Source organism: Symphalangus syndactylus, chromosome 5 (genome assembly GCF_028878055.3).
Source record: "Symphalangus syndactylus isolate Jambi chromosome 5, NHGRI_mSymSyn1-v2.1_pri, whole genome shotgun sequence".
Classification (NCBI taxonomy): domain Eukaryota; kingdom Metazoa; phylum Chordata; class Mammalia; order Primates; family Hylobatidae; genus Symphalangus; species Symphalangus syndactylus.
Genome location: NC_072427.2, coordinates 133,032,682 through 133,321,039, shown reverse-complemented (window position 1 = coordinate 133,321,039; position 288,358 = coordinate 133,032,682). Strand labels below are relative to the sequence as shown.

General features: G+C 38.1%; 1 long non-coding RNA gene across 2 annotated transcripts; it reads left to right on the top strand.

The window, feature by feature from the left end:
• The first annotated feature begins 89,329 nt into the window (after nucleotides 1-89,329).
• LOC129483255 (uncharacterized) lies at nucleotides 89,330-226,691 on the top strand. 2 transcript variants are annotated; one of them, XR_010120856.1, is made up of 5 exons: nucleotides 89,330-89,458; nucleotides 220,431-220,551; nucleotides 223,084-224,120; nucleotides 225,220-225,316; nucleotides 226,374-226,691. It is a non-coding gene; the product is annotated as an uncharacterized lncRNA (long non-coding RNA). The 2 variants fall into 2 exon arrangements; XR_010120855.1 differs by lacking the exon at nucleotides 89,330-89,458 and adding an exon at nucleotides 210,332-210,412.
• Nucleotides 226,692-288,358: the final 61,667 nt, after the last annotated feature.

The window sequence follows — 288,358 nt, the reverse complement described above, 5'->3', positions numbered from 1 at the left end:
ACCAGGCACGCCATGTACCGAGCGCTTTCATTTCCTTGAATATACTCACTAGTCTCTCACGCTGTGCTTGTGCTCATGTTGTCACAGTTGCTTCGAATGCTTTCCCTCACATTCTGCCTGTTGAAACTCTACTCCTCAGTCATTTCATTCTGCATGTCTATGCTAGAGCTGATCCTAATCCAACTCGTGTTGTAGTCACTTGCATATGTGTCTTTCTTTCACACCACACTCTGAGTCTCTGGAAGGTAGGATTGTTCTTTTATTTAGCTTTATTTCTCAGGCACTTAATAGAGTTCAATACATATTTAGTAAAGTATATGGGATTGAATTATTTGTGAAGGAGAGTAGCAGTAGCTCCAAAATGATCCTGGAGGTAGGAGTGTGAGAATCTGGGAATCTGTGTGTGCCATAAGAAGAAATCTGAAGAGGAGGTTATAGGTTCAGTATAAATGCCGGGTTTGAAGGGATCACAGTGGTGGTATCCCATACTGTACACATGGGACTCGATAAATTTGAGACTGAGGCTGGGATACAACATAGATGTTAATGATTAGGGAATATGATCTTGGTTTTCCATGGAAACTTCAAGGTTTTAACTTTAAGAAAAATGGTTTTCTTGTATTTGATTTCATGATTCCAGAGGTAAATGGAATACCGTTATGCTATTTCCTTTAAATAGCTTTTCCTAGTCTGTGGTGATGGTATTTTAAATAAAATTACTGAGAGACATGAAAGTTAGTTTTTTTTCTGGTGAGATTTGGGCTGTATTTTTTTTGGAAGAGGTAAACATGGAAGAACAAGAGGAAACAAAAGCAGAGGAACTAGTGAAGTATGAAATTGAAGTATTGACTTATGTCTGGTTCTTTCCCAGAGTTCCTTTCTTGCTTTTTCTGCTTTATCCCTTTTTATATTCAAGACAGCTTCTATCATTAGGCACTAATGGCCCAATGTAACTGAAGGAGCTGCCCAAACTTAGCCTTAAATAACTTTCTTTTAGGAATACTTTCTTGATATCCCTTCAGTGTTATTACAGGATGATTGAACATGAGTAACTGAAAACTTGCCTTCTCTGAAAATAGTGAGTTTCAACAGCGTGATTTCTTAAGTTTCTTTTCCTTCTAATAAGAAAACCTCCAGCCCCTCCCTGCCATCACCTGCACCTTCCTCCCTGAATCAAATCATTGCTCTCAAAAACATTTTCTTATCTCGTTGAAAGACTAGGAAAGTAGGCCATTCCTCTGGTGGAGATGCTGTTCTCCCTGGGTAAGAGGACACATACCTGACCAATCTTTCTATATTGGTTGGTCCATTCCCTGAAGCTCTCTGAGCTTCCAGGGAGCTAAGATGATTTTGGCTGCCTTTATGTACTTTACCTAATGAGCTGGCAAACTATTTTCATCTTAGTGGGTATTCTTTGGACTAACTGAAAAAGGATGGTTTAATTACCTTTATTCTTTTTCAAATGAGAGATCTACATGCTGACTCTTCCACATGAGTGCTTTTAAATTTTCAATACGGGTTATTCATATTGCTTTGGTTTCTTATGCACTTGGTGGAAAATCCACTCAGATTCACCTTTTTTAAAAAATGCAATCTTCAGCAGTACTGAGTTTTTCCACATTTCAAATCAAAGTAAGAAAATGCCTTTGGGATTCCTGGCTTCAGAGAAGAACTAGGGCACATTCATGCAAGAGCCAACATTTCAGTAATGCTAATGAATTTCCCTGACTAGAAATTATTTTTGTGGCAGTAAATATTACTCTCTCATACCTTATTCCAAGGCAGATACCTATTATCAATTTTGAAGACTCATTATCAAAGAAAAAGATTTATTTTGCAACAAAATTGAGTAGGGATGCAATTGAAGTGATCAGATGGCTCCTGGATTATGGTAAGCCATTATCTGACTGTGTCTTATAATTCTCCACAATATACACCATTGGAAACATTGTTTAACAGAACATTAACTGCAGTCTTGCGACTGCCAAGTGTTCTAGATGCATCCAGGTAGTCTATAATTAATGCACCTGCAGAGTTGCACAAAGAACTTCATACACTGTCCATTTCAGTGGAGAGCGGCTGGAATGGCACCTGCACAACAGGTGCAGCACAGGGCAAGACAAAAAGGCCAAGTTCTAACTGGAAAGCTTAATCCCTTTCAGTATGGACTGACTAGCTTGAGGTTTCTTTAGAAACAGCAGTATTTTATTATATGAAAGAGACGGAGTAGGATGTAGTGAAGGTTAAAAAGAAGATGGGGAACCTCATGCCTGAGCTCTGGTTATATTATTGGGAAAATTAATAGTATGTGTAAGGAACACTGAAGACAAGGGGATTAGGAAACAGGAAAGGGGCACCAGGCCTAGGGTGCAAGAGGAGTTTCCCATAAGTGATTGCCAGCTTATTCAAATTTGTATTCTGCTAATCTGTATTCAGATCGACCACATACATAAATTTTCAATAACCATCAAGAAAAATGTAAAAATATAACCCCCAATTCCTTATAGATGATATTAGTTTTAATTTTTACACCTAGTCCTTGGATTAGTGGGTTACAAATACAGCCCTTTATGAATTAGTTCAGGAGCATTCATTTGAGAAACTTAAGATAATTTTGAAACTCTTTGGCATTCTTCATTTGTATGACATCCACACTGTGTAGGAGGCTTCCTTTTGTTTAATCCTCACATTAATTCTAAAAAGTAGGCTTGGAGGCTGTAATTGGTAATACCATAGGAATAAGGAGGTCTAACAGAGGTCTATGTGAATTCAAAGCCAGTGCTCTCCAATCACAATTGTACCTCTCCCCTTGGTTTCCTACGTTCTGGCCACATGAGCTCTCCTTTCCTCAGTGCACTGTCCAGCTCATCCCCCCTTAGGCCTGTGTATTTTCTGCGTGCTGTTTTGAACACTTTCCTCTGCCCTTCAAATGCCTAGATCTTTCGCTCATTCAGATGTCAGCTGAAATGCTTTCTTTCTCTAGATTGCCTTTTCTAAAACCTGCATCACTGACTACCAAATCTTCCTGTTTTATTACCTTTTACAACACGGAGAATCTGAGATCATTATCTTTATATGTATATCGTCTGTCTTCCTTCCCATGAATGTAGGTTCTCCGAAGGCAGGAATCTTGCTTGTCTTGGCCATTCCTTCCCCCACTGCCAGCTATGACAGAGCTTGCTATGTCATAGGTGCTAAAAAAATTACATATGGCATTAATAAAATGTCCCTCTAATTTCTGGAAGGTGGGTTGACATTCAGAGTAGTGAAAATCTATTAATGAAAGGGCCACCTTGCTAGTAGATATGGGATCAATTTTGACTTCTGACTTTGGAAATAAAGATAAACTTGGATGAGAGTGAAAGAAGGATGAGATAAGAGAGAACAACAAGAAATTTACAAAGAGGAAGATACAAAAATAAAAATAAGTTATACAAATAATATTTATATTCAACAAATGTTTATTGAGTGTCTACTAGGATAGGATTCCATACATCTGTTTCATACCTTCTGTTCTATAGCACAATTATTAAAAATGTCCTCTTCACCCTTAAAAGTATTCCTACTTGGATGATAAAGTATATGCTCTCCTTAACTATGGGCTCTTCTCTGTTCTAGGCAATGAGGACGTTGCACAAGAGAGTCCCTGATATCCCAGAGCTTACTGCCCAAGAGAGGATACAGCCTTCAAACCAATAATCTGCTAATAGCAAGATCCAATAGTAAGAAGTTCTTTGCTTTTTACTTTTCAAATCACTTTTGTGTACATAATCTCATTTGATCCTCCCATAAATTCCATGATGGCAAATACTTATAATTGGCTTTTAAAGGAAGAGGTAAGTGTTGCTGGGAAGTTGAGTGACTTGGTCAAGGCTAATTAGCAGCAGAGCCAGGACAAGAACTCAATAGGAAAATGCCTGCATTCTAGGGAGAGTTTAAACTTTGCTCCAAAGAGTGAAGGAGTTAGAAAAAATGCTAATTTTTATCTTACCTAATGAGGCTTAGAGTCTTTCCAGACATTTTTGTAATTCCTCTCACTGTTATCATCTTGAGGCCGACTCAGTGCCACCTCTGCAGATTTTTCTAGTGGAAAAAGATTATTATTTTGGAAAGGATTTCCTACGTACTTATTTTCAGTAGCATTGTTTTGCGTCGTTCAAACTAAAACCAAAACTCCAGTTCTCCAGTTTGCAGAATAAGCAGCAAATAAATGTAGCTAAGAGCTATGGTACTGGTCTCCAAAGATGAGCCCCCAGCGAATCATGCTTCCCAGTATTTACACTGTTGTTGTGAAATCCCTTCTTCTTGAATCTGGGCTGATTCTGTGACTTGTTTTCAACTAATAGAATGCAGTGGAAGTGATGCTGCCTCCCTCCAAAGCTAAGTGGATAGAAACTTTGCTACGGTGTCTTGGGTCTTTTGCATTGCTCACATGGGGAAAACCACAGGCTGTGTAAGATATCTGACTAACCCGAGACCGTGATACTGTGAGGAAGTCCAAGCTACCTACACTGAGAGGCCACATGGGGAGAGAGGGAGAGGGCTAACCAACTCCCAGCAGTTCCAGCCGTCCTTGATAAGGTGCAGGCTTGTGAGTGAAAGGCATTTTAGACATCCAGCCCCGTTTTGTCTTCTTTGGATTCCAGCCCTCGCTGCCATGTGATTATAATTTCTTGAGAGACCCCAGTGAGGCCACTCACTGAGCCAAGTTATTCTGTAGAACTGAGAAAAAAATAATAACAAAGTATTGGATTTAGCCACTAAGTTTTGCGGGGGTAGCAATAGATATCAGAACAATAGAATAGACCCTAGAGTCAGTTGTCTTGGGTTAATTCCTGCCTCTTACTAGCTTTGTGTTCTTGGGTAGATTACCTAATATTTTGTGACTTAGTTTCCTCATTTATAAATGGGTGTCATAACAACATTTACCTTGTAGGTTTGTTATAAGGATTAATTTAATTTATTATATGGAAACGAGAGTTTGGCACTAGAAAGCATTCAATAAATAGCTATTATTACTATTAACTATATCCATCAATAAATCTTATTAATGCATTCAAATCTGTGTTTTTCTTAAAGGCTTCATGGATATTGAAAGAAACTGAGAATCCAATTTGCATACTTCTGAGTCACTTGGAAACAAAAAACAAGTACAGTCTTGGATTCTAAGGGAACAAAAATTAAAAATCACATTAGGAAGAGAATTCCTAATGTAGGAACTCATCCTGGAAGATTCTTCAGCAAAAGTACAGACAATAATAATAATACTCCATGAAGTTACCATCGATATTGAATGAATTAATGAACGTAAAAACCTCAAAACCCTGCCTGGCTCAGAGTAAGTACTCTGTGTCTAGTTTACCTATTAATACTGTACTGTTATTGGTCTTTAGCTCACAATCTTCTACCCAAGAGCCATCTCAGGATTTTCCCACCATTCATTAGAGACCAAATGGTCTCTGCAAACGCCCAGGCTCCTGATTCCTAGTTTTATATGGACTGCAAAGCGGCTCCTCGTGCTGTTTTTAAGTTCCTTGACCTCCATAAGCTCTTTTTAGTGATGCTCAGAAGCTGGAACGGTTGAGTTTCAGATATAGATTGGAGAGCTTCCTTACTAACTCCAATAAAATAGCTCAGAGTTTGGCTCTCACTTTTAAATACTATGCAGATGGCGCTGAACCCCAGCCAAACTGGCGGCAACTTGATTTCCTCTGGTGAGTGCTGGTGGGGTGTCTACAGGATGGCATTCATTCCCATCTCCCGTCCCTTCTTTCTCCTCTCTCTCCTCTCTCTCATACACATACACACACTCATACTAACATTCTGTATTTTTCCTTCTAGCCTGAGTATTTTTTATAATGACATGACCAGCAATAATTAATAAAATCTTTGGTTTCCTGCCTGAACTTGTACTTATGTTAGCTATCTCATCGTGTGGAAATTTTCCCTTCAGAGCCAGATCAATAGCGTCCCCTTTGTGATTCCCCACTGCCAGGAGAGAAAATGTTCGCAAAAGGAGATCTAAGGAGCTTCCTACCGATTTAGAAGAGACAGAAGAAAGGACACTCTGTGCCAGCTGTGAAAGAAGCTCTTATATGCTGATAGGAATGTTATGAAATATCTGTAAATTTGGAGCTTGTTTTCACGAGCCGTAAAACGTAACCGCATGGAGTGGATTTTTGAACGCTCTTAAAATAAACATAAACTAGGCTTTGATAAAGGGACCCCTTTTTTGTTTGATTTACTGTTTTCCTATAACAGTGTAATATTTTTGCATGCAGAAATGTAGGCTCAAGAAAACATTAATCAAATAAAGTATGTGTAAGTATGACGCAGGCACACCAGATGTATGAAGGGCCTGCAAGTGAACATTCTGGCACTCGTGCTAGATAACAAACCTTTTGGCCCTTACACGCAACCCCTGAAAATGAAACTGTCTAGTTACCAACATTATATTGGGTTTCTGTATTGATTTTTAGGTTAACGTGAAAAAAATTGAGTAGAATGTTATCTTATTTTGCTTTGGAATCAGAGAATGTCAGACTTGAAATATACTTTTAGGGACCACTTAATGTGACCTCTATCATTTGGTTTTAAAATATTTTTAGGCTTTGGAATAGGTTTGGATCTACCACTCAACTGCTTTATGACTTCAGAACAGTTATTTAAATTCCCTGAAGCTCAGTTTCCACATCTTTGAGATAAGCAGTATAATTTCTACCTCGTTGTGATCTGCAGTATAGAAAGTACTCAGCATCCTGCCTCATATAAAATATGCTCAGGAAATGGCAGCTATGATCATTTTCTGCAGTAGATGAAGCAGTCCAGAATTACATTGTCTAGACTGTTCTTTTTCATGTCTAAGCAAGATCTTGATGATTTAAAATTATTTATTTATTTTTGAAAGGAATAGTTTTCTCAAAGTAACAAATGTTCATTTAACAAATAGCATATTAGTATTTGTCAGAGGACGTACAATTCAAAACAACAGTCGCAACTTTCCCCATGCTGCTTGCACAAAGGCAAAGTCAACCATTTTCATTTTTAAGTTCCCTATTGATTATCTTCATATCTCTAGATAATATTTTTTTTACTTTTTAAAATTTCTAGATTCATCAACCTTATGCCACATTATTGAACACCTTCTGTGAAAGGTGCATATGTAGCTCACTGCATGTTGACTTCTGTCAATCCTGTTCTCAATATTTGTTAATCACATTTTCATTATATATCATTATATACTTATATTCTTTTGTTATATTTATAACTTTAAACTTCTATTTCTTGTTTCACTAAATTTTGACAATATTTCCTCACTCTGCAAACTTAATGATGGGAGTAATTTTGCCCGACCTGCCACATCCCATATTCTGTCAGCTGCGCGTTTACTTTTGTATTCTCAGGGTTGGTAACGTTTACAGTTTATCCTGTAATCACAGCCAGGAAGTCTTATTCGAAGCTTTTCTATGTTCACCTAAAACTTTAAAAACGAATAGTTAAATATATACACGTATAAAATAATTATATATATAAATATAATGTATAATATATGTACTCATATATATATTATCTGTAAGTTTGTAAATATTATTCCTTCATGGGCTAGGTCAGGTCCAATGTCCCAAGCCAGTAGAAGGAGAATATTGCTAGCATCAAGATCAAGTGAATTTTCTTTTCTTGTAATCAGTTAGACCAGCCATCTCCAACCTTTTTGGCACCAGGGACCAGTTTCATGGAAGTTAATTTTTCCACAGATGAGGGTGGGGTGTGGTGGTGAGGAGGATGATTTTGGGATGAAACTATTCCACCTCAGATCGTCAAGCGTTAGATTCTCACAAGAAGAGTGCAACCTAGATCCCTCACGTGCCCAGTTCACAACAGGGTTTGTGCTCCTATAAGAATGTAATGCCATTGCTGATTTACAGGAGGTGGAGATCAAGCAGTAATGCTTGCCCACCACTGTGCGGGCAGGGGGCCTGGGGACCCCTGCATTAAACCACATTTTTGTTTGCTTGATATTTAGTCTGAGAGTTTCTGATAAAAACATTCTGACATTTCATGAAGTTTTGATTTATCATTTCTGCATAATTTACTTTGTTTTAATCCTGAAGTTTATCTGTGCTCTTATTAATTGTTTTTATCTGAGAGCTACTCTTTTCATTTTACGAAGCTTATCCTTTCTCCTCCTACTCTCCTTTGGCAGGGTTTCTCTCTACGACATGCTGTATTGCCATTCCTCAGGATTTGTCTACTATTTCTTTACCTCTTTACTACACAGAAGTATATGTTCAGCTAACTTTCTGAGAAAGGTGAAAGGGTTTAAATTTTGGAAGCCCATGCATATATGTAAATGTCTATAATTTCCCCTCATACTTGACTGAAATTTTAGTTGGGTATAGAATTCTAGGTTGGAAATAATTTTCCTTTGGAACTTTAAAGTCATTGCTTCATTGCCTTCTAGCCTCCATGTTGCTGCTGAAAGTCTAATGCTTATCATATTTTTCTTCCTTTGTAGTTACTTATTGTCTCTGAAAGCTTTTAGGATTTTCTGTTTTTTTTTTCATTTGGATGTTCAAATTTCTCAAAAATCCATTTAGGTTGTGAGCCTTTTATTATTTAATGTGCTGGACACTTAGTAAGCAAACTCTAACTGCAGACTTATGACTGCATTTCGTCTGGGAAAATCTCCTTTATTAGTTCCCTGATCATTTTTCCTTCTACTTTGTCCATTGTTTCTCTCTAGGATGCCTATATTGCAAGTACTGAACTACATATATATAGAGAGATAGATATGTGTGTGCGTGTGTGTGTATGTGTGTGTAATTTTTTTCACTAATTTGTTTTCTGTTTCTTTGTTCTACATTCTGTAATATTTTCTTAACTGTATTAATTTTCTCATTAAAATTTTAAATTTCTCCAGTTAGTTTTCATTTCTGAGAGTTCTGCCTTGGTCTCTGATGAAACCTTTTCTATTGCAAACCATTCTTGTTTCATGCATGTAACATCTCTTCAATCTCCTTGAATATTTGCTGCGTGTTGTATGTTTTCTTCCATTCCCTGAATTACCTCTGTTCATCTTAGTCTTTTTCTTCTATGCTACTAATGCTTCTCAAATATCTTGTTTTGCCCACTTATATTTTAAGAAGAAATACTATATAGAGAATGGTGTGGGTTTCCTCTACTGTTCTATATGTAAGACAGTTTTCCCATTAAGTCCCTCTAATAACTGGTGATTCTATGTGAAGTACAGTGGAATGGGATGAGTCGTGTTCTTTAGAAGACTTCACTTTAGAATGAGTGGGCAAAATCTCTTATTGACAAGTTAAGGACTCTCCAAATTCTAGAACTACAGCTACTCCAAGAATGAATATCTTCACTTGAATCCTCAGCTTTCTTCTGGCATTTTCTGCCACTTATTTTCAGGACCCCTTACCCACCCTGCCCTCTGCCCTCCCCACTCCCCAGTAACCATTTTTTTTTTTTTTTTGGCCTGGGAGTAAATGCCAATTGCCTGATGCAGTGAAGATGCCTTCAATTAATTCTCAATGTTTCGCCTTATTTATAACTCCTTCCCTCCATAGAATTTTTGCAATTCTGAACCTAGGGTCTGTCTATTATTTCAACAGCTCAGCATCCACCTTCTCTGCAGATTTGAAGATAGGACAGTCTTGGGTATAGTGTTTCTCCATTGTTGGATTTTTTAAAAAAACTTCTAGGTTATATGACAATATATTCTCAGAGTATATAGTTGGCTCCAGTGTGTGCCCAATTTACCTTCTTGAACTAGAACTAGACTTAGGGGTTGAAAATTTTAACACTTACCCAGTTCTTTAAAGGATGGCTCAAACTTAGTCACCTAAATTACAAACTTGTTACCAGGTTAAAGAACTCTAATTTTTTAATCTCATAAGACATATGATCAAAACAATTTTTTTCATTTTCTTCAGCTTTTTGAAGCATTATTTAAAAACTACAATGTATCAATATGGATCTATAAAACAAGTTGAAATCTTTACAGAGAAAAAATATTGATTAGATCGTCAAGTCCTATATATCAATAAGCATAACCTGAACTTATCTAAATCGATATCTAGTTTATTTTCATAAGAATTCTCACATAAGAATTGTAATGCTTGACAAAATTATCATCAACTGGTGAAATCATAGTGGTAGGTTGTATTAAATTTGAAACTGGATAAATACTAAAAGAAAAAAGCTCCATTGGCCAAATCTACATATCTGAGTTAGGTAAAATACCTATTAAGCATATGTATGAATGAATGCATATAAGAAGCAATATGAATTTGTCATTTTCCGCTCCTTGTTCCAGTTAAGAGACAAGCAAATTTTAAAATTGACTTATGACTTTGTTAGAAAATGTAAGCATTATTTGGAAATCTCAGTATTTCACAAGAGAAACTTTTATGTGACATCTGAGTTAAACTTTTCTAGCAATAGCGGTTCTCAAAAATATCTGGCCAAACTTAACTTACTTCATGATAATGGGGCCTGAAAAAGAAAATAACATATGCTCTTTAAACTTCTAAATTAACATACTATTTTCTCTTGTTCTTTAGATGTTAACCACTTTGTTAATTAAAACTCCCAAAACCTGAATTGTTGGGTGGCTCGATTTTCCATAGAAAAGTTTCCAAGATTGAATTTTCTGAAAATGGCATCTAAGATTACCTGGATCTAGTTCATGTTGTTCATTTTACAGATAGCCAAGGGAGAGATTAGGTAAAAGTTATTGCCCCTCAGTTACACAATAATTCAGCGAGACTGGAAATCTGTTATTTAGGAAATAATTTTAGCTTGCCGCTGAGGTTACAGGGCAATAAATGGCTCCTTTCTGGATTCTTAAAGTTTACCCAGCACATTTATGTGGCCATTTTTTTTTTTGCCTGGTGTACTTATGTATGAGTTAAATCAACATGACTATATCACATTTACATTAAACCTCTTTTCTTATTTCTCCATCTTTTAAAAGCATTCTTTTATGATCTCTGTTTTCGTTTTCATTTCTTTTCTCTGCTGTCTTCATTTAGCTGTCACCTCTGCTGAAGACAGTTCAAATGTTTCTGTGTACATTTTTTTCACTAAGAAGAAAAAATAATAATTTGGAATTAAATATTTGTTTTGATTTTAAATTAAAAACAAGCTGTTTTAAAAAAATGAGTACTCTGTAAGTGATAAAGTACTATGAGAATATTACATATTAGTATTAAATAGGGCTTAAGTGACATAACCCAACTCAAGTTTGTATATGAAAATATCTTCATGTTACCATTTAGAGTCTTGAAAAATGTGTAGGTTTTAAGTAGTTTACTCTCAAGGAAAAATTTGACAAGCAAATCCTAATATCTTTAGCTTGATTTTGTGATTTAAATATTACTATGGATTTAAAATCTCTAAAGGATAACAAAGAGTACAAGGAGAATACTTAATAGTTATATTAGATATAACATACTTAATCATTCTAACACGTATAATTGTAAGTTGGATAAGAAATACATACTTTAATTCCATATTATGAATAGGTAAGCAAAAACGTTCTTAAAGGAAAATAATTTTTTTAATTGTAGAAAGGTTGTTTTGATCTTTTAATCCAAATTCTTCGATAATTTAGACTTTTACTATTGCCCAACTATTTTTATTTAATATTGTGATGACCTATAAAAACCACTAGTTTTATGGGAAAAATGTATTTTTAAATATAAAGAGCACTTTATAGGAATTTTTTCTTTTAAATATGTTACTTTCTTTTAAAATAGGACATTTTAAAAAAGTAATTCAAATATGTAATCCCAAACTATGTTTTAAGGTATTTTTCAAGTTTCCATTCTGGGAATTTTGGGTACAGTTATAATGATAAAAAGCACATTCTCTTCACATATTTCTTTTAGACACTGAAATTGCTGATATATTCAATTTCCAGAAAAATCATAAAATACTAAAGTGAAGAGATATTTCACAATGGTTTACATGTCAAGTTTGACATAAGCCACAAAGGTCTTTCTCTTACAAAGGCCTCCATACCCGAGCATTTCAAATACAACTTATTTATAAGATGGAGAAACAGACTGCAGTAAGTACAAATAGTAGAAACAACAGAAATAGAACTTGAGCAAATGAAAAGATAACCTCTAAAGACAATACCTGTGGGCAAACATTGTCTGCTTCTGTTACATGAAGCAGTCCTATCACCAGGCTGGGGAAAAACCTGGTGATTTTTCCAGGGCAGAGGCATGGTGCAAAAGGAAGAGCAGGAATCTAGCCCGGACAGGGACCCATGCCCACCATTTTCCCCATGGGTGTGGCCAAATCAATGAAATGGGCCAAATCTCAGTTTCCTCCTCTGAAAAATGTGTTGAATATGTAACAGGTCCTAACAGGTCCGTGTCTATTAAATAAGAAAATACTTCAGAAATTGTTTGCCTAACTATAATGGGCAAAATGTATGCAAAGTGTTACTAGAAAATCTTAACTGTAACAATGGAGTTAAAGAGAAAGGTGAAGGAAAGAATAGCAAATAAAAAATGAAATTAGGGAAGGTAAACCATTTTTAAATTAAAGTGATTTTTGACATAATTTTGGTTCATAAACACATGTGGGTTTAGTTTTCTTTTAGACACAGCATAGTAGTAGAGTTCATTATAGATTTTGATTTATCATTCGATTCATAAATTTTCTTGAATAAAATTACTTGTTTATTCTTGCGTAAAGGAAGAACTACTTTGGAATATTTTCATACTTTTCTGCCAAAAGCTACTCAGGAGGCTGAGGTGGGAGGGTCGCTTGAGCCTAGGAGGTTGAGGCTGCAGTGAGCCCACCAGTGTGCTCCAGCCTGGGTGACAGAGGGATACCCTGTCTCAAAAAAAAAAAAAAAAAAAAAAAAAATTAAAAAAAGAAAGAAAAAGAAAAAAAGAGAAAATAAATGTGATTAAGATACTGTGTTTTGAATTGTAACTTTTTTTTCATTTCACTTGAGAATTTCTCAGTAAAATGTCCTTCATTTGCTGTGCTGAGACAATCTAACCATGTCCTGCATTGATTTTGGTGATTGTGGCTCTCCTTGCCTGGATATATAGAAGCCCAATAAAATTTGGTGGCATGTTTCCGTTGCCCCATCTCCAAAATGGCAATGCCCTCCTTCATCCTAAATTATTGTGCTGCGGTCCAAGACCCAATGTAAGTTAGGTTCTACCTAGAAGCAGCATCTTTCTGCATAGTTACTGGGTAGACATGCCCAGTCAAGCAAAGAGATAGGCATAAAATATAAGAAACATGTTTAAATTTTCATTCCTAAGGCAGAATAGAGCTGCCACATGGCAAAGTTCCAGATGAGTCCACCTGGAATTGAGTAATGTGGTGGTGCTAAGTAGAAGCATGTCTGTTTGGGGGCAGCCTGCGCATTGGGAGAGGACTGGCTCTTTCTCCTCTCTTTACTGCATGGCCTATTCCTACCACACTACTCTGTGCCATGTGGACCACATTTGTTGACATGGCTGGCCAGATGCCTGCTGTTGAAAGCATGTCCAGCCATGTGTCTCATCCTCACCCACCACTTTATTTTTGTTGCACTTTCAACCAGATTTTGTGGCTAATGAGGATATAAACACTACGATAGGGGAGATGCCAATGGACTACTGTGCTTTTTCTTGTGAGCATTTTTTTTTTAATTAATATATTTTACAAACTTTTCTATTTATGCCAAAGCTGCATGATATTTATAATGCGCTTTGAAGAAAAAGGAGGTATAAAGAAGAGAGGTCAGGAAGGAGGACTTCTGGAGACATAAAGCAAAGGCATGACATTTGTTGCTATTGATTGATTCCCATGGCTCTCTTGCAGATTCTTCATTTTCCTTCCAACCATCCTTCCCTTAGTCCCACCACCCACAGTTATGCATTCATGCACTCACTGCATATCCTATTCTCCAACACTCACTTTCATATTAAGCTCCCTTGATAGGCTATAACTCTCGTAAAAATCAACTGTTTTTCAAATAACCTAACTGTGTAATACTTGTTTTATCCAACACATATTTGCACAAAGAGGCTATCCCAGAATAGAAGCTCATTTAGTGAATGTGAAACTGATATTATTTTTAGTAACTTAATAGAAGGCTGAAGAAAGAATGGGTGCTCAAAAAAGTCTTGTTGAATTGGATTGAATTGAATTGATAGCAGCTCAGAGACTAAGGACAGTCATGACAGAGAATGGATGAGCCAGTCTAGGAAGCTGAAGAAACTGGCAGGATGTGAACAAAGGCATGATCAGACCTTAAGAGAACAAAGGGAGTATGTGACACTTTGCTGCTGTATCAGTTCTCTCTCCTGTGTTACAAACCACACCAAATATAGTCACATAAACAACAACCATTATATTTGTTCACAATTCTATATATTAATCACATTGGCTAAGTACAGCTGGGCAGTTCTTTTGCAACTCTGGCTGGGGTCACTCATGTGACTACAGTCATCTGATGGCTCAACTGGAGCTGGATGGTCTAAATGGCCTCACTGCATGCCTAGCAATTGTTGCTGCCTGTTTTCTCATCCGAGCATCTTTAGCAGGCTAATTCAGGCATTTTCACGTGATGCCTGCATTACCAGGGAACAAGCCCTAGTGCACAGGCACTTTTCAAGTCTTTGGTTATGTCATTTGGCTAATGTTCCATTGGCCAAAGCAAGACCCACGGCCAAGCTCAGAAGCAGTGTCAGAGGGAATGATACAAGGGTCTAGATGAAGGAGGTATCATTCATTAAGGATCATTGCTATGCCAATTTTCTGCAGCTGTTATATTGTATGACAAAAGTTTTGTTGATTGTTGTTTCTACTTCCCAGAGACTTCCTAGGACTTGGAATTAATATAGCTAAACTTTGAGTCCAACAAATTATGTCTTACGTAGTAGCTCCTCTCACTACCTTCTCAGTAATGTTTCAGAAAGTTCATTTTCACCAGCCATAAATTTGCGTATAAACCTGGAATAAGTAGTAGCTCTCCTCTATGATATAAATTTTATTAAATTGCATTAGAATGTATTACATTTTAGTGCATTCTAGACAGGGAAAATACAGTGGTGGCACGATTTGAAAGATTTAAATTGGCTGCCCACATTTGTTGGTGTACATTTTTCCAAGCACGTACTGGAATGATAAGCACAAACAAAAACTTGGGCTCTTGGCCTTTTAAATGTTTAAGTTGGTCTTTTAATTGTTGATTACATAATTATGGTACTTTATCACCTAATCTGTCCAAATATCTAGTATACTTTTTGGCATTCTTTTTTTTTTTTTTTTTGAGACGGAGTCTCGCTCTGTCGCCCAGGCTACTTTTTGGCATTCTTTATATTTTTACTTAGCAACCAATCAAGCATGTGTTGAAATCCAAGAGAGAACTATTGAACAATGGGTCCCTAAACCCTGCAACTGAAGGGAGTAAATAGTTCTACAGAAGCAAGTTCAATTGCTTTTCATTACATGTCTCTGGGTGGCCAAATGTTTGGCCAGAAAATTAAACTTGCTTAAGCTAGGCACATTTACACTTCTCTGATTGAAACACAATCTTCCAATTTGTGTTAAATTACTATTGTAAAATAATTTTATTATTTGCCAAGTGTTTCAGTGACATGAAAGGACAGATCAGCAAAGATCATTTATAGTTTAGTTCCCTGGCCACTCCCAAAAGGTTACCTGGAAGCTTGTTGATTCCACCATGGACTGGATGGACTGGGAATGTATATGTATATAGATTCTCTATCATCTTCCAAAACTTATATATTTAAAAAAAAGAACAAAAAACAAAAAAAACAGGACTATGACTGCTGGCCATGGTTGTGTTGCTTTTTCCTCCTTTATTTTTTCCTTGGCAAATATTATTCACTGACAGATCAAACTTAGGGGCTATGAATAGTTAGTTCCATATGCATGCAGAGTTCTTCCTAAACCAACTTATTTGTTGTGCCAGATGTTATTCTGCTTCTTGGATTATAAGCTTAAAAAGTGATCTTAGTATAAGTTAATAGACAATTCAGTGAGCAGGTGTTTCATTGATATGAGGGAGTGTGTATATTTAACATATGGGAAGAATACGAATAACTGTGGCCAGAGAGCATACTGTGATAGATTGTGAAAAGAACTCCAGTTCTTCCCCCTTCCCTGTTTCCACATATTTTACAATGTGACTTTGCAGCTGCTGCCATCAAGAGGCAGAGCCTCTTCCTCACCCTTTAAATCTGGACTGACTTTGTGACTTGCTTTAGAAATAGAATACAGTGGATGTATCCCTATGCCGGTATCAAGCCCAAGTTTCAAGAGGCCTTGCACACATCTTTCTGTATGGTACCCCTTCTCTGTGGGATAGCCTGCTGAGTGAGGAGAGACCACCTGAGATAGAATTGAGCCATTCCAGCCAATTCACTGAGCTAGCCTAGACCAATCAGTCCTTGGCTGACCTGTCAATTTGACAGTGTCAGGAAGCAGAGAAATTCTAGGCACACAGGGGTGGGTCCCTGGCAAATTCTAGGCACACAGGGGTGGGTCCCTGGGTCACCGCCCTCAAGCCGAAAAGCCTGAGACCACAGCCCAAAGTGAGAACTTACATCCCTGTTTACCGGCTCAAATGTTGCCTTTTTCTAAACCACCCATGGCCCACCTTCCCCCATTTCGTGCCTATAAAGACCTCAGACTAAGCCAGCAGAGAGAAGCAGCTGGACGTTGAAGAGAAGTGACTTGACTTTGGAGGGACAGCTTGATGGCATAACTTTGGAGAAGAATCTGGCTGGAGATGACCAGACTTCAGGGGAAGATTACCTTCCCGCCCCATCCGTTTTTCAACTCCCCTTCTCCCTGAGAGCCACTTTCATCGGCAAGAAAATCTCCCACATTTACCATCCTTCAATTTTTCTTGTGACTTCATTTTCCCTAGACGCCAGAGAAGAGCTCGGGAGCTACAAATGCGGATGCAAAAGGGCCCACTGAGCTGTTAGCACTTAAAATATGTTAACACTAAAAGAGCCCTGTAACACACCCTCTGGGGTTTCAGGGGTTGTGGTCACCCCCATATGCTGCCACTGGGCCCACACAGAGTTTGCTCCTGCTGGCGCCCAAAAGCACTGGCCCCAGCCTCCTGCACCCGCTCACCTGCACGCTCCCTCCCATGAGGGTCGGAGCCTAGCAGGTTGGAGTGAGCAGAGTGTTCACTCCTGCCAGCTCCAAAACAGCCAGCTGGTTCCGGTATTCACGCACTCCAGTTCCTGCCCCATTTGCTCACACTCTCCCTCCCCGGAGGAGTTGAAAGCTGCAGCTGGGTAAATGAGGCACCCCTGTCAGGAGTCACTCAAAGGGGTCGGGGAAGTATCCTGCTTCAAATTCAGAATTATAAGCAAAGGCAAAAATAAATGATCCAGGCACCTGGTCAACACATAGACTTATGAGAAATAATGAATGCTCGTTGTTTTAAGCTACTTGGATTTAATGTATTTTAAAGCGAGAGCTGACTGATACACCCTCTTTTCTCTCTAGCTGGTCTGGAAAACACTGTCTTAGGGCCTTTTATAAAAAGTCAACTGAAGAGTGTAGGCAGCATGGCTTACCCTAAACTGACTGATGATTCTCTTTCCTTGATTATACATTTAAGTGTTGGTTTGCTTGTATAAAATTTGTTTCTGAAGGCAGGGCACTAAATATTTTTCTTTAAATCCTATACAAATCCCAGCAAAATGTCTCTAATGTACTGGGGTTTGAAAATTTTTTTGCAGATTTTTAATTATATCCTTCTAAACATCTGTACATTTAGGAACATTATTGTTTAGCTCAGAGCAATGGGAGTCTGTCTGTCATTTGGGTAAAGTCTGTCAATCTCAGACAGATTTGGCAAACCATTTTGCACATTCTCTGTGCCAATTACCCAGAGACAATATGAAATGGGTTTGGTAAAACACTTGGTTTCTACTTTTCCTCCAGACTTGTCCCAGCTAAGATCTTCTGGATTATCCAGCCAGATCGATGCAAGGCAAAGCTTCATTCTGCTTAGAGGTGCCATCAGTAATTTGCTGGAAAAGTAAAGGGTTAATCCCTGGGTGGGTGCCGGTTCTGACAGCTTTTATGTGTCATAGTCAATCACAGTGAAGTCGTTGCATTCTGCATACTGCCAGCTTCCTCTGGTAACTGATGAGGCACTTTTGGTAATAGCATTCTCATTTCCAGACATTGCCTATTTTATCATTTGCAACTGTAGGATATTTTTGACATCCTTGTTTCTTTATGTAAGATCACAGTGACTTTATGTCAGTAACTTTGCCGGTGCACACTGGTCTGCTGTGACAGGAAAAGCACTAAATGGATGTAATTCAGTTTTAAATATAATTAATAAATTACTGGGAAATATTTCTATTGTGGATATCCTTACATTTTGTCAAATACTCTAATCCATGTACTTAAAAAATAGCTAGTGTCAAGTGAATTTTTTATAAGAAGCAAGAATAGGCACCAGAAGTATGAAGTTGGTTTAGTGACAAGCATTTATTTTAAATAATGTCACTTTCTTTCTAAATGATGAATATCAGATATATAAACACACACATTAGATCTGTTTAATTATTTGTTATACTTCACATAGCAAAGCAGAAAGGTACAGATAATTTGCTGCTTGCCTAGTTTGAGTATCCCTGAAGGTTAGATACTTTCATTTCTATTTTTTTTAGAGGAGAATCTGAAATCAGAGAAATTAAGTTATTTTCTCTAAGTGACTCAGGAGTAAGAGGCAGATACAGGATTTGAATGATGTATGTATAGCGTCAAAGCTCTTTACCTTCTGTCTCTCTGCCTTCTGCCTAATTCCAGAAGTCTCTGAGATGACCCTTTCTGCATTTGCTGTGACACTCATAGCCTGCCTGGCCTTCCCATTGCAATCCCTTGATCATACTTGCCAAGCTTGAGTTTTTTGCATTTTTGCTCCTGGAGGCTTCCAAGCTTAATTTTCCTTCCCCTGCACATTTATTTTCTGTACTTCAAACCCTCCTTGGTTTGGTCAATTCTGCTGTCAAACAAGTTTCAATTCAGACAATGTGGAGCATAAGGGTAGATTTTTCTGGGTTATTACTGGCTTGAAAAGAACTGCTTTAAATACACCCTAGTCCTTTTATGTCACAAGTGCCAAATCAAAAAATTCAGAAGTATGATTTCTTCCTGATGAAAACACACACACACACACACACACATACTATATGTATATAATCAATTTCTCATACATACTGTGTAATAAAAATCACTCCTTTCTGGTACCTGATTGAATTAGGATAAACCGCCAGAGAAGCAAAATTAGAAGCAGTTTTTTCTTTTTAGAATTCCTTCCCCAGGGCAGCTATGTACAGTTGTGCAAGTTGCATATTACCTCTGGGGGACATTATTCACATTTATAGTATGACAGATTTTATGTATTGATTGGCAACAGTTTTGAGGCAGATAACAGTAAAGATTCTTGAGGAAGCTGCAATTTACCTTAAATCTCACAAAGGCATCATTTGGGCCAGCACTGCCTGCCTGTTTTGAAGAATCATGGCAATAAAAAACATCTTTAGACTCATTTTTCATGCCCCCTCTTAATACCTAGATAATTTTGGTAGGTATCAGTACTTTTTAAAATATGTATTATGCGGGCGGCTGAGGTGGGCAGATCATGAGATCAAGACATCAAGACCATCCTGGCCAACATGGTGGAACCCCATCTCTACTAAAAATACAAAAATTAGCTGGGCATGGTGGCATGTGCCTGTAGTCCCAGCTACTCAGGAGGCTGGGGCAGAAGAATTGCTTGAACCTGGGAGGTGGAGGTTGCGATGAGCCGAGATCGGGCCACTGCACTCCAGCCTGGCAACAGGGCAAGACTCCATCTCAAAAAAAAAAAAAAAATGTATCATGCACTAAGGTTTTGAGAAGTAAACTACTTTGAGTCAGGTGGACCAAGATATCTAGGTTAATATAATCGTATATTATGGGGGCCTGGTAAGAAGCGTTGTGGGCAAGTAAATGCGTCAGGGTCTACCTAGAAGACAGCCAGGAAGACCTATGTTTGGGCAACTTTTGGGGCATCTAGATTCTTGTATAGAAAAAGGAAAATATGGTAAATAAAAGAACTGTATTTTGAATGTGAGTGCAAAGTTGTCCACCAAATACCTGTTATTATAGTAACCATTCTGGCTCAGTGTGTGTGTGTGTGTGCACGTGCGTGTGTGTGTATGTGTGATTACTACTGTTGTAAAATATTTAACTTTAGATAAGACCATCAGAAGATAAGAAGATCCCCATTCTAACTTTTTCCACTTTATTCACAGAACTGAAATAAAATTAGTGTTGCAAACCAAAGCTTTATTTTAGGCATAGTTTCTTTACATTCCATGTTAAATAGATTAAACAAAATGATCAGAAAGCTTTAAACATTTTTTTCTTCCTTTGAGGTCAATACTAGGTTTGCCCAGTGGTCAGCTTTGCAAGCTATTTCACTCCTATTTTAATGGGCACATAAAGATCATTGCATTAAAATTAATTCCCATCAGGGTTTCCAAGTATTCTACCCCCAGTTGAGATTTTAGGAAAGCTGTGCCATTCAGAGGTTGAGAAGAAACCCAAAGAAATCATTATATCAGGTTAGAGTTAAGAGATTTCCACACAGGAAAAGTAATTGAAAAGTATATATTTTGCATAATGAAATAGATGACAAACTGGGCAAGCTGGTCTATTAATGAGCCTCCCGTAAAGCCAAGAAGCCACTGAAGCCGGGAGTGAATGCATAAAGAGGAATCTCTGATCTCAACTTTTAACAATCAATTTTAATCAAACCATTTGAGGCACTGAGTTCTTAGGGCCCTATGACGGTGAGGGCAATTTGAAAGAAGAATAAAAGAAGACGTTTTATATGAATTGCAAAGTAACATAATCAACTTGGAGTTATGATCAGGGAAACTTAGTTTTACTTTGGATTCTACAGAATTCCACATTTATTAAGGCCATGGCCACCTTGTCTGTTATATCTTCCCCAAAAAATAGTTTTCAGTGGTGAGGTAATATGACCTTTGGCTTCTGAATGGGGTTTCAGTTGAAAACTTAAAGAGGGCAGTTCTTTCTGGAAAGATCAATCCAGTATTAACTGAAGTAAAAGCAAATAAATTATTAAGGAAATGCAATAGTCAACTGCATATGTAGACATTTAGGAAATATTATACTTGCACTAGGTCATCAATAATATTTATTTGAAGATGTTCTCCTGCCCAACAAATATTTAGGTAAATGGCTTCTTCAAATATTTAAGGATTACAAATCTGTATTTCCTCTTTTTTAAAGGGTTAACAAAATATATATATTGTCAGTAGATGTGTGATGTACTTTTATTCTGATTTATACCAGTTTGGCTGTACAATTATCCGAAATTCCTGGAGGATTTCCAGCTCTCCACTTCAGCTTGTATTGCTCACATTGCCTTCTAGGAATGAACAGCTCACTAATGTAAAATGAAGCGCACCTTCAAAGAAAGAGTGTATCCAAACCTAACAGGCTGAAAATTAGTCATGTAGAGCTGTAGAATTGTAGAACATGGTAGGTAGGGGTGTGGGTCTCTCGTTTCCTTTCTGTGAAACCAAGAATTTATAGTCCAACTGATGGTTCTCAACCATGGCGATGACCATTAGAATCACCTGGGAGAGGTTTAAAATGACAACTCCTCACCCCCAGAGATTTCTGCTTAACTGGTCTGGGGTGGGGTCCGGTGCCTGTTTGTTTCAAACTCCCCCGATGATCCTAATAAGCAGCCAGTTGCAAACCACTCATTCTAATCTAAATGATCTCATTTTCATGAATGAGTACAGAGACTGTGAGGGCGAGGCACAGAGCCATGACTGACAAAAGACAACATTCCTTAAAAGGATTGAAGTTTCCTGCAGCCATAAAATCTCATGTCCCTGAACTTCCATTGTGAATATTAATGAGTGCGTCTAATTTCCTTTCATGTGAAAATGAGAAATGAGGCCTTAATTTGACAACTCTATTTTCCAGGAACTTGCTTTTCAAAGGATTCAAAATCCCATTTGATAGAATGATAGAATCTGTGAAAGCAAAGATTTTTGATTTACTACAACAGTGCCTGGTGTATAGTAGACACTCAATTAATATTTGTTGGATAAATAAATGAATGAATGCGTTTATAGTTGACCCATTACATTATGGTTTTGAATGAGTAATCTGAAATTTAAGTAGTTTAGTGATGGATGAATAAAACTGCAAGAAAGATAGTGATAAATCCTATAATTGACAAATACAATTGATAAATTAAATCACCTGGTTTTCCTCTATTTATGATATCAAACAATTTGGCTTTTTGAAACACTGACTCTGTTTTGGGACATGAGTCTCCTTCTCTGTCTAATTTATCTTTGTTTTGCTATTTTCCTTTTCTTTCTGTCCTCCTCCTTTCTCTTTCCTTTTCTTCCTCTTTCTTTTTCTTCTATCCTTTTGTCCTCAATGTCTAAAGCTAACCTTGGTGATTTCCCTTTTCCCAAACCTGCTCTTCCTTTTCAGCTTCCCTGGGTAATGGCCACATTCAGGCTGGAATCCCTGAATCACTCCACACTTCAGCTTCTCCAGCCCACAGCGAACCAAATTGCTAAGAGTTCTTAATTTCTACCTACCAATGCATACCATAATTCCCAGCTTCACTGGCTTGTCTCTTTTTCTAGGTATTCACACCTAACATTCCCTATTCTTCCAAGCTCTTTCCTCTCCAATTCAGCTCTGTGCTGAAGAGTTTTTTGAAAATTTAGGTTTGTTTCTATGACTCTTCTCCAAAACTTTTGATTACATTTACTCCTTGGATTCTTGGCTCCTTACCATGGGGCCCAGCACCCTTGCTTATTAACCTAATGACCTGCCTCATTGACCCTGGCATCTATCCATTCAGGTTTTGTTGTCACCATACCAAGTTGCTGGCTGTGACTGATGCCCCAGATCTTTGCTCATTGTAGAAATCCCTTTCTTTGACTTTTAAAGTTCTACTCACTATTGAAGTCCACATTTTGCCTCTTCTGGGAAACCTTTCCCAAACTTTCTTTTATCATTCATCCCTCTACTGTCTGTGACTCAATAGCATTTAGCTTATTCTTCTATTATAAACCATATTTATTCTGCCTTGTATAATGCATAGCAATTCACATGTCTGTCTCTATCACTAGATCGTATAGTCCTTGAAGGCAGGAACAAACCATGTCATTTATTATCAAATCTCTATTCCCTAGAACATTTTAGCTGCTTAAGAAATCTTTTGCGTAGTTGATGACTGGTTATAATTCTGGAAACTTTAGTCATCCTAGTAAAATTATGTGGGAGAAGTTTTCTGATTAAGGTTCAAAAATGACCCTAGGTAGGCAGTTATCCCAAACAGCAAATGACTGACTTGAAGTGAGGAGTCATTATTGGGAAGACATGTACCTGCTGTAATACCCTGTATTTGATATTTTATGTCTTTGAAGTAGTGCATAACAAAAATACTCTTCCAAACATTAATAGACAAAATGAAATCATAGGCAAGAATCACCTTGCTGTTTGTTTATATGGAGAATTAACTCAATGGAGCAACAAGAAAGACAGACACGAAGCCTTGTGTTGAGAGAATCTCCAAGGTATTCCTTTTTAAAATAGAATTTAAATCTATACCTATGCCTCTAATTACTACTTACTGAATTATTCTTTAAAAACACTAGGAGGTATTATATTTTCTATTTTAGCTTTGGGAGACTGTAACATGACCAAAATCATGTAGCTACAGTCTTACGTTGAATAAACACCGAAGTCCATGCCAAGTTACACCAAATCCCTCCCTGTAGGATATGTTTGTTCCCTTTGTATTTAATGTAGGATTTATCATTGTTAGAGGATATGTGCTTTAAAGATGTTTTTCTCCTTTTAGTTATGAGCTCATAAAAAGAATTAAAATCATATATTGATTTAAGGTAAAATGTGGGAATAAACGTTGTGCTGATTCACTCATATTCTTCTGTTGACATTCTTATTTGGCCAATAGGCCATACTTTGATCCTCTGGGGTAAGGGCACCTTCTGAGTCATGGGAGCTGAAGAAGCTGATTGACCTGCATAAATTTTAAACTCATGACTTTGTTTTTCTCAGCCCTTTGTCTAAATGGATCCAGACAATGGATCTTTTATATTACCATATACAGCTTCTTCATAGAATAAAGAGATAGCGAGAGAGAGAGAGCACTCTAATATGCTTATTAAATCAGAACATTCCACTCTTGCACTTTTTCTGTTTGATTCATGTCAAGCTCTCTATAGGATTAATTAGTTAAATATGGTTACTTAGAGTCTTTTCTGAATTTTATTTTGTTATTATATAAGTAAATTTATTACCTGCCTTCATGAATCAGTATTTTGAAACAGCTCCGGTTTGATTTGACATTTTCTGAGTCTAAGGCCATCAAATTACTATGAATTCTAGACAAAGGGCACCAATTTTTCATTGTGCAGATCATAAATAATCCTCATGAATAGATTCTTTTTAAATCCTAAAAGGGGGCAAACATTTTCTCTGGCATTACACCACCTGAGTCAAATTTCATGTCAACTAGGTGCCACTTTTGGGGATCATCTTAGCCAGCATATAATTATCAGACATGTAAATATGGCTTCACAGAACATGTAGGAATGTGAGTAAAGATGGAATAGAGGTAGGACCTTTGTTTGTCACAATATTCTAATTTAGTCTTTATTGAATTATCATTGTAATTAATCTTGATTTTATGTCCAGATGGTTCTTACCTAGAATTCAAGAGCCTAGGCTAGGAACAGAGAGAGAATAGAGACCTCAGAATCCAATCTCTTGTGAGTTCTCAAAAATAGTTAAAAACATATATCTATGGATGGTAAGATGTGGAAATTATGGAAATTATGCAATAGGAATTATTTCTTCAAGAGGGAGGAATGTGCCTTTTCTGCTAGTCAGGAAAAGTCCAACACAGGAGAAGATGAGCAACTTTGGTTGGATTTGAAGACAGAAGGGCAGAACTAGATTAAGGACTGGGTTGCCCAACCAGCTGGTCAGAGCACCACTGTTTAAGAGACTGTTAAAAAGAATCAGTGCACTCAGTCAGAAACACAGCACCCTTCAATTTGTGTTTCCATACACAGTTCCTTATTGGAAAAAAAAAAATAGATAGAATCAGTACTGTTTCTGCTATGTACTCAAGTGATACCTTTTTTCTAGCCATGACCTAAATTTGTGGAATATCTTTGGTGAGGTACATATGCAAGTTGCATAGACTTCACCACTAACTCTGAGACCACAAGCTGCACAGGAAAACATGAAATATACTTAATATATAGCACAATGCTTTTCCAGAAGAATGACCTGTTTCTTATTTATATTCCAAATGCTTGAATATGTCTTCCAAGTGTGTAAATACAGGACTATTTAAGTTTGCTAATAAAAGCATGCCTTGCCCAGTCCCATCAAATAAATGGAGAACAAATGTTTAAACAACACCATTTTGAGGAGGTAAAAGAGCATCTTGTGGGGAGTCAAAGGAAGTACCCATATATTAACATCCAGTCCTGTCTGTGGAGAGGTAAACAGTTCCATCAATCAGTAGAAAGTGGTTGAATAAATAGTTTGTGCAGAGTTAATGGATCCCCTCATGCCACCAACTGAGGGAGCCTGTACTCCATAGATGGTCTATCCTGGACCATAGTGCTTTGCAAAGTGTTAACATGCTGCACTAAATCATATGGTCACCTCTGAGCTTGTTCAACAAGCACACTTAAAAAGGGTCACCAGATCTTTTCAGGGACCTGTAATTTGTTGGAGCCAGAAAGAGATGAATTTGAAAAGTACGGCTTCCCTGCTGTAGAGATCAAATCCATTGTCCGAGCTGTGTTTTGTTAACTTTGTACATAGGATCTTCTTTAGCAACTAGGGAGACACAGCTGCTCTTTATATCTAGAAGTGAAAGAAACGAGTCTGAATGGAATATGTTGGCTCTGCTGAAAATGAAACATTTGCTTTACTGAAGGACTTGGGGCTCAACCCGGCATGTGAAACTTCCGCCAGAGCTCAAAGTGGAGGGAAAAAAAGGGAGAAAGCTATATAATTTGTTTGAAGTTGTCAAGCACACACACACAAAAAAACTGGCCAACAGATGCGAGAAACAAGAAAAAAAAGAGATATTTTAATTTATCTTTCTAGATTATTAGTTGGCTCAAAACAAAAGACTATGAAAATGGGAATTGTTCATGCTTTCTGAATCACCCCTATTTTTATAACTGGATAATCTAGTTGCTTCTATGTTAGCCGTCAAGGAAAGATTAGAAAAATGCGGATGTTTGATCTGCCTGTGCTTCTTTTTGTGTGTGCATAGGGAATCTACTGTTCTAATAGATTTAGAATCTATATTTGATATTTCCAAATCCTTTGGGAAACACATAAACAAAAGGGCAGGAATCACAAAGCACCGCCTAAGGAAAAGATTCTCTTTGTGTTCCACGTAGTCCCTCTTAATTCTATCTGCCCACCAGCCTGCGAATTCTCTGAGCGCAGAGGCTTTGCTCCAAGAGCAACTGAAAATAAGAGAGACCAAAAAACAAAGGGGCAATTTCATAAAAAGTAATCAGCCAATCTAATTATTTTGGCTGATTAATTGATTTTATTTTTTTCTTCTTGGCTTCCCCTCTTTGCACTTTATTCTTATTTTGATGAAATGATTCACTCACTGCTGAACAAATATTAAATGCTGGCTACTATTACTATCGAAGTCTAGTTTGGGACATATTTTTATATCTAATTGCTGATATGTTAGGATCAAAGGTAAATCATGAAAAATACTCCATAAAAATAAACATGAGACTGTGGAGCTGAGAAGTTATTTCACAGACATTATTTTAAATCTTGTCCCCATACTTGGGATGATTTTAGTTAGGGCATCATAACAACATGAATAAATGGAAAAAACTTTACAGAAAGCCTAGTTTTATTTCCTTCTTTGCTTATTGGTTAGCTGAACCCGATATTTAGAGATATCTTTTCTGTTTTGCAAAATCCTTGTATATTCTCCTTGAACCATTGCCTCTCTGTTACCATATTCCCTATCATCATCCCCCTCCTTTCTGATGTCTTGTCTCTCTTCACTTCCTCCCCTGCCACTGCCTTTTTTTTTTTTTTTTTTTTTTTTTTTTAAGAATTTCTTTTATTTCAGGAGCAAATGTTTCTTTTTTAGATGGTTAGTTACTTAAAATGAAGTCAGGACTATGTAATAATATGCAGGAAACAAATGGAATTTTTTTGGGGGTGTTTCCAGATTTCCCCCCAATTAAATACAAAGCCATCAACACCAATCATTGCAAATATGAAATCTAATCATTTAGCATATTAGAAGAGCAAAAATAAGCTTTCCCATATTTCACAAATTGACTCACACTCTACGTATTTTATTCTCAATAATGTATGCATTTTCCAGCTGGCTAAGGCTGCAATCTTTCTGCATTTTGGACATTTGTCACTCTATTCAGCCAGGCAGGAGAAGCCCCTGTGTAGCAAGCTCCTTGCACTGCAGGCATAGCATCTGTGAAGGAGTTGCTGACATCTGATGATTCAAATTGCAGAAATGATCCAGGACAAATTATGAATGTCTGGGTAGTGCCCAGAGATTTTGAGCTGAAATGACTTTGCCCTTGGAGCCTTGCAGATTTGGTGAACTCTTGGGGCCACGAGCTTTCCTGTACACAGCCTCCGTGGGACATTGCCCACAGGTCCTCTTCTCTGTGTCAGTTATCATCCTGGGAGTGCCAGCTGAGCTTTCCTCGGCCTGAAATGAAAAGGGAGTGGTTCAAGTTTTAGTTTACAAACCCTCAAGGCAATTGTAGCTTTCTTTGAAATGTAAAACAGTTCTCTATCAAGCACTGCTTAAGGCGTCATCCAACTATCAAAGTCAAAGATGATTTGATAGAACCTTACAAATCCTCATAATCTATGGTAAGTAGTAGTAGCTAAGGCTTTGGCTCTGCCTTTGCATGTAGGGCAGAAGCAGGAGGATAATTTATCCAACTTTAGGGTAATGAAGTGTTAACAAAAACCACATGAAGCTATTATTACAACCACAGGCCACAGACTGCTAAGAGGGTAAACTCTCTGGAGACATACCTATTTTCAAGGAATCTTTTGCATCTCAGCTTACCTGAAGGCATTTGCTAAACACAAGGTGATGTAGCTGAAATACCATGATTCATTAGACCTAATGAACAATGCTGAGCATATTGTCTCTCAAATATAACCCACTGACATTGATATATATGTACTTTAACTCATTCGTCCCAACTTTATTAGGTACATATGTCTACAGCAGACACAAATGAAACATTCTACAACTAGGCTCCAAGCCAAAAACTAATTTATTCTTTAATGTGCTAGTGATTACTTGGTGGTTCCTTGAGCAGAGATGACAGGTCTGAGCTAATGGAGTTGTACTGTAAGTTAATATAAATCATGACAGAGCAATTAATTACAGAAACCACTGCAAATCCCTTTGTTAGTTTTCCCCATCACCAGAAGGATTTAATAATATTCATTTTGCTAAGTTCCAGTGACATTTACAAGTCTTAAACCATTTTTAATCAAATCAATATCACTGGCTGCTAAATTTAGTTGTGCTTTGCTTGCAAGTCCTGGAATACGTCGATACTAATGTTTCCTACCTTCTGTTCAAATGAATCACATTGAATACCCATACTTCCTCTTCATTTGTTTACATTGAGTAATTGGGACCTGAAAAAAAGTTAAGACCTGGAGAACCCTGACTATCAGCAGGAATGAATTAGCAGGTAGAAGAGGAGATCCATAATTCAGTGATTATGCCTGCATCATTGTATCTATGTCCTTCATCAGTTTCCCCTAATTGGCCTAAATAAAAATACTTCACAATCATGGAAATAGATTCACATTTCTATAGACTTTTTCAAGTGTGGTAGGTTAAAAAAGGAAAGATGAAATTTAGGCACTGGAGCAATATGCTTTCATAACAAAACAGCACTACACCGGTTCAAAAGCACCTCAGCTTAATCTCTATATTCTTTATTCTTTAGACATCTATAGTTGAAATCTCTTTTTAAATTGAGTAAGTGAAAATTAGTTGGTTAGTATGGCTATAGAAATGCTAAATTATCTCTATAAGAATAATAAAATCTTCATCAGGAATTGATTGTATTATAGATTTTTAGGACAAAATAACCTGCTGTTCCTGGATGGCCCGTGTTGCTAGATCAATATCAAGCTCTATTTTATTGTATGTTTCCTTTTTTTCCCCAGAAAAGCTCTATCTCTGGAAAGAGTGGCAGCTCCCATAGCAATGTGCCTTGCGCACGTTCGGTAGATTTTCTGTGTCTGTCTTGCCTTTTTTGCATAATTGCAGATTTTTATTGACTTTTTATTGACTTGCTTTCGACTTGATCTGTGGGTGTCCCTGACTCTGAGCCTTAAAATGTTAGAGTAGCATTCTTTCCAGAAGGATTACTGTTCACATGCTTTTATGTTTGTCGTGCTCCTTAGGAACTCAGCACTTAGTGCTTTCTGCTGTAATCATTTCTGTTCATCTTTTCTTCCTTACCAGATTGTAAATACCATTAGGATAGGGATCTTGCTTTATCCATTTTTATTCTCTATATTATCGATACCTAGCAAAGATGTTTCTACATGATATTGTTCAATAAATGTTCAGTAACTGAATGAACATATGCTACCCAGATGGGAATGTGAGGAGGGTGTAAAACTCAGATTAGTTAATCAAATAGCTTATAAAATAACGGGTTGGGAGCAGGGAAACGTTGTTAACCTGGGAGAGATGATTTAGGCCTAGAGTTTAGAGTGAAGAATTGACTTGATGAAGGCTAGCAAAAAGACCAGAGCTTGGGGTAGCTCTGATGGCTTGCAGGCTAATGATATGATATCTTTGTACTTTTGTGTGAGTCCAGCTCCAGCCTCTACTTCCATCCTTGGAAGCTATGATGTATTGCAGAGGCCTGAATAAGAGTCAGGTTTTGAACTCCGTGCCACTTTCCAGCTTTGTGATCTTAGACAAATCCAAGTATGGTTTTGACCTTGGTGTAGGCACTTATGCTTTTCTCAGCCTCAGTTTCCTCCACGTTACAGTGTGAATAAGCAATGCCTATGTGATAGCAGTGTGAGGATTAAGAGATGGTGTGTATAAAATTGGCTAGTGTGGAACAGTGTCTGAGCCCTACTCCCAGAGGGCCTGTGGATGGCAGCCATAGTAAGAAGGGAATAATTTATACCTTTTCGAACTGGGGGACACATATGCTGGAAGAGATGGATGAGTAACAGCTTTCTCTTTGTGTTATTTACCATCATGGGAGTCTGGTCAGTGTAAGACTTGCTCTGGCTATGGGTCCTGGTTTCCAACAAGGGGGCAAATTCCCTCTTTTTTTTTTTTTTTCTGGGAGAAAATTAATATAAACTGTGTTGCTTTTCTCATATATCAAGATCACCAATTCTTATTGTTACCCACAAAATGAGTGAGTTCCATTGCTTCGGAGGTGTCAGTCCAATAACCACAACCAAGAAGGATTTAATAAGGGGATTTGATTACTTGCAACAAGTAAGGAGTAAGGAGGACACGGGATGGTTCCCAAAGCAGTGCCTCCCTGAACAAGGGTGGAGCCAGGGCTTTTATTGGTCATTGTACATAGAGGTGGAGTAAAGACCCTGCAGATGCAGTTGCTGACCACACTTCTACATACGTTGCATGCATAGAAAATAAAGAATAAGCTCCTCCCAGGGCAGGGATTTTAGTATGGTAGGAAAGGAAGTTTGTCAAAGTTCATCTCCAACTCAGATATCTCTGAATCCAACCCATTTTTCTTTTTCAAGGGCTGAGCTTCTCCCTGAAAGATTTGGAAACAAGAACTCAAAGTGCAGTTATAAGTGGATAATTTTTCACAGTGCATACCCCAAATCCTGGGTTACATAATCATCATCCTATTCAGGAAAGCAGAATAGGAAATCATGTTTCACATAACCAAACCACGGAGCCCCTCATATATTCTGTCAAGAGGAGGTTTTTATTTATTTATTTATTTATTTATTTTTACAATGGCGCGATCTTGGCTCACTGCAGCCTCTGCCTCCCAGGTTCAAGTGATTCTCCTGCCTCAGCCTGTCTAGTAGCTGGGATTACAGGCACGCCTGGCTAATTTTGTGTTTTTAGTGGAGACAGGGTTTCACCATGTTGGTCAGGCTGGTCTCAAACTCCTGACCTCAGGTGATCCACCCACCTCGGCCTCCCAAAGTGTTAGGATTACAGGTGTGAGCCACTACAACCGGCATGGAGGAGTTTTAGAAAGACCTTTCTCCTGGTTTCCTTGAGACTGTTCTGATACAATGGCTGAGGAGTTTACGTGTTCCTGCAGTTTCCAAAGGGAGATGAATTATGTTTTAAAAGCATGATGTATCTATAGTGGGCCTAAGTGGCATTTACTATTCCTATGTATAAGGAGCCAGAACCACAATTTTATTTTGAACAAATAGTCTCTACTAATATTACTACTACCATTATTTCTATCACTATTATTACTATTACTATTAATTATTACTTCGATTGCAACTGCGACCTAACATTTATGGAGTGTTTAGCTGTTCTAAAAGTTTTTTGTATATTAACCCACTTAGTCCTCATAAATATCCTCTGAGGCAGGGACTATAATTGGGGAAACTGAGGCACAGTTAGTAAGTGGCACGGCTGTGATTCAAATACAAGCAGTTTGATTCCCAAGTCTCTGCTCTTAGTGAAAAGTGTCTAAGACTTTGAGTTTGGAGATCCAGATTCCAACCTGAATCCTTTATCTAAATAGCTATGTAACCCTATAAATCTTCCCATTTCTCTGAGCCTTTTATATTTCAACTGAAAAGTGAGAGTAAGAACTATTAATTTAAACACCTTTGGTCCCCACATGATGTGGTAAAGAAAAAAAAAGGAGTGAGAAGGTTACTCCAGTTGTTATTGCATCTCTCAGATAATGTTGGGTGGAATTTAAGTTATAACCCACAGCTGTATTTTGAAGTCTGTCCTTTATTTTCTCATCCACATCTCTCCCCTGCTGCTGGTGTTCCAGGGCAATGCATGCTCTCATCCCCACTCAAATCTGCCTCCAGCTGGTCCCTGGGCTGTGGTATGAGGCACTCATCTTTTGTTCCTCTCTGCTTCACCCTTTCCCGGACCACTCTCTGCGCCTAGTCACTCTCTACACATTCTCCCAATTATTTTTCACAAAAAAAGCTAGGATACTTCTTATTTTTTGAGACGGAGTTTCGCTCTTGTCGCCCAGCCTGGAGTACAGTGGTGCAATCTCAGCTCACCGCAATCTCCGCCTCCTGGGTTCAAGCGATTCTCCTGTCTCAGCCTCCCGAAGTAGCTGGGATTATAGGCGCTTGCCACCACGCCCACCTAATTTTTTGTATTTTTAGTAGAGACAGGGTTTCGCCATGTTGGGCAGGCTGGTCTCGGAACTCCTGACCTCAGGTGATCCACCCACCTCAGCCTCTCAAAGTGCTGGGATTACAGGCGTGAGCCACGACGCCCAGCTGCTAGGCTACTTCTTATGGATGGCAGAGGGGAAGAAGTGAAGGGCACAGGAGTAAGCTTCCTGAGCAGTCAGGCATTGGAGAGGGGCAGTCATGTAGAAGGTGAGTGAAGGAATTAAGGAAGGAATAGCATTCAGTCTTAAAAGCAAGGGTCAGGCTTATTTATTTTTGTATAAGAGCTTTATTGAGATATAATTCACATATCACAAAAATTCATCCTTTAAAGTGCACAATTCAGTGCTTTTTAAAAAAGTCTTCATTGAGCTGTGCAGTGATTGCCAATATCTAATTTTAGAACATCTCTTTGATACATACAGGAGGCAGAAGGGCAGGATCCCTGGTGAGGGCTCCACCTTCAAGCCTGGACCCACAGCCCTAAATGAGAACAGGAATTCTTGTTTTTATGCCCAAATGTTGCCTTTTCCAAGACCACTCTAGCCCACCCCACCACATATCCTGTGCCTATAAGAACCCCAAACCCCAGGTTCCATGAGCAGAGGAGCGGCAGAGCAGCAGAGTGGCACGGCAGAAAAGGAGAGAAGAGAAGAAGTATCTGAACATCAAAGAGGAAGCTGGATGGTTAGAGAGCAGCCAGGGACAGCCAAACTGCTAGGGAAGATTATCTTCCCACTCCATCCCCTTTCCAGCTCCCCATCCCACTGAGAGCCACCTCCATCACTCAGTAAAACCTCCACATTCACCATCTTTCAAGTTCATGTGAACTGATTCTTCCTGGATGCCAGACAAGAACCTGGGTACCAAGAAGGCAGGGTGTATGTCTCCCTGACTCTTCACTGAGCTGGCCAACACTAAGCTGTCTGCAGATGGCAAATGCTAACACAATATTGTTTGTAACCCATGCCCTCTGGGGTTTCAGAGGTTGCAGGCAACTGCTAGACTCTGCTGAGGGCTGGTATGGGGTTTATACCTGCCAGTGCCTAAAGGTACTCACCCAGGCTCCTGCACCCTCTCATCTGCATACTCCCCCTCCTGCAAGGGGCTTGAGCTCAGTGGCCAAGCAAAATGAGCCACTCCCCATTGCAAGTCTCATGGAGGGGTCAGGGATCTCTCTCATCTCATCATTACTTCAAAAAGAGATCCCATGCCCATGGGCAACCCCCACTGTGTCTCCCTTGCTCTAATCCCTGGAAAATAGTAAGCTACTTTTCATTTCTGTGGATTTGCCCATTTTCGACACTTCATACAAATAGAATCATATAATATGTGTCCTTTGTGTCAGGCTTCTTTCACTGAGCATAATGATGTTTTATATTTCATCCAGGTTGTAGCAGGTATCAGTACTTCATTCCATTTTAATGGCCAAATAATTTTCTACTGTGTAGATGAACTTCATTTTATCTATCCATTCATCAGTTGATGAGCATTTGGGTTGTTTTCGCTTTTGTGCCATTATGAATAATGCTGCTATGAACATTCATGGACATGTTTTTGTGTAGACCTAGGTTCTTTTTTTATTTTCTGGAGCACATACACCTGGGAATAGAATTCCTGGATCACATGGCAATTATATGTTAAACATTTTGAGGAAATGCTAAACTGCTTTTCAAAGTGGCTGCACCATTTAACAATCCTACCTTATATGTAATTAACAGCAAACAAACAAACAAAAATCTTACTTAACAAAATTACTGTAGACTACCTAATTTTGGCACACTGTAACTATGGAGGCTACAGGTTCTTTAGGGCCAGGCTTTATTGTACACCCTCAATAGGTATGCTTTCTTCCTCACTCTTTGAGGAACTAGGTAATCAGGGTGACAATGGTGTCATGAGCAGTTAGAACCAGACTAGACTGTCATCTTCTTGAGGGTAGGAATGCGTTCTTCCTCGTTGCTGTAACTACAGGGCAAAGTACAGTGTTGGCAGATAACAGGCACTCTATAAACATCTGAGAGAATAAATGAAGGAAGACATAAACTCAGAGACGGGCCTGCTAAATTTGAATTTTCATCCAAACAACTGACCTTTCCATTTCATGAAGTGAGCTATTTAGCAACATTCTCTAGCATATGGATTATCTCTGTCTGTGGCATCCATTCTTCTTCCATCTGTTGAGGAATTTCATCTCCTTTCAAAGTCACATGAGGAGGCCTTGGTATATACTCTGCACATGGCACACATGGTATTTTATTTTAAAACGATGTAACAGTATCACCTAGATTTGGCAAACATCATAAAAAACTTAATTTGGTGATCAGTTCCCAGATTTTTTCCCCCTTTGATAGAATACATTTAATAGATAACATTAATTCAGGTCCCTAACACATGTAAAACCTAGCAGTATTCAGTATCTGGTGTGTTTGCTTTTATTCTTAAAGACTCTGAAGGGATTTGACATTTTGTTTCATTCATTCACAGTCTCTTTTTTCATATCTAATGAACACGCTCTACAACAATGGCCCTCAGATCTCCACCATCTGCAGGGGGCCGCATGCAGGTCATAGGCTAAGAACAACACCACATCAGTATTGAATAAAAAAGTGAAACATCAAAGGCAGAGCTGGCTATGAGGTCTATGCTTTCAAGACCTCGTAGCTAGTTCCTCCTGTTTATTATTTTTTGTTGGATTGGATGATAATGTAGTATGTCATTCCATGGTCCACGACCTGTGATCAATTCCCTACGGAGGGACCAGATTGGGCAATATTTTTGTAAGCACATTTGTCCTAGTAGGGAAATAATAAAAACAAGAAGGGTGGGCACAAAAGATGTCTGAGGAGAGGGAACAAAGTCCTTTATTATCGAGGAAGATGATCTTGGGGTCTCAGCCAAGAGTCTTTTTATCTAGATGGTGATAATGATAATGATTCTCTCTGTAAATAATGTAGGCAAAAGAGGGATTTTTGCTGGTTTGTTTCTCTCTTTATCGTCAATTGCACTCTATTTTCCCTCATCATGTGGCAGGCATGCCTGACTCACCCCCATGCTGCCACAATTAGAACACATTTGTACCTCTGATAACCCAGGCATCAACTTTTTAAAATGTTGAGCTAGTGAATTAGGTCTTAATGGAAAAATTTTCTCCTAATATAGAACCTCTTTGGGCCATGAATAATTAATGTCAATTTATAGCTCAAGGGATGTCTCTGAGGAATCAATATAGTGAATTCACTTCCCCTGCCCCCTTCACAACAAAATCTTTTTTAGGTATAATTAAGCCTTAGGAAGGCCTACACTCTCTTTAAAAGAAAATCTTAAATATCATTAACATTAGTTTTGTTTTTACTGTATTTTACATTTTATTAAATATTTCTAAAAGCTAGAAGCTGCACAGAGGTGGCCCAGGCTGTAATGAACCTACAAATTGAACGATTAGGAAGTTACAGCTCTTACTACCATGGACAGGGCTCTGGCAAAGCGGACAGAACAAAATTAAAAGTTGCCAGGATAAATATTCCAAAACAAATCCTCTTCTTGTGACACCTCTGTCACCCTATCCTTAAGAAAGAGATGAAGAAAGTTGTTCTTGAAAGATATGTCTTCGTGTCAGAACAATGTCCAAACTCTTGGTAATCACAGTGACAATGCTATGGCACCCACTTTTATTTTCAAGAGAACCTTTATATCTCAAATTTGAAATCATCTCTGAACATGGCTCTTGCCTGTTCCATGGCATATGAGACAGGGATGGGGACTACAGTGATGATTCCTGTTCTGACATCCCTAAATTTCCCATTGGTCCTGGTCCCTTTGCATCAACTCCAACCCTGCCAGCTCTGGCTAGCCCCTCCTTTTCCAGCAATCTCATCCATCATGGGAGCTGTCAGTTGGGTGCCTTTGAGGCCCAGGGCTTGCAGAAGATGTTCTGAGGACAATGTCCATCTGTCATATGTTATTACCAGTTTTCCTAAATAAACCCTGTAGTTAGGGAGGAGCAATTCTGGCCTAGGGAAAGGTACAGAAAATCAGAAAAGAGCTGAAGATTTCCAACAAGCCAGATTTTCTTTGCTGAACTTTCTACCTACTCCTATTGTCATCCTTCATTCTGAAAAGAAGAGAAAAGAAATGCATCCTGTGCTGAGCTGGAGATGAAAAATACAGGGTTCTTGCCTGCCTTTAAGAAACTTTCTGCCTAGAGTGAGGAGGCAGGCTTGAGAACAAATTAATCCACTCCATTGTTAGAGGAGCTCTAAGGGAACCACGGGCTGGGGATAGTGGGGCACAAAGGAGAGTGTCAGAGAGGCTTCTCCGAGAAGGTGCTTAATTGTGTCTTCAAAAATAAGCCGATGCCCGCTGGGTAGACAAGGGGGCGGGGGCATTCCCAGCCAAGAGCAGCAGCAGTGAGGGCAAGCACTGGGGAGTGGGAGGGGCTCGGTCCTGGGTCTTGGCAGAGCCTAATTGCCTGCTTCCTCCTTGAGCCTGAAGTCGGGACTTGAAGCTGGAAAAACTCTCAGGCCAGAGGCAGATTTCTTTGCAGGCCTCAGAGTAATCTGTAGCCACCCAAACCTTCAAATCTCTCTGGGAGGTAGTGACTCCTATGGTTAAAGAGATCCTTTTCAGGAAATGAGCTTTTGATAACTCCTATCTCGCCTTGCCTTCAGTTCAGACAGGCTCAGGTAGCTGCCTTCTTCAATCAACTGCGCGTGAACATGCTCACAGTTACTGCACTTCGGCCAGCGCCCCTCCTGTGCTAGCGTACCTGAGATTCATACATTTGCATGTCTGTTTTCTGGGACATTGGTAACTGACTGAGCTGAACCTTTCATCGCAAACATCTTTGAAAATCATGACATGGTTTCATAAGGTATAAATCCCAATGGACACAGTTCTATGGTATCTTAGTTGGTTCAGGCCATTATAACAAAATACCCTAGGCCTGGTGGCTTATAAATAACACAAATCTGTTTCTCACAGTTCTGGAGGCTGGGAAGTGCAAGATCAAAGCTCTGGCAGATTCGGTGTCTGGCGAGGGTTCACATATGGCACATTCTTGGTGTTTCCTCACCTGGTAGAAGGGAAAAGGCAGCTTTCTGAGGCCTCTTCTATAAGACACTAATCCCAATCATGAGTGTTCCACCCTCATGACCTAATCACCTCCTACAAGTGCCACCTCTAACACCATCACATTGGTGATTTGGTTTTAACATATACAATTTGGGGTAACACAGACATTCAGACCATAGCATATATCTAAAACTTTCTGTTAGAATTTGATGCTTGCCAGGTTGGATAGCCCACATCTGCATAATAGTGGGACATTCCCGTCTTTCTTCAGAGTACCCTCTCCTTGTTCCTGAGAGTTTCCAAAGGAGGCCACAAACCTTCTTATGCAACTGCCTGCCAGCTTCAATGCCACATGAATCCAGTCCCCTCCCCAGGCTGTCCACCTTTCCCTGGGACCATGGGTTCTAGAGGCAGACTGACTGCACTCAATCCTGGCTCCAACATGTACCAGCTGTATGGCCTATGCAAGTTACTTAACCATTTTGGGCTTTCATTTCTTCATCTATGAAACCTGGAACAATATGCTGATTTTGAAGATACAATGAAATTATATTTATAAGACAGCTAGCATGATACCAAATACAGAGTAGAGCTTACTAGATGTTAGGTGCTCTTTTTACCACTGTCGACACTGTTGCTGCCACAACCCACACCCACTGCCTGCAAAGTTGCTTGGTGAAGTCCCTTTTTTGCTATGTAGGCCAATGTACATGCCCAGGGAGCAACCTCTGAAAGTTTCCCATGTCCCATCCTCGGGGTAACAGCATGTTTATTTTCATGTCTGACAATGAGTCAAGTCTGTGCACATATGTGTGCCCTGGACCTGAAGTAACCTGGCTTATACTCAGAATTCTACCAAGTGCCCCAAGCTTGAATAGCTTCTGGCCTTTACTCCTCTAAGCAAAGGTGCTAAAACTCATTTGATAGGCTCTTATCTTCCATTTCCCTCTTCAACTTTCCTGACCCTTCTTTATAACCAAATGTCCTCTTATTTTTTTAGTTAAGAAACCAGAGTTCTCATGCATATGAGAAAAAAAGAGAGATACAGAGAGAGAATTGGGATTTAGGTGTGGGAGAAGGATGTAGAGGGAGTGGAATTTGATTTAAATGAGCAGTTGACAACCAAAAATGCAGTAGGATTGATGGTTCTGTTATTAGAACATCTATTTGGCACTGTTTTTTTTTTTTTCTCTTTCTGTTCAAACCAGGTTCTTAAAACAGAGACTTATAACCTTTTGGAATTAAGATGAAAAATTATTTTGAACAATACTGTGTGCTTGCTGGCTGGGTGTGATGGATCATGCCTATAATCTCAGCACTTGGGAGGCTGGGTCAGGAGGATGGCTAGAGGCCAGGAGTTCAAGGTCAGCCAGGGCAACATAGTGAGACTCCCATCTCTACAAAAATTTAAAAACTAACCAGGCATTGTATCACATACTCTAGTCCTAGGTACTCAGGAGGTGGAGGGGGAAGGATTGCTTGAGCCCAGAGTTCAAGGCTGCAGTGAGCCCATGATCACACCACTGCATTCCAGCCTGGGTGACACAAGGAGACTTTGTCTCAAACAAATAAACAAAATACTGTGTGCTAGCAATCTAAACTTTTTTTTTTTTTTTTTTTGAGACTCACATGAAAATTTCTTCCGTTCTTGTTGTGTAACATTTTGGACAGTCACATGTGGCACCCAGACAGGTGAAAGCTGGGAGTTGAGAATAAGAATACAGAATGGGTGTCCTTAGACCCTGTAGATATGATTGATGGACTTGGTACTATATTATGACTCCAGTGTGAGAGGATGACAATGACCCAGGGCAATAGGCTCAAAAGCTATGTATGTAAAAAGAGTTTATAGGTGATTTATTTATCACATGGTGAACTGTTAGATTCAGGCATCTCCTATTGACTCTTAAAAGAGATTGAGGTGAAACCAATAAATGTGACTTATCCAATAGTTGTTATGATACTTACTTTTATCGTTTGATTTGTTTAATTTTATAAATTTACATTATAAGGAGTTTCTTCTCCTAGAGAAACAAAACAAATAAAGTTAAGTTTCCAAAAAAAGGTGGGACTTAGCCAGCAATCTCAGCTGCAGGCAGAGACAAGAACCAAGGCCGTTTTATACCCTTATAAAAATAATTGCAAAGATAGTCTTTGGCTGTTAAATATGTAAATGGCACAGCCATTTTGGAGAACAGTTTGGCAGTGTCTTAAAAAGTTAAACATGCACTTATGACCTAGCCATTTTAGTCCTAGAATATTTACCCGGGAGAAATGAAAGTCCAGGTCCACACAAAGACTTGCACATGAATGTTTACTGCTGCTTTATTTGTAATAGCTCCAAACTGGAAACAACCCAAATCCCCATAAGCAGATGAATGGGTAAACAAATCATGTTATACAATGGAATACTACTCAGCAATTAAAAGGAATGAGCTATTGACAACAAACAACAATGAAGATTAATTTCAAAATAATTGCATTGAGGGAATGATGCCAGACCTCCCCCAACCCCTCAAAAAAAGTAATACTGTGCGATTCCATGTATATAACATCTAAGAAAATGTAAACTAATCTATAGTGACAGAAAGCAGATCAGTGGTTGCCTGAGGATAATGGCAGGGTGGGGGTTGGAAACAGGAGGAGTGGGAGAGAGGGATTGTAAAGGGGAATGATAAAAGTTTTGGGGGTGATGGATATGTTCATTATCTTGATTGTGGTGATGGCTCTATGAGTGTAGGCATATGTCAAAAACCATCAAGTTACACCCTTTAAAAATACAAAATTTATTGCATGCCAACCATGCCTCAATAAAGCTATATAAATTCCTAACAAAAATAATTAATTTTTACACTCAATATTTTTACATTTCAAAGCTACCTATCAGCAAAAGTCATTCTGCTGGCTCTTTTAATTTCTAAGGGGATCCTAAAACCTTAACCTTTATCAGCATGCCCCGTGCTAATCACATTAAAAACTGTCTTCTTCAGTGTAATAATAATGACAGTTAATATTCACTGGGCGCTTTCTGCTGAATGAAAATATGTCAGTGATTTACCTAGTATTATCTCATATAATGCTCCAAAAAAACTTTCCAGTGTAGGTATTGTGATAAGCTCTATTTTGTAGAAGAAGAAACTGAGGCATCGAAGCTTAGTCCAACAAAGGACTAAGGGTAGAGAGTCCTGATTCAAAACCATATACAGTCCTACTTCTGGATTCTTTCCCTTTCACTAACAGGACATAAATACAAACTCACTTGGCAGAGGCAATGAATTAGTACAGAAACAAGGTCTTGTTGCTGTAACCCTGTAGCCCTTTCCCATGCTCTTTGGCTTCCTGGCTCTCTGTAATGCTAATTCTTTGTTTGAGCTTTTAATTCCCCACAGCATACTCTCCCTGCTTGTCTTCTAGATTCCCTGCTACCCTGGTTATTTTTCTAGATGCTGGGCTATTTACCATTATGGTCTTCAATCCGTGCTCAATGCACAGAGCTTTGTCTGATTACTTACTCTCAGCTTTGATTAGTGACTTCTGTCAGATTCTTCAGGTAGAAGAAATCTTTGGAGCAGGAAGGGATAGATCCAGTTCAAGGTCAGGATGTGTGTCAAACTCTCATCAAGGAATAAAGGGACGAGGCAGACAGACAAAATAAGAGAGAGGCTAGGACAGGAGGTTGGCAAACACTCGGGTAGAATCCATAATGAGAGTCAGCAGAGTGAGTGGTAAGTCCAACCTTAGCTGGAAAGCCCACATAGCAAGAAAGCATTGTGAGCCCTGCTGCATGCTGGGCTGTAGAACTAGCAGGAAGAGAAAGCAGGGTTGATAGGGCAGCCTCCAAGTAGCTCCTGAAATGCCCTGCAAGACACAAGCTATTCTACCATGCATTGAGGAACTGAGGGCTTCTGGCCCTGGGGCCAGCTTTGCCTGGTTGACAGGGATCGCCAAAAGGCCCTACAAAATATGGCTTCATAGTCTTTTTGCAGTATGCCAGTCTCCCAGATTATTTTGGACTCCCTCTCTCTTTTTAATAAGTGGGAGAAAAAAAGAAAGATGAAAGATGACAATAAAAACCATATAGAGGCCTCTTCTCTGGCTGAAATCCTTTGATCTTTTCTCCAAACACGAGAAAGTACCCCTCCCACTCTGAAATGTTTTCCAGTCTCTAGAAGAACAAATGTCTCAGGTAAATTTAATACTATGGTTCACTACTTCCTTCATTTGTTCAAATACTAACTGAGCACTTATTACATGTCAGGATCTATGCCAGGAACTGAAGGTACCAGGAAAAATTCCCAGTCATAGCCTGTACTGAATCCACAGTCTAGGGAAGGGAGATGATTACAAGATGGTGATACTATGCACAAGAATTTAGGGAGCTTTAAGAGGGGACACTTAAGGCAAGAGTGAGAGGGAGGGGAAAAAAGTGGTAGATGCTCTACAAGGCTTCCTGGAGGAGGTGATACAGATATTGAGAGGTGAGTCATTCCTCGTTTTCTTACCAACTCAAATGCTTCCTTTCATAGAGCTTGGAGACTCTAATATCTCAACTTTTGCCATGATTGTTTTCTGGAAGCCCTTATGTGTATCTACTTAAAAAAAACAAGACAAACCACAAAACAATATAATTTAAACAGAAAGAAGACTCAACAGGTTTTGAAACATAGATTCAGAGTGGTTTCTTAAGAGTAATCAACATAGAGAACTTGTGATCCAAGGAACTGGAATGTCTTCAAGAGTCAATATGCTCAAGTATGAATGGGTAAATTAACAGCTTTAGGGAAATTGGGTGTGTTCATTCATTTATTCATTCTTTTTTTCATTCAATAAATAAACATGCTCTTTTCCAGGCATAGTACTAGACACTGAGGATTTAGAAATGAAAAATTTGTTTAGCAGGTTGACCATAAACATTTGTTGATCTATAGCTTGCTTTTATGGAAGATATTTACCTTATGCCACAATGGTCCCTTAGCATTATTGTCAAAATCAGTCCTATTTTTCTAGGTTGTTCTAAGCCAGTATGATTCTTCTTGGTTATTACTAAAATATTGCATACTAACAGAAGGATCTTGGCATGTAGACATCTATTTTCTAAATGTTTGTGAAGACGCAGTAGAAATAAATAAGATCTAATGGACAAAGGGCAAATTTGCAAATGTTGCTGCTGCTTAGTAACCTTATATAATGCAGGATTTACTATATTTTTGTGCACATAAAATGATCACTTTTTAAAATGTTTTAACTAAGTTCTGGAAATCTTCAAATAAGTCGGTTTTACAGAAGTAGATACATTTTTCTGAAAATATATTCTACCTTTCAATTTAAAAGAGTATATCCATTTCATTGTTTGACTTAGGAAGCTGTGCTGCCAGTTTTATAAGATTATGAGTCTGGTCTTGATGCTGTATGCTAATCCACTCTACATCAGGCTGGAAGCTTATCTTGACAGGAAAACTTGGAGCAGACCTTGTGGAATGATTTTGGCATCACACACTGGAGTGGAAAATATTCGCAGGCTGCAACAAAGTCTGACTTGGGCTGCTGTAGGAAAGGCAGCAACTGGCTGGGAGACAATTAGTGTAGGAAAGTCCTGGGCTCCTCTCTGAGAGGCCTGGAGGACGGTACTATACACTGAGAGGGGGAAGTACCGCGGAATCATGTGTGTTTTCATGAGAATTGAGAGGAATGGTAGCTACGCATGCCAAGTTAGAAAAAGAACACTACCACTGAGTGCTTCCATCATGGTCTTTCCGATCCAAAACGCTTCATGTGCAAAAATAAGGTGCCAACTGAAGAAAGAATACTTCAGGGGTTTTAGAAGACAAAGGCTAGAAAAACCCTCAGGCACAGGTGTAACTAACGGCTTGTGGTGAGTATGTCAAACCCCAAACAGGACATGAAATGACCCCTCCACTTGTTTTGGAAAGCTTTAGAGACTTATGATTCTGGAAAAAATGTAAGTGCTTTTTTCTATGAATGGGCTTGTTTGGTTAGAAATTTTCCCTTTTTTGCAGGGGCAGGGCACTTAGATTTGCCTTCAATATACTTGCAAGCTCTTTGAGCGCTGTCATGGACAAATTTGGCAATGCAGATTTCTAGGACTAAAGACAATGGTGGTATACCTATTTTGACTCAAAGTTAAAGAAAATAAAAATGCCAGAGATTTTGTGACAGCCTCTCGTGTTGCTATCCCTGGGAAAAATGGAGAACTGGATACTACTCACTGGACCCAGAAGCCTAGGGTAAAAGTGAAATCTGATTAAGGCCAAGTGGAGCATATGATTTCACACTTTCCACCTTCCCCAAATAGAGAAACCGTATAATAAAAGAATGTTTGTGCACTGCATGTTCTGACTCATAGGTGGGAATTGAACAATGAAAACACTTGGACACAGGAGGGGGAACATCACACACCGAGGCCTGTTGCGGGGTAGGGTGAGGGGGGAGGGATAGCATTAGGAGATATACCTAATGTAAATGACGAGTTATTAGGTGTAGCATACCAATATGGCACATGTATACATACGTAACAAACCTGCACGTTGTGCACATGTACCCTAGAACTTAAAGTATAATAAAAATATAAATAAATAAATAAAATAAAAAAGAATGTTTGTGGCCAGGCATGGTGGCTCAAGCCTGTAATCTCAGCACTTTGGGAGGCCGAGGTGGGGGGATTGCCTGAGGTCAGGAGTTCGAGACCAGCCTGGCCAATATGGTGAAATTCTGTCTCTACTAAAAATACAGAAATTAGCTGGGCGTGGTGGTGTGCACCTGTAGTCCCAGCTACTTGGGAAGCTGAGGCAGAAGAATCGCTTGAACCCGGGAGGCGGAGGTTGCAGTGAGTCGAGATCTCACCGCTGCACACCAGCCTGGGCGGCAGAGCAAGACCCTGTCTTAAAAAAAAAAAAAAAAACAAAAAAGAAAAAAATGTTTGCACAGTGAAATCAGGTAGACCCCACAGACATTGGTCCCATGGGTAAGTCATGGAATGTGCAAAATTCAAGGAGGCTGGAGAAGTTCCCTCCACCACATAACTTAAGGGATGATAAACTGCTTCCTGTGCAGGAGTATGGGAAGAGGAGCTGTAGTTACCTTGCCTTCCGATTTATGGGGCAGGGAATGCATGATCCAGAAAGAGTTGAAATATAGTGCAGTTGTCAATTCCTTAAGAGCAAAGAGCATGCTTTTGTCTCCATGTCTAGTATGTGTCTGGCACACAGTAAGTGGTTGTTGTTAAATTGAACTAGGTGACCTTTCTGGGCTCCACTGGGAGTGTCAAATATTGACATGAGCACCACACTTTGAAACCAAGAAGGGCAGAAACTATGTGAGTGTTGACCATTTCCAAGGAGGTAAGCAAAGGGCCCAATGGGATAACTGGAGCTAAAAGCCACTCCTGAGATGTTGGTGGTGCATGCTGGCAAACAGGGACAGTGGCTTCCCAATAGGGCACTTTCAGGGCAGCCTAAGTGGGAGGAGCTGAAATCTGGGGATTGCCTGGACAGGTAGCACAGGAATGTGTATTAGTGCATTCATACTAACAGCTCCAGTACTGGGCTAAGTTACCATTCAGAGGCAGCTCAGGCCAGCTCTAAGCTCTGCCTTTAAGCCTTCATCTGATACCACAGACACTTTATAAAACTACGTCAGCAGAAGAATTACTTCACATTTTCCCTTCAACATCATTCTCAGATCCCAGTTCTGTCATTGTCCTGCATTCTATCCGGAAGAGTCATGTCTGCACTCTTTTTATAGACCTAGTTCCTTTGAGTGGAGAGTTGGATAGATCACAATATGTGAGTTGAATTTCTATAAAAAACTTTGTCTTCTTATCCCTATGGTCAATATAAATAATAGACTCATGTGCATTAATATACCCAGTATATGTTCCCTGGCTAGACCTCAGTTTCTACTCCCTATATTAAGACCTCCTTTCTCCGGGAGAGATTGATCAGACAAATTGGTTGGAGCCACAGCCTAGATAGGTAACTTAGAAAAGCAGATTTTTAGGGGAACTGGGGAGTCTGTATCTCTCTTCAACCATGGTACAGATACATTTATTTCATTTATTTTATTCTTGTAGGTCTGTCGTTGGTCCTTGGAAATTGGTGTTATTATTTTGTTTTGCTTTGTTTATTATTATTTTTAACTACGAAAGTTTCAGGGATGGTCTTCTTTTACTGCTTAAGGCAACTCCATCTCCTTCCCCTTCAACTCCTCCTCCTCTCACATTTCTGAAGGCGATTTATCTCTTACTAAGAAAATTCAAGTAGAAGAAGGGGAATTCATGTCAGCCTAGTGTAGGCTGAGGGCATAGCTTAGAAATAGAAAGCGATATAACCATAAAAAATAACCAAGAAAGTTAGGTTTATAAGTGATTCTTTTGTAATGAAATGGGATGCTTTGAGAGCTGTTTTCATTTTCTATTGATGCTGTGACAAATTATCAAGAATGTAGTACTTTTCTTACATTTATGAAGGTCAGAAGTGCTAAAATGAAGGTGTCGGCAGGTCTGCATTCCTTCTAGATGGAAGCTGAAAAGAAGAATCCATTTCTTTTATTTTAAACTTTTAAGTTTCAGGGGTACATGTACAGTTTTGCTACATAGCTAAACTTGTGTCATGGGGGTTTGTTGTACAGATTATTTCGTCACCCAGGTATTAAGCCTAGTACCCACTAGTTATTTTTCCTGATCTTCTCCCTCCTTCCACCCTCCATCCTCTGATAGGCATCAGTGTGTGTTGTTCCCCTCCATGTGCCAATTTGTTCTCATCATTTAGCTCCCACTTATAAGCAAGAACATGCAGTAGTTGGTTTTCTGTTACTGCATTAGTTTGCCAAGGATAATGGCCTCCAGCTCCATTCATGTCCCTGCAAAGGACTTGATCTCATTCTTTTTTATGGCTGCATAGTATTCCATGGTGTATATGTACCACATTTTCTTTATCCACTCTATAATTGATGGGGCAGTTAGGTTGTTTCCACGTTTTTGCTGTTGTGAATAGTGCAGTGAATGTACGCATGCATATGTCCTTATAATAACATGATTTATATTCCTTTTTGTACATACCTAGTAATGGGATTGCTGGGTCAATGGTGTTTCTATCTTTAGGTCTATGAGGAATTCCCACACTGTCTTCCACAATGGTTGAACTAATTTACACTTGCACCAACAGTGTGTAAGCATTCCTTTTTTTCCACAACCTTGCCAGCATCTGTTATTTTTTGACTTTATAATAATAGCCATTCTGACTGGTGTGGGAAGGTATCTCACTGTGGTTTTGATTTGCATTTCTCTAATGATCAGTGATGTTGAGCTTTTTTTCATATGATTGTTGGCCACATGTATGCCTAGTTTTGGAAGTGTCTCTTATGTCCTTTGCCCACTTTTTAATGGGGTTATTTGTTTTTCTCTCATAAATTTGTTCAAGTTCCTTATAGATGTTAGATATTAGACCTTTGTCAGATGAAAAGTTTGCATATATTTTCTCCTATTCTGTAGGTTGTCTCTGTTTACTCTGTTGGTAGTTTCTTATGCTGTGCAGGAGCTCTTTAGTTTAATTAGATCCCATTTGTCAGTTTTTGCTTTTGTTGCATTGCTTTTGGAGTCTTTTTTGTTTAATTTTATTATTATTATACTTAAAGTTTTAGGGTACATGTGCACAATGTGCAGGTTTGTTACATATGTATACATGTGCCACGTTGGTGTGCTGCACTCATTAACTTGTCATTTAGCATTAGGTATATCTCCTAATGCTATCCCTCCCCCCTCCCCTGACTCCACAACAGTCCCCGGAGTATGATGTTCCCCTTCCTGTGTCCATGTGTTCTCATTGTACCATTCCCACCTATGAGTGAGAACAAGTGGTGTTTGGTTTTTTGTCCTTGCCATAGTTTGCTGAGAATGATGGTTTCCAGTTTCATCCATGTCCCTACAAAGGACATGAACTCATCATTTTTTATGGCTGCATAGTATTCCATGGTGTATATGTGCCACATTCTCTTAATCCAGTCTATCGTTGTTGGACATTTGGGTTGGTTCCAAGTCTTTGCTGGTGTGAATAGTGCCGCAATAAACATACGTGTGCATGTGTCTTTATAGCAGCATGATTTATAGTCCTTTGGGTATATACCCAGTAATGGGATGGCTGGGTCAAATGGTATTTCTAGTTCTAGATCCCTGAGGAATCACCACATTGACTTCCACAATGGTTGAACTAGTTTACAGTCCCACCAACAGTGTAAAAGTGTTTCTATTTCTCCACATCCTCTCCAGCACCTGTTCAGTAACCAAAACAGAGGTATAGATCAATGGAACAGAACAGAGCCCTTAGAAATAATGCCGCATATCTGCAACCATCTGATCTTTGACAAACTTGACAAAAACAAGCAATGGGGAAAGGATTCCCTATTTAATAAATGGTGCTGGGAAAACTGGCTAGCCATATGTAGAAAGCTGAAACCGGATCCCTTCCTTACACCTTATACAAAAATTAATTCAAGATGGATTAAAGACTTACATGTTAGACCTAAAACCATAAAAACCCTAGAAGAAAACCTAGGCAATACCATTGAGGACATAGGCATGGGCAAGGACTTCATGTCTAAAACACCGAAAACAATGGCAACAAAAGCCAAAATTGACAAATGGGATTTAATTAAACTAAAGAGCTTCTGCACAGCAAAAGAAACCACCATCAGAGTGAACAGGCAACCTACAAAATGGGAGAAAATTTTCGCAACCTACTCATCTGACAAAGGGCTAATATCCAGAACCTACAATGAACCCAAACAAATTTACAAGAAAAAAACAAACAACCCCATCAAAAAGTGGGCAAAGGATATGAACAGACACTTCTCAAAAGAAGACATTTATGCAGTCAAAAAACACAAGAAAAAATGTTCATCATCACTGGCCATCAGAGAAATGCAAATCAAAACCACAATGAGATACCATCGCACACCAGTTAGAATGGCCATCATTAAAAAGTCAGGAAACAACAGGTGCTTTTGGAGTCTTTACCATGAAATCTTTGCCCATACCTATGTCCTGAGTGGTATTGCTTAGACCATCTTCCAAGGTTTTCATAATTTTGGGTTTCACATTTAAGTAATCCATCTTGAGCTAATTTTTGTATATGGTGTAAGGAAGGGGTCCAGTTTTAATCTTCTACATATGGCTAGCCAGTTACCCCAGCACCATTTATTGAATAGGGAATCCTTTCCCCATTGTTTTTGTCAGGTTGCCCAAAGCAATTTATAGGTTCACTGCTATCCCTATTAAACTACCATTGAGATTCTTCACAGAACCAGAAAAAACTATTTTAAAATTCATAGGAAGCCAAAAAACAGCCCAAATAGCCAAGGCAATCCTAACAAAGATGAAAAACAACAAAGCTGGAGGTATCATGCTAGCTGACTTCAAACTATACTACAGGGCTACGGTAACCAACACAGCGTGGTACTGGTACAAAAACAGACAGATGGGCCAATGGAACAGAATAGAGAGCCCAGAAATAAGCCTGCACACCTACAACTATCTGATCTTTGAGAAGAATCCATTTCTTTGTAGTTTCTAGCTTCTAGAGGCCATCAGTATTCTTCAGCTTTGGCAAGCAGTGTAGCATCTTCAAACCTAAATCTCTCTCTCTCTCTGTATCTGTCTCTCTCTCTTTGTCTGTGAACTTGCTTCATCATCTTATCTCCTCCTATGACTCCAACTCTCTTGCTTCCCTCTTTTCCTTATAAGGACTCTTATGATTATGTTGGGCCCACCCAGATAATTCAAGATAATCTCCCAATCTCAAGATCCTTAAATTAGTCATATCTGTAAAGTCTTTTCTGCCATGCAAGATAGCATATTCACAGGTTCTTGAGATTGAAATATGGGCCTCTCTCCTGGTCCATTTGGGCTGCTGTAACAAAATACCTGAGACTGGATAATTTATAAACAACAGAAATTTATTGCTTACAGTTCTGAAGGCTGGGAAGGCCAAGATCAAGGTGCCAGCAGATTTGGTGGCTGGTGAGGACTCTTTGCTTTGTGGATGGTGCCTTTTTGCTGCATCCTGACATGGTGAAGGGCAAAAGGGGCAAACACATTTCCTCAAACTTCTTTGATAGGTGCATTAATCCCATTCACGAGGGTTCCACCCTCACGACCTAGCCATCTCCCAAAGAGGTGGGGTACCTCTTAATACCAACACATTGGGGATTCAATATCAACATGTGAATTTTGGAGGGACATATTCAGACCATCTTTGGGTCAAGGGGGATCATTATTCTGTCTACCACAGGGCTCTTTTTGTTACTTAATTTCTTTGGACTTCTATTATACCATTGATTCATATTATAATGTGGATCCTAGAATTCTAAAGAGATTTAGTTAATATTTGATCAAATTTTTACCAATTAGATTCGATTCACATTTTACTGAACCCTGATACAAAACAGTGTTTTAAATGTCAAATAACTGTAATAGTCAACCAACCATATATGTTTGAGTGGTTTCTTGATTTTTCCTTTCACATAATACTGACAATCATTTCCTTTAACTGTCAGAATTAATGCATTAATCCTGTTAGGAGTCTGAAAAATATTAGAAACCATCAGTTAATTGTTAAGACCTTAATGTGGTGAGGTCTCTGAAACTAATAAAAGTAAAATGATTTACATAAATTAAAATGTTGCAATATTTTAAAGAAATGTCAAGAACTGTGAAGGGTATAAGATTTTACTGTACTTGCAAGTTAACATGTTAACTTGCTACAGTTTCATGGATGCTGGTTGAAGACATGGGACTCTTGGGTCAGAGACAAAGGACAGTTTATTACTTATTGCAATGGCTGTAAGTAGCCAGAGTATCAGCATTTTTACACTGATTCCCAGTTTCCACAGGGTGATGTCAAGAGGGTCAGATGACATCTGAACAATTAATGGGTTGTGTTACATGAGAGGAATGTTGGATGTAGGGAAACTAAATCTTTTATAAGATTCTGCTCTTCACTCTAGAGGGAGACATTCTCTCTCTTCTAAGGCTACTTAATATACACACATCCTTAAAAAATAGTCTGGAACTAACAGAAGTCAGCTCTTTGCTTATAAGACATGCCAGAACATGAGGGAACCATGGAGAATTGTTTCCCAACAATACATAGGCCAATTTTTATTCTTAAAAAACCAAACATTTTAGGCAAATATTCCTTATAAGCCTCAAATCAATTATGTCTTGAATTAAAATCTTATTTTACCTCAACCAAACTCCCTCTCCTTTGTTTGCTTTCTTTCTTTTCTTTTTAGTTTATTTTAATTTTTATTTATTTATTTATTTTTTGAGAGAGAAGGTCTTGCTCAGTTGCCCAGGCTGGAATGCAGTGGAGTGATCATGATTCATTGCAGCCTTGACCTCTTGGGCTCAAGCAGTCCTACCCTCTCAGCCTCCCAAGTAGCTAGGACCACAGGCACATGCCACCACATCCAGCTATGTTTTTAATTTTTTCAGAGAGAAGGGAGTCTCACTATGTTGCCCAGGCTGGTCTTGAACTCCTGGGCTCAAGTGATACTCCTGCCTCAGTCTCCTGAGTCTCTGGGATTATAGGTGTAAGCCACTGTGCCTGGCTGATATCAACTATTTACATTATACATAGAAAAGATTTTAAAAATAGCCTTTATTTTATGAGCTCATTGTAGCACTAGAGGATAGTGCTTTTTTAAAAAAAATTATTTTGGTTACATGAATAAGTTTTTAGGGGTGATTTCTGAGATTTTGGTGCACACATCACCTGAGTAGTGTACACTGTATCCAGTCTGTAGTCTTTTATCCCTCGCTCCCTTCCCACACTTTCCCCTGAGTCCCGAAAGTCCATTCTATCATTCTTATGCCTTTGCATCTTCATAGCTTAGCTCTAACTTATGAGGGACAACATACGATATTTCATTTTCCATTCCTGAGTTACTTCACTTAGAATAATGGTCTCCAATTACATCCAGGTTGCTGCAAATGCCATTATTTTGTTCTTTTTTATGGCTGAGTAGTATTCCATTATATATATAAAATATATAATATATTCATATATAAATATATAATATATGAATATATTATATATACAAATATATAATATATGAATATATTATATATATATATATAAGTTTATCCACTTGTTGACTGATGGGCATTTGGGCTGGTTCCATATTTTTGCAATTACAAATTGTATTGCAATAAACATGTGCATCCAAGTATCTTTTTTTGTATAATGACTTTTTTTTCCTCTGGGTGGATACCCAGGAGGAGGATTGCTGAATGAAATGAGAGGTCTCCTTTTAGTTCTTAAATGAATCTCCACACTATTTTTCATAGTGGTTGTACTAGTTTACATTTCCACCAACAGTGTAAAAGTATTCAATTTTCACTACATCCATGCCAATATCTATTATTTTTTGATTATGACCATTCTTGCAGGAGTAAAGTGATATCGCATTGTGGTTTTGAATTGTATTTCCCTGATCATTAGTGATGTTGAACATTTTTTCATATATTTGTTGGCCATTTGTATATCTTCTTTTAAGAATTCTCTATTCATGTCCTTAACCCACTTTCTGATGGGATTTTTTTTCTTGCTGATTTGTTTGAGTTCCTCGTAGATTCTGGATATCAGTCCTTTGTCAGACATACAGATTATGAAGATTTTCTCCCACTCTGTGGGTTGTCTGTTTACTCAGCTTATTATTTCTTTTGCTGTGCAGAAGCTTTTTAGTTTAATTAAGTCCCATCTATTTATTTTTGTTTTTGTTGCATTTGTTTTTGGGTTCTTGATAATGAAGTTTTTGCCTAAGCCAATGTCTAAAAATAGCCAATGTCCTAAAATACTTAGGAATATACTTAACCAAGGAGGTGAAAGACCTCCACAAAAGAAAACTACAAAACACTGCTGAAAAAAATCATAGGTAGAACAAACAAACGGAAACACATCCCATGCTTGTGGATGAGTGGAATCAACATTGTGAAAATGACCATACCGCCAGAAAGAACCTACAAATTCAATACAATTCACATCAAAATAACACCATCATTCTTCACAGAACTAGAAAAAAAAAATCCTAAAGTTCATATGGAACAGAAAAAGAGCCCACATAGTCAAAGCAAGACTAAGCAAAAAGAACAAATCTGGAAGCATCACATTACCTGACTTCAAACTATACTGTAAGGCCATAGTCACCAAAACAGCATGGTACTGGTATAAAAATAGGCATATAGACCAATGGAACAGAATAGAGAACCCAGAAATAAAGCCAAATACTTAACAGTCAACTGATCTTTGACAAAGCAAACAAAAACATAAAGTGGGGAAAGGACACTCTATTCAGCAAATGGTGCTGGGATAATTGGCAAGCCACATGTAGAAGAATGAAACTAGATCCTTATCGCTCAACTTACACAAAAATCAACTCAAGATGGATCAAGGACTTAAATCTAAGACCTGAAACCATAAAAAATCTATAAGATGACTTTGGGTGATAGTGCTTTTGTAAACTGCCCTGTTTAGCATAATAAAGCTTGTCAATCCTTTGTGACACCCTCAGATTTAAAAATATTTCACTGGCCCAAATCAAAATATCTGGGACCCTCAGAAAGTATTCCTATCATCTCTTAATTGGGATGTCCACCTCTAGGTGCTTTTACTTTAAAGATATTTTCTGCAATCTTTTCCAAGAGTATTTCTGTGATACTCCTTATAGGTTGGGGGGAGACCTTTTCACACAGTGACTTTTGCAGGCTTGGGTAACTGTTGTCTTGAAGTACACAGTAAATTCTTCATTTTCTAACCTGAACTTAAACCCTACATCATATCTGAACTTTTAAATGCACATGCCTCTCTTTCCTCCCAAACTAGGTAGAATTGTTCTCCTCACCCATCCCCCAACCTCTCCATGTCCCCCACAAATAAGATTAGTGCACTTGTAGACTATGTTCTTATCATTCCATATAGAATGGCATTAAACTATTTTCCCCACTGAATTATAAGCTTGGGGACAAGGACTATCTCATTTATGAGTGGACCTAGTATACAGCAGATGTTCAGCAAATGTGGGTTAGATGTGTCTCTTTTCTATTTTCTCTACATGGTTGCATCATGGCACCAATCATTCACTGTCCTTTAAAAGAAGGGACTTCATTTTGTTTACTTTTGTGACCACAGAGCTTCCTTGTGCAAAATTAGAGCATAAATTAGAGCATAATGGGCTTAATACAAGTTTGTTGATTGTATAAAAGAAGGAAAGAAAGCAGAGAGTTTTTTTTTCCCAGAATCTGAACCTGAAGTTTTTTACTCTAGCTTGGCATCTAAGAGGAAACTGCAGGAGGCATAGTTATTTATGGGCTGCAGGACATCAAGAATCCTCTTACTTGCTGTAATTTCAGCAATCTCAATTCAAAGTACAAACTCTACTTCTAACTCTTTCATTTCTTCTGTTTTGTAAAAATATAAAAAAACCTCGAAAACCACAGGGAGATCAGCTAAAATGTGATCAAACTTTTAGCCATTTATGCCTTAGTGAAACTACAACCATCCCCTCCCCCCACTCAGTTCTTTGCACACACCATAACATGTAACTGTTCTCATATTTTCCCATTCTCAATGGAGGCATGAAGAAACATGAACTCCCTTTTTGAATCCAAGCATGACCCAGCTGTTATCATATCCAGAAGAATCAGATAGTGAGGGAGCTCTAAGGTAATGAAATATATAGAACAATTTTAAAGTTATTTTTCACATGTTACCTTTAATAGAGCCTCTGTAGAAGTGATGAGCTGATTAATGCCAGAACCGGGATCATGGAATAAGAATGAAGACCATGGCTGAGGTGATTACATAGGCAACTCAAAGTAAGAAAGTAATTCAATCCAGTCCAATCCAGCATTTATTGTGTGATTATATGTCAGACATTTTGATAAGCCCTTTGAAAATATAATCATGATTAGGATATAATCATTAATTTCAAGGGGCTTATAAATTCTAGTTGGAGATACAGACACATGAATGACTAGCTATAGTAATGAACAGAACAAAAATATAATAAGTAGACATATAAATAAAGTATTTTGGAAGCACTGAGGAAGAAGAAAATATATTTTGATTGGTGGTATCAGAATACTGTTCTCAGTACTGACATCAGGATTCTAATATCAAATATAACTCAAATAAAGGAGGTAGTATTTAAATAGGGGTTTGAAAGATGAGTAGAAGTTCTGTAAATGGGGAATATGGGAAAGGTGCAGTGCAGGTGGAGGGAATTAGTTGAGGAAAAGTGTGAAGACATGGCAGGGCACAGCAAATAAAAAGCTCTCACTGGTCTGCTGTGGTTGAATCATTTGATATGGAGAGGACCATGAGGCTGAAAAAATAGAGATGAAGCCAGATTTATTTAACAAGTATTTATTCAATAATCATTGTACTCCATTGTTTTCTTCCATGGAAAGTAGTTTTCTATAAATTAAGTAAAAAATCAGGCTACTAAGCAGTATGAATAGTGATGTCATTTGGCAAACATCCTTGCCTCCATAGAGTTTTTCTTCTAGTTTGGGGATGGGGATGACAGGACTGCCACAAAAGAAATAAATGAGCTATAAAGTTATGTTATGGAGTGTATTAGGCCATTCTTGTGTTGCTATAAAGAAATGCCTGAGGCTGGGTGAAATGGTTTGGCTCTGTGCCCTCACTGAAATCTCATCTTGAACTGTAATCCTCACATGTCGAGGGAGGGACCTGTAATCCTCACATGTGGAGGGAGGGAGGTGATTGGATCATGGGGGCGGTTTCCCCATGCTGTTCTTATGATAGTGAGTTCCCATGAAATCTGCTGGTTTTATAAGAGTTTAACAGTTCCTCCTTCACGTGTTTCTCTCTCCTGCCACCTTGTGGAGAAGGTGCTTGCTTTGCCTTCCGCCATGATTGTAAGTTTCCTGAGGCCTCCCCAGTTGCATGGAACTATGAGTCAATTAAACCTCTTTTCCTTATAAATTACCAAGTCTCAGGTAGTATCTTTATAGAATTATGAAACCAGTCTAATACACTGGGTAATTTATAAAGAAAAGAGGTTGAATTGGCTTATGGTTATGCAGGCTGTACAAGCATGGCTCCAGCATCTGCTTCTGATGAGGACCTTAGAGAGATTATAATCATGACAGAAGGCCAAGAGGGAACAGGTACATCACATGGCAAGAGCAGGAGCAAAAGAGAGAGGTTGGGGGAGTGTCATTCACACACTTTTAAACAACCAGATCTTATGAGAACTCATTATTGTGAGGGCAGCACCAAGCCATTCATGGGGCATCCACCCCCATGACCAAAACACCTCCCACCAGGCCCTGCCTCTAACATTGGGGGTTACATTTCAACAGATTAGAAAAGAATAAACATTCAGAGTATATCATGGAGCAAAGTAAAGCAGGTATTACTTTCAAATAGGGTGGTCCAGGAATGCTTGCTGAGAAAGTAACCTATGATCAATGACTTGATGGAGCTGAGGAAGTATTTCTAAGGAAAGGGTGTTCTCACAGAAAGATCAGTGAGTCTAGTGGTTTTTAATATGGCTCCCTTTAAAGAAATAATGACCTCTTAATAAAATAAAATCTGGAGACTCTAAGGTTTCACACTGGAGAGAATATCTTCTGATTACTGATAGCCCTTTGAAAATTCAGGGACAGCATCTGGGCCATGGATGATCAGAAGATATTCATTCCAGGATGAATCCTTAGAAGCTACCCATAACCATTGCCCACTAGCCCTCTGAGACCAACTTCTAAAAGCTACTGGATTTTCCTAAAATACAACCTGAATTTTATCATTCTTATCCTCAAAAAATTCAATGAATCTCTATTTTTTAAAGGAACAAAATCATAATATAGCAGGAGTTAAGAGTCTCAGGTACTCAAGATAAGGTCCACCTTCCCCATTCTCTAGATGCCCTTTTATAAGCATGACAAGAGGTCCCGGAAGCTCTGAGTGCTCCAGGAATCAACAGAGGGTGCCATGGAGATCTGCGTGTTCTGGCTGAAACTGCCTTGTCATGGGTTCTAAACTGGAAGGGCCCTAAGATTCTATAGATCATGGCAAATCCATGTGCCCTCTTCCTGCCCAACTGGAGTCGCATCACCACCATCAGTCTTGGGACCATAGGACTAATCTAATTTTATTCTTTAATCCTATTTATTTCATTACCTCAAAAAGCCCAACATGGTGAGGTGATAGAACTCCACTCTTACACTGCCCATATAGCTGTGCACATCTTTTTCCATGATCCCATTTCCTATCTCTCTCCCATACTTGCAACCCATCCACTCTGCCTCTTGGATCACCCTTCAGCAGAAATCTCTTATATGCTCCACCTCATCTTTTAACAGTCCTTTTACTTCTGATCAGATCCCTGTCATTCACTTCACTAGCTGGAAAAGCTGGTTCTCTATTGAAGACACTGCTTCCTCTTTCAGTTGATCCCTGTTTTTTCCTGTCTCATTATTGTGTGAATGTAGAATAGATACCTTCTTGCTCCTCATTGGTACTTCTAGGCATTTTCTCTTATTTCTGATTATAAACCTCAGCTTTGAGTCCAAGTCATCAAACCGTAAACCACCTGTTACCTCCTCCTCGCTGTAGGCAAGGAGGCACCTGGAACCGCTCGCTCTAATTCCTTGAACAGTTGAGTTTCTGGCTATCACTGTCTCCATCATTGTCTTTCATAATTTTTGGTGATTTTAGTATTCTTTTTATATTACTGTTTTTTGGGACATGGTCTCACTTTGTCACCCAAGCTGGAGTGCAGTGGTGCAATCATAGCTCATTGCAGTCTCAGCCTCCCAGGCTTGAGTGATCCTCCCACCTCAGCCTCCTGAGTAGCTGGGACTACAGGCATGCGCTCCCATGCCCAGCTAATTTTTAAATTTTTTTGTAGAGACAAGGTCTCACTTTGTTGCCCAGGCTGGTCTCGAACCCCTGGGCTCAAGAGATTCTCCTGCCTTGGCCTCCCAAAGTTCTGGGATTACAGGCATGAACCACTATGCTTGCTGGATTTTATTATCCTTGAGGACAATCCTTCATGTGCCTTATTTCTCTGGGACTCCTCTCCTCAAATGACCTTATCCTCTACTCTTTGGTTCCTTTGCCAAAACTTCATTATTACCAATAACTACAACCTCTCTATTATCTCAATTTCAAGTTCCCACTCTCTGATTACCCTCTCCTAAGTTTCCAACTCTCTCTCTTTCTAAAATTCCTCCCACCCACACCATAGGTTTTGCCATTCACTGATCTTTTTTTTTCTTTTCCCCCAATACGGAGTCTTGCTTTGTCACCCAGGCTGAAGTGCAGTGGTGTGATCTCAGCTCACTGCAACCTCCGCCTCCCAGGTTCAAGCAATTCTCCTGCATCAGCCTCCTGAGTAGCTGGGATTAGAGGCACCCGCCACTGCACCTGGCTAATGTTTGTATTTTTAATAGAGACAGGGTTTCACTACGTTGGCCAGGCTGGTCTCAAACTCCTGACGTCGTGATCTACCCACCTCGGCCTCCCAAAGTGCTGGGATTACAGGCGTGAGCCACCACGCCTGGCCCGCCATTCACTGATCTCCTCAGCTGCTTCCTGGGTCTTATGCTTCCACGTTTTCACATTTCTTTTTTCCTAGTTTATACTCCAGGGTCTGATGTCATCAGAAGTAGTGTAAGAAAATGGAACCAGGTGGGGTTTGCAAGTGTTTATTTGACTTTAATTTAGAGAGCAGATTACTGGGGTTGGGGGGTAGGACAAGAGAGAAATATTCAAGCTTGTTCTCAGTTTCTCATCTACTGTCCAAGAAGCCCATTTAGTTGTAAGCTTGTCTGTCCCACAGGAGAAAACCAAAGCCTGCCAAGGAGCTGGGTCCTTAGGAGGCAGGTTAGTGATTCCTGATACTCATATCTGCTGACTGGGTGCTCAGGGTGGGGTAGTTTACCTCCCCAAGTGGCTCCACTACAACTTTTTAACTGTGCAGTCCTCTTTCTGAGGGAACTCTGATGAAGGCTCTTTTCTTCAGAGGTTTATAAAATTCCAGGGATGTTTTAGTGACCCTTACGGATTTAAGTCGCTGGCTGTGGCTCAGTTGCCTATCTCTGAATTTGGCTTTGGGAGTTAGGGAAGGCTTCACACAAAGGAGGTGACATTTGAACTTGGCTTTGAAGGATTAGTAGGATTTTGCCAGAAGTGGCATAAGAATTCTCACTGGCAAGAAAGATAATTACTAGCAACCTTTTTTTTTTTTCCTGCTTCATAATATTAAGGACAATTTAGACCTCTGTGCCTATATATTCATACATCATATGTTTATGGCTCAAAGTAAATATGATTAACTAGATAAAACCCAACTTTATAAATCCTCTTTTTTATGTGCAAAGTAAATATTTTTAAGAAGGAGGTTTGATTTATTTACATTTTTAATTAAATGAAAATTACAGATAAAAGATGCTATACCACTCATCTTCCTAGGAAAAGAAAATATTGCAATGTAATTAAAAGGATGCCTCAAATTATAATTAGATTTGAAATTTAATTATGACTGGAATACTTCATCCTTATGCACACTGACACCTTGTTGATACATAACCTTTAAAGTATTTTTATTATATTTACACTAAGATCTTAATCTGTGGACTAAATAAAACCCTTAAATTCAAAAGAAGTATTAGAATTCAGCAAAGAATACAATATTCTTTTTTTTCTGGAAAAAAAGTGTGTTTTAGGATTCCCATTTTAACCATTGCTAAATCTTATGTAACAACTTCCAGCTGAAAACATTTTAATACTCTCTAGCAGAGATGGATTGCTGTAGTAAGACCTTTCTTAGCTGGGGAGAACATTCTTTGGTTCATACCTGATGGAGTTCCTATCTTCCAAGTTGAAAGGACTCCAGGAAATCCCAAGACATATTCAGGAATCACATTTTCCAATAAGAAAATTCTCATTATGGAGTGTCAATTCTGTCTATCTACTATCTATCTATCTATCTATCTATCTATCTATCTATCTATCTATCTATCTGTAAATCTATTACCGTTACTTGATGGAATCTCTTCTGCAGTAAGCTCCGGTTAAACACGTTTGCTATACTTAACTTCCTGTAGCACCATTTGACACTTCTTGCAGCTTAGAAAACAATAAATTTCACAATACAATGATTTAGCTACAGTACAATGTGCCCTGCTACAAATATTTTGAGATAAAGATTCCTAAAATGCAATTATTATTAGCTTGATTTGCAAAAAATTGTGTAATAAAATCTGTTTGAAAAATTGCCAGTTTAGCTTATCTGGTGTTGAAGAATGCACTTAATATGAATTGAAGTTCTTTATTCATGAATAAAAGTCTGAATTCATAGCCTTTGTGGAAATCTTTAAAATACTTGCTTGTTAATTAAATAATTGAATAAATATATATAGATAATGTATTATGTACTAGGCATTTCCTAAGTTTCGTATAATATATGTTGGTTCTAATTTACTACAATCATCAAATGGATTGGCCTTCAGTACAGTAAATATAAAAGACTTGCTTTTATAAACTCAAGAGGAAACATACAAAACAACAAAGTTCGATCATCTGAAATTGACTCATTTTCATTCTACTGAGTTTGAACTTACATGTCTCACTTAGCCCCTCCTTACTGAACCAATTTTCACCAGACAACTTCTGCTCCTAGATGAACTGAATTTCTACAAATGGCCTGCCTCTGTGGTCCTCTGTATAGGCAAACCTGTCATTGAAGTCCTTATCTCTTTTGAAGGGACTTCAAAAGTCCATTGAAATCCAAAACTTTCCTTGAAGTTAAGTCAAGTTTTGCCTGTTTTAGGGCTGCAGGATTTCATCCAGAAAAGCCTAGGTGGTTAACAAGGAAAGAACATGTTAACCTGGTTGGATTTCATCACAAGTGGAATTTGGTCTGACAATTTTGGCTCTGTTAGGGGGTTTAAAGCATATTCAGCTGTGGAAATGATAAAAGGATTCTCCTACCTGGTTTTATAGCACAATAGCTGAAAGACCAGCAGGTATTTCCAAGCATCTTTTAGTGCATATCCCAAACTGCTACACCAGCTGGATCTTCAGTGAATGAAATAACCCTGCTGTTAAAGCATTTGAATCCCAGTCAAAGTCGTTGACAGTAAAAATCCAGGTGGCTATGCAAATTGGTCATTTCTTTAAATAGTAATTTGAGTTTCACTAGGTGAGCCCTGCTAATAATGACAAGCAACATCTGTGTGGTATGTTTCAATTCATGGAATAGCTTTTATGCATATTATCTCAATTAGTCTTCACTAAAACTCTATGAGATGAAGAAATGGAAGTTCAGAGAGATTAAGTGACTTGCCCAAGGTTATACAAGTAGTAAGTGGTGAGCCGGGATTTGAACGCAGACACAGGGACACAGTGGGCTCCCATTAGACTATGAGTGACTGCTAGTGCAGATGATTATTGATTCATAGATGTTGATTCAAAGAATCAAGCTGCTTTGTCTTCTTTTGGGGGTCCTATTTCTGTAGGTCTTTTTTTGAAAATAGGATAGTGTGAGCAGCTGAAGTGCTTGCTGAAGGCAGAGAGAATATAGAATTAATAGAAGAAAAAAGTAGTTACAAATATCAGCTATGACTACATGACCAGATACCAAAATGAGACTGCAACTGTCATAAGTATTTCCTTCCTATTTTCTTCTGAAAATATTTGTTTTTATATATATATATACACATATATTAAGCAAATATTTTTGTTTACTTTCTTATCTCCTTATTATGTAACATAAGATGTATTGACTTTATATCAGTATTTAAGTATTGTTAATTTTACATAATAATATGTAAGTTACGGGATACCAGTAAACATTATTCAAGGACCTTACCTCCTCTTCTGGGAAAAGGGTTAGTGTGTTTCAGTTGTATGCAGAACAGTTCTATCATATTAGGTAAAATTACAACCATATTATTTTCTTTATTTGGAAAGTTAACCATTGTTCAAGAAGATATGTATGGATGCTAAGTTGACAAGTGGTGAATTTGGGTTGGTTAATTTTATGCACCAACAAGACCGGGCTAAGGGATGCCCAGATAGCTGGTAAAATATTGTTTCTGGATGTGTCTGTTAGGGTATTTCTGGAAGAGATTGGCATTTGAATCAATAGGCTGAGTAAAGGAGATCATCACCACCAATGTGCTTGGGCCTTATTCAATCCATTGAGGGCCTGAATAGAACAAAAAGGTGGAGGAAGGATGAATTTGCTTCCTCTTTCACGTGTGTGTGTGTGTGTGTGTGTGTGTGTGTCAGAGAGACAGAGATCTATCATCTATCTATCTATCTATCTATATCTATCTATCTATCTATCCATCTATCTATCTATCTATGTCCTGTTGGTTCTGTTTCTCTGGGAAACCCTGACTAATACATATAGATTATATTTTGAGCTCTGGGCTCATATTACTAAATTTTCTAAATTTATAAGAAAAGCTGCAATTTCTGATTTTCATGGAAACTGTCCCAATTTTTAAATGTTAGCAACTGTGTTAGTTTGGGTCATTGTTCTCAATGCTTTATTCCTCCTGTAGTAGATTTCTACATTGACACTGTTTTGCCATGTAACTCTTTAGGCCTTCCCAGTAGAACGAATAGAGTAGACGTTGCTTGCCTCATTGGTTTTGGATTTGGCCATGTGATTTGGATTGCCCAGTGAAATGTGAGGAAAAAAAAATGACCTGTGGCTTTAAGAAGTGCCTTTTATTTTCTGTGTTTCTTATGCTCCTGCATTTACCTTGAGAGAGGATTTTTCTGCAGCCCCAGATGGAGGAGACACGTGGAGCAGACTGGAACCTGACCTGCAGCTTGGATCCAAGTTCAGTCAATCCCAGCAGATGCCAGTGCATTCCTGTTGAGCCCAGCAGAGTCCCAGCCAATAGGCAAACCTGTGAATAAGAAATAGATGTTTCTAAGTAATGGAGATGTGGGGTTATTATGCAGTAATATTTCAGCAAAACCTGACAAATTAAAACATTTTTATAAAAAAATAATAACAGCTTAAATTACATACAGCTGCAGACTGGATGCAGCCTGTGGGCCACCAGCCTGAAATTTGTAAAATGGATCTTTGGCAGTATCATTGCCAATTCTAGCATTTAGATCTCTGGGTTAAAAACAAAAACAAGAACAAAACTTGTGCCAAATGTTGGATGCGTGGAATATTTAGAGGAAAAGAAAAAAGCTGTGAATTTAAGAAGTGACACCTAAACAATGTCTGTGCTCCTTGTCAGAAGAGACATATAAAAGAAGATATATAACTAATTGAAAATGAAGTGAAATGAGAGATTTTCTTTGTCATTTACTGGGATTAACAGGATCAGCCACATTTTCCTCTGTCAGCACTATTTTATACGTATAGGCCAAATTCTTAGGGAAGGAATTTGTTTTCTGTCATCCATTTTTGTCACAGTCAAAGTTTTTCAGAGTTCCCGAAAAAAGTTAGAAGATTAATGTTCATATTTAACTCTTCATTCTCCTTCACTCTAAAAGAGCAATTTTAATTATTGAAAGAAATATCTCATGCTTTACTAAGTCTTGGGAAATACAGTAGTTTATTTTACACAGCTAAGATCACCTGGGGGAATTACAGACTATTTACTTCACTGCAGAATTCAGGAGGAAATCAGCATAGGCAAACTTAAAGCAGGGGGAAAGAATGTCAATAACTTCCAATCACAGAGACAGAAACTTGCATGTTCCTCAAAAGACTGAGTGAGAGAGAGGGTCACATCAGATCTTCTGGGACCAGTTACCTCCCGCCAAGAAACGGCTTCCATACCTAAGACAAGAGCAGCTCTACACACAATGTGATCTGGATGTGATCAGGACCCTTCAATGGACCCATTTCCTTTTTGTAAATGTATGACGTGCTGGCAGAGGACAGCACTGAGAGCACGCTGGAGCATGAGCACATTCCTTATTGATCATTCACAGCTTCCCCAAGCTGACGCAGCCTAAGCCTACATATTTTCCAGTCTTAGAGCAATGGTACTACAACAGTCAGCTACACAGGCTTCCATGAGAGTCATACCAACAGTCCTTAGACCTGTTAGCAGGTCAATCCTGCTATCAAAATAATTATGCCATTTTAATCATGATATCTGCCACACAAGAGAAATATAGGATGCTGTGAGGGTGCATTATTATTGTCCCCTGCTAGAATGGGACATCAAGGAAAGATCACTGAATAAATAACATTTAAAATAACACTTGGAGGACAGGTGGGTGGTATTTAGTCTGAGAAAGGGATAGGATGATGGGGTCATGCAGGATGTGAGAGAGAGTAGAGAGAGACAGACAGAAACATTGAGAATATCTGAAGTTCTGTGCTAGTATTTTTTAAAGGGGATCACAAAGTTTGAATAGATGCCCCATCAGATGATTATTGTTTCCTCCTCATCTTCAGTTTAAAGTGATGTTCTATATCATGAACAGAAAAGATTTGAAGAGTTAAAGATTGTTGGACAAAGTGTGAAGTAAAATCAATAAGCATTATGGCCAAGAATCTGGAAATGAATATCAAACAGACCTGATTTAAATCACAGTTCTCTACTTACTGGCTTTATGACCTCGGGCAAGTTACTTGTTTAACCTCTCCAACCCTCATTTTTCTTAAATCTGCAAAACAGGGAAAATAATGCATATCTTAAGAGTGCTACTGTAAGGACGAGGTGGAACAATATGTGTAAACTGTTGAGGATTGTGACTGTCAGACTGCAAGCATTCAGGTGTCGGAGCAGAAAGATAAGCTGTCCATGGTGGACCTCAGGTCAGAATGAATGAGGGTTTTAGTTGGTGATAGTATAATATTTGTAAAGCCTTAATCCGTGTATAATCAGTTCACTTATGAAGAATTTAAATCTGCCCTCAAAGTTATTTTCTCTTAGACAGGTGTATTCATTTTATAGGGCTGCTATAACAAAGTACCACCAACTATGTGACTTAAAACAACAAGAATGTACTGTTTCACAGTTCTGGAGGCCAGAAGTCCAAAACCAAGCTGTCAGCAGGGCCTTGCGCTCACTGAGATCTGGGTAAAGTCCCTCCTTGCCTCTCCCTGGCATCTGGTGGGGGCGTCAGTGTCAATCCAGAACTTCCTTGGCTTGCTGCTTCTGCACTGCTATCTCTGTCTGTGTCATCCCATGCGCTCTCCCTGTGAGTCTGTCTCTGTCTCTTCTTCTCTTCCTGTAAGAACACCCGTCGTATTGGATTAGGGTCCACCCTAGTGACCTCATTTTAACTTGACTACATCTGCAAAAACCCTATTTCCAAGTAAGCTCACATTCAGAATGGGACTTATCTTTTTTGGGGTTACAATTCCATCCCCAAGAATATATGAGTGAAATGGTTACAGGGCAGAGCCTGTTTACCAGTGAGTTAGATAATTCTTTCTATAGCAAGTTGAGATTTCTAAAGATACATGATTAAAGTGCTCCTTTCTTCTGGTTCCTATAATTCTAAGCATGCCTGGATTATCAACTTAGGGTTCTGATTACTTTATTTGTATTTTTCTCAGTTCTAAAAGTCTTCTTGAGTATAATCTCTGGCTTTGTCACAATTTTCTTCTCTCTTATGATAAAGAAAGGGGGTTGTGGGGAACTCTACATACTGAAAAGAATTGATCATTTTAAAAAAACTGGTTATGAGGAAAGCAGGGTGATATAAAATGATCTTTTAGCTGAACTAAAGACTCGTGAATGTAGCTCCTTTTAATAGGTATTATTGGAAGGTTCAGGGTGTTTTGGTTGATTTAAGATTAAACCTAAGTTATAATATTGATTGTTCCTGTTTTGATAGGAGATTCCACTCTCTGCAGCCTTTATTTAGTTGGTGTGCTTGGGCTTGTATTGTAGAGCTTATGGTGATTAGGTCATATATAACCTTATAAAGAAATTAAAAAGAATTTAGGATTTTTAAAAATTAGGGAACTTTCCTTTTCTGGGCTAGGTAATGTTTAGGATCTTTAAATCATATATATAAAAATGTATTTTCAGATCCAAAGTGAAAAAGACGGTAAAAGGATTTATGTCCTCTTCTTGGTTGTGTGCATTGCTAAGATGTAATATTTGTTACTCCATCAATGTGCTCAAGCTCTGTTGTCTGATGATGGGAACCTCCCTGTCTGCCTGGCATGGCTCAGCCATAACTAAGGGTGAATGAGGACAGAGTGGTACCATGTCTACAGCCGAGCCCCTGAAGGAAAATACGGGGCCACCATTCAGTGAGCAAAGAGGGTGACTTGATCTCAATCCTCCCCGCTCCAGCCAATTGGTCTTTTAAAAATAAAATGTCTCCTTCAAGTCCTACTCTCAGGCAAAGTCTCATTTGACCTCAAACAAAAGGGCAAGTCCTTTTTCAGCAGATTAGAGAAATTTATATTGAAGCTGGTGATTTTCACATGTTATTTATTTTCCCTCAGTGGAGATATTTTACGGGGATGGATACAGTGACTGCAGTTGGAAAAATGGCTACAGTCTGTGTTTCCTTAGGAGGGAAAAATCATTGCCTGTCAGGAGCTTGGAGATTTAGTCCCCAGGCAGAGATTTACCCAAGGATTCCCTTAAAGGCATAATATGAGAAGACAATACCATGCCAGTAGGTCAGCTGCATTGCCACTAGGGGAAGATTTGTTATCCAGGAAACTTTAGTCTGTGGGTTTACTAGTTTACTTAGCCTGAAGGTTTTAAAGTCCAAAGTTGAACTCTGGAAGAAACGATAATGGGGAGCTTAAAAGTATCACTGTTGGTTTAACTAGAAAAAAAGAGAAATTCAGCCTCTTGAACCTGGGATTTAAATTAGCGTCACAGGTGTCCACTTTATCTCAGCAGCATGTCCTTCTCGTGGGTTTTTTTTTTTTTTTTTTTTTTTGGGTGAGGGGTGAATTTTAAAAATCCAAAAGGAGGGCCAGGCACGGTGGCTCACACCTGTAATCCCAGCACTTTGGGAGGCCAAGGTGGGCAGATCACCTGAGGTCAGGAGTTTGAGACCAGCCTGGACAACATAGTAAAACCCCGTCTCTACTGAAAATACAAAAACATTAGCCGGGCGTGGTGGTGGGCGCCTGTAATCCCAGCTGCTCAGGAGGCTGAGGCAAGATAATCTCTTGAACCAAGGAGTTGGAGGTTGCAGTGAGCTGAGAATGCACCACTGCACTCCAGCCTGGGCAACAGAGTGGGACTCCCTCTCAAAAAAAAAAAAAAAAATCCAAAAGAAGAATACAGTCAAATCTTAGGGGAGAACTCTGGAGATTAAAAATAAGGGAGATACAATATAAAAGACATGAAAATAACTAATAACTAAAACTTGAAGGACTTCAGTTTAAATAAAAAACTGGAATACATAACAAAGTAAAAAGAATTATATAATCAATAAAATGAGTAATGATAAGTACAATTAAGTTGTTAAAGTATGAATAAAAATTGTATTTTTTTAATGAAAAACACCTTTTAACCATTAAGCAAAGAAAACTAGAGGAAAAGGCAGAAGCTATACAAGAGAAAAACTTAAATATTGACAAAAATATAATTTTAAAAAGTTTTTAAAGCACAAAATTTTAATAAAATGTAGTTTAGTAGAATAGTGCTTTTCTTTGTTCTTTTTTTTTTTTAAATATATTAACAAGAGGACCTAAGAAATGTCTGGCAGTAGTTCAAAGTCAAAGGCCAACATCAATCACTCATAAAGCAACTTAAAGGGCCCTTAATGTAACAGACTGCAGATGTCCAGGTCTCCTCCTTCAATTATCCTCCCAAGGCTGGGACTCCCTGAAGGTTCCCTTAATGGACCTTGGGTCAATATTGTTAGGACAGAAAGCCATGGGCATTGGTCATTTTCTTTTATATCTACTAGAAATTATTTTCCTTCAGGTCGAGAATTTCTTATCTGCTATTTGAAGGCAAGACTGTTGTTCTTTTATTACTGTTGTTATCATTGACAGGTTATGGTTATTAATGTGAATTTTGTTGTTATTAGTGGTGGTGATGGTATTCTTACTTTTAGATGAGAAACTGAAGCCGGAAGGAGTTAAGTGATTGACCTCAGATAATACAGCAAGCAAGGGGCAGGGCAGAGTTCGTGCACTGGGAACCCTGGACACGACACCCTGGCTAGAATCAGGGCTGGGCTGGTGAACTCAGTGTTCTCTGCACAACAGCAGCTTCCCAGTATCTGATAAGGCTTCTGTCCATGGTGGAATTAAACAGCTCAGGGGAGAATAACAAAAATGTTTATATATAAGGCTTAGGAAATAGGATTTAGTCTGGGGAGAAGATTAGAAAATTAGTAATCCAGGAGGAAGTTTAAGCTCATTCTCTAATACACAAGGATATTCCAAGACAAAATCCTGACAAGACTGCTTCTGAAGTGAGCTCCTTTCCTGTATCTTTAAAGCTGGGATAAGCCTGTGATGAGGCAAACATTTGGGTGACATCAAGCATAATCCAGGCCCCTGTTTGCTCCATCCTTGTATCCTCAACTGTTTCTTCCTTGCACTGCCATGTTTGGAGGATACAAAAGACACACTGGGGAGACACCTGCTGGGTGTAATCATCCTAAGACCGCAGATTACTTGTTGAACATATTCCTTGCTTTGGTCCCCACTCAGTTTTCTGATTTCCTTGTCCTGCTGTTTGATTCTGGTCCTCCTCCTTTTAGTGCTTCTCTGGCTTAATATTCCATTTGGCACCTATAGCTCCAGGAGGGAGACAAGAGTCTCTTTCTTTGGGACCAAGGAATGTAATAATGGTTAGGCAGCTGTCCTTTGGCTCATGACACTCCTTGCCAAAGGAGAAGAAGCAGAGAGCAAGTGCAATCCCTCCTCCCAAGTCCTCTCTCTCTCTCCTTCTCTCATTGGCTTTTGTTTGACATGAGGTGCCATCTCTGAGGAGGAGCCCAGAATTCACAGGATTTTGAAGTCACGGGGTAGCTATTTAAAAGCACAAGACTTGCCTAGAAAAGTTTTGAGTTTGCTTTTTTGTTGGTGTAAGTAGTTTCAGCTCCTGGGAATAGGAATCATGAGCTTCTGTATCTTTCCTACAGAAGTGGTCCCAGCATTCCTCTCAAACCATGTGTAAGGAAAAGTAGACTCCAATGGTGTGCGCAAATTTTAAAGACCAGTTGGGATGAAGCTTTCCCTGTGATGAGCGATAGTTTGCAACATTTATCACAGGAAAGCCCAAACTTGATCAGCGGCCAAATAGAGAATAGTCTTATGTATCTGAAAGATATTAGGGCTGGCATGAATTTTATCTAAGTGTTGAGCTATGATTTGGCTGAGTTGTCCAAAATCCCCAGACTGTCTGGAGTAGGGATGCTAGATTTAGTAAAATCCCCACAAGATGCCCAATTACATCTGAATTTCAGATAAACAACAGATTTTTAAAAATATAAGTATGTCCCAAATATTACACAGTATATACTTATACTAACTAAACATTCACTGTTCATTTGAAATTAATATTGAATAGGATGCCCTGTAATTTATCTGACAATCCTAGTCTGGAGATCACTCCAGATTCATCTGGAATAACTCCCAGATCAGAAGACAGGTGACTTCCTTCACATCAGAATAGGGAACCTACTAGCAGAGGGAGACTATCTGAGAATGACTATTCTCTTCTGAAAATCTTCATATAAAAGAGATGGGGAAATCTTTGATAAAAATATAGGACTCCAAAATGCTCCTTTCTCCTCTTCCTCTTCCTTCTCCTCTTCCTCTTCCTCCTCCTCTTTTAAACTATTGAGTACTATCTAATAGTTGTTTTTCTTTTTTCCCTCCTTTTCTCCCTCCCTCTTTTTTCTTCTTCCCTTTCTTTTCCTTCCTTCCTTCCCTCCTTCCCTGTCTCTCTCCCTCCCTCTTTCTTTCTTTTTCTTTCTTTCTTTTCTCTCTTTCTTTTTTCTCTTTCTTTCTTTCTTTCTTTCTTTCTTTCTTTCTTTCTTTCTTTCTTTCTTTCTTTCTTTCTTCTCTATCTCCCTCTCCCTCCCTTCCTCCTTCTTCCTTTCCTTTCCTTTTTCTTTTTTCCTTTTTCCATTTCTTTTCCCCTTCCCTTTTCTTTTCACTTTCCCTCCCCTTTCCTTTCCTTTCTAAAATTTGTCTTAGATGTGTTGAGGTAAGCTTTTTTTTTTTTTTTTTTGAGACGGAGTCTCGCTCTGTCGCCCAGGCTGGAGTGCAGTGGCGCTATCTCGGCTCACTGCAAGCTCCGCCTCCTGGGTTCACACCATTCTCCTGCCTCAGCCTCTCCGAGTAGCTGGGACTACAGGCGCCCGCCACCACGCCCGGCTAATTTTTTTGTATTTTTAGTAGAGACGGGGTTTCACCGTGGTCTCGATCTCCTGACCTCGTGATCCGCCCGCCTCGGCCTCCCAAAGTGCTGGGATTACAAGCGTGAGCCACCGCGCCCGGCCGAGGTAAGCTTGACTCACATGTAGTGGGGCAGAGCAGTAGAAGAGTAACTTTTTGTAAGGCATTATTTTATATTAAGAAGATAGCTACTGTGACTTGAAGTTGGGGAATATGCGCACTTTTGATGGTAAGATACAGAAAATGAACATAGAGAGTAGAGACTGTATTTTTATTCATGTAACAGTAAGCCCTGAAATTATTCTAGGACCACTCATAGCCAGGGATATTTTTTTCCTCCTTGTTGTTGAAATTGCATGATATATTTGTAGACACAGAAGTTTTAGACTGTGGTCTTATTCACTGAGATGTTGGACCTCTTGAACTACCAGCACTTATACTGATTTGCCTTATGGAAATTAGTGTCTCCTGACACTATATCCCTTGCTTTTTCAATCCCATGACAGCTAGCAAAATCTAAGTACTTTTGGTTGTTCTGTTTTCTAAAAAAGTGGCACCTTTTGAAGGGACCCAGTTTAGGCAATGGGTTTTTATTTTCAACTCAGTACGTTTTTCCTGGGTACTAGCAACTTTTAAATAAGTATCAGCACCAGGTTCCACCCAGCCTATATCTAGCTTTGAACTGAAGGTTGGCTTCATTCTGCATTACTCTGGTTGTCATCCTATTGGTCAGTGGTTCTAATCTGCTGGGTCTATACTTTTAGGGGCACTGACATAGTCAGTTTGGGCTGCTATAACAGAATATCATAGACTGGGTGGCTTAAACAACAAATATTTGTTTCTCACAGTTCTAGAGGCTGGAAGCCCAAGATCATGGTACTGGCCTGATTAGATTCTTGATGGAGGCCTTCCTCCTGGCCATCTTTTTGTTGTATTCTCATAATGCGAAGAGAAAGAGAGAGAGGAAGCAAACTGTCTTGTCTCTTCTTACATGGGCATCATGAGAGTACCCTCATTATCTAATTACCTCCAAAAGGCCCCTTCACCAAATGCCACCACAGTAGGGATTAGACTTTTTCAACATATGAATTTGGTGAGACACAAACATTCAGCCCATAGGAGAGGCATTTGCAAAATATATGTACCTTACCTTGTCTTCTTAAGATTTTGAAATATTTTCCCCAGAGATGTGCAGGCCCCTCTGGTTGAGACTCGTACATAAAGAGAGGTTTTGATGATGAAAATGTACAGTGCATGTAAATGAATCGTAGGAACACTAAAAAATGGTTGTAGCAATGAAAGGTACAGTTTTGTAGATGAGGCAGAAAGTGTTTGTATGTCAAAATGTCTGTAATTTAAAGAGTGAAGCCTAAGCATAAAACGCTACAACTCTATTTCAGGTCCAATGCAAGAAAATGACTAGTACTGTATGTCAGCCTGGACCTGCATAAGATGTGGGATCAGAACCAAAAAAACAAGAGTCAATGAATGACAGTAATCAGGATGGTAGAAAAAGAAAAGGATTAAAGGATTAGGGCCAGTAGAAGGGTAGTTGTAATCCTCTACTCCTGTCTTTAACTACTATCATAGTGCAGTAGGGCCAGCTTTTTTTGTTGTTGTTGTTAAGATGGGGTCTTGATGTTGCCAAAGCTGGCGTGCAGTGGTGCAATTATAGCTCACTGTACCCTCAAAGTCCTGGGCTCAAGTGATCCTCTTGTCTCAGCTTCCTTAGTAGCTGGGACTACAGGTGAGCACCACTATGATGCTAATTTAAAAATTTATTTTTATAGAGATGGGGCCTCACTTTGCTGCCCAGGCTAGTAGGGCCAACTCTTAAGGATGTTTAAAGGAAAAGAAAACTAATTAAAAGAAGCTTATTTAAAAATTACATATCAAGTTTTTAGTACCTACTATATGTGTGTAAGTCACTGAGTGAGGCACTGAGTAGCTAAACAGAATAAAGTGACTCCAGCCTAGTTGTGTGGGTTTGACAGACAAGCAGATTTATAACTACAAGAAATATCCATGGAGTATTATTTAACCATAAAAAAGAATGAAATCATGTCATTTGCAGCAACGTAGATAGAACTGGAGGTCATTGTGTGAAATGAAATAAGCCATGCACAAAAAGACAAATATTGCATGTTTTCACTCATATGTGGAAGCTTAAAAAGCTGATCTCATGAAGTTAGAAAGTAGAATGATAGAGGCCAGGAAGGGTGGGTTGGGAGGATAAAGAGAAGTTGGGGGGTGGATAAAGAGAGGCCAGGATGGGTGGGTGGTGGGGGAGATAAAGAGGGGTTGATTCATGGGTAGAAACACAGCTAGATGGAAGGAATAAGTTCTAATATTCAATAGCAGAGTTGGGTAACTGTAGTTAACAACAAATACATTGTGTATTTCAAAACAGCTGGAAAAGAGGACTTGAAATAATCCCAGCATATAGAAATGATAAGTACTCGAGGCGTTGGACATCTCAAATACCCTGACTTGGTTATGACACAGTCAGTGCATATAACAGAGTATCACATGTACCCCATAAATATGTATAAATATTATGTATCAATAATAAAAAAAGAAGTATGCATAGGTTGTCATAAAGGCATATAAACAAATGAAGAGAGAGGCAGAAGCCATTTAAACAGAGTCTCTAAGGGTTGACTAGGAGTTATTCAGGGAGAAAAAGGGGGAGGAGAAATTGGTAACAAAACATACAACAGCTCAGTAGGGTGAGGGATTAAGTGGAGAGGGAATGCGTGTTATCAAGGTGGCTTCTGTATGTGGTGCATAGACCGGTAATGGCATGGCTCTGCAGAACTCTGTGGAGAGTCAACTGGACCCTGTGAGCCACAGAAGCCACTACAGGCCTGCAGCACATGGGCCACACTATGACTTGCTTAATGGAAAGAGCACTCTAGCCTCAATGTGAACAGTGCAGGGAGAGCAGTTTTCTGAAGAGTGGGAACACATCAGTGTTTTAGGACCCATCTTCTGGCCTTTTGTTTCCCCTCCTTCCTTCCTAAGTTTGCTCCTCTCTTTCTATGTCCTTCCTTGGTGTCTGTTTCCTTTCCAGTGTTCGTGTTTTTCTTCTATTTCTTTCAGCTTTCATTTTTTATTTTTCTTCTTTTCCATCTTCATTGTGTTTTCCAGTCTCCCACTTACCGTTTATACATTAAAAAATCCACATCTTTTTAAAATTTCTCATAAAATACATTGCCTGGTTGCCCATTTACTGCTTCAAGAGAAAATGGATACTACCTAGAACTAAAAGGATAGTAATTGAGCTTGATCAATTTCCTAAGTTGATTTTGTTTTGGCCCAATTGTCCCAAAAGGCAACTTTGCCAACAAGACAAAGGGATGTTTTAAACTCTAAAAGAACTTCTCTTTAAATATTGAGAACCAATGTTTAAGAACTAACATAGAATAAATCACAGAGTGAAGAAGAACTCAGGTTCAACTCAATGGAAATATCCATTCACTCAAACACCCTTTCTACCAGGTGAAGAGGAGAGGCGGGAATATAGAAGAGAAAGGCAGGGAAAGGAGACCCTCACAAGAAACTAAAATACCTTTAGTTGTCAAATTTAAGGATGCTGTTATTTCCATTTCCCCCATCATTACCAGGAATAAAGATTTCAGAGCAAGAAGAGGTAAGTTAAAGAAAATATAGACAAATAAGAGCCCCCAACTCCATACCTGCAATCACTTTTATCACCATTTTAATTTTAAGGAATAATAAATGTGTGGTTTTTTTTTTTTGGAGATGGAGTCTCACTCTGTCACCCAGGCTAGAGTGCAGTGGTGCAATCTTGGCTCATTGCAACCTCTGTCTCCCGGGCTCAAGCAATTCTCTGCCTCAACCTCCCAGTAGCTGGAACTATAGGCACCCACCACCATGCCCAGCTAATTATTATTTTTTTTTAATTTTTAGTAGAGACAGGGTTTCACTATCTTGGCCAGGCTGCTCTTGAACTCCTGACCTCGTGATCCACCCACCTCAGCCTCCCAAAGTAAGTGTGGTTCTAATGGATGTTTTTAAAATACAGATTATATTATTAAATTGCCTGGCTTTCAGTTTTTAAATTTAAGCCAGTGTATTAGTTTGTTTCACTCTGCTGTAAAGAACTACTTGAGACTGGGTAATTTATTAAGAAAATAACTTTAATTGATTCACAGTTCCATATGGCTGGAAAGGCCTCAGAAATTACAATCATGGCAGAAGGTGAAGGAGAAGCAAGCACCTTCTTCACAAGGTGGCAGGAGAGAGAGAGTGAGAGGGAAGTGCCAGGCTTTCAAACCATCAGATCTCATGAGAACCCAGTCACTATCACCAAAACCGCATGGGGGGAAATCCACCCCTATGATCCAATCACCTCCCACCAGGTCCCTCCCCTGACACTTGGGGATTACAGTTTGAGATGAGAATTGGGTGGGGACACAGAGCCAAACCATATCAGCCAGGATAGTACAAGAGTTCTTATTTATCTTTCAATAGTATTAATGAACATCCATGATATCTTGTTTAGATTTGTTTTGCATTTGTTGTGGCCCCTAGTTTATTTTGGTTTTATGTAGCTATGGCTCTTGATGTATTTGCTATGACACAGACCCATTGCCTGACATATTATGATCTTATGATTATGACATTAGGTGAAGGGCTGCCATTTTTATTAATTCCTTTCAGCAGCAGGTGTTGAGAAAAGGACAGAGTACTTTTGGCTTGCTCATGGCCCCAGGCAATCCGGCTGCTGATTTTGCTTTCATTCCATATATTTAAGTTTCAGGTCAGGCTGAAGGACTTAAAAAAGGGAGAGCAAGTAAGGAAGGGAAATATAGTAACATTCTAGATTTGGATGGAAGCTGAGAAACATTTATCCTCAGGATTAAATATGCCCCTTACCTTAGGTCTTAGCCCAGTGATACAGCATCATTTCCTGCCCATTGTAATTTAACATGTGTGCTCCCTTGCCCCCTGGTCCCTTTTTCATGTGAGAAGCATTCCCCAATGATAATGAATTTTTCTTTCCTTAAGGTTTTTATTTCCATGGATGACCCATATTTCAAACAGGAAGCACATACTCTTTCTATTAGTGTTCAGTTTTCTGTATGTTTCTTTTAAACAAATGTAATGAGCAACTAAAATATATTATGTACCACTTGGAAGAGACTGCAGAGAACAGAAAGCTGCCTAAGACAGAAACCTTGTGCCCTCAAGGAGACACAAAACATGTACACAAGTCTCTTATCAGCCAGGCAAGTTCTAAGAGGGCAGAGGTGATAAGGACCAAAGAGATGAGGGACTCTACATTGGCAGTGAGTGGTTTATGGGATATGTCCTTACTTTTTAGAGTAATAGACTCACATAAACTACCAGAGGAGAGGTTTTCTATCCTTATAGCATCTGTGCATAATCCTGAAAGTGGTCCTCATAGGAAGCCACAGAGGAAGCTGGCAAAACTATCCAGGGATTGGTTCTCCAGGAATCCCACTTGGGCTGCTCTGGGTTTACTTAAGCACATTTTTATCTCCTTGAAAACAAACCACATAAAGGACATAAAGAACTTTGGGGAAAACATATTTCCAAACAAGAATCTAGTTCGAGCTAGAACTCGATGTAGAGGGGGCACTCCATATCCACACTGCCCATCTGGTAGTGGAGGGTGTAGCTGCTGGCATCATGGTCTGAGGAGGCTGGGGTGCAAACTTGAGCATCTGGACATGAGCTTAGAAAGATCCTTGATATGTGATGGGTTGAGGATGGGGGTGAGCATGACCTGCAATCTTCTTCCGAATCTGCTTGGGAGCTCAGCATTGTGAGAAGCCAGTCCAGCAATTCTGAATATCCCAAGATGGACTTAGTCTTTGCCTACTGATATTTCAATATAAATGAAGCCAAAATACTGGAGCATTAAATGAAATGAGAAAGTTGGTGACATTTACTAGATAAAGGGGCTTACAGTGTAGCATTTATATTTAGATTCAAGTTGTGATTAAAGTCTTCCAAAAAGACAGCAATTTTGAGAAAGGCATAGTTGGAGAGCTTGGCAGAAAGCCAAGTGATGAAAACAGAGTGTTATAGTAGAGAAGATGGAATGGAAGAATGTGGTAGAAGTCTGAAACAATGGGAAAAGTGAAGGTAAACAACCTAAGCATACTTCATTTGGCCACAAAGCTCTTGACTTTCATTGAAAGGTGGAGAAAGGGGAGATTATATTCCAATACAATACAAAATCCACTCAAACTTGATTCTTGAAATAGATCCTTTCAATATAGTGAATTGGGAATTAGAGGATGAAGTTAGAGCAGCAATAGATTAAGAGTTAGGCCTTAAGGAACAACAAAGTTTTACTTACAGATACACGGAAAAGAGGAATTATCAAATTGACATTTATTTTCTTTTCATTTGCTTCTAAACTTTCTTTTTTGCAATATCATGTTATGACTCACATTTTCTACCTATGTTACACTTCCATAAAAACCTAATTATTTTTCTGGTTTGGGTTGATTTGCTCTATTTTGCAAGTGAGAAAAAATGGTCAAGGGAAGAATGTAGAGGAAGGTGATATATATATATATATATATGTATATATATATATATATAACAATTTTATATATATATATAAAAATATATATATATATCAGTTTCATCAGGTGCCATGTGTTTGCTTGAGTCATGGATGCAGCACAGAGGAAACTATTGTAATTTCAACAAAACAATAGAAATACTCACGTTGTGGAAAGAAAACTTAAATTTCATACTTGTCAATCAAAATTAGAATTTTAGTGAGACACTACAAAACTAAAAATGTTGATAATTTAGATATGTATTAATTACATCTCCAACTGATCTACTATAAAATTGGAAAATCATAAGGTAACTGACTAGATGATTTTAATCGGCTGATTGAATATCAGCCGCTGGAGTGCTACCTGACTGTGTTAATGATTGAGCAATAATTTGTGGTTTTTCCTCCTTTTTCAAATTACCATTAGAAAAATATCTTATGCAAATTCTAAGTAGGCTTCCAAATGCATTTTGATCACTATTTTGAAGGAGATATCTGGAATTTTTGGAAGCTTGTTTTTGTTTTTTATAGAGCAAAGGGCATAAGCCAAAATCAGTGATTTATTTACTTAGAAAAGCTAATTATAAAGTTCAAAAGTCATACAAATGTCTCTCTGATATGTGATTCTGTGAAACAAAAACTTTTGAATCTTCCATTCATTTTGGTATTTCTTGATACAAGAACAAAGGGATCATAAAAAAAAAAAAAAAAAGGAAGCTGGAAGAGACCCAAACAACCATTTTCCTCATGTAAGTAAACCAAAACCTAGAAAGGTTAAGTGAATGAATGAGTTACACAGCTAATAGCAGGAGGACTCTGCTCTGTGAAAGTCTTTAAAATAGCTCTCCACAGCATTCACAATAACCTAACAACCTGTCACAAGCACCTAACAGTCTGTCATAATCTGCCTCTTCATTCCTTTCTGGCACATCTTCTACATGCAGTCCAAAACTTCCACATGTAGTCTTTGCTCTAACCATTGGTTACCCAAATATATGCTGTTTCTTGCTTTGCATTTATAATTGCCTACCTAGATGGCTACACTTCCCTTCTGATTTGCCGAGCTAGCCACTATTTTTTTTTTTTTCCTGAAAAACGCTCCCTGACTCACTAGAATGACTCCTACAGCCCACCTCTTGGTTTCTGTGGCCCTCTCCATCCATGGGTTTTGCATCTCACAGGTTCGACCAACCTCAAATCAAAAATATTTGGAAAAAAACAATTAAAACTTACAATAGAATAATAAATAATACAAATTTTAAGAAAACAATGCAGTATAACAACTATTTACATAGCATTTACAATGTATTAGCTGTAAGTAATCTAGAGATGATTTAAAGCATGCAGAAGGATATACGTAAGTTACATGCATGTACTATGCCATTTTACATAAGAGACTTGAACAACCACAGATTTTGGTATCCCTGGGGGGTCCTGAAACAAAACCCCCGTGGATATCGAAGGATGACTGTACTTCCCTCATAATCTTACCATGCTCTATTTTAAATGTCTTACTAGACTACAGCTCCTTAAGTGCAGAAGCTATTTGAATTTGTACAACCATAAAAACATTAATGATTATAATAATAGTTAACATTTGTTGAGTACTAACAATGAATAGACTGTTCTAATTGTTTTATTGGTATCAACTTATTCTTAAGCACAGTGTCTAGCACAGAAACAACAGGTAATTTTTGGTTGATTGTTGGAAGTAATGCATCTATGTAGGAATGACATTAGTGCTAGAATGGTGTCCTCAGTAATTCTCAGTCGAGAGATTTTGGTAGCTTCTACTGCTGGTTATCTAATCTTCACACAGATGGAACTGAATGTGAAAGATTCTTTGCCTACCCTTTTCTTGTGGATGTTAGAATCCACAAGTTAGAGAGAGGATTATGTAAACCTTACTGATGTAGATGCAACTATTATAATTTGGCTTAGAAAACTTGGAAACTCAGGGAAAGAGTCTTCTTTGTAGTGACATTATGGTTTACTACAGGAGTTTTCTAGCTAAACTGAAAACATTTTATGCCTAGCCAGACTAATATAGATAGGTAGTCAGCCCATACTCTAAAATTTACACCAATTTCTTAATATCTGCAAGACCTGAGGTATTAAGTGAAACTTACCAAACTCTACTTTCTTTCTGCTCATGATTCTCTTTATTTCCATGAGATTATGTATTTACAATGCCAGGGAAGGTATATTTTTAAAAAGGTCACATCTATAGAATAATGCTAATGTGTCATCGTACATAGAACCTTTACCAAAATACCTGGCACCATCATTTCTTTATGTATTTAGCAAATAAAGTGGAATGAAGGAAATTATGTTGATAAAAACCAGTACACATTTAAAATGTCATTCCAGTGCCATGGTAGTTAGAATAAATATTCAGTTGAAAAGAAAGTTTTCAAATTTTGCTGACTCAGCCTAGAACACGGATCAGTGGGTGAAGTGGGGTGGTCCTTGACCCCTGAAATAGTCTGCGAAAATGTGGATTTGCATGTTTATGTTTAGGAGAGTGGTTCTGAGGCTTTTACTAGGTAGTCAAAGGGGTCTGTGTCTCTCTAATGATTAAGAACCACCACCGTCAAGCTTGCCATCCAGCTTATGAACCTCTGCAATATGGGTTAGGAGTCCATCCTTTAAAAGCATTAGTTTCAAAGGCAAAATTTAGTAAGTTCAATAAACTGTGTGCTCAGGTGGTCCTGCTCAGGTCAAGGGTTGGTTGGCCAGTCATGTGCAAGAGCATTGTCTTTGTTTACTACACTGTAACAAACTTGTCTATCTCTCTTACTGTCCTTGCATCTTCTTTAGATTTCATAGGTTAAAATAAAAAGTCCTCAAGAAAGGGTTTCTTTTCTACATTGGGCTCTATTAAAAACTATCAATAATTTGGAAGCTATTAGATAACCTTTGACTGTTTGTCGACACAAAAGGAAGCTTACCATCCCAGATTCTGTGATGATGAATAGAAACCATGCCATAAACTGGAATTGTAACTTTTCACTGTGGTCATCATTTGGATCATCATTCAGATTCATAACATTTATAGAACTTTTATTTTGAGATTTTAAATAAACATGTCTATTCTTGCTGTGAAGGTCTTTACATTTCTTTTTTCTGTTTAGGACTGTTTAGGGGTATCAATTCCCTAAAACTATACCCATGTGATTATTGAACTGAGATTCTGAGGTAAAATAGTTGAGAAATTCATATTTGTATGTGTATTAAATAAAATAATTATTTCCAAAAGCTGCATATTGTTTTAGCAGCTCAAAATCGAAGCATTCTAGTATACACTTTTTTAAGGTAGGAAATTATTTTTATTCTGTGTTGCTCAAACACAAAGCAAATTATTGATATTTTTTATTTTACATGAAAAGGATACTCTCACAACTGAGAAGATATTAATCTAATGGCTTGTGGCCTTTTTCTAAGAATTTAACATTCAGATTCTTGAAGAACCTTAAGTTCAATCTTTATTTTTTTAAGATGCTTATTTAGTTTATGATATAGTTGCTTTTCTTACAGTGATTTTTGTAGTTTAGAAAAATGTTTAAATATTGGGTAAAATTTGCCATTGTTGTTACTGTTAAAATGATGTTTAAAAAATACTTACTGAAACTCACTCATTAAAACAGTAAATACGAAAAGCACATTATTCGATATTTAATATTTAAACATTGAGAAACAGGTACTATAAAAGATGAAAGCGATTGATGGTAGGCCTGGACTAAACAATCTTAAAGGCAGCTTCTAGCTTTATGATTTTAGACTTTTACCACTGGAAAAAATATGATGGCTGCGTTCCCCACCAACTGTCTAAAGCACCAGCTTCAGTGTACATCAGTGTAATGCTTTTTATTTGAATAAGCAACAAGAGTTGCTTATTGATAACTTGTTACTGCATTCTTTATGCTAACAAATTTTCCAAAGAGGCACTTGAGAAATTCAGGTAAGCATCATAATCTATTCAAGGGGTTGGGTTTTGTTCAAAGATAAATAATCAAATAGAGTTAAAATAAGAAAAGAATTAGACTAATTCACATCCTGTATTTCTTTATCTGTCATTTGACTAATATGTGCCTTCAAGATTTTACATGTGAATCTGTATTGACTCAGTGATTTGTTGTAATAGGTTTCTGTTCCTCAGAATTTTCTTCATAATGGCCATGTTAAGCCCTTCTTAACCTGTTGCTAGCAGGTCTGTTGCATTTCAGGTTGCTTATACTATTAAAAGACCAGACCCTTACACTATACCTTCATAAATAATTTTCTTCCAGTGATTACTTATTTACCTTATTTTGGTTTTTCCTAAATCTGCTAAAAACAATGAGCTTTTCATTCAAGCCTGATATATTGACTCTATTTTTAGTGATGGTTTTAAGGTTTTAAACCACTTCTTTGCTTTTCTCAAGGTAACCTTGGTGATATTGTTACATTTGTTCATTATCATTTTTTATGCAGCAACTATCTCTATTGATTTGTCTGTGGCCTTTGATTCGATGAATCACAACATATTGCTATTTGAGTGTCCCTCAATTTGGCAAAGTTTAACTACAGTGGAATGGTTCTCAGGCTACATTAGTGAATAAACCCCGGTCATTTTGTTTAATGGTGTTGAATCTGAGGTGAAAATGTTACATTCAAAGTTACCTCCGGAGCTAATTATGGGGCTTTTTACTTTTTCAGTTTTTATTAATGACCTGCCGACATCATACAGTTCATGAAATGCTCTGGATGTGTACATGCTGATGATACGACCTCAGACCCAGCAAGTGTGCAGGCATTGTGTGTTTAAACTAGAGATTCATTGAGTGATGCTCACAACACAGATACAAATTTTGCCCCAAATATACATGCTCACAATTTTTTTTCTAACTACACAGAGCAATCCTGGGTAATTTTATATTTGCCTACTTTATAAATGGAGGTAGGAGCACAACTAGCTGAAATAGATGATGAAATGATGAAATGTGTATCTGGGATTTTATATACCATCCTATTCCCATATCAAATGTAATGTAATTTTAGGTGGTAAAAACTTAATATTTCACAAGCATGCTATTTCCCACTAAATAATTTTTTAAAAAATTAGTTGTTTATACCCATCCCTCTGAATGTAAATATGAAGGTTATACTTTCCCCAGAACGCTCTTTTCTTAAATTTGGAAAATTACCAAGTAGGAAAATATTCTCTACAGTAGCACAGCATTCTTGGAGACTAACTTGTCAATTACAATTTTGTCAATTTTGTATTCGTCCACGTGATAAAACACATGTAAGGCCTGAACGCTCACTGGGTATAGTCCATATCTTTAGAAGTAACTTCTCAACTCACAGAAGTCTCTCTTCACTGCCTCCTTTGTAGACGGGCAGGACTCTGGACCACATTTAATATTATAAGATTCCCTGAACTTCCCTTGGACCAAAGCAGAGGAATTGAGTCTGTAGATGGAAACGGAAGAACAAACCAAGTTTGAATGGATGACCTTTGCGGCTGGGTTTTCAGTATGTCTTGGGTCAGAGGCAGCCAGACATTCTGTTCCAAGAGCTCTTCAGACGCTCATAATAAATCCCTCTTGTCTGTAGAAGTTGTGCATGTGCTAATGACATAGAGATGTGAGAGACACAGTTTCTGTACTCAAGGAGCTTATATTCCCATGTGAATAGTAGTTAAAGGAATATGTTCAGAGCAAGGCTGCCTGGTTTCAATTTCTGGTTCTGCCACCTGGCAGAGTAACATTGGGCCAGTGGCTTATCCTTTTTGGCTTCAGTTTCCTCATCACTAATATGCATTTCATAATCATACCTCCTTCATGGAGTTTTTGAGGGTCCAATTTGATAATACATGTAGGGGGCTTGCAAAAGTGACACACATTAAAACTACTGAATAAATGATTAACCATGATTATTATTAAAGAAACAAGCATTCTACAATAAGGAGTGCTATAGAAGTAGATACAAAACACTCTGAGAGCACAAGATGAGAATCAATCAATTCTATCTTAAGGAAATGATGATTGGCTGGAAGAGAAACTCATAGAAGAGATGAAATTGTAAAATACGAATAAGCCATTCTTTACTGCACAGTTACTATGTTATAGGCACTAGACCGAGCACCTCAGAGACTTAATCTTATTTAGTTCTCACAACAATGCTCTGTTTAATGTTTCTCCTTTTACAGAGGACAGTGAGGCTCAGGAAGACTGAGTAATTTGCCACAGGTCCTAAAACTAGGAAGTGGTAGAGCTGGGATGCAGCTGGAGTCAGTGCTAGATTCACACCTAGGTTTAAGTGCACTGATGCTCATGCTCCTAACAAATATATAACAGTTCCTTCTCCCTTAAGCTTATCTTCGAAGGATGCATGTGAGTTTGCTGGTTGAAGAAGGGTGCTAGGCAGAGAGTAATTTGACACAGTGGGGAAAATATGTGCAAAAGTAACAAAGGTGTGAAAATAGGCAACAAGAGTTTGGGGACGACATGGTAAAAGGCCATTTGGTTCATGCTAAAAAGCTTGGATTTGGGCTTGGGAATAGTGGAGAGCCAATCAGATGGGCTTGTGAGAGAAGAAACAGAATGGGCATTGTTTCTGGCTGGATTGGAGGGCCATGACATTTGGAGGTGGGAAGCTTTTAGAAAGAGGTTTATTATATCAATCTGGGCAAGAAATAGTGAGAGCTTAAAGTTAGGAAGTGAGGGGAGAATTAAAGTAGAAACAACTGATTTGAGAGGCTTTTCAGTAGTCGATTGAACAATGTTTGACAACTGATGGCATCAGTGAGGGAGAGGTAGGCTGAGGCTGACTCAGGTCTCAGGCCCCATGGCTAGTGGTTGAAATGAATGGAGATGGTAAATAGAAGCAGCTTACATAAAATCCATTTAAGGATTTGTTAGGTAAAGTCAGTATTAAGAAATAGCAAAACTTCTAAAGGAGGTGTTGAGGATATGAGGGGCATTTTCAGAGAAGATTTACATTTGACAATGCAAACTTCTATTGTCTGTAAGAAGAGTAAAGGGGAAACTAAAGGTACCAGCACCTTGGAAATTTTCCAATTGCCATTACAGGCTCTTAGAGGGTCAGCGGAAATGGCAAGTATGCACAACTTTCAATTACAGTAAAAGCTCACTGATTTGGATTAATTGGGGTAAAGGGCAGCCTGACTAAATAAAAGTCTGATTTATAGAAAAAATTTAAATAAATTCAGTTTGATTACTTTTAAGTATTTTAAGCTAACTGTTTTTTATTTAAAATGTCAAATTGCTAAGGATGATTTGTGAATAATACAAAAAAGACCCAATATGAAGGGCAATTATATTAATTAATTAATTAGATAAATGTTTAGTGCCTATTATATGCCAGGCAATAGTGACCATGAATGATGCCTCTAAGTGTCACAATCACTTTATGTTTTAAAATAACCATTTTCCTCTTTTCTTGCAGATCCAAATCTGTAAAAGGCATACATATCTGAAAAATCGGTGTCAAAATGAGTTGCCTTATAAGCCTTTTCTTGTTTTATAAAAAGGAGAAAGTTCTCCACTTAGATAATCACAATTGGTGAAGTGGGAACTTAAGGACGTTTTCCTGTACCAGAGACTCCTATTGGTCTCTATGCTTCTGTTTTTACAACTTTTCTGTCCATCTTCCTGTAGTGGGCATTGTTTCTAAAAGGCAAAACTGACCCTATTGATTCTAGGTTTCAGCTCCTCCCATTTTGGGTATTATCTACAGGATAAAATCCAAGCAAGTTCTTTGGCATAGAATTCAAGGCTGGTCACATCACAATTCTTATCTCTCCCTATGTAATGAACTAAAATTTCCACCTGCCTTGTCTCCCACACCCTGCTGCTTCTTGTGTCTGTATTTTTGCCTATGCTGTTCCATCTGTTTAGCAGTCCCTTCCTATTTTGTCTTTGAACTTATATTCATTCTTCAAAACCTTGCTTAGGAGGTAGTTCCTGTTTTCTTTCCCTTCTAGACAGAATGACTCATTCCTTAGTCTGTTTCACTTCTGTGATTCTGATATTGCTTGTGTCACATGGACATTTGTTTATTTGTTTCAATGTGTCTCTCCCTCACTAGACTACAAATTCCTTGAGGTCAAGGGCCTTGTGGCATTTAACTTTGTCTCTATTTACCAAGCACAGCACCAAACACAAGAAGAGACACTAATAAGTTAATTACCAAATTGAATTGAGCAGAGTGTACTTAACTAGTGTGGGCACTATCAAAGTTTCTAGCTTTGCCCTTTCATCCTGCCCACTTGCATTCAATTGACTCTTATCATAAGAAAATATGGGTGGAAGCAGGGGTAACTGGTTGTGATTGTTAATTTTAGGTGTCCACTTGATTGGGTTAAGGGGTACTTAGCTGGTAAAACATTTCTGTGAGGAGTAGGTAGCATTTTCAGAGATTAGCATTTGAATCAGTAGACTCAGTAAAAATGACCCATCCTCACTCATGTAGGCAAGCATCATCCAATGTGTTGAGAGCGCAGATTGAACAAAAATGAGGAGGAAGGGTGAATTTGCTTTCTCTTTCTGAAGGAGGGCATCCTTTTCCTCCTACCCTTGGAGGTGAGAACTCCAGGTTCTTGGGCCTTCAGACTCCAGTGGTCCCACAGGTTCTCAGGCCTTTGGACAGATGAATTACGTCACTGGCTTCCCTGGTTCTCAGCTTGCAGGCAGCATACTGTGGGACTTCTCGGTCTCTATGATTATCAGTCAATTCCTATAATAAAAACCCTCTTTACCTATCTATCTGTCTTTCTGCCAATCTGTCTGTCTATCCTATTGGTTGTATTTCACTAGAGAACTCTAATATTGGTAAAATTTAAAATCAGGTAATGTTATTTCTTGCTGTAATTTTGGGTTGAAAGGGTACTTTACTATGATGCATATGTATTTTCTTGCCTTTAGATTTATCTGTACGTTTCTCTCCCAGTTCTTCAACCCACTCCCATCATATCTTCTTTCTATCACTGTCTCTCTGTCACTTTCTGTCTAGGTTCAAAGTCAAGTCCATAATTAGATCAGAACTTTATGTCTTGATTTAGTGATGTGTCATCAGACGCTCAGAATATTTCACATTTTGGGGTTAGGCACATTTAAGTGCTATCATTCACCTCCATAAATTCATGCTACATTTAATCTTCTGGCTTTCTCCACTGTCCAACCCTCCCAGCAATTCTGTGTTAGGGCACCTAAGAGTAAGTGATCGCTATGACAAGAAGATAAGTAATTAATTAGATTGATGTTGAAAGAGTTCCCCGCAAGTTGTCAATACCCACATTTATATCATAATGCTACAATTTTGGCAGAATTATTTCCTTTTTATGAAAATCTGATGAAGCAATTTTCAGATTTCCTGACATGAATCAAAAATTAGAAAAATACACAGATGTAGACCCATACTCCTGTTAACTTTCCTCCATTTTGAGTATTTTACACTTTGGGATTTTAAGTTAGGAAAGAATAATAATCAAATATGGTTAAGAATGGGTTTTCAAACAAACTTTCTAGTCCATTTTTGAAAAGTCAAGGCATTCTAATGTAACTTCACTTATTAAAACATTTTAGTAAGAGAGTCTAACTAAGCATTTTTAATCCTTGCTGGATTATAGCAAAATACAAAGGAAATGATAAAAAGATTTTTCTTAATTTCTACAAAAGTAATTTAGTAATTGGAGATGCTTCTAAAGTGCTACAGAATGTAGTATGTGTGAGGCTTTAAATACACACACACACACACACACACAAATAGTATTACAAGAAACAATAAACACAAAATCATTCCTAAAACTACCCAAAGAGAAAATGAGTAGTGAAATTTATACTAGGTGATTGTTTTAAAATTATCCAATGAACATAAAGTCCATACCACATTTTTATATATCGAGATGTTCTAGAGGTTGATGTTTAGGATGTTGCATATAATTAGAAGTTTAGATGTCTATGGAAACCTGATAATGTTTTTTCTGGGTGAACTAATTGTGTTATCCGTAGTAAGTTGGCAGAAAATAACAAAACAAAATGATAGGTGTTTTATCAGCATTATTGTTCAGAAATGCCGATTCTTTTACTTGAAACCATATTGTTAAACTTTCCATTTTATGTCACTGAAAAAGGCACATTTAATACTAACAAAAAGCTATTGTGAAAAGGCTTCCCTGGGTCCTTGACTACTGTGTGAAAAAAGTCAATCAATTAAGGAAGCCTATCACAGAGGATCATAAGTTCTACAACTGATGATCCCAGGACTGTAATTGGCCTTCCTGTTTGTATTATTACTCATCAAAGCTGGATAATTACTAACACCGGCAGAAGACAGCCCCTCACTGCCCTTTGTGTAAAGGAACCTTCAGCTGGCATATCCCTTAATGATAGTCTGTGAAATCTCATCGATGCGCATATTCAATTCTACCTTTCAATTATGTTGATAATATAGTATTTTAGCATTTTGGAAGTGCAAAATTCATGAAATCATGTCTGTCCAGTATCCAAATAAAGTCACTCTGTGCCACCTGGTGAATGTCCATTTAAGAACAAGCAACAATTTCAGGTTCTGTTCACCTCCACTTCTGGAACTAGGACCTCTTGATAATCTTTGGGGATACTTTTAAGTGTGGGGCTTTGTTGAAGGCAAACCTGAAGGGAGACTGTGAGTAGCTTCCTTGGGACATCTACTCTGATTTTATGCTGAGATCCTAGTGCAGTCGAACACGGATACATGAAGTATCAAGAAACTGCACTTGCTCCAAGAAGGTGATGGCGGTGGTGATGGTTTGGATAACCCCTCACAATCATATCATGATATCTAAAATAAATGAAGTGAACATTTTTACACCATTATACCCTACAATACAATTCAATAAACATTATTAAATTCCTCTTGTACGAAAGGTCCAGGGATAAAAAGTCAACTTTATGAAATAAATGATTATAAACACTCTAATCGTAAGAGTTCACTTTCCAAAAGCTCTATACCATTCATTGTCCTTGTGGATCAACCTTTTATCAATTTCTCAGTGGCAGTGCTTGGATTACTTAGCTTTAAGTCATAAGTTTACTGCAGTCACTCGTTAATTCATTCAACACATTTGTTGGGCGGTTGGGATGTGTAGGCATTACACTAGTTGCTGCAACTGAAGAACTCCTGGGGTTCGTGACTATGTTAACTGCCTTCCATAGCCCTAGACGGATCCTTTTTCCTGACTTATACCACTGACTTGAATCCTGACTCCTCCCCTATTGATTCAAGCTGTGATATAATTCTTGACTGGGTTAGTTATTTTACTCTGCCTGGTCTGCGTCTTGTGGCTCCTATCATCAACTCTTGGCCTTAAACCCTGATATCTGGGCTTACCTCCTGCCTTATTGGCCTCTGCCCCAGGACCTAGCTGTGGGTTCTTGGGCTTATCTTTGATTTGTGTATGGCTATTATTACTAGAGTTCTGCTGTTGCACTCACAGATAATTTAGGGGGTCTATGCCAGTGTAAGAGTGCTTCGACTGATGGCTCCAGGTCAGTATATTCTCTTAGCAAAAGAGTGTATCTGCTATCTACTGCCACAATATGCACTGTAACAAGCAACCATAACACACAACCCAGTATAAAACAGTAAGCATTTACTTAGCTCATGAGTCTTTGGGTGGAGAGGAGAGTTGCATTCTGGCTGGCAAGTCACATACAAGGCAGGTTTATTGATTCTGCTGGGCTTTCTCACGTGTCTGGTGCCTAGGCTTGGACAACTGGACTGAGTCAGCTGTTTACAGTCTCTCATCTGCAAGCAGGTCAGCTGGGTTTATGTTCATTGCAGTACTAGGCTTCTAAGAAAGCGAGAAGGCAAGCAAGGATACTTGAGGCCTAGGCTCTGTACTATGACAGTGTCAGTTTCACTGACCCTTTTTGTCAAAATAAGTCACAAGGGCAGCCCAGATTCAAGGAGAGGGGAAGTAGGGGCAAAAAAGCTGAAGAGTGTAGCTGCAAAGTCACAATTAGGAATCTGGAAAACTGGGGCAACATTTGCAAACAGTTTTCCATAGTGAATTGGTTTCCAACCATTAAACATTGTGTTTCTCGACAGTCTTTAGCTTGGACTTGGGTAGGAGTGGGGATGTGAGCCTGAAATATGGCAGAGAGAAGGGAGACTGGTATGGTTTTGGCTATGTGTCCCACCCAAATCTCATCTTGAATAGTAGCTCCCATAATTCCCACGTGTTGTGGGAGGGACCTGGTGGGGGATAATTAGATCATGGGGGTGGTTTCCCCCATACTGTTCTCGTGGTAGTGACTAAGTCTCACGAGAGCTGATGGTTTTATAAGGGGTTTCACCTTTTGCTTGGCTTTCATTTTCTCTTGTCTGCCACCGTGTAAGATGTGCCTTTTGCCTTCCGCCATGATTGTGAGGCCTCCCTAGCCACATGGAACTGTGAGTCCATTAAACTTCTTTTTATTTATAAATTACTCAGTCTCGGGTATCTCTTTATCAGCAGCATGAAAACAGACTAATACAGAGACTAACATGGTATTTTTCCATCACCCTATAGTGCAGCCTGGAGAGCTGTGAGCAGTGCCACAGGAGGAAATGACTGGTGAGTGAAATAAGCAAGATAGGAGTTGAAGTGTACGTGAAGTAGAGTCCAAGCCTTCTCCTTCTGGATGTTCAGCTGGATCATCCTGACTGCTCCCACTTTCATCTTGGCTTTCAAAGGCAAGAGGAAGTTATAAGGAATATTCTGAGTGGCTTTCATCCAGGAGTTCTGTGGGACCCACAACACCTGGATGGTAGATGCAAACAGATAAAGAATATTGGTCACCAAAAGGAGTTTTTTCATCATAGATCTCTGAAGGTAGACACCTATTTGCAGACTTCTCAAAGGTATGTAGCATGTGGTGGTAGTGATGCTGGGATGTTTCCAACGCAGGCTATTTCACAAATTTAAAGGTATCGTTGCTTCTTGTTTAGCATGCACACCTATTTGATTTGCCTTCAGAAATAAAATGCTTTTTTATTCTGTTGTTTCATCCTTTTAGTTACCCATACTCACTGACTTGAAAACATAGTGGGCCAAACAATATTTTCTTTTTCTAATTTTTTTAGAGACAAAATTCGTCTCCAGGGAAGCATTAAAATAGAAAGGTTTTGCTGAGAAGCAACATATATTTGCTCAGGTTCTTGAAGTATTATTGTTGAGTGCTGTGTACTTGTACCACATGGTTTTTAGGATAAATGAGCTTGGACTGGCTTGGCTTAGCAGTATTCTTAGGGGTGAGTTTACAGTGGGTATACTCCATGTGTCCAATTCACTCTATTTAAGTATAATTTATTTCTGTTGCTTTGTAGTTTATTTATATCTGAATGCTTACTTTAACATTTGGTTAGTGTTTTATTTACTCACAAGAATGCATTAACTACAAAGAACAATCCCTCTCTTGTCATCAGACAATTACGTTTAATTATCCCTATATGAGTAAGATGTATAAAATAATGGCATCTCGGAGTCTGCAGAGACCACTGTCGTTATTTCTCAGCTCTACTGATGCAAAGAGATGACAGTTTATTTTCCAACTTTATGTCTTTTTTTCCTCTATGCTGGATAATCCTCAGAAACACCTGTGACTTTTATTCAACTTTTTGACTAACAATTGTCATGGTGTCTAACACGTTTTAGGCATTTTTGACAAAACACTTTCTGGCAATGAGTTGACAATAGGTCTTTCTTCACTTTCTTGGCTCTTTCTCCCACCTCTGACACAGCACTGCCCTCAGGTGGGAGAAGGAAGGCGAAGCCTAGAAAAAGGTATCACCTTATGTGACCCTATGGAACATGTCGTATTTCTGGCTGAAGAAGCTGAAGATGAAAGATGCAAAGGCATGAAAGTGAATGACATAGTCTAAGGAAAAAGCAAGAAGTTCTGTTTGGCTAAAATACAGAATGATGGAGATAAGCCAGCATGGAGAGGGTGGATCTATGTTAATCCTCTAGGATGTGAGGAGCCTTTGAAGATTGTTTAACAGAGAGTTTCAATATCTAGTGGCACTGAGGAAGAAAAAGTTAAGAGAAGAGCATTAAAGATGGAGGTGGGAGTTAAAAAAAAATCTGTTGCAAGAGACTAGACAAGACAGGACTAAAGCAGTTACAAAGATGGGACTTTATTTTGTTTTTCTTGTGAGACATTTTAGAGATCGTATTGACAGAATTGGATGTTAAGGGTAAACGAGAGAGGAAGAATTAGATAATGAAGTTAAATCTGACTGGGAGATGACCATATTACTAATGGCGCTGGTCGAAATAGGAAAAAAGATGAGTTCAGTTTTAGGTGTACTAAATATGATGCAGGAAATCAAAGTTGAGGCAGTCAATTAACTGAGAGAAGTTGCACCCTGTGTTCAGGAGAGAATTTGGGGGTAAGAGTTATAGATTTAGGAGTCATTGACATATGTGAGACTAGCTGAAGACATCAAATGAACTAGATTGCCCAGGAAGGAGCTGTGGATTGAGAAAATAAGCATGGCAAGGATGGGAACAAACATCAAAATGGGTGGGACAAAGAAGAGAAATCAACCAAAGGAAGAGGAGAAGACAAAACAAAAGATTTTAAAGACAACTTCTGATGAAAACTTCTGCAAATTGTTTCTTTGATTTAATCTTAAAACAATATTGTATTAATAAGTACTATTATACTTACAGTACAGAATCCAAATACTTATTTGGATATATTTGCTTGCATATACAGAAGGATGGAAGCTAGGGATGGAAAAACCAGTATTGATTATTCTCCTATTTTAAAGAGATATACCCTTCTGATCATATGGGCAAAATCATTCCATGTGTCCAAGACCCTAATTAAAGCTAGTTTCAAGGCTCAGAGGTAGATTTCCTTGTGTTATTTGTCTCTATTTTTTTTTTTTTATCTTCAGGCACAATTAGTTTTAATCAAATTTGGTAATTATTTTTTTAGATATGTAAATATAGTATTATCAAACAGGCCAGGCACGGTGGCTCACACTTATATTCTCAGAACTTAGGGAGACCAAGACAGGAGGAGTGCTTGAGCCCAGGAATTTGAAACCAGCCTGGGCAACATGGCAAAAACCTGTCTCTACAAAAAAATACAAAAATTATCCAAGGGTGGTGGTGCACACCTGTAGTCCCAGCTACTTGGGAGGCTGAGGCGGGAGGATCACCCGAGTCCGAGAGGTCAAGGCTGCAGTCAGCCATGTTTGTGCTACTGTACTCCAGCCTGGGTGACACAGTGAAACCCTGTATCAAAAAAAAAAAAAAAAAAAAAAAAAAAAATTAAATAGCTCAGAAGTATTTTTTCTAAGTGAATGTTTTACTCCCTCAACTCAATTGTTTAGTCTCATTTCCCAGGAGCCCAGTGTTTTTATTTCTTCTATATTCTCCCAGAAATACCTGTTTTCATAATTTTTACATACACATACGTGTACATACAAGAAATTCTCAAAGATCTGCACACCTGCACAATACTTCAACCACCTTAATGTTGAATTCTTTCCAAGTGTGTGCAAACCGTATTTACTGGACTTCTCTAATTCTAAATATGAAAGAGCTGGAAAGTTCCTTCTTATAATCTATGGATGTAGAGTGACCTCTTTGTAGATTGCCTTTGGCAGGAGCCCAGTTTTTGTTTGCTCAAATCTACTTATTTCTCAGTTACCATCAGCCCATATTTTTGTGCTATTTAATGCTCGTTTTTGCATATTCAGGGCTATATGGATGTGCTCTACTTGTTGGAGGATGGTCCATCCACTCTTCTTCCTGTACTTACCGGGACAGAACAACTGCAGCTTCTCAGACAGTTCATTCTTCTTTTCCTTACCTACCACCATCTAAGAAAGGCAAGATTGAGTATAGAGAATTTTTTCACCAGTGAGATGTAATATGAGATCCATTAGAAAGCAGAAGAATGGATCAATGGTTTAAAAGTTTTAAGAATAAATTATTTCCCTACTCTTGGGGAATTTTTTTTTTTTTTGTACTTTAAGTTTTAGGGTACATGTGCACAATGTGCAGGTTTGTTATATATGTATCCATGTGCCATGTTGGTGTGCTGCACCCATTAACTCGTCATTTAGCATTAGGTGTATCTCCTAATGCTATCCCTCCTCCCCCCTCCCCCTACCCCCACAACAGTCCCCGGAGTGTGATGTTCCCCTTCCTGTGTCCATGTGTTCTCATTGTTCAATTCCCACCTATGAGTGAGAACATGCAGTGTTTGGTTTTTTGTCTTTGCGATAGTTTACTGAGAATGATGATTTCCAATTTCATTCATGTCCCTACAAGGGACATGAACTCATCATTTTTTATGGCTGCATAGTATTCCATGGTGTATATGTGCCACATTTTCTTAATCCAGTCTATTGTTGTTGGACATTTGGGTTGGTTCCAAGTCTTTGCTATTGTGAATAGTGCTGCAATAAACATACGTGTGCATGTGTCTTTATAGCAGCATGATTTATAGTCCTTTGGGTATATACCCAGTAATGGGATGGCTGGGTCAAATGGTATTTCTAGTTCTAGATCCCTGAGGAGTCACCACACTGACTTCCACAATGGTTGAACTAGTTTACAGTCCCACCAACAGTGTAAAAGTGTTTCTATTTCTCCACATCCTCTCCAGCACCTGTTGTTTCCTGACTTTTTAATGATGGCCATTCTAACTGGTGTGAGATGGTATCTCATTGTGGTTTTGATTTGCATTTCTCTGATGGCCAATGATGATGAGCATTTTTTCATGTGTCTGTTGGCTGCATAAATGTCTTCTTTTGAGGAGTGTCTGTTCATGTCCTTTGCCCACTTTTTGATGGGGTTGTTTTTTTCTTGTAAATTTGTTTGAGTTCATTGTAGATTCTGGGTATTAGCCCTTTGTCAGATGAGTAGGTTGTGAGAATTTTCTCCCATTCTGTAGGTTGCCTGTTCACTCTGATGGTAGTTTCTTTTGCTGTGTGGAAGCTCTTCAGTTGAATTAGATCCCATTTGTCAATTTTGGCTTTTGTTGCCATTGCTTTTGGTGTTTTAGACATGAATTCCTTGCCCATGCCTATGTCCTGAATGGTATTGCCTAGGTTTTCTTCTAGGGTTTTTATGGTTTTAGGTCTAACATTTAAGTCTTTAATCCATCTTGAATTAATTTTTGTATAAGGTGTAAGGAAGGGATCCAGTTTCAGCTTTACGGTGCTTGAGACTCTTGATACCACCAAGTGGTCACTTTTTCTTCTTATGGGAACAGATGCAACTAATAAAGTGTGATCACTTCCTTTTTTATAATGCAAGGTTTGCTTTTGTCACCCCTTTTTGCATATCTATTCTGGGGAAGAATAGATCATATCTGTAAATCCCTTTAAAGAAATTGTGATTGTTTGCTTGCACTTTTGATATACATAGCTCAAGAAATAGGTTGTCTTTTTACATTTTGAATAAGGTAAAAGACTGAATTTGGATTTTATCATGGGCCCAAAAGTTCTGTTCATGATAATAAAGATCCAAAATGCTGACTTGCTTTTCTTAAACAGGTACTTGATGCCTGTGGTTTTAGACAAGAGTCCTTTTCTAACCACAGGGTGGGCAGCACCAGCTCATTAGAACCATTTGTGTGACTGACTGAAGGCAGCTCACCTTGAAACACTGCAGGTAATACGTGGGTAGACCTTGGGCTCAGCATTTCATAGAGATTCCTATCATGAAGAACAGATGGCTCGAGATGCCTCACATGTTATCAGAGTTCCCCAAACCTTGTTAACATTTAGATGTCTAGAGTAATTTTTTTGTTGAGTTCCCTAAAGTAGACAAGATTTTCTTCATGTTTATGTCCCACTCTATAAGTACATAGTACAATGGCTTACTCTGAGGGGGCTCACAAGGTGTTTGCAACAGTGAATTAAATGTTGAATGTGGGCATTTACAATTCTCATTGCTTTCTTAGTCAATTTAAGATCGATGTGGCGATATATAAGTTGCACTGCCAATTTGTCCTCAGTTTTCTCATCAGTGATGCAGGATGAATAGTACCTTTCCTTATAGAGTCATGAGTAATACTGGAATAGTTTGTTGAAGTGTTGTTAAATATACTAAGATTCCAATGACATGTCTATGATATAAGTAGTTCCTTAGTTGCGTATTGATGTTTCTCATAGACAGTCATTGTTTATTGTTTGTTTGAAAGTGGTTTGAAAATAATAGAGACTATCTTAAACCAGTATACCCTTTGATTTCTTTGTAGCAAAAATGTTTACTTGCTATGCTTCCACTTTGCATTATAGTGAATGTGTTAGCTTCTAGAAACTGCCCTGGAAAGTTAAGTGACACAGTGCATTATTTTTGGAATGGTAATTTAAGTCACTAACATCATTACTTCTCATTTTCTTCATGCTTTTGGACACCATTGGAGGTGGGGAAAGAGTACATTACTGTAATGTGGGGGTCATATAATATGAAATAACTGAATTCATAACTCTTCTACCTACTTGGCAGAAAAATCAATGGGCTGCATTTTATCACTGCACATGGGGACAGTTATGTGTGCTCTATAGATTATAAACATTTGATGGGACTCTAGGAAAAGCTAGAGAGGAATATCTAGATAAAAATTAAGTTTAAAAATTAACAACAAGTATACTTAGAATGTCCTGGAACAGTAAGGACATCTTTGTATCCAAGTGTCCTACACTGTACCTTGCACATTATAGACCCTCAATATTTGCTGAATAAATGCTGGACTGACTGAGTATTCTTAGTGTCTTGAAAGATTACATGCACAAAGAACGCTTGACTTTTTCCTCAGAGATTACTAGCTCATTCATTCCGTCTCACATTATGATCATTTTGCAGATAAGCAAATTGAGACTCACTAGTAATTTGCCACAGACTTTGTAATTATATCAGGGATCAATGTTCCTAGCTATAGTGAAAAAATTCATAAATTTAAAGAGGAAACACTATGTGTACCAAAATATAGGCTGCGATAAAAAGAGAGGAATACTGTTCACCATTTCTGATCTTGACAGAGAGGTTAGGTTTAACTCTCAGAACTAACTTCATTTTTACAGTTATTTATCATTCATTGAAAGAAGTTGCTTCTGAGTTGTCATGGCATTTGGTTGTAAAGAATTAGTCCATCAGCTTTAGCTTATTAGTGCCCTCAGAAAAAAAAATGAGCCTTGTCTTTCCTTGAATTTGTAATGCATGCATTTGTAGGACATAAAGCTTTCCCTAGGTGCTGGTACACCAATGTACATTTTACTGAGCTGACTTACAACGTGGTCTGGTCTCTAAGAGATTGCAGCAACAAACGAAGGCATAAGTAAAATGGGAGAGCTCTGTACTGTGCATGGTCCATCAACATTAATGAGCATTATAAATGTTCTACGAATGAAGTACAAAATGGACCTCTGAAGTTGTTTTTATTGGTATTTATTAATGAGACAATCAGTTCTGTGGCACTTATAAACACATTGAACAGATAAGGTTCCTGCCCTGAGAAGCTTAGAATCTAATTCAAAGTTATGACAGCTATCATAATACATTTTAGTGAGCTGGGTTACTCTCCCAAGCATCATGGCACCCACAGGACAGTGGAATATGGTCCTGGTCATTGATGAGCTGGATTCATTGCTTTAGCCAAATAATATTTCAGAACCATCCCAAACACTGCTGCTGTCACCAATGGGGGTGATTATGTAGGTACTGATCACTCACATTAAGGGAGAGGATAAAGAACTAAGACAGAATTTTGGAAAATAGAAATAAGCAAATAAAAAAGCACTCAGAGAACTTCCAATTGCCATACTGACTATATAAAAGCCTCCAATCTGGAATTAATCATTTCAGTCCCTTATAAGCAGGTTTGTGTCTCCCTTTTCATAAGCGTCTCGCCCTGCTATAAATGACATTCTGTTTTATGAAAGTATAATGTGAAAATCTACTGATAAGCCAAATAATAAAAACTTTATAGCATGTCAGGGCTTTTTTATTATTATTATTTAACCTCAATCAAATTATAATACTGAACACATGTATTCTTGGCCTAAATCACCTTGTCAAGTTTAACTGTATATTCAACTTCATTTACATGACATACGATCTAATATTGGAGAACAACAATACCATTGTAGTGTTAATTGAAAACTCCAAACTGAGAGCCAGAAGAAACCACTGGTCTGATTGCTGAGGGTCCCAGGGAAGGGGATCTATTCCCACACCTGCAGTTGGTCCATAACACTAACATTGTTACCAACATCTGGGTCTAATCAGTCCAGAAGCCCTCATATGCTGCTCCTGGGGCACATAAATTTAGCATTACATTCATTTTAAAAGCCCCCTCTTTCAGTTTTTTAAGGACAAGATAGATTCATGGCTCCACAGAGTCTAACAAAGTAGAAACCACAAACAGAGTAAGTTACTACCACAGGCCTCGTGGACTTGACTTACCAACTCTTTGCCACTTAAATAATGGAATTTTATGTTCAGCCCTGGCTATCAAAAATGTGTTTCCACCGAAAGTGAAGTTTGACTGAAAAGCTGCATTAAAAATAAAAGCAAATCCTCAGAAAGTGAGCCAATTTGTATAAATCAGACTTTATGTAAGGATATGAGATAATATCTAACAGAGAAATATAAGCTTAGGAGTAATAATTTGCCTCATTCACTTCATAACTGGAAGGCCTCTTAGAACTGACTCTTCATAGTGTACTTTAAGAAGGTTTGCATCCAAAGGGACTATTCAGAATGAAAGTTAAAAATTTTTAGATCTTTCAGTGGGACTTTGGATGGCTGGTTTCTGAGGATAAAGGGTCTGCTGGACCTGGTAATTATTTTCTGCAACTGCTCTGCAAAGTGTAGCTGTTAGAAAAGTTTTGCTGCCACTCAACATGAGTGAAAACTAAATACCCTCTTACGTTTTATGCAGATGCCCTAGGTAACCAAAGAGTTCTAAAAGAGAAAATAGCCTGTACAATTTTTGCAGCAACACTTATTAAAGATATAAATACAAAAGAAAACAAAATAACAGAAAAGATAAAAAACCATTGGCAGTTTTGCAAACTACTTGCTTATGTGTTTGAGACCAATTTGTTATAGGGGAGAATTTTTAACTTGTTTGGTTTTGGTTATTTTCTCTCTTTTTCTGTTTTTTTCTTCTTTTATATTACAAGAAAAAAGAATTGCCTGTATAGCTCAAGGGGCTGGGAAGTTAGGAAAATAATTCTGTGGGTTGATAAAGTTTGTGCTAGTTGGCTAACTTTTATTTATTGGTTGGCTCCAATATGGCAGCTGGCCTTCAAAGATTTCATGTGCACTGGATAAATTACCTATCTAATGAGCATCTCTGAATGGTCTAACATTGGAAAATAGTAAATGAATGAGATTAATGATCACCAAATAGAAGTGGGAAGAGGGAAGACATTGTTCCTTGGATTTATATCCAAAAATAGGATAGGCATTTTTTTCCCTTAATATTATAGAGAGCATTTGGTGATATGGTTGGTACTTCATCTCACCCAGGCACTTCATCATTGGCTCAAATTATTTTATCAAGTCATAGTCTGCATATGAATAGGCATTACCTATAGCCTTATGAATAAAAAAATAACCTAACTGGTGTGTTTATGTTTAAAAATGCAGTGGTTCATAAGGAAATAGCATTTTGCATAATAGATTTCCAGAATTCTTGGATAGAGCACAGATAAGAAAATTGATGATCCCCAAAGGTACTGCACAGTTCAGGATATGATATTCATAAAAATGGCCTGATTCATGAAGAAAGATTCAACTAATATTCAAACTACCATATTTAAAAAAAAAAAAAATACAGGATATACTTTTACATTTAAAAAATGCTCCTTACTCCCCTGCCCCCAAAATCAATGTCAAAGTCAATGTTTCAGTTATCCGGAGAATGCAGGGATATAAGGATGGGTAGTTCAACAAAGCCATGTACACAAGTAAAACCTGTATAGACATTTGGATTTGTCATTAGAGTATAAGGAATAATGGAGCAAGAAGAACACAGCATATTCTATGTGCCAGGAACTGAAGTAGGCATTTTGTGGTAGGACTCATGGCTAAGGCCATTCTCTTCTTCAAAACTAGCTAGTTCGCTAGCCTGTTTCTTACAATGCAATTGTTTTGAGGAAATATTTCGGTTTTTAGTCTTTGATTTGGTTTAGAGAAACTGGAGGTGTTCAGCCGGGCGCGGTGGCTCACGCTTGTAATCCCAGCACTTTGGGAGGCCAAGGCGGGCGGATCACGAGGTCAGGAGATCGAGACCACGGTGAAACCCCGTCTCTACTAAAAATACAAAAAAATTAGCCGGGCGAGGTGGCGGGCGCCTGTAGTCCCAGCTACTCGGAGAGGCTGAGGCAGGAGAATGGCGTGAACCCGGGAGGCGGAGCTTGCAGTGAGCCGAGATTGCGCCACTGCACTCCAGCCTGGGTGACAGAGCGAGACTCCATCTCAAAAAACAAAACAAAACAAAACAAAACAAAACAAAAAAAAAAGAAACCGGAGGTGTTCTCACATTCAATGTGTTGTGATTAATATATTGCACTCACATTCTACTTTTTGTGATTTATATTTTGAAGATAGCTTAAAGCTAGTTCAAGGCTGCCACATCTGTTTAAAGAATAATGCACAATTTATAAAGGTATAGGGTTTCTTTCACTTGTTTAATGAGAAGTGATAGGCACAGTATGAGGCTGGATGAATTCCCACAAGACAGACTAAAAAAGTGTTGACAATTTTCCATTTCCCAAATAATGCATGTGGTAAAACCCCACAGTATATCTGTTTAAAAGCACTTCAATATTCAGTTTAAATGTGTTTTCAATACCTTGTTCCAGTAAGATTAGTTTTGTAACTCCAAATACTTTCAGGAAGTGAGTATGCAATTTGCTAACGGACCATTTGATGTAGACTTGAAACACAACCTAAGTTATCAAATTTTAGTTTGTTACCTTGAGAAGTTGTAGAATACCTACAGTTGCCCAAAGATCTGGATCTGTATCCATTTCTAGTGCTCCAAGGTGGGGGAACCACGGGGTTATATAAAGAAAAATTTGAGAGCTACTGCATCCATTAATATCAGGGCAATTTACGTTTCCCCAGACAAAAATGAGATTGGGTCATGATAGGATCACAGTAACAAGGTTCAAAAGAACAATCCTCTAAATCAGCCACAACCTGAATAACTGCTGACTCCTCATATTCTTCCCAAATATTATTAATAGATTCCATGAACTGAGTCTGTTACAGACCAAGTGCATGGTAGGTGGTCTATATGCATTATCTTATTTAATTACCATAACAGAAAGACAAAGAGAATTAAAAAATTGCAACCCGTAGAGACTAAGTAACATGTCCAAAGCTACACAACTAACAGGATTACCTGACACTTTACATAGTTCTTTTATAGGATTTGTCACAGTTTGTATTTATGTATTGACATAATTATTGATTAGTGGCTCTCTCCTATCTTGTAAGGGCAGGGACTGTATCAGTTTTACACCTAGAGCCTGGAACAGTGCGTAGCACATTATAGGTGCTTATTCATTTATTGTCCTTATCATTTGCCTATAGCTGCCTCCAATTCAAGTGGCCATGGTAATATACGCCCACATTTTTCTGCTCCCATGACTTCGATGGTAACATTAAAGAAGGAAATGTGGACTTCTGAGTTTCCCGTGACTCTTCTTATATCTTAAGTGGAGTTTTGTTACAGCTCTTTTATTTTATTTTAGCCATCTCCCTACCCCAGGCCTCTCCACAGGCACAGTCTCCAGTGAGGAAAGTGAAACTATGGGACGATGTTAGTAGGACCTGCCTTGGTAGACTTCAATATTACCCTTTCCTTATGATCTCAATGGACCAAACTTGACCTCTTCAACTCTTTCTGCCATTAGAAGGGAAAATCTTTCTCATGTGCCTCTGAGGTTTCTTGCATATTAGGCCCCTGTTGGACCTCAGAATTTGTGAGCTGCAGGGGACTCAAGGTTACGCTCTTAAGCAGGGGCTCCTGCTGTGCTTTAGTTTGTGTTGTTCTTAGAGGGCTTTCCAATCTGCAATAAGACAGAATTTGTGAACCGGTGCCCCCACTCACAAAACACATTGCCTCCAAGTGCTTCTAAGAAAAATGTGACCTAGCCAAGGAATTAACAGAAAATGAGAAGTTGGAAGAGTTGGTGTTAAAATGGAAGAGTAATATACTTGACATTAGGGCTCTGCCAAAAATGTTGTACTTTTATTGTCAGTTTTGGACTAACCCGATAGACACTGAGGTCACTCTGGTCTTCTTTCAGGTTCTTTGTCATGGGGTTCTTACCAACTTGAGAAACTTGATGCAGGGTGTTTCCTCTGCTTGGGCTGTCCACTACACCTCCCATTTCCATGTTGCCACACTCCCTTTCCTCCACTGGGTTTCAGCCTGAATATCACTTCACCGGAGAAGTGATGAGGAACATTACGAAACCTTCACTTGGCCCCTGTAATTCTTTCTTAGCACCCTGTATGTTTCCTTCCCAGCACTTGCCACAATTTGTGCCTTTATATTGTTTTGTTTATTTATTTAATGTCTATCTCCTTTCCTCCAACCTACTTGAAGGCAGGACCATCTCTGTCTTAATCAAGGCTTCTTCTAACACCAAGAGCTCTGGCAAGATTAGAAAATGTGCCCACTGATGTCCCACTGACTGAGCATATTTTGCAGGGCACAGTTTGTTTCCCCAGATCTTAGGACAGGTCTTGACACCTAAGAGCAATATCTTATTTGTTGAATGAAATTATAAAATATAATCTTCTTCTCTTCTGAGATACTTTTTTTTCTGCCAATTTGGATTACATAGTTCCCCCAGGTCTCAAGGCCTCAGTGATCTTTTGCCTTAAGAAACTCTTAGAAATGACAGTTGGGAATTACTTGGATATTAGCTACCTATGCTATTCTTCTGTTGTATGTCCTTTAAATAGCTTTTTGTCTTTTTCCCAAATTATATGATTATTTGTATATGTCCAAAAAATTAAAGCTTAGGGCAACATTGGTGGGAAATGGGAATTTATAACCATGTTAGTACCGAAATAGTAGCAAAGGCAGATTGCTGCAGTGGAGGGTGCCTGTAAATCCCAACTACTTGGAAGGCTGAAGTAGAAGGATCGCTTGAGCCCAGGAGTCTGAGGCTGCAGTAAGCTATGGTTGCAGCACCACACTGCGTTCCAGCCTGGGCAACAGAACATGATCCTATCTCAAAAAACAAAAACAAAATCAAAACAAAACAACCACAAAAAAACAATAGCAATGACTAGTGAAAACTTGAGTTTTCACAGAGATTTCTGTCCAGCCATCAGCTTAAAAAATAAGAGACACTTTGAAAACAAACAAACAAACAACCATGGGATAAGGACAGGGAACTAAATGACCAAATTCCCAGTAAATTTTAGTGGCACAATTATTTAATAAAATCACATCTACAAACATTGATTTATTTTAAAATAAGAATAAGCATAATACTTATGTAAAATACTTACATAATACTTATGTAAAACACATACTGTGGAAGGCAAAATCACGTTTAGATCTGTAAAAACCTATTGTAGGAGAACAATATGGGACAGGGTAGCAAAGAATTAAAGTGCATAAAAATGTATTTAATAAATAATCAACAAAGTGCAGTGGACAGAGTACTCGAGAATAGTTTGGACTGGATGCTTTTTTTAGTGGGATTCTTTCTGTTAAGTATTAACCTGTTTAATTGGAAATGAAATATTTGTTTTTTTAATGGGAAATCTGCATTTCATTGTAAACTAGAACTCATTGTCCTTGACGTCTTTACTCTTCGCTAACATATTGTCTAAGTTTTTTTTTGTGGTTAATATTTAATATAGAAAGAGAAACAGTACCAAAAAGCCTAGAATAGCGGCATATTTATATACAGGTTCTAATCACTGTTTTTGGCCCTTGGACAGAATTGTAAGAGTGATTTCAAAGCCAGTGCCTGAACCCTGTTTGGGCTCATTCAGCCCAAGCTTGTGAGTTAGGCTCCTCTTTTGCCACTAGCTCAGCCTTTCTATCCCAACCTGAGTCATTCCAACTCACGCATCTGATTTCACACACAAAGGAACTTGTAATGTTAATTCTAAAATTATAGACACCATTACTGTGCTAATCATTGTATTACTCAATCATTTTTGTTGTAATTGTTCCAGTGAACCAACATGTTTTTTTAACAATTTATATAGAGGACAATAGACTTTATTAACTTCTATATTTAATGAAAAATCAGGTCACTGGGTAGAGTTCACTATTTCTCTTGACTATGCTTTGGAAAATTATATTAATTGCAGAATTAAATGAAATAGAAAATTTCCTTATTCTACTACTGATGGTATTTTCTCCCTGTGCCTCAGTTTCTTTGTAAAATGGAGATACAGTATTTGATTTGTCACCTTATTGCTCTATTTATTAAGGTAATGCCAGTGGATATAACTGATAAATCCCACATTCTCAATGGCCTGACAAAATAAAATCTGGTACTTGTTCAACATAAGTATTCCTATTTGAGTATATCCTCTGTAATTAGTAGTTTAGGACCCATGTTGCTTCCATATTCTGGTTACATCATCTTCACATATGGCCTCCAAATTTACTGAGGAAGGGGAATGACATTGTGGGAAAAGAAGAACTGATACACACAGCTACAGCCTGTAAACGACACACATCACACCTCATGCGCAAGCACAATGCACATCCCATTCCTAGATATAAGGGAACAGGGAAATGTAGTCCTAGCTGGGCAGCTGCCTCCAGCAGTAACTCTACACTAAGGAGGGGAAATAGGATCCTTTGGCGGTCAGCTAGCCTCTTTAACAACGCCTCTTTGTAGAGTTGCAGTGAGGACTAAATTAATGAATCCAGGTGAAAAGCTTAGAACAGTAGCCATTATATAGAAACTAGGGATAGAGAACCCTTCCTCCTCCTCGTCCTCCTCCTCCTCTTCCTTTCTCTTCTTCCTTCTTCTCCTCCCTCACATTTTCTTATGATGCTCAAATAGTTATCCCTATATTACTACTTGAAACTCAGCAATTGTTCTTTATAATCAACATTTACCTGTTTCTTAGGATATTTTCTCTAACTTTTGAAAAATTATTAATATTCCCTTTTATTTCCTTTTGTTTTATCTTTTGCATACATTTGGGCCTCTAATGTATACTTAGATTATCAAGAATCATAGTTGGATTATCATGAATATCTAGGTTTTGTGATACCTCTGGGAAAATCTTTTGTTAGAGGATACTTTGTTCTTTCTCTTTTCATGGAGAAAGCAATCTGAAATTTCAGCTGGAGAAAACATATAAATTTGTCTGACTCTTCTCAAAAGCCTGGTCTTCAATTAAACTGCCTCAAAGGTGGCACACGCTCCTTGTTTGGAGGGTTGGTTGGTATTCCCATAATTAACTTTAAGGTCACATGTGCCAGGACAATGTTCTCCTATCTATACAGAAATATTCTAAGTATGTCCTAGAATTTAGTTTTGATTTTACCACCTAAGATAGTAGAGTTGTTGTCTGGGCCAACTCCTCCAGTCTTTCCTTCCTGCCGTGAATCTTAAGGTCCAGGAAACACAGGTAGCTTTTTTTTTTTTCTCCAACTTCTACATTTTGCATTTGTATAGACTGAAGCACACTTAGTTAACAAGAAAATGTCTCAGTATACCATCTGTAATTTCAGTTTTCAGTTTACTGTATATTTGCTGAAGCAGTGGTTAAGAGAAACGTGCAGCTAATAGAATAATGTATAACGAATAGTGAATTGTACATATTTTAAAGGGTTATACTTTGGCATCTTCCCCTTGCAATCTTGACAGAATGAAACTGGACTTGCTCTCCTACCAAAAAGAACAACACTAGGCTGAATAAATATGGCAAATATATTTAGAAATTGAACAACGGGTAGTTCAAGATTGTAATTTCTTTTTTTTTTTTTTTTAGACGGAGTCTTGCTCTGTCGTCCAGGCTGGAGTGCAGTGGTGTGATCTTGGCTCACTGCAACCTCTGCCTCCCAGGTTCCAGTGATTGTCCTGCCTTAGCCTCCTGAGTAGCTGGGACTACAGGCGCCCGCCACCACGCCCAGCTAATTTTTGTATTTTTTAGTAGAGACGGGGTTTCACCATATTTGCCAGGCTGGTCTCGACCTCCTGACTTCGTGATCCACCCGCCTCGGCCTCCCAAAGTGCTGGGATTACAAGCATGAGCCACTGCACTTGGCCCAAGATTGTAATTTTTGAGAAAAAATAAAAAAAAATATGAGATGAGGTCTAGAAATGGTTATGATCACCCCCAGCTTTTCCTACAGGCATTGTCCTGCCACAGAGGAGGCTTATGGAACTTAAGTAGAATAGCTGTCTCACTCTGCAGAGAAGGAGATTGGAATTTTAGGCTATCTCAGTTCCTGAAATTTGCTGAGCAAGGTACCTGAAAGGCAAAAGCTTCACAGATGAAGGTGCCTAAAAGTCTGTGGAGGAGTTTACTGCATGTTGTTGGCAAATGATTGAGATGCATGTGCACAAGACAAATTACCAAGAGTTCCAGCAGAGATTTTCTGATACGTTGATGGGAGATTTGGGGGTTTCAGCCCAGCCAAGATAAAAAGACTTTGCTAAAAGACTTAGATGTTCAGTTGAGACTCCATACCCTAGAGTAAGGAGCATGTGCCAGAACTAAGCTTAAAATTGGAATAAATCTGCCATAACAAAAAGTAAAATCAAACCTAACAGACCAAAAGTTTCTGCTGATAATTTAATTGCCTTTCAGAAGAAATTCAACATCCCTTAAAGAAAGATCACATAATCCAGACTCTCCACTACATATCATTCACGATGATAAAACAATTACTAGACATGCAAAGAAACATGAAATAGTGGCCCACAGTCAAAAGAAATATCAGTCATTATAAACAAATCCTATGATGATCTAGATATTTGAATTAGTAGACAAGGCCTTTAAAATAGCTATTATCAATGTGTTTTAGGACTAAATGTAAAGTGTGATTATAATTAATGAACAGAAAGGAAATCTCAGCAGAGAATTAGGAACTATGAAAAGTTAATCAAAAGAAAATTCTAGAACTGAAAACATGATAATTGAAATTTAAAAGAAAAAAATTACTGGGCTGAGTAGTCCCTCTTCTGAGTAGATAAAGAAACTGAAATCACTACCTTATAAAGATATCTGCACTCTCAAGTTAATCTGCAGCATTATTTCCTGTAGCCAAGATATGGAAACAATCAAAGTGTCCATCAATGGATGAATGGATAAAGAAATTGTGATACACTCACACACACACCAACACGCACCATACACAGAAAAACAAACTGTATGATTTTACTTATATGTGGAATCTTTTTTAAAAAGTAGAATAAGTGGAAATAGGAAATAAAATGGTTGTTACCAGGGGTGAGAGAGTGAGACAGAGAAAATGGGGAAATGTAGGTCAAAGAATACAAAGTAGCAGATATGTAGCATGAACAAGCCTAGAGATCTGATGTACATCATGAGGACTACAGGTAATGAAATTTTATTGTATTTGTGATTTTTGCTGAGAGAGTAGATTTTAGGTGCTCTTGCCACCAAAAAGGGGTAACTAAGGGTAGCTATAGGAGATGATGGATATGTTCATTTGCTTGACTCTTATAACCATTTCACCATATATATCAAAACATTTTGTACAACTAAAATATATACAATAAAACAAGTAAAAAAAGAAAGTAAAAAAAAATCCCTAGGTAGACTTAATAGCACAGTTAAAATGGCAGTAAGGGACAGTGAATTTGAAGGTATATTGTTAGAAATTATCTAATCTGAAGAACAGAGAGAAAAAAGACTGAAAAAAAAATAGAGCCTCATTGACATGACAGACATTTCCTGATGATTAAAAGATCAATTTCAATTCATCAGGAAGACAGAGCAGTCGTAGATATATATGTTCCTAATAGCGTGTCAAACTATGTGAAGCATGAATTTATAGAACAAAAGGGAAAAGAGACAAATTCATAATCGTAGTTGAAAATTTCAGTATCCTATTCTCAATAATTGATAGTAAAAGTAGACAAGAAAATAGTAAAGAATATCTGAACAACACTATCAACTACCTTAACCTGCTTAACATTTATTTAATACAAAACTCAACAACATAAAATAAATCTCACTACATTTCAACAAACTAAAATCTTCGAGCAACAGTGGAATTAAATTAAATGTCAACAATATCTTTGTATAAAGAGAAGTCCCAAAACTTGTAAATTAAACAATCTGCTTGTAAATAACTTATAGGTCAAAGAAGAAATTATAGGGACAATGAGAAATACTAAAACTGAACAATCATGAAAACACAACATATCAGAATTTGTGGCATAGAACTAAAGCAGTATGTAAAGGAACATTTATAATTTTAAATGCTTATTTTGAAAAATAATAGTGCTTTGAAAGCAATTTTAATTTCCTAAGTTTCTACCATTTAAGAAAGTGAGCAAGATAAGAAGATAATAGGAAAAGCAGAAATCAGTTGAAGGATCACCTTTGTTTTTTTGAAAATATTGATGTAATTGATAAATATCAGCAAGATAGGTCAAGAAAGAGAAAAAACACACATACATTATTAATATTAATCATAAAAGAGGATAATTTCAGTGTAGGTCCTAAAGATGTGGAAGAAAATATAGGAATATTAGGAGCAATGTTAACACAAACCATTTTGACAATGTAGATGAAATAGACATATTTCTTGAAAAACACAACTTACCAAAAATGACACAAGATGAAATAGAAAATTCCAATTAACACTACATCCATGGAAGAAACTCAATATGTTATCTAAAATTTTCTGTGAAGAAAACTTTAGACCCAGATGGTTTCACTAAATGAATAAATAATACAATGATTACACTAACTTTTTATTTGATGAGGCCAGCATAATCTTTATAACAAAACCTGAAAAAGTTATTTTCAGAAAGGAAAATAACTACTATTCAGAACATAAATGCAAAAATTCTTGCAAAACATAGTAAATAGGGTCAAGCAATGTGTACAGGAGACAACATGTTAAGACCAAAGGGGCCTTATTTCAGCAATGCAAGGTTTAACGTAGAGGAAGCAATGGATGTACTTCACCATATTAACAGAATAAATGACAAAACCATATAATTATTTCAATGTTTGTTGAAAAAGATATTTGAAAAAAATAAATATTAATTTGTAATAAAATATCCAGCAAACTAGAAACAGAACTTCCTCAACCTATAAAAGGACATCTATGTGAAATCCACAGCTAACATATTTAATTGCTAAAGACTAGATGCTTTTCACCTTAGATGAATAACAAAGCAAGGATTACTGCTTTCATCAATTATATTCAGCATGAAACTGGAAGTCATAGCTAGTTCTATAAGTCAAGAGAAAGAAATAGTATAAATGTTGAAAAGAAAGAAGTAAAATTGTCCCTCTTTGCAGAAGACACAATTGTCTACTTAGAAAATCCTCAAGAGTTTACAGAGCAATTACTAGAAATATTAAGTAAATTTCCCAAGGCTGCAAAGCACAAAGTCAATATTTGAAATTCAATTATAGTTCTTAAATACTAACAGCAAATAATAAGAACACAAGCTTTTTAAAAACTCCATTTACCATATTGTTGAAAACACTAATACTTATGAAAAAATAAAACAAAAAATATGCGTGACCTCTACAATAAAATATAATAAAAATTCTAATATAAATTTAAGATAATCTAAATAAATACAGAGCTATACCATGTCCATTAATTGCAACACTTAATATTAGTAAGTTGTCTATTCTCCCCCAAATTAATTTGTAGATTGAATGCAATGCCAGTATGCTTTATAACAAAAATGGACAAGATGTTTATAAAATATATATGGAAATCCAAGCTCCCAGAAAAATAAAAACAATCTTCAAAAAAAAAAAGATAACCTGTAATGCCAGCACTTTGGGAGGCCAAGGTGGGCAGAGTACAAGGCCAGGAGATAGAGACCATCCTGGCCAACATGGTGAAACATCGTTTCTACTAAAAGAAAAATACAAAAATTAGCTGGGCTTGGTGGCACACACCTGTAGTCCCAGCTACTTGGGAGGCTGAGGCAGGAGAATCGCTGGAACCTGAGAGGCGGAGGTTGCAGTGATCCGAGATAGCACCATTGCTCTCTAGCCTGGGCAACAGAGTGAGACTCTATCTCCAAAACAAAACAAAACAAAACAAAACAAAACAAAACAAAACAAGAAATACATTACCTGGCTTAAGGAATTACTATAAAGCTACATTAATTAAGATAGTATGGGACTGGCACAAGGATGTTAAAATAGATTTATAAAATAGAATAGAGAGTCCAGAAAAAGATCCAATTCATTTTTGGCAAAGGTGCTAAAGAAAAAAGTGGGGAAGAAAAGTCATTTCAACCAATGAAAAACTGAAAAATGTATGGAAAATAATTAACTTTGATTTCTATCTCATAATACACAAATGCTAATTTGAGATGTCTCATAGAACTAAATGTTAGAGATAAAATTAAAAAGCTTCTGGAAGAAAACATAGAAGAATATTTTTGAAACTTGGCAAGGAGCAAAGATTTCTTAGACAAGACACATAAAGCAATCATCATAAAGAAAAAAACTGAAAATTATACTTAATTAAAATCTACTCAGCAAAAGTCTCTATTAAAAAACAAGATTAGTCAAGCCACAAAATATTCATAAAACATGTATCTGACAAAGACCTGTATTCAGAATATATAATGAGTTCCTAGAACTCATTAATAAAAAGATAAACTCTCCTATTTAAAAACTGGCAAAGGCTTGGGACAAACACTTCACAAAGGAAGACATACAAATAGCCAATATACACATGAAAAAGTACTCAGCATCTTTAATCATTGAGGAAATGCAAACTACAAACTAAATGAGATACCATTATTTACTCCTAGAATGGCTGAAATGGAAAATACTAACAGCATAAAATATTGGTTAGAATATAGAGCAGGCAGAATTCTCATACATTGTTAGGGGGTGTGGAAAATGGTACGACTACTTTGGAAGAAATTTTGTCAATTTCTGATAAAGTTAAACCTACACTTCCCCTGTGACCTAGAATTCTACTCCTAGGCATTAAGCCAAAAGAAATGAAAAACATATGTCCATGAAACTACTTGTTCAAATGATTCATAACAGCTTTATTCCTAATATCTTCAAGCCAGAAATAACCCCAATTTCAATCAAAAGGTGAATGGACAAAAGTGTTGTGGTATATTTTTTCTACAACATTAAATGTAATGGAATACTACTAATCTATACATATGAATAAATGACAGATAAATATAGCAATATGACGTATCTCAAGGATATTAGTTCTAGATACATAAGCCAGACACAAAAGCATATTTGCTATGATTTCATTAATATGAAATTCTAGGACAAACAAAACTAACTATGATAGAAAAATTAAGAAAAATAGTTGCCTCTGGGGTGGGTTAACTTGACTGGGTAGAGGATGAAGGAAATTTCTAGGTGATGGAAATATTCTTTACCTTGATAGTGAGGTGTGTTATACGTCTGCATGCAGTTGTCAAACTTATCTTATTGAACACTTAAAATGTATGCATTTTCCAAAGGCAAATTTTACAACAACAACAACAAAAATGAACTGTAAAAATTAACTATTCCTGCTGGACGCGGTGGCTCACGCCTGTAATCCCAGCACTTTGGGAGGCCGAGGCAGATGGATCATGAGGTCAAGAGATCGGACCATGCTGGCCAACAAGGTGAAACCCCTTCTCTACCAAAAATAGAAAAATTAGCTGGGCGTGGTGGCAGGCGCCTGTAATCCCAGCTACTCGAGAGGCTGAGGCAGGAGAATTGCTTGAATCTGGGAGGCAGAGTTTGCAGTGAGCTGAGATCATGCCATGGCACAGCCTGGCGACAGAGCGAGACTCTGTCAAAAAAAAAAACAAAAAAAAAACTATTCCTAATACATATGCTTAATAAAGATTAGATTCTTTTATCAAGATAAATGGGATATTCCTTAGACCATACACTTTATAAATAGATAGTTCTCCTTTTAGATAGATAGATTATAAAGTGGTTGATGGATAGGTAGGTATATATTAATAGGTATGTAAGTAGGTAGGTAAATAGATATAGATGGATGGATGGATAGATAAATAGATAGACAGATAGATAGATGATAGGGCTGTGGATCCAATCACAATAAGATATACGCTTTGCATAACTTTTCTATTACTGATAGCATCTGTGTCTCTATTCATTTACACACTCTTGACATTTTCCCCTTTCCCCATTCAGCAGTTAGCAAAGATATGTATTTGTAAAATAGTTCAATAAACTTAAAGGAATGTTTTTGTGACAGTGAACTGGGAATCAGAATAGTTCAGTGGAACGAGTTCAGTTTTTTAGATCATATAGACCTGGTTTCACATCTTGGCTCTTCAATTCATTAGTTGGGTGACCTTGTGCAAGTAACTCAACCTCTCTGAGAATCTGTTTCTCTGGCCATAAACTGGAACGATATGTGCTCTAAGGAGTTCATTTACTCCTCTATTTGACAAGAAAGATTGAGTTCCTATTGTGTGTCAGAAACTGGCTGTACATTTTGAAAAGGACACTTGTATCCAGAACAAACAAAAACTTCTTTAACTCAACAATAAAAAGACAAACTACCGTACTTGACAGGCAAAGACTTGAGCAGACACTTCAGGGTGTTGAGTGGATAAGAGGAACCCCAGAGTAAATACTGGAAAACTAGTTAATAGGCACTTTCTGTAGGTTGAGGTGGAGATGATCTCGGTTTGAAATAGGAGAATGGCAGTGAAATGAGAGATGTGGACGAACTCTAGATATACTGAACAGGTAAAATTCACAGAACGTGTAAATTGAATATAAGGGTTGTGACAGGGGAGGCAACAAGGCCGTTTCTTGCCTGCCTAACTGGACAGATGGTGATGCCGTTTTCTGAGAGAAGAAATGCTAGTAGAGAATCAGATTTAGAATTTGTGAGATAAATGTAGAAAGAGCATATCATGATGACTGGCCCAGAGTAAGCACTCAATAAATGAAAGCAACTATGGCATGGTACAAACCTAATTATGTCATGCACATCAAACCTGTACACTTGATTTTAGTCACTATTTGGGAACAAAGTTATTTTTAAAAGTAAACATTTGTCAAGCACAAAAATATGTACCTAAAGGCATGTGCACAAACTTTGTTTGGATTTTGTTTAGATATTGCTGTTCTAGAAGTTAATTACTCTAATTATAATGTTTCTATTTTGAGAATACTATGAGACCACTGAGTTTCTCCTGCCTCTCATCTCTGCACATGTAAAGATATCAGAAGTTCAGAAAAATGTATAGTAATTTGGCTGACCAAATAAAACATTTTTATTAAAGAGTTTAATGAATTGGTCAAAAAAAGTCCTATCTTACACTGAAGAAAAAAAAGAGATGTAAAACAATAGATATAGCACTTGATATTTCTGTGCAGAGTTGCTTTAAAAGCATTATATAATGCTTTTATATAATGTATGCATGGTAGTACTACCTAACTTAGAAATGAATTTTCATGCTGTCTTGTAATCAGGTTATATATTAAAGAAACTTGTAGAGCTAACAAAACCAGGCTTTGAAAGAGATGACTAAATCACCCTTACTTTGTATTTCATGCTTTCAAATCTGAATTGAGATATTTCATTACTCTTAAACCATGTTGAAATTATGAAAGGCATCATAACAAGAGCTTAAACTCCGGGGAGGCTATTAACAATTTTGCTTTTACACTTCCTACATGATTGTGGAAATGTGGGTTCTACTTCCCCATGAGGGTTTTATTGCTGTGTTTGGTAAAACTGCTGCTATATCAACAGAAAGGATGAAGCATTACAGTGGGGCCCCTTACAGATCTTGCTTTAGAAAGTTAAACGTCGATGTCAAAATGCTAAAGGCATACCTTAAGTTAGATGAAAATTAGCTTCCTGTAGAGAAAGAGGACATTCTGTAACAAATATATAAATAATGGTCATACGAAATATATAGACAATAATTCTATTGTAATTGAAGCATAAGAAGATACAGGTTTTATAAATGGTGAAATCAGATTTGGTCAGGGAAACAAAAGCAAGTGATATTGCAGTGTAAGTGCGACTTTGGTAGAAGTAGATGGTGATAGAAGATATTTTATTATAAAGAAGAGCCATGAGCAGGGGCACAGAGTTTGCCTAGACCAGAGGTTCATTTAAGTAGGGGTAAAAGTAGTGGAAAGAAGAAAACTATTGCTGAGAAGTGAAGAAGGTAGAATCTATAGGCTTCGGCAATTACTGTGTGGGTTGTTGTGTGTGGAGAGAACAGAAGGTGAATGGTGATGCTAGAGCATCACCATTGAAGCCATAAAGAAATGATGAATGACTGGAGTCTAGTTTCAGAAAATTACATACGTTGGAGTCTTATAGCTCAGTTTATTGGCATGACATGGGAATTAGTTTCAGGTTATGTTTAGGAGATGTTTTGGTGCCTAATATTGAATTCGGGGTTGACTCTTGAAAGTTTTGAATTACATAAGAGATGTGTGATGTAGAGATAAAAATACTAGAATGCTACTTTACAAGTAAGCCACAAAGGCATTTTAGAGTTACTTGAGCCATAAGAACATAAACAAAACATTAGAACAACTTATTAGCTTAATTAAATGCAGCCAAGTTGGGTATAGATCACATTTTAGGACAAATTATAGGTTGCTGGGGTCAGGGATGAGCTTCTTTTAACATATGCTCTGGCTTAAGTCAGCACTGTCCATAGGGTAAAGCAGGATGGAAAATTTTATTTTTATAAGCTATTAAATGGTGAATAGGAGATTGAACTTAATACAGGGCAGTATCATTATGAGAAACCATTAAATCAGGGTGGGAAAGATAATTCTGTTTTTCCAACAGCATAGCAATTGAAAATAGGAGGGATGGTTTTAGCTTGAACGTTCTCTCATAAGTCCCTGTGGATTATGAACTGACTAGTAGGGATGTTGCCCAAAACTGTGGCAGCTGGTGAGTAATTTGTAGCCTGTAGCCACCTCATTCTAAGTATGTTTACAGCAAGTCTTTGGCTTAACTGTTTGAGTAAGAGTCATTCTCACTGGACCTATTATTACCAGGCCACTCAGTATTTATGGCATGTGGCCAAGTGATGTGGATGTCTGGAGACATATTAGGTTGAAGATATGCTAAATTAGGCATTAAGATTCTTAGAGTATAATAAGGAGGGAATTTCCGGATATAAGGAATTTTTCTTAGGGATCTGAGTGGATAATAAATATTTCTCATCTTCATTGTTCCTTGTATCAGGGTTCTCTAAAGGGGCAGAAGTAATAGGATAGATGTATATGTGAAGAGGAGTTTATTAGGAGAATATATGTTCACCATGATCACAAGGTGAAGTCCCATGATAGGCCATCTGCAAGCTGAGGAGCGAGGAAACCAGTCTGAGTCCCGAAACCTCAAAAGTAGAGGGAAGCGGACAGTACAGCCTTCAGTCTGTGGCCGAAGGCTTGAGAGCCCCTTGCACAGCACTGGTGTAGGTCTAAGAGTCTAAACGCTGAAGAACTTGGAGTCTGATGTTCCAGAACAGGAAGCATCCAGCACGGGAGAAAGATGGAGGCCAGAAGACTCAGCAAGTCTGCTTTTCTGCTGTTTCCTGCCTGCTTTATTCTAGCTGCACTCGCAGCTGATTAGATGGTGTCCACCCAGATTGATGGTGGGTCTGCCTCTCCCAGTCCCCTGACTCAAATGTTAATCTCCTTTGGAAACACCCTCACAGGTACACCCAGGAACAATACTTTGCATCCTTCAATCCAATAATGTTGGCACTCAATATCATCACATTTCTTTACTGTAATTGAAGACTTTGGTATGGAGAGCATCTGAGAAGGGTTGTGTGTAGAAGAGAAACTTCTCACAGTTGTGCTAGGAAACCCTGAAGTTCCCATATGGACATTCTAAAGAATCAGGAAACCACAACCTTCTGACGCAATTAGCGAGTTATTCTTCTGTCTCCAGAGCTGACCTACCTAACAAGAATGACTTGGGTGAGTCAATTCCTTTACCTGGGCTTCCTTTTCTTTACTTATAAAATGAAATGGAACAACTCCCATTTAGAATGCTAGCTCTTCAACTTACATACTAATAGTCTCAAGATTTGCACAGAGTTCCACAATTCTTCACACCTTCCTACATCCGTGCCCTTTGCATGATGACTTTATAGCTCCTCCATCAAGGGGTTGAGTCTGTTTCCCCATTACTTGAATTTGGGTTGATCTTATGACTTACTCATACTTCAGTCCACAGAATAGGATAGAAGTGAAAATGTGCTAATTCTGAGTCTAGCCCTCAAAAGGTCTGTGTGCTTTTACTCATTCTCTTGGAACTCTGCCACCACTATGTGAATAAGCCTGGGCTAGCCTGATGAATGATAAGAGACATGTGGCCCAGTTACCCCTGTGGCTCCAGCTGGCAGCCAGCAAAACACCAGATGTAAGTGAGGCCATCATAGGCCAGCCAGCCCCCTGTTAACCTGCCAGCTAATGGCAGGTGCATGAATGAGCCAAGCTGAGATCAGTTAACACTGGCTCAAATCAGCAGAACCACCCATCTGACCTATAGAATTGTGAGCAATAATATGCTTACTTTTTTTAAAGAGAGGTTGACAAACTATAAGCCCATAAGCCAGCTGTCGGTTTTTGTAAATAAAGTTTTATTGGAACACAGCCATAGCCATTTGTCTATGTATTGTCTATGGCTCCTTTCACCCTACAATGGCAGAGTCGATTAGTTGGGACAGAGACTTTATGGTCCACAGAGACTAAAATATTTACTATCTGTCCCTTTAAGAAAAAGTTTGATAACTTACTTTTTAAAATCACTAAGTTTTGTGGTGATTTGTTACACAGTAATATTTAACTAGCACACCATCACATTAAGAGATTGATAAGTCATTTTGGTTGTTTATTCTTGCAATCATTTTCATTTTCATTAATCATTTTTCAAACCTTAGTGGCTTAAACAACGATTTTATTATGTCTCACGATTCTGTAAGTTAACTAGACTCAACTGGGCAGTACTTGTGTTCCACATGACATTGGATGTTGATGTTATGTGGGAGTTAAGATTGGACTGGAATTTCTGAGCTGGTTCATTCAAGTGGGTTGCAGTTGATACTGGCTTTCATCTGAGAGATTAGATGAAGTCGTTGACTGGGGCACATACATACAGACTATGCACATGGCTTGGTGGCTGGATTCCGAAAGAAAGCATCTCAAAGGTTAGAGTTTTAGGAGACTCAAGCCAAATCAACAAGACTTGTAATGTAGCATTAGAAGCTTACTTTTGCCATATTGTATTGGTCAAAAATGAGTCACAAGGCCAACCTGGGGTCAAGGAGAGGGGGACTACACAAAGGAGTAAATACTGGGATTCAGGTTTTTTGTGGGGTGTAGAGAATCCTTGAAGACCATCTCAACTAGAATATGTAGCTTTTCCTTGTCTTCTTTGCTCTCCTGCAGCTTCTTTCTTCTTGCCTTGAATTTATGGTATAGGAATTACTAGATTCACCAGCATGCTTGATATACATATATATACATATATATGTGTGTTATAGATATCATATAGATGTGTGTGTATATATATATGTGTGTGTATGTATATGTGTATATATATATATATGTGTATGTATATGTGTATATATAGATGTGTATGTATATGTGTATATATATGTGTGTGTGTGTGTGTATATATATATATATATATATATATAACCTTAATCACAATTCTTGGATTGGAGTCTTAGGTTGTCTTGTTGACTTGGGCATCAGAGTGATGTTTATATATGAATTTTTTACCTTTAGAAAGGGGCATTTCACATATGCTCCAATTAAAATGTGTGATGACTTTTTAACCTTGTAATTTTAAAGCCTTTAATCATATTATATCATTTTATCCATCTTTGGAAAGCTGATAATTTTGATTGGAAGGTAACCAAGAATGAAATATATGAAATACTGTAACAACTTTCCGTGATTCTTTATTCTCCCTTTGGCAGCCATTGCCTCCCATGCACCTGTGGGCTCAGCATGACCCACTCAACACAAAGTTTTAAAGAAGTCAGAGTGCAGATTATCTAGGTGCTACAATATTGCTCACTTTGGGGATTCCTCTCTCAGTGAGCATCTAAACTTCCAGTACTATGTGCCTTGAGCTCTTGGTTTCTTCTGTATTAACTGAGAGGTCAATTGCTTTGAACCACAAAATCCCTGTTACCTGCTTTGTACTCAATATTCAGAACATCGACTTGCTCTCTAGCAGCTTTGAGATTGTTCACCCTCAACGTGGCTATCTCTGGCCCATATCACCTCCTTTCTCAAGTTTCATGGCAACAAAGCTTATCTGGACACCTTCCAACACACACACACACACACACACACACACACTATAGGTTTGTACAGTGAAAACAAAGCTGGAAGACGCAAAAATTGTTTCTCTTCGTTTTATGCTGGAAGTTAAATTGGGTGGGGTTGAAATGAGGCATAAACCCCCTTCTTTTCCTAATTTATTTCCTGGAAACCTAGAGGAAAAATTATACTAACTCCTTCTCAAATATTCTCTTCTTCCTATTCATGACCTTTACATGTTTAAATAAAAATCCTTCGCCTAATTCTGCTTTCTCTATAAATATTTCCAAAATGTATGAGTTTCTTACATAACTGCATTGAATATTTCTACTTATCATCCTATGTTACCACAATATTTTGTAATCTATCCTTTTGTGCAGCTGGTTTCTTCTAGATTATTCCGAGCCCCTGAGGCAAATCTAATGACCAGTTGTCAAATGTTCTTACTCCTTTATTCACAGCTATTTTAGCTGCTTCTTATTTTTAATGTACTGTCCTTTCTTGCTCCCTTTTCCCTTCACCTGTTACTCCTGCTATCCCACACAATGGACAGTAAGTGGCAGGTAAGAGACCACACTAATCCCATCTGAGGAGTGTCTTATAGAAATATGGTAAGCTGTGTGGAAGAGATCACCCTTTCTATAGGTATTACTGCAGGAACACACAAGATAAAGACCAGAATCCTATGCAGGGGAGATAGACTCCATGCAACAGGACCGAGCCAAATGGGAAAACAAGTTTAGTGTTTAATCCAGCAGAATTAGATAGAAAAGGAGAAGGAATTATAAAAAAAAATAATAAAGCATGGCAATACAGAGTGAAAGAAAAGGCTAACAAAATGTATCCTGGAGTAATCTTATGACTGGAGTGTAGACAACAGTGCCAGCTTTTTCATGTGGTCATGATGGGTTCATGTACGTTGCTGGAGTAAAATCCAACTGTTGCTCCCCAGGTTTGCTCCTCCTGTTTTTTTAAAGATTTGTTTTTGCATCTTTTTGTATATCCTGCTCTGTCATTTCTTCTTTTCTTTGTTTATGTCTCCTGAAGGTTAGTCATGGTTCTAGGCTCTCTACTCTATACTCACTGTTTTAGGTCTTTTAATTACTTAAAAAAAAGGTTTCAATAGAGTAAAATGCAACCTAAATACAGTAAAATGCACAAATCTGAAGTATACAGCTTAATTTGTGTGTGTCTCTGTGTTTGCAGACAACTCCGTCAAACTATGCAAGACTTCCTATTACATCAGAAGGCTCTCTTCTGAGAAAATATAATCATGTGCAATGTTTTGGTCAACAACAAATTACATGTACAACAGTGGTCTCATTAGATTATAACGGACTTGAAAAATTCCTACTGCCTAGTGACTTTTCTTCCAATTGCCTACAGTATACAGTGCAGTAACATGCTGTACAGGTTTGTAGCCTAGGAGCAATAAGCTACTCCAGATAGCCTTGGCATGTTGTGGGTTATACCATCTAGGTTTGTGTAAGTCCACTCTATGATATTTGCATAATGAAAAAAATTGCCTAAGGACACATTTCTTATGTATCCCTATCACTAAGTGACACATGACTGTACTACCCTAAGTATATCAATTTGGCCTATTTTAAAAAAATAATTGCTTTTAAAAGACATTGTTGGTAAATAATAAATGTTTCAAAGTATACAGTTTGATGTTTTGACATATATACACTTGTGAAAACATCAACACAATCACAGTAACGAGCAGATCCGTCACTCCCCAAAGTTCCCACAGGCCTCTTTATCATTCCTCCCTCCCAAGCTTCTTTCCTCTGGGGCACATACTTATAGACTATGCACCCTATCAACCATTGTTTACACTTTGCTGAATTTTATATAAATAGAATCATACAGTTTGTCTTTTATTTTACTTGATTTCTCCATTCATATAATTATCTTGTGATCCATCTATTATACAGTATGTATCTCTACTTTATTCCTTTTATTGCTGAGTAGGCTTCTACTGTATGGATATACCACAATTTTTTTAACCCATTTACCCACCTATATTGTAGTCAATTCCAGTGTTGGGCTATTGCAAATGAAGCTGCAATGAACATAACATATACTTTTATTACTCATGGTAGATATCTAAGAGAAGAATGGCTTCAGTATATACTACATTTAACTTTTTAAATAATCTGCCAAACTTTTTCTTTTCTTTTAATTATACTTTAAGTTCTAGGGTACATGTGCACAATGTGCAGGTTTGTTACATATGTATACATGTGCCATGTTGGTGTACTGCACCCATTAACTGGTCATTTAAATTAGGTATATCTCCTAATGCTATCCCTCCCCCCTCCCCCCATCCCACAACAGGCCCTGGTGTGTGATGTTCCCCTTCCTGTGTCCAAGTGTTCCCATTGTTCAATTCCCACCCACGAGTGAAAACATGCGGTGTTTGGTTTTTTGTCTTCGCAATAGTTTGCTGAGAATGATGGTTTCCAGCTTCATCCATGTCCCTACAAAGGACATGAACTCATCATTTTTTATGGCTGCATAGTATTCCATGGTGTATATGTACCACATTTTCTTAATCCAGTGGATCATTGTTGGACATTTGGGTTGGTTCCAAGTCTTTGCTATTGTGAGTAGTGCTGCAATAAACATATGTGTGCATGTGTCTTTATAGCAGCATAATTTATAATCCTTTTGGTATATACCCAGTAATGGGATGGCTGGGTCAAATGGTATTTCTAGTTCTAGATCCCTGAGGAATCGCCACACTGTCTTCCACAATGGATGAACTAGTTTACAGTCCCACCAACAGTGTAAAAGTGTTCCTATTTCTCCACATCCTCTCCAGCACCTGTTGTTTCCTGACTTTTTAATGATGGCCATTCTAACTGGTGTGAGATGATATCTCATTGTGATTTTGATTTGCATTTCTCTGATAGCCAGTGATGATGAGCATTTTTTCATGTGTCTATTGGCTGCATAAATGTCTTCTTTTGAGAAGTGTCTGTTGATATCCTTCACCCACTTTTTGATGGGGTTGTTTGTTTTTTTTTCTTGTAAATTTGTTTGAGTTCTTTGTAGATTCTGGATATTAGCCCTTTGTCAGATGGGTAGATTGTAAAAATGTTCTCCCATTCTGTAGGTTGCCTGTTCACTCTGATGGTAGTTTCTTTTGCTGTGCAGAAGCTCTTTAGTTTAATTAGATCCCATTTGTCAATTTTGGCTGTTGTTGTCATTGCTTTTGGTGTTTTAGACATGAAGTCCTTGCCCATGCCTATGTCCTGAATGGTAATGCCTAGGTTTTCTTCTAGGGTTTTTATGGTTTTAGGTATAACATTTAAGTCTTTAATCCATCTTGAATTAATTTTTGTATAAGGTGTAAGGAAGGGATCCAGTTTCAGCTTTCTACGTATGGCAAGCCAGTTTTCCCAGCACCATTTGTTAAATAGGGAATCCTTTCCCCATTTCTCATTTTTGTCAGGTTTGTCAAAGATCAGATAGTTTAGATGTGTGGTATTATTTCTGAAGGCTCTGTTCTGTTCCATTGGTCTATATCTCTGTTTTGGTACCAGTACCATGCTGTTTTGGTTACTGTAGCCTTGTAGTATAGTTTGAAGTCAGGTAGCATGATGCCTCCAGCTTTGTTCTTTTGGCTTAGGATTGACTTGGCCATACAGGCTCTTTTTTGGTTCCATATGAACTTTAAAGTAGTTTTTTCCAATTCTGTGAAGAAAGTCATTGGTAGCTTGATGAGGATGGCATTGAATCTATAAATTACCTTGGGCAGTATGGCCATTTTCATGATATTGATTCTTCCTATCCATGAGCATGGAATGTTCTTCCATTTGTTTGTGTCCTCTTTTATTTCATTGAGCAGTGGTTTGTAGTTCTCCTTGAAGAGGTCCTTCACATCCCTTGTAAGTTGGATTCCTAGGTATTTTATTCTCTTTGAAGCCATTATGAATGGGAGTTCACTCATGATTTGCCTCTCTGTTTGTCTGTGATTGGTGTATAAGAATGCTTATGATTTTTGCACACTGATTTTGTATCCTGAGACTTTGCTGAAGTTGCTTATCAGCTTAAGGAGATTTTGGGCTGAGATGATGGGGTTTTCTAGATATACAATCATGTCATCTGCAAACAGGGACAATTTGATTTCCTCTTTTCCTAATTGAATACGCTTTACTTCTTTCTCCCACCTGATTGCCCTGACCAGAACTTCCCACACTATGTTGAATAGGAGTGGTGAGAGAGGGCATCCCTGTCTTGTGCCAGTTTTCAAAGGGAATGCTTCCAGTTTTTGCCCATTCAGTATGATATTGGCTGTGGGTTTTTTCATAAATAGCTCTTATTATTTAGAGATATGTCCCATCGATACCTAATTTATCAAAAGTTTTTAGCATGAAGTGCTGTTGAATTTTGTCAAAGGCCTTTTCGGCATCTATTGAGATAATCATGTGGTTTTTGTCTTTGGTTCTGTTTATATCCTGGATTACGTTTATTGATTTATGTATGTTGAACCAGCCTTGCATCCCAGGGATGAAGCCCACTTGATCATGGTGGATAAGTTTTTTGATGTGCTGCTGGATTCGGTTTGCCAATATTTTATTGAGGATTTTTGCATCGATGTTCCTCAGGGATATTGTTCTAAAATTCTCTTTTTTTGTTGTGTCTCTGCCAGACTTTTGTATCAGGATGATGCTGGCCTCATAAAATGAGTTAGGGAGGATTCCCTCTTTTTTTTATTGATTGGAATAGTTTCAGAGGAGGACCCAGATTCATAAAGCAAGTCCTTAGAGACCTACAAAGAGACTTAGACTCCCACACAATAATAATGGGAGACTTTAACACCACACTGTCAACATTAGACAGATCAACGAGACAGAAAGTTACCAACGATATCCAGGAATTGAATTCAGCTCTGCACCAAGTGGACCTAATAGACATCTACAGAACTCTCCACCCCAAATCAAGAGAATATACATTCTTCTCCGCACCACACCACACCTGTTCCAAAACTGACCACGTAGTTGGAAGTAAAGCTCTCCTTAGCAAATGTAAAAGAACAGAAATTATAACGAACTGTCTCTCAGACCACCGTGCAATCAAACTAGAACTCAGGATTAAGAAACTCCCTCAAAACCACTCAACTACATGGAAACTGAACAACCTGCTCCTGAATGACCACTGGGTACATAACGAAATGAAGGCAGAAATAAAGATGTTCTTTGAAACCAACGAGAACAAAGACACAACATACCAGAATCTCTGGGACACATTTAAAGCAGTGTGTAATGGGAAATTTATGGCACTAAATGCCCACAAGAGAAAGCAGAAAGATCTAAAATGGACACCCTAACATCACAATTAAAAGAACTAGAGAAGCAAGAGCAAACACATTCAAAAGCTAGCAGAAGGCAAGAAATAACTAAGATCAGAGCAGAACTGAAGGAGGTAGAGACACAAAAAGCCCTTCAAAAAATCAATGAATCCAGGGGCTGGCTTTTTGAAAAGATCAACAAAATTGATAGACCGCTAGCAAGACTAATAAAGAAGAAAAGAGAGAAGAATCAACTAGTCGCAAAAAAAAAAAAAAAAAAAAAAAAACCACGATAAAGGGGATATCACCACCGATCCCACAGAAATACAAACTACCATCAGAGAATACTATAAACACCTCTACACAAATAAACTAGAAAATCTAGAAGAAATGGATAAATTCCTGGACACATACACCCTCCCAAGACTAGACCAGGAAGAAGTTGAATCTCTTAATAGACCAATAACAGGCTCTGAAATTGAGGCAGTAATTAATAGCTTACCAACCAAAAAAAGTCCAGGACCAGACAGATTCACAGCCGAATTCTATGAGAGGTGCAAGGAGGAGCTGGTACCATTCCTTCTGAATCTGTCAAACTTTTTCAAAGTGGTTGTACTATTCCATTTCTATTAGTAGTATATGAAAATTTCTATTTCTCCACATCTTTGTCAATGCTTATTGTATTTGATTTTTTTAAATTTTAGCTATTTTAATAGGTGGGTTTTGTTCTGGTTTTACTTGGATTGTTTTTTTCTTATGACTAACGATGTTAGCATCTTTTTATGTGCTTATTTGCTATCCATATATCTTCTTTAGTGAAATATCTGTTGAAATTCTTCACTCATTTTTAGAAATTTTCTTATTATTGACTTTTGAGGGTTCTTTATGTATTCTGAATGTAAATAATCAGATATAGGATTTGCAAATATTTTCTTCCAGTCGGTGGCTTCTCTTGTATTCTGTTAACAATGTCTTTTGAAGAGCAGAAGCTTGTAATTTGGTGAAGTCCAATTTATCAATTTTTTTGTTTCATTGATTGTGCTTTTGGTGTCATGTCTAAAAAAATCTTTGCCTATTCTAGGGTCACAAAGAATTTCTTCTGTGTTTTCTTTTTTGCATATGGATACCCAATTGTTCTAGCATAACTTGTTGAAAAGACGAGTTATGCTTATTTTTGAACTTCCTATAAATGGAATTATGCAATATGTCTGGCTTCTCTTGCTCAAAATTATGTCTTTGAAATTTATTGATTTTCCTGTGTGTACCAGTCGTTTATTTTTATTCCCTTGCTAAATATTATTTCATTGTATGAACATAGCACCATCTATTTATCCATTCTATTGTTGATGGACATTTCCAATCGATTGTTGATGAATCTGTAGATCATTTCCAGTTTCTTGCTCTTATGAATAAGGCTGTTATGAACATTCTTGCCTTCTGGTGATATAAGCAATAATTTCAGCTGGGCACATACTTAGGAATGGAATTTCTGAGTCATAGGGTATGAGAATGTTTAGCTTTAGTAGATATTGCCAAAAATATTTCCAGTGGATATAACAATTTCATCTTTCACAGACAAGGTATGAAAGTTCCACTTACTTTCCAATATTTGATATCAGTCTTTATTGTAGTCTTTCTAGGGGGCATATAGTGATGTCTAATTTTAGTTTAATGTGTACTTCCCTAAGGAATAACAATGTTGAGCATATTGCATCTGTTTGTAGGCCATTTGGATATCCTTTTTTCTGAAGTAGCTATTTAAGTCTTTCTACATTTAAAAAATGGTTTGTCTAGCTTTTTTTAAAAATTGAAGTTCTTTATATATTTTAGATATGAGTTCTTTGTTGAATATATAGAAATTTTTAATTTTAGTAACATGAACCTTTTTCATCTTTTCATATATGACTTGTGTTCTAATGCCCCATTTAAGAAATCTTAAGAATAAGTTTATAAAGATTATCTCTTATGTTTTCCTGTAGAACTTCTGTTTTCATTTGAAATTTAGATCTATGATGAATCTCAAATTAATTTTGGTGTATGGTATGAAAAATCATTTAAAGTTCATCCTTTTAAGTGTAGATAAGTTGATACACATTATTTATTGAAAAGACCATCTTTTTCCCCACTGAATTGCAGTGACACCTTTGCCATATATCAGTTGATTGCATATGTGTGGGTCTGTTCCCTGGCTTTCTATTTTGTTCCAGTGTTCTAGCCTTGTACAGTGTCCTAATTACTTTAGATACATAGAAGTCTTGTGATCTTGTAGAGCAAGATTTATTCTTCTTCTTCAAGACTACTGTCATTTTCCATGTAAATTGTAGAATCAGCCTAGCAATTTCTGCAAAATCTCACTGGAATTTTGATTGTGACTACATTCAATCTATAGATCAATTTGAAAAGAATTGTCATATTTAAAATATTGATTCCTCTAATCCATGAACATGGTATATTTCTTCATTATTTGGGTCTTGAATTTATCTCAGCATTGTTTCATAGCTTTCAATGTAAATGGCTTGCACATCTTTTATTACATTTATTCTTACATAGTGGACATTTTGTTGCAATTTTAAACAATACTGTTTTAAAAATTTTTATTTTCCAATTTTTGCTACAAGTATATAAACATAATTATGTGCCTTGACTTTTAATGTAGTAAACTTGCTACATGACTTAGTAGTTTTAATATTTTGTATGTAGTCCTTTAGTTTATGCTACACAGAATTGTATTCCCTGTGAATACTGATAGCTTTACTTTTATTTTACAATCTTTATGTAATTTATTTCTTTTACATTCCTTATTTCACAGGATAGAATATCTAGTACAATTTTTAATTGAAGTGATAATAATGTACTCCCTTGTTTTCTTGTAAATATTTTTTATGTATCCACCTAATAGCTATACATACGTTATAGTCTCTATATTATTTTCCTTCTGACTTGTCCTTTAAGCCAAGTAAGGAATTTCCTTCCAGGCAGTATCTCAAATTTCTTTTCCACACTCACATAGTCATCTGGACTATGGGCATCTCCTCCTGGCTCATATTGAATATTGTTGATTATATAATAGTTCTGGTTACAAGATGCTATATTCTGATTATAAGATGTTATAAGTAGCTAGGTAATTTTCTGTCTCTCAACTAGACAAAATTTCTAGAGTGCAGGGATTATGCCAGTTATCCATTATTCCTGGCATCAAGCACAGTGCCTGGCTCATAAAAAGTATCTGATAAATATTTAATAAATGTTTACCGAATAAAAGAATGATGCACAAACCCTGACCTTTCACCAGTCTTCTATAGCTAGTTGTTAGCTAGATGTTTTCATTTAGTTAGACTTTCAGTGGGACACTTATGCTCTGAAATTAATGAAATAAACTTTTTCCTTCTATACTCCATTTCCAATGACTCAACTGTCCAATTAATTCTCTGGGACATTAATCTGGTAGTTGATTTTTTCCTACTTCTTTTTTTTTTTCTTATTTGGCTTCCCATGTCAAATCAGTTCTCATAAGTCATTAATTCTTTCTTGCTGGGTTTTTTGGATTTCAACCACTTTTTTCCATTTCTGTAGTCATTATCCTAGTCTAATGCTGTATCACATCATTCCTTGACTATGTTAAGTAGCTCTTGGTTGTATCATTTGTTTCTAATTTCTATATCCTTTAGACTACTCACCACACAACTAACAAAACAGACTTCTTTAAACATTACTTGAATCAACTATTTCCCTTAAGGAGCAAGTAGATGGCTTTTATCTATCCTAATGGTATCTCCACTTGCATTTATTAAACATCACGTACATACAACTTCATTTATCTCCAACGGAGTTATCCATTCCACCTCACAAATGCAGTCTTCCTCACCGTATGTACTCTTTGCCATTGCTCTTCTAGAACCATGGAGTGTCTTCCCTTTTTCTCTTTCATCCTGCTGCCGTATATATAACTTTCTTCAAGATCTGGCTTCATATTTACCTCTTTCAAAAAGATGTAATTGTATCATCTCAAATAAAATGTTCTCTTTATATCCTCCTAATACTTAACAGTTTATAAGTATTACTCTGAAGACCATTTATCAAGGAAGCAAAATTTGGTGGTTCAAAAATGATATTTTAATACACAAAGCTTTGTGATAACATGTGCTTTTTACCATGATGGCAAATATTTTCCTGCTATAGAGTTAATGGATTTGGGCTATCTGGTGATGAAATGCAAGAATTGGTACATTCAGATGTGTGAAAGGTGTTGAGCATAAGCAACAAGGTCAAGTATTCTTGTTCTTTGGAATTATAAACAATGACTCATTCACTCTTTTCAGGTATTAGACGGAATGTAGTAATAAGTTATGGCATATGAACTCAGGCAAGAAATTGTGTGATATATAATTCATCAGGCTGATTATGGGATTTGTGAGGACTGAAAGGAATCTGAATGTTTTCCAGCCCACTTTCTTCCGTTCACAACTGACAGAAATAGAGTCCTAGGAAAGCTGTGACTTAGCCAAGGTCTCACATCTTATTAATAGCATCATTGTGATTTTAACCTAGGTCCCCTCATGTAAAGTATAAAAGTTTTTTTTTTTAATATTACCTAAAGTCTCCTTTGTTGTTTTAAAACTGCCATCGAGGGGTTCAGCTGCATGATAAGCCCCCAGAAGTCAGGAGCCATGCCTTTGCTTTCTATTACTTTTCCCAAAGTATCTTCCTTGGGGCAGGACCCAGTTTCAACATTTACTAGATACCCCTTTCCGCAGGTTGTACTCTCCACCTTGAAGACTCTCAGTGTTTACAGAATCAGAATAGAAGGGAGACCGTCTCCCCAAGGCCCTTTTTGTTATCTTTCGAATATAAGTTTCAAGACTTGCAAATGATCAGGACTCCTAAAATTTGTCTTAGCTATGAGCTAATAAGATGGATTTCCTAAGCAGAATCAACTACTACTTTTATTTTCTATAATGTCCCTTTTAGGATCTGATCAGGGCTAGAAGAATCTGCAGAAGTTCATGCTCATCACGTGCCAGTGGTAGCATCCTTGCCTGCTCTTGGGCTGCTGATCGAGAATGAGCTACGGCAACCATGTGTTCCCACGGGTCTGTCTGTTCCACAGTCATCCTTCCTTTCAGGAACCAAGTCAGATGTTGGGCTGAGGATGGTTCCCCTACCAGGCAACTGACAGAAAAGCCAGAATATTAAATTCTTTTTTTTTTTTTTTCTTTGAGACGGAGTCTCGCTCTGTCACCCAGGCTGCAGTGCAGTGATGCGATCTTGGCTCACTGCAACCTCTGCCTCCTGGGTTCAAGCAATTCTCTGCCTCAGCCTCCCAAGCAGCTGGGTTTACAGGCACCCACCACCACTTCTGGCTAATTTTTGTATTTTTAGTAAAGACGGGGGTTTCACCATTTTGGCCAGTCTGGTCTTGAACTCCTTACCTTGTGATCCAACCACCTCGGCCTCCCAAAGTGCTGGGATTACAGGCGTGAGCCACTGTGCCTGGCCCAGGATATTAAACTCTTGACCTACAGTAGGAGCCAACAAATCTCAAACCAAGATTTCAAGCAAATATAGTAAGTCACTCTTCCGAAATGTGAAAGTTGAAAGAATTGCCAGAAGAATTTGAGGAAAACAAACTATTTTCCTCAAAATGTAGACTGCTGCCCACTTCCTCAGATTAGAATCCTTCTAAGTTCACTTACTACCCAGGGGGCACATTATAAACAGGAGTTTTATTTTTTAATCACTAGATCAAAGTTCCCAAAATGAAGTCAGCTGTTTACAAGACAGGAAAGTGTTGCTTATTTGTATGTAGGGGTCCAGGTAAACAGCCTGATCAGGAACTGACGAGCAGTTAAAAGTGTGATCCAGTGATTGATGCAGACAGGCATTTACCTTAAATGTGAAGTCTTAGAATTGCCATTTAAATTGAGAAAGCAAGAATGTTTTTATGCAGCGATATTTCTACAATGTTACCTGTAAGCTCAGAAAGTTCATTCATCCTGGGAGTTTGAACACTGTTAATTTGTTTTAAGCAACATCTATTATACCACTGAAGTCCTCTTATTACATAACAGCAGGACTTGAGTCATCTATTTACTTAGTTACTTCATTCAATTATGGGTACTATAACTTTTAAACTTTATAGTCTTTCCCCATTTCTCTTTTACTTAAAGAAAATCAGCAAAACAAGAATTATCCCCATATTTTCCTTTGTGCGGAAGGTCCCATCTGAGCAACATTATTCCAGCCGCCGCAGTTCAGTTTTCTCCTTACCAAGAGCACAGAAGTGGTCTATTTTTCCCCTTGAATGTGCATATTCCTGATGGAGCTTAAAAACTTCCATAAATCAATAAAGTAATTGCTACATAATGACCTATTGTTGGTGTTCGTGCCCAGAATGATGTCACAAGGGGGTAATGGAGCTACTGAATCAAAAAAATGGCAGCTGTTTCCAATTTATTTGAGAGTCAGTTGGACAGAAAATTAAATAAACACATAGACAAGAAGGACAAGGGCAAGTCCTTGTATTATTCTTATGATAGTTTTAATTCAATTGCAGAAGTCAGCAGGCAGCTGATACTGTGGCCCAGAGTTTCATTAATTGCCTGTCTTGCATGTCAGTGAGACAGCACGTGCTCACTTCATCGTTTTCAGCTTTTGTTATTTGCATTTTAAAATACACCAGTGAAGCACAGATCAAACTTTGTGTGTGTGTGTGTGTGTGTGTGTGTGTCTGTGTGTTTTTTTTTTTCTTAGTACAGCCCTCCAACTCTCAGAAATAATCTGATTGGAAGAGGTGACTGGCTTTATCCCTACCTGCACTGATGGTTTCTCTCTCCTCCCTCAGGGCAGGCAGCCTAGAATTTTTAAAAATTACTCTCTTCTCCTTGGGGGAAGGCCTGAAGACTTGTATTTGTTGTGAAGCCTGAAGAAAAAAGCGCCACCAGTTCTCAGGGCTCCTCTCCACTGTGACTGGGAGCTTTGATGTGCCTTTTTGATGTTCCTGCCTTGAGGCAGCTGGAGAAGATTATCAAAAGTAGCCTTAACAGTTCAGGGTGGAGTTGGGGGTGCAGCACCATAACTCGTGGGACTGCACATCCCTCACAGTAACTCACTGAGATGGGGTTGCCGTAGTGCAGGTGGGATTGCCAGGTGCCAGGTGCCCCTACCGCAGCCTGCACGGAGGGGACTTTCATTTTCAGATTGTCCTTTTAGCAGGACTTCAATATCAGGTAATAATTGACTCATTTGCTATTTTCTTTTGGTATCATAACCACTATTTTTTTTTAATCATGAGATGTAATTGTAAGTAGAAAATGATTTCAATTCACCTTCCAAAGGGATTGTAGTTTTCTCCTAAGAATCAGAAAACTCAATTTTGAAAAGATTCTCTTGTGGCAAAAGAGTCTTTGAAATGTAAACAATCTCCTTTTATTTTAGGGACAAGGAAACAGAGATCTGGTATGTCAGTTTAAGATTCTTAGCATATGCTGATTGTGGTTAGACCGTGATTAATTTAAGAAGAAAGGAATTTACTAGAAGGATATCCTGGGGCTCCTTGAGGCTCAGAGGCCAGCTTTGCAAGGATACTTGGTAAGGGTCAGAAATGAGGATGCCCCAGCAGACCAAGAAGCAGGAAGCAGGAAGAACAGTGTGGTATGGGCATGGAGGGTTCAAAGAGAGAGTAAGCAAGTAAAGATAGTGTTTTATTTTATTTATTTATTTATTTATTTATTTATTTATTTATTTATTTATTCTGAGAAGGAGTCTGGCTCTTTCACCCAGGCTGGAGTACAGTGGCACGATCTCAGCTCACTGCAGGCTCCGCCCCCCCGGGGTTCACGCCATTCTCCTGCCTCAGCCTCCCGCGTAGCTGGGACTACAGGCACCAGCCACCTCGCCCGGCTAATTTTTTTTTTTTTTTTTTTTTGTATTTTTAATAGAGACGGGGTTTCACCGTGTTAGCCAGGATGGTCTCGATCTCCTGACCTCGTTATCTGCCCACCTCGGCCTCCCAAAGTGTTGGGATTACAGGCGTGAGCCACCGCACCCAGCAAAGATAGTGTTTTAGAGAGTGGTAAATACTACAAAGCACAATGCAGCAAGGTAGACAGTAAAGAAGCCCCAGTGTAGGGGCTGATCATTGATGGAATAGGTCAAAAAGAGGCTTCTCTGATAACATATCAAGAGACACCCATTAGAACTGAGGGAGTGCACCAAGCAGGTAGATATCAGGAGGAAGAAAGAGTATTCCACTCAAAGGAATTAATCAGGGCAAAGGCCATTTTCATGCGTGTCCTTGTAAAGAGACCACCAAACAGGCTTTGTGTGAGTAATAAAGCTTTTAATCACCTGGGTGCAGGTGGGCTGAGTCCGAAAAGAGAGTCAGCGAAGGGAGATAAGGGTGGGGCCCTTTTATCGGATTTGGGTAGGTAAAGGAAAATTGCAGTCAAAGGGGGGTTGTTCTCTGGAGGGCAGAGTGGGGGTCACAAGGTGCTCAGTAGGGGAGCTTTTGAGCCAGGATGAGCCAGGATGAGCCAGGAGAAGGAATTTCACAAGACAATGTCATCAGTTAAGGCAGGAACAAGCCATTTTCACTTCTTTTGTGGTGGAATGTCATCAGTTAAGGCAGGAACCGGAGATCTGGATGTGTACGTGCAGGTCACAGGGGATATGATGGCTTAGCTTGGGCTCAGAGGCCTGACATTCCTGTCTTCTTATATTAATAAGAAAAATAAAATGAAATAGTGGTAAAGTGTTGGGACAGCGAAAATTTTGGGGGATGGTATGGAGAGAGAATGGGCGATGTTTCTCAGGGCTACTTCGAGCGGGATTAGGGGCAGCGTGGGAACCTAGAGTGGGAGAGATTAAGGTGAAGGAAGATTTTGTGGTAAGGGGTGATACTGTGGGGTTGTTAGAAGGAGCATTTGTCATTTAGAATTATTGGTGATGGCCTGGATACAGTTTTGTATGAATTGAAAAACTAAATGGAGTAAGAGGAGATAAACAGGTATAAAAGGTCTAAGAATTGGGACGACTCAGGACATCTGATTAGAGAGTGCCTGAGGAGATTCAGCATAGTCCTGCCAGCAAAGATTATTTATTTACTTCAAGAGTTAAGAGTGGCAGTTTGGGGATAGCACCAGGAGATATCAGCTGTGACAGCTTGGAGAAACAGTGTAAACCGGCAGTGTAAACAAGAGCAGGGCATGTATGAGTAGTTGAGAATGGTGAATAGGGGTATGACTAGACAGAAGATAGTAGGGATGACAAGTTTTTTTGGGGCACAGTGTAAGTTGGTCTGGTGTCTGGAATGAGACGGGGGCCTAATAAAAAGGAGCGTCTATACAGGAGCTCAAATGGGCTGTACCTTGTAGCATTCTGAGGACAGGTCTGACTTCTGGGAAAGGAAAGTCGTAAAAGTATTGTCCAGTTCTTTTTAAGTTGGTGGCTGAGCTTGGTGAGGTGTGTTTTTGAAAGACCTTTAGTCCATTCTACTTTTCCTGAAAATGGAGGACCGTAAGGGATATAAAGGTTTCACTGAATACTAAGAGCCTGAAAAACTGTTTGGCTGGTTTGACTAATATAATAAAGGCTGGTCTGTTATCAGACTGTATAGAGGTGGGAAAGCTAAACTGAGGAATTATGTCTGACAGAAGGGAAGAAATGACTGTGGTGGCCTTCTCAGACCCTGTAGGAAAGGACTCTACCTATGCAGTGAAAGTGTCTACCTAGACTAAGAGGTATTTTAGTTATCTGACTCCAGGCATGTTGAGTAAAGCTAATTTGCCAGTCCTGGGTGGGGGCAAATCCTCGAGCTTGATGTGTAGGGAAGGGAGGAGGCCTGAATAATCCCTGAGGAGTAGTAGAATAGCAGATGGAACACTGAGAAGTTATTTCCTTGAGGATAGATTTCCATGATGGAAAGGAAATGAGAGGTTCTAAGAGGTGTGCTAGTGGCTTGTACTATAGCATAGCCTGCCTTTGCTGGTGTGTGGCTATTAGGCCTGGTGGAACAGCCATCAATAAATCAAGCGTGATCAGGGTGAGGAACAGGAAAAGAAGGAAATATGGGGAAATGGGGTGAATGTCAGGTGGATCAGAGAGATACAGTCATGGGGATCAGGTGTGGTATCGGGAATAATGTGGGAGGCCGGATTGAAGTCCGGGCCAGGAACAATGGTAATTGTGGGACTTAACAAAGAGTGAGTACAGCTGAAGGATCCAGGGAGCGGAAAGTATATGCATCAGGTATGAGGAAGAAAATAGATTTTGGAAGTTATGAGAAATGTAGAGAGTAAGTTAAACATAGTTTGTGATTTTGAGGGCCTCTAAAAGTATTAAGGCAGCAGCAGCCACTGCGTGGAGACATGATGGCTAGGCTAAAACAGTAAGGTCAAGTTGTTTGCACAGAAAGGCTACAGGGTGCGGTCCTGGCTCTTGTGTAAGAATTCTGACCGCACTAACCATGCCTAGGAAGGAAAGGAGTTGTTGTTTTGTAAGGGATTGAAGTTTGGGAGATTAATCGGACACGATCAGCAGGGAAAGCACATGTGTTTTTATGAGAATTATGCCAAGATAGGTAACAGATGAGGATGAAATTTGGGCTTGACTGAAGTAATGGGGGCTGTCTGTGAAGCTTTGCGGCGGTACAGCCCAGGTAATTTGCTGAGCCTAATGGGTGTCAGGATCAGTCCAAGTGAAAGTGAAGAGAGGCTGGGATGACAGGTGCAAAGGAATAGTAAAGAAAGCATGTTTGAGATCCAGAACAGAATAATGGATTGTGGAGGGAGGTATTGAGGATAGGAGAGTATATGGGTTTGGCACCATGGCGTGGATAGGCGAAACAATTTGGTTGATAAGGCGCAGATCCTGAACTAACTTGTAAGGCTTGTCTGGTTTTAGGACAGGTAAAATGGGGGAATTGTAAGGAGAGTTTATAGGCTTTAAAAGGCCATGCTGTAGCAGGCGAGTGATAGCAGGCTTTAATCCTTTCAAAGCATGCTGTGGGGTGGGATATTGGCATTGAGTGGGGTAAGGGTGATTAGGTTTTAATGAGATGGTAAGGGGTGCATGATAGGTCACCAAGGAGGGAGTAGAGGTATCTTATACTTGTGGATTAAGGTGGGGGAATACAAGAGGAGGACGCAAAGGAGACTTTGGATTGGGAAGAAGGGCAGCAATGAGATGCAGCTGTAATCCAGGAATAGGGAAGCAGATAATTTAGTTAAAGTGCCTCAGCCTAATAAGGGAACTGGGCAGGTGGGGATAACTAAAAAGGAGTGCTTAAAGGAGTATTGTCTAAGTTGGCACCAGAGTTGGGGAGTTTTAAGAGGTTTAGAAGCCTGGCTGTCAATACCCACAACAGTTATGGTGGCAAGGGAAACAGGCCCTTGAAAAGAAGGTAATGTGGAGTGGGTAGCCTCCGTATTGATTAAGAAGGGGACGGACTTACCCTCCACTGTGAGAGTTACCTAAAGCGCGGCATCCGTGATGGTCTACGGGGCTTCCAAGGCGATGAGGCAGCGTCAGTCTTCAGCCGCTAAGCCGAGAAGGAGTCAGAGAGCCTTGGGCCAGAGTTCCAGGGGCTCTGGGAGTGGCTGCAAGGTGAGTTGAACAGTCCGATTTCCAGTGGGGTCCCGCACAGATGGGACATGGCTTAGGAGGAATCCTGGGCTGCAGGCATTTCTTGGCCTGGTGGTCAGATTTCTGGCACTTGTAGCAAGCTCCTGGGGGAGGAGGTTCTGGAGGAATGCCTGGCCGCTGCGGTTCAGGCGTTTGGAAGTTCTTGTGTGCTGGAGATGTGGCTGGGCTTTGTTTCACATTGGAGGCAAGGAATTGCAACTTCTTTCTATTATTGTACACCTTGAAGGTGAGGTTAATTAAATCCTGTTGTGGGGTTTGAGGGGGAATTTAATTTTTGAAGTTTTATTTAATGTCAGGAGCAGATTGGGTAATAAAATGTATATTGAGAATAAGCCTTTTGACCTTTTAGGGTCTAGGGCTATAAAGCGTCTCAGGGTTGCTGCTGAACGAGCCATGAACTGGGCTAGATTTTTTTATTTGATGAAAAAGAGCCTAAACACTATCTGGTTTGGGATAAAGAAAAAGGAGCATTAACCTTGACTATGCCTTTAGCTCCAGCCACCTTTTTAAGAGTAAATTGCTGGGCAGGTGGGGGAGGGCTAGTCACGGAATGAAACTGTAAGCCGGACCCGGTGTGAGGAGGGGAGGTGATAAAAGGATTATAGGGTGGAGGAGCGGAGGCTGAGGAAGAATTGGGACCTAGCTCGGCCTGGGGAGGAGCAGCCTGAGGAGGAGGGGAGAGGTTAAATGGGTCTGTAGAAAAGGAAGATTAGAAAGACTCAGCGACGCTTGGGGTTGGGACTGAGGGGACAGGTGGGAGGGAAAGAAGGAAGATTTGGGATGAGTTGCATTGGGAACAGAGACTAGAGAGGGACCGATGTGTAAATGTGTAAAAAATGTGGGTGAATAATCAGAGAGGCATCCCTGCAATGATTAAACACCAAGGGAAGGCTGCCTTCCCAGTCTATGACCAGCGCTGGAGTTCTGGGTCCACGGATAAAACGTGTCTCCTTTGTCTCTACCAGAAAATGAAAGGAATTGAAATTCAGAGAAGGAAGAGATTGAAGAGTGGAAAGGGGAAAGTGGTTGAGGGACAGTGAGAGAGGTTGGAGAAGAGAGTAAGAAGAGGCCCCTTACCCGATTTAAAATTGGTGAGATGTTCTTGGGCTGGTCTGTCTGAGGACCTGAGGTCATAGGTGGATCTTTCTCACGGAGCAAAGAGCAGGAGGACAGGGGATTGATCTCCCAAGGGAGGTCCCCCGACCTGAGTCACAGCACCAAATTTCATCCGCGTCCGTGTAAAGAGACCACCAAACAGGCTTTGTGTGAGCAATAAAGCTTTTAATCACCTGGGTGCAGGCGGGCTGAGTCCGAAAAGAGAGTCAGCGAAGGGAGATAAGGGTGGGGCCGTTTTATAGGATTTGGGTAGGTAAAAGAAAATTACAGTCAAAGGGGGGTTGTTCTCTGGAGGGCGGAGTGGGGGTGACAAGGTGCTCAGTAGGGGAGCTTTTGAGCCAGGAGAAGGAATTTCACAAGACAATGTCATCAGTTAAGGCAGGAACAGGCCATTTTCACTTCTTTTGTGGTGGAATGTCATCAGTTAAGGCAAGAACCGGAGATCTGGATGTGTACGTGCAGGTCACAGGGGATATGATGGCTTAGCTTGGGCTCAGAGGCCTGACAGCCCTCCCTTGGGATGCACTTTCTGTGTTTAGTAAGGAGGCCAGTGTTACTGCAGAGAAACAAGAGAGAAGGGTAGTTTGAAACGAGGCCAGAAATTTGGGTGGGGTGGAAAGGGGCAGATCATATAGTGACTTGTAAGCCATTTAAGAGCTTTGGATGTTACTTTAATTGCAGTAATGGTTCCCAGGAATTAGTAGAGAATATGACCAGCATGACAGGATGCTGAAGCTGGGAGGTTGGCAGGACTCAGTTATGAGTTAGGCAAACAGCTTACCCTGACTGAAATGTATGCCACAACAGAAAGCACAAATGATTACATATTATGAGGCCTTTGGGAATACTCATGAATACTCAGAATCATGAATGGCAAATCTCCACAGGCAAGGATCTTCTGCTTCTAAAATTTTTACTTTTGGGAGATGCCAACAAAAAACTATGTTCCAAAAGAGCCGTGGTTGCCTACATGTATGTTGTTGTGACTCCCATGTCGGATTCCTAAAAGCAAATTTCACATCTTGAAACTCACCTTCATGGTAGTTATTTGGAGAGGAGCTGATAACTTTCACAAGCTCCAAATATTCAGGCTATTACAAGTGTACAGTTTGTGTTTGTGTGTTTTAAAGTTTTATTGAATGACCTTCAGGAGAAAAGTTTAAGTTTACAGATATGAAACTGGTTAAAAACATGTTGAATTTCAGTTCAAAGTTTTAACCTTATTTCTTTAAAACAGTGCCTTCGGATGGTAACCTAAGGCACCTCTAAAACAATATAATGAGTATGTCATGTATATAGGTGATCTCAGAGGGAAACAGATTCCTTTACTTCATTTCTAAAGAGTAGGGGAAGAATCTTCTGCAACTGGGCAGATGTAGTGGAAGGATGAACATCACAGTCAAGAGTTGGTGCCTTGCTTTTCCTTTCCCCCATGTTCCTCATGGATAGCTGAGTGCCTCTTGCAGGGAGGTGGGAGGAAAGACATGGGAAAGCCAGGTAGATAAAAATAATGCTTTTCTTCTTGTTCACTTAAAAAGATTTCAGGGACCAGATTATTGTCAAGGAGGTATCTGCCTTTGAGAGTTGAGAACAAGCTGCTGGAAGGTTTCTGACATGAAGTTGATTTACAATGGGTTAAACCTAGAGAAGCAGATAGCCTCATAGCAAAACAAATGAGAGTTAAAAAAATTTAGTCTCTCTTCTTCATGTTTGTCTTTACGTTGTTTTAATCATCACATGGATAAGTTATGCTCAATTTAATAAATAATTCAATTACTCAAACTTGGAAGAGCAGTTAAAAAGAAGAATTTTAGAATAAAATACGTGTGAGTTCAAACTGCAGCTCACTCACTATAAAAGTTATGACCTTAGAATGTAATTTAACGTCTTAGTTTTTGGCTCCTTGTCTGTAAAATGGAGAATGTAGTGGTGCCTACCTAATTTAAATGCCTTATAAATCTTAAACATTATTATGACTATTAAGAACAATTTGCATAGCTGTGGGTTTCAACAATCTGTGATAGTGCAATGGTGCATCTTCACAATTGCTGGCAGTTTCTATAAACAACCAAGACAGTTATTAAGACATAAGCTACTTCCTTAAATGATGAAATGGAACTTTCTTGTTACAGATGATCACTGTGAGAGCCTATAGTATACAATATGGGGTTAGGAAAACGGCCTGAGAATTCTGAGGAAGCCTCTCAGGCCTGCATCCTTCTCACCATAGATATATATATATTTTTTTGACTGGTTAATCTTGGCCAGAAGCTTGGGTGTGAAATGATGATAGTGGCATTTCCATAACGGTGGAGGCATAAAAATCACTGATAAATTCTTACTGACCGTTTATTTGTCACATTGGCCTATAATCTTAGCCTTCTAGGTTACAACCTTCCCTTTCTCTTATTAATTAAAACAGATCCCCAAATACTTCTCACTTTGTGACTTCTCACTCTATAAAAAGTAGAATTTTAAAACATTATTTGTAATGAAAAATGTCATGTGTTTTTATTTTTTATGTGCGTATTTGATTTATTTAACAGAAAAGAAACACATCTGTGAAAGGACCCAGCCCTTTTTCTTTCATAACAGGGCTTCCAGAAGGTTATGTTTTGATGACACTAACATGGAACACTCACATCGAAGCCTGTCTTTTAGATATAGTTTCAGCAACTGCTGCTATTAGTGATGTCAATTACATATCCGTGGAATCATGGGATGCCTCTTATTACAGTGTATTCTTTTAAAGAAAAAAAAGGAGACTAGACTAATTGAAGTACTAATAAGGAGAAGATAGATAATGGAGAAGATATAATTGCATATAGTCACCAAGTTTTCACTTGATCTTGCTACTAAAATACACCTCCCCTTCTAACTAATCTGTTCTCCAAATGCACAAAATACTTATACATGGAAGGTTTGTTTTACTTCTGGTTTTTCAGTATTCCATTAATATAGCATCAAAACATAACACGAATTGCTTTGATGATGTAAAAAAAAAAATAATGTCTGCATCTAAGCAACCATGTTGTCTTTCCCTCTGAACTCCTCTTTTTAAAGCTGCTTAGTTTTGTAGGAAATTTGCTCGTAAGTCAGGTTTTATGAATCAAGAAAACTCTGTATGGTCTTGCTAAAGCAGCTTGAGCTGCTAATTTGTTTTTACACTTCCACTCTCTGAGACACATGCACACACTTGTGGATATAAGCACATACCCTATTAGCTTTATATACTTAATAGGGCCCTTGGCATTTTTGAGTCTTCAACTAATTTGTTTTATTCTGCCTCCCTTCTGTTGTAGTCAGGAAAGTGAGTTGTCTTAAAGTTAAATGTCTTGTGATCAGCCTACATGAAGGGCACTGAACAAGTCCCATCATCTGATTGATGAGATACTCTCCTCCCTGGTCTGTTCTCCTAGCCACTGGAATTTAGAGGAATGGGACTCGAATTGCAGTACACAATTTGTTTTGATTATGACTTTACCCTTCCCAGCTCCTTCAGCTCATGGATCTTATGTTTTTCATACAAATATTTAAAACCAATGAGACAGTAATTCATTAATCAAGGGGGTCTTGTCAAAGTTCTCTGTTGTGTATTTTGCATAGCATTATCACATAACAAAACATTAAGATTCCATCTCAATCCTGACCCCAAGATTCTGATATCAATACTAAAGAAAGATAGGGCTACTATGTCAATTTCCTTGGAAATTGAGATAGGACTGGACTGTGCTTTTCTCAAGAATACACTGCATCTGATTTTTCTGGTGAATTGGGGTCACATTCTGCTGATAAGAGTTAATAGTATTTAGTAATCCCTCACTCATCAGGTATTATTTAGAGACTCTGCCTCAGTTCTCCATTTCATCTTTTAGTGGCCTAAAAGAGCTAATTCAGTGCTTTACTTAAGCAAAAGCCATGACTTAATCACTGGAATAAATTAACAATAGAGTAAAAATAGGATTTACCTGCATTTCTGTGTCAATGTTGAGCTCATTGAATTGTCCTTGTAAAAATAAAAATTAATATAAAAGTGAATTATACCATGTAAATATCTTTGTGTGTATATCAAGGTTTTATTTTTAAAGCACTTATGATTCATTGTTTTTAATGGCACATAATATATTTATTACTATTGGTATTCATTATATTATTAAGTTAGTTCTAAGCAAAAGTAAGTTTTGTCTAACTGTACATAATTGTGTTGTCATTTTTATGAGAAATGCTTTATCAGCCTAATAACAGAGTGCTTGCAAATAATCCATAACCAAACATTGAAGAACTTCACTTGCTCACCAAGGCTTCTGTTACTATTTGAAAGTAGTATATGTGCATGCTCTGGCTATGAGAATCCGAAAATGAAGCTTATTGATTCACTTTTGAAAACATTTTTGGCTGGACACAGTGGCTCATGCCTGTAATCGCAGCACTTTGGGAGGCCAAAGAGGGAGGATCGCTGTGGCCAGGAGTTCAAGAGCAGCCTGGGCAACACAGCAAGACCCTGTCTCTACAAAAAATAAAATAAAATAAAATTAGCCAGGCATGGTAGTGCACACCTATAGTCCTACCTACTCAGGAGGCTGAGGCCAGAGGATTGCATGAGCACTGGAGTTGGAGGCTGCAGTGAGCTATGATCATGCCACTGCACTCAGCCTAGGTGACAGAGCTAGATCCTGTCTCTAAAAATATTTAAACAATAAAAAATCTTGAGTTTTTGTCATTACAGTATTTTTTTAAAAATTACCACTGACTTCCATTGCTGTTTGCCTGAACCTTGCATTGTACATTTTTGGCCATGAGATTCACCATTCTCTTTTCCTCTCAAACCCCTTTTATTCTAGCCAATAATTTTATTTGGTCCAGTAATTAAAGTTAAAAATGGGATTCTATATCAATTATGACAACAAATCCATTTTGTACTCACTTTTTTTTTTTTTTGGAAGGAGTTTTGCTCTGTCACCCAGGCTGGAGTACAGTGCTGGGATCATGGCTCACTTCAGCCTCAACCTTCTAGGCTCAAATGATCCTCCCACCTCAGCCTCTTGAGTAGCTAGGACTACAGACATGTGCCATCACACTTTAATTTTTAAATTTTCTTGTAGAGTTGGGGTCTCATTATGTTCCCCAGGCTGGTCTCAAACTCCTGACCTCAAGCAATCCTCCTGCCTCAGCCTCTCAAAGTGCTGGGATTATAGGCATGAACCACCATGCTCAACTTCCTTGTCTTTTTAAAACACAAATTAGGGATTCCATGTAAACATGGCACTCTATTAGATATTGTAAAAGATACATTCAAATAAAAAATTATTTACTTCAAGGGCTTTAAAATATAAATACCACCTATGTTTCCCAGCAATTTTTCAGAACGTACACTCTCAAGTAATCTGTACTAGGCATTATAACAGGATAGGGTCCCTTCCTGATGATCTCCCACCTCTAAATTATTTTGACACTGTCTAAAGGTAAAGCAGCCCTGGAATAAAGGTATCTATCTCTGATCATTACCATTGCTTAAAGGACCACTGATATGACATATTGCTGTTCTCTGTTGCTAAAGAGTTAAACTTTCTTGTATTGATGTCTTTTTCTTGGGGGTTTAGAGGATCTCTCACATGCTCAGGCTGATCTTCATTGTTCCGAATTTGTCATGATTTCTGGGCTACAGAGAGGCAACTAGAGATAAAGCCAGTGAAATTTTGAGAACATTACTTGTGAGAGCCTGGCTGACTGTGGAGATCAGGCCTCTGGGAATGCCAGTTTTGAAGAGGGGTCAGGATGCATCTAGAATCTAGACGCAATTTAGCAGGTCCAGAAGTGCACAGTTATTTGACCACCTAGAGATTACGCGACTGACGGGATATGCCACCCAAATTAACTTTCCCTAAGCTAATATTAAATCAAAACAAAAAATGTCTAGATTTTGCTTAATTTTCTAAGAGGACATTGTAGAATAATCTTGTTTGAAAATGAGAGTTTACATCTCAACATACATTCACAAGCAAACTTCAAAACCTCTAATTGCTCTGATTTTGGTGTTCTCCTCTTTAAACTTGATATATATGTAAACTTAATAACATTTTCTTCATAGCACTTCCAGGAAGGTTGTGTGAGGATAAATTTTTTTTTAATAAAAAAAATTAAATTTTAATTTAAAATTAAAAAAAAATTTGTTGTAGAGATGGGGTCTCAGTATGTTCCCCAGGCTGGTCTCTGACACCTGGCCTCAAGCGATCCTCCCTCTTTTGGCCTCCCAAAGTCCTGGGATTACAGGTGTGAGCCATTGTGCCCATCCAGTATAGTAAATTCTACATGTATGTGTGTGTATATGTATATATATATATGTGTATATATATACATATACACACACACATTAAAAGTATATTTATATATTATTTGCTACAATATATAAATATATGCTTACAATATACTTATATAGAATATATAGTTATGTATATACATATGTGATTCTAGATAATTTGTTAAGTAACTAGATACATTTTATACTATGTCAGATTTTCTCCCAGGAGAGATACAACTGTGTACAAGATGGAAAAGGACTTTACTTTGCCTGAGGTCAGGAGTTGGAAACCATCCTGGCCAACATGGTGTAACCCCATCTCTACTAAAAATACAAAAGTTATCTGGGCATGGTAGTGGCCGCCTGTAATCCCAGCTACTTGGGAGGCTGAGGCAAGAGAATCGCTTGAACACGGACAGCAAAGGTTGCAGTGAGCCAAGATCATGCCACTGTACTCCAGTCTGGGTAACAGAGTGAGACTCCGTCTCAAAAAAAAAGAAAACAAAAAACAAAAAACAAAAGGACCTTACTTTTCTGGAGCTTATGACATAGAGAGGGAGATGGAAAATAAGCAATTAAATAAATGAACAAGATAATTTCAGATTATGATAAATGTTGAGCAAACAACAGACCATAATGTGATAAGAGACTCAGATGGGGAAAAGAGCACTTCAGACTGGGTTGTCAGGAAAGGCCTCTTGGAGGAAGTAGATTGGAGAGGAGAGCTAAATGATATAAGGAAATTGAACATGTGAACATCTGAAGACATAGAGCTACTGGGAGAGAGGACAGCTAGTGCACAATCCAGAAATCAGGTATCAGCTAGGCATGTTTGAAAGCAGGAAAGGCCACCTCTAGTGAGGGAGAGGGAGAACAAGTCAAGATAAAGTCTTGGAATTTCACTGGGACCAGGGTCCTGGATGCCAAGGTAGGTTTTCATTCTGACTACAATAGGAAGGCAGTAAAGAGTTAAGCAGAGAAGAGATGTTTTCTGGTTTACATTTGAAAGATCTCAAAGAAATGAAGGGAGGCAGAAGGGAAGTAGGGATTAACTATGGAGGCCAATTCAGTAGTCCATTTGGTGTAAGACTGTGGCATTGTTTGAGCTGAGAGAAGTGGACAGACTAAGATGTGCTTTGGAATTAAACTAACAGACTGTATCTGTGTAACACAGAGGGAAAAATCAAGGATATGCTTTAGTTTATTACTTGACCATCTTGATGAATGAGGATTCTTTTTGCTGAGATGGATCAGATTGGGACATGAAAAGTTTATCAGCTATGTTAACTTTGATATACATATTACCAATCTAAGTGGAAATGTCAGATAGTTGGATATATACACCTTTAATTCAGCACAAAAATGTAATATTGAGCGTCATCTGAACATAGATATGTTTAAAACCATGGATCTGAGTGAGAACACATAGAAAGAATATGTAGATATAGAAAAAAAAAAAAAGACAAAGTATCAAGCCACAGGGAATCCTGGCATTTAGAAGTTGAGCAGTAGTCAGCAAAGGAAAATGAAATGAAACAGCCAGTGAGGTGGAAAAAAAACTAGAGTGGAGTGTCATAGTATCTTAGGAAAGAGCACGCCTCAAAGGGGAGGAAGTGGAATGCTACTGATAGTCCAAGTAAGGTTAGGACATATAATTGATTTGGCAAGATTGAGCTCATTGGTGACTAGAACAGGCGAACTGTCATTGCCGCCATGAGGATAGAAGTCTATATGAAGTTGTTTTTCTCACTTCTAAAATATTTCTGCTTAAAGAACCAGGATTGATCAAGTAAATGTCATGAGCACATTCTTCCCTAAAAAAAGAGGGAAAATTCTTAATACAAAATTATCCATTTTATTTGTCATCCAAAGCAGTGTTCATTCATGCCAAAGATGTTATATCATCGTTATGCAGATTGTGGCTTTCTTTACTTTAACATTTTAGTCATGTCTTTTTTTGGAGCTAATGTATTTTATTATACGTCTTAGATTTATGCATTGCATATATGCTTTTAAAGCTCCAGTTAACAGTTCAATACAAAATTTTAAAAAATATATATGCAGTGGTTTTCAGGCACAGAATTTAGGAAGAGATAGGAGCAAGTGTTTTTTTCCTTAGCATATAGTGAATATGAAAAACCATGATAGTGGAATGCTTCCTTCTGACCTACACTCTTTTTGGATTGAATTTTATTGCAGTGAACAGTTTTAGTAGGTATAATATTGCTGATTGGAAATAATGAGATTTTAAATAAGTTTATAACCTATATTTTCTTGAAGTCTTTAGTGCCTAAATTATTACTTTTCTCCTAATAAAGTTCTAAGACAATTCAATGAAAATAATATTGCCTATAAAATACCTGAAGCATCTGATTAGGAACACTGCCCACGGTTATTCAACGTCTTCAGGGTGCACAGGATGAGGCAATGGATTTCTTGTCAGTGTCTCTGGAAGGCGCTTTCCTCATATTGTAAGCATCTCCATTGGGCTCTCTGTTGTTGACCCAGACACATACTCTATGACTGTTCTATATTTGCTATAGCCGAATTGCTTGTACATGTCAACTGCAATTTGGTTAGATACCAAAGAGATTGACCAAAATATCCACCTGTCTGTTGTTGAAGCAGAAAAGGTCATTGCAAGTGAAACCTGGAGGATGGTCATCACTCTGCCACCACTGAGGCCAGTGTCCCAGGGCCGGTAACTGTCCTGCCAGAAGTCTATCCTGTCTTGCTGACAGAGTCATCCTGACGGGTTATAGATGACATCTTAGAACCTTAACAGTTAGAAATGAGGAATCCCCTGCTCTTATCAGCAATTCAGGATTGAAATTTCAAGATGAGTTATTGCTGCATATGGCAAAGCTTATCCATTTTATGCTGATTCTTATTTGCTAAATTTCAACAGTGACATTTGCTAAATTCCCAAATTCCGAAGAGCTCTCTGTAGCATATAACCTGATTACAATGAAATTAAGAATTCTTGACTTTGGCACACCCTATTTCAAACAGAAAAATACACTAAATATTTTTTAAAGCTTGCTTGGTCTCCCCTCTATCCCTGTCAGCTTTCTTTCAGGCTGTCTTAATATATGACGCAAGTCTCATTAGTGACCTCTCTCTCTGTGGTCCACATGCTCCTCAGAGCTGTGCCAGTGAGCTGTGTGCTCCCTCTCTGCCAAGTTTTCTGTCCCTTCCCGTGGTCCCGACATGCTTCCTTTCTCCAGGGTATTTTTTTAAAGATAAAGAGGAAACAAGAATACTAAGTATTATGAATAAGTCTTTGGCCTTTAATGAAGATAACTTCAGGTTAAATTCTTCAGAAATAATGGCTATCTTTTTTACAAAGGAACTTCAAAGAGCATTCACTTTTTTAATTGACCAATTTTTGTGTTTCTAACTACTCCATGTATTAAATTTAAAATATGAGCAATTATCAGAAATGCATATTTAAATTTTTCTCATGTACTAAAATTTCAACTTCTGCCAGTTTCTCTTAAAAGAGAGCTAACAGAGCAAGGACATTTATAGGTTTAGATACTAAAGAAAATCGTCTTTAGAAAAATGGTATTACTATAGTCAAATTATTTAGGTCTTGGTTCAATTATATTTTTAGGTAATGCATACAAGTTTTTCCTCAAAGTCACACGTATTTTAATATTTAAAAAATTAGCTCAGGAGACAATACAAATATTTAAATCAAGCAACATACATTTATGGTTAGAAAATAAATTTTGGCCAGCATTATATATGCTATACTCAATAATAGCGGTTTAGATTTAGCTTGTTTTACAGAAATGTATTAGCAAAATATAAATGAGTAAAAAGTACACAAAATAATTTATCCAATTCAAGTGTTTTAAATATTTATTTTAAATGGAAGAGACAGGAGGCATATGCCATATAAATTACCCTATGTTGAAAGCTCCTGAAGGTAGGGACAGTTTGCTGCCTTCTGCATTTCTTTATACATTTCCTAACATAGAAGTACATGTAAATAAACTACACATTTCTAAGCATAGTGATGCTGTGAGAGGAGTAGGCCGGGTCGATTTGAAGTAAATAAATAAATAAATAAATAAGCCAGAGCATCCTCCAAAGTCTTACTCTGAGTGATTTTCTTCTGTCCTGTGTTTACCTTCCCTCAGTATCCAATTTACAATGTCTCACTTGTTGTGGAGGCCTCATGCGTATATCCTGAATTAATTGAATAATGTGTTTAAGGAAGCCTTTTAGAGTATCCTACAGGTCATGGGGTATCTTTGATGCTTAGCTAAATTGGAGAACCATTTAGTTTTTGCGTATGTTTTTATACAATGAGGTCACGTAGAGAAGTGGCAATTTCTTGCTCAATATTTGCAAAAGGCCAGACATGAGGAACTCAGAAATTTGGAACCTGAGGCTGTGCCCTTTGCTGTGGCTGTTAATATTTTTGTTTCTGTTTCCTCATTGATTAAATGAGAATAAGAATAGGAAGTCTTTCCACATACCTACTTCACAGATGGTTTAAATATGGTAAGCACACATACTATAAAATAAATGAAATTCCCACTAGAGCTTGGATGGACAGGGCCAAGAGGGTTGTTTTTTGATCGTACAACTGACCTCAAGCTCTCCTTCGCCTCGAAGATTTTTCTCAACGTTAGGCTAAATTTCTCATATGGGTTGGTAAGATCTGGACCACAGTGTCAAGAAACTTTTAGTTTTACTGGGTCCCAGGGTAGACCTCTGATACACAATGGAAAGCATAAATCATTCCTGTTTTTACCAAGTTCCATGCTCTAAAATTTATGGTCACTAAGAAACCAGTAGACCCTAGTGGTTAAGATCTCAGGCTCTGGACTCAGACTTACGTCTCTGTGATTTCTCTGAATGTTTGATATTTGACAAGTCTCCAAAGCTCTTTGAGTCTCATCACTGAAATGGGGTGAAATTATTAATAATATCCACTACAAAGGTTTGCTGTCAGAATTAAATGAGATAGTACATGTACAGCATTTAGTGTGATTCCTAACATGAGCATTTCTCAGTAAACGTTAGCTGTTAGCTGTATTGGTTGTTTACTTCATAATATAAAGTATGCTCTTTAACCATTTCAGCCACCATTTTTAAGTAGAAAAATAATCAGTGAGTTTCTTTCTTTGATCCTATGCAATTCTCAGAAACTATTAACAAAGTGTAACATGAAGAATCTCTGGGCTTTGACACTAGGGGCAGGTAGGTGATGAGAAAATAGATAAATGAAATAAAATAAATGGTGAGACACTCACATCAGCAAGTGCCCCGCCACAGTACTGAGGAGAACATAACACTACAGTTTGGGAAGATGCTATGGAAAGCGAGGTACAAGAGCCTCTAAGAAGTGTGCAATCTAGTTTAAAGATGAAATGGAGGTGAAATGCAGAGCAACAAAGCAGATTCAGAGAAAAAGAAGAGCAATAGAGCAAGAAAGCACATAGCCCTGGATAGAATGACCAAATGGGTTGCATGTGATTTAAACATGTTACTGAAGAAGCTTGACTGTGTAGAGAGCAAGTGTAGGAAAAAAAGTGTGTGTGTGTGTGATTCTCTGATCTTTCAAATCCCGTGTTCTGGACTTGTTATTTTTCTCACTGTTTGTTGAAATCTTGGGCAGCTCCATAGATCTTTCTAGTCCCTTGTAGTCATGAGGACTTACTGGAGTATTTAAGAATTTCCATCTGGAAAAGGCTTTTATCTTTTATCCAACTGAAAGCTTCTTCCCTGACAGACTACAGTAGGAGGCAAAGTTCCTCCCTGCCTCTCTCCCTCCTTCCCTCTCTCCCTCCCTCCCTCTCTCCCTCTCCCTTCCCCTCCCTTTTCTTTCTTTCTCTCTCTCTTTCTCTCTCTTTCTCTTTCTTTTTTTTCTTCTTTTCCTCTTTCTCTCTCTTTCTTCTTTCTTTTTTCCTTTCCTTCTCTTTCTTTTTTCTCTTTCTCCTGCCTTCCTCTCTTTCTTCTTTCTTTTCTCCCTCTCCTCTCTTCTCCTCTCTTTTCCTTTCGTTTCTCCTTTTCTTTCTTTCCTCTCTGCTCTTTTTCTTTCTCTGTATACATATATACATATATGTATGTATGCATGTATATGTGTATATATATGTATATATACACACGTATATGTGTATACATACATACATATACACATGTATATGTGTATATATGTATATACATGTATATATACACATATACATGTATATACATTTTTCAATAAATTAATCTCCAATCATACCTAGAGGGCCTTCAGGATGAGCATTTACAAAATGTTTAAGTATTGTTATGTATATATGTGTATACATACATGTATTTATATATATCCATATATATGTGTGTATATATGTGTGTGTGTATATATATGTGTATATATATGTGTATATATGTGTGTGTGTCCCCTGCTGTTTGATCCCATCCAAGGTTGGAAGCAGTGTTAGTGGTGAGGAAAGGTTTCACTGGCCGTGGTGAAGGCATACGAACTAGCCCACTCTCTTTAACTCTTGGTGCTGGATCTCTCTTAGCGCTCTCCCCTTTGATGGTGGCTTCTGATTTTTTTCCCTTCTGCTTGCTAGTTTCTCAGAACCACTCTAGGCTGGAGTCACTCGTCTCATTCAGAGAGACTTCTAGGATGAGTCTCTTTCAAGACAGCACAGTCTGATCTTCTTCCATAGAGTCTGCATCCAGTCCATGGGAGATGAACCTCCTTGCCTTACCTTAGGTGGAGAAGCAGCCAACTCTTCATGAAACTCTCCCTTTCTTGGATCAGCCATGAGGAGGGACATCTTCAGTCACAGCCTCATGTCTTCAGAATACTCTGGGATAGGTTGGAGCCAGTCCCCAACTTCTTCATATTCTATTCATCACATCTTATTAAGCTTGAGGTGAAGGGATGTAACCTCTCCTCTTCCCCATGATGGGAGAGTGGGGTAGGGTGGACTGAATAACTGAACATTGAACAATTCTCCAAGGAATTTCTTACTCCTAAGTATTTTACCTCTCCCAGTGAATTTTTCACATTCCTCTGTCTAATTTGAAGACAGGTAGTGGGCAAGTTTTAGCAGAAATAATTTAACAATCCCCTAGTATGTCCTATGTACGTGGTCTAGCACCTTGGTTTAGAATGTAGGACTATTTGAGTCCTAGTGTTATATTCTCAATTGTACCACACACCTCTTATATACAACTTCAGATTCTCTTAGCCTCACACGGATTCCAAGGGACTTCATGCAGGAGCAGGCTCCCATTGCCTAAGCTCAGACTCACACCAAGTGCTGGTCCTTCCTTACTGACTGGAGCTGTGAGAAACCATGTGTTGAGCTCATCAAAACTCATGCACATACCACCCAGAAGTACAGGGGATTTCTTGCCCCAAGTGACAAAATTTTTACCAGTGGGAGATGGGAACTGGTGGATAAATTTCTTTCCTGTTCTTCATCTTTCGCTTGAGGACAGATATCCCAAGATGCAGCTTGTAGACCTTCTCAGATGATCCTCAAAGACGAAGCAAGCAGTTGGATTCAGCAGTGGTCAATCATGCATCCTCGCTTTCTCCTTCCCTGCTTCACCGACCTTGTACCTCACTCCAGCTCTCTAATAAAGAGACATCACATAAGTCCTCAGCCTGCTGTTCTGCTTTATGAGAACAAGGCTGTTATAGTGGTCTTAGAAGCCTCTGCTGAAATCTTCAGAAGCAAAAGAGTTGCATTTAATATCCTAGTACACATGCTTCCAGGGGTTGGTGAAATTATAGCTGGTTTCTTAAAGAATGAACCCTATACTGGTTTTGGGGAAGGTGTGAGTAAAAGCACAGGGGCTTAGGATGATTAAACTCTTCTTTGGTCTTGACCAAGGCGATGGGAAATTTAAAGAGATGAGGTTTGAGAAATCGAAGGAGGGTTCTCCTGGAAAGATGAGTAATCAACTTGCTGAAATGGTATTTTGATGTGTACTTTTGGTCATTAACCAGATCGCTTTTCCTCTGTGTATGCTGTGATCCCACAAAATAGCAGAACTTGAGAATGAGAACTCGCCATTCAGGTTCAGCCCCAGTTCAGAGCCTCAGGGTGGGAAAGAGTCATCAGGATCATGCTGTTAGTGTAGTGTGCTGGGACACATCCTCACACAAAGCTCATGCCCCTTTCACAGTCTGATAAAGTTTCTAATCTTTACTATATCCTCTTACATTTTTCAATAAACTAATCTCTGATCATTCCTAGAGGGCCTTCAGGGTGAGCATTTACAAAATATTCAAGTATTGTTATTTGCAAACTTTCATATTATTCTCTTTTTAAAAGCTCCTGATGGCTAAGGGATAGGGTACAAGTACAGGATAAACATATAAAAAATATATTTAATAAATGAAAAATTGAAGCTCAAATGCAATAATTTGACAGTTGAACCATATCAGGGAACTGTATTTCTTAATATTAGCATTTACTGATTTATATTGGCTTTGCAGTGAATCTTAGATAAACTGTCAATTATTTGCTCAGACTGTCAAGATACTGGCCTGTATTTTGCACTTTATCAGGTTTATTTTTTTTCCTGGTAGATTTAAGCACACACTCACACACACATACACACACATTTCACAATTTACTTCCTCATAAGGAGATCCTGGCATGTATTTTTTGAAAAGGCTTATGCTGTTTTTCAAAGTTGGGCCTGTGCTTTCCTTAAAATTAATTGTAGTTGTTTACTAAGAGTTTTCTGCCCTCATCTACTACTTAAGGTCCCATTCTCTTTAGATGAGGAAGAATGGAAACATTGCATTTTACCTCTTTATGGGCTTGAACTATGTAACTATGTTGATTTTCAAGACTGACAGAGCATTCCCTGAAAGGCACTCAAACCCAAAATACTAATGTGAAAATAACTGTTTGCAGGGCAGGCAACAATTTCAAAGAAGCACAGTTGCGTATCAGGAACTGTAGTGAATATTTGCCAATTCAGGTTTCCAGGAAAATGCTGATCACATTTTGAGAATGGAAATAAGTCAATTTAAAATAGACGTAATTTTTTATTTCCTAAAAAAAATGCAGAAATGCAGTGGTTTACAAAGAACCTATTTTCTCACTGAACATATTTCTGATTCCTGAAAAAGAATTACTAACTGAGAATTGCCTGACTATATAGCAGTAATTATAGACCACCCAAGCATAGTTTTTACAAGGCCAAATTTACAAAAGAATGTTATTGCTTGAGGTCATCAGAAGAAAAATAAGTGGCTATTTATTAGGTTATAATGATGAAAATAAAGGTGGTCAGTCATGCTGGGTTTCATAAGAATAAGTATACTTAACTATGACTCATGACCCTTTTTATCAAAGTATTTAACAAAATTTGCAGTGTTAATAAGTTGAGATGTAGATGGCTGAAAAAAACTAAGCTCTGCCTTAACTGCAATTCCATATGCTCTAAGAGAGTTATCCATCTCCACAGAAATACACAGAAGCACAACAATAAATGTGACACACATTGCATGTCTTTATAGGTGCAGATTGATAATTGGACATCAAAACAATAAGGTTATCTCATTGCCGAGGTGCAAATTGGCAGATTGCAGACATCAGCAAGAGAGAAGACAAAGGGAAGGGAGTACATGTAAAATCCTATATTGTTGCTGACTTTCAGAGAGCCTATATTTCCAGAAAGAGAGAAACACTACAGAAAACAACAACAGGACATTTAAGGGATCACATCTCTCCGACTGCTCTGGATGAAAAGCTTTTTATAAATTCCTATCTGCATTGTATGAATGGAAACTTTATCTAAACTTGTTATTTTTAATGGTTCCGAATAACAACCAAGAATTAAATAGATAAAAAGGATAGTGTAGTGATAATATTGTGCAAGCAGTTGTGCTAAACCCTTTACAATTAACGAGGTTTGTAGATTAGTTTTGATAATTGTCACAAGAATGGGTGCCTGTTTTGGAACTAGATCTTGAAAGTCGTGATGCCTCGCTATAGTGTTTGTATTACAAGGATGCGTACAAGTAAGAATGCTTTGGTGGTTGTCTATTGACATGCTAAAAATTCCATTTGAAACTTAGCAAACTTATAGTTTCAGTCTCATTGTGGTAGAATTGGTTGTGTTATTAAAATATATACAGAAGTAACACATAAAAATATGGAAAAAAGCACAAATTTATCAGATCCATCTAGAAGAAAAAGATGACTAACCCTTATATCAACAGGAAGAGACTGAGAATTACTAGAAAAACAACTATAAAGACACCATAAATCAAACAGCATAGAGTTTAGAACATCAAAAACTCAGAAATTTTCATCTATTATTAATTATGATAAAAAATTCTATCTCAGAATATTTTACACAGCAACTGTTGCCAAGAAAATCTACATCTTCCAGAGCTGAGGAAAGTTAGAAAGAAGAACTAAGGCTCTAAACTTCCAATGAAGTTGGATAGCCATTAATAAAATATCCTAATGTCTTTGTACATTTTTCTTTCAATTAAAAAGCCACAATTTAAAAAGAAGAAAATTTATTATTTCAATGATATTTAAATATTTAATGTCACTACAATTAGAATAGCTACAGATAATCTGGGAACTTAATATTCGTTTCTAAAAGAATATTTTACCATCAAGTTGTGATTTTTTATCTATATTATATAAGTGTACTATAACAGAAAGTCTAAAAAAACTTGAGAAAAAGTTAATATTATGGACTTTATTCTGAATTGATGATGAAAGACCTTCACTAACCTCTCTATTAACCTTTATATTAACCTTTTACAAATGCTTCTTATTAGCCAACGTAGACAAATAGCCGAGTAGGCTTCTTCATCTTACCTCCAATGGTCTTTGAGGAGCTAATTAGTAGAGTGAGGCACAGTTAGACTTTTTATCTGCATCCAGTCCACATCAGCAGACTTTTTATCCACTGAACATCTGTATTCCAATTAACACCATAACCTCATCTTTCCTGTAGCCACATCTGTAACAGAGATTTTTCTGGTAATGGAATGATGTGGGCACATAGATCAGGGCTAATATAAAAAATCCAGGAAGATCATTCAAACTTTGTTTTGGCTACAAAGCACTAGATGGAGTTGAGCTTTCTTATGTGTTGCAGATTTAAGAAGTTAGAAGGGGAATGTGTGTGTGTGTGTGTGTGTGTGCGTATATTCCTATAGAAGTATAAGTTTGTTACAATGTAAGTGGGTTTTCCAAGAATTCAAAGAATGCAATTTTCTTTTTCTGGAAATAAACCTGGGGCACCAGGGATTCTAGATGCAATAAGTTCATAATAAGTGGTTGCTAATTGAGTAATAAAATTGTAATACCCCTACTCAGAGCATGAATGACTAGAAGTCCTTTGAATCTAGACCTACCCTGGGCTGACCACACTGCCTTGGGAAAATAACTAATCTTCATGAATCCTTAGTTTCCTCATCTATAAACAGTGATATTAATAACAATGTAGCTTAGAGTATCAATGAGTTACATGCAAAATTGGAATTATAATATTTACTGAGTAGGGTTGCTGAAAGAATTAATGAACAGTGTCTAAAATAATGTAGGAAGGTATTGGACATTTAATAAATTATAGTTTTATTAAAGTGCTTACAAATAGTTTTAAAGTATTTAGTTGTTAATACCACATTTATAATAGGTATTTCTCATACTTTGCAGATCACTACACTTTAAAAAATTGTAGCAGCTTTATCATGGAAAAAGAATGATATCACAGTGAATACTGTCTTTCTACAAATTAGTGGTATAAAAATAAAAACCAGATTTTATGAAGCAAAAAAAATTGTGGTATATAGGTAAAACTGCCTAGCCATTTAATAATAACATTGAACACGTTCCTTTAACAGTGTATTATTGTCAATTCTATTAAACATCCATATCAGTATGTAAAAAATTATTAAAGCAATATATCCATATTGTGGAAATCATATTAAAAAGCCAGACAAATCTATTTTAACTTTACCAAATAGATTATGTCAGCTGTTCAATAGTCAGCTTGATATTATTGGTAAAATGTACAACAAATATGGTATGAAATAATCTATTAAAATTGAAAGGGGGGAAAATAAGGATAATAGTTAAATGTACAAAAAGAGGATGTTCTGGAAACATTGTCTAGTTGTGGGAGATTTAATATTCAAACTTTATAAAAATAGAGGAAACATATATATATATATATATATATATATATATATATATATAGGTGTATTGGATACAAGTCTTGGATCAATATGATATTAATGGACAAAATTAAACAGGAACACAGATCAAGAGGGGCTTTTGTGAAAGTCCTGATAAATAATGTCTCATCCTACTGAATTTGATGAGTATTACCATATATGTGTGTGTTTGTGTGTGTATGCATATATATAATCTAGTTTTGGAAGACATTTCAATGTTACTTCAATACAATTTACAGAGAAAAAATTAGCCAGGTCTACAGAAAACCAATTTGGGGAAAATTTATTACTTTGAGGTGTTGTCACAAAAAGGCCTAACCTAAAAAGGTTGAACATGATCCTTGAGATAGCAGAACTTATTCTCCATGATCTGTTTTTGAGAGTTAACTCAAATATAAGAATAATATAATAATAAGCCATCTTAGGCAATCAATGGGCCCACAGCTCAAGAAATTTTGATTTTCAGGGACGATTTCCTGAAGGATGATGTGCTCTTATATATAATGATAATGCCTTATCACATATAATGCTTCCAATGTTTAAACTTTACTTATATTCATTATCTTTTTTGCACCTTGCAACAATCCTTTGCAGCATGTTGGGCATATAAGTTTCATCAACTCTACTTTATAGGTGAAGAAATCACCAGGTCCACACATTAAGGAACTCACTCAGAATTTTGGTTAGAGCTGAGTCCTCTTCAGGGCAGCTCCTTAATTTTCCAGATAGACAGTTACGAAAGGTATTTAGAATAGACTTGCTTTAATCTCAGCATTTGTAGCTGCATTAGTTGTAGATTTTCAGTGCTGTAAGTTGGTATGATTCAGTTTATTAAATGACTAAAAATACAAGATTGGCAATTTATTCATTGAACCGTTCAGCTTCTTTTTTTTTTTTTTTTTCGGTCCATTTTAGGACGGCTCTGAGGGGCTATTGAAATAAATTTCAACACTAAAACTTCGTAATGTTTATACCCTAGCCAATACTTTCACCCAATCCATCCTTTCTTTCTTTCTGTCTGTCTGTCTGTCTGTCTTTTTCGTTCTTTCTTCTTTCTTTTCTTTCTTCTTTTTTCCCATAGAGATGCTAGATTGCCCAGGTTGGTCTTACACTCCTGACCTCAAGCGATCCCTCTGCTTCAACCTCCCAAAGTGCTGGGATTACAAGAGTGAGCCACCCTGCCTGGCCTTTCAAATTAAAACACTTATGTCACACTATTTATTATCCTTCTTAAAAAGAGAAGTTACATTTAATCCATTTTGTATTAATAGTCATTTGTACACATTCGACAAATGTGTGTGAAACAAGACAGTAGCTAGTACTCACTGTGGACCCATCACTATTCTTAGAGCTTCTAAATATATGTGGAATTTATGGAATGTAGAATATTCTATGGAATATAGAATATATATTTAGAAGCTCTAAATATAAACAACCCTAGGAAGTACCTGCAGTGGTTAAATCTATTTTATAGCAGAAGCAACTGAGACATAAGAAGGCTATATTCCTTGCCCAAAGTTAATTATCTACAAAGCTATAACACAACTTTAGCCAGTCTGACTCTAGAATCTGGGTCTTTAATAAGTATATTATGGTTGAATCAAGGATAATCATCCGAACAGCTAACATTTTGTAGTGATACCATGCTAGGTGCTATTCTAGACACTTTACATATGTTGATTCATTTTCTCCTAAGATTTCCATGTGGTAAGTACTACTCTTTTACCTTGTACACATAAGGAAATTAAGGCAAAGAGAAGTTATGAAACTTGCCTGAGGTCACCCAGCTAGTGAATCGAAAAGCTGGTATTGTAATCCAGGCAGTGTGAACACAGAGTCCATACTATTAACTACTAGACTTGCATAAAGAGGAACTCAATTTATTTCACTTTCTCATGTTAAATTTAAAATAACATGACAAATCAGAATGATAGTTCATCAAATGTGAATTGTGATCTTGAAGTCCCCTTGTGAGTTGATTAGCACAACTTCTTCATATCAAAATCTTCTTGGGAAACCAAATTCAGATAATAAAATTGCTTGCCTGGTGAATATAGAATGAGAGTAAATTGGAGCTGAGTGTCTAGAAGGTGCTGGATCCACCATGGCCACTGTGGGAAATGAGATATACAGACTGGCACTTCTTTGGTTGTGCGTTAGTGCACTCGTACCCTTGGACGTAGGAAGACACATGGGCATATTATGAGCACCCCTGCTTAACAGTGGTGCTTGGTGGCCAATGAAAGTTTCAGCTGTGACAGCATTGCTTCCTGCCACAATGTTCACTATTACAGCTCATTTCCCAGTAGTTATATTAAGAATTAGAGTCTTCTTTGGGGTGCCCCAGCTCCTTGTGGGAATTCAGGAGCTGCTGTGGCTTCCTTAGTAGGTCACCATGGCCCTGTGCTCTCTTCCCACCATCACAGCTCATGTCTAGCCACCATCATCTGTCACCTGGATAGCTGCAAGCAGGTCCCAGCTAAGGGATAGCAAACCAATGGCCAGAAGGTCAAATCCAGCTGGAAGAAATATTTTGTTTGAGAACTAATGTTGACAGCTTAGCAAAAATGGAATTTGTTGCCTTTGTTTAAAAATAGGAGAGTTCAATAAAATGGCCAATACTCAGCTGTCCTAAAACACTGAAAAACTGGAGGATCTGGAAACACTGGACCTGTATTTTTCCATGGCAACAATCAGCTGGAAGTAGTTCTCCAAATAAGGTAGAGAATGCTTTGTGCTGCCTAAGTCTAGGAGCAAGTACCGACCATGACAGCCTAGGACGCTATTATTGACTTGGTGGCTGCTTCCGTTACATGAGGCATGTGTGCTCTCTTTTTTGCCTCAGTCCCTTTCTGGTCTCCTTCATTCATCTACATTACCTTCCTGGTCCCATAGGCTTTTGCCTTTGCGATGCTTATCCAAAATAGTATGCCTGCCTTCAGTCTCATTTCCCTAAAATCCATTCTCCCTTCAGCCAGAATTAACTTAATAACTAATATATATATATATATGTGTGTGTGTGTGTGTGTGTGTGTGTGTGTTATATATGTGTATATGTATGTTGTATACAATCACCAGGCAATTTTCTATGGCTGGAGATGCCTTGAGAAAACTAAGAGTAGTGTCTTATATTTGATTTTAAGTTGTCTCTTTGTGCTATACACTAATCCCATCTGCTAGGTCTAAACTTTGAGTAAATATCTGCCTTGGTTCACCAGCCTTTGGTGAGCTACCCTTTCAGTAAATGAAGGCAAAATTAGGTTACATGGAGAAGAGGACAGGGGCAGGGATGCCAGACGAGTATTCAAACATCGGTAATGGGCACCATGACTAAATTCTAGCCTCCTGAGTGTTTATGGAGCAACTGAGGGGATGCTGGGTTCCGCACAGTATGGACGCTGGAGGCTGGAGCTGTTGTACTGATTTCTAATGAAGGGATAATCTGCAACAGTTGGTGATTTGAAGCTATCCAGGCAGCACGCCCTTGAGTCTTACTGGCCCACACTCAGGACCTTGTCCTTGCATGTGTTTACAGCCTCTTTTGTTTAACTCTGCTCCATGACATGCACCAAGCCCTACACCTTCCTCTGTGGTCGATCCAGCCATATACTATGGGGCCAGCTCCCCATGGAGATCGAATGGCACTCTATATCCATCCACAAATTCCTGTATGCTCTGTTTATTACCCCTTGGTACCTCCAGATTTACATGGCTGCTGACTTCTGGCTTCCTCTAATTTCAGCATCACATTCAGTATGGCTTAGTGATATTGAGCTTCCTCCTATGCACTTAATGTACTATGCTTTATAACATATATTCTAAGGTAATATGCTGTTTTCCATATCTAGAATTGTCTTCTCATTCACTCATTCCATCGATATCATTGATGTTTATGTTCCTCTATGTCTCTGGCACCGTATCTCTATGTAAAGATGCATCACTGAACAAACAGATAAAAATCCCTGCAGCAAGGGATCTGGTATTTTAGTAGGAGGAGGAGGTAATAAAGTAAGTAAGTAAATTATTGAGTATATTAGCACGTTATGCATACTGGGAAGAAAATAAAGCAAGGTAAGGAGACAGAACATGCTGGGAAAGTGGTTTGCAAATTTAAATTGGATAGGCAGGTAAGGTTTCAATGTTGAGAGGATATTTGAGGAATAACATGAAGGAAATTGGGGAGTGGGCCATGTGGGAAGAGCAATACAGGCAGAGGGAACAGCAGGCAGGCAGGAGGGGCTAGAGGGAAATGGAGGGAGGAAAAAATCAGTAGAAGATGATGTGAGAGAAGTAATGTATTATGAAGCTGGAAGTGTGAGGGGCTATTTATGGGGCCTTAAAATCAAAGTAATTTGGCTTTTATGCTGAGTGAAATTGAAAAACATTGATGGGTTTTGAGCAGGAAAATAACATGGTGAAATCTACATTTTTTTTTTTTTTTGAAAGATCGCTTTGATGGCTTTGTTAAGAACAGCAGAGACCAGGCAGGAGGCTTCTGCAGTACTCCAGGAGAGAGGCAAATGTGGCTTGGACTGGGCTTATGGCCAGGGAGGTGGTAAGTAGTTGGATTCTGGATGTGTTTTGCAGAAGTGTAAGGTATGAAAGAAGAGCACCCTGAGTTTTGTTTTTAACCTATACACATGGAAGGATGGTGTTGCCTCTTAATATGAAAAAGAGAGCAGGTGAAAAATACTTAGAGGGAAGGAGTTCAGTTTGTGATGTTTTAACTTTGATAATGGAGATGTTAAGTGAATATTTGTATATACACTTTGAAATATCAGATGAATTCTGGGCTGGGGGTATTAATTTGGAAGATGGCATCTAAATTATTGAATTGTGTCACCAACGAAGAAAGAGCACATAGAGAAGAGATTTAAGGATGGAGTCCTAGGGCACTCCATACTTTAGGGATGAGAAGGAAGAGGAAACTAGCAAAGAAGACAGTGAGTGACCATTCAGTTAGGAGTAAAACTAAGGGCATGTGGTATCGTAGGAGCCAGGAGTTTCTAGAAAGAGAGAGAAATGAAAGATGTCAAAGGCTTTGCTCATAGGCCATGTGACATGAGAACTGACAAATGCTTGTTAGATTTCATCTTGGGATGACTATAAACCAGTGGAAATTATCCAGGAAAGATACAGGAACTGGTGCTGTGAGAGTGGGGAGACTTCTTGGAGCCTCCAGTGAGTGGGAGACCATGGGCCCAAATACCTAAGTGGAGGGGTTGGGCTCAGATAGGAGAAGCTCAGACAAATGACTGTGGCTGTGGTTCTCAAAGTGTGGTTCCCAGATCAACAGTATTGCCATTACCCGGGAACATGTTAGAAACTTGTTAGAAAATTCCTGGGCCTCACACCAAACCTACAGAATCAGAAACTCTGCGGGTGGGGTCCAGCAGTCTATTATACAAAGCCCTCTAGGTGATTTCGATGCACACTTAAGTTTGAGAACCACCAAAACTAGGAAGTTCTGTTTTATCTTTTAGGGTTTAACTCAGGGTCACCTCACTTACAAAGTGACATGTTTCCTCTCTTATAACGACTACTGTTTGCCAGGCTTAGAAATGGAACTGAGTTTCAGCTTATATTAAATGCATACCACATAGGGGCAGCGCAAGGTTTGGCAAAGCTTGAAGCTTATATCATTTGGAGGGACAGGGCCTTCTTTAACAAGTAGAATACACAATTACACATATAAAATTTGGTAAAATAATGCATATTTATTTTGAATGAAAAACACATTTAGAAAAAAAATCACAAGTTTTAAGAGCTGGCAATACCTCAAACATCACCAACACACAAAAAATAATGTTTTTATTAACTGCCTAATATACCTGTATAATACTTTGTTTCTTATTTTTGTGCTGTATGCTCTTTAATTGCATTTTATATCATGGTATTTTTCTAATATTATATAGTGAAAAAATATAATCTTTATTATTGTTGATTGAACTTGAGTTTGTGTTTGTTTTATTTAAAGATTAGAAAAATTCCTTTTGGCTTCACAATCAGTATTTGGTGTTATCTAATATATATTAAAGATTGAGGTCTTATTTCTCAAAACTTCTACCAAGTTTCTTTCATAAGTTAGCTTCAAGTCTTCAGGGCAGTTCAGGGTTTCTCGAGTAGTAACTAATTTCAAATATTCTGAATTGAAGGCATTCATTTATCAGTTTGTCTTTGATAAATTTGTTTATTAGATATATTATAATTTTTGTGATAAATCTATCAATGCTGGCACTTCATATCAAAGCAGCAAAAAATTTCCATATTTTAAAATATGTTTATGTAATTCATACTACTTCATTAACTGGACTAGCAAATATCCAGGGATCAACTCATTATGTCTGTTCTAAATTTGTCTTTCTCTTAAGGAGTTATTGCCCTTGAATGATTTTAAAAATTTTGTCTTAACATTTACTTTTTTATATTAGAATAATTTCTATTTTTTTTTTACTTATATTTATCATTTTACTTCATATGCCATTAATTATTTTACCTGAATTATCTCTCAGTTCAGGAGAAAGAAGGTATATTTCACATGTATGCTGATTAGGAGTCTGTAATTTCTCATTTATTTGATGGAAATATTACAAACTCCCTTTTAGTATTACAGTTAAAATGCTGTAGTCAAGCTTCATAAACTTTTAAAATAAACATCACACACTATTTTGTATTTGGCGTTCTTTTTCTTTTTTTTGTTTTATTATTATACTTTAAGTTTTAGGGTACATGTGCACAATGTGCAGGTTTGTTACATATGTATACATGTGCCATGTTGGTGTACTGCACCCATTAACTCGTCATTTAGCATTAGGTATCTCTCCTAATGCTATCCCTCCCCACTCCCCCACACCCCACAACTGGCCCCAGTGTGTGATGTTCCCCTTCCTGTGTCCATGTCTTCTTATTGTTTAATTCCCACGTATGAGTGAGAACATGCGGTGTTTGTTTTTGATCGTTTGCTGAGAATGGTGATTTCCAGTTTCATCCATGTCCCTACAAAGGACATGAACTCATCATTTTTTTATGGCTGCATAGTATTCCATGGTGTATATGTGACCCATTTTCTTAATCCAGTCTATCGTCGTTGGATATTTGGGTTGGTTCCAAGACTTTGCTATTGTGAATAGTGCCACAGTAAACATACGTGTGCATGTGTCTTTATAGCAGCATGATTTATAATCCTTTGGGTATATGCCCAGTAATGGGATGGCTGGGTCAAATGGTATTTCTAGTTCTAGATCCCTGAGGAATCGCCACACTGACTTCCACAATGGTTGAACTAGTTTACAGTCCCACCAACAGTGTAAAAGTGTTCCTATTTCTCCACATCCTCTCCAGCACCTGTTGTTTCCTGACTTTTTAATGATGTCCATCCTAACTGGTGTGAGATGGTATCTCACTGTGGTTTTGATTTGCATTTCTCTGATGGCCAGTGATGATGAGCATTTTTTCATGTGTTTTTTGGCTGCATAAATGTCTTCTTTTGAGAAGTGTCTGTTCATATCCTTCTCCCCCTTTTTGATGGGGTTGTTTTTTTCTTGTAAATTTGTTTGAGTTCATTGTAGATTCTGGATATCAGCCCTTTGTCAGATGAGTAGGTTGCGAAAATTTTCTCCCATTTTGTAGGTTGCCTGTTCACTCTGATGGTAGTTTCTTTTGCTGTGCAGAAGCTCTTTAGTTTAATTAGATCCCATTTGTCAATTTTGGCTGTTGTTGTCATTGCTTTTTGTGTTTTAGACATGAAGTCCTTGTCCATGCCTATGTCCTGAATGGTATTGCCTAGGTTTTCTTCTAGGGTTTTTATGGTTTTAGGTCTAACCTGTAAGTCTTTAATCCATCTTGAATTAATTTTTGTATAAGGTGTAAGGAAGGGATCCAGTTTCAGCTTTCTACATATGGCTAGCCAGTTTTCCCAGCACCATTTATTAAATAGGGAATCCTTATCCCATTGCTTGTTTTTGTCAGGTTTGTCAAAGATCGGGTAGTTGTAGATATGCGGCATTATTTCTGAGGGCTCTGTTCTGTTCCATTGATCTATATCTCTGTTTTGGTACCAGTACCATGCTGTTTTGGTTACAGTAGCCTTGTAGTATAGTTTGAAGTCAGGTAGCATGATGCCTCCAGCTTTGTTCTTTTGGCTTAGGATTGACTTGGCGATGTGGGCTCGTTTTTGGTTCCATATGAACTTTAAAGTAGTTTTTTCCAATTCTGTGAAGAAAGTCATTGGTAGCTTGATGGGGATGGCATTGAATCTAAAAATTACCTTGGGCAGTATGGCCATTTTCACGATATTGATTCTTCCAACCCATGAGCATGGAATGTTCTTCCATTTGTTTGTATCCTCTTTTATTTCATTGAGCAGAGGTTTGTAGTTCTCCTTGAAGAGGTCCTTCACATCCCTTGTAAGTTGGATTCCTAGGTATTTTATTCTCTTTGAAGCAATTATGAATGGGAGTTCACTCATGATTTGGCTCTCTGTTTGTCTGTTATTGGTGTATAAGAATGCCTGTGATTTTTGTACATTGATTTTGTATCCTGAGACTTTGCTGAAGTTGCTAATCAGCTTAAGGAGATTTTGGGCTGAGACAATGGGGTTTTCTAGATATACAATCATGTCATCTGCAAACAGGGACAATTTGACTTCCTCTTTTCCTAATTGAATACCCTTTATTTCCTTCTCCTGCCCAATTGCCCTGGCCAGAACTTCCAACACTATGTTGAATAGGAGTGGTGACAGAGGGCATCCTTGTCTTGTGTCAGTTTTCAAAGGGAATGCTTCCGGTTTTTGCCCATTCAGTATGATATTGGCTGTGGGTCTGTCATAGATAGCTGTTATTATTTTGAGATATGTTCCATCAGTACCTAATTTATTGAGAGTTTTCAGCATGAAGGGTTGTTGAATTTTGTCAAAGGCCTTTTCTGCATCTATTGAGATAATCATGTGGTTTTTGTCTTTGGTTCTGTTTATATGCTGGATTACATTTATTGATTTTTATATGTTAAACCAGCCTTGCATCCCAGGGATGAAGCCCACTTGATCATGGTATATAAGCTTTTTGTTGTGCTGCTGGATTCGGTTGGCCAGTATTTTATTGAGGATTTTTGCATCAATGTTCTTCAAGGATATTGGTCTAAAGTTCTCTTTTTTGGTTGTGTCTCTGCCAGGCTTTGGTATCAGGATGATGCTGGCCTCATAAAATGAGTTAGGGAGGATTCCCTCTTTTTCTATTGATTGGAATAGTTTCAGAAGGAATGGTACCAGTTCCTCCTTGCACCTCTGGTAGAATTCGGCTGTGAATCCATCTGGTCCTGGACTCTTTTTGGTTGGTAAGCTATTGATTATTGCCACAATTTCAGAGCCTGTTATTGGTCTGTTCAGAGATTCAACTTCTTCCTCGTTTAGTCTTGGGAGGGTGTATGTGTAGAGGAATTTATCCATTTCTTCTAGATTTTCTAGTTTATTTGCGTAGAGGTGTTTGTAGTGTTCTCTGATGGTAGTTTGTATTTCTGTGGGATCAGTGGTGATATCCCCTTTATCATTTTTTATTGCGTCTATTTCATTCTTCTCTCTTTTCTTCTTTATTAGTCTTGCTAGCAGTCTATCAATTTTGTTGATCTTTTCAAAAAACCAGCTCCTGGATTCACTAATTTTTTGAAGGGTTTTTTGTGTCTCTATTTCCTTCAGTTCTGTTCTGATTTTAGTTATTTCTAGCCTTCTGCTAGCTTTTGAATGTGTTTGCTCTTTCTTTTCTAGTTCTTTTAATTGTGATGTTAGGGTGTCAGTTTTGGATCTTTCCTGCTTTCTCTTGTGGGCATTTAGTGCTATAAATTTCCCTCTACACACTGCTTTGAATGTGTCCCAGAGATTCTGGTATGTTGTGTCTTTGGTTCTCGTTGGTTTCAAAGGACATCTTTATTTCTGCCTTCATTTCGTTATGTACCCAGTAGTCATTCAGGAGCAGGTTGTTCAGTTTCCATGTAGTTGAGCAGCTTTGAGGGAGTTTCTTAATCCTGAGTTGTAGTTTGATTGCACTGTGGTCTGAGAGATAGTTTGTTATAATTTCTGTTCTTTTACATTTGCTGAGGAGTGCTTTACTTCCAATAATGTGGTCAATTTTGCAATAGGTGTGGTGTGGTGCTGAAAAAAACGTATATTCTGTTGCTTTGGGGTGGAAAGTTCTGTAGATGTCTATTAGGTCCGCTTGGTGCAGAGCTGAGTTCAATTCCTGGGTATCTTTGTTAACTTTCTGTCTCATTGATCTGTCTAATGTTGACAGTGGGATGTTAACATCTCCTATTATTATTGCATGGGAGTCTAAGTCTCTTTGTAGGTCACTCAGGACTTGCTTTATGAATCTGGATGCTCCTGAATTGGGTGCATATATATTTAGGATAGTTAGCTTTTCTTGTTGAGTTGATCCCTTTACCATTATGTAATGGCCTTCTTTGTCTCTTTTGATCTTTGTTAGTTTAGAGTCTGTTTTATCAGAGACTAGCATTGCAACCCCTGCCTTTCTTTGTTTTCCATTTGCTTGGTAGATCTTCCTCCATCCCTTTATTTTGAGCCTATGTGTGTCTCTGCACGTGAGATGGGTTTCCTGAATACAGCACACTGATGGGTCTTGACTCTATCCAATTTGCCAGTCTGTGTCTTTTAATTGGAGCATTTAGCCCATTTACATTTAAAGTTAATATTGTTATGTGTGAATTTGATCCTTTCATTATGATGTTAGCTGGTTATTTTGCTCGTTAGTTGATGCAGTTTCTTCCTAGCCTTGATGGTCTTTACAATTTGGCATATTTTTGTAGTGGCTTGTACCTGTTGTTTCTTTCAATGTTTAGTGCTTCCTTCAGGACCTCTTTTAGGGTAGGCCTGGTGGTGACAAAATCTCTCAGCGTTTGCTTGTCTGTAAAGTATTTTATTTCTCCTTCACTTATGAAGCTTAGTTTGGCTGGATATGAAATTCTGGGTTGAAAATTCTTTTCTTTTAGAATGTTGAATATTGGCCCCCACTCTCTTCTGGCTTTCAGAATTTCTGCCGAGAGATCTGCTGTTAGTCTGATGGGCTTCCCTTTGTGGGTAACCTGACCTTTCTCTTTGGCTGCCCTTAACATTTTTTCCTTCATTTCAACTTTGTTGAATCTGACAATCATGTGTCTTGGAGTTGCTCTTCTCAAGGAGTATCTTTGTGGCGTTCTCTGTATTTCCTTAATTTGAATGTTGGCATGCCTTGCTAGATTGGGGAAGTTCTCCTGGATAATATCCTGCAGAGTGTTTTCCAACTTGGTTCCATTGTCCCCGTCACTTTCAGGTACACCAATCAGACGTAGATTTGGTCTTTTCACATAGTCCCATATTTCTTGGAGGCTTTGTTTGTTTCTTTTTATTGTTTTTTTTCTAAACTTTTCTTCTCGCTTCATTTCATTCATTTCATCTTCCATCACTGATACCCTTTCTTCCAGTTGATCGCATCGGCTACTGAGGCTTCTGCATTTGTCACGTAGCTCTCGTGCCTCGGTTTTCAGCTTCCTCAGGTCCTTTAAGGACTTCTCTGCATTGGTTATTCTAGTTTTCCATTAATCTAACTTTTTTCAAAGCTTTTAACTTATTTGCCATTGGTTCGAATTTCCTCCTGTAGCTTGGAGTAGTTTGATCGTCTGAAGCCTTCTTCTCTCAGCTCGTCAAAGTCACTCTCCCTCCAGCTTTGTTCCGTTGCTGGTGAGGAGGTGCATTCCTTTGGAGGAGGAGAGGCACTCTGATTTTTAGAGTTTCCAGTTTTTCTGCTCTGTTTTTTTCCCATCTTTGTGGTTTTATCTACCTTTGGTCTTTGATGATGGTGACATACAGATGGGTTTTTGGTGTGGATGTCCTTTCTGTTTGTTAGTTTTCCTTCTAACAGACAGGACCCTCAGCTGCAGGTCTGTTGGAGTTTGCTAGAGGTCCACTCCAGACTCTGCCTGGGTATCAGCAGCGGTAGCTGCAGAACAATGGTGGCTGTAGAACAGCGGATTTTTCATGAACCACAAATGCTGCTGCCTGATCCTTCCTCTGGAAGTTTTGTCTCAGAGGAGTACCCGGCTGTGTGAGGTGTCAGTGTGCCCCTACTGGGGGGTGCCTCCCAGTTAGGCTGCTCGGGGGTCAGGGACCCACTTGAGCAGGCAGTCAGCCTGTTCTCAGATCTCCAGCTGCATGCTGGGAGAACCACTAGTCTCTTCAAAGCTGTCAGACAGGGACGTTTAAGTCTGCGGAGGGTACTGCTGTCTTTTTGTTTGTCTGTGCCCTGCCCCCAGAGGTGGAGCCTACAGAGGCAGCAGGCCTACTTGAGCTGTGGTGGGCTCCACCCAGTTTGAGCTTCCGGGCTGCTTTGTTTACCTAAGCAAGCCTGCGTGATGGCAGGCGCCCCTCCCGCAGCCTTGCGGGCACCTTGCTGTTTGATCTCAGACTGCTGTGCTAGCAATCAGCAAGACTCCATGGGCGTAGGACCCTCTGAGCCAGGTGCAGGATATAATCTCCTGGTGTGCCGTTTTTTAAGCCCATGGGAAAAGTGCAGTATAAGGGTGGGAGTGACCCGATTTTCCAGGTGCCGTCTGTCACCCCTTTGACTAGGAAAGGGAATTCCCTGACCCGTTGCGCTTTTCCGAGCCGTGCTTCGGCTCGGGCCCGGTGCCCTGTACCCACTGTCTGGCACTCCCTAGTGAGATGAACCTGGTACCTCAGATGGAAATGCAGAAATCACCCATCTTCTGCATTGCTCATGCTGGGAGTTGTAGACCAGAGCTGTTTTTATTTGGCCGTCTTGGCTCCACCCCCTGGCGTTCTTTTTCAAGTCTTCTCAGTATATTTTAGAGCCTCTAAAATGGCATTTTACCCATCGTCTCAAAGCTTAAACATCTTTATCAGGGTAGACCACATCTTTACACTTAAGAATATAAGCATTTAAAAAACTCAAATTTGTATGTGTGTTTAGAAGTGGCTCAGTGTAAGAAGAACCCAAAGAAACCAGACCTGCTAAAATATCAAAGTGGTCAATATCTTCAAGTAATATCAAAGTATTGTTTTCTCCAATGAGATTAAGGGAATGAACCCTGCATGCATGTTCTGCAATACATTTGCCCATGATATTGGGTGAGCAACACTCCCAGGAGAATTCTTGAATCATTCCTATACCGGGATGGCTAGTAGTGACTTAGATATGCAGGGAAGTGCTCGTGAACCTTACAAACCTAATCCACTATCTCTAGCTCAACATCTCATTAGGCAGATCTCCCAAATTTCTGAAACCACTCCAGAGCCACTCAAAAGATGGAGAAAATGTATGAAGGATGCAGTTGTAAAAGAAAAACGCAGCAGTGTTAAACAATTGCTGCTAAAACATCATAACTTGGCACGTTTTAAATTTGATGAAGGAAACACATTGCCAGGGCCCTTCTCAAGATCCTGGAGGGTTCAGTGTAAGAGAGAGTTCGTAAAGTTAAGTTTCATTAGCTTCCAGGTAATTCTGCCTCTGTACGTCTTGTTAGGTATACTTTTCTGTCTGTCTCTTATGTTCCTTTGGACAGTACCTTTTATGATAAAAAATCTTTTTCTAACATCCTTTAGGTATTTCCCTGTGATTAGAGCCATGCCCTCAAGAACCTGCATTCTATATTCTCTTAGAATGTTTAACAGATTATTTTTCACCATTGAAATACTGTTAGCAGAGCTGGAATTCTCCACATTCCTCCTGTTTACTCTGTAGACTTGTAAACACAATCTTTAGGAGATTTTAACTTTGACAGTAGAGAAAGGGTATTAGATAGACATGAATAAATCTAACATAATCTTTTATGCCTGTGAAGGGGTTAAAATATGCTGTTCTGGCATATTGACTGTTGAAGTTATAGACACTCGAAACATAGCACGTGCAAAAAGATCACTTTGATCTTTGTGATGTTTCTTAAAAGCAGAAGATAGAATTCCCCTGTGAAAGACACCCTCTCTGTACCAGAAAGATGCAACATCCTTATCCTCAAGGACGAGAAGCCGAAACCAAGAGAATTCTGTGCAGATCTTGTTAAAAATAACTCTTATCTCTTAAGCCTCCCCACATAATTTAGTTGCTTCTTCACAGCTATTATTCATCCAGTTGAGTGTATAAGTAACTGACCTTAACTGCTTCTTTGTGTCTTCATTTCCTTATGAGGGCTCCTGTGCCACATAAGACTTGTACTATGCTTTTCTCCTGTTAATCTGTTACAATGTCAATTTAATTCCAGGACCCTAAGAGGATGGAGGTGGAGTTTTTCTGCTCCTACACTTGGATAGGCAAGACCAACCACTTACCAGATGGGGAATCTTCCAGTGCTAATAGTTCAGACTGTGCATACAAGAAACTGAGAGAAGGACCAGTACTGTTTTGTGGTTGCAGGTTGTTCCTGTGATGAGAATAGGGCCAACCATATTGGGAGTAGGCTGGCAGAGACTTACTTGTCTAGTCATGGGCTTTATGGCAAATGTCTCTAACACTTACCACCCAAAGCTATGCTTATGGTGTTGCAGTCAACATCTTACTTTATGAACTTATAATCTATACTGATGTTTATTGTTACTATGTTTTCCTGTTTACCTGAGAGGGGCCACACCCAAAAGGAGTGTCCTAGAGGTGGAAACATGTACTACATGTTCTATTATAGCATTTATCATATTATAATATGAATAATATGCTTCCTCTCTGCACTTCAGCTTAACCTGTGACCTCTCTGAGAACAAGTAATATGTCTCATTGACCTTTGCATTACTCCCCACCACCACTTCTTCACTCTGCCCTATCCCAAGCCCTTCAACTTTGCCTTATACACTTGATCCTCCCTGAAATTTGTGTGTAAGGAATGATCAGTGAATAAATACATGATTGAATCAATACCTTACTTCCTCCAGAGATGTTTACTTATCTTTAATCACATCCATTCTGTGTTTATTATTTTAATTTGTAGATTATACTTGAAAACGGCAGCCCGATAATAAATATAAATTTATCAGTTTCTCTCTATTGAAGTTTCAGAACCCCTTTTGCCTCTTCTCATTTATAATTCCTTTAAATTGGGTAGGAAAGCAAAAAGGAAATCTCAGTGAGGCAAATACTAGCTTCTGCTTCCTATGTAAGGAGATAATGGTACTGATACTATCAGCTGAGGATATTTTATACTTCAATGGTTTTGTGAATGGGAACTAATCCATTACTTTCTTAACTTGCTATCTATTTACTTTCTTAACCTATAGGTACACAGGTGGATGACTTGGCAGGAGATGCCATTTATGGCCATGGAACAGTCAAGTTGTTAAGGGGACCAAGAATGTCAATGAACTAAAAGTTTCTGGACCAGTTTATTAGGCAAAAATTAAAAATAAAAATAATATTTGAGAACCTAAAATAAATTTGATCTCAACTTGCATAATATCTCTAGCTCACTGAGGTTCCATGAAGACAGGCAGGTGTTTTGTTTGTTTGTTTGTTTGTTATGTTCCATGTTGTGGAGTTGTAGGTGAGGGCAAACACACTTCATATGTGATGCAAGCACAAAGCAAGCTTTATCTAGAAAACTTAAAGGCAGATGATTGGCTGAATGATATGTGAAAACCTCATGCTCTCAGCCTTTTAGCAAGAGGGATTCAGAAACTAGATCACAGCAGGATGTACCATGGAATAAGTTCTAGAGAGATCCCCAAACTTTGCTGTTCTATTTTTAGGGAATGTGGGACAATGTGGGCATTTGTGGGTATGAAAGCAGCTTTGGGGGATGGTGCGGAGGGGGGAAAACAGGCTCAGCTTGGGTGCCACCTTCACTGGGAGTGAAGGTGATACCAGTGCCCATATCCCTAAATCCTTTATTCTGGTGTGGTAGGGGCACTGGGCAATGCAGATGATGAGCAAGATGGTCGTAGGACAGTACCAGCCACAAGATATGCACTCATAAATATTAATTGAATAAATATGTAATTGAGGATTACAGTTGTTAAAAATCCACTACAAAGTTTTCATAAGCATGAATTGACAATGGGATATTGAAAGGTCAAACATGAAACCCAAAATATGGGCGATTAGGAAGAAATAGTTCTAGAGCAGCAAATGAAAGAACCAGAAGCTGCAATGAGATATAAAACAAAGCGCAGGGGACAAATGGAGAAAAAAAAAATCTGAGAATAAAAAGGGAAGTCAAAGTTTGGCCTGGAGCAGGAGACAGCCTTATAAAGTTAGCTTCAAAGTACTGCTTGAATGAAAAAGAAATTACGGCAGACAACATACATGTTAATGAAGCTGAAACAATATTGAAAAAGAACCCATTATCATTACCTAGATTAAAAGAGAAGATTAACACCTCAGACATCACTAGGACAGAATAAGAATTAGGCTTATCCACAAGCTCTCACCTTCCTCTCACTTTTTTCATCTTTTCTAGGAAGCCGGAGAAAAAAGGGTTGAAGAAAATTAACTCTGAAAAACTTTGGCTGTAGTTGTTGCATTTTGGTAATTACAGTGAACTAAGAGCAATAGCTCAACATAAGGGATAAAATGTGTGTAAAGTCTCAAGAAAGTACTCATACAGTTTTTAAAAATTCAGAAAGCAGAACCGTAAAAGGGTAAATGGTGAGGTGGAGGGGAAAAACTTGGAAGGGAAAGGATGTAATAATTATTTATTCCTTTTCTAAAACAAAGACGAAAGGACCAAGTATTTATTATTCTTTTATTAAAATAAGAATGATGAAGCTTTACTCCTTTTCCTGCAATTTTTTTTTTGTGGCAAACCTCTCAAATATTTTGTAATAGCTCTAAAGAAAAAAGGTTATGGTCATTTTCATAACTTCTTTTGTAAAACACTGTTCAAGCCTCTTGCCCATTTTTCCACTGTATTTTTTGTCTGATCAATCGGTGTACATTCTTCATATATTCTAGACCTAAGCTTGTAAGTTATGTGTTATAAATACCTTTTCCCATTTTGTGGTTTTATTTATCTCTCGGTATTGGTGTCTTTTTGTGAACAAAAGTTCTACTCTTACTATAATCTCAGTTAACAATCTTTTCCTTTATGGTTAGTAATATTTTGTGCATCCTGTTTAAAAATTATTTTACAACCGTAAAGGAATAAAAATCCTTTTTTAGATTGCCTTCAAGAAACTTTATTAATTTTCTTTCATACTCAGACCTATAATCTACTTGGATTTGATTTTTGCAGATAACTTGTGTAGAAATTGATGTTTAGCATTTTTTTTGTCTATTTGGCAATCATATTGTCGCAGTGACACTTTTTATCTTTCTCTCACTGCTCTGCCTGTACTTTTTCATAAATTAATAGTAAATATATGCATAGATTTCTAATCTGTTCTATTGATCCGTCTATTCTTGCAGAAATACCACATTGTCTTAATTACTATAGCTTTAAATTCACATCTAGTAGGGGAAGTTTTCCCATTATGTTTTTCTTTTTCAATAGTGTTTAATTTCTATTCTTTTTCAATTTATATACATGTGAGAATCAACTTGTCAAATCACGCACACACACACACACACACACACACACAGCATGCAGAGTGAAACTTCTGAGATTTTTAATGGGACTGTATCAAATTTATAATCAATTGAATCCTCTAGTCAGTGAACATTTATGTTTTCTTTAATTTCTTTCAACAATATTTTGTGAAATTGTGCCATGAGAGTTTTACACATCTTTTAGATTTATTCCTAGATATTTTACTTTATTGTAAATGATATTTTTAAAATGTCATTTGCTGACTACCTTCAGTTCAGCAACCTTATTAAGCTAGCCTTCTGTTCTTAAATAATTATCTGTAGATTTGAATTTTGTATATATTCAGTCATCACACCTGAAAAAAAAGAATACAGTTTTTCTTCTATTACAGTTATTTTTTTCATGTCTTACCACATGGCATTAAAAAAAGGTAATAAGGACATATCCTTGTCTTTTTCCTAATTTCGGAGGGAAAGTTTTCAAAATGCCAACCATGCTGAATTTTCCAATCTCAGAGGGAAAGTTTTCAGCAAATATCAAGTGTAATATTTGCTCTAAGCATTTGTAGATATTTCTGTCAAGAAAGATGTTTTTTCTCTTATTTTGCATGCGCTTTCCCATGCCATGAATGGGTTTTGTAGCTCCTCTATTTTGTTAATAGGGTGAAATATTGAATTTTAATGTTAAATGAAATTTTCCTTCCTAGAATAAACTCTTTGTCCAGTTTTGTTTTTCTCTTTACACATTATTACATTTGTTTGGTAATATTTGTTTAGTATTGCTTCATTTATGTGCATGAGTGAAATTGACTGCAATTTTCCTTTGTAATAATATACTAATTAGATTTTTGTTACCAAGTTTATATTGGCCTCATAAAACAAATCGGAAGTATTCTTAGTTTTTCTATTCACTGAAAGAGTTTGGGTACATTTGACATTACTCCTTCCTTAAACGTTTAGCAGAATCACAGGTGATTTCATTAGGTCTGGAATTTTTCTTATGATCAGTTTTACACTGTGGATTCAGTTTCGTTAATAGTTACAGGAGTGTTCGTTTTCTTTCTGCTTCTACCTGTATACTTACATTTTGGAAGTCTGTTTTTCAAGCTATATTTTTAAAAATTGTCTGAGATCTTTGCTTTTTATTTGGAGTATTTAGTTCATTTATATTTAATTTAAATATTTATATTTTTGCTTTCTGATTGTCCAACTCTTTCATATTTTTCTTCTTTCACTTTTCTTGCTTGCCTATATTTGGAATGATTATACATTTTTATTATTCCATTCCTCCATTCTCATTTAGGTTGGAAGCTATATATTCTTGTACTATATTTTTATGGTTACCCCATTATCAGGTGCATCTTTTTCTTATTAAAATATATTGTTGTTTGATACTATTAACCTTTTCCCAGGCCACTCAAAAATTAAAAATACCTTAATTACTATCTGACTTTAGTGACATTGTCACTTAAAAAAATTCTATGTACATTAAACTGCCTAGGACATTATTATTGTTTACTTTACAGTTAATATCCATTTTATTTCTCTTTACTTTTTTGTTGATTTTTAGGTTCTTTTTATTTTCATCTTCAGACTTTCTTCTGGGATCATTTTCTTTTTCTCTGAAGATATTCTACAGTGTGTTTCTTCTGGTGCCAAATTCTCTTAGGTTTATTTTACTTGTAAATATATTTATTTTACCTTTATTCTCAAAGAATATTTTTGCTTGGTATACAATTTTAGGATGGCAAGGATATTTCTGCTGGATTTTAGAGAAACTATTACATGGCCTTTTGGCTTTAATTGTTTCTATTGAAAAGACAGCAGTCAGTTTAAATATTGTTCTTTTAAAGATAATCTTTTTTACCCATTTCACCTAATTTTAAGGTTTTTCTTTCTGCTGTGATGGACTCAAAAGTGATTTTCTTTGTACATGTCTTGCTTGAGGTTCATAGTGCTTCTTGAATCAGTGACATGATGTCACTCATCCGTTTTATATCAGCCACTAAGTCTTCAAATTGTCCTGCTCTATTCTCACCTGGAAACCTGCTCATACACCAGTGCTTCCCTCCTCAGTAAATAGAACCATCAATTGTCTAGGTGAAGTTATCTTTCACCCCTCTCATTCATACACCATATCCAATCTATTGGAAATTTTGAGAATACACGTGGAGATTAGATCACCTCTAACCACTTATGTTTCTACCACTGTGATGGATGATTTTAGGTATTGACTAGATTAAGAGATATCCAAATATCTGGTAAAACACTATTTCTGGGTATGTCTGTGTGGGTGTTTCTGGAAGCAATTAGCATTTTAATCAGTGGACTGAGGAAAGGAGAGCTTCCCTCACCAATGTAGGTGAATATCATCCAATTCTGAGGGCTTGCATAGAACAAAGAGGTTAAGAAAGTGCAAATTCACTCTTTTCGTGAGCTGGGACATCTATCTTTTCCTGACCTAGGACATTAGAATTCCAGTTTCTCTGGCTTTTGGACTCCAGGACTTATACCATCAGCTCACTGGTTCTCAGGCTCTAGGATTCAGAATGAATTACAACACTGGTATTCTAATTCTCCAGTTTGCAAGTGGTATTTTGTGGGACTTCTCAGGCTCCATAATTGCATGAGCCAATTCCCACAATTAATGCTCTATCTATCTATCTATCTATCTATCTATCTAATCTCTCTAGCCTATTGGTTTTATTTCTCTGAAAACTCTAACAAACCTACCTTCATCAAGGTGCAGTTGTTCTCACATGGACTACTGCAGTGGCCTTCCAACTAGTGTCTCTGCTTTTCTCCCTTCAACCCCCAGTGGTCCAATCTTCACACAGCAGCCAGAGTAAGCCTTTTTAAACCAAAATCATGTAGTGTCACTCCTCTAGTCTATCGTCCAAGGGCTTCCTCTCACACTTAGAGTAAAATTCGAAGTCCTACCACAGTGGCCCTTGGGGCCATTCCTTATCTGTCCTCTGGCTGTCTCTGACCTGCTGCTTACCACCCTTCCCCTGCTCAGACTTCTCTAGCTTCATTGAATTTCTGGCTCTTCCTGGAAGATATCAAACATGTTCCTGACTTAAGCCTTTGTAGTGTGGTTCCCTTTGCTGAAACAGTCTTCCCGGATATTCACATACCTTGTTTCTTTAATTTATTGAGGTATGTAATCAAATTTCACTCCCTCAGACTCAGAGAGGCCATCGCCATCATTTTCTATTTTCTTATACTGCCTTATTTTCCTCTTGGCACTTTTATTACTGATACTGTATTTATATTGGCTTATTTTTCTTTCTAAAGATTTCCATTAAAACATGAACTCCATGTGAGCAGTAATTTTGACCATTTTTGTTTTTCTTATTTGTTGTATCACCAGGGTCTAGAACTGTGTTTGGCATACAAAAAAACAAACAAATATTTGTTAAATAAAATAATTAATGGCTTTTGTCACTTTTTTTCTCAATAAATGTATCAGAAAGAGGAAAATGGGTAAAGAGTTGGCTGTAGTGAAGAAGATAGTTCAATAATTTTGGTTAGGGTGGTGTAGGCCTTAATTGTAGAAGCAGTATTGAGATCTTTTCAGAATTTTTTAAATCTTTTCCTTAAAATGTTCAAATCCAATACTGACACTGAGTGCTAGAATAAATTAGATGATACGGTTTGGCTGTATTCCCAGCAGAATCTCATCTTGAATTGTAGCTCCCATAATTCCCACATGTCATGGGAGGGACCTGGTGGGAGGTAACTAAATCATGGGGAATGGGTCTGTCCTGTGCTGGTCTTGTGACAGTGAATAAGTCTCATGAGAACTGATGGTTTTATAAATGGGAATTCCCCTGTACAAACTCTCTTGCCTGCTGCCATTTAAGACGTGCCTTTGCTGCTTCTTTGCCTTCCACTATGATTGTGAGGCCTCCCCAGTCATGTGGAACAGTGAGTCTATTAAACCACTTTTATTTATAAACAAACCAGTCTTGGGTATATCTATATTAGCAGCGTGAGAACAGACTAATACATTAGGGATTTAAACATATTAGAGATAACTTTTTATTTGATCATGATATAAAGTATTATTAAAATGATCTGAAAAGAAAATTCAATAGGGAATTTTCAGAACTTAAATGACTGTGTACAACTTTCATTCCAAAGAATCAACTTCTCAACACTCTGTCTTAGAGTGTATCTGTACATCACTCATCCTTTAAAATAGTTATGCCTAAAATGAAGATATGTGACATTTATTTAACAGCCACATAAGTCGATACAATCCATTTAAGGTAGTGTTGTAAAAAAAACTAGAGCATAGAAAAATGTGAGATATTATGTTTAAGTGAACATTTTCAAAACTCTTGTTTTTTGAAATTCTCTCCAACATCTTATCTATATTTTAAGCAAAGAAACATGGGTCAGCATTTGCATTAGTTATTAATCTACATGATCCAACCACATTGTGTGCCTCGTCAACACGAGGAGTGCAAAAGAGAGATAGAGGCGTATTCTTAAAAGCTCTGAATAGATATTGCTTATAATTTTATTTGAAATTGGGTTTTTAAAATCATTTCCTTATAAATTATTTGTATCTAATGACTGTCATATAATAGTCTCATATTTCTGTATTGAGATACAGAGAAAAAAATTCTTTGAGATTTCTAAGTGGCAATATTTTTACCTTTGAGTGAGGGTTCTTATTTTACAAAAATGTCCATTGGTGTAAACTTTAGAATATGAACATGGCAGATATGCGAGAGTATTTGTTAATTACCATAAATTTATAGATGGTATCCCTCAATATTACATATGGGAGCTGTGTGAGGGAGGCTGTTTCTCACTGTAATTTATTCACTGATCTATTCATTCAACTAACATTGAGAGTACAGTCTAAGAGGCACTATATTTGGAGGTAAGTGTGCCAAAAACATAAGATTGAATCCTGTCTTCAATGAGTTTATATCTAGCGGAAGGAGAAAGAAAAATGACAAGTGAATCTTATTGATGAGATTGGGTCATTGATCTGGGAGTACATGTTTATTGGCATGTTTTTGTTGGCTTAGGTTGAGTGTCCCTCTACTGCTCAACCACTTAAGGAGCCTGAATTCTTCAAAATTATAATCGCTTCAGGAATCAACATGTATTAAGAGCCTGTTATTTATGGAGAGTAAAATAAAATACAAAAGTAGTCTTAGGTATATACAGAGTAACATAGATCTCTGTTGAAAAGTAGAGTCAAACATATAAGGAGAATGAAGAAAATCTCATACAAACTGACATTAGAGATAGATAATGAGAAGTACATTTAGCTCTTGCATAGATTCAAATATAAGAATATAATATTATTTACAAACACTTGGAGGAAAAACAACCAGCATTAGGGCATTAACAAAGAAGGAAGATGCAAGCCTGTTGTGTCTCTGGTTGGCTTGGTCACTATGAAATCAGTTATTGCCATTGCATGGACATGCTCCGGGGTGGCTGATGACATTTATCTTCTTATTGGTGGTTCTAAACTGGGGTAGGCTGCTGCCTTGACTGCTCTTCCTGTAATAACTTCCAAGGACAACTGAGGCCACCTGCGGGAGTGGAAAACCTATGTCAACAATTATATGCCAGCTACATTAGCTGCTAGGGATGCAAAGGCAAATTAGACATGTGGTGGGTGCATTCATAGAGGCTACAAAATCAATGCATAAATGAGAGAGATGTATAAGTAAGAAATCATTAAAAAGTTTCTAAATGCAAAGAAATATGTTTATAGTAGATATGAAGACAGTGCACTAGAAGTACACCTAACTCATGGCAGGAGGCTGCCAATACTTTCCAGATTTCCCTGAGGAACTAACCAATAAGCTGAGTCCTGGAGTGTGATCAGGAGTCACCCAAGGGAAGTAGGGAGTGAAAGGATATTCACAGAGGGAAAGAATGCATTCAAAGTTAGAGGGGCAAGAGAGAGCATGAGAGTGTGACTGTTAGAGGAGAGGGGAATGTCACTGGACTTCATTTATTGACTGTGTTGGCTCCTGGCTCATCATTCTTGGTGACTTTAGCATTCTTATGAATATACTTTTCTGTACTTCTCCCTTCTCCTACCATCCCCCCAACTAGTAGACCCCAGTGTCTTGTTGTTTCTTCTTTGTGTTCGTAAGTTCTTATGATTTGGCTCCCACTTTTAAGTGAGAACATGCTGTATTTGGGGTTCTGTTCCTGCATTAGTTTGCTAAGGATAGTAGCCTCCAGCTCCATCCATGTTCCCACAAAAGACATGATCTTTTTCTTTTTTTATGGCTGCATAGTATTCTATGGTGTATCTGTACTACATTTTCTTTATCCGGTCTGTCACTGATGGGCTTTAAGGCTGACTCCCTGTCTTTGCTATTGTGAACAGTGCTGCAATGAACATTCATGTGCATGTATCTTTATGGGAGAAAGCTTTCTATTCCTCCGGGTATTTCCCCAGTAATGGACTGCTGTGTTGAATGGTAGCTCTCTGCTTTTAGCTCTTTGAGGAATAGCCATACTGCTTTCCACAATGGTTGCACTAATTTACACTTCCACCAACAGTGTATAAGTGTTCCCTTTTGTCCACAACCTTGCCAGCATTGGTCACTTTTTAACTTTTTGATAATAGCCATTCTTACTGGTGTGAGATGGCATCTCATTGTGCTTTTGATTTGCATTTCTTTAATGATCAGTGACTTTGAGGGGCCAGATAGATACTATAGCAGCCATGCTAGTGAGAAAATGTGAGGGATAAGCAAGTTACTGCAGCTGGCATTTAAATACAGATTGAAAACAAGAACACATCGATCACTGTGCCAATTAGTAGGCAGTTTGTGTGGAGGTGGAGGTGGAGGGGTGTTGACCAATGCTGAAAAGCAAGAAAAGAAGTGTCACTAAGGCCAGTCTGAGCAGCATCCTGGGTGAGGGGTTATTGTATGACAAACTTTAAGAACTATAATGTATAACTTCCTAAAGTACTTCATAAATGAAGTACTGAGTCTTAGCCTGATTCTACTATATAAATTATTCAACTCCCTGGCACTGATTCCATGCTTATTGGGCAAACATTTAACTATAATTTGACTTTTCATGTAGGTATTTCTATAGGGAAAGAGCCTGTCCTGGTCATATTGAGGGGAATATGAGATCTGCAATTTATTAAAATAACTTGGCTTACAGATTTGATATATGGGTTTGATGATATAGGTTATGGTGAGGCAGTTCCTATAAAATAAGGCTTCTGAACCTGTAAGGGCAGAATCTGGTCTCTGAGAAATGCATAAGGTATTATCTTCCTGCTGGGACTTGACTTTAGTAACATTTATGTCACTACCTCTCTCTTCTTTCTCAGTTATTTTTTATTTTTAGGGCTACAGTGTTACCTATAGAGAATCCAAGAAAGAGAGTTGGGGATGTTGATATGAAGTTGGGTAATGAAGAATTTGATATTCAAGCCAACAGATGTAGCAAACAACCGAAATTGGGTCTAGAAATTACTCCAGGCCGGAGACATGGACTTGAAAGTCACTAGCACATTGAAGAAGACCACAAGATTAGGCAAGACACCTTAGGAACAGTGAGTCAAGTGAGAAGACAACAGTAAAACCCCAAAAGATTGCCAACATTTAAGAGGTAGACAGTGGGAGAAAGAAAGAGGAATAAATGCCAGAGAAAGAAAGAGTGAGCTGAGAGACAGGAGTGGATTTCTGCAGCAGAGAAACTAAGAAAGGAAGAAGGGCTTTCAAATATGAGGTAGTTCATAGTATGAAAAGGAAGCCAAATAAAATGATGAAGCTAAAAGGGTTTATTTTATTTAGTCAGAAAGGTTGTTGCTGATCTTGGAGGGGATGATTTCAGTGAAGTATTTCAGGGATCTGAGAAGTGAACAGTACTTGAGTAAATGAGGGGCTGCAAGTATGGAAGAGGATGAAGTATTGATGCTCTGTGAGTCTGGAAAATTCCAGCTTAGCAAGTTAATAACTGGAAGTTATAAAGGTAAAAATGACCAAGATGTGCTGTCAAAATATGAAAAGTACTGAATAATCTGTAAAATCCCATTTGTATCCACAAATAGAAAGCAGCTTTTCTCAACTCTGATTTTGTAAGAATTTTGGCCCTAATATCCTAAGAAGTCCATTGTATGTGATGCACTAACTTCTCTCCCATGCATTGGGAGTGGTCCTAGTTGTCACAAGAATTGAGAAAAATGTCACTCAAATAATTTTCTGTGTTCTGATGCATTAGCATCACCTGGAAGTGTGCTGGAAGTGCAGACACTCGGGGCCACCCAGACCTACTGGATAAGAATCAGCATTTTTACAATATCCTCTTAGGATTTCAAACCACATTAAAGTTTTAAAGGTACTGCTTTAGAGCAACAGTTCTGAACCTTGACCGTTTTCTAGGCTCACATAAGGAACTCAAAAAGCTTACTGATGTTCAGCCCTCACCATCACAGGTCCTGATTCAATTGGTCTAAGGTTGGACAAAGGCCATGGCTTGTGAGCTACTTTTCAAAAGCTCACCAGGTGATTAAGTGAGGCCAGGGTTAAGAACCACTGGTCCTGGAAAATAAGAGCTTGGGTATCATAGAGCCCAGAGCAGGATTTGAGAAAGAAGTAAGCTGACCACTGATAAGTAAAATGGAAGCTATGATGCTTTCTGATTTCTTAATTCAATGTTGTGGGAGGAAGATAAATGAAACAAAACTCATTAACTGCTTTGAGTTTCATAGAGAAAAGTTAAACTTATAAATGTTATATAATATAATTATATGATAATGAAGATAAATATGCAAATGCTTAATTGAAACAGGGAATAAGATACCAAATGAAATCGCTTGAGAAAGCTTCACAAGAATTCAAAAGTAATAAAAAATAGTAAAGTGCATATGGCTGGGAAAATATATTTAAACTGTAACTTCCAAATGAATTTTAGCAATGAATTTATTATCTGCCCCCCGATTTTGAGTCAAGAGCATAAATACTGAAATTTCTAATCCAATTTTTTAACAGTTCTACTCTGGTTATACTAGTTATTGAAAGTTTAATGAGTTCAATGACCTATTTTAAAAGCTTTATGTATACTGCCATGGATATATATATTTATATAATCATCCAGTTTAGGATAATCTAGGTACCCATAGGGCCAAGACTTTCTTAGGCTACAGTAAGGTATTTCAGTTGTATGAATTACTAGTATAACCGTGTCATCTTCTAAATTCATAAGGAAGTGTGCATAGGCTGAGGTCATTATTTCCCTCATTCTGAGAATGAGTCACAGCTCAGAGCTTTCCCCGGAGTGCACTGTGCATTGTTTGCTTGGTACTTCCCTTCACAGAATTCTATGCTGAATTTTCATAAAAAATATACACTTTATATTTGTTTGGTGCTTTAACAATCATTTTCTCGTTAGAGACTGATATGGTTTGGCTCTGTGTCCCCACCCAAATCTCATCTCAGACTGTAATGCCTACATGTCCAGTGTCCAGGGAGGGACCTGGTGAGAGGTGATTGGATCATGGGGGTGGTTTCCCCCATGCTATTCTCATGATATTGAGGAAGTTCTCATGGGATATGGTTGTTGGATAAGTGTCTGGCATCTCCCCTGCACTTTCATGCTCTCATTCTCTCTTTCTGTCTCTCTCTTACCTGCTGCCATGTAAGACGTGCCTGCTTCCCCTTCCACCACTGGGAGGTGATTGGATCATGGGGGCGGGTTTCCCTCATGCTGTTCTCATGACAGTGAGTGAGTTCTCATGAGATCTGATGGTTTTATAAGTGGCAGTTTCCCCTGCTCTCCTATTTCTTTCCCGCTGCTTTGTGAAGAAGATATTTGCCTTCTACCATGATTGTAAGTTTCCTTAGGCCTCCCCAGCCATGCAGAACTGTGAGTCAATTCAACTTCTTTCTTTTATAAATTACCCAGTCTTGGGCAGTATCTTTATAGCAGACAGACTAATACAGTGCCTCACTAATTATGCATAATATGCAGAGGAGAAGTTATTGTTTCAATTTAGGGATAATAAAACTGATTGATGTTTAAAGCAGTGAGTCCTCTAACATCTCAGGGATACTTGAAAACACTATTTATTGCTAATAATAGGCCAACTTCTGTTGAGAATATCTAGGTCTAGAACATGGATTTTGTTAAGCAATCCAAGTGATTCTTCTATTTTCTTTTTCTTTCTTTTTTTTTTTTTTGAGACGGAGTCTCACTCTGTTGCCCAGGCTAGAGTGCGGTGGTGCAATCTCTTTTTGTTTTTTTTTTTTTTGAGACGGAGTCTCGCTCTGTCGCCCAGGCTGGGGTGCAGTGGCACAATCTTGGCTCACTGCAAGCTCCGCCTCCCGGGCTCACGCCATTCTCCTGCCTCAGCCTCTCCGAGTAGCTGGGACTAAAGGCGCCTGCCACCACGCCCGGCTAATTTTTTGTATTTTTTAGTAGAGACGGGGTTTCACTGTGGTCTCGATCTCCTGACCTCGTGATCTGCCCGCCTAGGCCTCCCAAAGTGCTGGGATTACAAGCGTGAGCCACCGCGCCCGGCCAACGGTGGCGCAATCTCCGCTCACTGCAAGCTCTGCCTCCTGGGTTCATGCCATTCTCCTGCCTCAGCCTCTCGAGTAGCTGGGACTATAGGCGCCCGCCGCCACCCCCGGCTAATTTTTGTATTTTTAGTAGAGACGGGGTTTCACCGTGTTAGCCAGGATTGTCTCGATCTCCTGACCTCGTGATCCACCTGCCTTGGCCTCCCAAAGTGTTGGGATTACAGGCGTGAGCCACCACGCCGGGCTCTATTTTCTTTCATTTACACTTTGTCCTACAGTTTTTCTAGTTCCTCCCTCTTCAGTTTGATTTTCTTTCATTGTCCCCTTCTTTTCTCATTTTTCTTTAATCTTGTGTCATTTGCCACTTGTTATCTTGTACCTATTTCCCCCTTGCTTTATGTTACAAAACTCCAGTTTTAACCATAGCGTCATCTAACCCAAATTGAGAATTTTATACATTCCTATTCATATCATGATGATAATAAGTTAAGTTGAAACTTGAAAAGTGGCTAAACTACTGGTGTTTTCTTGTTGAATCTACATAACTGAGGAGTGTGTATTATTTTTTCAGTGGCTATTGGCAGCTTTCAAGAAGTGTCTCACACATTACACCTTACCAAGCATTACTTTCTTCTGTGTTCTTTGAGCTCTGGTTTCTTTCCCCAATAGAAGCAAAAACCAAATATTTTATCAAAGTGACAGTGTGGTATTCATTTTTCAGATTTCTAGTTCTTGGAAGGGTGCCTTCAAAAGCCACAAAGTTCTTTAATTGTCCAGAGCACCTGCTTCAAAATACCTCAGTGTTAAACTATTTGTTTTTTCCCCTTAGAAGACCATAGTACAAGTTCTGTTAACATTTTGACACCAGGCCAAAATATACAACATTCATTTAAGATTGAGTATTAAAGGCCCTATTCACCATTTTTTAAGAGAAGGGAAAAAAGGAATAAGGGTCTTTCACACTTTCCCTCTGTAATTATAAATGTAAAACTATTCTTGATTCATTTACCTAGCAGATGGAAACATTGTGAGGCTTTACTGTATAGTTCACTCATATTTTCCAGCAAAAAATATTGATTTTATTCATTTATTTTGGATTTATTTTGCCTCTTTTTTCATGGCCTTTTAAGGTGCAAAAATAAAGCAGAGTTTTTTATATTAGTTAAATCAGTCATGCATATAGGTAAGTGCCTAATACCCAGAATAAGTGCCACTGGGCATCTAACCACAGCTCTGGCCAACTGCACATAGCTGTCCTTGTTCTACCAGGCCCTACCCCTCTACTCCTTAACGCTCCCACAGTTCCTGCAGCCTGGACACCTTTGAAAGGAGTGTGTTCTTGCTTTGTGTAATTGCTGACTGGCAATTCCTAAGCCCTGCAGGCTCAAAGTGCCCTCTGCTTGTTCTCCTTCCCCTTTGGGTTTTCCAGTGGGCGGGTATTGGTGAGTACCTTGGGAAGAAGTTAAAAGTTATTTTCATTGAATTTTACTTGGATGAATTAAAGTATATACACATGAATGTATATAGAGAAATGGCATGTGATATAATCCTCCCCAGGTCTGCCCCTTACAATGCTTATCACATTCGTTGCACACACAACGTTTTTCTGAAGACTTTGCACAAGTCTTCATGGTCTTTATAATCTTATCTCACATACTAGACAAGGGATAACTTAAAGACAACATCTATAGACTAGCCTGTGACCTAGGCCATGATGGTTCTAAGGCTCACAACGGGGAACCTCAAACTGGATGATGACTGACTGAACCAAACAGTTCCTCTTTAAAAACAATAAGAAACACAGATAATATGTCAACAGTGACAGATTAATTAGAAGTAGAGAAAGGAAAGAGCTATAATTTCTACAGTGAAAGAGAAACCAAGTCCTGTCTTCAAGGGGGATGGTTTAGGTATCTGCATGAATGGGCCTGGTGTGGTGGCTCACACCTGGTAATCCCAGAACTTTGGGAGGCAGAGATGGGAAGATCACTTGAGACCAGGAGTTTGAGCCCAGGCTGGTCAACATAGCGAGACTCTCATCTCTATTTAAAAAATGTATGTATTTAAAAAGTAAGATATTTGTGTGAATGTTGCTTCTTACCCAATAGCCTCTTCAATCTTTGAAGTTCTCACCTCAATGACCTTCTCTTCCACCATACTTTAGCTATCTCCTCCTTTGGCCAACTCATGTCATCATTTATAACTGTTCTACTTCTCAAATTACTAATTTAAACCATCACTTCAGTTATTGCAATCATCATTTCTCTGTGACTTCGATGAGATCATCAGCCTCATGTATCTTCTGCTTTCTTCTAAGTAATAAGTTCCTCTTTTATTAATTTTGTTCTTATGCAGGTTAGATTCCCCTATACATCATGAAGTAACAATATACCCTAAAATGTGGATTTACTTGCCCCTCTGTGTTTTTATTGTATCTAGAAACTCCTTAGAAAAGATAAACCTCCTTTCTCTGGACCTGTACCCTGGGAGCTGGAAACTGCTAGAGAAATTCACACAATAGGACAGATCAGTTTCACCAGAAATTCAGGTTCACCAAAAAGGAAACTCCATTGCTTGGCAGTCTTGCAATATTTCTTTAGTTGAACTCACACTTAATCCTTCAAATTATTTTTAAAAACATTATCTGTATTTCTCAACTTTATTTCCCTTATTTCCTGCCACTTCTTTCCAGGTGGGGAGGTCCTCATCTTTCTAAAATCAATTTAGATTTTACCATGTCTGCCTCATCTGTTCCTAATCTTCTTTTAAGGTTCATAATTTCACTTTTCTTCCTGCATCCCATTTTTTTTTAAAATTTTACTTTAAATTCTGGGATACATGTGCCATGGTGGTTTGCTGCACCTGTCATCTAGGTTTTAAGCCCCACATGCGTTAGGTATTTGTCCTAAGGCTCTCCTTCCCCTTTACTCCCCACCCCTAACAGGCCCTGGTGTGTGATGTTCCCCTCCCTGTGTCCATATGTTCTCATTGTTCAGAGTGAGAACATGTGGTGTTTGGTTTTTTGTTCCTGTATTAGTTTGCTGAGAATGATGGTTTCCAGCTTCATCCATGTCCCTGCAAAGGACATGAACTCATCCTTTTTGATGGCTGCATAGTATTCCATGGTGTATAGGTGCCACATTTTCTTTATCCAGTCTATCATTGATGGGCATTTGGGTTGGTTCCAAGTCTTTGCTATTGTGAACAGTGTTGCAATAAACATATGTGTGCATGTGTCTTTATAGTAGAATGATTTGTAATCCTTTGGGTATATACCCAGTAATGGGATTGCTGGGTCAAATAGTATTTCTGGTTCTAGATCCTTGAGGAATCGCCACACAGTCTTCCACAATGGTTGAACTAATTTACATTCCTACCAACAGTGTGAAAGCCTTCCTATTTCTCCACATCCTTGCCAGCATCTGTTGTTTCCAGACTTTTTAATGATTGCCATTCTAACTGGCGTGAGATGGTATCTCATTTTGGTTTTGATTTCCATTTATCTAATGACCAGTGATGATGGTAAGCTTTTGTTCATATGTTTGTTGGCCACATAAATGTCTTCTTTTGAGAAGTATCTGTTCATGTCCTTCACCCGCTTTTTGATAGGTTCGTTTTTTTTCTTGTAAATTTGTTTAAGTTCCTTGTAGATTCTAGATATCAGACCTTGTCAGATGGATAGATTGCAAAAATTTTCTCCCATTCTGTAGGTTGCCTGTTCACTCTGATGGTAGTTTCTTTTGCTGCCTGCATCCCATTTTTCTTGCTTTTGAGAAACCTGCATTTTGTCTTTCTCACTTCTGTCAATTCAAGTCTCACTTTTTCAAATGGGTTCTTCCCATTGACTTTGGGGATTTTTTTTTTTTTGCTTTAAAAATGCAGAATATTAAAAAACAAAACCAATTGTACAAATGCCCAGTTACCACATCTCAGAGTTAACACATTGTTGATATTTTCCAATGTTTTCTCTGATTTATACCTTAAAAAACAAAATACATAAAAATTATAAAACAAATACACTTTATTCCCTGTCTCAATCCCAGTTGTCCCCTCTCTTTTCCAACTCCTAGCACTACTTTGGGAGTTTTAATTTTTTAAATAAATAATCTCATGCTGTATGTGTCTGATTTTTAAATTCAATATTATGTTGTGAAATATATTCATGTTGATACACATAGTTCTATAATAGTACATTGTAGTTTTCTTCCACACATTATGTCATTGAATATGCCAATGTATCTTCCCCATATTCTTTTTGTTATTTATTACATGTGGTGCTGCCATGAACATCCTTATACTTGTGTCCCCTATTGGCTTCTTACCATGCTGAGTCTGGCCCTATTCCTTCCCAGATATCACCCTATGTCTCTTCCTAACCTCAAAATCAGTTTGTCAGGACGTCACTATTTTCTCATCTCTCACTTCTTCAATTCCTTCAGTTTGTCTTGTTGTCCCATAATTTCACCAAAAACAGTTCTTGCTTAATTAGAAGGCAGTGAGGAAGTTCAGCACATGATAAACATGATGCACAGTACATAGACCCTATTGTTACTATCCCTTGTTATCCAAATTAGTGAATCTAACATTCATTTCCACTAAGGCCACAAAGCCAATTGCAAGGTGGCAATGAATCTAACAGCAACAGTAACACAATTCTAGGGTTCTGTACTTAAAGTTTTAAAGCATTATGACATCTTATGGAAAAAGAGAGGAATTAAGTATGATTAATTAATTGTACAAAGGAGCCTGAAGCTAACAAGGTAATTCAGTGAATTGTCTAAAGTTCCATGTAAAACTCCAATGCATGAAAAATATCACCTAGCTCTCATTCACATATTTACTTATCCTTGAAAAAAATATATGGGGCTATGTGCTCATAAAGTTCTACCAAGTTCAATGAATGGCACAAAGAAGTCACTACCCTTGTTTTCTGGAACTCACAGTCTAATGAGAACATGTGTGATAAGGTTTGTACTGAGACTGTGAAGTGATCTCTCCCAGCACAAGGAATGAGAAACCCAACTGCCTAGAGGGGTTTGGGAAGCCTTGAGCAAGGAGGACTTTTAGATGGCATTAAAGGATGAGAAGGAACCCAGTGGAGAAAGGAGGGTGTAGGAAGGGCATTTCAGAAAAAGGGTGACAACATGAGCAGAGCATATGTGCCTGACAGCACATGGAGTGTGTGAAGATGAGCTGGCAGTTTGACATATAGTAGGTACTCAGTAAATATTTCGTAATGGTGTGAATAAGTGAATGAAAGGGGGCACATGGAGTCTTGCTGCTGAGAATATGATAAGAAAGCCGAGGAGCATCTTTGGTTCAGTTGCACTGTTCTGATCCATCCTGAAAGAAGAAAAAGAGGAGACAAGGAGTGATTTCTGTCTTCTATGTCACATTTCATAACATGGTCAAAAAGTTGTTTACAACTGTTCATTTGCTGTTAAGCCTTCTCACAAATGCTCTCAGATGGGTGAGTTCCGTAGTGAGAGAGTTTACGTCAGATTTCTTGGTAGCCCTTTGAATGGTTGTCAAAGCATCATGGTGATGTGATGGAGGTAAAGGCACTGATGGACAAGGCAAAGGGTAGACTTGCTTTAAAGTAGGTAGGGTAACACAACTTCCTCCCATAGATGGTTGCCCAGTGCAAGGATCCAGATCTGACTCCAGGCCAATCAGGCAAAATTCTGTGGCCCTCAGATTCCTCCAGAAGTGCTCAGCTGCCAATGATAGCATTTGAAGAGGAGAAGATACTTTCAAGCTTTTTGCAAAAATCTTGTTTGCTGATCTGCCAAGAATTTTTATAATCTCCTAGCCCTCCTGAATGTTCTGAAAGCTCTGGTTATATGCCTGCCTCATCACCAAGTAGAAGTAACTGCAAACAGTCCCAGAAAATTCTTGAATATGTCCTATACATATGGGAAAATCAGAAAATCAGAAGGGTACCACTACCCAACATGTCCAGATCCAGTCCTTCAGGCCTGCTTCAGTTCTATTCTGGCACTTCCTAGAATAAATTTATTCCTCAAGACATATGGTTTTATGACATGGATGCATCAACAAGTAGAACTGAACAAGTAGAAGGGTCCTCTAAAAATGTCCTTTAATTTTAAGACTTAGACCACCTCCTTAAACTAGAGGAAATCTTTGATGCATTGCTTATCTCCTGTGTTTAAAAAGTGTACAGTTGAGAACTGGAACCATAAAAATGCCATACACTATGAACTAGTAGAAGTTGCTAGATGGACTCAGAGGGAAGAAATGGATTGTCTACATTTGTAAGTTCTCCCTTTTTTTGATATTTATCATTTTCTTCATCAGTGAAGAAAAGCTATATTGTTAATTAACTTTCTGTAAAATGACAATAATTTCTGCCTTATGAGGTTGAGCTGAGTATTAAATTTTTAAAAATTATTGTTTATACAGTCACATTGTAAAAGCCCTCAAAATGGCAGCTGTCATCATCATCATCATTTATTCACATCAAATTTGGTTTTATAAAATATTTGAGGTGGCTTTTATTAAAAGATACATCTATGTTAAAGCTATTAAAATAAGGATAATGAATTTTTAGAAAACAGAAGTATTAAATTTCATTCTGAGTTTTTTCCTGAAGCAAACATGTATGCATAATTACTTACATAATAAATATAAACTGATAAAAGGAAAGATACCTGCTATTCAGAAGGACAGATTTTTTTCTTGGCACTAAAGTATGAATGTAATTTTTTTTTCTTTTTTCTTTTTTTTTTGAGACAGAGTCTCACAGTGTTGTCCAGGCTGGAGTACAATGGTACAATCTCATCTCACTGCAACCTCCATCTCCTGGGTTCAAGCAATTCTGCTGTCTCAGCCTCCCGGGTAGTTGGAATTACAGGTGCCCGACATCATACTGGGCTAATTTTTAGTATTTTTAGTTGAGACAGGGCTTCGCCATGTTGGCTAGGCTGGTCTTGAACTCCTGTCCTCAGGTAATCCACCTGCCTCAGCTTCCCAAAGTGCTGGGATTACAGGCATGAGCCACCATGCCTGGGCTGAATGTAATTTCTTACAAGATATAGTTTATAAATGATAATGAATAACACAATTGACAATGTACTCAACAATGATTTCACAGAAAATCCAAAATATCTCTTCATTGCTTCAAAAATAAAGGACGTCATTATGCTACAACTTAGTAAAAATGTTTAAAAGTGAATGGCTTAACTTCTAATCATAGAACCAAAAACTAGGATATAGCTTACATTTCTTAGAGAAGAAATGTATATTAAGTTAGTGGTTCCCAAAACTGAATATGAATTGAAATCACTCAATGAACTTTTAAAACAATTCTAGGAATCTGCCCCAGAGCTACTGAAGCTGATTTTCCTTGGGTTGGATTCAAGCATATGTACTGTTTTCCTTTCTTTTATGTTGGTAGAATACACATAATATAAAATTTACCATCTTAACCACTTTTAAGTGTACAATTCAATGTGCAACTATCATCACCAGCCATCTCCATGACTTTTTCCACCTTGTAAAAAAAAAATTCTATATTCATTAAACACTAATTTCCCATTTCCCCCACCCTCCAGCCCTGGAAACCATTATTCTACTTTTTGTCTGTATGATTTTTGATTACTCTTAGTATCTCACATAAGTGGAATCATATAGTATTTATCTTTTTTGTGACTGGCTTATTTCACTTAGCATAATGTTCTCAAGATTCATATATGTAATATATTGCAGAATTTTCTTCTTTTTAAGGCTGAGCAATATTCCATTGTATTACTTTGTCTAATAATACTCCATTGTAATATTCCAATGCTCCCATCCATTTATTCTTTAGTGGACACTGGGTTGCTTTCATGTTTTAGATAATGTCAATAATACTGCTATGAACGTGGTATACAAATATCTCTTCCAGGCCCTGCTTTCCATTATTTTGTAACTAATGGAAGATGGGAATTGTAGAAAATACGCCAAACTTATTTACTGTTTGGTAGGACACTTCTGAGATGTGTTCCAACAATTCTTAAAGGACTCCCAGTAGGATGTTCCCCAGGAGGAGCCTGAGGATCCTTGCTCTGCTAGTGAAGGTGACACAAATATTATTGACAAGCTCAGGTGTGACTGTCCTCTGTAGGCTAGAGTTAATAACAGCAGATGCTGCCCTAGAACTCCACTTCACTCCACTCCACTCAGGGGATGAGACAGTCTGTGGCTGCTGAGGCCAGGTGGTGGCACTTAACTTTTAGAGGCAAATGGCCGTAATTATCATAACAAGTAGCAAATCCAAAATGGTAGCCAAGTTGCTTAGGCCCTCTGGGATTTGTGGCAATGGCTAACACACTATTTTATTCCTGGGGGCAAGATAGAGGGTCACACAATGAGGGAATGGCTTAATATATATAAGCCAAAAAGTAAAAATTAAAAAGCATCTGGGATGACAGCTATCAGCCACCACAATGGAAAATTATGATTTCTCACATATTGTGTGACCTAATACTGATACCATGGAGCCCAAAATGGCACCCTGGTGTTGCTGATTAATAGGGTAGATACAGAAACTGAGTGATAAGTAGAATCTGGCCTGAGTGTATCTCACACTGCTCCATTGGGTCCATGGTCCCATCCTATGATCATTTCCCCAATCTCCTAGAGCACAATATGTTCACACGCGATAACTTTCCGGCAGAACCCTAACACTCATTCCTTGGCTTATGGAATAACAGCTATTATGGTAGGAAAGGCCAAGTGGAGTGGCTCCAGTGGTGCAGTCAGTTAGCGCATGGTGCTTATAAGGAAGGCCAACTGGAAGCTCACAAATGGCCCCACTCATCTTCACCAAGATGATAAATTAGAAGCAATATGACATCCTGGGTGGAATGTCAGAGTTTAATGCCACCTTGAAAGACAAAGGATGTAGTAGTGGTGGTGCCCGTCATTTCCTTATTTAATCCACCAGTACGGCTCTGGCAAAACTCTTATAAATCATTGTACATGAAAATGTACTACCATAAACTTAGTCAAATGTAGCTACAGTTATAGCTGCTGGGCTAAGGTTGTATCTTTCCTAAGTAGATCTCTTCAGCCTCTACAGCTTTGTGTGCAGCAACTGATCTGGTGAATGGGTAATTTTTTTTTTTTTAAGATAGAGTCTCACTCTGTTGCCCAGGCTGGAGAGAAGTGGTGTGATCTCGGCTCACTGCAGCCTCCACCTCCTGAGTTCAAGCAATTCTTCTGCTACAGCCTCCTGAGTAGCTGGGACTACAAGGCACCCGCCACTGCACCTGGCTAATTTTGGTATTTTTGATAGAGATGGGGTTTCACCATATAGGCCAGGCTGGTCTCGAACTCCTGACCTAAAGTTATCTGCCTGCCTTGGCCTCCGAAAGTGCTAGGATTACAGGCATGAGCCACCACGCCTGTCCCCTGAATGGGTAATTTTTTTGTTTTATTATACTTTAAGTTTTAGGGTACATGTGCACAATGTGCAGGTTAGTTACATATGTATACATGTGCCATGTTGGTGTGCTGCACCCATTAACTCATCATTTAACATTAGGTATATCTCCTAATGCTATCACTCCCCACTCCCCCCACCCCACAACTGGCCCCAGTGTGTGATGTTCCCCTTCCTGTGTCCATGTGTTCTCATTGTTCAATTCCCACCTATGAGTGAGAACATGCAGAGTTTGGTTTTTTGTCCTTGTGATAGTTTGCTGAGAATGATGGTTTCCAGCTTCATCCATGTCCCTACAAAGGACATGAACTCATCATTTTTTATGGCTGCATAGTATTCCATGGTGTACATGTGCCACATTTTCTTAATCCAGTCTATCATTGTTGGACATTTGGGTTGGTTCCAAGTCTTTGCTATTGTGAATAGTGCCGCAATAAACATATGTGTGCATGTGTCTTTATAGCAGCATGATTTATAATCCTTTGGGTATATACTCAGTAATGGGATTGCTGGGTCAAATGGTATTTCTAGTTACAGATCCCTGAGGAATAGCCACACCGACTTCCACAATGGTTGAACTAGTTTACAGTCCCACCAACAGTGTAAAAATGTTCCTATTTCTCCACATCCTCTCCAGCACCTGTTGTTTCCTGACTTTTTAATGATGGCCATTCTAACTGGTGTCAGATGGTATCTCATTGTGGTTTTGATTTGCATTTCTCTGATGGCCAGTGGTTTTCATGTGTCTGTTGGCTGCATAAATGTCTTCTTTTGAGAAGTGTCTGTTCATATCTTTTGCCCACTTTTTGATGGGGTTGTTTGTTTTTTTCTTGTAAATTTGTTTGAGTTCATTGTAGATTCTGGATATTATCCCTTTGTCAGATGAGTAGATTGCAAAAATTTTTTCCCATTCTGTAGGTTGCCTGTTCACTCTGATGGTAGTTTCTTTTGCTGTGCAGAAGCTCTTTAGGTGAATTAGATCCCATTTGTCAATTTTGGCTTTTGTTGCCATTGCTTTTGGTGTTTTAGACATGAAGTCCTTGCCCATGCCTATGTCCTGAATGGTATTGCCTAGGTTTTCTTCTAGGGTTTTTATGGTTTCAGGTCTAACATTTAAGTCTTTAATCCATCTTGAATTAATTTTTGTATAAGGTGTAAGGAAGGGATCCAGTTTCAGCTTTCTACATATGGCTAGCCAGTTTTCCCAGCACCATTTCTTAAATAGGGAATCCTTTCCTCATTGCTTGTTTTTGTCAGGTTTGTCAAAGATCAGATGGTTGTAGATATGTGGCATCATTTCTGAGGGCTCTGTTCTGTTCCATTGGTCTATATCTCTGTTTTGGTACCAGTACCACGCTGTTTTGGTTACTGTAGCCTTGTAGTATAGTTTGAAGTCAGGTAGTGTGATGCCTCCAGCTTTGTTCTTTTGGCTTAGGATTGACTTGGCGATGTGGGCTCTTTTTTGGTTCCATATGAACTTTAAAGTAGTTTTTTACAATCCTGTAAAGAAAGTCATTGGTAGCTTGATGGGGATGGCATTGAATCTACAAATTACTTTGGGCAGTATGGCCATTTTCACGATATTGATTCTTCCTACCCATGAGCATGGAATGTTCAACATAGTGTTGGAAGTTCTGGCCAGGGCAATCAGACAGGAAAAGGAAATAAAGGGTATTCAATTAGGAAAAGAGGAAGTCAAATTGTCCCTGTTTGCAGATGACATGATTATCTAGAAAACCCCATTGTCTCAGCCCAAAATCTCCTTAAGCTGATAAGCAACTTCAGCAAAGTCTCAGGATACAAAATCAATGTGCAAAATTACAAGCATTCTTATACACCAATAACAGACAAACAGAGAGCCAAATCATGAGTCAACTCCCATTCACAATTGCTTCAAAGAAACTAAAATACCTAGGAATCCAACTTACAAGGGACGTGAAAGACTTCTTCAAGGAGAACTACAAACCACTGCTCAATGAAATAAAAGAGGATACAAACAAACTGAATGGGTAATTTCTAATGCTCACCACAAAAGCGGATAAAAAATAGTTGGTTTTCTTCTAGGAAAGAAAACAGAGCATATATTTGTAGTTTTGACTACTGTATTAACTGTATTGCCTTTTCACAATATAATCCTCAGAGACTTCAACATCTTGACGTTACAGAGAATATCATGCTAGGCTACTGTATTGATAACATGATGCTAGTCATGTCTAGTGTAGACCATCTCTAGGCAATAAGCTGGACTAACTTTATTTGTTTCACTTCTTTCATGAATACAATCCTGAAATGAGCATTGCCCAGCCAATGAGAAAGGTTGTTTTCTAGTTGTTTATTAGGTGAGAAAGCCTGGTACCAGTTACTGTGTCACGGCTATGATATAAAAATTTAATTTTATATCTGCTTCTGTAAGTAGATTTTAAAAACAAACAAAAAAACCTTTATTCATTTCATTTTTTTCTAGTTATAGGGTTACCCAAGGTTTCTATTAATTTTTCAAGTCAATTATTATAAATTATAATTTTCTATGCAATTGTCAATTTATTTAATGTTTTTATAAACTTATTCCATAAAGACATTCATTGTATGCTTAGTATTTTTTAAAATATTGGGAATTTTTCAATCTTTTTAAAATATTTCTTTTCTCAGACTAATATTTGTATTTTCTTTATCTTTTTTTTTTTTTTTTTTTTTTTTTTTTTTTTTTTAGGTGGAGTTTTGCTCTTGTTGCCCAGGCTTAAGTGCAATAGTGCAATCTTGGCTCACTGCAACCTCCGTCTCCTGGGTTCAAGAGATTCTCTTGCCTCAGCCTCCCAAGTATTTCTTTTTTAAATCACTATTGGAAAAAGAGTTCTTGTTTTATTAATTATTCCCCCAAAAGCAGCATTTGGATTTTATTTTTTGTTGTTTTATTTATTTTACTTTTGTTTCTTTGATTTCTATTTCTTTTTTTCTATCCTCATTATTTGTTTCCTTTTTCCTTTCTTTGGGCTTGCAGCCTGTCTGGTTGAATGCTTAGCTCATTAATTTTCAGTCTTTTCTAATATTTTCCTTGAAGGCTATATATATTTTTATAAATACAGTTAAGCTGTATTCTTTAAGTGAAAACATTGTTGCTTAATTCTAAGCATATTTAAATTTCCATGATTATTTTAATTTGATCCATAAGTTATTTTAAATTTTTGAATAATATATAGTTTTCTCATTTTTACAATTTTTAATTAAGATATAAACATCATAAAATTCACTCTTTCAAAATGTACTATTCAGTGATTTTTAGTATATTCACAAGGTTGTGCAAGTCACCAATATTTAATTCCAGAACAATTTTATCACTCTAAAAATAAACTGTGTACCCATTGACAGTCATATTGCATTTTTCCCTCCCCCTAGTCCCAGGAAACCGCTAACTTTCCATTTCTATAGAATTGCTTATCTTTAATTTTATATAAATGAAATCATACATTATATGGCATTTTGTGTCTAGCAACTTTCACTTTGCACGATGTTCACAAGGTTCATCCACAGTGTAGCATGTATCAGTATGTCATTCCTTTTTATGGCTGAATAATATTCCATTGTAGGGATATACAGCATTTATTTATTCATCAGTTGATAGGCATCTGTGTTATTTCCACTTTGGGGCTGTGTATATAATGCTGCTCTAAACATTTATATATATGTTCTTGTGTGAAAATATGTCTCCAGTCTCTTAGGCATTGAATGGAATTGCTGTCATATGGTAATTCCATGTTCATCTTTTTGAAGACCTGTCAAATTATTTTCCAAAGTGACTCAATATTATACATTCTTGCCAGCAATGTATGAAGTTTGCAATTTCTCCACATGCTTGCTCATATGGTTTGGTTGTGTCCCCACCCAAATCTCATCTTGAATTCTAGCTCCCATAATCCCCATGTGTCATGGGAAGGACCTGGTGAAAAGTAATTGAATCATGAGGGCGGTTTTTCCTGTGCTGTTCTCATGATAGTGAATAAGTCTAATGAGTTCCAATGGCTTTACAAAGGGCCAAAGGGCAATTCCCCTGCACATGCTGTCTTGCCTGCCGTCATGTAAGACGTGTCTTTACTCCTCCTTTGCCTTCCACCATGACTGTGAGGCCTCCCCAGCCATGTAGAACTGTGAGTCCATTAAACCTCTTTTTCTGTATAAATTACCCAGTCTCAGATATTTCTTTGTAGCAGTGTGAAAATGGACTAATACACTTGCTAACACTTTTTATTGTCTATTTTAAAAATTATAGCCACTCTAGTGAGTGTGAAGTGGTATTTCATCACAGTTTTAGTTTTGCTAATGACAAATGATGTGTGTCTTTTTGTGTGCTTATTGGCCATTTATATATCTTTTTCTGAAAAATATTTATTCACATTTCTCAGATTTTAATTGGGTTTTTTTATTTCTTTACATTATCTTAATATGTCTCATCAGATAATGAGTTTCTTTCATTCCATGGTTGTCTTTTTTATTTTCTTAATGATGTCTTTTGAAGCACAACATTTGTTGATTTTGATAAAGTCCAACTTACCTATTTTTTTTCCTTTTTGGGTATTTGTGCTTCACGTGTCATATTTAAGAAACCATTGCCAAATACAAGGTCAAGAAGATTTTTAACTATGTGCTCTTCTATAAGTTTTTTGTTTTTTTTTTTTTTTTTGAGACGGAATCTTGCTCTGTTGCCCAGGCTGGAGTGCAGTGGCACAATCTTGGCTCACTGCAAGCTCCGCCTCCTGGGTTCATGCCATTCTCCTGCCTCAGCCTCTCCGAGTAGCTGGGACTACAGGCGCCCGCCACCACGCCCGGCTAATACTTCTATAAGTTTTATAGTTTAGTTCTTACATTGAGTGTTTGATCCATCTTTTGTTAATTTTTGTATATGGTGTGAGGTAGGAGTTCAATTTCATTCTTTTGCATATAAATATCTCTTTGTTAAAAAAATTGGTTGGGCGTGGTGGCTCATGCCTATAATCCTAGCACTTTGGGAGGCCAAAGTGGGCAGATCACAAGGTCAGGAGGTTGAGACCATCCTGGCCAACATGGTGAAACTCTGTCTCTACTAAAAATACAAAGAAATTAGCCGGGTGTGGTGGTGCATGCAGCTGCTCAGGAGGCTGAGGCAGGGGAATTGCTTGAACCCAGGAGGCAGAGGTTGCAGTGAGCTGAGATTGTGCCACTGCACTCCAGCCTGGCAACAGAGCAAGACTGTCTCGAAAAAAAAAAAAAAAAAATTATCCTTTCCTCCATTGAATAGTTTCAACACCCTTGTCAAATTCAGTTGACCATATATGCAAGAGTTTCTTTCTAGACTCTCTGTCCATTTCCATTAGTTTAAATGTCTATTCTAATGCCAGTACCACATTGTCTTGATGATTGCAGCTTTGTAATAACTTTTGAACTCAGAAAGTGTGAGCTTTCTAACTGTATTCTTCTTCAAGACTATTTTGGTTATTCTGATTCTCTTGCATGTTAATATAAATTTTAGGTTCACCATGTCAAGTTCTGCAAAAAAAGCAACTAGAATGCTGATAGTGAATGTCTTGAATCAGTTGATCATTTTGAAGCATATTACCATCTTAAAAAAATTTAGTTTCTCAATCCATTAAAATAGAATGTCTTTCCACTTACTTGGCTGCTTTTATTTCTTTCAACAGTTTTTTTAGTGTAAAGGCTTACACTTCTTTTAAAAATTTATTTCTAAGTATCTTATTCTTTTTGATATTAATTGTCTTAGTCCACTTGTGTTGCTATAAAGGAATACCTGAAGCTGGATAATTTATTAAAATAAAAAAAAGAGGTTTCTTTGGCTCAGGGCTCATGGTTCTGCAGGCTGTGCAAAAAGCATGACAGCTCCTGATGAGTGCCCCAGACTGCTTCCACTCCTGGTGGAAGGTAAAGGGAAATCAGAATGTACAGAGATAACATGGCAAGAAACAAAGTAAGAGAGAGAGAACAGGAGGATGTGCCAGGTTCTTTTCAATAACCAGTTCTTCTGGGCAGAACTAGAAGTGAGAACTCATTTCTGTGAGAATGGCACCAAGCTATTAGTGAGCAATCTGCCCCCATGACCCAAACATCCTGAAACACCCAGGCCCATCTCCAACATTAGGGATCAAATTTCAACATGAGAGTTGGTGAGGCCAAACAGATCAAATCCAAATCATGGCACTAATGCAGTAGAATTTTTAAACTTTCATTTTCAGCTTGCTAATTGCTTGTGTATAGAAATAAAATTGATGTATGCATATTGATTTTGTATCTTCAGCCTTGCTAAACTTGACTATTAGTTCTCATATTTTTATTGAACTTTTAGAATTTTCTATATACAAGATTATGTCATCTGCAAACAGAGATAGTTGAACTTCCTTTCTAATCTGGACACATTTTACTTCCTTTTCTTACCTAATTGCTCTGGCTTGATGCCTAGCATGATAATAAAGAGGAGTGACACAAGTGAATAACATCATCTTAATTCCTGATCTTAGAATGCTTTTATCCTTTCATCATTAATTTTTATTAATTGTAGGTTTTTCATAAATGCTTTGTTGAGGAGCATTTATGTTGTGGAGGTTCCATTCTACCCCTAGTTTTTTTTTTTTTTTTTTTTTTTTTTTTTTTTTTTTTTTTTTTTTTTTTTGGGTGTTTTTATCATGAAAGGATATTGGATCTTTTCAATTGCTTTTATGTAGCTATTGAGATAATCATGTGGGTTTTTTGTCCTTTATTCTGTTATTATGACACCACAGTATTCAGACATATTTTTATATATTCAACTAACCTTGCATTCCTGTGATAAATCCCACTTGGTGATGTTATATAATTCTTTTTATATGTTGCTGGATTCAGTTTGATAGCATTTTGTTTAGGATTTTTTTAAATCTATAATTTTAAAAGATATTGGTCTGAACTTTTCTTTTTGTGTGTAGTTTTCCTCTGGTTTCTGTAACAGGTAAATACTGGCCTCATAGAATAATGTGGAAAGTGATCGCTTCTCTTCTGTTTTTCTAAGAGTTTGTGAAGTATCAGTGTTAATTCTCCTTTGGGTGCTTTTAGAATTTACCAGCAAAACTATTCTTAGGCTTTTCTTTGAGGGAATTTTGTTTATTATTTAAATCTGTAATCCCTTAACTTGTTTTGTTTTTTGTTTGTTTTGAGACAGAGCCTCATTCTGTTGCCTAGGCTGGAGTGCAGTGGTACGACCTTGGCTCACTGCAACCTCTGCCTCTGGGGTTCCAGTGATTCTCCTGACTCACTGGGATTACAGGTGCACCATCAAGCTCAGCTAATTTTTGTATTTTTATAGAGACAGGGTTTCACCATGTTGGCCAGGCTTGAACTCCTGGTTTCAAGTGATCCGCTGGCTTCAGCCTCCCAAAGTGCTGGGATTACAGGCATGAGCCACTATGGCTACCCCACCTACTCCCTTTGCTTGTTATAGTACTTTTCAGATATTTAATTTCTCCATGAGTCAGTTTCAATAGTTTATATCTTTCTAAGAATTTGTCCATCTCATCTAAGCTACCTAATTTGTTGATACATGATTGCGTATGATATTCCATTCTAATCTTTTTCTTCCTTGAAAGGTTATTTTTTAAATACATCTCAATTTATCTTAATTACATTAAAAGAATGAAGTCCATATTTTACCAATTTTGTTACTTCATGGAGTCATTTGGTTTCTGTATCTTTGCATCCAGTTTTCATACAGCTCCATGTATACTTAAAAACAAAGAATAGTCTCTAACTTATAAATATATTATTTCTTAGTGTCATTGGTGCTTTTTAATTTGCTTTCTGATAGTGTTTTATTCTTGCTTTATGGTTTCTATTCCTTTTGTTATCACTTTAAACATATTTACTTTTATATATTTTTCAGATTTTTTGGTAATCTTAAATTTGGGGATTATGTTTATTTAATCTTGCTGATGCAGGATTGTTCCCTTGTATATTCTTAAAAATATTTGATTGTGAGGTCATCAGAAATAAGGATTTTGTGTGTGTGTATGTGTGTGTGAGAGGGACAGAGAGTTTCTCCAAAGGAGTCTTGAATTTGCATTTATTTACACAAGATGTCTGGGATTGATTTTTTTTCTGCATATTTCCTGGTTTGAAGGGGTTTCCATGCCCCTCCAAATTGTGCAGAATCAAGCTCCATTTGCTCATGTCTCCTTGTGTCAATTTTTCATGGTAGCAGTATTTTTTTTCTTGGCTCATATTCCCATACAGAGGCAAGTTTCCTTGCCATTTCCCTGGGCCAATGGGTATGCATTTCCAGTATCTATTGTCATTGAAGATGAAACCCTTGATTTTTTTGGGCTTATAAGATTCTCATTTCTACCTTCCTACTCAAATATGCCCAAAGTGCCATCTCTTTTCATGACACTTACTGAGTTTTAAAGTTAATCCTCTAGGTATTAAAGCCAATTTCCAGGTCACAACCGTATCTTTCTTTTCTTTTTTTTTTTTTTTTTTTGTATTTTTAGTAGAGACAGGGTTTCGCCATATTGGCCAGGCTGGTCTCAAGCTCCTGACCTCAAGTGATCAGCCTGACTCAGCCTCCCAAAGTGCTGGGATTACAGGCGTGAACCACACAACAGTATCTTCTAACACATGCACTTGCTGGATTTTAGATTCATTTTTAGTTCTAAGATCCAGGTATTTCTTTGTGTTTGTATGTGTGAGTGTGTGTGTGTGTGTGCATCTATGTATTTTTCCTCATATATCTATTTAGAAAGATTGAGGAAGGTCCTGGAATACTTAGTGCGTCATGCAGCTAGGATGGATTCCTTCCGAAGGGAAATGACAACTGAAAATCCAATTATGTTGTCCAAAAGAATAAGAGTACTGTCTTATTGAGTTACTAACTGAAAAATGTCCCTAAGTTCGGGTAAGGAGGTAGGGTTCAAATTCTACTATAATCTTTAACTTGCTCTCAGGTTGAAGATAATCTCTTTTTTTTTTCATGGTGTTAAGCATGTACGTATGTAACACCTGGTACTCTTTACTCCCAAAGAATATTATTTGATTTTCCAAAAAGTTGAGTATAGCAACCTGAAATCTCAGTGGTTTCAGTTCCCTGTGTAAAACACAGTACAGGTTATCACAAGTCATTGGCTCATTGGCTGCAGATTGACACATGAATGTGCTTTTAAAACAATAACAATATTGTCCCATAGCTTTTGTCTTCTTCACTGTATGCAATCTTTGATTAGCTTAGTGGGAAATACTATGTCAGAAACTGTTCATATTTAAACAAGGATGCTGACATTTGTTGAGTGTTTAAATCAGTGTTCCAGGCACTTGACATATCTCATGTTATCCTTGTTATCAACTGAGCATTGAAGTATTATTACGAGCATTGAAGTATTATTACTTGTTTCGTAAAAATAGAGAACTGAGACTCATATAAGTTCATAAATATACCCTAGGTCATGTAACTAATAATTATATGACTCCAAAGCATCTACTCTTTGCACTATGCCACTCATAATAAAGCAAGGGATTTCAGAAAATGTGAAAAGAAATGGCATCAATCAGGATGTATTTTCAGTTTAAAAATCACTTAAATAAGAAGAAGATTTAATACCGGGAATTAGGAGTTGCAAACCAGTAGAATAACTAGAAGAGCAGGCTCTGTGTCAGAACCCAGGAACAACTCACAGATCAGTAACATAGAACTGGCTCACCAGGGAGCCACAATCAGAAATAGGGAACCAGGAATCCACCACCTTGACTGTACACTCCAGAGGCACACTTTTTAGGTATGATTCAGGTCAGGGCATTGCATCCACACTTGCTGGCTTCATAATCATGCTTTCTTAGCATGCAGTAATTGTCCCTCACCTTGCCTTTTGACATCAGGAATATCTGCTAGCACTACTACAGCAAAACTCAGTATTTCCAGGACTGTGCTTGCCAACGTGGTAAACAGAAATGGTAAAATAGTGACTTTTGCCTCAATTTCACTTTCCAAATCTTTCACAAGTATAGCTGATGTGATAAACCCAAAGCATATCTGGAGTCCTAGCTGCAAAGGAATCAAGCAAAAGTGGTTTTTAACTTCATAGCTTCTGCAGCACAGAAAGGCACACAAGGAGCAGTATGGAATGAAGATTGAGTACAGATTCACTGTGTTCACCTCACTGAGGATAATAATGGAAAGACTCATGGGGGATATTCCTTCAAAGATGTGAATTTGGTAAAAATTGGAAAAGTGAATCCACCCAAGGTGACAAGGAAAACCTCACAAGGAAGAAATTGAAAAAACTATTCTCCTGAGAAATGCCTCATGGAAAACCTACATTGGGAGGCCTATTGACCAGAACAAAACCAGGAATACAGACTTCAAACTACATTATTCTTTATGATTTATGACCCCTAAATATTTTATTATTTTTACCAGTCGAAGTAAAAATTTAAACCGTTTTTCTAATTAAAAAATGAAATATATTAAACTTCTATAAATAACTTTCAGTCTTATTGTTAGTAATATGAATTATTATATGTATCGTACTTTGCAGAGAAAGTTAAAAATAGTAAAAACCAATAATCAGCAAAATTATTTTACTTTTTTCTGCTTAATTGACAATAATAGCCTTCCTCAGATATGCTACAAACGCTTTTCCTCTCTTCAGGATTTCCACATTACTTTAATATATCTTTCATTAATAACCTAAGGAAATGAATGCATATTCTTTGAGGAGCAACTGGATTCTTTACAAATATTTCCATGAAATCAAACCAAAATGGGAGGTAGGTTGTGAAGTTGTGTTCAGTTTGCTGTCTGATTTTCATTAGACTCATCATTCTACATTCTTTTGAGTCCTAGGCACTTGGTCTCTGGCTATTTTCATGACTGCTGTAATGGAATTACCATTTCAAGTTTGTAGGAGGTAAAGGAGAAACATGATAGGAATAGCAGGAAGGAATGGCTCACTCATAAACAATCTACTGGAATTTTGAATTGATTAGGTTTGAGTGGCTAAAAGGGAAGAGTGGGGAAATGTACCCTAGTTTTCTTTTCCTCCAGTTTCCTGTTGCATTATGTGGCTTCTTGAATGTTGCATAATATAAATCATCCAACCACTGGAAGACAAGTTTTAGCATTGCAAACTCAGCAGATTTACTTAATTTCATTTTTCCAGTTGGATATCTGCATCAATTCAGGCCAAGAGAGTATCTCATGTCACCTAAGGCAACAAATAGATCCTGGAGCATTCATGGCGATACCCGCAATGTTGGCAGATGAATGTTTTCTTTCCTCTGCCAAGCACCATCAACATTATTTTTGGGTGGATCTAAATCTGAACAGTCTAGAGTTTCCATTACATCGTCCTAATTGTTAAAAAGAGGGCCTGCTATAATTCTTGAAAACTAGTCTGTTTAGTTGTACTTGTTACCATAACATCAGATTGAAATATTGCTTCTCTGTCGGTTTGGCCACAGTGTAGCAGCCGGCCTGGTAGCGTCAAGGCATTAGGAAGGTGAAGCAATCCACAGTCAACAGTATGAATGGAACAATTCACACTGTTGTACATAGATATAGAGGTTAAACCCAAACACATGAAAAAGTGATGCTGGAAGCACTTGGGAACAGCTGGGCCAGATGAATAACTCAATTGGATGCCATGAGGAACAAATTAAACAACTGACTGGAGACCAGGCTGCTCCTGTGACAGACACTTTAATCAGGAAGTCAAAAGCTGATTGACAAGATGAAAAGCTGGATGACATGAAAAATGGAAACAGAAGGAACAACACAAGAAAAGGGCACCCAGGTCAGCATGCTGACAAAAATAATCAAGTACGACAGGCCATAATCCAATCTTCGAATGTTTGGCATGGTGCTAGTTATGAGAATCTGCAGCCAAGAGGAAAGAAAACTATTATTAAGCAAAGAAATTATCTGGCTTTCTAGACTTCACTATTACATGTTCACTAGAGGATTTTCTTTTTCTTTTTAAAAAAAAAGTGTAATAGCTTTTGTTGAGTTTCATAAGATCAATCAATCAAAAAGTGCTAATCTATCTGGATATGAAGCCCTAGCAAAACAATATATAATAGTGTTTTAGATTCAGAGTTAAATAGGATATACACGTTCATTGCCTCAAATTGCAAAGTATGGGTCCTTCTCATGCTCTCCTATTTAAGGCCTAGAAGAGGAAGAGTAGCAATTACTAAGAGGAGGTTTCTGTGGCCCACTTAAAAACTCTTAGCTGGATTCTTGCTGTTGAATTACTGTTGGAATCCAAGGCTGAGCTTCATGCCAGAGAAAAAATTTGTCTGTGCTACATAAATTATTTTTTAGATGACTCAGAATACCACCTGCATCCCAAAAGATGCATTCATAAATGCACTATGTGAAGAAGAATGAAATAATGGATCAGGTGTTTTTTAAAAAGACAGATGACATAGAAGTTTGTCATTCCTGGGATAAATGTGTGTATTTACGTATGTTTCAGCTCTCATAGCACTTTAATTTCAATAGCATGTAATTTACCAGAGGAGGGCCCAGAAGATGAAGCACCTTGGCGGTGTTTAGACATTGTCACTTCATGCCTTTTCAGTAAACTCATCTGCCTTTGGAAAAACAAAACTTACAGTAAACATCGAAAGACCAGTTGACACTGTCTCACTTGGATCCCTACACTGGAGCTAAACCTACATCTCAAGAGAAAAGAAGGGATGTTTTAATTCATTGTCTTAGTCCACTGGTTTTCAAACCATGTTTCAAATCTCTAGGGTTTTTGAAAGAAAAGTATGGTCACAGAGGACATGTTTCATTTGTATTTGCTCCATTAGCTTCAGATCCCACAGGTTTTGGAGTTCTGGGGCATTAAAAACACTGTCGAAAGGGTTCCTGGCCTCAAAAATGTGTAAAAGAAAAACACCACTTTGATGATATTACCCTTAGGTGAGGACGCCACTATTTGACAGAATATATTCAGCTCAAACTGGGAGACCAAGCTGGTGTATTTCACTTGGATAAAGTACCTTATAGAAAGCCAAACCGAGTATCTTATCCATAGCATTCTAGATGCACCTGGCTCATAGTTGATTATTTTTCATTTTATAGAATTTGCTAGAGGGTTTCATTGCAGATCTTAAAACTTGAATAAAACTTGAATCTTACTTGTGCCATATAGTTAAGTTCATTTGAGTCATGACTGTCTAAGGAATTAGCTGCTTCTTCCCACTGCCTTTACGGACATACATCTAAACTGTCAAATAAGTAACCACAAAGACATTTAATTTTCCTGTGAGGTCAGGGCTGACCCTGGAGTCTTACTAAGGTAAAAGCATCTTAAAGGGTAACACAGAAATTTTATTATGTCCTCAAAGCCTAGAGCCATACAACGTCAAGCATGGTAGGAGAAAAAATGTATCTACTGAATTTCTATTCTGGGTTCACCTCGAGTGTTTTGAAGGTCTAACCCACCATCCTCTACCCCTCTGCTATAAAAGGGAACTACATATATGAACCTAACATTACCTGGGCCAACCTCGCTTCTTATACCTGTTTTACTTTGATCATAAAGATTAATGAATCTTTATAATACACCAGCCACCGAGACCTGTCATTTATTCCTATTATGAAATGTGTTTTATATTTAGTCTCCATTTCATTTTTAGCATCACTATTCTGAGCCTCCAATTTTATATGGTACATGAGAGAAAGGCTGGATCAGAGGCACAAAGCATCGAGAAGACAGTAACACCTTCTGTATCATATATTTAAAAGTAAAAACAACATAAAATTAAAAAGAAATATATGTAGGAAATTCTGATAAAGTTTTGAATTTTCATTTGGTGACTATTTCACTGTCTTTTTTTAAAAATCAAATATCAAAATTTTTAGTCTTTGTTCAATGCCCTAATTTACTGGTGTCGAAAACATATCCTTAAAGGTTAATTGGATAGTCCATCACTGTATGGGGACTACATTAATATACTTTACAATACCAGAAATTATATATATAACATAGAAGAATATAGAAGAACATACTATAATGTAGAAGTCACATGTTGCTGAGAATTTAATACCCTGACCCCTTATATTATTGTAAATTCCTAGTTTATGTACTTTCAAAGGCCAACCATTGCCCACAAATCAATAGTTTAATCTTGTATCAGATATCCTTTACTATCTAGTGACACAGAAGAAAGAAGAAATCTTACATTCATTCATTAACCTACTAACTTTAATACATTATACTATTTAGTCCTACAAATACCATAAGGCAGATATTTTAAATAATTTAAATAACCTGTTCAAGGTCACATGATGACTTAATGGTAAATCCAAGACTCAAAACCAGGGCTATCTCTTCATCAGATTGGACTAGGCTATGACATAGAGACCAACAAAAGTGGGACATTCAAGGCTCCATTGTTGACAAGGATGGAGCAAGTGGGGAGATTAGAGAATAAACGGTTATTGGGAAATCTCATATTATGAGTTTGATATCAGAATAGAGCACTAACACACTACCATGGAGTTATAGCCAGAGTCAAGCAGTAGAGGTCAAAGACTAAGTCAAGTTCAAATCCCAGATGAAAGTCAAACATGAGCTCATCTGATTGATAGATAGATACCTACCCTGGTAGGTTCTTTAATGATTACAAATTCCTTCCATTCCAGTAAGCATATACCTTTGCATTGTGACTTTGCTGTTCCTCCCATGCAGAATTAGATATGTTCCTTCAATCCCTTGAAGACTCTCTTTTACCAACAGAGTATGGCCTAAGTGACATTGTACAAGTTCCAGAGCCTGGGACTCAAGATGTCTTGGAGATTCTGTCTGTGCAGTCTTATAATGATGCCCTGAGATCATCATTAAAGAAAGCCAGTCTGGCCTACTGAGGATGAGAAGCTACATAAATGAGAATGAAGATTCCCCAGCCAACACACAATATCAATAGTCAGATATGTGAATCAAGCCATGTTGAACCTCCCAGCTAGATGACCCTCCAGCACATGAAACCAGCAGATGAATATCCCAGCCTGCCTGAAGAACTGTACAGGAAATAAGAAATCATTGTTGTTTAAGCCACTGGGTTGGCGGGTGGTTTGTTACACTGAAATAGTTAACTAAAACAGAAATTGGTACATAGAGGTCAGGTGCTGTCATAATAAAAATCTAAAACATGTACTGTTGGCTTTGGTGATGGGAGTGATTGGTAGCTAAAGAGGCAGTGAAACAATGATTAGTAGATACTGGGAAGTTAATAAGGAAATTTCTATTGGAGGGTGGAGAAAGGGCCACCCTTGTTATACAGTGGCCAAACAATCCCTGGAAAGTAGAAACTTTTCTTAAACTCATGGATCTGGCTAGGAGATTTCCAGGATGCGTGCAACAAATGTGAATCAACTTTGTATAGCTGTGTATAATAAAGTATGCTGTATTTGTCCATTCTGATGCTGCTAATAAAGACATACCTGAGACTGAATAATTTATAAAGGAAAGAGGTTTAATTGACTCATGAGGCCTCAGGCAACTTACAATCATGGTGAAAGGGGAAGCAAACACATCCTTCTTCACATGGCAGCAGGAAGGAGAATGAGTGACCAGTGAAGGGGAAAATCCCTTATAAAACCATCAGATCTTGTGAGAACTAAGTCAGTATCATGAGAACAGGATGGGGGAAGCTACCCCCATGATTCAATTATCTCCACCTGGTCCCTCCCATAACATGTGGGGATTATGGGAACTACAATTGAAGATGAGATTTCGGTGGGGACACACCCAAACCATATTATGTGGGAAGAGAGATTAATTAAAAAAGCAACTTTTCAATTTGCAAGCAGAATTTAGAGAAAATATAGAAAACCCAGGATGTGCTGGACTGGAAAAGATTGTCAAAGAAATTTTAATATAGGTAAAAATTTAATTCTAGAAGACAGTCAATAAAATGAGGCCTCAGTGGTAAGATCAAATAGAAGGATGTGGCTGTTAGGCCCTAACAAACAAAATAACCCAGAATGATTTCTTATAGAGTATTTAGTAGACCGCTCATCTAAACAAATGATTGTCTATGAATCCAGACCCATCACTCAAATAGGCCCATCATCCAAATGAGAGAGAGGCCTACCTTGACAAGAATAGTAAGCCTGGCTGTCATCTAATAGATTCGAATTTAATCTGATCCACAGAAATCCTATAAGGAATTTTAAAGGAATTATATTGATTTGGATTAAAAGGGACAGAGACAGTTCAAGAAGACTCCACGCCATCAATATCCTACAGATAAAAAGTGAGTTGAGAAAACTACTTATATGCAGCCATGGGCTATTTCTTACAGAAAAAGAAGGACCTCTCAGAGGCTAAGCAAACCATCCAGAGTGTGGGCCCAAAATCCAAAAAAACAAAATTAATTAGAGAACCACTCCAAGAGATAAGAAATAGGCCCTAAGCAGGGAACATTCCCTGTCCCTGGACATGTACCTATTTGGATTTCACAATTGCTTCAGACCATTGATTGCTATGTGCTTCCAGTCCTTTCTCTTTTCTAAAAAAGAGGATTATTCATTCTGGTTATTTTTTCTTTGTCTCACCATTTCATCTTAGCTATTTGAATGAAAGAGGGTAAATGCCTTGTAGTTTTGGTTCACAGAACTCTGGATCATGAAAGCCAAGGAGCTCCACAGAGAAACCTCCTTTGTATCTGGACCAGAGGGGAAGCTCAAACTTGTGGATTTTCAGCCTGATGCAATACCTGGGATGAAACTTTTGTAATTATTGCGATAGGAGTAAGCATACTTTCCATGTGGAAGAATGATTAATTTGTGGCCAGAAAGTAGAGTGTGGTAAACTTGTGGTTTGATAGCCACAAATTCCACCCATCCCAATATGCATGCCCTTTGGCTTCTCCTTTCATCCAAAGACAGGATATATGTCTATATCCCTTTCAATCTTGACTGGCCTTATGACTTATTTGACCAGTAGAATGTGGTAGAAGGGACAGGGCATGAGCTTTTAATCCTGGGCCACAAAAGGACCTGACACTTCCTCTGTTGCTCTCTTGAAACCTTCACAAAAGGAAGCCAATCTAGCCAGCATCCAACACTGACCGCCAGACATGTAAGTGAGACCATCTTGGATTTCCCCGCCCAGAAGACCATCTGGCTGAATAAGTGAAATCAAGTGAAGCCAGAAGAGGAGCTGCCCAGCAACCCACAGAACGGTGAAAACAATATATTTTAAGCCACTACATTTGGGGTGGTGTGTTATTATGTAGCAATAATCAACTGAAACCAGTTATTATACACCAGACACCATTGTGACTAAACTAGATACAGCCCACACCTGTGGGGATTTAATATGGGGCAAGGGTAGGGGGATAATGGCATTAAACAGAGCAATAAAATACAATTGTGACTGTGATAAATGCGATGAAGGGAAAGGACAAGGTGCTGTGAGAGGCTCAGGAATGCCATAGAGTCAGGTTGGACCCTCTGTAGAAGCTGTTGGAGCTAGTCAGCAATACTAAGGCAGAGGTCTAGAGAAGATCCAGTGAGTATGGTCAGCAAGGAACCAAGAAGAATGTAAGCAGGTATTCATGGTAGTTCTACTAAGATGCCAGGGCCTAGGCCCTGTTACATTGTCACTATGAGAAAACAAATCTAAAGGTTTTAGCACAGGGTCTAGCATATAGTAACCACTTGGTATTATCTATAATAACTTATATTTTTATTTTGAATTGGCATGGAAATATGCGATTGCAAGTGAGTTTAAAAGTGGAAACCCCATTAAACTCTCTGTTTAGAGAGGGTTAATAGAAAGAATACCACAAAATGCTTCTAAACCCAAAACAAGACTGTCTCTATGGGAGAAAAATAAAACACAGGTACACAATCCCTTATCTAAAGCTCCAAAGGCCCAGATGGGCTTCAGAATTCGAAAGGTTTAGGGTTTTAGAAAGGCAATTTGGAGTATTTCCCATACACTATGCAATACTTCTAGCATTTCCTGGGAGCACCCAACCATTAAATTTGAGCAGCAAAACGTATGGCTATTCGCAATAAGTGAGATAAAAATTGGGAGTAGACATACATCTGTTCAATCACCAAATTTGTTTAAAAAATTTGTTTTAATGGACTTCAGAAGGTTCTGCACTTCAGGATTGTGGATAGAGTTGTGTACCTCATCTATAAACCCCCACGATTTATGGGCCCGCAGCGAGAAGGGGGATACTTCCCAAGTGGGTTGCTGAAAAACACAGTCCCTGTGATTGGTCATTGACATCTTAATGAGCTCAATGGATCGCAGCTCATCCTATGCAGCTGCAGAAATCTGTCTCAGCTTTACAAGTTGACAGAAGTAAATCACACACTATATTTTCTATACTATGGTCCATTTCACTGGCTCTGTGTTGGTACAGCTGCAGTATAGCAGATTCAAATCACTGTGAATGCATGTATAACCCTTGTTTCCCTAAACCATGCCAGCAGTCTCAGAGAGTACCATGAGTATGAGGATAATTACAATTTTCTGAGTCCTCACCCATTATTGCATTGTTATTCCTGGATTCCTACCTTCCTCCCCATCCCCAAGGCCTCTCCTTACTTGAGGATGCCAATAGCTTAAAACGTACCTTGAAAATGTGTTGTGTGGCTTGGCTGATGCCAAAAGCCCTGCTGATTCTGTATCTCCTGGATCTCATCATTTCTGCCAGTCCTTTAGCCACTCCTTAGCTGCCATTTTCATTCCCAGCCTCATCTTCAGATGCAGCCTCTGCCATCCGTGCTGAGCATTGCTGAAGTAGGATAGAGTTCTATCAATCATTCATCTCAATAAGTGGTATTGAGCCTAAGTAAATTAAATCAATCTCTCTCTCTCCCCGTCTGTGTCTGTCTCCCTCTCTATATATACACAGATGCAAATGTATGTATATGTGTAGGTATAGAAAATAAAAATTGCCATACATATTCCGGGTTGCCTATATTTTGAGTTTATAGTCCTTTCTGTAGAAAAACAAATACATTTCCCAGGAATTTAGCCAGAGGATATTTGCATGTCAACAACCAACATCATAGGGTTACTTCCTCATTTAACAAACATCTATTTAATGCCTAAAAGTGTCAGGAGCTAGTCTGGGCAATGAGGACCAGCGCACCAGACACACCAGCTTCCTACTGTCATGGAGTTTGCATTCTAGTCTCCATCGAAACTGTTTCTTCTCATAGACAGTTAATTGGATCACAGGCTGAACCATATGCCTGTGGGGCTCTTAGTCCTTAGGAAGCTTATGTTTTGAAATGTGCTGTAACCTGAAAAGGTGGGAAGAGACTTAGTTTCACCCTCTTTGCTCAAAGTAGTAATTTTGAGAACGAGTGCCTGATTGTTAGACCTAAATATTGTCTTTCATTCTGGCCAGAGGCCTCTTTACAAAAATCAGTCCTCCTCTGACATTCCAGGGTCTCTGTGTCTCTAAGCTAAGCCTTGCCACACGTGAGTTCTGTTCAATAGAATGCCATGAAGGGAACTCAAGGGTGACTCCTTTGAGAAGTAGTTGAGATTGACACTCTCTTTTTTACGGGCTACTCCAATAGACTCTGAGGTCAGCTTTCAGTCTCCAAGAACTCCTGCCACCACATTACTGTTTGTTTAATATTTTTCAGGGGGTTCCCTATTGCTTAGAATATGTACTCTGTAGCTTGGTATGCCAATGATTCACAACCCATTCCACCTCATGACAGGTATAGAAAATGATGATATTTTTATAGTGTACCTTGGAAAATGAAAGAGACTGTCTTTGACCAGAGACGATGGACCTGAAGTTCATCAGAGGTGACAACCCAGGCTTTCCTGGCTGACCCAAGGAGGGATGAGGAGATTAACATCTCAGCATCATCTATAACCCATCTACCTACCTTACAAGGAGTGAAAAACTCTGTGATGTGCAGTAGTCTTTACAACGAAGCACCAAATTACATCTTGCTATCAACTTTTAAATTACTCTATATCAATTGAGTCCAAAAACATTTAAGTAGTTCATTTCTAATTCCATGTCATTTACCTTTCTCCCTAGGCACCTTTTGCTAATTGTTCTCCTCATTCCATTTTCTTTCAAACTTCCATGTTTCTGCTGTTTCTCCACCTATAATGCCCTTCTTTTACCCTTCTTTGGTGAACTCCTACTCATCATAAATCTCATTTCAAATGCCACTACTCAGGCCATTCCAAGCTCTTTCAGGCAAATTTAGGTTGTTCCTTCCTCTGGCTGTCCGAACGTACACACAACACACACACACACACACACATACACACATATCACAGTACTTACTACATGGTTGCTTGCACTAGTTGTGAAAAGCTGTAGTGTAGAAGCTTTGTTTTCTATATCATTGTACCCTTCACTTGGTTCACTGTAGTTCCTGCCTAGCTCAGAGCTCAATATATGTTTTGCTTAATGGGTGAATGAATGAATCAATAACTGGGGAATTGGAGAAATTGCCCATGTGTTAGATTTGCATGAGACTTTGGATAAGGCTTGGAATCCTATTGCTTCATATTCTCCGTATGCTGAAATAACAATATTTGTCTTCTCTGAAATATAATGCCTTAAAACTCAAAATATCAAGCTGTCAGAACTTTGTTATTATGTGCATGGTCACCCTGCTATTAAACTTTAGTTGTCCTGGAAACATATATTGGATCTATAAATTTAGATTAAAGAATCTTACCAACAGAGTTTTTGCACATACTGTGTTGTCAGTTTCCTCTAATAGCTACTTGTTTATCACAGTAATGTAACCATAACAGAACTAAGAACAAAATCATGGAACCTACTCATTCAGCAAGACCAGGAATGGGTTTTCTGAGTTTGTGCTGGGTAAGAAAATCTTGTCAATAACCCAGTGTCATTTAAGTTCTAACTTTGGGACACTCTTTGGTCTAAAAGTTTGAGGAAAAAATGGGTTCAACAACATAAATGATAGGCCATACACCAAACAATTTTATGTAGCATGGTCATTAAGATAGCCCAAAACATGGCAAACTATTAGAAGTGATGTGCATTGCATTTACACTAGCTCTTATTTTCCTTTTGGTGGCTAATAGGATTCTCACTTCATTAGTATTTCTCACATTTTCCCCTTCTAGTGTTTCAAGAAATTACCACTGTAGAATTTACTGTAGCCTACAGTATAGTCATGGGTGTGTGACAATATGTAAATGTCCAAGCATGCTACATGTGAATTAGGCTGCCATGTTCACGCTTCCAATCAGGACGATGTTTTTTAGAAAATCACTTAATTATACATGAAAACTATCAGTCATGACGGTCAAAATGTTTGATCTCTCTTCTCTGGTGTTCCAGGAGTGACACAAAGTCACATGAAAGGTTGAATTTTTCTCTGATTGTTACATCATGGCATTCAAATAATTTTAGAGGTCAAACTAATAACAGAACATGAAAAATCTGCATAATTTTTAATCTATAGGGAGACATTTTAATTAAGGTTATGGGTGGTATTTTTTTGCCTGATGAATGTGTTTCTTAAAAGCCTGTGTACATTTATGCATACTGTATATAGAATATCTATATCTATCTGTAATATCTATTTATGTATGTATGTATGTATCTATCTGTCTACCTATCTACCTAATCTATTCATCTATCCATACTTCCTTCCGTCTGTCTGTACACACACACACACACACACACATAAACACATATAAACTCATATACCTATACATATATATGTAATATTAGAAATATATCTAGAGGTAACTTTACAGTCATTTGGGCTATTTATGTCTGGTTGTTGTCCATAGGCTTTTATAACAGAGGAGATGATTATAATCACCTTTGCCACAGAGACATTTAAGAGATAGATAGTAAGCATACAAAAGCTTAACTTCCTTGGGAGGTGATATCTTTTAAAAGCACAACCTTTTCAAACATAGAAATGACAACATTTTATGTAAATATGTTGCAACATTTCCTAGCAATATATTATTCCTTCTGCCCGGAGCCAACCCACTCCATTCAACATCCTATCCACCTACAGCCTAATTAAGTGAATTAATTTGTTTTGGAATTAAATAAAAATTCTGATTTTGGACATATGAATCATGTAGATGCCAAATGGAAATTATACTGGTTAATGCTCAAACTTCTGCTTTTAAAATACTCTCTGGGAGGAGCAGTTCAAGTTCCAGCAGACCTTTTGAGAAACATAAATTGAACACCATGTTTATTCTGCAAAGGTCTTTCAGAGGAAGCCTTAAAAACTGTGAAGACTCCCTGCGATTTTCTCTGAGGACATGTCTTCATTAGCATTTCAATAATTCAACCTTCTGGTTGTGCCTTTGAAATTTCTTTAATCTTTGGCATGAAACACCTAAGATGTATATTATGGGATTGTGAATCTCCGTGCAGGAATATTACGATTATACTGCGCAGATCTGAAGCAAGACAGGACCCTTTCTAGCAAGGATGACAACCAATTTGCTGCAAAAATGATCAATTAAAGGCCACTTGTAAGCGAAAAGTAATGTTACTTTTTTCCTTAAAAGAAATATGAGATAATTTTATATTTTAGTAAAAATAAACTTTAAAATTATGCAAATACATATTCATTATAGAATAATTTACTGATAAGCAAAGAGAAGACAAATTCATTCATTAATTTCATAACCCAGATATAGTAACTATTAAAATATTTTATACTTTCAGAATTTTCCTATGTATAGGTATACATATAAAAATACATAAATAAATTTTCTTTTAAATTAAGAATATGCAAATATTATATTTTTATGCAATGTAAATGTCCCTTGGACATCAGCAGCTTGTGAAACAGGAAGGTCACCTTAACAGCTTATATCACTAGGTGTCCATGATCATCTTTCAAATAAAGGAAGCAAACCCTTAAGTCTCCTCAAGAGTCTGTCAAAAACCACATGATTATCGCAATAGATGCAGAAAAGGTCTTTGACAAAATTCAACAACCCTTCATGCTAAAAACTCTCAATAAATTAGGTATTGATGGGACATATCTCAAAATAATAAGAGCTATCTATGACAAACCCACAGCCAATATCATACTGAATGGACAAAAACTGGAAGCATTCCCTTTGAAAACTGGCAAAAGACAGGGATGCCCTCTCTCACCACTCCTATTCAACATACTGTTGGAAGTTCTGGGCAGGGCAATTAGGCAGGAGAAGGAAATAAAGGGTATTCAATTAGGAAAAGAGGAAGTCAAACTGTCCCTATTTGCAGATGACATGATTGTATATCTAGAAAACCCCATTGTCTCAGCCCAAAATCTCCTTAAGCTGATAAGCAACTTCAGCAAAGTCTCAGGATACAAAATCAGTGTACAAAAATCACAAGCATTCTTATACACCAATAACAGACAAACAGAGAGCCAAATCATGAGTGAACTCCCATTCACAATTGCTTCAAAGAGAATAAAATACCTAGGAATCCAACTTACAAGGGATGTGAAGGACCTCTTCAAGGAGAACTACAAACCACTGCTCAATGAAATAAAAGAGGATACAAACAAATGGAAGAACATTCCATGCTCATGGGTTGGAAGAATCAATATCATGAAAATGGCCATATTGCCCAAGGTAATTTATAGATTCAATGCCATACCCATCAAGCTACCAATGACTTTCTTCACAGAATTGGAAAAAACTAAAGTTCATATAGAACCAAAAAAGAGCCCGCATCGCCAAGTCAATCCTAAGCCAAAAGAACAAAGCTGGAGGCATCATGCTACCTGACTTTAAACTATACTACAAGGCTACAGTAACCAAAACAGCATGGTACTGATACCAAAACAGAGATATAGACCAATGGAACAGAACAGAGCCCTCAGAAATAATGCCAGATACCTACATCTATCTGATCTTTGACAAACCTGACAAAAACCAGCAATGGGGAAAGGATTCCCTATTTAATAAATTGTGCTGGGAAAACTGGCTAGCCATATGTAGAAAGCTGAAACTGGATCCCTTCCTTACACCTTATACAAAAATTAATTCAAGATGGATTAAAGACTTACATGTTAGACCTAAAACCATAAAAACCCTAGAAGAAAACCTAGGCATTACCATTCAGGCCATAGGCATGGGCAAGGACTTCATGTCTAAAACACCAAAAGCAATGACAACAGAAGCCAAAATTGACAAATGGGATCTAATTCAACTAAAGAGCTGCAAAGAAACTACCATCAGAGTGAACAGGCAACCTACAGAATGGGAGAACATTTTTGCAACCTACTCATCTGACAAAGGGCTAATATCCAGAATCTACAATGAACTCAAACAAATTTACAAGAAAAAAACAACCCCATCAAAAAGGGGGAGAAGGATATGAACAGACACTTCTCAAAAGAAGACATTTATGCAGCCAAAAAACACATGAAAAAATGCTCATCATCACTGGCCATCAGAGAAATGCAAATCAAAACCACAGTGAGATACCATCTCACACCAGTTAGAAGGGTGATCATTAAAAAGTCAGGAAACAACAGGTGCTGGAGAGGATGTGGAGAAATAGGAACACTTTTACACTGTTGTTGGTGGGACTGTAAACTAGTTCAACCATTGTGGAAGTCAGTGTGGCGATTCCTCAGGGATCTAGAACTAGAAATACCATTTGACCCAGCCATCCCATTACTGGGTATATACCCAAAGGATTATAAATCATGCTGCTATAAAGACACATGCACACGTATGTTTATTGCAGCACTATTCACAATAGCAAAGACTTGGAACCAATCCAAATGTCCAACAACGATAGACTGGATTAAGAAAATGTGGCACATATACACCATGGAATACTATGCAGCCATAAAAAATGATGAGTTCATGTCCTTTGTAGGGACATGGATGAAACTGGAAATCATCATTCTCAGTAAACTATCACAAGGACGAAAAACCAAACACCGCATGGTCTCACTCATAGGTGGGAATTGAACAATGAGAACACATGGACACAGGAAGGGGAACATCACACTCCAGGGACTGTTGTGGGGTGGGGGGAGGGGGAGGGACAGCATTAGGAGATATACCTAATGCTAAATGACGAGTTAATGGGTCCAGCACACCAACATGGCACATGGATACGTACGTAACAAACCTGCACATTGTGCACATGTACCCTAAAACTTAAAGTATAATAATAGTAAAATTAAATTAAATTAAATTAAAAAAAAGAGTCTGTGCTGAGGTCCAAAATGTAAGTAAGAGAAAGAGAGGAGAGTGCTCTCATATATAATTCAAACCAACCTCTGCAACTCTGGAATATTTTCGTCTAGCTGTTTTCATCATCCACTGCTGTCTCTTGTTCCACAATGATGTCACCAGCAAACATCCTGCACTACACTGTTGGTGGTAGTGACCTCCTTTCTCTCTCTGTAATATCTTGTAGCTTTGTTATTACCAAACTCATAGTGTCCTCGTGATAGGTTTTCCATTTTCTATCCAGCTTTCAGGGGGTGGTTTGGGAGCAGAGGGGCTCAAATGGCCGGTGCCATAGTGTTCTTTTAACTAATTTGGTAGAGAGTCCCCAAATATGGTCACCAATTATTACTGCCATTCTTGTTCATGCAAGCTGCTCATAACAGAGATGAACTGTATTTTCCTCCTCTTGAATATGCTCTGGACTTGTGATGTGTTTTGACCAATAGAACATGATAGAATTTATGTTCTGGGACTTCCGAACACAGGCTTAAGAAACTTAGCAGCTCTCTTTTGCTTCTTCTTGGGACTCAGTGAACATACTGGAAGGAAGTTCAACCAAAACTAGTAAATGCTTAGAGGTCACGTGGGCAGAGTTTTCTGAGATCTAAAGGCCATCATGGATGTCCCAGCCCTAGCCAAGCTCTCAGATACATGCATCTACACAAATGACTCCAGCCAGCATCTGTGAAGCCAAAGAACTATCCAGCTGTGTCTTGCCCAAATTCCTGATCCAAAGAATCATGAAAAATAATAAATTATGGTCCAGGCGCTGTGGCTCACGCCTGTAATCCCAGCACTTTGGGAGGCTGAGGCAGGCGGCTCACGAAGTCAGGAGATTGAGACCATCCTGGCTAACATGGTGAAACACGGTCTCTACTAAAAATACAAAAATCAGCCGGGCGTGGTGGCATGTGCCTGTAGTCCCAGCTACTCAAGAGGTTGAGGCAGGGGAATCACTTGAACCTGGGAGGCGGAGGTTGCAGTGAGCCAAGATCACAGTATTGCACTCCAGCCTGGGTGATAGAGCTAGACTCAGTCTCAAAAAAATAAATAACAAAAACAATAATAATAATAAATTATGGTTGTTCACATAGGTAACTGAAACAAACATATGATTTTTGAGTCAAGTTACGTTTGGCTGCACATTTTAGAAACTATGCTTCATGCATAAAACAAAAGAAACCACATCAAACATTACCTTCTGTAACATGGAAGTATATATATATATATATATATTTTTTTTTTTTTTTTTTTTTTGAGACGGAGTCTCGCTCTGTCGCCCAGGCTAGAGTGCAGTGGCGCAATCTCGGCTCACTGCAAGCTCCGCCCAGGTTCACGCCATTCTCCTGCCTCAGCCTCTCTGAGTAGCTGGGACTACAGGCGCCCGCCACCACGCCCGGCTAATTTTTTTGTATTTTTAGTAGAGACGGGTATATTTTTTATTCATATAAGAGAAATCTCAAAATAAGTAGCAAAGGGGTACTATAGAGATTTTATTATCTGGCTCAAAGCTTCTTCCTTCTACTCCACTTTCTTGACATGGAATTTTTATTCCAAAGTCACCTCACGACCTAATATAACTGCTAGAACTCCAGCTATCATAGCTACATTCTAGGCAGCAAGAAAGAAGCTGAGGAAAGGGCAAAAGAGACAGGCTCCCTGGCTAAGTCAATTTCCTGAAGGATTATTCAGGAAAGTTTGTGTAACATTTCCATTTGGCCAGAATTTAGTCACATTGTCACATCCAGCTGCAAAAGAAGCTGGGAAATTTAGTCTTGTAGCTGGGCACAAGACCACTCCAAGCAAAATTGGGGTTTCATACAAAGGCAGACAGAGAGGGTAGGAAACTAGCAATTTCTGAAATGGACTCTGTATTCCCAGGGCAATGAGGCATGGCAGACACTGATTTAAAGCAATTTCTCATAGAGATTAATACTTTACATAAACAACAATTGTCTCTAGTATTCAGGTTCTGCATTTCAGTGTCCAGTTCATCCCTCTCTCCTTTTGTTTCCATTGATCCTCTTTGCGACATGGCTTCTATGGAGACTCTGTTCATCAAATGTATCAGTAGATCTCTGTTTTCATGAATTAATGGATTCTTTTCCTGTGAGCTTCTGAAATAAACTTGCAATCACAGGGTTACCCTCTCCCTCATTGGCCCTATATCATACAGATGACCTCCAAGAAGTGTTGCCTAGCTTCTAAATAGCAAACACAAGTTGGATCTGACCCCAGTTCCCTAAAAGTGTTTGTGTTTTATACAATCCTTAATTTATGGAGAAATATTAGTAACGAAGAAACTAGATAGAAAAAATGTAATAAAGGAAAATAGAAATAATGAAGGATGAGAGAGAGGGCCAGTCACTGAGTTACTTGCACTTAAGCAGCATCTCTTTCCCTCCTCAGGTTCTTTGCACCTTCTATTCCCTCTGTCGGCAAAGTCTTTCCCCCTCAATCTCTTACCCAACTAGTTTTCATTAATGTTGGGGGTTCCAGTGTAAACCTACTTCTTCAGAGAGGTTTTCTCTGACCAATTGATCTCAAGTAGGTGTACCCTGGATATCTCTCTTACCCATCCCCTTTGTTATCTTTCAAGGCACTTGTCATAATTTCTAATTCTGTATCCAGCTGTTTATCTGTTCAATATCTGCCACCCACTCTGGATTATGAGCTCAATAAGGCAGGGATTTTCTGCCTTTTTTTACTGCTGTGTTCCAAACACATGGTGCAATACCTGGTATACCATAGATGCTCAATGACTTTTAAAAATTCATTTGTTAAATGAATAAACAAAGAGGGGAAGTTCAGAGATAGCAAAGTGGAGGGAGAGAGAGAGGGAGGGAGAGAGAGAGAGAGAGAGAGAAAGAGAGAGAGACATATTATTCTGAGATCTCAGCTGCCCAGCCTGTTTATTTTGTAGTCGGGTTATTCAAGTCTGTAGGTAGGCCATGCAGAGCTGGGGTACAGTAGAAATCTCAAGGTGGGACTGTCCTGAGGCCAAAAATTTTCTCACCCCAGGCTAGGCTCTGTGGTTTATGCCTATAAGCCCAGCCCTTTGGGAGGTTGAGGCAGGAGGATCGCTTGAGGCCAGGAGTTAGAAAGCAGCCAGGTGACCTCTTATCTCTACACACACACAGAAAAAGAGCTTCCTCACCCCTGATTTAAGACAGATAGACAGAAACATCTCTATGCTATACAATAAGGAATAAAATCACGGATTTTTTTTTTTCTTTTTTGAGATGGAGTCTCGCTGTGTCACCCAGGCTGGGGTGCAGTAGCATGATCTCGGCTCACTGCAAGCTCCGCCTCCCGGGTTCACGCCATTCTCCTGCCTCAGACTCTTGAGTAGCTGGGATTACAGGCACCCGCCACCACGCCCAGCTAATTTTTTTGTATTTTTTAGTAGAGACGGGGTTTCACCCTGTTAGCCAGGCTGGTCTCTAACTCCTGACCTTGAGATCGTCCCATCTCGGCCTCCCAAAGTGCTAGGATTATAGGCATGAGCCACCAGCCTGGCCAAAATCATGGAATTTTTAATGTGGAATCACTTCCATGTTCTATTTAATTTTTTGAAACAATAGAAAATTAATACCCAAATAAATAATAAGAGTAGTAATAATAATTAATATTACAGTAAATAATAAGGAAATATTATTATCCAAACTTGCTAGGAAAATGTTTTGAATGAGTGATTCGTCAACTGTTGTGCATTACGGCATTGCAGAAGATGGCTTATCTTACGTCTTCAGATATAAGTAGTGGATTATTTTGAGAAATGCCTGCCCACACAGTCAGCAATAGGTAGAATAGACACCTGCCCAGGCTGTACCAGTGTATAAAGCTATCAAAACTTCCCAGAGGGCTGGGCATCTGCCGCAGAGGGTACAGAAAAAGGGTTGAAACTGGAAAAAATTAGAGAAACTCAGGGAAACAGGAAGTTAGAATAGTCCAAGGATCCAGAAAAAATGTCATCAATGAAGTCAGACCTATACCCTGCCTCACTAGTCCTCCTCCATGCCAATTCGTGTGACCCACAGGTGTGCCTCTGACCATATCACGGTTTCCTTCCCCTTCTTTCTCCCCAGAACTCCAAAGAAGTCTACAAATTCCATCAGTCAGTAATGGCTTGGAGTTCCAAAGCTTATGACTCAAAGGTGATCAGAGCATGGACCTGGGGCTAGTCTGGATTGGTAACTGCTAAACTTGGTATGTTCTTCAGACGCTGACATGAGTTAATTCACAGTTTTCTGTCCACATGTCCATTTTCTTGTCACCACATGATGGAGAACATTCTACACATCACTGCCAGATTAACCTTCCCCAAACATTTCTTTGATCACTTCACTCACTTTGTTCAAAACACCTTAAATGATCCCTGTTATCTGTAAGGGTTCAAATGCTTTAGTCTGGCTTTCAAGACCCACCACAATCTGACCGTACTGTGAATTGCTCCTGCTGCTGAATCCTGTACTGTAAATAAGAAAGATTAAGGAGACAGTTTCCTCAAAAGTGATCAATTTTCTAATTGGGCCTTCAATGGTTTGGTATAAAAATTATAATTCATTTCAATAACTGATCTTGCTGGACTTGCTACACATATTAAATGTTGCATGCGTTTAGAGCATCAATAATGTTCAGCTGCAGGAATTATGCAGAAATACCTTCTATCTTGGCAAGTACATGAAGTAGTAAATCCCGTGGGCAGTTGAGACTCCTTGGTAAATTTAAACATAGTACTACATCCAGAATAATATAGTGATCTCTCACCATGCTGGGTATGATCATCAGCAGCAATGATTTAGAAAATGAGAATGATTTATATTTTTATTTTTGAACAGTAAATCTTTTCTTAAATTTATGGAGGGATTTAGATTTATATAGTAGGCTGTAGTTTCCATCATGCGGTGGTAATCTTAATGGCCACTTTTGAATTCCATTCATCTTTACACTCGCCACAAAAACATTTGGAGACTAAAATAAAGATTAAGATGGTGATTCGGTTAAAAATGCTTAAAGTTTTGAGTTTTAGCATGAAATCTCAAACCCAGATGGCTGGCATTTTTAAAGTAGTGAAATTCACCTTTCATGACACGTGGACAATATTTCATGTTGAAGATGAGCCACATTAGGACATGAATGCTCTAGCATCCTGCTCTTCCAAATATAAACCTATGGATAGATTTTATAAATTTGAAAATATAATGACTACTCTAACAAATTAGATCCACCCAAATTTCTTATTACCACATTTTATCTATCTAGACTTTCTTCAGCAGAGTGGTTGAGATTATGAGCTCTGTTGTCAAGGTGCTTGGAATCAAATTCCAGCTCTCAGTCTTTACCACATGTTAGAATGTAGACAAATTACTTAAACCACTCTGTGTCTCAGTTTACTCATCTTTAGAATGGGGTTAAAAGTAGAGACGTTGTGAGTATTAAGTGAGTTAGTACATATAAATTGTTAGTACATATAAATATGTTAGTACATATAAAAGATAGTACATAGCATGTAGAGGATCAACAAGAGCCATCTATTTCTATTGAGTAAAATTTTTCCCTTTAGGAAGATGTAAAGGGGATGGGGAGGGGGGATGCCTTCAAATGCCTTCAGAGGCCACACAGGTAGTGAAATATGAGAAGGGATTTGGTGGTAGAGATTAGTGGAGTCTGCAGATAACTGTCAAGTGTGTGCCCTACTTACAAGCCTTAAAAACAAAACACTGTGTGCCAGCCAAATACACAGTGCTGCTTGTTTATTGTTCAGCCTTGTACAGGCCTGTAGGCTACTCACCCATGTTGACCCCTAGGGAACAGAAAGAGCTCCAAACCACAAGTCAGGAGGTGCAGGCTGTGGCCCTCTCCTCCAGCTTCTAGCTATGGAAGCCTGGACAGGCTCCTTACCTATCTTGGCTTCTGTTTCCCCACTCAAAAGGAGAAAATAGAGGCTCCTTCTATATCAGAAACTCTATTTAAATGGAGAGGCAAGAGGAATAATAATTGTTAAAACCTTTTCACAGTTTAAAAAAGGCATATAAATAGCAAAAGTCCTGTTACCGTGCTTAAGAAGTCTGTACAGTATGTGGTGGTCCCTAAAGGAGCGTTCCAACAGAAGCTTAAAAGGCTGCCTAAAGGACGATGTGTCCCAAAGTCTGAAGGCAGACAGGAGCATAGATGGAATAAAAGGAGCGAGAGCAACCCAGATCAGAGAAGCCAGGCAGAACCTTCAAGACCAGTTATGCACAGGAGACAGTAAGCCACTTGTTTAGTTGAAGTGGAGAACTAGGTAACAGCAAATAAACCTGTCAAGGGTGGGCAGGTGAAAGTTTCAGAACCTGGTGATGCTAAGCGGCCTGAGTATGCCCAAGTTAACCTTTGGGCTATGGTCAAGTGGACAACAAAGCCAACACATGCAAGCAGATATTCCAGTCTCCGGACATCATCTTCTATTCTTGTTCTTCTCAGGAAGCCTAAATTTTGATTTGCTTTTACATCATTCAGAATTTCTTAGTTCCTGACCCAATTTCTCATTTCTGTTTGTGGGCAAACTGCATTTTCTGAAGATGATGGACATGCTAGCACACAACTCTCGTCCCACAGGCTCTATTTACAGTGTGACTGCTGACCCTCCCACCAAGAGGCGGGGGCCATGTTGCCTCCAAATCTGAGTGGGGGCCTCTGTCTGCCCCAACCCATAACGTAGGGCAACAGTAACTTCTTCCATTTGCGTCTCTCCCTTAGGATACGTGGCTTCTGATGGCCCTGCTGGGGAGACCATGTGGAGAGATGGCATAGAGCCAGAGATTCACGTTCCAGGAGCCCCGACTGTCTCAGCTCAGGGAATCGAATCTCCTTGTGCCCCAGACTCTATGAGAGGATGTCATCCCCTGCTACCGTCTGACTGCAACCTCAGGAGACACCCCAAGGCAGAACTGAGCGGCGAAGCCACTCTCGTATTCTTGACCCACAGACACTGGGAGATAAAAACTGATTGTTGTCAATTTTAGTCAGTACATTTTAGGGCAATTTGATGCCCTAGCAATAGACTAGTATATTTATCCATTGCTGCATCTTCTTCTGCTTAGATCATGATGTATGTTTTTTAGCTCCAACTAGTATCTAAACTTGTCATGGTCTTTGCTTGAAAGTTTGATTTTTCGCTGCCCTTGAACTTTACCCCTGATTCCAATTTAGCCATTTGTTCTGGTTTAGTTTAAGGAGATTGTAAACAAGTATGCCTACAAGGGCCATGCAACAAATGCTAACAAGAGAAGTAGACCTGGGCAGGGAGACAAGGGAGTGGAAAGATGTGTAGTACGTTCAGCTCAGGTCACATTCATCATCCAGCTCTGGAAGATGGATACAGTGGGCATGTGTACCTAATGATGCCAGATTATCTGATTTTTTTTCCAAAAGAAAAGGGTTTTATTAAAAATCTTCTGGTTTAAAAAAAATTTAAATGCTATTGAAATTTCAGTAACAACCATGCCAGATAAAATATAGCTACTGACTGAACTTAGCCATGATCTGCCAACTTGCAACCTCTGATTTTAAAGTTTTTAGCCACTATGGATGTTAGGAAGACCTGAAACACAGAATAGAGAGATTCCAATTTTTCTAGTGACAATGAGTCCTGAGAAAGGTGACAAAATCAGAATAACCTTTGGAGAAAGATAAATGATGTCTACTATCAGTAGAATGGGATTCAGTCTTTAGCCTGTTGTAGTGATTCAGTAAGCCCATGTGGTCATTGAGTGAACTTGCATGGCCAATACAAGGTAAGCTTGGCGGTTCCTTCTATGTCAAACATTCTATTTAAATAGAGAGAAAAGAGGAGTAATAATTGTTAAAACCCTTTTGCAGTTTTACATATATTTACATATAAATAGTAAAGGACCAGTTACCTTGCTTGAGAAATTTGTACAGTACCTATTTGTTCCTGAAAGAGGGTACTGACAGAAGCTGAAAAGCCCACCTGGAAGAGAATATGGTCCCAAATTCCAAAGGCAGAAAGGAACACAGGTTAAATAGAAGGAGCAATGAGAAGCCAGGCAAAGCCTTGAAGACTAGTTATACATAGGAGATGGCAGTTCTCAATTCCCATTCCCTTTGTGCCAGGCACAGGCACCGTGATCCTTCACTGAAGCTCAATGAACACTGTTCTCAGAGAGAGGTCCCGTCAGCATCCACCTGCCAAACCATCAGATGTGTATCTGTCCCAGTTCTGCCTGGGAGCCTGATACAGATCTTTCCGTCAGTGATGAAGGCCCTAGAAAGCATCCTCTTTTTTTTTTTTTTCCTTCTGGAAAATATCAACCAGTTTTGGTAGATTCTACTTTTCCATTCTCTGTGTCCCTCCATTATTTTGGTCAACTCACCTCTGAAAACAGCAAAGCCTCTCAGGTCTACCGTGGGACACGCGGAATTACAAGCTGAGCTACCCTCTGGGATGGAAGCAGGGGTCTGGGAGGGTGGCACTAACACTTAATATTACTGAGTTAAAATCTCAATAAATTATCCCAGTAAATCATACAATCAGAAAGACAAAGTCCTTGCCAATAAATATGCACAACTCTCTGCCTAGAGACAAATGCGCCTTGAGTTCACTCACACAACCCAATACCCATAAACTACTCTCCACAAAGCAATGGAAAAGAGGATCTGAGGTTAACAAAGTTCTTTCAGCCTACCCACGTAGGCTGACATTTATCTGCATGCATAGAACTCACAACATTTATTGTAGCAGAGTACACATTTCAGAAAACTGATTTTGCTTTTTCCTATAGCTGATAACCTGGAAAATACAGTCATCTGTACTCTGTCTCCCAGGCGATAGTGCAAATCAGTAAAGACTTTCCATTGATGGTTCTTTTGCAGACTGTAACCACAATTGAACTCTCTGCTTTCCATCAGTCGCCCACCCTGTTGTGTACAAAGAAGCAGATATGCAATATAGCAGGAGCCCCAAGAAAAGGTCTGGCTGTTCTGTCAAAACTATTTAGTTCAATATTGTTCTCAATGTGGCACCATAGCCCTGGACATGACACCCAGCACGTCCAAACAGACATGATTATATATGAGACAGAAAGGCACTTACATCACTGCGGGTTGTTATGCTTTAAAGGGCTTTTCCCCCCTCTTGAAATTAAAAGTTTTCAAAAATGAAATAAAAATAAACCTTTGAAGAAACCAGATTGAGACTGAATTTGGAAGGCCCTCCTGCCTAGTGTATACTAAAGAAACATTTTCTGGGTTTGTCCCTGATGATTTTCCTTGTAGTTGAGAAACACAATCCACTGGGAGCTTTTGTGGCAGAACAAGAATTTTATGAACACGAACTTTACAAAGACTTCCCTAGGAGATTTAAGGTCTGGAAATCAATAGATCAATCAGCAGCTTTTATCAATCTATAATGGTTCTCTCTCTTTGGATGTTTGGATGAAAATGGGATCAACGTAAATTGAACATGGAATCACTTATTCTTACAAGTTAAATTTGTCAAACTGTAAGGCACATAAATGACATGAAATGTAATCATTTTTGAATTTGGGACCCTACAGGGTGCATGTTGATTGAAGAAAAAACAAGCAGATGTTGCTTCGGCATAACTCATAGAGGCAATCTAAATGTTCTTCAATCCCTGACACTTCTGATCGTTTCCCAAAGAAACCAATTCATTAGTTAATTATTGGGTATGCTTATCATGTAATATATAATTGGCCCAGGGCAAATAGCCTTCAAAGATGGCTGGCTGAGTTTGTAGAATCCGTTTTTGCCAAATTCTTCCCAAGGAAATAAGGGAAGATTAATGAGCACTACCTCATGTTGCTTCCACTTTATCTTTAATGATAAAGGCCTCAGTGCCTGGAACTTCTCCTTCGTTATAAAGTTAGCTTGGCAGGTAGCTTATGGGCAAAAGAGTTAGGAGAAAATATGAAAATTATGTTGGGAAATAAGAGCTATTTACCCAGTTTCTTCTAAAGAAAAACAGACAGAAAAATCAAGTTGTATTTATATTTCTATTTTTTCAGATGCATGAAGATATGTTGGACGGAACGCACCTCGCTTCCAACGGTAAAGCTTTTAAAAATGTTGTTGAAAGAATCAGTGCTGAAAGATTACCTCATACTTTACCAGCTTATCATAATCCCTGTACAGTATAAAAGTAAGAACAATGAATACATATTGAGCATTTCCTATGTACTTAACACGTGTTATCTCATTTAATTTTTAGAGCAAATCTCAATCATAGCCACTATTATTATCTTTTCTTAGCCTTATGTTATAGGTGAGAAAATGGAGGCACCAAAAAATTAAGTTCCTTATAGGGTTTCCAGATAAATTGCAAAATGCCCAGTTAATTTGAATTCCAGATAAACAATGGGTAATTTTTTTAGGCAAGTCTGTCCCAGGAAATATACTAAATATAGTCATCTCTTCATATCTATGGGGAATGGTTCCAGGAGCCCTGCAGATACCAAAATCCAGGGATGCTTAAGTCCCTGATGTAAAAGGGCATAGTATTTGCATATAACCTATGCACATCCTCCTGTATACTTTACGTAATCTCTAAGTTACTGTAATACCAAATCCAATGAAAATGCAATGTAAATAGTTGCTACACTGTCTTTTTGTCTTTTTTATTGTTGTATTATTATTTTATAATTTTTAATTTTTTCTCTAATGTTTTCAATCCATGGTTGGTTGAATCTAAGGATGTGGACTGACAGTATACTCATATACTAAAAAAAAAGTACCTATTATTTGTTTGAAAAATCAAATTTAACTGTCTGACACTTATTTGCTAAATTTGACTAGTTGTTAGCAAAGCCAAACAGATCTTTCTGATACCCAAGCTAAACATTTTTAACCGTTACACTAAACTGCCTCTTCCCATAAAAATAGTTTGAAAACTCCAAATTTAGCAAAGGATTTTATTTATGTAGACAGAGAAAACGCACTGAAAGTGGGACATATTAAGCTCATTTATAGCCGTGTTCTGATGGGCATTTCCTTTGTCTGGGCAGTGGTGGAACAAGGTGTGGGAAAGTAGGAATCAGCCAAATGGTTGAAGATAGGAGCATTGGTGATGTTTGTCTCCCGCCTGAGAAGGAATGAGTGCTTGTCATGAAATCAGCAAGGTGACATGCTGGTTATGGTGGCAGCACTTCCAGCAGTGTGTCAAGCTCAGGTATTGCTTTGATTAAAATGCCTAGTGCTGGGACCTCCTTCCCCCACCACTCGTACCTCTCCCCGCCTCTTCCTCCTTCCCCTACCACTCACACCTCTCCCCGCCTCTACCTCCTTCCCCCACCACTCGTACCTCTCCCCGCCTCTACCTCCTTCCCCTACCACTCACACCTCTCCCCGCCTCTACCTCCTTCCCCTACCACTCACACCTCTCCCCGCCTCTACTTCCTTCCCCTACCACTCGTACCTCTCCCCACCTCTACCTCCTTCCCCTACCACTCACACCTCTCCCCGCCTCTACCTCCTTCCCCCACCACTCATACCTCTCCCTGTCTCCACCTCCTTCCCCTACCACTCATACCTCTCCCTGCTTCTACCTTGTAGTTAGTGCATGTCCTTGAGCTTGACTCCCGAAACAGTATGCAGAGAACTATAGTGAAGAAGTTAACAGTAAAAGCACCTGAGTCTGGCTGCTTGGTTTGATCTCCCAGTGCCACCATTTCTCTGTGCCCCAATTTCCTTCTTTGAAAAATAGAGATAACAGTACCTACGTCTATAGATTTTTTGAAGTTCAACTGAGCTAATACACATGATAACAATAATAATAATCATGTTCAATGAAAAATTGTCTCCCTGCCAATCACTCATCTAAGTGAAATACTTAAATTATTCAGTCCTTACCACCACATTCTGAAGTTGGTGTTATTATCATCTCACTTTGTGGAGGAGGAAACTGAGGTATGGATGGGTCAAGTAACTTGCCCAAAGTCATATAGTCAGCAAGTGGCAAATGTAGAATGTGAATTCAGACAATCTGGATCCTGAGTCTGTGTTGTCAATCCTTACCCTGTACACACAAAACACACTAAGGCAAGTGCCTATTACCCAGCCAGCCCACACTGCCTGTTGGTGATTACTGTAAACTGGGAAGGAGGAGTTTGGGCATTTTCCTCTGATTACCTTCTTTGGCCATAACACAGATTGCACCCCTGACAAATTACTCCATGCTCTTCTACATCCAAGGCGACTCCCCATCTTCTGGGAGGCACCTTGGGTTCCTCTGACTCCCTCTATTCCACATCCAGCCAGTCACCAGATCCCACAGATCCCCAAAGGACTTTTTCTCTCCGTTCCCGGTGTCCTGGCCTTGGCTCCAGCCTGAAACACTTCCCTCCAGCCTAGCTCAATAGGTGCCTGAAAAGCGTCGGTGTCTTATTGACCTGCTCCAATCCCTCCTCCACATTGCCACCAGAACATCTTCCTAACATAATAAACCTGACCATATTGTTCTTCCACCTGAAGTCCTTCTATGACTCTTCAGTGGCTTCAAAGAAATCCCCGAGCTTCTTAGCCCAGTCATGCAAATGCCATGACCTGCCCACTTATCTCTAGCTATTTCCCCATATGGACTCCAACCTTCATTTCCACTCTACTCTTTCATTTGCTTAAACCTGCCATGTTCTTTTATTCCTCCATGGCTTTATGATGCTATTTGTTCCCCTTGGAAAGACCTTCCCTCTTTTTTGGTTCTGCTTGTTAAATCCCTATTCATCCACTGGAACTCTGGCCAAGGACCACGCAGTCTGGGAAACTTTCTCTGTTACCCTCCATTTCACTCACAGAATCTGAGCTTCATCACCTCCCTTCCCACTAGTCATAAGTGTGTTAAGGGAAGGGTCTGTGCGTTATTTATCTTGGTAACTCCAGCTTTGAGTGGACAAGCTAGTTAAATAAAGAGTGATTGCTTTGCCATTATTGACACAGCCTTAATAACTACCTGACTACAAAACAAAGCTAAATATAAAAACCCTCAATGGCAAAAAAAAGAAAAAAATGTAATGGAACTAGAAGATCATCGGATTAAACTCTTTTCTTTCAGGGGATTCTGGGAATGATGTACATGAAGAATAAGGTTGTGTATCCTTTTCCCATAGTTAAAAATGAACAACCATCTAAAAAATACAAATCTTTTGTACCGATAAGGTCCTCATATCAATCATTCAGGACCTAAAACTGAGACATTAAAGCATACAAATATTTACAAGAATTCTGCATAAAGGCAGAAACAGCTGGTTATTTCTAAGCTTTAGAAGGCATAACTATAAATATTTTTCACAAAGGAACTATATACAAGGAAAAGAATTCAGCCAACTCTTGTGGATGGGTGAGGTCACTAACTAGCTTTGCTACCCTCTTTTGAGAAACACTTTAGTACTTTTGGGGTGTGGTCAATGAAAAAAGAACTTAACTGAGATCAGAGGATTGAACAAGCCTGATTTCTTAAAGATTTTTCTCCCTCCTTCTTTGGTGCCAACTTTTTAGAGATGCATTACAATTCAGTTGTAATTGCTTATTTCCCCTGTCTGAATAAGGCAGGTGGTTCCCTAATATTGCATATTAATCCTAATTCAATTTATTGCCTTACAAGTAAAATTTGGCCCTAAAATTAGGATGGCAAGTAAAAATTCAAAGTTGATCACTAATGATATTTTTAATTATTGCTTTAATATTATTAAAAATTAAATTCCAGAGTTGTATGAAGTGTTTTCCCATAACAGTTTTATATAAGTGTTTCTTTTCAGCACTTCTATCCTAGAAATCCTAGCCTAGGTAACTGAAGCAAGTTTACAAAAAATAATGCATTGGCAAGAGAGGTAGAAGTTCAAAAATCTAATTTCATTCCGTCATTTGGCTGAAAACACAAGCTCATCCTTATCACAATTTCATCTTATGTTCTCTTCATCTTACCTGTGAACCCCATATACTCGCAGCTTTGGGGCACAGTCCCATTGTTCCTTGAGCCTCCATCATCAACTTCTTCACCACTGTCCTGCCTAAGTTTGGCCTTGTTTTCACCCTGGTTACCAATGCAATTTCAATGAGAAGGTAAATGAATTGAGAACATGCACTCCAGGTGAACAAGGGGGTGCTGGGCATGAAAACCTCATGACTCCTACAACTTGCAAAGGGCACCTATGCCTTTTGAAATTACGAGGAGACTTAGAAATGATGAGAAAACATAGCACCCCACAAGCATGGACTTGGGAGGCCATATGGTTGGGACAGCGGGGAAGGTATCTAGTACTAGTTGGAACACTTAGCTTGTCTTTTCCCCAAGGTCGGGGTGCTGGTGGGAGAGATGAGGAAGAGAATGAGTCATAGCAAGGCTGAGGTAAGAGGCCCCACAGTTGTCCTTGGGGAAGCCAAAGAGGTTCAGGTCAGAAGATGGATAACACATTTTTCTTTTATTTATTTATTATATTTTAAGTTCTGTGATACATGTGCAGAATGTGCAGGTTTGTTACATAGGTATATACGTGCCATGGTGGTTTGCTGCACCCATCAACCCGTCATCTACATTAGGTATTTCTCCTAATGCTATCCCTCCCCTAGCTCCCCACCCTCCAACAGGTCCCTCCCTGTGTCCATGTGTTCTCATTGTTCAACTCACAATTATGAGTGAGAAGATGCCGTGTTTGGTTATCTGTTCCTGTGTTAGTTTGCTGAGAATGATGGTTTCCAGCTTCATCCATGTCCCTGCAAAGGACATGAACTCATTCCTTTTTATGGCTGTGTAGTATTCTATGGTGCATAGGTGCCACATTTTCTTTATCCAGTCTATCACTGATGGGCATTTGGGTTGGTTCCAAGTCTTTGCTATTGTAAATAGTGCTGCAATAAACATATATGTGCATGTGTCTTTATAGTAGAATGATTTGTAATCCTCTCCGTTATAAGTAATGGGATTGCTGGGTCAAATGGTATTCCTGGTTCTAGATCCTTGAGGAATCGCCACACTGTCTTCTACAATGGTTGAACTAATTTACACTCCCACCAACAGTGTAAAAGCGTTCCTGTTTCTCCACATCCTCTCCAGCAGCCGTTGTTTCCTGACTTTTTAATGATTGCCATTCTAACTGGCGTGAGATGGTATCTCCCTGTGGTTTTGATTTCCATTTCTCTAATGACCAATGATGATGAACTTTTTTTCATATATTTGTTGGCTGCATAAATGTCTTCTTTTGAGAAATGTCTGTTCATAGCCTTTGCCTACTTTTTTTGTTTTTCTCTTGTAAATTTGTTTAAGTTCCTTGTAGATTCTGGATATCACCCCTTTGTCAGGTGGATAGATTGCAATAAAATACCTAGGAATAACACATTCTTGCTGTTCCTTTTGTCAATGGGCTGAAGGCAGATCTGGCTGTTCACACACTATGGCTATATAGCACATGCTTTTTTGGAGCACTGGTGGTCCTCTGTTCTTTGAGTGGATTCAGATTGCACATTGAAAAGCAATTGGATTTTCCTGATTCTTCCTCTCTTAGTTTCCATCCTATTCCTTTCTTTTTCAGCATTTCTATAAATTTGTGATTTCTTATTTGTCTATTAACCCACTTATTGTCTGTATTCTGTCAGGATACTGCAAGCTCCATAAAGACAGAGATCACTGAGTATCTACAGCATGGTATAGTCCACGGCATATTGTCAAAAGTCAATACATATTTGATGATAAAACATGTAAATCATTTATTTCATCAAAAATAGCTAGGGAGTCATTATTCTAATCTAACAGGCCCCAGTTTCTGGTACCTAGGACTGGCTGCTCCACAAATGCTGTATGGTGACTAGAACCTACTGGAGGTGCTATGTAGGACACGTTACAGACACAGGCCCCATCTTCAGCATGTTAATCATCTAAAAAACCTAGTGCAAACAAATTTCACATCAATGCGTGCTTAGTATGGATTAAATTCATTGTGCTTCTGGGACTGTTTTGGAAAAGTGTGAGAGCTCAGTCTTATCGATCTGCATGATCTTGAAATCCCTTATGACCAAGAGCTGCTGCTGCAGATTATTCTCTTCCCTGGAGTCTCTCACGTTTCTCGATGTGAGTGTGTGAAGTTTCAAGCATCAAACAAAGTCCCACTTTTACAATGTCTTGCAGATTAAAAAAAATAAATAGATTAGGCCTATTCTATTACAACCAGGAATGGGAAGTAGCTATTAAATCATTCCCTGAAGGTATTTTTATTTTGTTGACTCATGAGAGTTGGCTCTCGCTCCTCCAAAGCATGCCGGAGCCATATTTGGAGAACTTGGAGCTGGTGAGTTTACTTATGTGCGGAAAATATTGAGATATTTTTTACATTCTTTGCTAAATCATTTTGGTTTTTTTTAAAACAATCGGTACTCCTCCTACTTTTTCTTGCATTTATTCATATAACTAAATAAAGACTTAGCTCCGTTTGTCAGTGAACTGAAACCAACACCATGTTTGCTTTTTAAGCAAAATCATAACTTTCCATCTCAACACTGATCTCTTAATGAGACCTTTTGAGAGCAAATAATTGCCATAGTCATGTTATCTGAAGATGTCAGAATTCCCGCATAAAAGTTGTTACATAAATTAAAATAATGCGTTGACATTAAACATTAATAACACAATGACAATAAAGATAAGTAATTCATTTTTGTGACACAAAAACCCTAAGAGGTTTCAAAACCTGGGTATTCCCAAGTCACATCCAGTAATACCTATGCAAACTTGTTAACATATTAAATTAGCCTGGAAATCTTGTAGGCAGAAAAGAAAAGCTGCCCTTCTGAGCTTTCTGCTATTTCCTGCCTCTCGTCAGGCTGGAAATGTTTGAGGACTGCCTTTCTCCTGGTATTTCAACGTGCTGGCTTCTGGTCCCAGATGGAACCAAGAAAAGCAGAGGAGTGTGAAAAATAAAAATATTTTCAGTGTTGTTAACCCAACCTTTTAAAGTCTTAAGAGATTTCCTTTGGATTGGTAAAAGAAACTATTAGAATTTAGGGGTGCTGCTTTTCCCCCCAGGCCAGATAACACATGTTCTCATGTTTCTAATGTTATAAAATATACCTTAAAGTAACTAAAAGTCAGATCATCTGCAGGTTCAGCTGAACGATTTGGCTTTTTAAAAAATTATTATTCTTTAAGCACGGATCCTTCCCTGTTCATGGAAGTTTCTAAAAATGTCTAGTCCTGCTGTGTCTTTAATAACTTCCCCCATTGGAAGCGCAAGGGTGAGCTCTGTTTAGGGCCTGTCATGCTCATGGTCTTCTAACACCTTGTAGCAGGCTCATTGCACATCAGAAAAAAACGATGAAGGTAATAGTCCTATCTACACTATAAGAAAATAGAAAGGAGGCTTGAGCTAGGTCTTCACCACAAAATAGACTAAGGCAAGAAATGCAGATTTCTCAAAAAATAACCAAAATTTTTTAAAATCTCAATTTTCTTCAGAATTTTTATACCAACACAGATACACCAGCTATATTTATTTGCTTTTTTAATTCTTTTCAATCAAAGTGGCTGGATAATAGTTATTTTGATTCTTCTTATTTTATCTAGGGGAGCCAAAATGGTCACTTTGAGCACCAGAGGTTATAATTTGTTTTTAAGAGATGAAGAATCTAAGCTCTATTGAGTTCTCACTGAGTACTAGAGATTGTCCTAGTCACATGTATGTGTTATTCTCATTTAATTTGGAATCACTTCTGATTATACGAATACGACTGTTAACAGTATAGTAGACTGCATAATGGACCTCAAAGATATCTACATCCTAATCCCCAGAACCTTTGAATATGTAACCTTACATGGCAAAAGTGACTTTGCACTTGTGATTAAAGAATCTGAGACAGGGAAGTTACCCTGCATTCTATGGATGGGCCTAATGCAATCACAATATTCCTTATAAGATGGAGGCAAGAAAGTAACAGTCAGCAAGAGAAGATGAGAGAATAGAAGCAGAGGTCAGAGATGAGAGAAGTATGCTGATGACTTTGAAGAGGGAAGAAGGGACCGCAAGCCGAGGAATGCAGGCTGCCTTTAGGACCTGGAAAAGGCAAGGAAACAGATTTTCCCCTACACCTCCAGAAGGAATCAGCTGCTGATATTCTGACCTTAGCCCAGTGATACTGACCTTGGACTTTTGACCCCCGGAACTGTGAGAGAATAAATTCACTTCATTTTCAGTCACTAAATCTATGGTAATTTGTTAAAGCAGAAAGAGAAAACTAATACAAACACTTATTAAATGTTTTCTGTGTTGCACCCACTGAGCTAATCACTTTATATATATATATATATATTTTTTTTTTTTTCGCTTTATATATTAAGCCATTTTGTTTTAAGAGCCATCGTTTAATTTTGACTGGTGAGAAGGATTAAGAATCCCTGGGTGAATAAGTAGTGGTACTGGGATTCAGTACTGGGGTTCAGTGCTGGGATTCAGTGAGGGTTTGCCTAATATTTGCATCACTTGTACTTAGTGAAATACCAAGATCAGAACTCTATTACCATTAAAAAAAAAAATTAAAACTCTGTGAGGCCAGCATTTTTTTGCATTTATAGATGGAAAAATTATAGCTTAAAAAGGTGAAGTAACTTGCCAAAGGTCATGGAACTAAAAAGTTGGAGCCAAGGTTTGAATAATCGACTGTCCACCCTAAATTCATGCATGTAATCACTACCGGAACGTAATAGTATTGCAGGCCTCAAAATACCATTATGAATCACCATAGGGAGGAAAGCTGCCCATCGGTCAAAAGCAGTTACATGGATTATTTCATGAGAAAGAAATAAACTATTATTTTGTAAACCACTGACAATTTTGTGTTTGCTATAGCCATTGATGTTAGCCTAGGTAATAAACACCAGCACAGTCTGTTCTTTCTTCAATCCTTTGACTTTCCTGAGGCCTGTTCTACCCGATCTTTGGGTATCACTGAACATTAATACAATTATACTACAGAATCCACAGTTCACACTGAAATTTAACCAGTGGTTCCAACATTATCCTTCATAGTGTTTCCCCTGCTCCAGGATCCAATCAAGGAGCATGCATTGCATTTAGATATCATCTCTTTTCAGCATCCTTAAATTAGAAATGGCCCCTCAGCCTTTCTTTATCTTCTTTGGCCTAATATTTCTGAAGAGTATATTTGGTTACATTTTAGAATATGTCCCTTCTTTTGGGCTTTTCTGTTTCTTCTCATGATCATGTTCATACAAGCTATGGTTAAAACTATAAACAAAAGCAAAGATCTCATAACATTCCAAATGTGAATATTAAATACAATCAGGCACTAGATAATTTACGTTAGGACCCTCACCTATCAATGGGAGTGTTCATTCAAACTCTGAAACTCATAAATACAAGGTAAGTGTGCCATTGCAGATTTCTCAGTAATTTTTACAGACTCTCAACTTGACAAAGATAAGTAAGTCTCTTGCTTGTGTTGGATTTGCTTTTGCCTAGGCTCCCTAAAAAGCAGAGCCTGAGTCAAGGGTTAAGAGCCGATGCCTTATTGGGAGCCACAAATCCAAGGAAGCAAGGATGAGAAAGAGGCGAGGATGCAGCAAGTATGGGAAGCAATGTGATATGGTGCATTATGCTCAGCCTCCACTTCTAGATGAAACTCAGAGACCCAGAAGGTTACTTAGCGGGAATGTCTGCTCAGCAGCACACATGATACTTCTCTGGACAGACCGTATGTCAAAGCCTCAGAGCAGTTCACAAACTGGATAAACGACAGAGAATCACTACCCAGCTCCCCAGCTCCTGACCCATAGGTCAGAGTTCACACATGAAACATTAATTCTCCTGAATTTCTGGATAGCAGCAGCATCTGGACCATTCGGTGATGACTCAGGACACAGATTCCAAAAACTCTCAACATGAGGTTTATTGACTTGCTGAGGGACAGAGAGTAAGAGACAGAGAGAGAAAGAGAGAGAGAGAGAGTGCCAATCACTCCTAGGGTAAGTAACTGGCTGGCCCCAGGCAGTAAAAAACACACGGACAGACAGACTGGCTGGCTAGACCTGATGGAAATCAAAAGGGACACATATCTTGTCTTGTCAGATGCAGTACATTTCTTCTCTGAGTCTGTTTTCTTAATTTTTTGGCAATGCATGGCTGAGTATTTTAAAGCATCTTCATTTCAAACTTCTAAAATAGACAACTGACGCAAGTAGACCTACCAAATATTGTAGCTGTTTTACAGTTTACAGTATATGAAAATTTGGCCCCTTATATAATGATTCAGCAAAGATAAAGAACATTGCATAAGCTGAGCATGCGATTTTGTGCCTTTAAGTATTTTAAAGGACAGTGTGGGGGAAGTGGCAAGAGATAGCTCTTCTATTCCAGTGACAAAAAGAGAATCGTTGTGGAGGATTTTAATGTCCTAATTAAGGTTCATAATGACTTGCACAAATACAGGAGCTCAATGAAGAAAAAAATAATAGAGTGGGTCAGGAGATTAGAAATATGTTCAAGAAATTTTGTCTTTCAATGAAATGGCTGAATTGGTTATAGCAGCTCAAGGTGAAAGATTCAGTGAGTTGGCCTGTTGTATGAGAAGTGAGCAAGGGTGTTTTAGAATCTATTGATCGAAGAATGTTTCCATTGTATAAAACTGGGAATTAGATGAGACAAAAAGGCGACATCATCAAATGGAGTCTTGAAAGGTTTACGGAATCCAAGAAGCAATCCAAAGACACTCTTACTTGGATCTAGTTTTCCAGAATATAAAAAGTGTGTTTTGTGATGTTACCAGGTCAGTGCCAACTCTCTATAACTTTATATTATGGAAGGAAGAGAAAGATGTGAGAAAGACGGAAAGACACATATATGCAGATACCATATTTATTCTTTTTCCAGAAAACTAGCCTCAAAACCTCAACTTCATGTTCTCTATGAAGAGAATTAATTCAGTTGCTAGTCAAGAATGAATGAAACTATCGTCTTTTTTTCAGTAGAATGGTTTAATTAAGTAGTTAAGTAAAAAAGAAGCATATGGAATACTTTGGCTTGCTTTTCAATAACTTTTGGAACAGAAACAAAGGTCCACTTGTTTAAGATCTCAAACAAAATATTCTAAATATGGCATTTAAAAACAAACACAATAAAATTCAATCCTTAACCAAAGATCCATAAAAGACAAACAATTAAAGTAATTGTTTTTACTGCTGTTATTATAAGTAATAATTTCATTTATTTCATGGAGAGTTTTGCTTAGCTACAGTGGTTTTCTATAAAAGAAAAACATTGAGGTTTTTTGGTGGTAATGAAGAGGAAAGAATATATAACATTTTTTAAGTGTGGAATTAATTATTTTGAAAAATGTTTCAGAAGTATAAATTATCTGAAAGAAATATATCTGCTATAAAATTCCCAACTTATGTAATTGTATGTCTATAAATATTATTTTAATAATCATTTTGCTTATGTTGCTAGTTGTGTTGAACCAAAGCTCAGAAATAGAAAAGTCACTCAATAAGAGTGACATCATGGGGCTTCCATATTCTCCCTCAATGACTTCCAGATCAAATTTTCTCAGTGTATAAATGAAAAGATGATGTTTCTAACAGCCAGCCCTGCAGACTCGACCTGGGATCTGAAGATCCAGCTGTGTTCACTTTGCTTCTTCTACCGTCACTGTAATGAACATGCTACATGGCTGACAACTGTGTTGATGGTGCGTGAGGTTGAATATAATCTAGCTTGTCTCTTCTGTGAAGGATTTTCTGACTCTGCTAGCTAAGAAGAATAAAGAAAAATGAGTGTATTTTGGTCTTTTAAAAATGTTTGCTTGTATCTTTTGAGTGGGATTAGAAAGAAACTGGAAAACACACAGAGCGCAAAATTATTGACTAAGACAATTATTTTACAGAGACACTTTGAATCCTTCTCCACATAATCCATTCTCTATCAAGAGATGATAATTGAGGCTCTATGAACCTCACCAAAGAACAACCCACACACTTGTCACTGCTGTGATGAAGGATGATTTCTGTGGGCAGCAAAATATTTAAGAGTTTAATTCTCATCTGATGTCACAAAATGCAAGTAATTTAAAGTCACCCATGTGCTAAGAGAACAGCAAGTTTTTTATCATTCAAAACTCTTATTCTCTGGAGCATTTTACTTCCCATTATTGTGATCATAGAACTCATATCTGCCCTGGGCCATCTATATTCATACCCATTGTCTATCCAGAATCATTTTTTCAGATATTTTCACCCCCTTTCTGTTTCCTTTCTCTTACCACCAAAATCTGCCTGCTGCTTTCCTCTTAATCTACCCCCACCACGCTGAGGCTGTCAAGAGAGGTGTAAATAGGAAGAACTTAGACAATAGGGGTTTAAGGAGCTTACATGGAAGCATGATGCACAAACCCAAGGGTCAGGGATGTGTAAATCTTTGTAAGCATGTGTTCTGATGGGCTACAAATGCCAAGCAGTCAGGAGGACAGATGGGAAGATGAAAAGGTAGGAAGGAGATCAGCAGCATGTGTGCAGTGACCACAGTCCCTAGAAGTAAACCTGAGCCAGGCTCAAACAGACAATCCCACTCCTTGTGCTTCACCCCACTTCCCTTCCTCTTTATGCATTCAGGTTTCAGCTCAAATGCCCAGAAATACAGGTTCTGCCCTGCACTGTTAACTCTTCCATCACATCGGCTGTTTATTTCCTTCTTGTGACTTAGCACAATCTATAATTATCTTGTCTATTAATTAATTTTTAGTGATGGGGGTTTCGTTATGTTCCTCAGGCTGGTCTTGAGCACTTGGGCTCAAGCGATCTTCTTGCCTCAGTCTCTTGAGTAGCTGGGGTTACAGGTGAGTGTCAATGCACCTGGCATTGTCTATTAATTTCATTTTTATGTATCATTCTACTAGATTGAAACCTTCCGGAGGTTAGGGACTCCATAATTGGATCTTAATAAATATTTTAAAGAAGGAATAAGATGTATTGAAAAGACAATGGATGGGAAAGCTTGAAGTGTGGCCACAATGTACAGAGAAAGCATTTCAGTGAAGGGAAAGAACAGATCCTATAACTAGAAGCTGAGATTTGTGTTCTAAAGTGACACAGTGTCCTGATCTGAGCACCAGTAGGCACAGGAGCTACTCAGCTTCTTCACTGACTGACCATACCATGGTCTAAGTAGATTTTCAAAGAGGATTGGAACATAGGGAAGAAGTGGTAATCGGTGATTTGGTGGTTCTCAAGAAAACTAAAACATCATATTTTAAACTGGATAAGTGAGCCAAGCTTAGAGAGTGAGAGGCTGCTCTTTGGGTCTGGAATCTGGTGCTGGTTGTTTGATTTGTGGTGAGATGGAATGTTCTGGCAGATGGGGGGCTTAGCACAGCAGAGGGGAGATAAGAGAATTTGTGACTCATTGCTGTTTGTGCTTTGCTAGTCCCCGGCTCTTCTTCAAGCCCCAGATTTACTCAGCCTTCAGGAGACTGGAGCACCGAACACTTGAATAATAAAAATGTATTTAAATAAAAAAAGCTTATGAAAACATTTTGTAACATTTTTCAATCATCACTATACTTGAAAAGTAATGTAGCAGATACAATATGGAGTTTAGATTAAAACTCAAGTTTGAATCCACTTCTATCAATTACTGCCTTTGAGACTTTAAACAATTATTTCATTTGTCTTAAGAGAGTTTCTCCATCTGTAACATAAGGATAATGCTGATGGAGCTGTTGTAAAGGTAAAAGACATTGGGAACATATTTTTCCAACTCTAAAATTGTAAACACATTTTAATAATTACTACATCTTTTAACACAGAAATTGATGTTCTTGAAGAGTTCAGCTCAGTTGACCACCACGTATTAGAATTCAGTTTTTTAAGGATGTGGGTTCTGATGTCAGGCTAGCCAGATCAGAAGCCTCAACTTTCCAGTGCCTCAAACTTTTCATCTCTAAAATGGGTATAAAGATAGGGTTTACTTCACATGATTGTCTTGAATATGAAATAATATAATCCGTATCAAACCCTTAACACAGTGTCTAGAACATATTAGGAGGCCCATCCATGTTCACAGGTATTTATTACTTTTATTAGCATTAGTTTTACAGGTGTTAGTTTTACTTTCTGTTCACTATGGGATGTCCCTTGAGACTTCTTTTGCTCAAGTCCAGGTGCATTTACACATGATAACCACTAGATGGCAGATGCACCATTTTTATTGCTCAGATTGGTACCCAGCAGCACTTTGTCCTTGGACTCTTCCTGGCATTCAAGGATCTTGGAGAACCCCAGAAACAGCACCTTGAGTGAAGTAATCAGATTATTTTTTTCTAGGAATTTGTAAGTGACGTCTATTAATATGCTTTTGTGTTGTAATCATTCAGGATAACAGTCAAAAGAAAAAGAAAAAAATATATATATATATCAATAGGTTATACTTTCTCTTCTAACAATCTCCAAAAGGAAGGTAGGTGAAAGGGCATTTTCTTCTGAGAGTTTATGATGTATATTCGATGTTAGAACTGGTCTGTGGGTTTTGAGGAAGAGAGAAAGATACAGAGCTAGACAATATGGAGTTTCTATCTTCATGCAGCTTACAGTCTAGGAAAAGAGAAACATAAAATGATATAATATGATGTAACACATGATGATAATGATATGACAAAGGGATAATGCTATCAGTGATAACACAACATGGTCAATTCTGGTGCTGAACTAGTAACTGGTTACTGTGAGAGCTCAATTAATTCTGGGAGTTAGGGAAGTGTTCACAAGAAGGTCACATTGGAGTTGGGCCTTGGAAGTGATGAAGGTAGTAGAAAATAAATAGGGAGAAGTAGTCTTCTAGTTCCCCATACCCCAAATGCACATATAAAGACATGAAGTTGTGAACGACCATGGTGCATTTAGGGGAACAAGAGGAATGCCTGGGCTACATCACGCAAAGCCTCAAATGATACAGAAGGACTAGCAGACAGTCTTAAAAGAAGGAAGTCACAAGATCCAAATGAGTTGTTGGAAAATTACTTTGACAAAATGGCTAAAGTTTTTGGAGGCATGAGACCTAAATGAATGCTAATCCATTTCGTTACAACCATATCTTTATCTCTTCCTACTTCCCCCATCCTTGGCTTTGGAAATAGGTATTGGTAGATACCAAATAGCTCTTTGCCAAACATTCTGTTTTGAACCTAGAGTTAAGTCCTCCAATAGCCAGCTAAACCACAGACAAATTTGCCCTACGAGTCCATTTGGGACCTTGGGGTAGGTTAAATGGGACGATCTTCCTGCCTCTCATTCCTATGATCTGATTACTTAGGGCCTTTGGGACCATATTCAGTATTTTGCACTGTATTTGGAGTGCAGTGGGAATTTTGAACGAGTTCTGAGAGATGAGTGAAAAGAACTCGGGCCGAAATGAGGCCTGTGGATTAGAGGGTAGCTAGAGTGAGTGCCACTGCCTCAACAAGACAAGGTGACTTTAACCCAATGCTAGTAGAATTGGAAAGGAGGGACAGATTTCTGATATGTTGAGTAATTAAAATACCAAACTTGGCAACCAATCAGATGTTGTGAGTCTTCCAGAAGGCACTGCTAATGAACATATCATTTCAGCTTGTCTCTTCATTGCTGAGTACTTTACATCAGGAACAGCAACAGAAAAGGCCAAACCTCAAATCTGCTACTATAGATGTATTTTTGTAGGCTCCTAATAAAAATGGGTCTTCATTACAAAATTTAATTGCTTTAAGAATCTTACTGAAGTTTTAGCTCTCCTGTCGTGTTAGTTAAGAAAGTCAAGGGTACGCTGAGGTAACAGTGTTAAAATCATAGTGATTTAACACTGCATAGACTTATTCCCCCTTATGGGACATAGTCAGTGTGAGTTAGTAAGAGGCTCAGCTCCACGTGGTCATTCAGGGAACCAGCCTGACGGAGGGTTTAACCATCCTGTAGCTGTACCTCTGAAACACAGGCCTTCCTCAGCTGCCATTGCAGGGGAAGGGAATTGAGAATCCCACCTGAAGCTTTTCATGCTGCAGCCAGAAGTGACATATTTCCACACACATTCCACTGGATCAGTCACATGACCCCACCTAACTGCAAGAGAGCAAATAGAATATCTAGAGCATTACAGGCTCTACCTCCATGCCCCCCCCCCCCACAAACACTCATCATTTTTCACAAAGAGAGACTTTTTTGTTTGTTTGTTTCTAATTCTTCCTCTGAGATACTATCCCTGGGTGAGGAGGAGAGAGTAACTAAACCATAGTGAAAGGTGGATCCTGGGTTGTCAGCGAGGCTCATTTACTGACTAAGGAACTTTTTCCTCCAGATAAGCAAGACTTAAAATTGGGCTTTGACAATTTTACAAAGACCTCAAGTCATGGCTTCTCAGGTTTGTAGGAAATGAGTGCATTAGAAACAAGAATGTCAAGGGTTGGCTGCAATGATTCCTCCTCCCTGGAGCACTGGGCTCGCCCTTTCTGGGTGTCTGAAGGTCGTTGGCTTCCTCTTTCCTCCACTCCTGGATCATCACTGAGCAGAGGTTTTTCTAATTGAGATGTCAACTCTCAGTCAGATTGGCAGATAAAGCCCCTTCTCAAGGCTCAGCTGTTGGGTGAAAAAGGATTTAAACTGACATGAATGCCAACCTGGGCTGAGAACAAATCTGTGAGGTAAATTTCTTCATCCTGTTGGCCCCAAGCCTCTTTCAGATTCTCTATTATCTAATAGAGTCCTGCTTTGACTCCTTGAGTCATTGCTAGCTGCATACCCAGAGTCACTGAAGAGACATTGTTCTCGTCCCCTTTAATTTGGTTCTAAATGAAAAGTAACACAAATGGAATCAAGGGGTCTTTCTACCTGTGTGATTGGCTTCTACCCCCAAAGGAAACCTTTTAAGGCTACCAGGCTGCTATTTAGATTCACAGTGGCCTCAGCTTGGGAGGCCACCAGGCTGCCGTTCCCTTCGGCCATCCCTATCCTCAGAGAACTTCCTTGTTTTACCACCCCCAGAAGCTCTTAAATTACATAATATGGAAAGAAAGCGATTGCTTTAGAGATCAAATCTACATAACTGGGAATTTTAAAGATAATTTTTGGAAGGGGTGTGTGTGTGTGTGTGTGTGTGTGTGTGTGTGTGTGTATTCCCCTTTGCTTCAAAATGCTATTGCTTGTCATATAGTAAAATGCCAAAAACATATTAGATAAAAATACTTCTGTCTGTGTGGTCACAGTTGAAGTGACTATGGCAAGTTATTTCTATGATTTATTTTCTCCCTTTGTAAAATGGAGTTTTTCCAAATGCAAATTGCCAATACTAAACACTGCCTAGATCATCAAGCTGTTTCATAATAAAATAATGTATGTGGAAGCTCTTTAAAAATCTTTTAATCACCATGCACACATCAAGTATTTCTATCATTAATACTCCTTTTTTTTTATTTTTTTTCTGTTGGGAAGCTGACTGAAACAAGGGACTTCCAAAAATAATTTGCACCTTCAGGAAGTTCTACTCCACACAGTTCACTGAAAATATGAATGCAATGACAATAAACAATGGCTACGGAGCAGGATTTTCAAAGTAGAAGTAATGACTATTGCCTTAAAATCACGCACATATGCAGAACTACAGTTATCCCCACCTCCTTTGCAATTCTTTTTTGAATTAGTTCTGTCTGCTCTTCACTTTAACATCCCTCCAAAATAAATTAAAACAAATCTTTTCATTTCTGAATGAGATATGGTACACTATTTTGGATATTGTTATAATATCACTGACGGAGTGGTACCAAGGTCTATTTCAATGCAACAAATGAACAGACCAAAATTCAGGGGACCACTTGTTCACTGGGTTAGGAGACAGTTTCTCTGGAAATATACAGTGTTCATCATCCCTGAAATGTAAACTGTCTATTTATCTCTCAATGATAAGTGGAAGTGTGATCATGAAAGGAGAGATGCAGATTTTCTATAAATGTGTTTTTCCTGTGATAATATGTGAAATTATATTCCATGTTAAATTGCTCGAGGCAAGCAAGGTTTAATATGTATCTAAATAATTAAGCTAATTGTGTAAAAATATATTTGCAGAATTCACCAAATGTGTTAATACATTTCATATCATGTTTACCCATTTTACATGACTAAAATTTGCTTTGTGAAATATTCTCCAAAATACTGAAAGACCTCACAGTCTTCACAATTGTTATCAATACTCAGTACTTCCTGGGAAGGGAAAAAAGGTGCTAAGAGTCACATCTGGAGAAATGGCATGCTGTCTTTCCCTTTCCTCTACCTGTTTCTCCCTCTTCTTCTCTATTGAATTTCAAATTCACTTTCCTAAATGTGTACTTTGGGATATTCATGTCATACCCTTAAATGGCATTGTAAAAACAAAAGGACGTCTTCTCACAGGAGAGTGTTCCCATCTCAATTAGTTTTGCAGGATCAACAGTCTGCAATCTGCCAGCAGATTCCCCTTGCAACGTGTGGGCCAGACTGATGTCACATGACCTTTCCAATCTTTCCCACATATAAATTGCACAGAATGTTGGGTGTGGAGCCAGAGTGCTGCCATTGAAAGAGGAAGGAGAAGGAGAAGGAGAAGGAGAAGGAGAAAGAAGAAAGAAGAAGAAGAAGAAGAAGAAGAAGAAGAAGAAGAAGAAGAAGAAGAAGAAGAAGAAGAAGAAGAAGAAGAAGAAGAAGGAGGAAGAAGAAGAAGAAGAAGAAGAAGAAAACTTTACCACTCTTTATTGCTTCTTAGAGTGAATATACATTATATTTTGGTGTGCAAAAGAGTAATGCCGGTCAGGCATGTTTTGGCACATAGACATGTTGTGAATGGCAAATGACTCAGTTTTTGACTGGATGTGTGTTTGTGTTGCTCAGTTAAAAAGTGCTGGTGTGCTGTCAGCACAATTTATAAGATGAGTAAGGAGGACAACATCTCTGGGCCGCCTCTCCCACTTTGCCTCAGGGAGAACTTCACAATTTCCTTGAAATTACTGCTCCTTGTTAACCCCTGCCTTGTTTGCTCCCCAGCACAGCTCCTCTCCCGCCCCAGCTTTCTCCCAGTCTTCCTCTTCTCTACTGCTATGGGTCTTAGATATACTTCTTCACATTGTGTTAAAATTATGTGGCATAAATTCTATCTACCCTCTGCATGGGGCCACTTGAGGTCTTCGCCTTACTCATTTTGGGTAATCTTTATTTTCCTAGGCCAGAGCAGCCTGAAGATGAGCGCATATATTGTTATAATGTCACTGATTGATATACTGAAGGAGTGTGGTATCACTGATTGAGCGGTATCAATGTAGTGTCGTTAAGGGCACAACCCCAGGAGCCATAATGCATATCAAAGGTTTGTGAGGGAAAGTTGCCCACCAGTAGCCTTGACACAGATTGTCACAGAATGTTTATACTCCAGACTAAGGATGGAGGATGTTACCTCCAAATATAGTTGTCATTTATAGAAACTTGTTCTCCAAACTTTTTATCTTCAGTTTCTCTTCCGACTTAGCTTTTTGGCTGAAAGTTAGTTAGTTGCCTAGGGAAATGCATTAATTTCACAATGGCTCAGGGGCCATGTAGTAGAGCAGAGCTAATGCAATGGACCCAACTTTCCAACCAACTCAACACCATACATACATGAAAACACAGAACCATTCACTGCTCACATGAGTTTAGATATTCCCCCGTTCACCTGTCGCCGCCACCTGCTGCCCCTCACTCTCGTCTGCAAGGTTCTTCCACACTCTTTCAGTATCTATGTCTGTGCCTCAACTCCTCCATCTTTAAAAAGAAATAATAACATTGCCTACTTTTTAGTGTTTTTTGAGAATTGAATAAATGCATGCAAAATACTCAACCCAGAAAGGTAAGTGTAATAAAAGTAGTAAATTGAAAAAAAAAGTAACATAAATAGTAACTGTCAGCTATCATCATCATCTCAGTCCCTGATATTTGCCTTTTGTCCTGTAAAATAATATTCACTTGGATAGAATTCTCTGGCTCACTCTTAGTATCCTCCGTAGAACTATGCTATGCAATACAGTAGCCACTAGTCACGTGTGGCTACTGAGAACGTCAAATGTAGCTAGTCCGTAGCAGGATGTGCTATAGGAATGAAATACATGCTGGATTTAGAAGACCAAAAAAGCATGTAAAATATCTCATTAACAATTTTTATAGATTACATGTTAAAATTATATTAATATTGTGGATTGCATGAAATGTATTATTAAAATTAATTTTCCATGTTTCTGCTTTTTAAAAAATATAGCTACTAGAAAATTCCAAGTTACGTATGCAGCTTCCATTTGTGGGTCACATTATAGTTCTATTGGATAATGCTATCCCAGATTCTAATCCCTTTGGATTTCCCTTCAGGAGCCCCACCTCTAGGACTGTGAGTAAGAGATGCTTCTGCTTTCTATTATGAATTTGCAGGGTCTGGGTTGCCTAGGGCAGTTAAGTCTAGCCTGCTCTGCCGAGAGAGTGAAGGGAGAAAAACTGATGGGCGTGCAAGTTACAAGTTGGTTACTAAGGGCCTAAGTGGAGCCCTTAGGAAAGAGTTATTGCCTCTTAAATAGCACCTTTCTCTCTGGGAGTGAATGAAAGGAAGAGCTCTTTCTGTTAAAGTCATTTAAGATCCTTTGCTGAAAGGAACCATATGCTACACAATGAAATATATTCCAGGCAAGATGCATATGCTTTGCACAATAAATACATATGCAAATCTTACAAAGATTTTTAAAAAGAAAATGTGCTGATATTATTCACATCAATATCATTTAATGCATTCTTGTCCTTCTGATCTGAAGTCAAATCTAAAGCTTTTCCTTTCTCCTCTACCCCAACCCCTGACAATGCATATGTTATACAAAAGCAATCTAAGATTTTTGGTTTTGGTCAAGAGGAATTTGTTTCTAGTCACTGAAATTTAAGTCTCAATAAATCATAAGCTCCAAACAGACTGGGAAATATCCAATGGGCCTGGCAACATCTGCAAATGCCTCTCTGGGACAATCTGGGTGCGAACAGCACTGAACAAAAATCCCAAGACCTGAGGCTGCGGCCTGCCCTTTTCAAGTCTAAGAATCACAAAGCGTTTTCTCTTTAGGACCGTTCTCAGACTCAAACTATTTTGAACACAGATCTGCAATCCGTAATTGGAACTGGTATTGAAAGGAAATTAGAATGCTCCTTGAATCACATCCTTGCAAGGTTTCTCTCTGCCTAAATGAGTCTCTATTGCAGGTGATAGAGTAGGAGAGGCCTTGTGGGGTCTCAATAAAGTTATGCTGGCTGGTAAATAAAGATGAAAATTCAGAAATCAGTGCAGTCCTGGGAAACTCCATTCAGGGAGTAAAAGGTCTCGTGGAGCATGGTGCTGTCTCTTTAATTGTCCCCTGCTCCGTCTGTTGCTTCCCATCATACATTCTTCTGAAAAGCCGTATTGCTACAAATACACATTTAGGATTTGATTACAGAGTCTCATCCATTTACATGTACAAGATAGAGCCTACTGTGACAGATTAATGCTCCTAAAGTTTGTACAGGAAGGTTAAATAAAGTGTTACTTTTATGACACCGAATATCTTTATGATGCTTTTGCTAAATCAGAGACCTCTTGGTGATGCTGCAGATGTGCCAGATACTTATCGCGAGCTGGCAAAACGCCACCAGTGCTTTTCTCATCTATCACACTTCCTACCTTTCTGCACAAGCCATCCTCACTGCTGTGTGTAATACAATAGTCTCCAGGCAGCTTTCTCTTCTGCACATTTAGTCAAAGTGAAACAATTCAAGTCCTGTCATCCTGAGATGTTACAATGTTACTAGAAAGAGTGCTTCACACACAATTCTGCCATTTCCAACATGGATATAACACGCCCGCACACAGATCGTCTTTGGGGATTGTGAAGCCATCATCAAAGCTGCCACCACAGTTCAAATTCTTCTCCTTCCACCCTTCTTTTGATGTTGTTTCACTTCCTTTGTCTGGCCCTTCTTCCCATGTGAAAGGCCTAGAATGTTCTCTGAGCATTTTTGACCACACTAAATTTCCTGCTTTCCTCCTTTTTTTAAACTTTTATTTTAGGTTCAGGGGTACATATGCAGTTTTGTTATACAGGTAAATTGTGTGTCACAGGGGTTTGGTTAACAGATTATTTTGTCACCCAGATAATAAGCATTGTATCCGTTAGGTAGTTTTTTATCCTAATGCTCCTTCAACCCTCTACCCTCAAGTAGGCCCCAGTGTCTATTGTTCCTTTTTGTCCATGTATATTCAATGTTTAGCTCCCACTTATAAGTGAGAATATGCAGTATTTGGTTTTCTGTTACCATGTTAGTTCCCTTAGGATAGTGGCCTCCAGCTCCACCCATGTCCCTGCACAGGACATGATCTTGTTCTTTTTTATGGCTGCATAGTATTCCATGCTGTATATGTACCACATCCTCTTTATCCAGTCTACCATTGAGGGACGTTTAGGTTGGTTGCAGTTCTTTGCTATTGTGAATAGTGCTGCAATGAACCTATGCATGCATATGTCTTTATGGCAGAATGAGTTATATTCCTGTGGGTGTACACCCAATAATGAGATTGCTGAGTGGAATGGTAGTTCTGTTTTAAGTTCTTTGAGAAATCACCGAACTTCTTTCCGCAACAGCTGAACTAATTTTTATTCCCACAAAACAGTGTACAAGCATTGCCTTTTCTCCACAACCTCACAAGCATTTGTTATTTTCTGACTTTTTAATAATAGCCACTCTTAACTGGTATGAGATGGTATCTCATTTGGTTTTCATTTGCATTTCTCTAATGATTAGTGATGTTGAGCATTTTTTCATTTGCTTGTTGGCCGCATGTATGTTTTCTTTTGAAAAGTGTCTGTTCATGTCTTTGCCCACTTTTTAACTGGGTTGTTTGGTTCTTGCTTGTTAATTTGTTTAATTTCCTTATAGATTCTGGATATTAGGTCTTTGTGGGATATATAGCTCACAAATATTTTTCTCCCATTCTATAGGTTGTCTGTTTACTCTGTTGATAGTTTCTTTTGCTGTGCAGAAGCTCTTTAGTTTAATTAGGTCTCATTTATCAATGTTTGTTTTTGTTCCAATTGCATTTGGCATCTTCATCATAAAGTCTTTGCTATGGCTATGTCCAGAACTGTATTTCCTAGGTTATCTTCCAGAGTTTTATAATTTTAGGTTTTACATATAAGTCCTTTTTTTTTCCTTTTTTTTTTTTTTTAAATGGAGTTTCACTCTTTTGCCCAGGCTGGAGTGAATGGCACGATCTTGGCTCACTGCAACCTCTGCCCCCTGGGTTCAAGCGATTCTCCTGGCTCGGCCTCCCGAGTAGCTGGGATTATAGGCACTCACCACCAAGCCTGGTTAATTTTTTTTTTTTTTTTTTTGTATTTTTAGTGGAGACAGGGTTTCTCCATGTCAGCCAGGCTGGTCTTGAACTCCTGATCTCAGGTAATCCACCCGCCTTGGCCTCCCAAACTGCTGGGATTACAGGTGTGAGCCACCATGCCTGGCTACATTTAAGTCTTTAATCTACCTGGAGTTGATTTTTGTATATGATATAAGGTAGGGGGTCCAGTTTCAATCTTCTGCATATAGCTAGCCAGCTATCCCAGGACCATTTATTGAATAGGGAGCCCTTTCCCCATTGTTGATAAAGTTTGTATATTTGTTCCCACCTAAATTTCATGCTGAATTGTAATCTCCAGTGTTGGAGGTGGAACCTGGTGGGAGACGATTGAATTATGGGAGTGATTTCTCATGAACAGTTTAGCACCATCCTCTTGGTACTAATCCTCACAATAGTGAATGACTTCTCACAAGATCTGACTGTTAATAAGTATATGGCACCTTGCTCTCCCCTTTTCTGTCTCCTGTTCTCCTAATGAGACATGCCTGTTCCCCCTTCACCTTGTATCATGATTGTAAGCTTCCTGGGGACTTCCCAGAAGCTGAGCAGATGCCAGCACCATGCATCTTGTAATGCCCACAGAACTGTGAGGTAATTAAATCTCTTTTCTTACAAATTACCCATTCTCAGGTGTTCTGTGCAATGCAGGAACAGCATAATACAGAAAATTGGTAATGAGAAGTGGGGCATTGCTATAAAGATACCTGAAAATGTGGAAGTGCCTTTGGAACTGAGTAATAGGCAGAGGTTAGAAGAGTTTGGAGTGCTCAGAAGAAGACAAGAACACAAGGAAAAGTTTGGAACTTCTTTGAGACTTGTTAAGTGGTTGTGACCAAAATGCTGATAGAAATAAGGAGAGTGAAGGCCAGACTGATGGGGCCTCAAATGGAAATAAGGAATGTATTGGGAGCTAGAGCAAAGGTCACCCTTGTTACGCCTTAGCAAAACAAGTTGGCTGCATTGTGTTCCTGCTCTAGGGATTTGTAGAAGTTTGAACTTCATAGTGATGATTTAAGGTATCTGGTGGAATCAATTTCTAAGCAGTAAAGCATTCAAGATGTGGCCTGGCTGCTTCTAACAACCTAGCCTCAGATGCAAGAGCAAAGAAATGACTTAATGTTGGAATTTATATTTAAAAGGAAAGCAGAGCATAAAAGTTTGGACAATTTGCACCCTGGTCATGTGGCAGAGAAAGATAAAGCTTTTCTGGGAGAGGAATTCAAGCTGGCTATGGAGCAATCATTTGCTAGAGATATTTGCATAACTGAATGGAAGCCAAGTGCTAATATACAATACACCTGGAAAAAGACTTCAAAGACATTTCAGAGACCTTCACTACAGCCCCTCCCCCATCACAAGCCCAGAGACCTAGGAGGGAAAAATGGTTTTGTGGGCCAGGCCCAGGGCCCTGCTGCCCTGCCCAGCCTCACACGCTACTCCCCACATCCTGGCCACTTCAGCTCCAGCCTCAGCTCAAAGGAGACAAGATACGGCTCAGGCCACTGCTCCAGAGGGCTCAAGCCATAGCATTGGTGATTTCCATGTGGTGTTAAGCCTGTGAGTGTGCAGAGTTCAAGAGTGAAGAATGTTTGGTAGCTTCTGCTTAGATTTCAGAGGCCATATGAGAAAGTGTGAGTGCCCAGGCAGTAGCCTGCTACAAGGGCAGAGTCCTCACAGAGAACTTCTACAAAGGCAGTGCCAAGGGGAAATGTGTAGTTGGAGCCCCCACACAGAGTTCCCAATGGGACACTGCCTAGTGGAGCTGTGAGATAGTGCCACCATCCTCCAGACCCCAGAATGGTAGATCCACTTGTAGCTTGTACCTGGTGACTGGAAAAGTTACAGGCATTCAACTCCAACACACGGGAGCAGCTGTGGGGCTGACCCCTGCAAAGCCACAAGAGCAGAGCTGCCCAGGGCCTTGGGAGCCCACCCCTTGCAGCAGTGTGCCCTGGGTATGGGACATTGAGTCAAAGGAGATTATTTTGGAGCTTTAAGATTTAGTGGATGCTCTCCTGGGTTTTGAACTTGCATGGGTCTTGTAGCCCCTTTCTTTTTTCTGATTTCTCCCTCTAGGAATAAGAATGTTTACCCAATGGCTATACCCCCATTTTATTTCAGAAATAACTAGCTTGTTTTTAATTTTGCAGATTCATAGGTAGAAGGAGAGGAGTCTCAGATAAGGTTTTGGACTCGGACTTCAGACTTTTGAATTAACACTGGAATGAATCAAGGCTTTGGATGGTCATTGGGAAGTCATGACTATATTTTTCAAAGCTGTTACCAGAAAAGGGTCCCAATCCAGACCCCAAGAGGGGGTTCTTGGATCTCATGTGAGAAACAATTCAAGACGAGTCCACAGAGTAAAGTAAAAGCAAGTTTGTTAAGAAAGTAAAGGAATAGAAGAATGGCTACTCCATAGGCAAAGCAGCCCCAAGGGCTACTGGTTGGCTATTTTTATGGTTATTTCTTGATCATATGTTAAATAAGGGGTGGATTATTCACGAGTTTTCTGGGAAAGGGGTGGGTAATTCCCAGAACTGAGTGTTCTTCCACTTTTTAGACCACATAAGGTAACTTCTGGACATTGCGTTTGTAAACTGTCACGGCACTGGTGCTAGTGTCTTTTAGCATGCTAATGCATTATAATAAATAATGAGCAGTGAGGATGACCAGAGGTCACTTTCATCACCATGTTGGATTTGGAGGGTTTGGGCTGGCTTCTTTATTGCATCCTGTTTTATCAGTGGGGTCTTTGTGACCTGAGTCTTGTGCTAATCTCCTGTCTCATCCCTTAGGCACCAAGAATACCTCACCTCCTGAGAATGCAGCCCAGTAGGTGTCAGCATCATTTTACACAGACCCTATTCAAGATAGAGGTGCTCTAGTTTAAATGCCTCTGACAGTATGAGAAGGACATGAGATTTGGGAGGGCCCGAGTTGTGTATCACTACTGCTTGCCATTGGGCCAATGAGAGAAAGCAAGAGAAGACAGAAGATAGAGAGGGCCCCTTCGGGTATTCTATGTGTGTTTTTCAAGTGTGACAAAGACCTTTTAGGACTTTTGGCTCCTCTTATGTTGTATTTCAAGCCATGATGAATGGCTTGAAACTAAACACCAGGGTATCCGAGAGATGGTCAAATGGTACTCAATAGACAACTCTGCACTTTGCATCTGGAAGGATCTTAAGAATCTCTAGTAAAGGGTATGGCAATACAAAGAATATTCTTTTCTAAAGGAGTTGAGTCTTCCTAGTGTAAAAAATCATTTGCTGCTTAAATAGCACAAAAAGAGGCTGGGACCTTGAGCATTCCACTAGAGCACTGAGTAGGAGAGGTGTTAAAATAACATTCCCCTCCCCCATATAGCTGCCTCATAAAGTAGATTTACTCTCAGCAAACACTGAGCCAGCTTTTCAACTCACTCTCAGTCCCCAAGGAGTTCCCTATGAAATCAGGGAAAGTGTCACAGCTCAGATGAAGTCACCAGGGGAAATTTAGTCTTCTGGTCAAACTTAGGCTGCCTAATTCAATCTACCCTTCATCACTGGTGCTCAGGAACTCAATGGGATCACAGCAGAAGAAGAAACAAACTGAAACCTTATTTCCATTTGCTCTCTCGCTGATTGAGTCACTCAAAAAAATGTTTTAAAATACCAACAAATCCAGACCACGCCAGTAAGTCCCCTCTGGGTTCTTAGGTCATATGCATATAGAGTACTACTGTGAAAAGTGATTGCTGAGTCCTTCTTTTTTATTGAATTGAGCACAGATTTGTTTGACCAAAGCTTTCAGCCATGACATGATGAATATGAAGATGCTTTGCAAACTGTGAATTATAATACAAAAATGAGAAACTGAATATAAAGCACCACACAGAATGGAATACTACACTGCCCTTAAAATATACACTGAAAGAGATAGAGGTCATACGTAGCGAAGTGGAAAATACAACTGTCAATGTCATGTTTATAATATGATCCTGTTTGGGGGCAGAAGTACTCTGTGTGTGTGTGTGTGTGTGTGTTGGGGGCAGGAGTGTATGTGTGTGTATTTGTAGTATATTTCCATAATAAGGTTTGAAAGCTGGAAGCCAGTTATGCACCATGGTTATCTCAGGGATGTGGACTTCAGTGGGGGAGGTCATTAAAGATAAATTTCTGTATTGTTTGAGTATTTTCTCCACTTCGAATGCATTATTTTGTTAAACTATTTTTAAATATAAAGAATCAAATCGAAGTTAGATGTTCTCTCAAATTCACTGGTTCACAATTAAATCTGCAAAAGATTATGGCACTTACTCACTGATTTGATCAAAATAGTCTTTACTTTGCATTTGAATGCATAGTCACCAGCTTGGTGACCACAAGAAGCTCCTATAGCAGTAACTTCCTCACTGCTAGACTGCAACTAAAATGGTGTGACCTTACAATCAATAACTGAGAGGCAACCTCCTGATCTTCCAGCTCTTCTGACTATTTCCCTGAATTGAATCCATTTCTGCTGAAAGTATCTGGGATGGTCTCTGCTTCCTAGGCTGAACTCTGATACGAGGAGAGAAAATAATAACTGTCCTTAGTCCCTGGAGGAACTGAAGCATTCTGGTTGAGTTCAGAAGGGAGGATATTCCTGCAGGAGGCATGGGAATAAGCAAAATTCTGGAATCACGGACTTAGATTTCTTTTCTATGATATGGTTGGAAGACATTTGGCTAGAGTAGAAAATAAGATGTTCCCAGAGGTGGTAAAAATTGAAGTTGAAAAGAAAGGTTTCAATGAGATTTTCCAGAGTACTGAATATAAAGCTAAAAATTGTAAACTATCCTTTACACGATGGGAGTGAAAAAGTTTTTTGAGGAATTCTATGATCAGGATAAACATAAGCTCTTTGTAAAAATGTGGCCCTGTGCTAACTTTTCCGTGGGAATTTTAAGTTCAATTTAATGGTATTTAATGAAAGAATACCATGTGCATGGCACTAAAGAAGTGACAATTGATTTGTTTCTTTGCCTGCTGACAGAGAGACCCAAGAAGCAGGTCTAGCAGGCTCCATAGAAGTAAGAATTAAGACTGGAGAATGTGAGCAGATCTAATGCTAATAGTGTGGTCTGGGATAGGCTGATATCCCAATTCCGGAGACATTCCTGGATGTTAGGAGGCATCATGCATGCTGGACAATGAGACAAGTTTGTGCTGCAAAATTTGATATCAGGAAATACAAGTGCAGGGGAGGCCTGGAGCCATAACCCCCTTCCCGAACCCTTGGGTTGGTAACTTAACCACTCCAAGCCTCACTTTCATTTTAGTGCAAATAGAAATAACACTAACAACGTTATAGTGTTGGGAAGATTAATTGAAATTATATGTGTAAAGCACTTTAAACTGAAAAACATATAAAAATATAAAGTACGCAAATGTGTTTCCAAGTGGACAGACTTGCTATGTGCAAAAATTTTTCAAGAATTTCCTTTTCACAGGGTGTCAGAAGTGTTTCAGCTAGCAGAAATAAATATGCTAATTGGAAGTAGATGAATCATAATCTGTGTCTTTTTTGTGAGAGGTTAAATATGACATGAACTATGTGAAACTAACAAAAGAGAAGCATGATTAAAACAATTAGTTGGTGGTCAAATCAATGTATCTCAAAGAAGGCCCTGTCTGTAAACTCTCAGCTTCTCTATTTGAACACCTAACTTCACACCATATTTTCATCACATAGTCAATTCTGGAATGCTACATCTGTTTTTCCTTTTTAATTCATGTTTCTTTACATTTTATATTTAGACAATCTCTTTATTCTAAGATTAATCTATAATATTTTTCAGAATTAAAAGTAGAATTGCCATGCATGCCATCATGCATGATTCCTCCAAAAGAGGAATCATGTAAGATTCCTCTTTTCTGCTTCCCGTATGCCCTCATAGAGCAAGATAGTGTGAGAGAAGCAAGAGGAAGAAGAAAACAGAACGGCAGCCACCAAGGAGTAATCACTCCTACCAAGAGACTGGAAGAAAGCAAGAGGAGAAGTTAGGCGGCTTGTTCCCCTGGTTCCCTACCGGCAAGGTTGTCTTAGACTGGATGTCCATCATTCCTAAGGGCCAACACTTCCTGCAGAATGAGCTTCTCTACAAGAGACTATTTTTTTCTGGATTCTGCTAATCACTCTCTTCTCTCATACTCTAGGATCTAGGGATGTCAAAAGCTCAACAGTTACTAAGCATGGGTTATCCTTGTTGCTTCCCTTCCCCTTCCCACCCCTCTTATACACAGTCCTGTTGTAAGTAAATCCCCCTTAAATTATCCTAATTTGAGCATGCCATCTGTTTTCTGGTGAGATACTGACTGGTGGTACATCCTCACGAATAGGATGCTTCTCAATCCCCGCTTTAGATGAGACCATGGAGGATGATAGACAAGGAACGAATCAGAGGCCAAGGGAAAAAAATTGACAAGGAAGTTCTTCTCAAAGAGCGGAATCAGGGTCTAATCAAATAAATTTCTCTAATATGTGCCCAGTAGAATTTAAAAATGCTTTCCATTTTTTCACTCCCTGAATAGGAATTTTTATTGTTGCTTTCTTGCCCCCCTTCCCATCTTATAAATAAGGTTTGTGTGGAAAAGGAGAAGTTAGATTACATGTCTTTTTAATTCACAGGTAATCAAATCAAAGCAGCCAGTCGTATTCAGGCTTGACAGAGGTAAGGCAGCATCACCAGGAGGCCCCAGACAGAATGACGTGGCTCTGTCCTTTTGCAGAGGGATGAGTGTGGTTAGTGTATGAGCAGACGGGAGCTAAAAGATATTTTGTGGCCAGGAGTTTAGACTGTGGCAGGTACTGTGAGTGCCCATGAATATCTGTCTTTTTTCACTTCCTGGTACGTAACTGGATTGTATTTTCTAGACTTTCCTGCAGTTTGATGGGACTGAATTCTAACCTCTGAGAATGAGAGAAAGTGAAATGCAACACTCAACACTCACAGGCCTGGCCCATAAAAATTTTCCACAGTCAAATCTTCTTTATCTTCTTTATCCATCTACTACCTACATGGAGAAAACTACGAGAACCTGGAAGAGGTCAAGATATTAAAAAAAAAAAAGCCCAGTCTTTTAAGGACTGCCTGGAGCTGAGCCCTCCCAACAACTGGCATTAGACTGAGGTATGAATGAGAAAACATTTACCGTAAAGCCAATGAATTTGAGAAAGCTGTCTCTTAAAGTAGCTGGCATTATTTACCATAAGGAATACAATCAGTCAGAACATGTTCAGCCGCAAGTGTCAAACAACTCAACCTAAACTGGTTTAAAGCAAAATAGAATTTATGAGCTAACGTAATGGGGAGTCCAGTGGCAGGGAACCCTTTTAGGTACAACTTGATGCAAAATCTCACTGTCAGCCAGACATGATTCTCTCTGGATCTCAGCTTGATGTGGTTCTGTTCTCTGCATTGTGCTGTTTTCTTTCTCTGACTCTCCTTCTCCATTATATGATGGCTGCAACAGCTGCAGAATTCACAGTCTCACTGCTTGGTTTTCATGCTCAGCCCACCTTCACTGGCCTAAAATGGTCCCACTTTGGCTCAGCCACCTTTATTGGTCATGGGTGGGAACAGGCTGATTTATGAGGTCCCTTCAGGGCTCACAGAGAGTAAATGTGATGCCCTCTAAAACCACATAATAGGAGTTCAGAGCAGAGGAAAAGATAATTCTCAAAGGAAAGTCAGGGTAGTTCTTTCCTGGTAAGAGGTATGTGACAAAAACTATAAATGCCAACTGCTTTCTCTTTCTTCCAATTCTTCCCTTTTGTCTCTCATTGTTATTAAGCAACAATAAAACATTTTCTTTTATCTCCTTATTTTTAATACACAGCCCTTTTATACCCCTAATTATGGTTGATATGAGTTTGAGAAAAACCATAAATTTGGTAGTTAGATTCAGCCTAATGAAGGGAGATGCCATTAATTTATAGACATCTTGAAAGATACCTGTCAAAAGGAAATTATCTCATAATTAAATTCTTTTCCCTTCAAATACAAATATTTAATGTAAAATGTTTTGAAACTGCTTCTAATTTTTCTCATATTTTTAATCTGTTTAGTTTAATTGCTAGTCTTGAATTAATAACAATATTGTTTGTTACTATTTTCATTGCCAATTTAAGCTACATTGTGAGATAAATAGAATTCACAAGACTCTTTCATTTATCTTTTGCTATGTAATAAACCACCCTAATACTTTGTGGCACCAAACAAATATTTTTATCCCTCATGGTTGCTTGAGGTGTCTGCTCAGTTTGGTGTCTCTTGCTTGAGGACATGTCATGTGGTTACAGACAGGACCGCAGGCATCTGAAGGCTCAGCTAAGTTATTAACAGATGTCTCAAGTAGCTCACTCAAATGTCTCACAGTTGACACTAGCCATCATCTGGTAGATGAGCTGGGGATGTTGCAGGAGCACCTTCCGATGGCCACTCCATGTGATTTGGGCTTCTCAAAGTGTGGCAGTAGGCTCTGGGAGACAGAATCCAGACAGTGAGAGCTCCAAGTGACCCAGGTGCAAACTACATGGCTTTCTATCACCTGGCCTCAGAAGTCCCTGAATGCATTTCCAATACATTCTATTGGTAAAGAAAGTTACCAAGGCCCACCTAGATTGTAGAGGAGGAAAATTAGACTCCACCTCACAATTTGCAGTATAGCAAAGAGTTTTCAGGCATTTTTGTTGCACCATAGAGCCTATCGGGATCTCTTCAGATGTAGCACAGATGAAATAGCTAAAAGTTGGACTACCTCTGTTCATATTTAGACTTTATTCCTTGTTGATGTTAAGTAAATTTCTTAACCTTCCATGCCTTGGCATCTTCATCTATAAACTGGTGATAATACAGACCTATATGGTAGGATGGTTTGAAAATAATAAGTAATGCTTTAAAAAGTACTTGGTTCAGTTCTTGGCAAATGTTGTCTATCATTATTAACATTATCTGGGTTTAAAGATGATGTTTCAAGACAAATGTATCAGGGGGTCTTCAGGAATCCATGGAAAAGGTGTATTATGAAAAAACTATGTGTGAATTTCAAAACGTTTTGGCACAAAAATAAACTCATGCTAATTTGTTATAACATGTCTAAACAGTAGCTAGTTTGAGGCAGTAAAAAGGATAAGACGTAGTTTGAAAAGGGCCTCTATCAAAGCAACATGATTTCTCTTAAAGTTGAAGCAAGAACAAACATCACATTTATGATGACACTTGGGTGGAAGAATGGTGAAATCACTGACGCTTTAGAAAAAGCTTATGGGAACAATACTTCAAAGAAAACAGCGGTTTGCAAATAGATAACTCATTTTAAGAAGTGACCAGATGATGGTGAAGATGAAGCCCACACCAGAAGACCATGTGTATCAATTTGGAAGCAAAATATTAATCTTGTCCGGGCCCTAATTGAAGAGGACTCGTGATTAATGGCAGAAATAATAGCCAACACCATAGACATCTCAATTGGTTCAGCATTCACAATTCTAACTGAAAAAGTAAAGTTGAGCCAACTTTCCACTGGATGTGTGTCAAAACGGTTGCACCCAGATGAGCTGCAGACAAGAGCAGGGCTTTCAACAGAAACTGCAAACAAGTGGGATCAAGGTCCTGAAGGATTTCTTCAAAGAATTGTAACAGGAGATGAAACATGGCTTTACCAGTACAATCCTGGAGACAAAGCAGAATCAAAGCAATGGCTACCAAGAGGTAGAAATGGTCCAGTCAAAGCAAAGGCAAACCATTCAAGAGCAAAGTCCATGGCAAGAGTTTTTCAGGGATGCTTAAGGCATGTCACCTGTTGATTTTCTGCCAGACCAAAGAACAGTAACATCTGCTTATTATGAGAATGTTTTGAGAAAGTTAACCAAAGTTTTAGCAGTAAAGCCCCTGAGAAGCTTCACCAGAGTCCTTCTGCACCATGACAGGGCGCCCGCTCGTGCTTCCCATGAAACAAGGGCAATTTTGTGAGTTTCTATGGGAAATTATTAGGCATCCACCTTACAGTCCTGATTTAGCTCCCTCTGACTATTTTTTGTTTCCTAATTTTGAAAAATCTTTAAAAGGCATCAATTGTTCTTCAGTAAATAATGTAGCAAAAAGACTACATTGGCATGGTTAAATTCCCAGCACCCTCAGTTCTTTAGAGATGGACTAAATTATATCATAACTTGCAAGAGTGTCTTGACCTTGATGAAGCTTATGTTAAGAAATAAAGTTTATATTTTTTATTTTTATCTTTTAATTCTATTTTCCATAAATATTTTGAAGTCCCCTCTTATGTGAGTGTGGCATCGTTTCTATGGAGCTCACCCAAGCATGTAAGATCTTTTTTATTTAAGACTGTCAGCAGAGCATGACACAATTTTGACTGCCTTTTTTTAAAAAAACAAATCTTAGGGACTAGGCATCAATTCTCCTACTTCCCTTTCGTGATGGAGCTACTTCGATTGCTATTAGTCACATTTGAAGTCAGATACACAAATGCTTTTTGCATAAGCCGGGCTGTTACTATCTTGCTTTTGGTTGGTTACTGGAATGCCATTCATATATCTTTCCTGTCTCCTAGCACGGAGACTAAATTTGTTTATCATGCAGACCAGTGGATCTCCTCTACTACTAAATTTGGTGAGTGATAATAGAGGAACTAATTTTTTAGAGGCAAATTAATTTACATGTTCTATTACACATCACATCTTCTAGGATAACTGCTGTTTAAAATAAAGATTTATTTTCAAGTGAGAATGAAGAAAATATGTTTATGGCATGATGAATTATTTTAATACATGTTTTTAAATAGAAAGTAGCATATAGATTGTTTTTCAATAAGTGAATAATTAGAATTAGCTTCTTTATAAAAATATACAAGATTTCTATCGTAATCTTTTCATCAGTTCTTAAATGGGGCATCCCATGAAAATTATCAGGCTAATACAAACACGTTAGATTTTTATTTTGGCCAAAAGAACTCCAAATAGCAGTTCTACAAACCAAAAAAAAAAATTGGCAGAACAGATTGCAGAAATTATAACTAAGCTAGAGGACATTTTCTATTTCTAGAAGAAAATGTTACTTGTATCCAAGGAGCATTGTTGTTTTGGGTTTAGGCTCCCTTTCCAAAGAAGTCTGGAGTTTTTTTCATCTCAGCCTACAGAAGAGAGCAGTTAGGTGCTGGGACAGCTTAAAAGACTGCCTTTTTGGATCAAGTATAAAGGGAATCTGAGCCTTCTGGGACTTGGGCAGAGTACATTGCCCAGGTCATCTTGACCTCCAGGGCTGACTAGTACTGTTTCTCCCGTAAAAGCTGTTTTCCCTGAGCTCTCCAGGGACAGAATGTCAGAGCAAGTAGGGTCCAGAGGGCCCATAGATGATCCCTGTTATTTTACAACTGGGGAAACTGAAATCAAAACTGGAAAGTTAATTATTTGTTGCCTGTTTGTAGCGGTGTCCAGGTATTAGACTTCAGCGTTATTCTCTTCCCGGTAGACTAGGAAGCCCTCAAGTAGTCTGTACCCACTACCACAATGCCATGGGCGTATCTTAGGTGGAATATCTATTGTGACCCAGGGCATCAATAAAAGATTATTGGGGAGACAGACTTCACTCAACTGGAACTTGTACATTAGCTCTAGGGACTAGTTTTCATTTGGGCCAACTCTCGCATTGCTATTAAGTCACACTCAGAGTCCCAGTCTTGCTAAGATTGAACTTTCTCTGAACCTTAGGAAAAGCAAATAGTGCATTAGAGGGTGTTCATCTATATACCTTTAAATAAGGTCATCCCCTTTATTCATTCACTCACACATCCATGCATTTATTCACAGATATTTATTCAACACGTACTCTATGCCAAGCACCACGTGCAGCACTGGGAAAGTAACACACACAGTCCTGTCTTTATCACCCATGGAAAGTGAAAACATGTTTAACCCTAATCAAATTTCAAATATACCCATTTTTTGTCTTATCTGACTCACCTTTTCACACTCTTAACCTTGTCTTTAATGAAGAAAGTTCATAATTTTAATAGAAGTATGTTATCCATCTTTACTTTTATGGTCAGTGTTTTTGTTGTTGTTTGCCCATTTTAAAAATTGAGCAAAAGATGTGAACAGAAACTTTGCAGATGAAAATATCAAATGGAAAATGAGCACATGTAAAGATGTTCAGCATTATTAGCTAGCAGAGAAACGCAAAGTAAACTTTTAGTACAATACCAATGTGCCTCAACCCAAAGGGCCAAAATTTAAAAATTACAACTGACAATACCAAATACTGGTGAGAATGTGAAACAACTAGGACCTTCATACATTACTTGGTGTTAGTGTAAGTTGGTATAGCTACTTTGAAAAACCATTTGACAGTCTACTAAAACTAAATATATGTTACTTTATATCCCAGAATTCCACTCCTACATATGTATCCCAGAAAAATAAGCGTTTATGTTTACCAAAAGATACACAGAAGATTGCTTATGGCAGCATTACTAAGGATATCAAAAATCTGGAAACAACCCAAATGTTCATTAAAAATACAACATGTAAATACCTTATGCTATATTTATACAAGGTAATACTGTACAATGGCAAAAATTAATGAATCCATGCACCAACAAGATGAATCTCTTAGGACTTATGTTGAGTGAAAAAATCAAAACACTGAACAGTATATCATGCATAGTTTCATTTACATAAAGTTCCAAAGCAGATTAAACAAATCTACGGGGCTAGATATCAGAATAGTGGTGTTATCAACTGGGAATCCTAGAAGTTGGCGTAGATTCTGAATATGTTCTATGTCTCAGTTTGGATGGTGGGTATATGGATATATACAAATGTAAAAAATTCTTTGAATTGCACAAGTAAGGTTTATATACTTTAAGTAAGCTGTATCTCACTAAGAAAGAAAAATAAAATACATGCTCTTAAGAAATTAAAGAAAATGAACAAAGGAATTCGCAGGTGCTACATAACTTATAGAGGCTTGCTGAGTTGTTACACACTTTAGTATCTTTCTCCCAATTTATCCACGGACAAATAGTCAATTGACCTCTGTTTTTGCTGCAGACACCTGAGTCTCACCCACCCTTCTATTAAGTCATTTGTCTTACCATCATAAACATCAGTAAAGGTCTACTAACCATCTCACTCCTAATGTCCTATTTATGGGGTTTGGAGTTTTCCAATGTTGCAATGAAAGTGTCAAGGAAATGGTCTCTCATTACATATTTGCCCAGAATGTATTGTGGGTCTGAGTGAAATATAAAAGACGCCAGTTAAACCGCTTTCTAGAGCCGCTGAAGGGGGCTTCCTCAGAATTGTGCCATATTTGCTGAACTGTCATTTCCTACTACATTTAGATAAACTCGTGTTAATGCTTAGTTCAAGGATTCACAGGTTTCTGTGATTGTAATAGCAAATCATAATTTAGTTTGTGTATAATTCTTATCAATCTTGTAAACGTGCCTCATCTTAATTTAACGTCTCAAATTAATTATAATTGAATCAATCGGCATCTGAGGATTTCTGAGAGTTTTTGTAACATCTCTTGGAAGAATTAATGTCTCCTGCAGGGTGTTGTGAAACAAGGGATTTTAATCATTTACAGCCTTTTCTCACCTTTAAGTGTGCTGCAGATTCAAAGTATACATCTCCACAGTAAAATCTAGACTTTGGCTCACTATAAAAAAAAAAAAAAAAAATCTGTGTCCCATCCCACCAACTGACAGTGTTTCAAGCTATTAATAGGCTGATCCTTGTATATTTGTTTCTCTGATATTTTTAGAGTCTGCATTGGAGTGCATTAAACTGTTTTTTTCCCTCTTCTTAAAGAAGTAATTATTAAGACTAGATTCTGCCAACAACATCATGCAAAATAAAATAATAGCTTGGAATTGTTTAGGACTACAATATTACTACTTTCACATTGTTACCATGAAGAGTATTTTTAGTGGTTTATTTCATGTAAACAGAGCATTCTACGTAGCCCATCATTACATTAGTTTATGTTTACTGTACTTCCCTTAAAATTGCCTTTGTAGGGGGTACAGAATGCATATTTTCTTTCAACAAGGGAATACAATGCATTGGAAAGTCAAATCAAGAGAAAACCACTTTAGGAAATGATTACAGCCAACCCTATGAAATTACACCCACTTCACTAATTACCGCTAATCCAATTTTATTTTTAGCTTCTAAGACAACACCCTGAAAATACACTTCTCCTAGATGACCTATATAAAGTTATTTTACAATCCCAATGAAAGTAACCTAGTAATAGTGTCAAACACAAGGAGAATCTACCTTTGGAATAAGGGCTTTTTTTTTTTTTGGAGACAGAGTCTTGCTCTATCCCCACCCCAGGCTGGAGTGCAGTGGCACCATCTAGGCTCACTGCAACCTCTGCCTCCTGGGTTCAAGCGATTCTCATGCCTCAGCCTCCCAAGTAGCTGGGATTACAGGCACCAGCCACCACACCCAGCTCATTTTTGTATTTTTAGTAGAGACGGGGTTTTTCCGTGATGGTCAGTCAGGCTGGTCTCCAATTCCTGACCTCAGATGATCCGCCTGCCTCAGCCTCCCAAAGTGCTGGGATTACAGGCATGAGCCACCATGCCTGGACAAATAAGCGTTTTTAATATGAGGCTGGACACCATGGCTCATGCCTGGAATCCCAGCACTTTGGGAGGCTAAGACAGGGGGATTGCTTGAGCCCAGGAGTTCAAGACCGACCTGGGCAACATAGTGAGATCTTATCTCCATAAAAATTTTTAAAATTTGTCACACATGTTGGCACACACCTACGGTCCCAGGTACTCAGGAGGCCAGCAGGTCGAGGTGGGAGGATCACTTAATCCCAGGAGGTTGAGGCTGCAGTGTACCATGTTCATACCACTGCACTCCAGCCTAAGCAACAGAGCGAGACCTTGTCTTAAAAAAGAAAAAGAAAAGAAAAAAGTGTATTTAATCTGACTCTCTACTTACAACACATCACCTCTGCTGCAGTCCATGATAAAGATGTTACCCATAAGTCTATGCCAAGGATACATGATGTTAATAGGCCCATATGCCAGTCCTGCAGACTGACTCCCAGATAGTAGTTTGGTCATATAAAGAAAGACTCAAAATTTTAAGAAGATAAAGTCCTGACCCATGAGATTACTTTTGAGTTAGGCTTCTTGGGATTCAGAAACTGACTTAGCATTTCTAGGTCTTCAAAAAATTCTTGTCAAAGAAAATACTTTTTCATGGCACTTAATAGAGTATTTACTATCAGGTTGGTACACAAGTAATTGCGGGTTTTGCTATTGCAGTAATGGCAAAAATTACTTTCTTTCAAAACTCAACTAAAATGCAAACAACTTCTTCATGTTTCTCCCCTCTTTAATCTCAAAAGGATTAGATGTTCTGTGTTGGATTCTGATAGGAACCTAAGAAACTCTGCATTTAGTAGTAATAGAATTAATTATAATGGTGTGTGTGTCTGTGTGTGTGTTTGTCAATACGTGTCTGTGTGTGTGTTAGTATCCCTCTAGAACTGCACGAAGTCCAGTGTGGTTGCCACTTGCAATATTCAGCATTTATTTAAATTTGAATTTATTAAAATCGAAAACATAGTTTCTCAGTTATACTATTCTCTTATGGATAATGGCTACTTTTTCTGACACTGAAGAACGTTCTGTGTGATAGCATTGCTTTCCAGAGTGAGCACTGTGGAGCGACAGTATTTCTCATGTATATCACAATGCTTAGCACATAAGAGGTTAGTAAGTGATTGATGATTGAATAAACAAGTAAATGCTTTTTATATAGCAGGCAATACATAATATTTATTAATAAAGGAATTCAATGAATAATTACCTAAAGCATTGCTGACTTTGATCTCCTGATTTTCAACCTTTCTGTTTTTGATGCCTTAGATTACATCTCTTTTCTTGATTAATGACATTTCTTAATTAATGTTCCTTCTTTATTCTAACCTCTTTGAATCTACAGTCTAAATGTCTCAGATAGTGATATTTGCCAATAATGTTACTGTACTTAGTCATGTTTTTCCTTTGCTAAAATATCTTACAGTGGGACTTCTGCTTCAGGCCACAATGGAATAGGTGACACCAATCTCTCATCATATACAACTGGAAAATGAAACAATATTTAGAAAACATTCATTTGCCAAAATTAGACAAAGGACAGAACGAGATTCTGATCCTGGAGAGTAAGAAAACAAATAAGGTGATCAAGTTTTTCCTGGAAGAACTCCAAGACCATGGTGAAAGGAGATGGAACCCAAGCAGAGAATGGCAGCTTGTATTCTGACAAGCCAAAGTGATGAGATCTTGTTGAAAACCCAAGGCCTTGAACAGAGGCACCAGAATGTCACACCTTCGTTGCATGGATAAACTATCTCTAGAGTGAAGGCTACTCTAGACTCATCCTGGCAAAGCTTACACTTAAGCCTCAGATGCTTAAGTGGATCTAAAAATAACTTAATTGTTTGCCAAAATAAATGCCAATGCCTTTTTAAAAAAAAACCAAAAATTTAGGCCAGGCGCAGTGGCTCACGCCTGTAATCCCAGCACTTTGGGAGGCCAAGGCCAGCGGATCACGAGGTCAGGAGATCGAGACCATCCGGGTTAACACGGTGAAACCCCGTCTCTACTAAAAATACAAAAAATTAGCCGGGCGCGGTGGCGGGAGCTTGTAGTCCCAGCTACTCGGGAGGCTGAGGCAGGAGAATGGTGTGAACCTGGGAGGCAGAGCTTGCAATGAGCTGAGATCGTGCCACTGCACTCTGGCCTGGGCGAAAGAGCCAGACTCCATCTCAAAAAAAAAAAAAAAAAAAAAAAAAAAAAAAAAAAAAAAAACATTTAGACAGCAAACAAAAATTTAAAATTTCTAGACATATGAGGAAGCAGGAAACTGTGATCCTCGATTAAAATAAATAAATAAACAGAAACAGGCATGGAAATGTCAAAGATGAGACATAATGGGATTAAGAGATAAGAACTTTAAAACAGCTATAAAAATGCCAAGGATTTAAAAAAAAAAACTATTAATGAGAGGCCAAATTAAAGCAATAAAAATTACCAAATGGGAATTCTGTAGTTTACATATACAACATTGAGAATTAAAAATTCACTGAATGGACTTAAGAGTGGATTGACTACTACAGAAGAAAAGAACAATGAACTTGAACACATATATTAGAAACTATCCAGTTGAAGCACAGAGAAAGAGAGAAAAGGTAGGTGCATGCGCACACACCCATACACACACATACGTACATACACACAAAATGAACAGAAATCAGTGACCTGTGAGACAATAGTAGATAGCCTAATATATGTTACTATGTAACTGTATCTTTAAAAGGGGTGGTTAAAGGCTGTAACATATTTGAAAAAATAATAGCTGAAAAGTTTCCAATTTTGATGAAAACTATAAACCCACAGATTCTGGATACCCTGTAAATATGTAGCAGGATAAACATAAAGAAAACCACCTCAAGGTATGTCAGAATCAAATTGATGTAAACCAATGATATTGAGAAAATTACAACAGAAGACAGAGGGGAAAAAGGCAACATTGCATACAAAGCAATGAAAATAAGAATGACTCCTTAAAGTGGGGCACAGTGGCTCGCGCCTGTAATCCCAGCATTTTGGGAGGCCGAGGCGGGTGGATCACGAGGTCAGGAGATCGAGACCATCCTGGCTAACACGGTGAAACCCCGTCTCTACTAAAAATACAAAACAAAATTAGCCGGGCGTGGTGGCGAGCACCTGTAGTCCCAGCTACTCCGGAGGCTGAGGCAGGAGAATGGCGTGAACCCGGGAGGCGGAGCTTGCAGTGAGCCGAGACCGTGCCACTGCACTCCAGCCTGGGCGACAGAGGGAGACTCCGTTTAAAAAAAAAAAAAAAATGACTCCTTGAAAACAATGCAGGCCAGAGGACAATAGAAGTTTCGTGTGTAGGAAAAAGGTAATCATCAACCTCAAATTATATGAAAGTAAAATACATAGATGTTCACTTAAAAAACGTTGAGAGAATCAATGGCCAGTAGATCTGCACTGAGGGAAAATTCTTCATGCTGAAGGAAAATGAAACCAGATGGAAATTTAAATCAACAGAAAGATATGTAAAGGGAAATAGTATTAATAAATACACGAGTAAATATAAAAGAGATTTTTCTCAATTTAAATGTCTTTCAAAGATAATTGACTACGTAAAGCAATAATAATTAATAATAATAATAATAAGGTGTTTTAGGGTTTGTAACACTCACAGATGTCAACAATATGACCACAATAGCACAAAACATGAGAGGGGGGAAAAACGAAAGTAAGGCTTATCGGTAAAACAGTGTTAATATTCTTCAAAGATAGATTGTGATGTTAAAGATACATATTATAAACTCAGAAGAGACCACTGGAAATAAACTAAAATGATATAGCAATCAAAACCACGGAGAAGATAGAATGGAACACTAAAAATAATTAAGTAAAAAGAGAGGGGCTAGGAAAGGATGTAAAAAGCAACAAAGAATAGGTAGAAAACTAGAAAATAAATTGCAGAATGGTAGATTTTAAAACCAGGCAATTTGATGTTATTTTAAATATAAATCCTGTAAAAAGAAGAATGGTTAAAAAGAAGAAACTGTCTTAATGGATAATAAAGCAAAACTAAACTATATACTGCTTGTAAGAAATTCAGTTTAAAAATAAAGATATAGATATGTTAAAAGAAAATACCATAACCCAAGCCAAGACTATTTTTAGGAATGCAGGATCCTCCTGTAGATTTTATTTCTGGCCAAGGCGCATTCCTGATGCCCAGACACATCCCTCCTATCCCTTTGGCTTGGCAGTTTAAAATTTTCTTAGATTTCGCCATTCTTTAAATGTTCGCTTTGCCCAAGCTATTAAGAGTTGGTTTCTTTTCCATGAGACCAAAATCCAAGTAATATAGAACTTTAGGAATGTCTACCCATACAGATTAAGGCCCTAACAAAAAGAGAGTGTTGCCCTGGCTCAAGTCCACCACTTCTACTGTGAGATATGTAGAGAATAACTTTCCTAGATGACTGTGCTCTTGAATCATCACAAATAAACCATATTCATTAACACATGAGCGGTTCAATTTCACTTGTAGGCCTTTCTGCCTTTTGGTCCTATGGAAGGGGTAAAGAGCCATAGAGATTATGGTTAAGAAAATGGTCTGTGATGAGCTTTGACAAATGATGATTGGGTAAGTAAACATCTTATGACAATGCAATTATTTTTTAACAAGACTTAATGCAAGTGTGACATTAAGACCAGAGTGATTCATCAACTTAAATAACTTAATTTGGACATTTTGAAGAAAAATCAGAAGAATATGTAAAAATATTTTAAAATAAAGTGGCTTTGAAAGATTAAATTAGGCTGAACAAAAACTCTCAGATAACGAAGCCAATTTCAGAGGTAATAGCAGAAATCCAGTTGAACCCTTAAATTTTTGTCCACTTCCACAAGGGAATTTATTGACAGAGATTAAGAGCCATCCTCGGTGATGATGTAATCACCTTACCATTTGTTGATGGGCAGATAATTGCATTTAAATATAAGAGTAGTAATGCTCTAAAGCTACCCAAAGTGCATCACAGGTGCAGCTACTAAACCCAGCACTCCAGAAAGTGAGTGTTCATGGGCCCTATGCTTATAAAGGTAGAAATTTGGAAAGGACATAGAAACACAAGGGAGAAAAAGAAAATGCACACAGTCTTATATTCTTCTATACTATTAGGATAATAATAGTAATTACCTCAAAATGTTGCTGAGAAAATTAAGAGAGATAATTTATGTTAAAATCTGAAATATAAAAGGCCCTCCATAAATATAAGCTATGCTTATTATTAATGTGCCATCCAGTGTCATATAATAGTCTTAGTTTAACTTCCCAGCAGGAAAGGTATGATAGTGAACAAGGTCGTACAGAGGGTAACCTTGGCTCAATCCACAGGACAGAGAGCGATGTCCCAGTCTGGACAAGGGAGATGGAATATTTACACCATGTTTCCATCAGTCACTGGTTAAAAGCTACCCCTGAGGCACCTACATTCCCAGGCACTTCTGGCAAAGCAGGGTCTGCAGCCAGCCTGGCAGACGACTTTCAACAGAGACCCAGGTGCTGGCTTTGGGAGGGAAAGCACACTGGGGATGGTGTGCACAGAAACGGTGAAGAGATCTGAGGGATACGGGTGGAGCATGTACTACAATTTCCTTTCAGTTTCTTTTCTCTGCTTGCTTATTTTGTTTGTTTGTATAGTTGAAAGAACATTATAAAATACATTATATTCCTCATGGAACGTAATATCCACAACGGAAGAGCTTTTTGGTTTTTGGGTTTTGGTTTCGTCCCTGGTAGTACTCCTTGACCTGGAACAACGACATGGCTGGCATTCAATAAATATTTGTTGAATAAATACAACTTTGTGATCTGCTTTTATGGTTCAACATTATATGGTGAAAATCTCTTTCTGAAAATATAATTCTTATTTTTGTAAAACTTTCCTCAATACAGCACTCCTAGTTTGTATAACCATTTAGATTTTATATCATTTTTAGCTATCATAAATGCTGTTTTCACAAACTTTCTCGATACATTCACAGATATAGAATTACTGGGTGAGACCATACTCATGATTTTATAAAATATGGCTTTTCTTCTCTCAGATATTTTGACTTGCATGATCAACAATATTGACTCTGAGGTGACCCTGAACTAAATCATTGGCAGCTGAAAATATTAGGCAGATCATATTCTTAACTCAGTCAATTCACTGTAAAGCAATAAAGTTGTCAAAACTTCTGGTCAGAAGAGGGTCTTGAACTTTCACTATATTATATATTTGGAACAAATATGACACATGTCTTAATGACCATCAAGTGTCAAGTCCAAATGCTAGGTAGGACTATTTTGATAGTCCTCTGTCCACAGGCATCAAAGCCACACAGGCCATCAGCTCAGTGTGCCTGAACTGGTTATGTGAAGACACCCACTGACACCACGATTCCCAAGTATTTCTTGTTTGATGAGCAGAGAAGGAGAGTATTGCATACTGAAAATGCTGGAGCTTTGTGTCCCTGAAGACAGTGGTGTGTGATTGGCGGTTTCAGGTCACTCTGATTGTATATTGACTCTGTCCTTTTGATAGCAGCTGCCAGATACCACTTGCAGAGTTTACATCCTGGCATCTTCTCCGCCAGGTCAGCATGACATTTTTGTTCAAAGAGAGTCATCCCATCTCTGATTGCTGCATACCACTGGGCTCTGGTGGCTTCAACTCTTTCCCTACCTATTGGAACCTCTGAGCTGTTCCATTTCTTTCCCAATATGTGCATGGCTCCATGCATTCAACAATGCAGACACATTTCTGTGAGTTGCGTGTCAGATATCCAACCCCCAGCAAAATCAGGAATGCTACCTTAAAAGAAAAAAAAAGCTATCTATTCTAAGAATGCCTTTCAATTAAAATGTAGGGTAGATTTTCTGGCAGCAGTAGAGAAATTAATCAAACTAGTTTCGTTTTCAGACACCTTGTTTTTCAGACTTATGTTTCAGAATCTAGCAATTTATATTTTGAAGTCCTTGAAAATAGGAACTGTCATACACCATTTTTATGCATATATGCAAACATAGCATCTATAGTGTTTTGTATATGAGAAGCTCCTTGTAAATACCTTTTGATTTAAGTGAAAACAGCTTAATTAAAGTTTTTTTGTTTGTTAAAAAAAAAATGGATTCCTTTGTGAAATGTGGGCAAAACAGACAGCTGGATGACTGATATTTTTCACTTTTCAGAAAGTAGTGGCTTTGTGTCGAAAGGACTTTGGTCTTTTAGGTCTAATTCCATCTGCGGCACTCTAAGCACTATTTCAATTGCCCCTTTCAACCAGCCTCGAAAAATTCCATGAAGTTGAGTCCTGGCTAAGCTTTTAGATTGCTTTATGGCATTCTTTCCTTTCTTTGCACAGGTTGTCAGCATGTACTTTTTCTAAGCTTAAATAAACTACTTCTTTGCTTATAAGAAGTCATGTACAGTATATTGTACTTCTCAAGGGTAATATTCATCCTTCTGGATATATTCCCCAAATGAGAGAACTGTAAACATCTGTTTCTGGCAAGCTAAGAAAGAGAAGCGATGTCAGAGCCAGCAACTTGCTTCCTATGGGAATAATTTCGGGTTTGTACACCTCCTTGACTGTTAATTTATAAACATGCTAACTATATTATTCTCCCCATCAAAAATCCATGCCAGCTTTGAGCAGTCTTATGGAAACAAAAACAACATACAATAATCTAGAATTAAATTCTCAAGTTTCCATTAAGTGGAGTAGAGGTCAAGGAAAATTTAGCAAATGTTATATTGTTTCATGCATTGCAAATCTAAATTATGTACAAATAGCATAAATAGAGTTTATACTATAGAAGTAAATTGTCTTGCTCATATCATCTCCAGATAGAATAAGAAAACCCAGACGGAAGTGGCCAGCAACTAGTGGGACTGGTTAGACAGGGGCCGGAAAGCTGAGTGTGCAAGATGAAGTCTGATTATTGAGGACCAGATAACTACTAAATTGTGAGAGCAGCCAGGATTTGAAACCCTGGGTCTGGGCCAGGTGCGTGGAGCTTGCAGGTCTTGGTAACCAAAGAAAGACAAAGGAAATAAAGGCCAGAAACCAGTCAAGGAAAGTCTGAGCAGACAGTTTTCTTAGAAATGAAGCAATAGAGAAGGCGAGGGAGTTTGAGGCCATAGAAGTTTTTTAATTAGTTAATTTATTTTTTAATTGACAACAAAATATATATATTTATAACCTACGACATATTTTGATATATGTACACATTATGTAATGGCTAAATAGAGCTAATTACCATCTAAGTTTCTAACTGAAGCAGCAAAGTTGGTTTGATTCTAACAAGATGATTTTTTTTCTAACGGGGCATGGATCATAGGAGCGAAAAGGAGGCAATGGCAGCTACAGCGAAAGTCAGATGCTCTTTGGGACACATCAGAACTAGAAACTAGACACAGTGGGAGAGAGGGCCAGACTTGGAATATCAACAGGCTTTTGGAGGAGGTCCCAGCAGCTGGGGAAGTCCAAAAAGATGGCAGAACCTGCCATCCAGGGGACTTGGCGACAGGTAGAAGCTGGAAGTCCAGGTGGGCAGGTGGTGCATATAGGAGGGCCAGAGGTGAACAGTACCTGGCTCCCTGGCAGAGCACAGGAAAAGGGCATGTTGACAGTAGCAGATAGAGTCCCAGGTGTGAAGAAAAGGGATCAAATGGACACTTTTGTCTTTAAAACAATTGCAACTGGCAGGAAGGAACACAGGGAAAAAATGAGAGGGAAGACAAGTACCCGTTTCTTGTAGCCAAGGCATGAAGCTGGGCTTAGACACGTGGAAACAAGGAAAATAAATATTCAGGATCAGAGAGGGGCAAGAAAGAAGGCAAACTTGACGTAAATCCTTAGCACTAGAGACGCTTTGCTTTCTCTTATCCAAGGACCAAGGGAATCACAGAAACTATAGCAAGAGGTACTTTTTGATTGTGAGTGTAGAAAAATTGTTAAGAGGCCCCAGACAGAGTTGGGAGATGCAGGATGCAGTGAGACAGAGAGTACACAGACCTAAAGTGGAACAGGGATAGGAAATAGAGCCAAGAGGAAGTCTTACAGTATCCCCCTAATGCAATGATGTCCCCAGTTCTAATCTGGATCCCAGATTTGTAGCAATAGATGCACTGGAGTACTCAGGAATTTGCAGGAGCATATGTGCAATCTCTGGGTTCCTGTTGTTTTTCTGTTGGTATCTTTCTAATTTATGCTGAAAAGTGGTTGATTTAAAACATGTCTTCAAACTCTTTCACACTCCTTCTATCAAGAGGTGGAGCTGAATTCCTCTCCCCTTGAATATAAGTGGCCATAGGAGACCTCCTTCTAAAGAATGGAACGCAGAAAGGAGTGACACTGCACGATTTGCCAGGCTATGGTAGAAACGGTGATACAGATTCCTTCTGGCTGGCTCTTGGAGATTTTGTGTTTGAAAACTGCTCTCTGTGCTGTGAAGGCCAAGTCACATGGAGAGGTCAGCTGTGGTTGTTTGATTACAGTCCCCACTGAGGTCCCAGCTGACAGCTAGCATCAACAACTAGACATAAGTGAAGAAGTCTTTGAGATGACTCCAGATTCAGCCACCATCTGATTTCAGTCCCATGTGAGATCCTGGTAAGATCTGTCTAGCTTAGTTTGGTCAACCCTAAAAACCATGAAATCACAATGTTGATGATGATGATGAATAATTTGTTTTACACCATGAAATTGGGAGTAATTTATTACACAGCAGTAGATAACTAGAATGATTTGGATACCTTAAATGGGGGTGCTATTGTAACAATAACTGAAACATGGACATTGGCTTTGGGACTAAACCATAGGCAGATGCTAGAAGGGCCTTGAGGAGGCTGCTGGTGAGGGAATAAAGGAAAGTGAGGAGAAAGATTATTGGATGCTGATGGAAAGATACTTGCTATATAGCAGCAAAACTGTTAACAGCACTGTTACTTACAGTAATATAAAAAATAGAAATGTATCCAGTGAGTTAGATAATTTAGCTAAAGAGGTTTCCAGAGTGCGAAAGTTGCCTCCCGGCTTCTCTAGCTGCCCATAATAAAATGAAACAGGAGAGAGATTAACTAAAAGCAAAAACAAAACCAAGAACAAGCCCCCCAAAACTGTTAAGTATATCACAAATGAGCCACAACTTGCTGGGTTCAAAAATAAAGCTGTTGTCTCATTTCCAGCTTCTCCAGGTGGTAAATGTTTTCTCTTGCCATTTGTTTTCAATTGCAAAGAGATCATAACCAATCTTCCTAATTAAATATAATAATAGCTGGCTTTCTTAGATGCTCTTTATTAGGTCAAGGAAGTTTCCTTCTATTCCTAGTATGCAGAGAATTTCTAATGTGATTGAGTACAATGTTTTGTCTATACATTTTTTTCATCCATTGAGGTACTTGTTTCATATTGTTAAAAACTAAAAGTTTGCTAATAGGTGGGCTGTATTCAGTGATTTCCAGATGTTAAATCAGCCCTCCATTCTTGAGTTAAACCCAATTCAATGAAGTTGTATTATCCTTTAAGATACATATTGTTGCATTCAATTGGGTAAAATTGTGTTATGAATTTTGGAGTCTATGTTAATAAGGGCTATTGTTCTATGGTTTTCTTGAGATTGTTCCGCCTGGTTATTGTATCAGGGTAATCCTAGCATCATAAAATATACTAGGAAATGATCCCTGCTCTTCTATTTTCTGAAAGAGTTTGTATATAACTGGTATTACTTCCTTAAACATTTAGTAGAATTCATTAGTAAAGCCATCTGAGCCTGTAAGTATTTGTGAAATTTATAATTACAAATACAATAGATGTGGGACTATTTAGGTGATCTAATTCTTCTTGAGTGACGGTTGTATCTTTCAAGATGTCTGTCCTAGGTGGTCTAACTTAGTGGTACAACGTTATTCATTATATTTCCTTATTACTTGCAATGTCTGTAGGTCCTCCAGTTATGTCCCCACAGTCATTTCTGTTACTGGTAATTTATGTCTTTACGCTTCTCTTCCTGATCGGTATGGCTAAAGGTTCATCCACGTTATTGGTCTTTTTAAAAACCTGGCTTATTTAATTTTTACTATTGCGTTTCTATATTTCTTTGACTTCTGTTATTGCCTATATTATTTCCTTAATTCTGATAACTTTATATTTGTTTCTTTGTTTCTAGTTTATATAATTATTTTTTGATATAAACATTTAATGTTAGGAAATGACTTCTATGCTACATATTAGAAGTTTAATAGACTGTATTTTATTTTCATTTAGTATAATATTTCTAACTTTACTTGTTATTTTACCTTTGAGTTCTTTAAAATGTTTTTTTAAAATTTCTAAATATTTGAGGATTGTACAGATTTTTTTGTTACTGATTTCTGGTATAATTCTATTGTGGTCACTGAACATACTTTAAATTTATCAGGGAATATTACATTGCCCACAATGTTATCTACTTTAATTAATAGTCCATGAGTACTTGAAAAGAATGTGTATTTTGCTGCTGTTGAATTGGATTGGTCTATAAATATAAACCAGTTTAGAGTGCTTTAAAGTGTTGTTCAAGTTGTCTTATCATTCCTGATATTCTGTGTAACTGTTCTATCACATACTGAGAAAGCATATTGAAATGCCCAACTATTATTTTGAATTTATTTTTTCTTTTTATCCTGTTCGTTTTATCTTTCTATATGTTTCAGCTCTGTTATTTGGTGAGCACATATTTAGGATAATTTTGTTCTCTTGATGAATGGCTTCTTTATCATAATGGAATGTTCCTCCTTGACTCTGGAAATAATCTTTGTCCTGAAACCTACTTTGCAATTAATATAGCTGCTCTACATTTCTTTCTATTAGAGGTAGTATAGTATATCTTTCTCTATTATTTTGCTTCTTGCCTATCTGTGGTTTGATATTTAAAACCGGTTTCTTGTATACAGCATATAGTTGGGTCTTGCTTTTTTTTTTTTTTTTTTAATCCAGTCTAATAATCTATGCTGTTTTGGTAGAGTGTTTAGATGGTTAAGATGTAATTTAATTAATACCGTTTCTAGGTTTAAGTTTGTCATCTTGTTATTTGTTTTCTATTTGTATTATCTGTTCTTTATCTTTTCCTTTTCCTCTATTGATATTTGAGTATTTTTTCAACTTCATTTTATCTCCATAATTGGTTTACTAGATAAATGCTTTGTTTACTTACTTTTCAGTTATTGCTGCAGGGTTTAGAATATGTATTTTTAATATGTCACAATCTCCTTTCAGATGTTATACCATTTCATTTGTATTTTCATTTTCTCCCTTCTGTGTGTCTATGAGGGTGTGGGGGGGGCAAAGCAGGAGTGGAGGGGATTGTCCTACATTAATTTCTATAGATAGATAATCAGGGCCACACACATTGTTATTCATTTTGGTTTAAACAATAAATTATCTTTTTAAAAACTTTTTTAAGTCCCCAATATTATTCTGTTCAATTTTCCTACATATTTACTATTATGGTGCTTAGAATTTCTTTGTGAAACCCTAGTTTCTATCTGCTAATATTTTCTTTTGCATGAAGACCTTTCGTTAAAATACCTGTAATTCAAATTATCTCAGTTTCTCTTTTTCCCTAGATGAGTGATGATTTTCTCTTTAATTATAAAGATTATTTTACTGGGTATAGATAGAATTGTAGACTATTTTTTCTTTCTTTTGGCTATTTCTGACTTTTGACTTTTTAAAAAAGATGTTGCCTTATTTTCTTCTATTTTGCATAGATTCTGTCAAAGAAAACCACTGTCATTTTTATCTTTTATCATTCGAATGTATTATATTCTTTTATTTGTCTGCTTTAAGGTGTTTTACTCAATCCCTGGTTTTCTGAAGCCTTATGATAATGTGTATTCGTGTGGTTTTACTTCGGTTTTATTAATTTTCTTTATCTAAAATTTAGTTTCTATCAAGTTTGACAACATTTCAAATATGATTTTTCTTTTCTGTTTCTATCCTCCCCTTTTCACCTCACATTCTAGGTCTCTCCTTCCTGTACTTATGTTGCACTGTTTGATGCTGTCCTACATGTCACTTATGCTCTTTTCATTTACTGAGTACTTGTCTCTCTGTGCTTCATTTTGACAAGTTTTTATTCTTATGCTTACAAGTTCACAGGTATTTTCTTCTGTGGTGCCTAATCTGTTAATTCCATCTGGTCTATTTTCTATTTGAAATACATTATTTTAATTCTAGACATTCCATTTGGTTTTTAAATCTATTTTACATGTCCCTCCCATCATGTTCATTTATTTTCTCTATCATCTTGAGTATATTTAGCATATTTATAATCAGTGTTTTAATGTTTTTTCTGCTAAATCCTTTTATCTGTGTCATTTCTGAGTTTCTATTTATTGATTTTTCTGCCTGAAAATAGTTTATAATTTCTGGCCTCTTGTCCTGTCTAGCAATTTTTTTTTTTTTTTTGGTTTGAGCAGTTTTTTTTTTTTTAATTTTATTTATTTATTTTTTTTATTATACTTTAGGGTTTTAGGGTACATGTGCACAATGTGCAGGTTTGTTACATATGTATCCATGTGCCATGTTGATTTCCTGCACCCATTAACTCGTCATTTAGCATTAGGTGTATCTCCTAATGCTGTCCCTCCCCCCTCCCCCCACCCCACAACAGTCCCCGGAGTGTGATGTTCCCCTTCCTGTGTCCATGCTGTCTAGCAATTTTTATTGGATGCCAGACATTGTATTTTATTTATTAGGTGGTGGGTTTGAATGTTGTTTATATAGAGATTGAAATTTTTTATGGTATTCAATTAATGTTTGGAATAAGTTTAATACTTTTGAGGTTTGTTTTCAAGCTTTGTTAAAGTGATGACAAAGCAGCCTTTATCTTGGACTAACTTAAGTACTTTCACTAAGAGGCTGTCCTTCAGAAGACTCTATAATATTGTCTGTGTATTATGAGTTCTTTTAAGCCTGGCACAAATTCTTCCCGTCATGTGTGAGCTGCATAAATTGTCTGATCTATTCCCTTCTGGCAGTTCTTTCCTTGATTTAAGACAGTTTTTCCTTGCCATACAGAGATTAGCACACAACCAAAGATTTTAGGAAGTCTCTCTCTTCCAGTCTATGGTGGTTTCTCTTAGTGTAGCCCTCTCCTTTGTGATACTCTGTGCCAAAAATACTCCACCCAACTGGTCTCCCCAAACTCTAATTTCTGTCTTTCTCGGGAAGACTGACAGTGTCTGTTTTAGTTTCTGCTTCTTGTAGTGGAAACTGCTTCTAGGCAATTAGCTTGGAAAATCATACAGCTCATCTCCTTTTTTTCTACTTTTTTTCAGGAAATGCAGTCCTATATTGCATATTATCCAATGTTGAAACCTATTGTTTCATACTTGCTTCTTGGTTGAATAGCTGTTTAATTTAAGAAAGTAAATCTGGTGCTTACCATTCTATGAGAAACAGAAGTGCTGGCCATGTTGATTAAATCTACACTATTTATTATGGCCCCAAAGGCCCTGTGACTCTGATAACTACCTAGATCTCCATAAGCTCATACAACTTTCTCTTTATCTCAATATTTTGCTGATACATTAACCTCTCTTCTGTTTTTGAAATGAGCCAAGCACTTTAGGGCCACTGCCAAGAATGTCCTTCATTCAGCACATCCCATGGATTGCTCCTTGCCATTCTTCAGAACTCAGCTCACTTGTTACCTTACCAGGCAACATTTCCCAGGTGCTCATTATATCAAAATAAATACTACTCATCATCCCAGTTATATATGCCAGTTATTGTATTTATTAATGTCCAGTAGCTATATTTTTATTTGTTGTTTTTCTTTACCAAACCAAGGATCTCTTCTACTGTCTTTAATGGTGTTTCTCCAGCAGCACTTAGAACAGTGCATTTCACATAGTAGGCAATTAATATTGTCATTTTTTAAATTGATGCATAAATTACATATAATGAATACTAACATCTGCTATGGTTTGACTGTGTCCCCAAAAAGCATGTGTTGGAAACTTAGTACAGTAATGCTAAGGGATGGGACCTTTAAGAAGTGATTAGTTATGAAGGCTTCACCCTCATGAATGAACACTGTTACCATTTTGATATAAAAGGCTGAGTTTGACCTTCTTCTCTCTCTCTTACCTTCTCTTTGTCCTTCCTCCATGGATGACATAGCAAGATAGTCCTTACTAGATACTGGTCCCTTGATCTTGGACTTACCAGCCTCCAGAACCATAGCCAACAAATCTTTATTAATTATAAAGTACTCAGTATGTGGTATTCTGTTATAGCAACACAAAACAAACTAAGACAGAAAATTGGTACTGGAGAGTGGGTGTAGCTATAAAAAAATTACTTAAAAATGTGGACATGGCTTTGGGACTGGGTAATGGCCAGAGACTGGAAGAGTCTGGAGGAGTTGGCTGGAAAAAGACTATATTACTATGAATAGGGAATTAAGGAAGATTCTGGTGAGGGCTTGGAAGAAGAGGAAAGCCGCAGTGAAAGTCTGAAACTTCTTAGAGATTACTTATCATGATCAGAATTTTGGTAGAAATATGGATGGTAAAGGCAATTAACAAAATTTCCATGGAAATGAGGAACAAGGTGTTGAAAAGTGGAGGAAAGACTATTCTTCTTATAAAGTAGCAAAGAACCTGGCTGAACTGTGTTCTTGACCAAGGGCTTTGTGGAAGGTATAATTTAAGGGGTTATCTTTTGGAAGAAATACCTAAGCAGCAAAGCATCCAGTGTGCTACATTGCTTCTTTTAACTGTATATAGTAAAACATGAGAATAAATTATTTAAAGGTGGAATTTATAATTAAAAGAGAAACAGAACTCAGGGATTTGAAGGATTTTCAGCCTGGAAGAATGGTAGGGAATGATGAAGCATTTTAAGAAGAGGAAACCAAAGGATTGGCACAACCATTCGATAAGGAAATTAGTATGCATAGAAGGAAGCCAGAGGTTATTCAGCAGGACAATGGAAGAATAACCCTGAAGGCACTTCAAAGCTTACCTATGCCACCCTTACCATCACAGTCCCAGAATGCTAAGGCATGGGGGGAAGCAAATATTTCTAAAGAAAGGTCTAGGGCACCCTCAGAAGCTTGGGGCTCATGACCCAGGGCCACTGACAATCTCTGTTCCCACATTCTGGTACAGTGCTCTTTAGCTGCCCAGTCATGACTCAAGAGGGCCTAGGTACAGCTCAACTACTCCTCCAGAAGGTACAAGCCATGGCTCAATTTGGTGCTAATTCTGCAGGTGTACAGAATGCAAGAGTTGTGGGAGAATGACTTTCTCCACCTAGATTTCAAAGGATGTTGCTGACAACCTGGGGGCCTAGGCAGAGACTTGTCACAGGTAGAGGCACAACAGCGAGCCCCTACTAGGGAAATGCCAAGCAGACCTGTGGGGTGAGGACTACCATGAGGTAATGCTTAATGAAACCCCAGAGATGGGCCCTCTTCCAAGACACACAAACTGTAAAGGTACCAGTGTGTAAAATCAGGTTAGGAGAGTTGCGGGCCTGAGATTCCAACCCATGAGAGCTGTTGCATGGGCTGAGCCCAACACCATAAGGGTGGGGCTATCTGGGGACATAGGGGCCAGACTGTCCCCTCAGTGTGTCTAGGAGGGAGTAATGGAGTGAAATGTTATTTCGAAGTCTTAAGATTTAATGTCTGCACTGCTGGTTACGGACTTACTTGGGGCCTGCTACTCCTTTTTCCTTCCTATTTCTCACTTTGGAATGTCAATATTTATCTGACACTCGTCCCACTATTGTATTTTGGAAGTAAATAATTCATTTTGATTTCACACGCTTAACAGAGGAAGGGAATTTGCTTCAGAATGAATTGTGCCTTGAGTCTCACCCATATCTGATTTAGATGATACTCTGGACTTTGCACTTTTGAGTTGCTGACAAAATAAGTTAATTGGGGCTATTGGGATGCAATAAATGTATTTTCAATGTGAAAAGGACATGAATTTGGGGGCTCAGGGTGGAATGCTGTGGTTTGAATGTGCTACCCAGAAAGGATGTGTTGAAAACTTAATCCCCAATTCAACGATGCTAAGAGGTGGGAGCTTCAAGAGGTGATTAGCCATGAGGGCTCCACCCTCATAAATGGATTAAGGCTGTTATTGAGGGAGTGAATTCATTATAGAAAGCCAAGTTCAGACCCCCATCTCTCTCTCTCTCTCTCTTTCTCTTTCTCTCTCCTTCCCTCCCTGTCTCTTTGCCCTTTCACCACAAGATAATATAGCAAGAAGATGCTCATCAGACTCCAGCCCCTTAATCTTGGACTTCCCAGCTTCCAGAAACATGAGCCAGTAGATTTCTGTTTATTATAGATCACCCAATATTAGGTATTCTGTTACAGCAGAAAAAACAGACAAAGACATAACATATATCAATATAAAAACATTTTTATAACCCCAGAAAGTTCTCTTGTGCTCCTGTATATCAATTCCCTATGACAAAGCAACTATTATTGTGATTTTTATCACTATAGGTTAGTTTTATCTATTCCAGAATTTCATATAAGTGCAGCAATACAGGATGCACATTTTGTGTTTGGTTTCTATCACTGAGCATAGTACTTTTGAGTTTTACCCACGTTGTTGCATGTATTGGCAGATTTGAGTTTTACCCACGTTGTTGCATGTATTAGTAGATTATTTCTTTTTATTACTAAGTATCTTATTGCATACATAAAAGAATTTATCCATTATCCTGTTGAAGGAAATCGAGATTGTTTCTAGTTTTGGGTTTATGATAAATAAAACTGATGTGAACTTTTTTGTATGAAGCTTATGGTAGACAAATGTTTTCATTTCCCTTGAATCTATACATAGGAGTAAAATTGCTGAACCATAGGATAGATGTGTATTTAACTTTTTTAGAAACTGACAGTTTTTTAGATGGTGGTATTATTTTACATTTCCACAACAAACTTATAAGAGTTTCAGCTGTTCTACATCCTCTGCAAAATTTGGTGTTTTCACTCTGTGATTCAATAAGTTGCCATTCTGGTAGATACGGGGGTAGGTATCTCATGGTACCTTAATTTAATTTGCATTGTCTTAATGAGTAAATATATTGAGCAGGTTTTCATGTACTTATTAGCAATTTGCATATATTCATTTCCCAGGTATCTTTTTGGGTCTTTTACCAAGTTGTATTAGGTTTGTTTGCCTTTTTTGTTATTTAATTGAGTATTCTTAACATTCTGAGTACAATAAAGTTTATCTTCTATTCTCAATTTGCTGATAATTTTATGCATATAGTAAATTGTTAAATGTTAGCTTCTGTCTCTATTAGGATAATCATTTTTTCTTTTTTAATTTGCTAACATGGTTAAACGTACTGTTTGTCAGATGTTGAATTAATTCTGGATTCCTGAGAAAAACTCAAATTGATCGTAATACATTATCTTTGTATATTTTGATTGGATTCATTTGCTAAAATTTCTTCTTCATTGATAAAAATAACCAAGGAAACCATATGGACCTGAAATTTTATATGTGGAAAATTATTTAATTACAAACTTCATTTCTTTAAAGTAATAAAATGCTATTTAGATTTTCTATTTTATCTTAGTCAGTTTTGGTAACGTATCTTTCAAGGAATTTGTCTATTTTTCCTAAACAATAACACTTCTTGGCATGAAGTTGTTCACAGTGTCTCATCATTATCCTTTCAACATATTCAGGATCTGTGGTAATATTCCATATTTTATTTCTGATATTTTCTTAGTTTTCTTGATCAGTCCTGCTAGGGTTTATTATTTTGATTAACTTTGTCAAAGAATCACATTCTTACCTTGTTTATATTCTCTCTTGTTTTTTCTCTTCAATTTCATTGAATTCCACTCTTACTTTTATTATTTTCTTTCTTATATTTACCTTATGTTTAATTTATTCCTTGCTTTCTAACTTATTCAGGTGAAAGTAAGGTCATTAGTTTTACCTTTTTCCTCTTTTCTAACATAAATTTCTAATACATATCTATGACATTTATTTATAAATAATATTTAAATAAAATATATAATTTTAATGTAGATTTTCTTCTAATGATTGCTTCTTCTGCATGCCACATATATTTATATTTTTGTTTTCAGTATTTTAGAGTTTATAATTTTTTTCCAATTTCCCTTAAGATTTTTTTCTTTGATTCATAGGTTAATTAAAAGTATTACTTGGCCAAGTGTGGTGGCTTGTGCCTATAATCTCAGTGCTTTGAGAGGCTGAAGCAGGAGAATCACTTGAGGCCAGGAGTTCAAGACCAGCCTGAGTAACAAAGCTAAGTCCCTGACTCTACAGGGAAAAAAAAAAATTAGCTGGGCTCAGTGGTGCACATTTGTAGTCCTAGCTGTTCTAGAGGCTAAAGCCAGAGAATTGCTCACATCCAGGAATTCAAGGCTGCAGTGAGCCATGATCATGCCACTGCATTCCAGCCTGGACAACAGAGCAAGAACCCCATTTCTTAAAAAACAAAAAAAATTACTAATCTTATAACTACTGGTTTCTTATTTAGCATCATGTGGTTCACAAACATATTCTGTATAATTTTAGTCCTTTGAAACATATTAAGACTTGTTTTATGACACAGCATGTAGTCTATCTGAGCCAATATTTCATTTGCACTTTAGAAAAATATGTATTCTGCTTGTGTTGGGTGTATGGTTCCATAAATATCAATCAGGTCAACTTGGGTGAGAGTGTAGTTTAAATCTGTTGTGTCTTTATAAATCTTGTCTATTTACTTGTTTTATTATAGAGAGAGCTAGCTAAAGTTTCCAATTTTTATTGGAGATTCATCTAAATTCCCTAAAAATGTTCCCCTTATATATGTGGGAACCTTGTCTTTGGATGCATATGCATTTCATAATATTACATCTTCTTGATTAAATGATATTTTTTATCATTATGAAATTCTTTTTATTTTTGGTTTTACTCTTTATCTTATAGTTTACTTTGCCTAATATTTGTATGGTTAGTATTTACATGCTAACTATTTTTCATCATTCTATTTTCAACCTGTTTATGTGTTTAGTGAATTTCTCATAAGTAGCATATAGGCAAGTCTTGCTTTCTTATTCAGACAATGTTTTTCTTTTAAATGTTTGGTCCATTTACATTTGCTGTAATTAATATATCAGTTTTCAAGTTTATCATATTTATGTTTCATTTTTCTTTGTCTTCTCCACTCTCTTTTTCCCTTTTTCTCTGCCTCTGTCTTTTTTTTTTTTTTTTTGCTAGGGGTGAATTAAATATATTTTATTATCCATGTAACCTCTTCCAATAGATTTTTATTTATGTCTCTTTGTGCTAATTTTTTAGTTGTTGGCTTATTTATTACAATATAAATCTTCAACTTACCACATTCTATACTCAAGAAATATTTTGTGTCATAAAAAGAACTTTATAACAATATACACATATGTATATTACTGTACTCCCATTTTTTGTTCTTGTCATTTATTTTAGTTCTATGTTTACCACAAAACTCATGCTCACATTTTATTATTTTTACTTTAAATAACCAACAGATTTTAAAGGAGATTTAATTATGTTTATGTATAAAAGAAAGGATAACTTTTTAAAAGATATTTTGGCTGGGCGCAGTGGCTCATGCCTGTAATCCCAGCACTTTGGGAGGCCGAGGCAGGTGGATCACCTGAGGTCAGGAGTTCGAGACCAGCCTGGCCAATCTAGTGAAACCCTGTCTCTACTAAAAATACAAAAATTAGCCGGGAATGGTGGCAGGCACCTGTAATCCCAGCTACTTGGGAGGCTGAGGCAGGAGAATCAGTTGAACCTGGGAGGCAGAGGTTGCAGTGAGCCTAGATCACACCACTGTACTCCAGCCTGGGCGATAGAGTGAGACTCCGTCTCCAAAAAAAAAAAAAAAAAAAAAAAAAAAGATATTTTATGCTTACTGGCCTATCACTTTTGTTTGGGTTTCTCCATTCGTTTCTTTAGAATCAAGTTTCTATCTGATAGTATGTCCTTTCTGGATATAAAACTCCTTTATAAATTTATTATAGTGTAGGTTTGCTGGGGATAAATTCTGTCAGGTTTTGTCTGCCTGAAATGCATTTATTTATTCTTTAATATTAAAGGGTACTTTAAAGAATAGAATTCTAGCAGCCAGGCATGGTGGCTCACCCCTGTAATCCCATCACTTTGGGAGGCCAAGTCGGGGGGATCACCTGAGGTCGGGAGTTCAAGACCAGCCTGACCAACATGGAGAAACCCCATCTCTACTAAAAATACAAAGTTAGCCAGGCGTTGTGGTGCATGCCTGTTACATCCCAGCTACTCAGAAGGCTGAGACAGGAGGATCACTTGAACCGGGTAGGTGGAGGTTGCAGTGAGCCAAGATCATGCCGTTGCACTTTAGCCTGGGCAACAAGAGTGAAACTCCACCTAAAAAAAAAAGAATAAAGTTCTAGGTGACATGTTATTTGTCGTTGTTGTTGGTGGTGGTGGCGGTGGTGGTGGTGGTGGTGTGTGTGTTTGTGTGTGTGTGTGTATTTCAGCCATTTAACACACTGTTTATATTGTCTTCTGGCTTTTTATTGCATGTTGAAGACAATTCGGTTGTAATTTTATGATTGATTTGTACCAGTAACATTTCTTTTTTTGTTCCCTTCAAGATTTTTTTTTTTTTAATCTTCAAATCTTAGCTATTTAACTGGGAAGTGTATGTGTGTATGGTGGGTTCCTTGGTATATTTCTTGCTTTGGGTTATCTGAGATTCTTAGATCTATGACATATTGTCTTTCATTAATTTTGGAAATTTTTGGTCATTATCTCTTCACATTTTTTTTCTGCCCCATTTCCTCTCTTCTATATCTGGCTTTCCAATTAGATACGAGTTAAACTATATGATTTTTTTTCCACAGGCTTTGAATGCTATGGGCTGTTTTACTCTTTACTCTTTTGCTTCCTTGTATTTCAGTTTAGATAATTTCTATTAACCTAACTTCCAGTCCACCGATCCTTTTTTCTGCTGTATCCAGTCTGCTGATCCACCCATAGAAGGAATTTTTTCCCCTCTGATATTGTTTTTATTCCTAGCATTTTCATTTGTTTCCTTTTTTACAATTCCTTTCTGCCTAAATCGTTCCCCTGTCATGCATGCTTTCCATCTCTTTCAACTATATACATTAAGATGTCAAGTACAGGAAAAACAAAATAAGAAGAGTTCCCAGAGGGAAAAGAAAAATGATATTCAAGCTGAAAATGGTCTATCGATAAACTGAAATAGAGGATGGTCAGTTTTGAGAGCCAAATAAGTATAAGAAATATCTCAAATACAAGTAAAAATAGAGTTAAAAGCCATTTGAGAAAAAAACTAAGGTAAATACAAGATACATTAAGGAAACTTAACATGAAAATGATTGAATTCCTTAAAAGGAAAAAAGATAAAGGACAATAGTTGTATTAGTCCGTTTTCATGCTGCTGATAAAGACATACCTGAGACAGGGCAATTTATGAAAGGCAGAGGTTTATTGGACTTACAGTTCCATGTCGCTGGGGAGGCCTCACAATCATGGTGGGAGGTGAAAGGCACGTCTCACATGGCAGCAGGCAAGAGAGAGAGAGCTTGTGCAGGAAAACTCCTATTTTTAAAACCATTGGATCTCATGAGACCCATTCACAATCCCGAGAACAGCACGGGAAAGCTCTGCCCTCATAATTCAATCCTCTCTCACTGGGCCCCTCCCACAACACATGGGAATTCTGGGAGCTACAAAATGAGATTTGGACGGGGACACAGAGTGAAACCATATCAATAGTTAATAAAAATATAAAAGAAAATTATCTAAAGGACATGAAGAGCATGTTTGCAGACAAGGCTCTTTATATTCCAGGAGGAGTAGATAATAAACATATTCAACTGTAAAAGTCTTAGAGTCTGAACACTAAGAGAAAATTGTTAGGAGCTTCTGGAAAAAAATAAAGAAATTACTTACAAAGGAAAGAAACATTGCACTGGCATTGTACGTCTCATCTGAAACATTGACTGTTAGAAGGTGGTGGAATAACGTCTACTGGTTGGAGGTGGAGGGGTCAGGGAGGAACACAACCCAAAAACATCAAACACAGCCCCAACAGCTTTCACTTTCAAAGTGCAATAAGATATCTGTGTGCATGAAAGTTTGAGGCTTAGGGTGTTAGAGTATGTGTTTTGATGCTATACCTCAAAATACAATAGCCCCAAAGAGAGAAATTTATTTCTGTCTTGTAATACTCCAGAGGAGAGAAGATAATGAAGGGCATTCTAAGGAATAATCCCAGAATCCAGGTTCCTCTCAACCTGCTGCTCTGCCATTCTGTAAGGCAGGGAATTGTTACCTTTGTTTGTGCCATGGAAACTTCTGGCAGACTGGTGAATCTTATAAAGCTCATCTCAAAATAAATGTGGATACATACAATAAATTATAAAGAATTATAAAAAATTAAATTATGATTATCAACATACGTATTAAATAAATTTGTAATAACATAATATACATGCTTTATAACGATGACATTAACAATTTCTGGTGGTGGGTTCTAATAACTCTTATAATTTCAAAGTAGCCATGAGTGTCAACTTCATGAGGTAAGTTTATCATTGTTTCTGTTTCATAGGCGAGGAAACTGAGTTATGAGGGATTAAACAACTCATCCAAGATTACATGCCTAGTAGTCAGCGGAGCCAAGTATATAGCCTGGGCAGTCAGTCTGGTTACAAAGTCTATGTTCTAAATAACTAAGAGAAATAGGAAGTTACTAAATAACTGAGAAAAAGAAAGATAAAATTAATCAATAACAAAATTAATGAAATTAATTTATTATTATAACAGATAAGTATATACCGATATG